This window comes from Plectropomus leopardus, chromosome 14 (genome assembly GCF_026936395.1).
Source record: "Plectropomus leopardus strain MGB_pleo_1.0 chromosome 14, ASM2693639v1, whole genome shotgun sequence".
NCBI lineage: Eukaryota > Metazoa > Chordata > Actinopteri > Perciformes > Serranidae > Plectropomus > Plectropomus leopardus.
In genome coordinates this window covers 15,698,614-15,935,281 of record NC_142189.1, presented here as the reverse complement: position 1 = coordinate 15,935,281, position 236,668 = coordinate 15,698,614, and the positions used below count along the sequence as shown (strand labels likewise).

The 236,668-nt window shown below is 39.0% G+C and overlaps 9 protein-coding genes and 4 non-coding genes across 17 annotated transcripts; 10 read left to right on the top strand and 3 right to left on the bottom strand.

The window, feature by feature from the left end:
- Nucleotides 1-14,653: 14,653 nt before the first annotated feature.
- On the bottom strand, nucleotides 14,654-23,968 carry mtfr1l (mitochondrial fission regulator 1-like). 2 transcript variants are annotated; one of them, XM_042501030.2, is made up of 8 exons: nucleotides 23,814-23,968; nucleotides 22,332-22,451; nucleotides 22,066-22,173; nucleotides 21,849-21,958; nucleotides 21,186-21,397; nucleotides 19,282-19,663; nucleotides 17,845-18,006; nucleotides 14,654-17,678 (listed from the first exon to the last, which is right to left on the bottom strand). In XM_042501030.2, the coding sequence occupies exons 2-7, from the start codon at nucleotides 22,344-22,346 to the stop codon at nucleotides 17,889-17,891; spliced, it is 945 nt and encodes a 314-aa protein (XP_042356964.1). In that variant the 5' UTR covers nucleotides 22,347-22,451; nucleotides 23,814-23,968; the 3' UTR covers nucleotides 14,654-17,678; nucleotides 17,845-17,888. The 2 variants fall into 2 exon arrangements, with proteins under 2 accessions (XP_042356964.1, XP_087943981.1); XM_088087855.1 differs by having other exon boundaries at nucleotides 22,066-22,152.
- Nucleotides 23,969-25,605: 1,637 nt separating this feature from the next.
- On the top strand, nucleotides 25,606-43,668 carry LOC121953314 (oxidation resistance protein 1A). Of its 2 annotated transcripts, none has more exons than XM_042500331.2 (16): nucleotides 25,606-25,753; nucleotides 26,465-26,674; nucleotides 29,727-29,923; nucleotides 30,185-30,264; nucleotides 33,784-33,924; nucleotides 34,396-34,566; nucleotides 35,712-35,843; nucleotides 35,926-36,110; nucleotides 36,197-36,579; nucleotides 37,584-37,743; nucleotides 39,079-39,277; nucleotides 39,468-39,584; nucleotides 41,227-41,379; nucleotides 41,475-41,570; nucleotides 42,431-42,504; nucleotides 42,625-43,668. In XM_042500331.2, exons 2-16 carry the CDS (start codon nucleotides 26,574-26,576, stop codon nucleotides 42,758-42,760), a joined length of 2,325 nt encoding a protein of 774 aa, XP_042356265.2. In that variant the 5' UTR covers nucleotides 25,606-25,753; nucleotides 26,465-26,573; the 3' UTR covers nucleotides 42,761-43,668. The 2 variants fall into 2 exon arrangements, with proteins under 2 accessions (XP_042356265.2, XP_042356264.2); XM_042500330.2 differs by having other exon boundaries at nucleotides 34,393-34,566.
- A 1,563-nt stretch (nucleotides 43,669-45,231) lies between these two features.
- On the bottom strand, nucleotides 45,232-53,923 carry selenon (selenoprotein N). Its single transcript, XM_042500333.2, has 12 exons — nucleotides 53,479-53,923; nucleotides 52,586-52,703; nucleotides 51,995-52,125; nucleotides 50,372-50,584; nucleotides 50,164-50,288; nucleotides 49,284-49,421; nucleotides 49,110-49,191; nucleotides 48,223-48,411; nucleotides 48,025-48,130; nucleotides 46,869-46,981; nucleotides 46,664-46,765; nucleotides 45,232-45,998 (listed from the first exon to the last, which is right to left on the bottom strand). Exons 1-12 carry the CDS (start codon nucleotides 53,665-53,667, stop codon nucleotides 45,831-45,833), a joined length of 1,674 nt encoding a protein of 557 aa, XP_042356267.1. The 5' UTR covers nucleotides 53,668-53,923; the 3' UTR covers nucleotides 45,232-45,830.
- Nucleotides 53,924-55,889: 1,966 nt separating this feature from the next.
- znf593 (zinc finger protein 593) lies at nucleotides 55,890-58,484 on the bottom strand. 2 transcript variants are annotated; one of them, XM_042481660.2, is made up of 4 exons: nucleotides 58,417-58,484; nucleotides 57,883-58,098; nucleotides 56,444-56,506; nucleotides 55,890-56,302 (listed from the first exon to the last, which is right to left on the bottom strand). In XM_042481660.2, the coding sequence occupies exons 2-4, from the start codon at nucleotides 58,080-58,082 to the stop codon at nucleotides 56,176-56,178; spliced, it is 390 nt and encodes a 129-aa protein (XP_042337594.1). In that variant the 5' UTR covers nucleotides 58,083-58,098; nucleotides 58,417-58,484; the 3' UTR covers nucleotides 55,890-56,175. The 2 variants fall into 2 exon arrangements, with proteins under 2 accessions (XP_042337594.1, XP_042337593.1); XM_042481659.2 differs by lacking the exon at nucleotides 58,417-58,484 and adding an exon at nucleotides 58,246-58,406.
- Nucleotides 58,485-60,450: 1,966 nt separating this feature from the next.
- On the top strand, nucleotides 60,451-81,358 carry rlf (RLF zinc finger). Its single transcript, XM_042500447.2, has 8 exons — nucleotides 60,451-60,663; nucleotides 64,424-64,578; nucleotides 66,855-66,936; nucleotides 69,339-69,474; nucleotides 69,596-69,798; nucleotides 74,691-74,827; nucleotides 75,041-75,182; nucleotides 76,181-81,358. Exons 1-8 carry the CDS (start codon nucleotides 60,493-60,495, stop codon nucleotides 80,804-80,806), a joined length of 5,652 nt encoding a protein of 1,883 aa, XP_042356381.2. The 5' UTR covers nucleotides 60,451-60,492; the 3' UTR covers nucleotides 80,807-81,358.
- Nucleotides 81,359-84,559: 3,201 nt separating this feature from the next.
- Nucleotides 84,560-92,430, top strand: zmpste24 (zinc metallopeptidase, STE24 homolog). Its single transcript, XM_042501385.2, has 9 exons — nucleotides 84,560-84,963; nucleotides 86,890-87,036; nucleotides 87,317-87,520; nucleotides 88,024-88,176; nucleotides 88,843-88,984; nucleotides 89,155-89,333; nucleotides 90,474-90,578; nucleotides 90,726-90,869; nucleotides 90,959-92,430. The coding sequence occupies exons 1-9, from the start codon at nucleotides 84,856-84,858 to the stop codon at nucleotides 91,181-91,183; spliced, it is 1,407 nt and encodes a 468-aa protein (XP_042357319.1). The 5' UTR covers nucleotides 84,560-84,855; the 3' UTR covers nucleotides 91,184-92,430.
- A 1,105-nt stretch (nucleotides 92,431-93,535) lies between these two features.
- Nucleotides 93,536-96,278, top strand: atp5if1b (ATP synthase inhibitory factor subunit 1b). Its single transcript, XM_042500501.2, has 3 exons — nucleotides 93,536-93,697; nucleotides 94,735-94,847; nucleotides 95,417-96,278. Exons 1-3 carry the CDS (start codon nucleotides 93,629-93,631, stop codon nucleotides 95,556-95,558), a joined length of 324 nt encoding a protein of 107 aa, XP_042356435.1. The 5' UTR covers nucleotides 93,536-93,628; the 3' UTR covers nucleotides 95,559-96,278.
- A 1,549-nt stretch (nucleotides 96,279-97,827) lies between these two features.
- Nucleotides 97,828-101,771, top strand: rpl13a (ribosomal protein L13a). The gene is made up of 7 exons (XM_042500500.2): nucleotides 97,828-97,948; nucleotides 98,622-98,694; nucleotides 98,984-99,049; nucleotides 99,283-99,384; nucleotides 100,751-100,836; nucleotides 101,042-101,101; nucleotides 101,517-101,771. Exons 1-7 carry the CDS (start codon nucleotides 97,928-97,930, stop codon nucleotides 101,724-101,726), a joined length of 618 nt encoding a protein of 205 aa, XP_042356434.1. The 5' UTR covers nucleotides 97,828-97,927; the 3' UTR covers nucleotides 101,727-101,771.
- LOC121954171 (small nucleolar RNA Z195/SNORD33/SNORD32 family) lies at nucleotides 98,827-98,910 on the top strand. The gene has a single exon (XR_006106547.1). It is a non-coding gene; the product is annotated as a small nucleolar RNA Z195/SNORD33/SNORD32 family (small nucleolar RNA).
- Nucleotides 99,106-99,186, top strand: LOC121954170 (small nucleolar RNA Z195/SNORD33/SNORD32 family). Its single transcript, XR_006106546.2, has one exon. It is a non-coding gene; the product is annotated as a small nucleolar RNA Z195/SNORD33/SNORD32 family (small nucleolar RNA).
- LOC121954173 (small nucleolar RNA SNORD50) lies at nucleotides 100,456-100,531 on the top strand. The gene has a single exon (XR_006106549.1). It is a non-coding gene; the product is annotated as a small nucleolar RNA SNORD50 (small nucleolar RNA).
- Nucleotides 101,248-101,323, top strand: LOC121954172 (small nucleolar RNA SNORD50). Its single transcript, XR_006106548.1, has one exon. It is a non-coding gene; the product is annotated as a small nucleolar RNA SNORD50 (small nucleolar RNA).
- Nucleotides 101,772-108,575: 6,804 nt separating the features above from the next.
- Nucleotides 108,576-234,789, top strand: htr1d (5-hydroxytryptamine (serotonin) receptor 1D, G protein-coupled). Of its 2 annotated transcripts, none has more exons than XM_088087700.1 (2): nucleotides 108,576-109,084; nucleotides 231,787-234,789. In XM_088087700.1, the coding sequence occupies exon 2, from the start codon at nucleotides 232,654-232,656 to the stop codon at nucleotides 233,794-233,796; it is 1,143 nt and encodes a 380-aa protein (XP_087943826.1). In that variant the 5' UTR covers nucleotides 108,576-109,084; nucleotides 231,787-232,653; the 3' UTR covers nucleotides 233,797-234,789. The 2 variants fall into 2 exon arrangements, with proteins under 2 accessions (XP_087943826.1, XP_042357170.1); XM_042501236.2 differs by lacking the exon at nucleotides 108,576-109,084 and adding an exon at nucleotides 206,554-207,074.
- Nucleotides 234,790-236,668: the final 1,879 nt, after the last annotated feature.

Sequence of the window (236,668 nt, the reverse complement as noted above, 5' to 3'; positions counted from 1 at the left end):
AGCTTCTCTCTCATGAATGCTTTCTAATTTAACACTGCAGCAGCTCTATAATTTATATGGATCATAAGGCACTGCAAAGCATTTCTGTAGAGGTCTGTGAATAGAATCATCTCAGAGCAAAACAGTAAATGTGTGAAGCATAATAATGAAAACCCATTTGATTGCATCCACTGCAAATGAATGGAAGCTTACAGAGAAAAAAATGACATTAACTGGTTGAAATGGCCCTTTAAATGCCTGTCATCTAAAAGTGCACGCCATCAATTTATTCTCTGTGTCCTCAGCTCAAAGCAAAGCTGAAAATGTTAGCAATTATCAGTGACCCAGTCTGACATTATACCCACACACACACACACACACACACACACACACACACACACACACACACACACACACACACACACACACACACACACACACACACACACACACGTCCCAGCATGTGTTACAGTAATGGGCAAATTGATTCCCTAAGAACCAAAGCTAATTAGCCCGTCTTATTATGAGCCATCCCAGGAACAGTCTCTGCAGGGTACATGACAAGTAATGAGAGATAGGAATACGTATGATATGTGTGTGTGCGTGTGTGTGTGTGTGTGTGTGTGTGTGTTTGTTTGTGTTTGTGTTTGTGTTTGTGTTTGTGTGTTTGTGCATGCATGTGACAGACAGTGAGAGAGATATTTCACTAAACAGAGATATAGTTTTCAGCAATAATAAATGTATAATATTTTAAACTACAAAATGCATTTCCTGCGGAACATGCGTTGAAAACCATGGCTGAAAAGGCATAAATATATCGCTGAAAATGCAGAAATATATTACAAACTGCTGCAAATATCTGAAAAACTGGCAGAAGTTAAAGCTGAACTACTTTAAACTGAAGAAGCTATGAACTGAAGACTTGAGCTTAGGTCATTCTGTCAGGTATAAATATCTTTCAGAATGGCCTACCACTTGTATAAATATAGTTATACAGTATGTGGAGTAGGTCATTCTGATAGGAACAGTTGTCTATCAGAATGGCCTACCACATCTCTAAAAAGAGTTCTATGATGATTTGGTCATGTCATATCCCCTTCTCTCACCTTACTTTTCTGTCTCTCTGTTTAACTGCCCTGTCATGGTAATTAGTGGCCCACCTGTGGGAGTGGAAGGCTGAGGAGCAGAGAGCAGGTCAGAGGAGGCAGTCAAATTTTATTGAAATATTAGCTCTCAAATTCCTCCTTTTTCTGCCCAAATCATGGGACCAACTATCAAAATAAAACATTTACTAGAGATAGGAGGTTTTTCCGAACACACATATCATTTTTGCCTTGAAAATTTTATAAAATGTGTGCAAAATCACGAGAAAGGACCAGGTAGGATCAGCCGATTTCCAGAAAATTCTCTTTTCAGTTTCTATTGGCGTAAATCAGAATTTTTTTGAGTAATGGTAGTAGTGGAAGTATTGGTTTGAACAGTAGAAGTAGTTCTAGCACTACTACTAGTAGTAGCAGTAACTGTAGTTGTAACAGTAGTAATAGAAGTAGTTGTAGTAGTAATAGCAGTAGCAGGAGTATAATTAGTCGTCCTAGTACTGGTAGCAGTAGTAGCAGTAGTAGTAGTAGTAGAAGTTGTAGTAGTACCACTGTGTAGTAGCAGCAGTAGTAGTAGTATAAATAGTTGTATTAGATGTAGTAGTATTAGTATTAGTAATAGTGGTATTTGTTGTGGTAGCAGTACTTTTACGGTAACAAACAGGAGCTGAACGAGGTTTGACCTGCCTATCAGAAGCACTTGCGTGTCTGTATGAAAGTGATGATTCATAGTCAGATCTGATAAACACAGAACAGTACTGCTTGAGAAGACAACATACAGCAAAAACTCTTAGTTAAGCTGTTGAAATGTCTGAACTGTGAGCACCCCGAGATGTTTCTGAATAAATCGATACGTCAAATGTGTGCATAAAGTAAAAAATGACTGAGATATCACAGTTTAAAAAAAGTCTCTACATGTGGGTTTTGCTCAGACTAAATGACAAAAATTAACATTACAGCAAATGGGAGCTGGAAGGGATCTCTTGTTGCTTTGAGGCAGAAAAAGAAAAAAATCTGAGGTCTATTGTTTAAATAAGCATTTGAGGTGAAAGAAGACAAAAATACCTATGTTTTGATGTACATATTGTGTATGAAAACCTTAAACTGTGGGCACCAGAGGAGATTGAGTGAGATTTTTTTTGTGAAAGGCCAGAGGCAGAAATATCTAGAGTGCATGATGATGTCATCCACTCTAGCTCTGAACATTCCGTCCCCATAAGAGCCCATTATAAATAGAAAACGTCTGAAAACAGCATAAAACTTAAACTGCAAATTTACAAAAAATGATACAAGATATCAAAGAGCTGAATAATGCCTAAATAGTTCAAGGTCTTGTGACCCACTTACAGTTTAAATGAAGTCTCTAGCTGAAAGTAAGTGAAAGCAGTAGCCTTTCAAAGTGAAGAGGAGTTGAAGAGTTTCCCATTCATTTTAATGGGACAAAAAAAGTTTAAAAAAGCTGAATAATATAAAGAGTTTAAAGAGTTGAAATGAGAAAAGTAATAGTCATAATGTCCTGAAAGAGCTGAATAGTGTAATAGTTTAATGGCTTTAATAGCTGAAAATATGCATAAGTAGATGGCTGCCAAAAAATCAAACTCTTGGAAGGAATGTGGATACATGTGGACGTGTATTTCCCAAAACTCACTGGACTCTGACTGAAGTAAGAGTGCTGCTGTAAAGATTGCAGTATCCCGCTTAAGTCACTGTATTCACTCCAGTGACGCACTACTAACCCCCTACAACCATGTAACTGGTCTCCAGCTGGTCATCTCTAAGTCTCTATGTGCCGGTCAGAGCAAATGAGACAGCAGAGGTTAAAAACAGCACAGAACAGCAGCTGATCCTCTGCTTGCCTCTGCTCACTGAGAGCATCATGTCACAGGCAGGTTGACCTGATATCAGAGCCACAGAAGTTTCACTTTTAATAGTTCTATGTTGGAACATGTAGCATGTTTTAAATTTGTTGGATTTTTTTTTTCTTCAGTATAATTACATAGTCGGAAAATTGGCTGTTTTTTGTGGTGACAACATAAGGCCTTTTAAGGTTCATGGCACAAAGAAAGGAGCTATACCAGATCAGTTAACTCTTAAATTTTGTGTGTTTTTCCATGGGATTTATTCGACCAAAAGCCATCATATTGTATTTAAAAAATAAAAAAAATTAACTGGCTGCACACTTCGTCAAACATGCAGTAGAACCACCAGTCTTTTCCCCAAATGATTTGCCTGAAGGGAGATGTTTTATTTACACCATGGGTCCGTTCAGCCAAGCAATCTGATTTATTAAAGACGGTTCCAACCGTGCTGTTAATCCCCATTAAACATGGCTAGCTAGGTTTTCTTGGTTGCTATGCCAGTTCCCGTGGTAACAAGGGAGCTAGTTAGCAATCTCTGTTTCTCTGCTGTCTTTGATTCATATACTATATTTACACTATTCTGGAGATACTTATCATACGCCGGAGGATGTTCCACACTGTATTAATGTGCACTTCAGCACTCCCGGGCGGATGCAACAGAGATGCAATACCCTCATCTGTAGTCCTTAAAGAGAAATGTGCATATGATGACGACAAAGTCTGTGTAGTTTTCTGGTCTTGCCTTTAATCATATCTGTTTCAATAATATATTTGACACCAATTGTTCAATCTCCAGGGCCTTTTGTTGATTATTTTTGGGCAAAGTGAGTTAGATTTGCAACATAATTTGATATTTTTCATATCTAAACATAGTAATAAATCTATAGCAGTTTGGGGCCCAGCTGAGGTCAGTGGTCATTGGTGAAAAATTGGTCAGGTCAAGAAGTTTCAATACACTATAAAGACAAAACTCATCAGTTTAAAAAGCATCACACAACAAATAACCATAATATTTCAGCACAGGTCATGAAATGTTTGTATTCAATCCCCGTGGTAGTAAAAGATAATCAGTTTTTTTTAATCCACTTTATAATTCAACCACTAGCGCAAAAGTATATCACAAATGCATGTACAGTGCTTGGAGAGCATATTGGCATATTTGTTTGAGAAACTGCATCAAGTATGAATGGCTGCCACATAGACCATGATACTGGGGTACCATCTGGGACTCACAAACAGGCTCTTATCAATTTCTTACCAAAACGTGACCCTGAGCTGAAGGAAGAGAGAGAGCGGGGGGGAGGAAAACAGGGATATTTTCTGATTTTCTGTGCTCCCTCTCCTTGGCTACACAGTGTAGAACCTAGGTTCATTTTTCTTTCCATAATTTACCCTATTTTCTTTTAAATAAACTATTCAAGGCTTTATTTTATAAGAAGAAGATTTTCTAAAGACATTTTCCTATTAAGGTAGCTGATGAATGCCAGTTGTCACCCATGAAGCACTGGCAGTCTGAAACAAGGCCAAGATGATGACTTGCTCCAATTAATGGAGTAAAATGATGGATATGAACAAACCTTAGATATCTGGGTGCTATGCTGTCCTAATACAGATCTGAAAAGCCTCATCTCTAATCCCTCATCATAATGCTGTTCACGTTTGCTCCTTTTTCCACTTATCAATTTACCTATTCTACTTACACATTTTAGGGAACACGGCTCAAAGAATATTTTTACATTTTGGAAAAAAATTCTTGCTTGCTTTCTTGCCTTAGATTAGACTGTCTTTAAATTTGATCTCAAAATTTCTCAGTTTTGAGAAGTTGTTAGGTTAGATTTTGTTACTTTGGAGAGAGGTAGCCAGCTGTTTTCATGTCCAGTTGCCTGGCCAGACTAATCGGTTGCTCACTGCAACTTGCTGTTTTCCCTACGTGAGAGTTATATCAATCTTCTTATCAAACTCTCAAGAAAGTGAATAAGCTTATTTCCCAAAACCACTGTATTTCTTTAAAGGAGCAGTGTGTAGGGTTTAGTGGCATCTGGCAGTGATTTTGAAGGTTGCAACTAACTGAATGCCTCTCCACCCCTCTTTACAAGTGTGTGGTAGAACCTGCAGTGACCTTCAGCTAACATAAAAAAGGGAAAGTCCCCCTCCAGAGCCAATGTTTGGTTTGTTCCTTCTTGGCTACTGCAGAAACGTGGCAGACTTTGTGGGAGAATGTATGTTAAGAGATCTAAATAGTTGATCTGTTTAGGCCCAGTTCATTCCAAAGAAGTTATTCAGAGGCGCATGAAGCCAATAAAAGTCTAACTGCAGCGTATAAAATTACTCAGATGATCAGTACTGCTTCCACATTGTGTGGCCCATAGAGCAGAGCGACAGTCGAGCTGGCTACAATCGAGCACTCGATTGACCTGAATCAGGATAAAGTAATTCAATCATGCTACTCTTTTAAATTGTCCAAATGTTATCAGACTGATTGGATCAAGTACTGACAGAAAAACAAGTCATTGTGCTGGGTGTGACATAAAATCAAACGTATCCACTGATTTGCAGATATTATTTATTATCTGGGTAAAGCTGCAAGTGCTCATCAAAACCAATTCTAACAAATTTGTGAGCAAAATTCAAGAGCGAAAAGCCTTTTTTTGGGCACAGAAAAACTCTGAACTTTTACTTCAACTCATGAAAAATAGCACAAAAAAAATCAATATTTTTGTCCAGTGTAAATTTAATATGACAATTTAGAAAAGGCTGCAGATAATAAAGTCTTTTTGTGCTCAATGGCATTGCTTGACAGACTCAGGAGTTGTATTTCCACTGTTTGGCTACTACAAAAATTGGCTTCAAAGCCTGGTTTACTTCTGCCAGGGCTGCACATAAGGTGTGTACGTCAAAACAAAACAGGAAACATTAAACCTGAATAAGTGAATAAACAAGGACCATAATAGAAAATCTAAACCAACAAAATCTTCTAGATGCACTAACATACAGGAATGCAAACAAAGTCAGATAAACTACACAACTAAAAGATATGAAGCCAAGTGGTCATAAACAAAGTCTCTGGACACAGAGCAGGACAGTTACAGAAAGTGGTTCAAGAGGAATTTAGCACAGAATTCAAGAGTTCATTCTATGTCTGATGTTTGATAGAATTGCAGATCTTTTAATCTGCCCAACAGGAAGCATGTTGATCTCAGCACAACATTAATAAAAGCAGCAGCAGGTTTACCACAGTGTTACAGTGAGAGGTAGTGCAATGCTGCACATAAGTGCCATCATCAGCTCCACTTATGGACGCAATTTACTTTGCATCACAAAGCAATCATGCTAAGAGGGCAAACCCACTAATAAGACAGAAACACTACAAAGGCCCAAAAATAGCATCAACAGAGTGATTTCAGTGGAGCTGCAGCCGCTCTTGTGGCGCTGTTCCTGTTGTGAGTCATAAGTGTTAGTTTTGTGTCTTGATGACGCGGGCGGATGCGTGGGTGACGCTGGGGGAGGGCTGGGTGGGCGGATGGGAGCAGCAGATGCATGTTGTGTTCCCCCAGACCCTTGTCATCCACTCAGTCTCGGCTTCATTCAGCTGTTGCTACGATACAACATGTTAGATGACTCTCAACACGCAGACGGACACACAAAAAGCTGTTACGTTTTTACACATTATAGGGATTTTTATTTCTATTTCTGGAACAATTGAAATTTGCCCATATGATGTTAGTGAGGAGTCAAACCAGGAGCTGTGAACACTTCACATACTGCTGCAGCTGTAAACACGAATCACGTTTAATATGTATATTACAATGTCTTTTACTGTCCTATAAAGAGAGGATAGTGAGGAGTATTTGAGAGTATTTGGGTTCTCTTAGCTCTCAGGTTTACATCCTCTGATATGGATAATGAGGAGGACAGGACACAAGTTTGGGAGCTGTTTTGATCATCATGAAGCTCAGTGCCTCTGGTATTTCCTCTGGTAGTTAAAGGCCATTAAGTCTTCAAAACTGTCATTTCTATATAAAAAAGTTACAGCTTCATGACCACACTGAGGAAACTATTTTCTAAACTGTCATATTAAATTTACACTGGACAAAAATATAGATTTTTTTTTTTTTGGTGCTATTTTTCATGAGTTGAAATAAAAGATCAGAGTTTTTCTGTGCCCAAAAAAGGCTTTTCTCTCTTGAATTTTGTTCACAAATTTGTTAGATTTGGTTTTGATGAGCACTTGCAGCTTTGCCCAGATAATCCGTCCACCTGACAGGTGTAGCATATCAAGATGCTGATTAACCAGCATGATTACTACACGGGTGTGTCTTGGGATGGTGACAATAAACAGCCACTTTAAAATGTCCACCAAAGCTGTTGCCTGCTAAATATTCATTTCACTACCGTAAGCCTTCTCTAAATGTTTTTTCCAAGAATATGGCAGTAGGTTCAACCAGCTTCACAAGTGCACATCACATGTAATCACACCAGCTCAGTGCCCTCACCCAGAGTGTAGCACCAAATGGTTGACCCTATGCACAAGTGTTCTTTATGCCCCCTGCCCTCCCTCTCTTGATTCATATCTCTGTCATGCACATTTTGTTTTTTTTTCTTTACAAAGTCAGTTTTTCTATATTTTCTTTGGGAAAGGACTTGCCAGTGTATGCTGGTGCTCCAACAGCACAAGCAGTCATTCACTCAACTCTAGCTGCATTTAATGACAAATCATAGTGCAGGGATGGACTAAGTCATTTTGTGCTTCTAAGGGGTGAAGAGGGCCTCAGAGAGCTTCTACTGTTGTTTTATACAAAGTTCAGTCTTTAACCTGATTTATTCAGCCAATTTTAATTCATAGCACTAATTGATTGGAAATTAAAAACTGCAAACAAAACCAATGTTTTTATTCCAGGCTTTTCAAGGGCCCCTTTCTCATTGGGAGCCCAGGTTAACCGTCCCATTCCTTCCACCTTCTGCACAAATTGTCATAAACCATCTGAGGGAAGCTCATCTGCATGCTCATTGACTACAGTTCATCACAAAAAAGACCACTCTAAAATTTTGCAGTTTTAGCTTGAATAAAATACATATATACACATATACTTCAGCTCCTTGCAATATGCAGCTGTGCATTATCATGGTGCAACATGAGGTCATAGCAGCAGATAAATGACTTGTCTCAGGATCTCGTCATGGTATCTCTGTGCATTTAAATTGCCATGTATAAATGCATGCTCACCCACCGTCTGCCATCTGCTCAGTACAGTATAAAATGTGATTCATCTGTGAAGAGAACGCCATCGAGGGTGAGCAGTTGCCCACTCGAGTTGGTCATGACGACAAACTGCAGTTAGATGAGGACGATGAGCGTGCAGATGAGCTTCCCTGAGATGGTTTGAATGTTTTGAGCAGAAATTCTTTGGTTGCTTAAGCAAATCAGTTATAACTAACTGTCCCCGTGGCTGGTCTCAGATGATCTTACAGGGGAAGACACAGGATATGGACATCCTGAGCTGGTGTAGTTACACATAATCTGTGGTTGTGAGGATGGTTCATGGAAAATCCTTGCAAACAACATTAGAGATGGCCTATGGTTGTGAAATGAACGTTTAGTTCACAGTCGACACCTCGGACATTCCTGCAGTCAGCATGCCAATGGCAGACTCCCTAAAAACTTGTGACATCTTGATATGTCACTGATATTCCCTGGCAAATGATGGATTAACTTGGCAAAGGTTCAAGTGATTTTTAACACATTTATCGAACAGAGTTTGAAAGAAATAATTCTGTTGTTTGCATGGAAAAAGTCTCAGATCTTTTATTTCAACTCATGAAAAGAGGGAGCAAAAATCAAAGTTTTACTTTCACATTATCTTAAGTGTACTTGTTCTCAGATAGCAACATTTGTTGATTTAACATTGAAATATGGTCAGCAAGGTTGCTATGTGAGGTTAAAAAAACAATAGAGGTAGCAGTTTAAGTGTTAAAAAATGAAAGGGTTAACATGTTTCCAAGATTTAATCAACATTGTCTTGATACACAATACCGATAACTTTCCTGCCAAAATAAATCCATGTTAGGGATGAAGCAATGATTAAAACTGCTAAAAACACAATATAAAGCACTTTCACATAACACATCAGTGTTTTTTTAAGCTGCTCTATGCAGAGGGACTGATAACTATGGTGGCTGGAGTCTGTTCTGAGCTCCTGTAGAAACATGGCGGTGTAACCTGGCGATCTCCATAAATGAGAACCCGCTCCGTATGTAGCTATAAGCTGGTATTTCTTATGTGGGGAGGACACAACAATTCTATTTTCTGTTGATTATTCACTTAAGAAAACATATTTATGATATTATATTGTATTTCTGCCAATATACCCCCCTAAATCCTACACACTGGACCTTTAAGGTGTGTTAAATTGATTCTATACATCAACAAAAAATCAGTCCCAGACAGCCTTTTGTATAATGTGTGAATCAGTATTTATTCATTGTCACTTATGACTAAAAATCAGGTGTTAAAGCATTAACAATAAAAAAGTGTTTAGTGTATTTCCAATATCAGGCTTTTCACTGAAGATTGAAGATTCTGCCTATAACAATATTTCACTGGTGACTCAGTTAAATTTTTATATCTGGAAAGCTAGAAGTTATCTTGGAAAAACACATTTGTTTTTCTGAGATAACACTTTGTCCGATTGCTTCTCTTTGATGATAAAACCATTTCTCTGCACTTTAAACTATGCGAATGCAGCATTGCAAACCTTGAATGAAGGCATTTCCTGTCACTCTCAGGAGGGTGCCAAACCTAGTGTGACATATTTTCTGTAACACCTGCTCTATGAGAGTGATGGATGTTGGAGTGATCCATGCTCCCCTGGTTTCACTTCAGCTCGGCTGTAACTCACAACCACCCCCACAGCTGTAGAGGTGCTCGACACATTTGTCAGACAGATTAATCAAAACCAAAAACCCTGACAATGTTTCTGTCCAAAGTAAAACTTCAGGACACAAGACAATTCTCCCACCATGAAGGGAAACCAAAAAGCAATTCTTTTGATCATATTGTTCCTGAAAGTAACAAATGGGTTTGAAACCTGGCGGCCTGTGGGCGCCATACATCAAGGATATTGTTGGAAAGTTTCAGTTTTCAGTGGCACGTCTCCTTATGAAGAGCCTCCAGCAACATAAGGAGACATTGATAAAAAGCTCTGAGGCTCAGGGAGGTGGAGGAGCCACACTGACCAGTCAATATGACAGATACTCTACCTGTTGGCGAGTTTGCTGCTTCAGCGCCACTTATCAAAAAGCGGGAACTTGGCCAGAGCCACTGTCTCATGTGGTGGGTGTGGAGCTGGCCAAACTCCCTGCGGGACAAAGTCATTGTATTACAAGTCAGAAATTAAGTCTCATTCTCAAGTCAATACCAACATGTCTCAAGTCACTTTGTGTTTTAAGTCCTAAACATTGATATCAAACCAAATCAATTCATATGTTATCTATGTGATCTATACAAACCCATTTCTGCTGGTGTGATGACAAAAAGACACCCTGATAAGATACAAAATCATTATTTTAAGATACAAAGTCATTATTTTGAGATATTAAGTCATAGCTTTGGGAAAGGTTTTCATTTTTGAGATACTAAGTAATCATGTTTGGATACAAAGGCATTATTTGGAGATACTAAGACCTTATTTTGAAGAATAAAGTCATCATTTTCGAGAAATCTCATTATTTTAGTCATTATTTTGAGAATGTTTCACATTATTTGGGATCCAAAGTTTTCAGAAAGCTTGCCATTATTTTGAGAGGGTTTATCATTATTTTGCATTACTTTACAATATTAAGTCATTATTTTGACACACAAAGTCCTTATTGTGAGAAAGTTTCTCATTATAATAAGTTACAGGATCTTTTTTTTTGTCATCACACTGGTGGAAATCGGCTTTCATATATTCCTGTGGCTCATTGATTAATTTATCTTTGAACCTGGACTTGCCTGTTTTGATTTTGTCAAACTCATTTAAATCTTGACTTCAGTCTGACTCAAATCACAAGCTATGCACAGTACACTGCTTCCTCACTATAAAGAGTTTCATTAAACTTTAACTTTTACTAAAATTTCGCAGAAGACGATATACTTGTCACCTTGCTCTGAGGGGCCTTTCAAAAGCTCCAGGAAGCGTCCAGAAAACATTCATGTGTAGTAACCTGCTTTGAAATTCTTTGCAGAAGTCTCGTTGGGATAAAAATGTGCCAATGTCACTTTGAACTAAAGGCCTGTATTTATAGGTTTAACTGAACCTTATTTTGACACTGAGCCCTACTAATTGAGCTCTCCACAGACATCTCCCTGTATCTAAAATAGGTAGCAAGTCCATCGTGGAAGGTAGAGAGAGACAAAGTAGGCCAAGGACTCTTACAGAAAATAGACTGTGACTCACTGAGGGGCCAGATCATCTTGGGAAAGAACAGGAAATAGGAAAGAATGTGGGTTGACAATAATCCTCGAAATTGCAGGCAGACGAGCGCAGACCCCCCACTGTGCGATCAAGTTAAGAGGTACTACATGTTACAACTGTGTCGGGTTTCCTACAGATGAAAAAGTAATGTGATTTCATTTACCAGGCACACAAATCTGTTCTAGTAACATTTATGAAATGGCTAGACTTAAATGGACAAATGTTTGATGTTTGTATCAGCGATGTGGCATCTACAGTGAGGTTGCAGATTGCAGCCTACTGAAATTTATCACACTCTCATTCGGAAGCCATCGAGTATCACTTGGTCAGCTTGGTCAGTGCAGTTCATGTTTATATATGATGTGCGAGGTATCCTCCTGTGTCTGGTGTTAATGTTCCAGATTTATGCCAGATTATGCCATGCGTCTTTTCAAAACACACATCTGTTTTCGATGGAAATGTACAGATTCTGCTCATTTGATGCATAAAGTCTTTTTAAAAATAAGGTACAAGGTAGATTTATTGTCATTTTTCTTAAACGTAGTTTAAGAAAAATGACGTAGTTTAAGAAAAAATGGAATTAAAGTTGACCCTATATCCTGCTCCATCTTTTTGGCATCGAAGGAGGAATTGAGGAGTCTCACAGCTTGGGGAAAGATGCTGCTCCATAGTCTGGTGGTTTGGCAGCAGATACTTCTGTATCTTTTTCCAGATGGCAGCAGGATGAACAGACTGTGGCAGGGGTGGCTGCTGTCTTTCAGTATCCTTTGGGCTCTTCAGACACCTCACTTCACCGAGGTCACTGATGCTCTGTAGATGAGAAAAAGTGATGTTCTGGGCAGTTTTAATCACCCGCTGTAGAGCCTTCCTGTCCTGGGCCATGCACAAACCATACCAGTTTGTGATGTTTCCAGTCAGTATGCTTTTTACTGTTCCTCTGTAGAAATTAACCAGGATCCTGCTCTGGTATTTTGCCTTCCTAAGTTTCCGTGGGAAGTCGAGCCTTTTCTGTGCTTTTTAAACTTGGGTGATGATGTGTGATGACCAAGATAAGTTTTCAGTGATAATAATACCAAGGAACCTATAGCTGTTCACCTGCTCCACCTCAGCTCCACTGATGTAGACAGGGCTGTGTGTCTTTGCCTCCTTCTTTCTACAATCAACAATCAGCTCCTTGGTTTTACTGATGTTGAGCAATAGGTTCTCTGTGCACCACTCTGAAAGGTTGTTGATTTCCTCCTGGTATGAATTGTCATTGCTGTTTGTATTACGGCTGACGATGGTGGTGTAGTCCGCATACTTCATGATAGAGTTCTCCTGATGTCTGGGAGTGCAGTCATGGGTTTACAGTGTGAACAGAAGGGGGCTGAGCACACAGCCCTGGTGGGCTCCAGTGTAGAGGAGGTGAGACTGCCAATCCAAACTCTCTGGGGTCTGCATGTGAGGAAGTCCAGTATCCAGTTGCAGAGTGTTGTATTAAAGCCCAGAGTGTTAAGTTTTCCAATCACATCCATAGGAGATTGTGTTGAATGCTAAGCAGAATTCAACAAACAGCATCCTGATGTAGCTGTTCTTATGCTCCAGGTGAGTGAAGACTGAGTTAAAAGCAGTAGATATGGCATCCTCTGTGGATCTGTTGGTTCTGAAAGCATGCTGGCAAAGGTTCCAGGCTGGCAGGGATGTTGTCCTTGATGTGCTGGAAAATCAGTTTCCCAAAGCACTTCATCAGGAAGGGGGTGAGACCCACAGGACAGTAGTCATTAAAGCCAACACCAAGTCAAATTCCTTGTATATGTAAATGTACTTGGCAATAAAACCGGATTCTGATTCTGATTAAGACTAGACACAGCAGACTTTTCAGGTACAGGGAGGATGATGGCTGTCTTGAGGCTCTTGTAAGAGTGAGATGTTAAAAATGTCAGTTATAACATTAACAAGCTGATCAGCACAGGTTTTTAGTACACATCCAAGAATGTTGTCAGGGCCAGCGGACTTGTTTATATTCACTCTCTGCAGGAGTTTTCTCACATCTGCTGTGGTCACTGAGAGTGGCCGGTCCTCTGGTGGTGGGGTAGACTTGACAGCTGAGTCCTTATTGAAGAGATCAAAGCGAGCATAAAATGTGTTCAGCCCGTCCGGCAGCATGGCCTCACATATGATGGGGGTGCTCTTGCGTTTGTAGCCTGTGACATTTAAAAAAAAAAAATAAATAAAAACACATTATGATAGATCAAACGACCCAACAGTATATAAGTTAAGCAAAATTAGCTCTATCTTGACAACATTCAAATGATGCATACACATTAATTATAATATAACTTTATATATACAATATATGATATAAATATGTCTAAATCAGCAGTGTCATTTCGATCTCAAGTGGACCAGCCCATTAAAACAATTACATAACAACCTATAAATATCAACACCTCTAAGTTTTCTGTTTTTTGTGTAAAGAAGTACATTGTGTAAATGTTCATCGGTTTACAAAACAGATGATGAAAAGCCTGAGATGTATGAAAATGTGGTTACCTGCGAATTTCGCCATACATTTCCATTCCTGTATAGACATGCTTGCATCACCACACCAAACTAAAGTCGAAGTTATTGAGAGGGCAGGTGAAGTTATTCTCTGCTTTACAAACCATTCACAAATCTAAAGTTTTCGCAGTGCCTTAGCAATAGAGTTCCACCGATATTGTTTCAACATAAAAGACTGATACAGATTGTTCTGTACTGAACCATCCAGTGGGCCAGTTTGGATCCTTTGGTAGGCCGAATCTGGCATGCTGGTTGTATGTTTGACATCTATGGTGTGAATAGCATCATTCTGCAAGAGTCATTTTACTTTTGATACTTAAAAAGTTTATTTTGCTGAAAAATCTTTAAAAATGCTGATCTTTGCGTGTAAATGAGTAGTTTAATAATGTGGTATTGCACTTTTTACTTTTACCAAGTACCTCTTACAACACAGGTTGATATTAAATTGAACATAAAAGCCTGTATATTCCCATCCCACTTTCTCTGGATCTCTAAACAATGTAGGCCATACAGTGCACACCATGTTTGTTTACTTAGTGAAATCAGATTTATCTGTATAGTTGTGTAGTGTCTTGTAAATTTGTGTGATAAAAGTCAAAGGTTTAGACTGGAAATTAAGGCACCCACTACTGTTAAAAGCAAAAAAATCCAACCTGCACTGCCCCCATGTGGTGATGTTTGGCACTGCAAATACAAATTAACTGTTCCCAAAGACAAAACATAGTCAGTTTCAAAACATCAGCCAATCTTTATTTACAAGTCCTAAACATGACAAAAAAAACCATACAGGTTGTGGTGGGCTTGACCCTACACAGAGGTACAACGGTAAGAAACCCTTAAATTTGACAAGAGAAACAAAATCAATAAATTCTGTGAAAAAAAATTCTCCCCTCAATTTCTTATCAGGAATAGTGATGCATTTGGCAGCTGTGTGAGGATAAACATCTTAAGTACACACACACAATGAATATATTTAAACTTGCATATTTTCTCAGCTATACTTCATCACTCCGATGAGGAAATTAACTATTGAGAAGATTGCCAAAGACAAGTTGAGGGCCAGTTTTAGCAAGACATAACATACTTTTAACTCCACTGCATACAGCAACACACACATGGGCACAATCTTGTTTCAATCCAGGCAGGAAACTTAGCAGTAACTTTTCACACTGCAAAACTACACTGAAGAACTCCCATTAATGTAGGCATAAACGTGACAGATGAAAAACAGAGGAGTGACGTATGTGGAGAAAAAAAGTGACATAACAGCTAATCTTGGGAGTTTTTTTTTTTTTAAACAAACATTCAGCATCACAACACACACATAACTGGTATTAATGAGGTGTAGAAATGGGAATCTTGATGTAGATGAGGATGGAGGGCACATTCAGGGAAGGGTCAAACAAACCCATGGCACTTTAACTAATAATGGAAATAAAATCAGGCTTTGGAACAGGAAATAGAAATGTGGTAAGGCTTCAGCAAGAATATTCATCGTGACCATAGAAATACAATAAGAGTTGAACGGTCATTTAACTGTTTGCCGTAGTCAGTTGACTTATACCAAAGAAAATGATGATTGTTGTTAGTTGTTATGATGACAACACATCAGTTGGGCCACAAAGGGTGTCGCACATACTAGTCTGAGAACTCGATTGTGGTTTATTGTTGCTCCTATTTTCCTTAATAAATACAAAGATACAACCAATCCAAGTTTTACTTGTTCACAGAACTCAAACTAATCATAAAATACATTTTTTTCAAACCCAACAAAAAAAGTAAAACTCACCTAAAACCTTTTAGTTAGTCTTATTAGTCATTAGTCAAGTTAGTCCCCTTTTTCAACAGTCACCAACTCTGGTTTGGTTGAAATGAACCCTTAACTCACTGAGTTAGATGTGAAAACATGCTGATCTACACACTGTCTACCCCCGAGGCCTCTGCCTCTCTGCTGTCCACTGAGCAGCGGCTTTTTCTCATTCTTCAGTGGCAGCTATAGAACATTCATGTTTCAACAAACACGAAATAAATGGCGACTAAAGAAACAGGAAAATAACAATTATGGTAATATATTTAAAGTAACAGATTAGGGTTGCAACTGTGTGGGATTTTCAATGTATAATAACCATCTAGTAAAATTTTAGGGCTTCAGGGTATACGGTATTACACAGTTATCATTATCGGTTACAATGACCCTTAAAGGCATGAAAACAGAAAGCTTTATAATCATCAAAACTTAAAACAATGTTTGTTTAAGGGGGTATGTGCAAAAGTCTGACAGGCAATCAAGAGGAAAGGAATGGGCAGGTGAGTTTCTTAGTCTGTTTGCATGCTTTTCAGAACTGTAGATAAGCAAATGTAGAGTGATAACTGTCAATTTTCACATAGCCTTGAAACCAAAAACCCTAAAACAGATTATCTGAAAATGTTACATTACTGCTTTTTGGACGTTACTGCAAATCCTCACTCAAGTAAGCTTGGAACTTGCTGCAAGTTGATTTGATTGCACACAAGATTATATGGAAATTAAGCTGCTACAGTAACTGCAATGGCAACAGTACACATAAAAATGGTTGTAACTCTTATCATCCTGATCAAGATTTTAATGGCAATGTCCGTTCTCTTCTCATTGCATTTCTATGATCGTGACTCACACAAGTGTTTACCCATTGCTTTGTCAAAATTCTGCATGATGGAAAAGCACCCTTACACATAGTTCAGTTGTCTGCCAAAAGTGCATAAAAAAACAAACAAAAAAAACACAATAAAGGGCGAATATTTGAAACAATCTACACAGAAGAAAAGTGTGTCTTAACAGACCTGTACAAGCTTGTATCTGTCGTTGCCTTTACTAGAAACAGTTGCAAACAGTGATGGGTGTATATTTCACTCACACACTTTCTTTGTTTTTTCTTACACCATACACTTCAAAATATATCATCAGCATATTCTTAGGTTTCAAAATCAGTGTCCTGTGGTTCAGTGACTATCAATCTATATGTTAATCACAAACAAGAGGACAGGCATAAGAGGTGCAGTGGAGCAAGCAACATATTTTACTTGATGCTGTGCATATTTGCAAACTCAGAGCTGTAATGCAAGTATTAACAGCAAAGATCTGAAGTTATATTTCCCACACACACTCTGTGATAAGATACATTACGTCTCTGCAAGTACACTAGAGCTGTTTGTACATAAAATATTTTCAAGTATGTTAGAGGACTTCTTACGTACTTCAACTGAAAAAGAAATGTTTATCTGCATCTCTCTGTGGAAAAAAAAAAGAACAGAGGACTCTTTATAGCAGGATGAAGAAAAGGCTTTTTAAAGGGACATTCCTCAATTTAAGTCCAAAAACTCTATCTTGTTTGGATGGTAGCCCCTAAACAATGTGCTATAACATAATCAAAATAATATGCACCTCAAATCCAAACAGCCTGGACACAGCATGTTTAACCGACAGCAGTTTGTTGAGTCCTTCTTCAAAATAAATTTAAAGATAAAAGGTTTGGGGTTTTTTGGCCTGGGAGAAAAAAACTGGATGTGATTTGCAATGCAGTGCTGAAACTGATTACTGTTATCAAGAGTTGGCTGTTCCCCCTCACACTGCACCGGCACTGTGAGCTTCACATTTGGTTCTGAATGTCTGGGACAAAGTGTTTTTTGTTCTAGCTCTGGCAGACAGCTATTGCCTTGGGTCTGAGGAGAGAAGCTGTGGATCCATGGGTAAATATTCCACAGGCAAAGGCCTAAAAATAATGAAGGAGAGAAAAAAAAACAACAACTAAGAACCCAAAAGTGAGCTAAAACATTCCTCAACCGAATACAAATGAAAACCTACCAAATTCTTTCAAGGGCTCATTATACAAAATATTAAAAAAAACAAACTACTCCAACAATCTTCTCCTGACTTACATGGAGCAGCAGGATCGGGTATTGACGATAAACACGGGATCAGGCTACTTCCGTTTCACGGCAGCAGTATCTTCTTCTTTCAGGACAAACTTTTTCCTCAGTGCTTCTGAAATCAGAGAGGCAGAGTCCTCCTCTCTGAGGGACGTACAGCCTCTGTTGTACCTGCAGTGACACCCACCAAAAAAATACAAACTATGTATGAGAACGTACACTATGTATAACCATTCTGTTCATTACCATTTCATCTGCAGATTATTTTCTCATTGGATTAATCGATTGGTCTACAAAACATTTGAAGAGAAGTTGAGAAAAGACTGTTACAATATCAGACTCGAAAGTCGTCAAATGTCTTATTTTGTATAAACTGACATTTCAAACCAAAAAATAATTAAATGTATAATAAAACCAAACATCCTTACATCTGAGAGCAAGTAAATGTCACATTTCTGGCAGCTGCTTGAAAAATGACAAACAATTCATTAATAATAAAAATAATAGCTGATTAATTTTGTTGATTGAATAATTGATTCATTTACTAATCAATGCAGCTCTAGTGCCATTTTATTTTAACTTCATATAGAAATTGTAGCATATTAATAAGGAATTTGCTTTAAAGGGATGTTCAGAATATTATGAAATAAACTCGTTTGCTTTCTTGCCAGGAGTCCTATTAGCACAGGACTGGTATCATCCCGGGACCTCTGGTTGTAATAATTGCAGAATTTGCCAGTGATCTTAATCCCATGTGAATCTGCCATGGCTGTAATTTGTGAAGTAACCTACCATACACAGAGGTCGCGTGATAATAATGGTCCGTGTGAATAACCATCTCTGTGACTTGGAGTGATATTTATATTTTCTGCTTTCTCAGTGCCTTTTGTTCTGTCTCTTTTTTTCCCTCTTTTGCAGTGTTGAAAATTACAGAGGCTGCATTAGCAATTACAAATGAAAGTTTTGATAGCATTTTAGGTGCAAGAGGCTTATTTCTCACATCAACAGCATGGAGACTTGTTCATAGAAAAAGCAAGCTCAAATCCATTAGAGGAGTGAAATTTCAAAAGGATGACATGCAACAGTGTGTGGAAGAACCAGTTCTGATAGTTTAAGCCACATTTAAAAGAAAAAATAAGTTTAACATTGTACATCACTTCTGGTAGTGCTGCATAGATTTTCTGTGTGCATCATATCTGGGGTATAATGTCAGAAAATTTAAGCAAAACACAGACTTTGCTTATCCCGTGAGAATGCTCTGCACGAAACACAGACCTGGGGGATAACTTCTACATCATGCGGTCCCCTGGTAATACTAGTCCTGTGTGAACAGGGCTTAAAATGAGGTCGACACCACTCTTATGACTGTTCAGCAAATACAAAAACTTAACAAATAAGCAAATCCATAGTGAGCTCTGTTGTGTTCAGCCCGCTGACAATTCTCACCTGTCTTTGCTCATCTTCATGCGGTTCATGTCCTTCAGGATGTCCATAACATCAGCAAAGCTAGTGGACTTTGAGAGCGACACTGTATCCTCCTCCGCCTCCCGGAAGTCCATGCTGGGTCTGTCCAGGTCAAAGGTCGCTGATGCCGTCATGGAAACAGGCGGCAGTGGGTCAGGAACAAGCTCCGACACCACAGAGACCACATCTTCCTCTTCTTCTTCCTCCTCCTCCTCTTCTTCCTCCTCCTCCGTGACATCACTGATGACAAAGGACGCGGCAGCTGTGGCAGCCGGCTGGTAGGGCGCTGCCTCGAAAGGCGCCATGGAGAAGCTCATACTTGTGTCGTCAGGTGAGAGCAGGTCAGGGGTCAGAGGGTTGGAGCCTGAGAAAAAGAAGAGGAGTAGGGGAGGAGAAATTAGTCTGTGGTTGTGTAATAAGGTTTACATTTTGAACAGGCTGCAGGGTTGGCATAGTAAACTTATATGGAATTCTGGTCCTCTGCTCTTTTAATGCTCTGTTGCTCTTCTAATCACACAGAGTTAATCTTATGTCCCTGTCTATCCGTCTGCTCGTTTTTCTGTGTGTGTGTGCGCGTCTCTGCTCATCTAACCATGATAATAGGCTAAAGCTAAAATAATTTAGAAACGAAAACAGACCAGATGCCAAAACTATTATGGCAGATGGGCCCTGCAGCGACAGTTTTGGCTCGCTGGAAAGCTGACGGAGCGCCCCGGGGGCTCCATGGCACGCTTCCCAGCTTCAGAGCACTTCGGCCTCCTGCCTGAAGTTGAACCTGACAGCTTTGCAGAACTCCATTACCAGCCTTGGAGCTCTAGCCGTTCTCACCCAGATGTGCTCTCAGGTACCAAATTTTGGTACAGACGGATGAACATGAATTAGTAATCTGTTGGGCCAACGTTATTTGGTCAGGCCGCTTAAAAGTATCAACTTCAGTATTCAACTCAATTTGGCAGTAAATGATTTCTTTCTTTCTTGTCTTTTTTAGATTATTTTTGGGGGGGGGGGTTCCCTTTATCTCATAGGACAGATGGCATGAAAGGAGAGAGAGCGAGAGAGAGAGGATGACGATGACATGCAGCAGAAGGGGCGAAGGTGGAATTGAACTTGCGGCCACTGTGGAAAGGACATTGCCTTTGTACATGGGGCGCCTGCTCTTCCAGATGAACTTCTGGGCGCTCCAGTAAGTGATTTCTTTATTGCTGTACACTTCAGCTGATGCCCAAATGCTTCAAAGATAACACTGCCCACCTCACAGCTCACCTCTATCATTGTATTGAAAGCACATGACACAACCAGTGAGTATAAAGGTTACACTGCAAAACCTGAGGTCCTCCCCCTGTTCACAAAGGATCTTACAGCGCAAAGTCTACAGAACTGAAGAAGCAGGCTCAGTTAACAGTACTGTTTAATCTGTTAACTGAAGTTCTTTATGTGGCTCTTTTATACAATATCAGAAACTATATATGAAATCAGTGGGAATATAAACATGTAAAATCCATTTTCCTCAGTGACACTCCTGTTGACATTTTCAACGAGTGACACACTGCCACCACTAAACCGCGGAGATTATCTCTTGCTACTGACCTACAAACTGATGCCAAGACATCTTAGTACCAAAGAGCTTTAGGAGAATCAGGGCAGCCGACTTGGCATCGAAAGTATCACAGTCACATGAAGACAGTGACTCAGTGGCAAATCATGTGCAAACATCTGCTCAATAAAGCAATTTTAAATCTACGCTTTATGAATCATAATCTTAAGTGTCAATAAAGAGAGCTCCAAGTTAAGTGTGTTAGCAATTCTCATGTCCCTGAGTTTTTATCACTATTCAAATTCCTAGAGTTCAGAATGTCTGCACTTTCATATTTGCTTTGGTTACTCACCAGAATCACTTGCCACAATTTTAGCGATCTGTGCACGGAGTCTGCTGAGCTCGTCCTGTAGGGCGGTTGTACGGTTCAGCGCTGTCACCCCAGGCTTCCTAAGCCCCTCTACCCTTTTGCCCTCGCGGCGGAAATTAGGTACAGATGAGTTTCTGTGGAGCACCAGGAGAGGCGTGGGCCGCCATTCATGTTTCAGAGGACGAGTGTCACTCCTGAAAGGAGAACAGTGGGCGAAAAGTGTTACTGAGCAGTAATCTTGATAATAACCGAGTCCAGTTTTTGAAATACACTGCATGTCATCTGATGTCTTTCCCTTGACGTACTCCTTAGAAAATTAGCACTGATGATGAATACTTTACTAGTGGTTTATTACAGCTACAGCCCAATCCAAAGGCACTACAATACATCCTGTCTTTGTTAAATTTATATTGTTCAGTTTATATCACTGCCTACGGCTGCAAAAATAAGCATAGCGCTGAATCAACACCTCCCTGACGCAGCAGTGTCAACAAAAACAGTCCGTTATAACATTGTACTGCACTTCTTTAGCCTGCACGTGTGCATCTATTAAGAACGAAGCTCAGAGAGTCTAAGATAATGCAGTTATACATTTGAGACTTGGTTACTCCATAACCTTTGTGGTTTTACTTTCAGGATACTCACCGCACTCTGGCATATGTCTCTTCTTCATCTGCAACAATCCATGCTATGTCTGCCAAGGTAGGAACCATAGGGCCATCCATGGGCCGAAGAGGGGGCAGGCCCGGTAATTCCTAGTACATAAAAATACAATTTAATGTTGTACATGATCATCTCTATCACAAAAATAGAAGACAGTTAGAAAAGATTACAAGCTTGTCTTACAGGATCTGATATTTACCTGGAAACATGCCCTTTGTGGGGGTCTGAGTGGAAGAGTGGATCCTATTCTTCTCACAACACTGCGGGTGGATCCATGAGGCTTATTCTGCCAGATAGGAATAACTTCCTGTAAAGCATATATTAAAAAAAAAAACACAGTCGCTACACAACGTATAACACTTTAATGTCAGCGATTAGTCAATCATTTGCATTCCTGCACAATCATGTGGGAGAAAGGCAGTGTTAAGTAAAACAGTGTTATTAACGGCAAGGAAGCAAACTCACTGTGTCTGTTTCCATGGTGATTGTGGGTCAGTCTCATTCGCTGGGAAATCGCACACCAATGTTTGGTGCTGGGCTGAAGACGGAGTAGTTCAGTGGACAGATGCCATGTTGCTGCCAGCTCTTGGAATATAAAACAGTGTATAGTTAGAGCATCAGGCAGGAGGAGAACACTGCATTATTTTATCCACAAACATAAAATAAAATGTTCAAAACCGTTTCTCTATTTCATATCATTAAAAATTATATATTGTTCCCTTGGATAATTAAGTGATTGTTCGAGTAACATTAGAGCTTTTGGCACTGCTAGCTATTTCCAACATATAACCTTTATGTATTCAGTAATGTAACGGTCTGTTTGGGTGGCAGGTTAGGCAAGGCGTCTACAGGAAGCGAACACTTGCATTTAATGCTTTTTGACAGCTTTTCAAGATATCTTTCAACCAAATTTAAGGCAAATTTTTGAATAAATCATCTTTTCTTATTCAAGAATCGCAGGTTAGTATAAAGTATGTATGTGTAAGTGAAAAACAACATTAGGTCCAGAGTTAAGATTTGTAACATTAGAAATGTGGACTTTAACACAGATTTTGACTCATTTGACAAAAATAAATTAAATAATGGATAAACGACATTGGATGATGTCTGAGGCAATTAGGACCTCACCATTTCACATTTAAGGCCATTTAATTACAAACTTCAATTTCTTAAATTGAATTTAAGACTTTTTAAGCAGACATCTAGGACGAAAATATGTAAAAAAATATATATAATGTTTATACTGATATTTCTCGGTTGTACTTTTCTCAAATTAAAGCATTTTTTTAAAAAAGTATTTTCGCGGAAATCTGATTTCTATTTAATTTTTTAACGTAACAGAGGCCTGGACAGGAAATGGGTAGACAAGGCAAACAACATAGCCGGTCACCAGCCAGACAATACAAAAAGCATTAAAATAACCACATATTACTATAAAGATCCAAACCTTGCACTGCAACTGTTTTGCCCATAAGACAGGCAATTGCATAATAAAATGATTACTTCATGGGTATAAAGGGGCTTGACAAGCTAACGCTTGCTGGAGTTAGAGCTTCTTTATCACCGTGACTTCATCAACATTTGGAGCAGCAGGGTAACAATCTTCAGAGCTAACAGCCTGCTGACTAACGCCTCACATTTACAACAGCGAGCTTAAGCTAACGATGCTAGCGGTACCGTTACAGGCTGCTTTGATTAAAGTAACTGTAGACAGTGCGTGGTCAAGACAGAAACATAGCTTTAGTGCTTTTGTGATTAGCTTTCAGCCCATCTTTAGTCTGTAGCTGCGGGTGTCAAACACACTCACACAGTGACCGTCAGTTAGCTTTAGCAGCACCAATAACGGCCCCCTGGTTGACCCTCAACGGTACACTTGCACCACCATTTTTTCACTGTGTTTCACGTCTCCTCGCAAAATGCACTCATCGCTGCAAGATCGCAACTTACAGTAAATTATGGCTGCATCTAGGAGAGCTGATCCGTTAAATTCTCTGTAAAAAGCGGCTTCTCCTCTTCGTCTTTCACACTGGAGTTGTGTTTTCTCTCATTAGGCCGGAAACCTGTGTCTCTCTTTCCTGTGATCTGATTGGCTGGGAGCCGCACGAGCTTCCTTTGTCAGAACCAGTCCACGAGCGCCCCCCAGAGTTGGAGGTGCGCGGTGGTGAGTACAGGACACTACATGACATTTTTGTCATTTTGACCAAATTCTTTATCCATAAATTAAAATATACAAGCATGAAGTCGAACTTTTTTATACTTATTAATTATTTCAAGCAGTATTTATCTTTATACAACATTTAGTTCCGACCAAGCAATTTTATTGTTCGAGAGCAAGGCCTAGTCGATTTATGCATGTATTACTCCGCTTTACAGGTGTTTTGGGTTGAACCTTAATTACGTTAACCGTTAGCCTACATTAAGGATTAAACTACGTAGCGCAATCAGGAACAAATAAAATTTGAGTTAAATAATGTATGGTCGTTAGAAAAGGACAAAAGGAGGGACAGGGACACACGCCCTTTGGTGTTAAATTGCTTAATTTAGCTAAATGTACCAACATGAAAGCTGATAAAACACACAACACTTGTAGGCTAATCTTTCAAGGTTTTCTTTTTGTCTTCTTTTTTTTTTGTAGTTTGCGGGGGAGGTCTATTCGCACAAGTATGAGTTATTTCTTGGTTGTTTGTTATGCTATGTCTGTTCCACGACGTTTATTTTAAAAAGTATAAGACGAAACAGTACAGAAATACTGTTGTACCTACTGTAGCCTACTTTTACAAGTTTGCACTATGTACTTGTACTTGTGTGTGTGTGTGTGTGTGTGTGTGTGTGTGTATTGACAGTTACACATGACCTTCTTAGGCGTTCTTTGATACTAGTTTCAAAGAAACTTGGAACTTGAATCTTGAAAAAATCTACATATCAAAAATAAAAAGTACACAATTTTAAAAAGAACTTACATTTTTAGCCGGTTTAGAAATGCAGCAGTGCCTCTGCCTTATTTTTAAAAAATCACAATGATGTCATTTGATTTTAGACATAAATTAGACATGTATAAGAGTCTTTTTGCTACTACATTGTTACTTGTAGGCCTAAGACAAAATAAATATCCATTTAACCCTTCAGCAACAACTAGGCCTACAAGTTTTATGGGTGGGGAATGTATAAAGATGGGGGAAAAATCGATATAGCGCAATATTGCGGTATTTTCTTGGGATGCTAAGGGTTGTTTTTTTATTCGATTTTTTATTAATATTGCAAATACAAATTAAAATGTTGGTAGCCGACTAGAATAGTAAAACCAGTTGCTTTTCAGTACCATATAGGCTCAATCTTGCAGCAATAAAAATGACTTTAGTGAGATATCTAGACTGAGATGTTAGTTGCCCATAATTGTGAACAGTGTTTGCATTTGAATAAAGTAATAAATTGAAATGCCATTTTAGTCAATATTAAATTAAAAAGAGATACATCAACAAATAAATATGATCAAGAACAATGAAAAAATGAATGACTATGAAATAAATCCATGAAAAAATAAATGTCTATATTTTATTACTTATTTATATAACAAGGCGTATAATAAGTAATAAGTACACAATATACAATATAATAATGATAATCAATAAAAAAAAAATAAGAAAATAAAAGAGAAAGGTTAATGAGATCAGATGTCTGAAAACACAAGATAATCACTCCCATCTACTTCCGCCTTGGCTGCTGTAGAGGAGGGAACTATCTTGACAATCGGCGCGACGGCCCTTTAAGCAGTGGGCGGAGCGTGAATATTGAACTTGTAACTGTTGTCTGCAGTGATATCATAACACTGCAATATGAGGACGCGCTCATATGACCGCCACCCAGCTCCATCCCTGGGCGAGACACAGGTCAGTAAGGAAACCGCTTAGTTTACCTCATGCTCCCATGAATTCTTCATCTCTGCGGTGCTGCTGATGTCATTTTTTCTGCAATAGCAGCAGTCTCGATCATTCTGTGATGTCGTCTAAAATGCTGACTTCCTCCACGATGATTGTTGCACCCCCATGGATTTACAGGAAGCAAATTGTGGTCATTCTTTTAATCATATTAGCATATGAGTGAGGAGCTATTGGATGATGCAGGATAATGCTAAACTAACGCCGTTGTTGCCGTTAATTCAGAGATGACAGCTAATTCACCACCCAAAAGGGGTGTGAACCTTGTAATGCCGTATGAGTTGCAATGAGTTGAAATTTGACTTTTGCCGGAGGTGGTCAGATGCATTCCTATGTCCTGATATGATCATAGTGTTAGGTAATGTCTAAATACAGCAGTGCGCTGTTTAAAGCTATCTAATCCATTAAGAAGCACCATATTAATGAGTAATAATAATTTACATCACATGATTATGGAAATATTAAGCTACTGGAAATGAGCAACCTTGGACCACAAGCACTGATTGCAAGCACACACACTAATAATATTGATTGACCGACAACCTGGCTCCATTACTCTGCTCCATGTCTAGCTCACTTCCTTATGGGGTCATGTGGCTGCAGATAGAAGTTTGACCATCCCTGAAAATCAGCCTACATCTTATGACTTCCTGTCTTGTGTAGGTGTAACTGGAGCAAAAGGTAGGCATGGGGAATAAAAGGAGGAGGAAGGATGCCAGCTGAGCCCCTCATCTGTCTGCAGCCGCTGTCAAGGTAAAGAAAAAGACAGAAAATGGCTCAGTCCATGAGGAGGCCGGAGACTCTGGGAGCCATGGACCACGAGCCCCAGAGGGACAAGACCAGAACCAGCTATTTTGGCAACGTCAAGACCAGGTCAGGCTTCTCAATACATGGATTACTGAAGAGAAAACAAAAGGGGAAAGCTCTAAGCAGACATGTGACGAGTTTGGCTGGCATTTACATCTCAGATTTATAAGCACGCCACAATTCAGTCTTTCATTATTCTAATAACAAGGGTAACATGTCCAGATTATCACTAAGCATGTGTCATGCCAGGCTGCAATACATGGAGGATATTCTCTTTTTTTTTTTTTTTAGCATAATATGCACATTTTCATTAACTGGTTTCAACCACTGTCACTGAAGGACACTGAACGACATCCATTGCACAGACAACTCCCACACCCCCTATAAATAACTCTGATTGGACTGTGATGGTGCTCTATACAGCTATTCACACTTCAGATATTCGAAACAATTAATCATTGAATCCTTGCTATTAGAGAGGAAATCCACCCTAACACAGAATTTATATTAAAGTGTGGACATTCATGTTTGACTTAAGGAGCAGTATTTGTGCAGAAATAATGTAAAACCTAATACCTAACCTAACCTAATTAAGTCTGAATGAAGATCATGAGATATGGTTAAAAACTACAAACACTAGTAAATTGATCTTTCAGTTTAGGTTATTTTGCTGGATTTTAAGATGTGTACATTTGCTGCTTTTGTTTGTCTTATGTGATACAAAATTGAATGTCTTTGGAGTTTTCACTGTTTGTTAGCCAAAACAAGCAATCTGAAGATGACACCTTAGGTTTTCATTATATCTGATACCCGTTTCATCACCTTGTTTCAGTGAAGTGGACTCTAGGCACATGACTTTGAATTGAGTCAGACTCGAGTCACAAATTTGACGACTTCAGATTCAACTTGACAAAAACAAAAAAAACACTTGCAACTCAATGTAACATCAATGACTTGACCTCACTCGGACTTCAACCTTTTGACTTGAAAATATTTGATGCCTTCCCTCAAGCCCAAAGATTAAAAAGTATGTTATTTAAAATATGTGCCATGAATTAATTCTACTGAATCAATTTATATTAATACTATTAATACCCAGCAAGTCAACATTTAATTTCCCAGATTATCCTCTTTGTTTGAACCAATCTGGCAGCATCCAGTCAAGTTACAGGAGAAGACCACGAAGAGGTAATGATACATTACTAAGCAGTTAGAAAAAGTGATAACAAAATTAACTTTGTTCGTGAACAAAAACTTTGTAGTGGTTAACAAAAGACAAATCGCAGTTTGCAAAATGCGCGGGTTGAAGACTGCATGCAGAGATGCAATAACTTCTGAAAAATTTGTTTTAACGAATAAATCTACATTTTAAAATCATTTTTGTAGATTTTATTTTTCAGCCTGTTTGCATTGCATTACTTTTAGTTAAGAATACATTATGACTTGAGCAGAACTCGAAACTCAAAGTTTAGGACTTGAGTCTTGAATTTGGGACTTGTCAGTCTTGACTTGAGACTTATTTCTGAGAATTATGACTGAATGACAGATTATTAATGACAGAATTATGACTTGGTCCCACCTCAACTTTATTATTTCAGAAACCAACAAGTAGTCAATGATTTGAGAAATTAAGTATCCATTTGTAAGTCTGAACCTGCAGCAGAGACTGTGGAGATCATGGGACATTGGACAGCAATTCAGTTAACTTTAAAATGTCAATCATTAATTTTAATAAGTAAAGTATATTTGTTTAGCATCTGTGTAAAGAAATCCAGTTTGAAGTCACGTGAGATCTTTTCGAAGATCAACAGTTAAGAGCTTTGCAGCAGCGTTTTTGACCACTCGTAAACTCAATTCAGTTCAAAAAACTTTGTCTGTGAAGAGCAATTTGCTAACTCAAGTAGAGCATCACAGAAATACAACACAGGAAAAAACACACACACACACCCAGGGATGTCTTGCTACCATTAAGTAAGAAAAGCAGCAAGTTAAGTAATATTCTTCAGCTGTTCCTGCTCAGCGTCTTACTGATGAGAATGAAACAAGAACGTCTGTTTTGTCAGAATTAAGCTGAAGAAAATTAGCAGCAGTCCAATTTTGAATAGGATTTAGGCAGTCATGGTAAATAGACAGTCTGTTTTGTTTTAAGGGTTAAAGACGATATTTTTATTTTCAACAAAATTAAAAACAGTTACCCCATAATAGAAAGCCAAAAAACTGGAGGGCTTCTTGAAACTAGTAATAGTACAACAAAGTACAAAAAAGATGGTGTTCTTTGGTGAAGGACATGAACAAACTGAAAAAACAGAGAGGAACCAAGGCACTCGTCTTAAAGCAGTAAGTTGAAATACTTCCTGAAGCTGGACGCCAAAACGTGTTAAAGTATCTATTGTTTTTTAATCTAGTTCTAATAAAAACGGTAGATAATTCAACGCATTTTGGCATTATGAAGTATCTATTGTTTTTTAGTAGTAGTGGTACTTTCCTGTTTTTTCTATTTACTCCATAATATTTAAAAGGCCTAAACTGGTGCATAAAATTCACCATAACAGGAAATTAAGTGAATATTTTCATTATTGATTAGACTATCAGTTATATATTTGAACAATGTTATGAGCTGTAACTTATGACATGCTTTCAGTGTTTTTTAGAAAACATTCAGACTTAATGTGTGTGCAGATGTGTAACCTGCATAAAGGGACAGTTCCCCCCAAATAGAAAACAGACAAACATAGCTTGCTAGCTTACCTTACAGCTCAGTAGAGGAGCACGCCATTAATTTTCACATCTCACACTGTCAGGAGCACAAGCCTGTCATCCATGAGTAGATGCATGCTTCCTTTTTTGTAGTTTGGTAGACAGAAAATAGTTCTGACATGAAACTGCTCACAACAAAGTCTGTGGATTATCTTGAGTAACTGGGTCATGATTTATGGAAAGAGACATTGCTGCTGAGTTTGTCAGATGTCTGCCAGATATCTCCAACACTCGGCAACTCACGTCAAAACAGTCTAGACTGATAAAAGCACTGGAGATAAGAGGAAAAATAAGTATTTTGATTTAGGGTGAACTGCTCCTTTAAATATATTTGCATCTGTTTTTTCCTGCTCTCTCTCAGGCTCGGTTCTAAGCTTCCTCCTGGCGTCTCTCAGCCTCCACAGTTCGCTAAGCGGCCTTGGGAGACTCAACCTCAGGCCCGAGTGATGCAGGAGCCTGCAGCCAGCAGCCAGCGTCAGCACCAAGTGACCGTGGGCCGGCCTCTCAACCACACCCCTCACATCAGAAACCCCAAACTGCGACAGTACTACCTGCAAGGTGAGCCTGCAGCATGCTTCAGTGAGCAGGCTGTTTGCATTAAGTGGAGGCAAATTGTGGGATGAACTTGAGTTGGAATTTACATTTTATAATTCTCACAGGGAGCCTGGTGGCCATCTCTTTGCATAAAGCTATTTTCATACAGAGAGGAACGGCAGGCACATGAGCTGGAGTGTTTTAAACCTGTTAGGGAAGGAAGTCTGCCTCCTGATACTTGTGCTGTGCTCAGGATGTTTTGTCATTATTCGTTTTTACTCACAGGGACTTCATGGGATCTAAACAATGCTGCGGTGAAGCAGGAGCTTATGAGTGGAGCATCAGATGACAGCACAAGCAGCAGGGTGAGTCACATGTTTTTGTTTTTGACTTTTCAGACTATATTGTTCGTATTGTGTGCATTGAGCAACACAGCTTGTAGGAACAAGTTAGAGGAAGTTGGGAAGCAACGGACAGACAGTGGATTTATTGCTGCATATATCATCTTTGCTAGAGGGAAGCATTTGGCGGCTGGTAATTAGTGTCACAATTTATGGTCATGGAAGAGTTGATAAAGACCGTCCAAGGTTCAGAGGTGAGTGTCAGAGTCGTCCGTGAGCACCATGGGAAAACAGAGTCTCTTTCAGAGTCTCTACGACAAATACAGCCGGAGGAATGTATATTCAGACGTTTATTCAAAGGTATTTATCAGCTGGATTTTTGATATTGCTGCTGATTTGTTCAATATGTAAGCAAGGGTTGATTTCTCTATTATCATGAAGCTGCAAGGGGTGTCAGTGCTTATTACTAAGTGCTCTAGTCTGATTTGTTTGACCTTTGCCTGGAAACCTGTGATATTTTCATTGTTATTTTTCTTCCTTCCTTTCTTTTTCAAGTCAGTAACATTTGCTGCTTCTGTTTAAGATATATGGATTTTTTTGAGCTGAAGACAAATCACATGCAGTATATTCAGTTGCCAGTTTATTAGGTGCACCAAGCTAAAACTACTGCACTCTAACATAACAGTTATAATGTTCAGTTTTACAGATGTGTTGATTCAACTTAAAGTATTTTATGATGAGTGTATGTTGAGATTGAAAGTAGAGATTTTAGCAACACATCCTTCTTTTTCCAAATAATTTATTGAAACAAGACGGTGATACATGGAACAAGTAGGAAACAGTTGGTATCTTGAAGAATTTTCAGCCTATATATATATATATATATATATATATATATATATATATATATATATATATATATATATATATATTATATATATATTATTATTATTATTATTGTTATTATATTATTATTATTATTATTATTATTATTATTATTATTATTATTCAATAGTAGTACTATTGAAAACCTCAAGGGGTCACAGCAAGCGCACAGATGCACATCTTTGTATACACATAATCTAAGGGATCTTATACAGGGTCTTAAGGTGAACAACTACAGTGACACTTCAGGGGGAAGCCGATATTCATAACATATGAACGGCCTCTAATGGGAGCCTGAAGAACCTCCTAAGTATGGACCTGACAGAAGGGATTTCAGCAGAAGAGGAAATTTTCTTACAGGCAGTTAAAGAGGCGAAGGCGATAATTTAATTTTAATAATTGTTCTACTGTTTTTTTTTGTTGGGTTTTTTTTTTTCAACTTTTGAGCAGCTTGTGTTTGTTCAAACACACACACAAAATTTATGCTTAGACAATTACACACACACACACACACACACACACACACACACACACACAGCTCCAGACATATCCACATGCTCATTCCCACACAAAAGCACACAGTTTTTCTGTGGTCACATAATCTGTCAGGCGTCAGTAATCTGATTTAGGTCAATGGATCCATCTGTTAGTGGATGACTGATGCTTCACTTCCACTGTTTCAAACTATAATTTATATTATTCACAGGTTCCGATCCAACCTGATGTAACTGTCAAACTGATTTAGAGTTGAAGCACGCAGTGAGATCTGCACAACAAATGGCAGTCAGTATTTGGGTTTGTAGCTTTTATTTGACTGAACGTTGTTTTCTACCTTGTGTCGAGCCGCAGTTCAACTCGTAAAGATGTTACTGCAGCTGATAGTAGCTACACACTACAGATGTACTCATTTGTTTGTGAAATTTGTAATATTGATTTGGAGACATGGATAGTTAACTAGCCAGTCTTGTTGATACATACTGCCAGATTATAGTGAGTAGAGCACAGAGTAAATAGTGAGTGGTTTACATACAGTTTGTCATGGAATTTCTAACTTCGGTATATGCCTTGAAAAATATCGATAATCATTAACATTTTTTGATGACATGGGGAAAACTGAGTTTTTATTAAAAGATAGACATAACAAGGCAGAAAACAACAGAATGACTGTAGTCAACATTAACATTAAGAGAGAGAGAGAGAAAGTGCAGCCGATGCCGATGTATCAACTGCAGAAAATGAGTACTAAAACTGTTTCAAATATTCAGGAACAATATGTATCAACAAATTGATATTTTAGAAAAAAATAGTCAGTCATATGCAACATTTTTGTTATTGAAGCATATTAGCATAATTAATAATAATAATTATAATAATAATAATAATAGCTTTGTGGCTCATTGCAGACTAATAATCTGTCCCCTTGATAATAGTCTACAATAGTTTTTGAATAAAGGGGTATTTTTGAGGTGCTTTCCCGTCAGTTTTAATAAGGAATGAAGTTCAATTTTGTTCATTTACTCAAGATTTAAAAAATAATACTATAACTGTGACTATAGAAAGCTATATATGTCTGTATATTCCCAGAATGACTTCTAGAAACAACAATTATGAAATGGCTGTTTTCCCAGAAGGAAAGCTTTTAGTAGCCTCATTGATTAATTTCCTGCAGGTGCCCCATTTGAGATATTGAAGGTTCCTCTAGCAACACTTTTCCATGACATTTCACAGACCAATAACAATTTTTTCTCCCTTGTCCCACTTGCCCAGCATTTTTCAAACATATCAGATTCAACTTCAACACACACGAAGAGAGAGAAAGAGTGCAGGGACAAAACAGAGAAACATACACGATGTCAACGAAATGTCACACAGCGACACATATTAGAGCTTTATGTTGCTTTGACAGCTACAGAAAATAGATTTACTGTCATGTTAGATTACATGGTAGGTTATGCACCGAAGATTATTTTAACAATACATTCTATGTAACATTTTTTACAAAGCTTTTATAAAACTTAAAATTATTTTTACTAATTTCATGCCTTTTCCAGGGCTGGAAAATGAAATTTTGGAATTCCAGAATCAGAATCAGACATTTATTATCAGTATTATCAGTATTATCGTTGCAGTCACTCTGATGCCAATTATAGAGGATCACAGAAAGTAGAAATAAGCACCAGCACAATGTGAAAACATATAATTGAAATACAGTAATAATAAAGACAATTACCATTAGTATGGAAATATTTAAGAATTATAAGTAAGTATAATGTGCTGAGTATGCAAAGTGTTTAAAAATTCAAAACTGTGCCGAATGCTACAATGCAATGTGTAAAATTAGCATGTAAAGTTAGATATATAATATTTGTCTGTGATGCTACAATGTACAACAGGAATGTACATGCGTAAAAAGAATAATAAGAATATATATTTTTCTTAATTTTCATAATATCCAGGTTTTCCATGACAGTTAGAACCGAGTAGTAAACCCCCAAGTGAACAAGGCTCCTTAAAGTTTTTTAACGCTGTCCTAGCTCAAAGTGTTTAGGTTGCTGGATGCATCGGGATGGATGCAAATGATCTCATGCATGAATAAAGAAAAACTTCTGGTGTGTGATCAGAACTTCCACGAAACATTTTCTTGCATTGGTGTTTCAGGGTCTCCCTGGAGACACGGTGTTCAGCATCTCGTCTCGGTTCAACAGTAACGGTACGTCCTCAGCAGATGAGGGAAAAATGGGTCAACGTCCCTCCATTTCAACTTCACCCTCCGCGTCTGCTACCCTTATCCAGAAAGAGGTAAGAGTGAACTGTAAGCACATAATGGCACCTGACATGTGAAGCCCTCTCAAAGTGTGCATATTGCATGTGTAAAACGATATAATTTACATGTTTTTATCCTACCATTTTTAACTTGATTTGCAAAACAAAACATTTTCTCTGTCGGTCTGATGACTTCAGCTTAGAGTAGTTTCAAGCAGGAAGTGTGTTGATCCATCTTAAACCTATTCCGGCAACCTCAGCAAGAAATCTGTCCTTGTAAGAAAACTCGGACTGATAATGCACAACATGTACTCTTCAGCCATTTTAATGCAACTGTAAAAATCTGCCACCAGCCCTCATGTGTGACATGGAGCTAAGATGTGACTACAAACAAAGAGAGGAGGGGAAATGTTGGCCTGTAGAAAGAGGAAGTAGTCACTCCTGTCACTGGGCTGTATCTATTTTAATGTCAGAGCTATTCTTATCATGGCTTCCATTCTGAAGCAGCTGGTCGTCCCGAAGGGAAAAAACACTTCCACCAGTCAAGGATCATCTCAACCAGAACTGGATGTTGATCCTAAACAGAAGCGAGAGGCCGAGGCGGATCCTGCGTGTTTGGAAACACTTGCTGCTCAACCTCAGCCACCCTCACCAGAGGCAGAATATGACAAACTACTGGTAAGACAAAACTACTTCCTTTACTGCACTTCATGTACTTTAGAAAACACTACGTTTGCATTATTTTAATATATTAATGTTTAGAAGTAAAGAAAATACAAAAATGTCTGAGTTTTTAGCAGTTGACTAAAGTGATTTCCCCTCTAAGCTCTGTGTGTAGATATAAACGGCACATTTTAAAGGGATAGTTCAGATTTTTTGAAGTGGAGTTGTATGGGGTACTTATCTATAGTCAGTGTATTATAAACAGTAGATGTCAGTTGCCACGCCCCCAGTTTGGAGAGGCAGGCTAAAAATGTTGATATCATTTTAAGTGTACGCTATATTAAAAGTATTTTCACTGTTTAATCTTTCTGCCAGATGGCCATTTCCAACGGGGAAGCAGTGTCAGATTCCCATCATAACTACCAGACTCTGTTGACAAAAACAGTAATTTTAGCTCGCTGAGCACAGGAGATGCGGATCTACGCTGCCTCGATCAGTTTGTTTTATTGTGTGACTTTGGTGAACCTAAACTATTTTTTTTCTAACACCAAACTCACACAATCACACAAAAAAACAGATTGATCAAGGCCGTGGTCGACCAGCAGCTCCTGTGTTCAACAGTGTTTAATCACTATTTTCCTCAGTGGAGTCTGGCTTTGGCTGCATTTTCCTGTTGGAAATCACTGTCTGACATTTAGTAGAAAATACTCTCAATAAAGCATGCACTTTAACTGATATTTTAGGTAGGACTTCTTTAGGTGGTTTAAAATGTGTTTTGTAGCACAGCAGCAATATTGCTTAGCTTCAGACTGCAGCCTTCTTCTCCAAACTGGTGCTGTGCTGACTGATATCCACTGTATGTTAAATAATGTCTGTGGATTATTACCCCATACAACCCCATTTTAAAAACAACTCAACTATGCCTTTAAGGTAACAAAAAAACTTAGATTCTTATTTTCAGGTGATTATACACTTAGGAAACCATAGTTATAAATATTATATTCTATTTCTGCCAATAGATCCCCCTAAATCCTACACACTGGACCTTTTCTTCATTGTTTGTCAGTAAAAAAAGCTGATATCAACTAATAGCTACAGCTCTTGTTTTATCATTAAGTATATTTTGTCTTTAATGCGGATACAATATGTGATGCTGACAGGATGTGGAGGCGGTGCCGATGCCTGATGGACAGCTGTGTTTACTGGCTCTGCCCCCAGAGTGCTGTCAGGGGGAGGGCCCTGAGGCCATGCCATACCTCAAACTGTTTTGCCGCTACATTACCGACCGTAAGGTGGGTGTGATCAACGGTTACATAATTCACGTCATCAGACAGACATCTGTGAGGTAACATCAGCGCCCACTGTCTCTGTTAGGGTGTGGTTTCAGGCATCCTGCTGGTGACATCGAATAAGATCTTCTTTGACCCGTGTAAGACGCACGCTCTGGTGAAGGAACACGGCTGTGAGGAATACCTGCTGTCCTGCTCTGTTGACAATCTGGCCTCGGTCTCCTTCTTCTCTGACATCTCACATGTTCACTTCAGCACCTCCCAGCAGAGGTCAGCAATGATTCACTGCTCCTAAACAACACACACAGACTGTTACAGGAGAGTCTTTATTCCCTCTTTTATTCTTTTCTTATTAGGAGAAAAGGAAAGAAAATTTTCCAGAAGTTGAAAACCGCCAAAAGCCGAGCAGGCAGCCTCCCAAACCCAAAGGCGGAGTCGTTGCCGGCTCTGGTGTCTGTGGCTCCTTCAGATTTGTCCAGTCTGGCACTGAGCCTGACCAGAGAGGTTTCTGCGGAGGAGGAGGAGGCAGAGAGCAGAGACATGGCGGAGGCTGAGGTGGAGCTTGATAGCAGTCCTCTGGAGGTGCTGTCAGAGGCGTCTGTGGGCAGCCTGGGAGTGGCAGTCCTGAGCAGCGCAGCCACCTTCTGCTGTGGAGGTCAAGAGACGGCGAGTAAAATGAAGACGGAGCTGCTGCACACTGATGAAACGGGGAAGTCCTCTGTGAAGAGTCAGACTGCAGGTGAGCATCTGAAAAATGGTTTATTTTTATTTGTTTAGTTTTAAGGGTCCCATATCATGCAAATGTTTTGTTATTATTTTTATTTTGGGTTTCTACTTGAACATGTTTACATGTTTTAACCACTTTAAACCTGGATGGACATCTGTTTTTTTGTGCTGCATTCAGGCGCCTTTCACAAGTATTTAAACCTTCGAAACGTGAGCATTTCTCTTCAAAAACATTGGAAAATGCAATAAGAAAATTTCGAGCCATTGGTAAAAGGTGACAAGAAAACAACCTGAAAATATATTTTTTTAGAAAAAGCAAGAAAAGAGAGATAGTGAGAGTATTAAAATAATTAGGGAAACTATATTTATTATTGGAATTGTGAATTTTCAAGGTCATTTATTTCCTTGTTTGTTTTTGTTTTTTATCTCCCCCCTTTTTTTTTGCAATTTCTAAGGTAATTTTCTTGTAACATTTTACTAATTTGTTGCTAATTGTGGGTCATTTCTTTTTAAGTTGCTCGTTACCATCCTTCCATGTTTTTGAAAGAAATCAAGCAAATTATGCTCAGTGTTCAAAAACACTTTTTTCCAGCACTGTCTGCCTGAGTATATCTGTATTGACCTTGTTTCTGTTTGCTCACATCCCAAAAAAGCCCAGTCTGCTCTGATCGCTCAGTGTTTCCGGGTCTTGCCCATCTGCGCTCCTGGCTCTATTGCAGCTGGGGATGGACTGTAATGGCACTGTAGCAACAGTTTCTTCTTTAATATAGTATAGTTGTGGCATACCACTTCACAGTCCCTGTTTTAAAGGCACAGTTTCTGAATATGGACTGTGTGCATTTTTCTGTGGATTGGGCATTTTCATACCGAAACAGCATTTGTATAGCAATTAGACCTGCTTTGTATGAAAAGAAGACTTGGAAATATAACTATTATATTATTATATAATAGTACTATTATATGGGACTTTTAATTTTCCTCACCGTGAGTGAACCCTTTCTCTCTGTTTGTTTTCAGCGCCTCGGAGGTCATCAGCAGGAAGTCCTGGGAGTCTGATGTTTGTGCGGCTGCGGGTTCAGCCATCTGCAGGAAAGAAAAAGAGTGCAGGAGGCCTTCACCTGGGGTCGGCCAAAACTTTACCAAGAAGGGACTCCTGGCTGGCCCTTTCTCAAGAGAGGTACAGTAACTAATGACAGAAAAATGCACATGGACCAGAAATGTAACCCTCTGGACCCTGGATCATCATCACTTTTGTTGCGCTGTGTTCAGATGCCTTTAAGCAGAAGAGTCTGCTTAAACATATGGTGATTGTACATTGATAAAATGAGATTAAATGGGAGCTGATGAATAGAACAAAAAGGTTGGTGCAATGCTTACATTTGTTATGTGATTTATGTATCATGTTTCCATATGAGCAGTTGAGGATGAAGTACCTGAAAGCCATACTTGAGTATAAGTACAGATATCTTACCAGAAAATGACTCTGGTAGAAGTTGAAGTCCCCTATTAGAATATTAATTAATCTAAGTATCATATATTTTCTGTAATTAAGTAACTAAAGACAAAGACAGAAACTCTCGCACACTGTCCGGCTTACTGCTGACATATTTATTGAGTGAAAAAAACTTTGTTTCGGTCTAGCAGACCTTCATCAGCTGATGAAACATCCTTTTTTTCACTCAATAAATATGTCAGCAGTAAGAGGGACAGTGTGCAAGAGTTTCTCTCTTTGTCTTTAGATTGTTCCCTCCTCTGACGCACCTGTCACACATTAAGATTTTCTTCTGTAATTAAGTATCCAAAGTAATTTTACAATATTATGTATTGAAAGTAAAAGTACAAGTAATTGCTGTTAATAAAAACAGCAAGCGGTCAGAATTATAAAATGTATTTCTTTGTAGCATACGCTACCTTAAAAATAGGGTGTACATTACACTTAAAGAAACACATGGCGTTCTCCACTTCACTTCAACTTAAAAGATTTAAAGAGCAAAATGCAGTTTTTCATTCCCTCCCATTCCTTCATTCGTTCAGCCTTCCTCTCTCCCATTTTCCTCCCTTTACTCATTTTGTAGTAGTAAGATGCTAAGAGGAGGAGTATTGGAGTAAAAGTATGCATTTTATTTGGGAAATGTAGTGGAGTAAAATGCGAATTAGCTCTAAAATATAATCTGGCATGGTGCATCAAATGGTCACATTTATGTTTTAATCTGTACATGGTCCCTTTTTAATAAAATAAATGAATAAAAAAAATATTTAGGAAATGTAGTGGATTAAAGGTTGACATAAATATAAACTAAAGTGAAGAACAGATAATCCCAAAAAATACATAAGCACTATTATTACTTTATTACATCACACCACTGCATATGATTGCATATGGAAATAAAGGTCAATTAAAAGGAAAAAAAGCATGAATAACACTGAAGCGCTCCTCCTGGTCATGTAGGTTTCACCATGTTGACGCAGCTGTTGGAGTTGTTTGTCTGACTGCTTTGTCTTTCCCCTGCAGCTCTGATGAGCTGTACGCCTACCTGACACACTGTCGGCCGGACTTGTGTATACTTGAGGGAGGGGAGGAAGAGGGGGAGGCAGACCGTGACGACGAGGAGTTTGTACTCATTGAGGACAAAGAGGAAGAGGAGGAGGAGGTGGAGGAGGAGGAGGAGGAGGTGTTACAGAGGCACCGCAGCTCAGGAGACGACTGGGAGGTGAGTGGGTTTATTTCAGTCTCCGAGGAGAGATTTACCTGGATGTTGGTGCAAATAATGGAAAAGAACAGGTGTGTTTGTTTGTGAACACACTTGCCTCAAGGTGAGTGTCGTGACGGAGGGAAGTCAAAAATCCCTCATGAACAATCTAGCTTGTTTTGTTTTTAATTCATCAGAGGTTTTCTTTCAGATGGTTTTGATGGAAGAGAGCGGGGATAAGCCGACCCTGGTCATCGACAGGGACCCTGACGGACTCAATAACATCGTGGAGAGCAGCCACATTTTACAAGCTTCACATGTCAGAGAAGTGGGTGATGCACACAAACTCCTCACACACATGCACCTGCTCTTTGTAAACGCATCGCAAAGTTTGTGTCTTATTAGCTCGCTTCAAAATACTAAATCATGTTTCAATCAACATTAAAACTTGTGGAGTGAATAAAAGAACATTTCATGATATTTATTCCATTAAATTTGTTTTATTTTTTATTTACCCACTTCTTAGTTTTAAACTTTAAAAACGATTACTAATGAATAGAAAAAAATCACTTTCACAGGAATTTGTGACCACAAAAGAAACTTCAACTGGACTTTGAGACTTTAGTAATGTATGAATAGGTTGCTAGGAAACATTTGCAGTGCCTTTCAGTCAGATGCAAAACAAATATGTAAGTTAAACACGAAGTCAATGCAACATCTTGAGCTTTGACATAAAAATAACAGTGTCATGTGTAACTTAATCATCAAAAGCTTTTGAAATGTTGGTTTGACTTTGTTTAACTTATTAATGTATACACAAGGGCATATTGGTGTTCTAGAAATAATTCTGATGCAACCTTTACATTATTTTTTATATTAATGTTATTTGTGCATGATTTGAGGTTTATTGTGTTTCAAAAATTTGGTTTCTTTAACAGTCAGGGCATGTCAAAGGTAAATAAAAAATGTGGTGATACTTGTAAATTAAGGTTAGTCTTGACACTATTTTGTTGTAGAACAGAGTCAGTCCTGCAGCGTTATAATTAAATAGTATTTCAATCAGATATGTCGACTATATATAAGGTTTATTCCTTATTTTCGTATTGCAGGTTCTCTGTCTTTTTTGTGAAATTAGATTTTTTATGTGAGTAAAATTAATTTGACTATAATCCATATTACCTGTTACACCTTTCACTCCATATAGTTTATAGACAGATAGTTTTGTCACTTGGTTCAGACAGCTATTCAGTTAAAAGTTTGCCACACCTTTGAGTTAGGAGGTGTAAATATTCAACCAATCTCTCTGTGAGAACTAGTTTGTGTGGTGCAGGTTTTAATTGACGAATTAAAAAGTCTCCATTTCTTACACTTGAGCTACAACTACACCAAGTTAAAAGAACACTTCATCCCCCAAACTATCATTTGTACATCAGTCACTCACGCTGTTACATTAAAATTGTGTTGTCTTGCATGCCTCGACAGTGAATAAAGAATCCAAAAAAAGAGAAAAACAGAAAAGAAGAACTGAAGTCATAGCGGCCCATATACTCTCAGTAATTCCCAAATAGCTTTTTCTGACGGTGAAGTGTACAAAAGCGAAACGTATCTGTGCTCTCATCAAACTCAGACTGCATTGAAATAACAATAATTTTCCCTCGCTGAACACACAAGCTGCTGGTCTTCCCCTGCCTCAGTCAGATAGTTTGAATGTGTTATTGTGTGACTTTAGTGAATCTTAGTTAACCCTTTGAAACAGCAAACTTACACAATAACATAAACAAAGTAACTGATCGAGGCAGTGGTAGAAATTTGCAGGAGCCGGTGCAAACAGCTCCAGAGACAGAAGAGAAGAGTACGCTGATTGCTGCAAAGATTTAGACGTCAGCATCTGGCTCTGTTCATATTTATGCTGCTTCCTCCTTAACCCTTATAAATTAGAAATTTCCTCCCATTCTTTAATCTTCTCTCAGCTATGTAAGGAGCTTCCCCCGAGGACAGTTGGCCACAGCTGGCAGCTGACTTACAGTACGTCCCGTCACGGCGCCAGCCTCAAGTCCCTCTACAGAAAACTCGGTGCCACAGACTCCCCTGTGCTTATTGTCATCAAGGATGCGCTTGATGAGGTAAAACACACTTTACATTATAACTAATATCAGTTCTATGTGTTGTAATGTCCTTAAGTTTTAATAGTTTTGCTGCTCTGACTTTTCTTCATCAGATATTCGGGGCCTTTCTCTCGCACCCTCTGAAGCTCAGTGAGACGTTCTACGGCACAGGAGAAACTTTTCTCTTCATGTTGCATCCTCGTTTCAAGGTGAAGCCTGCAGAATGACAGAAACAGTCTCTACAGACTGTTTCTGTCATTCTCTTAGTTCAGTTCAGTAAGAAGTCTTGCCTGAGACCAGACCTCTGAATCAGCCCACTCCTTCGAGTTGACTGGCTCTAGCATCATGAAATAATCACATGAAACAACAGTTTCTGAGTTGAAAAACAAGTGCGGCCGGGACCAAGGGTGTAGGTTTCATTTCAACACTGAGGGGACACATATGAAACATATCAAACACAAATGACCTATATTTTTGTTATTTTTTTCTGCATCAGTTTATATTTGAAATGTTTTTAATTTTCTTAAGATAAAAGTCCTCTACTGTTCACACGTTCTTATTGTGAGGAACAAATTCATATGTTCTAAAAGCTGAGGGGGACGTGTCCCCCGCGTCCTCTATGAAATATACACCTATAGCTGGATATAACACCGTTGCCAAGCTGTTTAACTGTTTTACTTCACTCCATTTGCTCCGTTCTTAATACCCCAGCAAAACAAGTATGTCTGAATGCCTATGCATGAGTGTGGACTTCAATTGATTCAGTTAGATTCAGACGGATATGTTTATTTCTAGTGACTGGTTAAGGTAAAATCGAATCCCTCTCCCTCGTTGAATGAGCTTGAGTGGAGGCAGTGTTGGACTGACGATGGACATGGAGTGTAACAAGTTGACAATTCTGTCTGATATCAGGCAATCAGAAACCCTCCTATTAAAATTGGTATTGATGCTGCACTAGACACATTAAGCATTTTTCACAACCTCACTTCCTGAATAGATAGTGCCCAAAAGGCTTGAGAGGTGGCAAAAAAACAGTCTTGTGATGATTGATTCTGTCTTCTCTCTGCAGTGCTTCAGATGGACCGGAGAGAACTCCTTTTTTATTAAAGGAGACTTGGACTCCTTTGCCATTGGTGGCGGAAGGTAATGCTTTTTTACCACCTCCTCTCTATTTTGTCTGGAATGTATTTGGCATATTTTGAAAAAAAAAACAAAAAACTGGATGCACATTTCAGTCATTTTTCTTTGTCTCTTTTTCTGCAGTGGTCACTTTGGTCTGTGGGTGGATGAGAATCTGTACTTGGGGCGCAGCAGCCCCTGCTACACTTTCAACAATTGTTGCCTCTCTGAAACTGATGATTTCAGAGTGATGGAGCTGGAAGTGTGGACATTCGGCTGAAGAACTCCGGAGTTTCTTTTTGACCTCGCCTCGTCGCTACTGATCAGCTTTATCAAGACGGTATTTATCACTGAGCATAAAAAACACAAACGCTCATTCATTTCATGGTAATTTCCATGTAAAGATTCCACAAATTGCTGGATTTATCCGCGTGATTAAGTGCTGTGGATTTTGGTGAACTGAAGTGAACAAGGCTGATCTTGAATGGCTCGATGTCTCGGAGTGGCGCCTTTATGGACTGTTTTATGATTGACTCATTTCAGTGGGTTTGGCAAAAAAAATTAGAACTGAGTTGAGCTTAACTGGATTCTCGGAGACCTCGTTTTTGAAGGAGTGGGTTAGAAGTCACAGAAACTGCACTTTTCTCTTAATGTGAATCAATAACCTCATGATATCTCATTATTTATCATGTGAACATGATGGTCCACCTGTCTATATGGGTAATGCATGTCCCCGCCCTCATAAAACTTCAGATAATGCTGGAAGTTTGAAACACACATTAGTCTTCTTATGAGTAGATTTCTCCGTTGAAACTGGATGCACACAGCTCAAAATCCCACAAATACAAGCTCCCATCATTGGACAACAATCATTTCAGCATCATCAGTGTCATCTTACTTCACTTTGAGAAAAGCTTCTCATTTGAACAACATCTGTACTTGAAAACCATAGCGTTTCATTCATGACTATTCTGAACTCTTCATTTCAAGTGCTGACTCATACACCAATGTGGTTTCTGAACAGGACAGAAAAACCTTTGAATTAATGCAATTTTGTCTCAATTCAGCTGTATCCGTAATAACATGCTCTCACTCTGGAAGCCAGATCTACTTTGCTTACGTTGTACGGTATCGTAGATTAGTTTAAAAAATTAATAAAAATCAGCACAAATATTTAAACTCTAAAAACTTCTGTTTGTTTGATTGTTGTAGTTGTGCATGGTGTGATGGACGTTGCCAAAAAGGACACAGTTCAGATTGTATAAAAAAGGGTTTTATTATTTCACTTCTGTGGAAAAAATGGCACTGGTAGGTTACAGAATAACATATGTTTTCCCCAAAAAGGCTCCAATCAGTCCGATGTTTCATATGAAGTGGACCTTGTATGGCCCTGAAAGTTAAAGATTCTGTTTATGACATTCAGAGAATTAATATAGCCACACACAGCTATTTGCTATGTAAAGACAGAGTGAAGTAATGGCATCCTGACTGAAGAGTGAAGTCACACTCCCTCTGTGTGTGTTATAATCTGAGCTTCTCTGCTCTTTGTTATGGTCAATGGTCTGGCTGCGTGTGCATGTTAGTGCATGTAAGCCCTGTGTGTGTATCTCACTGGCTAGCTATTACGGCTGTTACCACTAGTAACGCCATCCCGACCCATGTCTTCACTTCTGAAGCATAGCACCCACCCTCCAGTTTATGAATTTGCATTTCCCAGTATATAGCGCAAGGACACCAAAAAAGAAGGAAAGGACATTATGTCAGTGACAGCATTCAAATGTTTCAGAGTCCCCTGGGAGGGCGTTTTTCTGTAGGTCAAACTGGAAGCTAATGTTGCCCTGGTTCCTTCGTCAAAAAAGCCTATGTGATTTTTCCACTGTATTTTGGATCATTGCATTAAGTAAGTTCGTGGGAAACAAACATTTACAGCACTTGCACAATTTCTTCAGCAGGATAATCTAAAAAAACATCACTTTCAGGATTATGAGGCCTAAATGCAATCGTGCAAGTATTGTAAATGGTTGCTTTTAAACAAACACCCATTCAAAAAACCCATTGACTTTGAGACAAGGGAACTAGAGGTGCTGAAAAGCTGACATATTTCTGGATTTTAGGACTCTTTACTACGGTTCTCTATTGTTAGCACCATTTGCTGCTAGGCAGCTAAGCCACCTCCATGTTGAGAGCCGTGTGGAGACAACCTGAATCAGACTCTGAATCACAGCTACGCTCTGAATGTCATATGCAGCTCTTTTAATGTTATTCCCATTTATCAGATTTCCCTGTTACTATGTAAAATCACAACATTTTTGTTACATGACTGGAAAAGGTGAAATTGAAACATATTGTGAAAATATAGTAAAGGGTAGGTCCAGATTGTTATATTTTTTCTAAAAAGAAAATCAAGGATTTCCTCTTGAAGAGACAAATACACAAAAGTAAATACATTCTTTAGATTGGAGCCTAAAAGAATAAAACAACAGTACACAGTACCATATGCCTCTCAGTTCAAGAGTCAAACATTTGGTTCTTTTGAATAACATAAATATGAACCTCTACAACTGTTCTAGCTGCAAACCAGCTTGTCCATATTAAAAACAAGGTTCTTTGGTGTGGTCACATCTTCCTCAAAAACAAAAACATACGCTAAATATTCAGCATTTGGTTTCAAACTCAAGTTACAAGAAAACAACTGAACTAATACGTTGTATGTGCCACAGCCCAGTTTCGTTATTCCTGCTGCTTTTGTCCCCTGAGTCAGAGACGGGTGTTCCCTCCAGCAGCCTCGGCAATGACATCAGGCGTCACCCGGCCCACAGAGAGCTTTCAGGCAATGTCTTCACAAACTGCTGAAACACGACTAAAGGTAACAGCTGCACGGCCCCTGTCTCTGGGCACACTCAGCAGCAGGAAAACGCACTCAATCGTTTAATATTGCACATGTGACATTGAGATATAAAGAAGAAATATTGGATGTTTCTTTGTGTTATGATCTGTCTACATTTTGTAATAGCAGCTACAAGCAGAGAGAGCAGATCTTTATGTGTTTACATATCTGTTACTGCTTTGTATCTTGTTAAAACGTACTATAGTGACAGTAACATTCGGTTTGAGAAGCAATATTTCCCTGTGCTGTTTGTCACAATACAAATATTGTGTATAAAACTTTCTGACCAAGAGAGACGCCTAAATAAATAGTAACAAAGAGGACATAAGTTTTCAGCTGCCAACACTGATGAGAAAGCTTCTCTACATAATTGGAGGCTTTTCCTTATCTTGGATCATTACCCAGAGGAACGATGATCGTTTCCTCCTGTTTAGTCTCAGGCTCTACTGCAAACACACACAAATTACTGTGCCAGGTACTCCTGGGCTTTCTCCAACCCCTCCTTAAGGAAGCTGATATAAGTGGATGTGGAGGGGTCCTCAAACCCACCAGAGAAGCTGAACGTCGCGCCTTCTTCCTCTGGCTTCATGGCCGTCTGGTCCAGGAAGAAGTTGGCGTTGATGTGGTGGACCTGAAATCATACACAGGAGAGAGATGTAAGCCTTTAGTCTATTTTCCAAAACAATGTTGATTGGGAAATGTGACTATAAACAGGAGGTCGTTCCCTCTTTTAATACAAAATATTTCTCTGAAATCACATTTACTTTGTTTAAGTTAATTTAACAGTAAGCCTACGTCAATTTTACTACTGCAGAAGTTGTTCTTCTTACAACCTTTTTGGTGTCATCTCTCCAGTCTTTGCCATGTGCCAGAGTCTTTGCACAAAACCTGCCTTTATATAGTGCTTAGGGGGTCACTGACCACACTCAGTCAAAGCAGATTTGGGTGGTTAAGAGCCTTTGGTGTATCTGGAGTTTTCCTCTCTTAAGAGAAAATGTAAGGGAAATTTAAGATAATGTCGCTATATGAGCCCCATTGCTCTTGAGTTTTTCAAATGTAATTTTTTGGTGCTTTGAGCTCCACAAGTCGAGTGCCGTTTAGTGCTATTGCATTGGGAGGAAGGCAGACATTTCTCCGACTGATAACTCCAACACTCCAACTCACACCAAAACAATATAGACTGATAAATAGCACTTCAGGTAAGACGAAAAATATGTATAGTTCCTCTGCACATAATTTGTTTAAAACTGAGTCCTGAATGTTTCAGAATTGCTGGTAAAAGAGTAAAATATTTACAATTGTTCCATTGGGCAGTGCCACCATCATCTCCACAGGGAAGTTGTACTTCTCCAGGTGTAATCGGGCCTTTTCACTCAACACAGGATTTTGTTCATCAGCCTGTTCAAGAAGAGGAAGATTTGATCATGTAAGCATAAAGCTTTTTCAGTTAACTAATACCTGGTGGGATTTCTCGGGGTGTTGCACTGTCCTGACTGCTCACCTGCATGTTCTCCAGCTCTCTGACCAGAGACCAGCTGCTTATGAAGCTCTGGTTGAGCAGGGCCAGGACGGGCGAACTTTCCAGGACTGTCTCCCGGAGAGTCCGCCCCGAACCTACAGAGATGAGGAGGAAAGATGGAGATGTTGAAAATGATACCTTTGATTCAAATGCCAAAGTAACAGTAATACAAGTGGAGAAAAGCCATACACACACAGAAGAATGTCAGTAAGGTGCACTGTTGAAGACGTTTTCTAACACTGGCCACCACAGGCTCCTGCTCATACCAGACCAAATAAGGCTGCAGCTGCAAAGCCACCGAGAGTTTTATTGAGATGAATGCAACTTTTCGTTCTTTTGTAAGGTCTTTGAAGTTATATGATCTTGCTCTTAAGTACCTATGCTCCAGTTCAAAGCCAGTGAAACTTGGATTTATTGACTGTGGCTCCACTTTTTAAGTCTTTCTTGCTCATAAACATATTATTCAAAAATTTACCTCATCTTTTAAGAAATTGATATCGAGAAAAATGGTCCTACTGACTGAAGAGTTAAGTAACTCAGTTTTTTTCCCCATCAGACTCCCAGATTGTGGATAAACTCTGCCTGAGCATCTCTTATATCAACCTGTTTTTATTTCATTGTTTGGATGTAATTCTTTGTCATTTATCAAAAGTCAGAGGAAGAGCTGTTGCTCCAAACATTGCACAACATTAAAATCCTCCTAACGGGTCATTTAGAGTGCAGATGTTGCAGATGTTTGATGATTTGTTTCAACATGGTTTGGATGTGGCCATATTAAACCTTAAATTTAAAGGTATAGTCAGCAATTCTAAGCCAAAACACTTATTGTCAAATTCACTGAAAGTCTCCTCACACTTCATTAGCTGTCTGTCCTGCGTGCACTGAAAAAAGTTCCTGTGTTCATACCCAACAGCAGCAGAGGGCGTTTTTGCATGTGCACAGGACGGGGGAAAGGTCATGAATACATAAAGAGAAAGGCAGTGAGAATGAAAAAGACAGACGGGGGTGTATTTTTTGGGGGGCTCAGTTCAAATAAAAACAATCTTTCTCCAGAATCGCAGACTCCACCTTTAAATCCTTCTTCAGATACCACTAACAGTATAATGCTGCGAAATCCGCCATCTGTTAATGATCTCACCTCAGCAGGACTGATCGTCTAACGCTCCCCAAAGCAGAATGGAATGCACCAGTTTATTCTCTGCTTCAGCTCGCTCAAAGGCTTCTGAAAAAGGCAGGTAGGACACCTGGGAGCGAGCATGAGAGAGCAATGAAACAGTTGTGGAACAGCTGCATTTAGTCAACAGTGTGTTGAATAAAATACTGAATGGATGTTTACCTTCTTAAAGGGGTAGAGGGTGACCTCCAGGCGTCGGGTGGCTTCTTGCTGACTGATCTCTGATGTCCAGTGGATGTCCTCAAAGACAAACTGGATCGGCTCGCTGCTGCCATCTCGACTGTCGATGATGTTGCCTTCCTCATCCATGATGATGGAGGGAGTGGACGGGCCCGTGGACTGCAGCTCTAACTGTGAACACGTTTACAACTTTTTATTCAGGTCAGTTCCTCATAAAAGAAAATACTACATACGTTTTTCTTAGAGAAAAAAAAGAAAATTATTTGAAGAATAAGTGAAAAATACTTAATGACTCAAGTATATTTTAACCCTTTGAAATGGCTTGATTTACTTCAAAAACATGGGAAGAAGGCAATGAGCAACTTAAAAATAAGTGTCCCTGAAATGAGCAAGAAATCAGTAAAAAGTTAAAATAATGATATGAAAATTTGCAAAAACAAAAAAGAAAGGAAAAAAAACCCCAAGGAATCAACCTGGAAAAAACTGCTTAGATTTTATGAAATACATTTTACATGTATAATTATGATAATTAGAAACATAGTATGAGAACAGATGGGAGTTACAGAGATTGGAAGCAAAGCTTAATGCTCCCTGACAGGTTTAATAACTGAAAATAAAGATAAAAAAGGAAATTAAGTTGTACTCCAACACTGAGACACACTGTGATGAGAACATTAAGTCAATAACAGCGACAGGAAACATTTCAAAAGACAGAAATCCTAAAAGAAGTCGACCATATGAGCACCTATTTTTCCTTAAACTGCCTTTATGATTTAAAACTAAATTAAGAAGTGCTGAAATATATCAATAAATTAATAAACAGAGACATTAGTCCTTCTTGAAGTGTCAGCGCATCACTGCAGCTGTACCTGTGGCAGGTATCCGATGTCCACCTCCATGTTGCTGCTCTCACTGGCCCCGTACAGCCACTCCATGTCCACATTCAGAGACCTGACACACAGCAGATTATATTTCACTAAAACTACAACATACTGAGTGGGGATAGTGTGCACAAAGGCTGACAGTGTGTTTAAAGGATTTGCCTGTCATTGGGGACGTAGAGGTGAAAGTGGCGGACATGGGACGCATCTTTAGAGAGGACAATGTTGCCTATGAACTTCCCCGGAGTGAACCAGAAGGGGAAGTCTGGAACATCATTGAGCTGGAATTCTGCATGAATCCTGCAGAGGTGAACAGAACGAGGACGTGAGTTTCTCATGTCCAAAATGTATTCTGTCAATACATGATGGAAAACTTTGGTGTAGCCTTTTAAGAAGACTAAACCAGCAGTTTAGTGTTTCCATCCTCTATATCACAAATTGTGTATACTTAACATTACAGCTGCCCATTTTCCAAAGCAAACCATCCGTTGTAGATGGAGTCCAATACTTCCATTAAGTTATCAGCCTTTACAGTTTTCTATTTTCTAATGTTACATTACCGTCACATGGATATGCAGTTCTGACTGAGGATTGGTTTAAAAATTCTTGAAAATCTGAAATCTGGTATTTGAGTCTGCTGCTTAAAGCACTGTGAGATGACGGAAAAAGTAAATAATCAAACATGAAATGCAGCATGTAGTATGGACTTGTCCGTTTCTTGCATTAAAAAAATTTGCCCACCAGCAGCTGACTCTGAAATCACATCGAATAGTTTTTAAAGCTCGTATTAAAGTACTTGAAACTACATTAGCCTGTAATAATAATGTAATACTGACAACAAAGTAAAGTGAACTCAGGCTCTGAATGCTGATTTTATGCTAAAACCATTGGCTGCTTGCCAGGGACGACATTAAAATTTACAGTATGTTCAGATATTGGGCAGCACTAATGTCAAGTATACATAACTCTGTAGTTAATGGGCTAAAAGAAGAAAAAAAGCACTACTCCGGTCTTAAATGTCTCCTCCTGAATCGCTCCTCACCTGAACACAATGTCATAATAAAAGTCGTTGCTGGCACGGATACAGGCGACTGCGCCCTGAGGAGCAAAACGTGATTTGATGAAGGGCCGCGGGTGAAACATACTCAACAAGGAGTGGATGAGAACCTGCAGCAGGAGGAGAACAGCTATTAACACACGTCTGATTATCACCTCTAAAAACTAAACATCAAGGAGTTTTTTTAGGATACCTCTTTGCCCTTTGGTGCGGGGGGGTGGTAGCGATTGTTGGGCAGGTACCCAGTAAAGATGTTGAGCTCGCTAGGAATCACCCACCACGTATCGCCCACTTCTACCTTGTTCTTTGGGGGCAGGAAGGCCCGAAACTGGCTGGCAGAGTAAGAGGAAGAAGGCACTGCCGGGCTCTTCCATGAGCGCAGCCCACTCAGGGAGCTGTGGGACACCTGCAGGAACAGCAGGCAAAAAAGCAGAAATTAAATTTATTTGCTATTAGTAGATTATGCAAAACTTCAAGATGTACTTCATCAAAAAATGCATGTTACAACTGAATCAGTCTACGATGATTACAAGTTATTAGTGTGTAAGATTTAGGGGGATATACAGGCAGAAATGGAATATAATGTGAGAAGTATGTTTTTGTTAGGGTATAATCACCTGAAAATAAGAGTTGTTGCGTTTTGGTTACCGAAGAATGAGACGTTTATATCTAAAAAAAACAGTAAGTCCTCGTTTATGGAGATCGCCATGTTGCACTGCCAAGTTTCTACACTAGCAAAGAATGGACAAACCGAACACTGGCTCTAAATAGAGACATTGACATTTTTCCATCAGCTACCATGGTTAGCAGTTCCTCGCGATGAACAGTGCCTGAAACACACTGCTTTTTAACATAGAACTGCTTTAATTAGTGCTTTTATCAGTATAAGTCACCCGGTCTGTTTGTTTTTTGGATAATTTGGCTCCTGGTGAAAACCTGAAAGTCTGGATCTTAAGTTATAAGAGAAAAAAGGTGAGCACACATTAGCAGATGGTCTCTGACAAGCTGAACAGTGTCAAAGAAACACTGATTTGTAACGTGAAACTGCTTTGATCAGTGTTTTTACTGGTTTAAATCAGCAGGTTTGTTTGTTTTGGAGACCTCTGCGGATAATTCTGCGAACGGTGAAAATCTCCTGAACATTTAGATCAGAAATAAAGTGAGCACACATTAGTATGTACCGTCTGAGACGCACTGATTTGTACCGTGACACTGCTTTACTCAGTGATTTTAATCTGATTTATTTGTTTCAGAGAGGAAGAGGCCTTTGTGGATAATTCAACTGCCAGTAAACCTCCTAAACAATGAACACTGAAGGAATCCAAACACGGAGAAGTTCATCTGGTTGCAATCTGTAATCCTCACTGCTAGATGCCACTAATAATCCCCCCTAAATCTTACACGCTGCTCCTTTAATTCTCCGCTGTTTCATTGTTGATCCCATTCTTGGTTGCTTACTCATTTTGAAGGAATTGCATCAACAAAGAGCTGACTCAGACAGAGAAAATGTCTGAGTCAGCTCCATGCAAAGTTCATGAATAATAATTAAATCCAATAATCTCAAATATCTTGCCCAAACAAGTTAATTAAACCTTTCAGAAATGACAGTGAATGTTTGCCTTAATTTTAAATTCTTGATTGAGGCTCTTCTGTGATTACCATCCAGTAGTAAAATTTGTGTGATGAATACTAAAATTTGAACCCCGGGAAGATTAGCTGGTGCCATTGGCATCAGCTGATAGGGATCCTTTTAAATAAATAAAAAGTCCGGGGAACAAGATAATTATAAACCTGCTACCGTTTGGTGTTGTCTTACCCCGAGGAAACCATCTTTGCTTTTTGTCATGGAGTCAAGAAGGAGAGGCTGCATTTTGGCCTCCAAGGTTAAAGTCTCTCCGTTGGGGTCATGAGTCACCTCCTCCTCAAAATCCACCGGGGGTGTAATTCCTGTGAGGACGCCGCAGGGATCACAGTCAGTGTGAGACTGATAGCAGGAGAGGACAGGGTATAATAATAATAATAATAACTGTATTTTATATAGCACCTTTAAAAACAGAGTTTGCAAAGTGCTTTGACAAACAAGGCAGAGTAGAAGCAAAAAGAGTTTCTAGAAAAGGCAACATAACTATAAGAGCCAAACAATAATGCCAAACTAAGGCCAGACAAAATTTAAAGTAGAATTAAAAAAGAAAGAAATAATTACAAAACAAAAATAACAACAAAAAGAGTAAATATAATAATAATAATAATAATAATAATAATAATAATAATAATAATAATAATAATGATAATAATAATAATAGAACGACACATGATCGAGCTAGAATAAAAGAATAAATTAAAAGACAAACTAAAATGGACCAATTAAAATAGACAAATTGACAAATAATAAAATAATGCGATGTACCTGTGAGTTTCTCAGCGATGGGTTTGAACTCCTCCGGGCTGAGATAAAGGTCATGGTCAGTGTCTAAGGAGGAGAAGAGAAAAAGGCCCTCGGCACCCAGAGTCCGAACACTCTCTTCCTATTGGAGGAGCATGTGTGTTAGACAAAGCCTTACTGTCATGTCACATGCTTCAGAGATTTTCAATGCAGCATCAAAACTAGGACAGAGAGCGTCTCATCACATAAAACACAAAAAAACGACACAAAACACTCCTGTGGATGCAGAATCTCACAATAAGGAGTACTATTCTTGTAATATATTTTCATGCTACTTAAGTGTTGTGTCCCTGTGGGTGTCAGAGGATCATTAAACCTCTGCAGTCCTGTCTGGATAAACATCAGCCCAGAGGCCACAGATTCCCAGCATGTGTTTCTCAGACTGATGCGTGCCTACTAGCGCCTGTACAATGGAGGGAGAGGGGGGAGGGAAGTACAGGAACAACTTAGAGACCCTCTGCTGCCAAACATGAGTGGATTTTCACAAGAGGCTGAGTTTTGCCAGCTGTGACACAGATCCACTCCCTCTAATAAAACACCAGGGGTGGAAAAACTGCTGATGTGGTGCTTTGTGGCAACAAATAATGAGCTAACACGCCTTCTTGGGCGAATAGTACTGAAAAATAACAATAAAATGTGCCTACAGTAGTGATCCAGTAAGTATTAGTCATAAAATGCACCAGAGGGTCAATGCAAACTTTCTATTTATACACATTTTTTTTGCAATAAATGAGCATTTTCGGGATATCAAATAACTAAAATGTTTATTTCTTAGTGTTGTTTCCAGATAAAAACACTAAATTAGATCACTTATTTTATGAGATGTGTGAAATGTTACAAAAAGATGTGGATCTCACATGACGTTTGAGGAGCTGGGCATCTTGGTAATACTTGATCCCAAAGGCGAGAAGAGGGACAGCACAGACCACAAGCAGAGTCCAAATCCCCCTGTAGATCCAGGATCCACAGCTACGACCCTGATGCCCAGTCTGCTGCGAAATTTTGCTCTCATCCTCGGGGATTGTTTTATCCACGTCTGCGGCCATCCTCGACCTCCACCTCAGCTATTTAGACTAGGACATGATCGTCGGATTGCGTCCGAAAAAAGGAACCAGCAGGAACCGACACTTCCTCCGTAAAGTGTCGAGAATCTAGCGGCGGTTCTGTGATCCTGTAGCCGGGGACCGCGCGTCTTTCCCGGTCGTTACAGTCGCTGGCGACAGCTGGGAAATGTTTTAGCTAGCAGCACAGATTTCTTATTTCCCACATCTAATCTAGCACCATATGGATGTGGTTAAAATGCGTCAAGCGAGCGAGTAATATCAGTGGTGAAACCGGATATTTGGCTTTTGAGTGTTAAAAATAAAAGCACACGTGTGCCTACCAAGGTCAAACAGTAATTTACCTCTGTGAGCAAATTGGCTTGATTTCTTACAAAAAGACGGCAATGAGCGATTTAGGCAGAGATGACTAAAAATAAAAAAAATAAAAAAGCAAGAAATTAGGAAAAAGTACAGAGAAATTTCCCCAAAATCGGAAAAAAGAAAAAGGAAGTTAAAAAAATTAGCAAAAAAGAAGAAGAAATTTCCTGAAAATATGATAGTTCTGTACATAATTTTATTTATGTAACTATGAACATTATAAATATAGTTCTCTAAAAAAAACTAGATCTTTAAAAACATTTATTTAGTCTACTAATTTCGTGCAATTTGTGAAACATTTATTACCAAGTTTCTCACTGCCTTTCCCACGTTTCAAGAGACTGAACCACTTTACCAGGGTTTTGAAGGTTTAAATACCTGTGAAAGCAGCACAAGAAAAGTGATGTTGACCTAGGTTTCAAATGGTTAAAAGTATAATTTAAGTGTAAAAAAAGTTATTACAACTATACTTTCAAGTTTTGTGCTTAATTCAAAGTATATTTGACCAATCACACCTGAAGCACTTTTTGCACTTACTAAGGGTTTTTTCCTTAAGTCTAAATTCTTGCTTGTGTTGTATGTCGCTTTGGATAAAAGCGTCTGCTAAATGAAATTGTAGAATTGTAGAATTTAACATGTAACTTTTATACTGTATTTAAATAGATGTCATTAAGCACAGAGTCAATGCACTAAAAATAAATACAGGCTACTAATTCTGCAATGCTATGGGAAACATATTCACAACATTTATTTTTAAGTCATTTGTATAAACTGTTAGCCTGCATCATTATATTGTACTTGAGTTTCTCATTGTGCATACATAGGTATACTCACCAAAAAATGCACTTTATAAGTTTATTTTAAGCTTTCAGTGTACAACATGGCAAATACTTATGGTGATAAATTCTTCTGAAAAGTGTATTTATTTTCAAGTCTTTTCTAATTAGTATATTTCATTAAAGTACACCTTAATTAAACTTTGTATGGTGCAAACTGTACTTAAAAGTTAGTTCAGTGTACAAATAAAAAGTTAACGTTTGAGCGCTTTATTTTGAAAGTAAAAGCCGGAGGTGTAATTTATATTCTGTGTAACTTAGCGGAAGTTGGGTTCTGGCACAGCAGCCACATTTAAAGGGGCAGTGCTGCCTTGTTCTCCCCAGGAATGTCTGCTAACAAGCTTCAATTACATGTTTCTCTGCCAAGGCGCACTGTTATTAAATTCATTTTTGTAGCTTCAAGTCTACAAGCAGAAGTGAAGGCATTGTTTCTGTGTGACTGCACAAAATTTCAATTTGTGCACAGTGCTGCAGTGCTGCCGTGTCATAATCTTACAATAACTTTCATATAAACTTTTATATTTTAATGTTTAACTTAAGACATTGCCCAAGAAAGGCAATATATAAGTAAAAAGTGTAAAGAAAATTGCCTGAAAATAAACAAAGAAAGAAAGAAAAGAAAAAAACATACATACATACATTCATTTTTTTAGGTAACATATTTTTGATAGTTAAGTTTGTTTCTTGGACATTTTTCCTTTGATTTTTTTTTCTTAATTCCCTCTTTTTAAAAAAAAAAAATAAAAAATTTTAAGGTTATTCTTTTGTTACCTTTTACTAATTTGGTGCAAATTGCTGGACTTTTGTTGCCAAGTCACTCATTGCCTTTTTCCACCATGTTTCCAAAAGAAATTCAATCAATTTGCTATTGTTTCAAAGGGTTAAATAGCTTGTGAGAAGCATCTCAACACAGCACAAGAAAACTGATGTCAGTCCAGGTTTCAAAGGGTTAAACGTCTTGTCTTGTCTTGTCTCTAACCCCACTGTGTAATACAATATATTGATGCCATCTGTAATCCAAATCCTCTTCATGTTTATTAGCATTCCACACACACACACTCTATATTTACACAGGTACATGGTGCATCATATTACCCAGTATAAGGTGAGGCCTCCTCGACTGTGGTGATAGACAGAAGTCTAACTGCTATCAAGAGTCAGACAAAGTGTGCCACAAAAAAAGCATTTAACAATGCATTAAACATTTGTGACAGCAAGAAGCAATAGAAGCATTATTAATTCTGTAAATGCTTCTGTGGTTGAGTTGATCAGTCCGATGGGTTACAGTGGGCATCTCTCAGTCCATGTCCTCTTCCACAGGCTGTGTCTTCACTTCAACCTTTTTTGGAGGGATGTAGGAGCCCATCCCTGCTGCTCTCTCTGCCTCTGCCTGGGTATAGGGCTCCTCTCTGAGCTGCTTCAGCCTGGATGGAGAAAGAAGAGGTAATCTCTGAAGCTCGCAGAAATACTTAACCACTGTACAGTTAAAGGGGGCAGAAACTGGGTAAATGATTGTCAGCGAAGGTATGTGAGTGTGTAACAGAAGAATGGACATGGTGCCGTACCGTTTTTTGTGCACTTTACTTTTGAAGTGCTCTTTCAAGGATCTCATATCCACGAAATATCTCCTGCAAGACATCACAGTGCCAGTGTTAAAGGATATCTGAAACATCCTTTTTTTTAACAGCCTCTATTTAATCAAGTAATCTGTAGATCTCCTTTGCAAGAGACTTGAGCCCAGCAGAAAAAAAAATAGAAAGGGAGATAAAGACACACAATAAAACAGCCAGTCACACAGGAATAATCAGGCACGAAAAGGTCCAAAATTAAAAACTGGAGTTCATCCGTTGCAATGAGGCTTTATGGATTTGCATAACATTCTGTAAGTTCCCGTGTTAGTATGATATCTGTGTTATTATTACACAGCTAAATTTAACCCTAAAATGTAGATTGAAAACTCCACAACAGCATGCAACCATATGCAATGGTGGAATATAAATAATTACATTTACTCAACTGCTGTCCTTAAGTACAATTTTGAGGTGCTTGCACCTAAACTGAGTATTTCCATTTGATGCTATTTTAAGCCTCGACTCCACTTCACTGCGGAGGCCAATATTGCATGTTGTATTGCACTACATTTATTTGACAGCTTTGGATTTTTTTTTTTACTTTGTAGATATGGTTTATATAAGCAAAAATATAAATCAACTAATAAATAAATAAACATAACCAATAAGGATTTTATACAGCACTTTTCAAGTTTGAGCACTAAGTGGTTTCCAGATTAAAAGATTTGCAATTCGTTAAAAAGACAAAAACAAATTAGAAAACCCATAAGCCCTTCACTGTTGTGTGACATTAAAAAAAAAGAACATGACAGCATGTATATCAAACAGCACTGAGCTGATACAAGAACAGATGGAGGAGCAAGTGCAAAACAAATAATAACATGTAATTCAGTAAAATGTACATAAATAAGTAAAAATATGATTTATTATTATGGAGTAAGCTAGCCTGCAGTATATAAAAGTAGCTGAAATTAGCCCCACCTTTATTATCTGCAACATGTGATGCTTATACTAATAAGGATCCAGTGATACAATAATATCATTAAATGCTCATTCTCTTCAGTACTTTAGTCTAGTTACTTTAAGTATATTTTGAAGCTATACTTACTTACTCTTAGTTAAGATTTTGAATGCAGTACTTTTACTTGCAACTGAGTAAATTAAGACTGCAAAAAATGCTACTTTTACTTATGAAAAAGAGTATTTCTTCCACCACTGCTCAATTCAGCTCATCAATAATTTGTAATGATGGTTAAAAATGACCATAGCAGGACTTATCCTGCTTGTCAGTTGTTGTTGTTGTTGTTGTTGTTGTTGTTGTTGCTGCCTCTCTCACAGCACACACACCTGTGCAGGACTGGGATTTACAGATTGGCAGCAGGATTTTCAGTCAGAAATCAACTTTATTAAACCTCAAACAGGTGTAAACTCACGCGCAGTGTAAGCAGTAGTGTTGAGCACAGCCTGTCACATCGTAGTCCACCTCCTGGTGCAGCAGCTTGGCCGCTGTCTCAGGCTTCATGTCCGAGTGGATCTGGTCCAGGTCTTTAGTCCTGCGCTTTGTCTTCCATGTCTTTGAAATGTTCTTCTTCTTGTCACTTTTGTGGTTTCCTACTTGTTTAGATTTCCCCATGATGGATCCTGCAGGACTGGAGGACACAAGTAAGCGTCAAAGTCAGATAACTGAGTAAAGTCGTTGTATATGAGCATCAGGAGAAAACTAAACTCTGTCTGATTAATCGTTACACCATAATTTGGCAACATGTAGCCATAAAATCCTCTGGATAGTTTCTCACTCGTCGAGTACGTAGAAAACAGATGTCAGCCAGCGTAGACGTTATAAAACCCATCTAGCGATGTAGTGTAACAAAATCAGGTCTTGTATTCGTGTTTGTGCCAAACTGACACAAAATACAATCAGATTGCCTCTAAGAAATCTTCTAATGTCGATTTTTAGCTTTGCTTACCTTTTACACGTGGGGCGGAGAGAGATGAATTTCACTTCCGGGTCAAGGATCGTTAAAGATATACCCTTTCACCCGCAGAGGGCGACAAACACTATTTGGCAAAAAAGACAGTAAAATAGAAAAAAAAAATAACAATGCGATACTTCAAATATGACAATATAGGATGTAAACAACACAAGTAATGAATAAAACATAAAATACAAAAAGTAACATTCGCATAAACCCGTAGTCTTTATGTTTTTCTGCTAAAGTGAACTGTGACTTATATAATTAAATACATACTGTATTACATTTTATAGTAGGAAAGCATTAAATTCTCAGCACCTTTTCACAGATTAATTGTTTTTACTCTATATGAATTAACCACGATGAAAAACCTGAAAAATCTTTATTTTGGTAACTTTTTTACCTCTGTCCAGGTAGTTTTTTCCATTGTGGAAAAAATGACATCACAACATGTAAAGAAAATGTTTAACTTAAATCGAGAAGAATTTTACAGCATTCATAAAGTAAATGTATAATAGTATCTGTGACACTATTACAGAACACACAGGATTCAGAAAGATCATTTCTGTGTTTTTTAATGGTGATTTGTTGGACAGATTAAGTGCAGAATTGATTTCCCATTTATGTTCTACAAGTGACTGTTCAAATGATATTTGCAGTGATAAGTTGCAGGGCAGTGTATCATATGTCTAAAAATCTGTTATTAGATGTGTTATTCTTTATATTGGTGCCATCTAGACTTCAATCAGAATTTTCTTTTTTGTTCTGTGTGTGAGTCTTCTCTTGCTACATCATAAATATAATATAATATAATATAATATAATATAATATAATATAATATAATATAATATAATATAATATAATATAATATAATATAATAATGATGATGATGATAAGATTACTATTATTACTATTATGAATGTTATTTATAGACTATGAGGAAACAGCAGGATTGGAACAACAAGAGAAAAAAAAAGAACTAATTTAATTTATTAGCATTAGAACTGAATTGATGTTTTGATCAGAAATATGTATTGAATATATGGACATAAAATGAAACGTGCATCAGAAGTTAAATCATTGGTACCCTTTTATAAGCTATAATAAATACAACAACAACAGCAACAACAACAACAACAATAATAATAATAATAATAATAATAGTAAACATAATAATAATTATTATTATTATGGCAGGAGAAAGCAGGATTGGAAAAAACTAATAAATTGTATTAGTATTTGAATTGAATTGAATTGAATTGAATTGAATTGAATTGAATTGAATTGAATTGAACTGATTTGAACTGAATTGAACTGAATTGATGTTGTGATCAGAAATAATTATAGACTATATGGACATAAAATGAAACAGGCATCAGAAGTTAAATCATTGTTACTGTTTTATAAGCTATAATAATAAATATAATAATGTTGCATATAATAATAATATTATTATTATTATTATTATTATTATTATTATTATTATTATGGCAGGAGACAGCAGGATTGGAAAAAACTAATAAATTGTATTAGTATTTGAATTGAATTGAATTGAATTGAACTGAATTGATGTTGTGATCAGAAATAATTATAGACTATATGGACATAAAATGAAACAGGCATTAGAAGTTAAATCATTGTTACTGTTTTATAAGCTATAATAATAAATATAATAATGTTGCATATATTATTATTATTATTATTATTATTATTATTATTATTATTATTATTATTATTATTATTATTATTATTATTATTATGACAGGAGACAGCGGGATTGGAAAAAACTAATAAATTGTATTAGTATTTGAATGGAATTGATGTTCACTCAAATTAACGAACTAAGGGTTGCATTTTTTTTTAAGGTCGAATAACACAATAACAGTTAATAAAAACAACCTTAGATAATAAAATCAATAAACTTCGCGTCACATTTGTGATAGACACCCCCTCTTTTCATGATGTTTTCGGGTCATGCAGGTGAGGTTTGGCTGACACATTAAAATATTCCGACAGCACTTGAAGGCGGCGTCAGACTGCACTGCATACGCGCCGTGGCGGAGAGCGAAGATGGCGGAGAATAATGTCGAGCCAGAGCACGAATGGAGCCTGGACACGGCCGAGGAGACTTTAGTCGCGATGGAGACCCTGCTGGCCACGCTGAGAGCCTTTGAGGACGTGCTCAGGCAACAAGAAATATCCACGGCATCCTCCACGGAGTACTGCGACAACTTCTGTCAGGTAATACTGTGTAACATCGAAGCTACTGTTAGCTTGACGTTAGCTCACTCCGGGTTGTTTTTCTCGCAGCCTGCAAGCTAGCTTATCTGCGACGGCTGCTGCTGGCCCTCTAGTCAAGTTAGGGCTGGTCCACAACCAGAAGGCTGTTGCACCTTTTGTATTTTTATTCATATTCACATAGGCATGTCATTTGAAAACAATTGAAGTCAATATCATTGCGCTAATGATAATGTAATTGACAAACGAGTGTCATATTGCCGTTACAGTAAGCCAATAGATAATAGCTCGTTTAGCTTCGTCTTAATTCAAAACATACTGGCCAAACAAGAAACCTTATAGATGTTTGTATGCAAATGACAGTGTCAGTTTGCACATCATGCATGATTGCATGTGTGCGGGGCGCGGCGGCATCGCTTATCCAGATTGTACACGGTAGTTGCGGCGACTGCGAGATGGTATGTCGGGCAATTTCAGAAGTTGTACCGATTAAAATTGTCTTATGTAGCTTTGGTCAGAGTGTCAGCATCTGCACAGCCAAGCACCTTTGTTGTTTTTGTGTTAAAATGAACTGGCAATGTTGTGCATCTGACATGTTATAATTTTCCTCTTATCAACAAAGAAGATGCACTCTTATCTGTAAAACCCACATACTCAGTGTCATAGAATTATAAGCACAAGTTATAAACAAGTGTTGTTATTTGTATTATTGGTAATATGGAAACTACCTAAAGTTTCACCTTCTAGAGTTGTTTGAAAAATTAGCCATCGCTTTCAGTTTCACTATAGTTGTATAGGTATAGTTATAGCCACAGCTATATGCATAGTTGCGATTTTTTTATGTGGGGCTGTATTGGGTACTTAACCATAATCAATCAAATTAGGTGTATTTATAAAGCACGTCTCAAAATAGCTAGATTTTGAGAACAAATGAATAATTCAACTAGAACCACCACTACTACTACTAGTAGTAGTACTAATACTAACCTAACATGGTATCAGTAAAAAGAAATAACATAAGAATACTGTCCTGTAAGCTTGCACAAATTAGTGAATGCAGAAAAAAAACACAGAGGAGTAAAGTTTTAATAATGAATATGTAAAATAAAACTTTAAGGATTCTCAAAGGCCTTAGCAAACATGTGGGTTTAGCCTTGAATGCATCAATAGAGGGGGAGCCCTTTTTTGTAAAGGGTAAACTGTTTCAAAGCTACAACGAACCCAAAATCGCCTTTGACCCTTAGCCTGGATCGCAGGACAGCCAGGAGTAACGGGTTGGACGATCTGAGAGATCTGGGTTTTGGACATTGACATTTTCAGTGTATAACAAACATTAAATGTCAGTTGGCACGGCCCCCAGTCAGGTGAAGCAGGCTGATGTCTGACTAGGAAGCTAAGCAATGTACTACTATGGAGGGGTCAGCAACAAAATGTATTTTGGCCACTTAAAAAAAAGTCCCACATAAAAAGAAAAATATCAGCATAAGTCTAGGCTTTACTGGGAGTATTTCAGTACTCTACTTTAAATTCATAAAGTGATTTCCAATAGGAAAATTAAGCCATTATATTGATCTCTTCAAAACCAGACTCCATAGAGAAAAACTGAATTTTTTTTTCTCTTGCTGAACGTAGGAGCTGCAGGTCTACCGCTGCCTGATCAGTTAGTTAGTTTGTGTGATTTTGGTGTTAAGTGTCGTTCAGATCTCCCAAAGTCACATAATAACACAAACTAACTAACTGATCATCGCAGCAGCAGACCTGCAGCTCCTGTGTTCAGCAAGCTAAAACTACTGTTTTTCTAAATGGAGTCTGGTGGCTTTGACAAGCGCAAAGGGGGGGAAATTAAGCAGATAACTGCTTCCTTGTCCAAATAAGCTGTCAGACAGAGAAAGCGGTGACAATACTCTGAACATAGAGTACACTTCAACTGATACTGATTTTCTTTTCTTTGGTGGGAGTTTTTCTTGGTGGCTTAAGTATAATTTGTCTTGCTTAACTTTGGCTTTGGACCCCAGCCTGCTTCTCCGAACTGGGGGCTTGCCGACAGACATCTACTGTTTATAATTTACTTTTTATTGACAAGTACCCCATACAACCCCACTGAACAACATCTGACCCATCCCTGTGTCGCAATCTACGTATTAACAGCCAAAGTTGATCGTATAGAAGAGTAATTCATTAGCCAGCTCTCTCTTGATAGTTTTCCCAAACTGATAGTCACCTGCCCAGATCAACATTGAAAGAGATATTGATCTCTATGGACAGTGGTGGGTGATGTGCCTGAAAGCCACACTTGAGTAAAAATACAGATTTCTTACCAGAAAATGACTATAGTAGAGGTTAAAGGTGCCTAGAATATTACTTGAGAAGAAGTCCTTAAGTATCTGATATTTACTGTATGTACTTAAGTAATGAAAGTAAAAATACAAGGATGTACCGCTTTTTAAAAAAAAAAAAACAGGGGTCACAATTTTGAAAATTATGAGGTTAATTTCTTTGTAAAATGGAGCTTACATTACACCTTAAGAAAATACGTTTTTTTTCACAACTTAAAGGATTTAAAGAACAAAATCTTTTTTTTCTTTCCTCCCATTCCTTCATTCATCCTTCCTCCCTTCCTTCCCTATTTTGTAGTAAGTAACTAAGATGCTTAGGGGAAATGTAAAAGTGAAAGTCGGCAGAAATATAAAAACTCTTTGAGCCCTTAAGTACTTTAGGGATCTATTATTACTGTATTATATTACAACACTGTCATAATTTCCTGGACAGTGTCTTTTATGTTTATCTGCAGTGGAGGGATATTAAAACAAAAAGGACATTTTAAACTAAAAAGTCTGTAACTCTGGAAGATAGCAGAATGACTAGACAATCTTCTCTTTGATTTGTTTATATTTAATGGTTTTTGGGTTAATATCAAACAAAAAGCTTGTGTAGTATTTATTTTCTGTCGAAGTCGGAAGTAGTGTGGATGTAATTAGTACACTGGTATTGCTCTCCAGGGTTGGGACCTTATTTTTGGCTCCCTTTGAGAAGGCGCCATATATTTAGACTGAAGGGAATTAATTTAGTGTCTCTGTAGATGCAACCAGCAGGAGTCCTGCTGTCTTGCAAATGGGACTCCTGGGATGTTGATAATGATGATGATTTAATGTGTGTAGCAGCAGGCTACATGCAGGTGACACATGCATTTGACTCGTCCTATGCTTAGGGACAGTTGATAGTTCAGACAATATTTACTACAAAAAAGTGCTGCCTGTGAAAGGTAAAACAAAATCACAACTACTCACATTTATTTCATTTCATGTTTGCTTACTTCAGAGAAATACTTTTTGAAGTTTGCATTTTGTTGACTGAAGCAGGGAAATTAAACTTGAATCATTTCAAAAGCACATTTTTGTAAAAGTATCCTCTTAGCCATAAAATATCTGTAAAATATAAAAATAAGAAAAGATGCAACAGCACACCTGTCCCCGCATGAGTCGGTTTTTAAGTGCACATTGGCTCACTATTGAGGGTTCAGGGCTGACATATGTTGTACCGTCAAGTCCCCTTAGGCCTAATCAGGAGCACCTCACACCAGACAATGTCAGCTGGGATCAATCAGGTATAGACTGACGTCTCCCACAGGTGGAAACTCCCTGTTCCTCAAGACAAATGTCTCTCTTATCCGATCTTCTCTGATATCTGTGTTTTAAAATGTTTCACTTTTCCCATTGCTACTTCTCTTTATCCTTTACATTGTGATGTTTTTGTGTGTTTTTAGGCACTGATGCACTATGCTGGGAGCAGGAACTCCATGGAGCATGGTCTGCCTCTTCTGGAGGTCTACTGTCTGTCCATAAACTGTTTTGCTGCGGCCCGATCACACCTCACTGCAGAGTCAGACAGAGTGGCCCTTGTGTTGAAGAGACTAGCTCTGTGAGTACTGAAACAAAAACATGGGAGTGCATCTTATGTGCACACTTGGTTTGTGGTGTAGAATGCTTTAATTGTTCACTCTATGGTACTGAGGTGAAAAGGTCAGCTTCTTCAATTATTTATTTTAATGGCCTGTCTACTCAGGATGCAATTATAGGTTTGCCTTTTGTAGCCGTATTTCTGGCATTTGCGTTGGACATTGTACTCAGTCTGTACAGTAGATGACTGAAATATCAGTCTGTACTGTTCTGAGAATGTCAGGTTTCTTCAAACTATCCACCAAATCAAGTTTCTGAATAAAAAATAAACACTCGTCATATATGACATGAATGTGTTAAAGCTCGCCTGTGTTTCCTTTTAAATCTGTAACATTACATTTTTTTATCAACAATAATAATTCAAATTGAGCTAACTCGGTTTCTAAAAAAACAAAAAAAACAAAGGACACAAGCATGCACTGGATGATAGTAATGGATTGATAGTTTGGGTTAGGGGTAATCCTTATTGTGCATAAAGGGAAACTTCAGTCTATTTCAACCTGGACCTAAGTCTAAGTGAGTAATGTGATTAACAATGTTTAAAAATGGTCTAGTTTTGAGTAAGACTGCTGCAGCTGGCAGCCACGAAACAGGCTACAATGTAACCATTCAGGGCATGTTCAAACACTAAATTTATGTCCACCAAAAGTGCTTGTTTTTGCCACAGACAGGCTCAGTTTGTTTATAATGGCCGTATTAACGTACCCAAGTTCCAAGGCCATTTTGTCTGCAAGGTGTCTCAGTTTTGACTTTTATTCCAGTTTCTTTTTTTGAAGATCCAAAGTACTCGCATGAGGCAGGGAAAAGCTTAAATTAGGTGGTATTTTTGGAGGTGGGGTTTTGAGATTACAAAAAAAAAGTCCCTCCAAAGTCTGGTCCACTACCGACTTGATGTCCTATTCCTTTGTGTTTTATTATTCGTTATTTCACATCATAACAGAACATAACACGGAAAAAACCTGCGTAAACTTCCCGTCCTCTTAAGTGTCTGACAGAAATGGACCTTTTTGTGAAGAAGTGAGATCTTTTTTATTTAAACATAAACAGCCTCAAAATCCCTGTTGCCAAAGCCGTCAGACTCCACTACAAAACAAACAATTTAGTGTGTATAGAGCCAGCATATTTTCACATTTAACTGAATGAATGAAGGGTTTATTTTGACCAAACCAGGGTTGGTGATTGTTAAAACAGTGGAAAGAGGAACTTAGTCGTTTTTTTATGAGTTCTATTTTGTGTCTATAGACTTTGAGTGAAGTGTGTTTTATGCTGATAAAATTACTGTTTATTCAAATGGAGTCTGGTGAGTTTAGCAATAGTGATTTTGGGGCTGTGTCTGGTTTAAAAAAAAAAAAAAAAATGGATTTTGATCTTTCACAAAAATGTCTACCTCTGTAGGGCTGCTTTCCATAATGTCAGTTACTTAGATTAACAGTCTGACCTGTCAGTGGCAAAAACAAGCATTTTTAGTGGACGTAAATCAACAGTGCGAACATACCCCAAATGGTTACATTGCAGCCTGTTTCGCCAGCCTGCAGCCTACTAGCTCAATACTCTTTAATTCTTGTTCCCATCAGTTACTTAGACACAAAAACATGAAAAATAGGGGCCACGTTGAAAATACTGAATGTACCCTTTAAAGACGCATTAAAGGGTACTTGCTGCAAAAGACAGCCTGTCTGACAGAATTTAATGAACATTTACTGACATGACTTAAATTAGGTCGGCTAGCCAGAGATTCATTATGTCCTTTGGTTAATTGCCAAGCCCACACACTGCGGGTACGACCACACTGTATCTGAAAACGTCCTTACGTGAAGAATAGAGGTTGTTTCAGTGTTATAGCTCAATACTAAGTCTTACAGGGAGGATCTTTTAATATTTGCCTTATTGTAGTTAAATTTAACTACTGGCTGATGTAAAAGGTGTATGTGATAAAACCTCAAAAACATGTCACAGCTGTTCATTTTCAGACAAGCCTTTTTGACATGTTTAATGTATGAATATGTAAAGCTGACTCTTCTAAAACATTAATACAGAGAAACAGAGTACTTTCTTGTGCCATCAGAAATTTAGGTCGTTTCACAGACTGTAGCTGAGATTAATATGTCCAGACTTCATACTTGCAGCGCCTCTGTTTTCTCGGTTTTTCTTTTTTTTTTTTTTTGGGATAAGAATAGAACTGTCCGGAATGATCACAATTAACAGAAATCATCTTAATCTTGTTTTTATTTCTTGCAGGAGCTGTTTTGAACTGTTGCTGTCAGTGCCTGACAATGAAATCCCATTTGAAGCCTGGGTTCAGTTCCACCACTCTGTTCAGGTACAAGACCTTATTTCAAAACACAGTTTGCAGATAGTTTGCACCTTTAAATCATACAGAATAGTGGGGGAAAGAAAAGGCCATTGTGCTTGTTCGTGCCTCAGCAGGTGTTATCAAAAGTCCTCTGATAGGAGGCTCCAAGAGAAAAAAAAGCCCTGTGCTAGTGTAGATGTTAGGTTTCTGTTTGCCCCGTGTTTAGTTTAAAGCTGTGGTATTTATGACCTTTAACTCATCAATGGTAGAGGGTAACTTACAAACAAATAAAACTGTGATAAACAATTGTAAAAAGAGTCATGCAAACTTGTGACTATACTGGCATACAGACAACAGGTTCGTACAAGGTACTTGAGGTGCTTGGAGTACTTGAATTTGACACTCAGAAATGTTAGTCCTGGAATACATGGAAAATCAGACATTTTTGAACTTGGTCCTTCAAAAAGTACTTGCATGTAATCAAGAGGAGGACAGAATGATAAAGTATTTATGAAATGTATTTGATAAAAGTTTTAAACCAGGAAGCAAAGAACGGCTGTGGTCACACATTTTTGCTGATGCCTAATGAGCACCAATGGCTTGTTTAAGCCAGTAAATAATCAGCACCTGGATGTTTCATGAGCCTACAATACACTCACTCATCGCATACACTCGTCAGCTGTCTGTGTGATTTTTCAGGTTACTGGTTCCTGGTCAGTTGGCCGTAAATCGGCAGGTGTTTGTGACTGACTGTTGATGGTAGATGTGTTGAATGGATTTTGTGAGTTTATTGGTTGCAGGGAGGTGGGGGGCTGCTTCACTCTGTTCTGCACTCTGTATATTTTCTTGCTTTCTTTGTTGCTTTTTTTTGCCAATCACATGCTTTAATAATTTCACTAGCTAATCCATAATAATTTGATTTTAGGCCCTGGTAGCAGGTTTCACTCTATTTACAAATTTGCACAGTTTTTCCTGCAACAGTGCTTGAAAAAGTACTTGAAAGTCCTTGAATTTGACTTCCTCCTGTCTGTCTGCACGGACCCTGAGGCGACTAATTGATATAGGCTTTAAAAAGTAGTAATTTTCTTTGCTGTTAGATTGTTCCCTGCTTAGTCACTGTAACAAAAAAGCCCAGTGTATAGTATTTGCCTGAATAAATTGCAATGGTGACATTGTTTGATGTTAATCTGTTTTTAAAAAAAGGGAAAATGTTACATGTTTGGCAGCGGAGTTGACAACAAAGGAAAAGTAATTTAAAAACTGGGCAGCTGGAGCTGAGCTGTGATTGATTTTTATTGTGGTCTTCAAAAGACTAATGTTTTGCTTTGTTTAAAGTAAATGAATTGGGTCCACAAATTTAAGTCCACTTCCACTCAAAAATGTGATTTTCTTTTGTTTATGTACCCTAAAATGTCTGACCTTGACAAAAATGACATGTACGAGTTTCCTCTGCTGAAGGGTTCCTAAAACCTAAAACCCTTTAGCACAAAGTGGACATTTCAGAGAGTGAAAGTTTGCATGAGTAAAGTGAAAGTTTTAACAGCAAGACAAGACCAAACAGGCCAGTCTGCACCGACGCAAAGAAAACACTGGAGAATACTCTCCTAAAGGGACAGAGCAGTGTCCTTGAGACAGAGACATGGCCAGAAAGATTAAAGATAGGCTTGTCATTTTATACTCTGCTTTGTCAAATAAATAAATAACAATAAAAGGCTAAGAAACAAAGATTAGGGAACCGTTTGGATGCAGGTATTTTTTAAATAACTTTGAAGAAGCCTTCTTAAAGTGTGAAGTGTGCAGCTGTATTATCTTGGAAGTTAGAAGTACAGGATCAGGACTCTGTATTGCCAGACATTAAATATTAAATTACTTGGATTGAAGGCAAAAAACATGATTGGGACACCCTTAAAGCTAACAAACAACAAAAATATCTTAATTCTAGTCAGGAGAATGTCACACTCTGTACAGATGGTTTAAAATGTGTTTAAGCTGATTATGTAAACAAATGAAATAGACAAAAACAAAATCTCAATGTGGTCAGTACTTTCTGTCCATGTTTTACTCCCACAGTATTAATTTCTGCTATTTTTTTAGCAGATAGTTAGTGATTAAAACTATCAGACTAAAAATGACTTCATGAGCATGTTATATGCATCACAGTGTTAACTTACACATTAGCGGCCGGTCTCATCTTCTTCTTTCACTGCTACTGCGACTACTTCTCCTCCTTCTTCTTTTTCTGGTTAATAGCAGGTGGCAACTGATTACCGCCCCCCTCTATGGGCGTATGGGTGGTTTAACTGTATAAGGATTAATCAAATATTTATTATATCTTATATCAAGAAAAATTGTACTGAAATAATTATCATTATCATTTCATCATTGTCATTCTATTTAAATCTAACTTTTTGCGTGTTTATCTATTGCAGAATGCCCATGATACCTTGTTACAGTACGGAAGCACAGACCTTCAAGCTTTACTGCAGATCACAGGAGAAGGAGGAGCGTGGAACAACCCTGTCCTTACATCGCTCCTCACCGGCCAGCCCACCAACACAGAAGAAGGTCAGAATCTAGCCGACTTATAAACGCTATTTCCATTGGACATGAAAGCTCAGGTTTTAGTGTTTATCTCACGTTTTCGTGGTAGTTTGCTCAGCAGATCTTTTTTGCATTCTGTCGTCAGTTGATGCATACATCAGCTTGGAGGGCGAGGGCTTCATGGAGATGCGAGTGAAGCACCTAGAGAAGATGGGTGAAGTGGCCAAGGCAGTGGTGCTGGCCAAAGCGTGCACTGAATGCAGCTTTATCTCCAATCAAGCTACATTTCGTCAAACCTATGTCTCCCTGCTTTGTCACCTGCTGCCCAGTGAAGAGGCCATCATGGAGGTATGACGACACTTTGTCATTTTTGCACTAGACTTTTGGTTGCTGTTATCACACCGTTTGAGCACAGAATTTTTGTCAGTGAAATGTTTTACAACAGCGATGGTTCTCCCGTACTTCAGTAGGTAGCATCGACAACAGTGTGACAAAGTATGTAAGTGACAAGTGGCCAAACCAGCCCGTAAAACACAAAGCACTAAATTCTGTGTCTCTCAGTCACTGAGATGATTCTGATTATCGTAGAGTCTGCTACAAAAACAGGTGTCTAAGAATAGACTTAAAAAGTGTTTTCCAACCAGGGGTATTTGGACTTATGCAGTTGCCAGGGGGTACTTGATTGCAGAAAAGTTCAAATGATTTGAAAATATAAAAATCACCATTTGATTAAAAAAAAAAAAAAGATTATTGAGTTAGCTGTAAAACCTTCTAAACATTTGTCTGTTTTGGGTTTGTGGGTGAGGAGGATGTATCGCATCCAGATAATCCTTTCCATCATTGCATCACCTGGTACGGCCGTTATTTTGACGATATATTCTTCATTTTTGATGGAACCGAGACTGAACTGCTGGATTTTCATAAATATTTGAACTCCATTAACAGCAATATGAAGTTATCTATTGATTACTCCCAGCACAACATCAATTCTTTGGACCTCACTATTTTTAAGGGCACTGAGGGCCAGCTACATACCACGCTTTTTAGAAAAAGCACTGCACCCATCACCATCCTCAGAGCAGATTCTTTCCACCCTCACCATCTTAAAGAAAACGTCCCATATGGCCAATTTCAACGTCTTGGACGTATTTGTGATATTGAGATGGATTTTGTTGAGCAGGCCCGGGCTATGTCAAATTGCTCTCTTAACAGAGCTTACAAACTAAGGGTTTTAAAGCAGGCTTTTAATAGAGCACAGTCCCTTGAGCGTCGCTCACTTCTACAGAAGAACACCAGTCATCAGCCTTCACATCAGCCTCTTCCATGTTTTGTCTCCACAAACAGCACGCATGCTTAACAGATCAAACATATCATTAAAAATAACTGGGCCATTATTAAGACTGATTGGATGTTAAGTAAAGTTCCTCCTGAACCTCCTGTTATTTCCTTCAGGCGCGCCCCCACTCTTAGGGACAAACTTATGCACTCGCATCTTCCAGCAGATAAAGAGCATACTTGGCTGGCCAAACCATCTGACACTCTTAAGTGTATGCATTGCCCTCACTGTAGTAATGTTGTGCAGACAAAAGAGTTTACTGATGGTCATACAGATAAGACTTATAAACAGGTTGATTTCATTAATTGAAACACAACTTTTGTCATATACCGCCTTACCTGCCCGTGTTTAGAGGGTTTTTTCTATGTAGGCCGCACTAAAAGAAGTCTTAGGGATCGCCTCGCTGAGCATAAATATTCTATCAGGACTAAAAGCTGTGATTACCCCATAGCTAGACATTTTTATGAACTTCATAACTCTAATGACACTCTGTTGCGCATCGAGGGCATTGAAAACATTAAGCATTTGGTCAGAGGGGAGAACAGAATACAAAAACTTAATCAAATGGAGTCTTTTTGGATCCATCAGCTGGATGCGTGTAGTAATCCTGCCCTTAATGATATTGGTTTTTCATGTTTCCTGTAATTTGTCTATGGACAGCTGGTGGCTTGATGGATGTATGGTCAGTGTGATATATGTGTATATATTATTCACTCAGCTTTTACCTGTCTATCATGTGACTACGTGGTCCTGCCACTATATAGGCGGGGCTACATCAACAATGCAGATGTTTTTGAAGCTCTGACAAAGGCTGGTGTTTGGTCGAAACATGTTGGCTTTTTTAAGGATTTAGCCACTATAATAAAGGCTTTTTAATGTAATTCCTCTTCGTTTTTCACGTTCTCATACTCTTGGAGTGCTTGGATTTTCCTCTCGTCTTATCCTGTTGGATCCTGTCTTTCATGAGCACCCGATACTATTTCGTGACCTACATTTGATTGTGATCCACAGAGCTTTGCCCATTGTTATCCAAACACATATCTCTTGTGCATTTTAAATGACTGATGTGAATAGGTAGTTGACCAAAGTCTGATATGATTGGATGAACTTTTGTAAACAGCCCTGAGTGCAGGATGAGTCATCAAACATTTGCAACCGTATTTACTCGTTTAATAGAAAGAGAAAAGACAGGACATTTTGATGTATTATTATGTTGTTATATTATTATGATGATGTAATATTTTTTAAAACATATTTAGGATATAACAAGAATTAATCATTAGCACGGGGAAACAGGATTTAAATAGGGAAAATGTGTTTTTCATTTCACTGGGTCTTTAAAATGTGGTCAGATTTATGTGGATACATTGCTCTCTAGTGATTGATTTGGGAAAATAGAATCCTCATCCCCCAATGAAATCAGTTAGACTGCAAGTGTCAGCCTGAAGACGGAAATGGAGTTTAACCAGTTCATATTTCTTACTGATCACAGGCAAACTACATGTTGCAAAGTTATGACTGAATGGTTCCAATGGATAACTGAACTAGTTTATTTCGTCATTTACAACAGCAAGTTTAGAGTTTAAACGTTTGAAATTACAAGTTTCTGCTCAACACACTGTTGCTATATGAATAGACACATGGTAGTGACAGGAAGTTTTGAGGGTCACAGCAGGCTGCGGTATCTCAGAGCTCTCCGTTCAAGTCCAGATACAGCATCTATTGTCAGCATTCAGTAACACATAAGCTGACTCAAACAAGAACACACACACACACACACACACACAAACACACAAACACACGCACACCAGAAGAGCAGTTCATTTCCTCTTGGTAATATAAATTTTATATTATTAAAGCAATGAATAAAAATGCGACCTATTTGCAAGTCAAACCTTTTCTATAATAAATATAAAAGAGGTGTCTATTTATAAAGTTTATTTGCAATGTCTCCAAAAATAGAGCCCCAAATTCTCATGCAAATTGAGCCTTCTGGCATTCAGTTTGAGAGCTCAAAAAACTTTAAAGAGTTTGAAAAGGCTTCAGAGATCTTAAGATTGGGGCACCGAATAGATTTGGTCACATCACTGGGTTTTCCAATCATAAGAAAAGTGAGGTGTCACTCACTTGGGAAATGATGTGTGCATTTATTTACTTGTTTTTTATTAAACCACAGATACTTGTTTTGCAGGTGTACACTCTGAAGTCCTCCTTATACTCACCGACATGTTTCTCATTGTTTAGTCCTGCGTCTGTACAGCCGTCTGTTCCGACTCCCCCACCTTTTATTGGTATGCTGTTAGTTGAAAACCTTGTGTGTCTGGTTTACAGTTAGTGTGTTTTCAGAGCAAGTGAAGGATCATGCACCCAACTGGAGGTCAACACAATTTTCTAATCTAAAAAGATCATCTGGAAACATCTGGAAATTCAGTACAATTATTAGTTGTCCCACTAAAATGAGGTGTAATGTGAAATTGTTTAATATAACTTTGAAGCAAATTCACATTTGTTTACATGCACTTAGCACACTGACGTTTTTTTAATGAGCTTCCACTCTCTAGTGGTACACATGAATTGTTTAAATCCGTATTATTGCTCACATCTTGTGTGTGCTGATTGTTCAGGCTGCTCTCCCCTGCAGGAACCCCCTAGGATCTCTCCGTTAAGTAACTTTGCTCGCTCTCCTCTGCATCGCTCACTCATCCTGTTTGTATTTTGTTATGGTCAGGAGGTGGAAGAGGGATAGACAAAATTCACAGAGTCAAGGTGATGAATGCAGGCAAAGGGGATCTCATGCACACTGCAGGTTCAAGTTGAACCATGTCAGTCTTTTGCTGTTATGTGCAAGTGATAGATAAGTCCTTTTCGTGATGCATATAATGGACAACAGTTAAATAATTTATGTTAAATGTTTCATATGTGTTATTTTGATGTGTAGTATTTTTAGTGCTTGAACACATTGTTTCTTGTGTTGACTTCCTTTGCTCAGTTCGGCTTTGAAAACCCACAAATCACTAATGATGTTCTGATACTCCCAAGACTAGTGTGAAACACTTTTACACAGTATTTTAAGAATTTGGTAAAAAAAAAAAACAGCTTTTGCAAAATAAAAAAAAAAGCTTATTTTTTTCTTTGGATATTATCCTGTCTTTTTTAACATTATGAAGGAGCCTAAATAGTGTTAATTGGCATACAGTCATTCTGTACTGTATTTTGCAACTAAGGTTGCAGAGGTATACCACTTTAATTTAACTCATAATGAAAGTTATCACACCCTGCACATTTGCTTATCTATGATAATAAAAAAATATGCAATTGGACAGAGAATTTCACCTTTATTTTAATTACTTTCAAGTGAGAGCCTTTTTACAGATACCAGATAAATGGTTTCATGTCTTAATTATAGCGACAAAACATTTGTTCAAACAAAACTAACCCTTCAGTTTTCATTCCTTTAAAGGCTATTATGACTGGCAATAACAACAATTCTGTAATACTGTGAAACCACAGTATATTCTGAAATGGTTGGTGTTGCAACGACATTTGCAACTAACCCTGAGAGTTATGTATGGAATTTCTGAATATGCAACATTTTTGATTGATTTTTAACATGCTTAATATTGCTTGCTGCATGCTTAATTTATTTGTCATTGTTCCAAAAATTGGCCTAGACAATATTTCTCTGAGGGTCAGTGACAGTAGAATCTGTGCTAGCTCAGACACTTTGACAGACCATCACAAAAGGGCGGAGCTCTGCGAAGGATCAATTAAAATGTTAACTTAAGCACAGTCGCTCCCTTGATGTTGAGAAGTGAAATATTGCTGGTTGATAATGCCTGGAGGGAATGTTATGTGTTGTGTTGTTTTTTTTCCATAGTCAACACTGTGTTTTTTCCCTGAACAGATATCCAGACTTGACTGTAAGGATGTTCTGGAGATCACGTGTAATTTGGAGACTGAGGGGGAGGAGAACACCGCCTTCATCTTGTGCACAACTTTCCTAACGCAGCAGCTCCAGCAGCAGAGCACTTACTGCTCGTGGTGAGTAGTCCCTGTTTGGGGCCAAGAGGTTAGGTGCACTGTATGTATTGTAAATTATGTATTTATGTCAAATCGAAACATGGAAGATCTCTGATCAAATAAGTTTTTTTTTTGTTTTTTTTTTGGTTATTGTTGTGGTCGTCAGAGATCATTCAGGTGTGAGTATACTTTAGAGAGAGAAAATGTGAATGTTCTTGTCTTTTTTACCCAAAGGGAGTTGACTCTGTTGTGGAGTAAACTTCAGAGGAGGATCGACCCCTCGTTGATGTCTCTTCTGGAACGATGCCTTCAGCTAGGTGCCATTGCCAAAACCATCCACCATTTGCTTTGCCTGGTCCGGGTCATTCAGACAGAGGTGAGTCCAGCAGTCATACTATCCATTTTTATGCTGGATGTTTGTTGGTGCTTTGGTTACTGTATATAAATAGTATATGGACTTGTAGTTGTGTAGCATCTGTCCAGTCTTACAATCACTCAAAGTATTTTAACACTACGTCTCACATTCACCCATTCACACACACATTCATACACCAGTTGCTAGTACATCTGTACAAGGTGCCAGTGGATGACTCGCTGTACCTTCTCAGCCACAGCCGCTCCCACCACCGCTACTGACGTTTCAACCACTGACTTCTAGTTACTAAGGAGCTACAAAACTAAACTCAGTAACTAAGCACTTTCTAAGCAAGTTACCTGTTTGCATTTCCATTCCATCACAAAAACCACAAAAAATATGCTAATTAGCTCGCTTACAGATGAAAACAAGTGCAAATTTGCATTCGCTGCAGCCACGTATGCAAATGCATCCACGTTGCCCCTTTTTACCAGTTTACATGTGTAAACAGTGGTGTAAACAGTGGCTCTTAAAAGGTGGGAAAATTTCTGTGGGCCGATCAACTAAGTGATCGACCAGCCAACCAATAGAGCGGGCTATCGAGCTGCTGGTCCCAGCCAATAAAAAAAGGCCATTGAAGGACATTTCCTTAAAAGGAAACAACAAAAGAGTCTCTGATGTTTGATGTTTGTTATGGTATAATGATAATGGAGACATAACAAGGTGGAAAAGAAGAGTGAAAGCAGATCGTCTTCAAAATAGACCATTTTCTTTTTGGACTAGGTGGATATTGTGAAACTGTATTTAACTTTGTTTTTAACGTCGGTAAACATTACAAGGAAAACTTATCCTTGTTTTAATGTATTAATTAACTTTGCACTTTGTATTTCAGAGACATTTCACGTACATCGTTTCAGAACTTGATGAATATTAAACAGTATGTGATTTAAAAAAAAAAAAAAAAGTCCCCATGATTATTTGAAGGTAATAATACTAATAATATATCTCTCTATTTTCAGACGGAGGAAGTCGGAGTACCTGCTTCAGTAGAACTTTGTGTCAAAGCCCTTCAACTTCCAAAGCAGGATGACTCAGAAACAAGGATCTCTGTCTGTAAGACAGTGTCCTGCCTTCTTCCAGGGGACCTCGAAGTGTTGCGTGCCTGCCTTCTCACTGAGTTCCTGCTTGGCCCCAGCCAGGAGGTTTTTGGATCCCTACAGGAACTTTATTTACGCCCAGACCAAAAGCATGACCAGGAAGACGAAGTCATTCCCAACTCACTACGCTGCGAGTTGCTACTAGCTCTGAAAGCATATTGGCCTTTTGACCCTGAATTCTGGGACTGGAAAACTCTAAAGTATCACTGCATCTCCCTTCTGGGGTTGATACCGGAGTCAGAGGGGGAAGAGGAGGAGGCAGTAGACAAACGAGAGAAGGGTAAACAACATGAGCCCCTGGGAATCACAGTGAAAGTAGAATCTGAGTTTGAAAAGAGAATAAATGGAGGTCTTGATGATCATGAGCAGCAAGATAAAAAGCCGTTTTCTAACTTGACAGAAATCCAAGAAGAATCAGACGCTAAGAAACACACGTTCTGCTGTCTGATTTGTAAAAGGTCGGTCACTGACACCCAAATCATTCACCACTCCAAAAGACATGGAGAGGACAACAGCCACCCCTGCCCCGTGTGCTTGGCAAAGTTTAGTAGCAGAAAGGAGCTCGTTCCTCACATAAAAGAACACGTGCAGAGAGAAACGCGTGACAAAAACAACATAAAGAAAGAGGAGGGGCCAAAAGAGGCGGATGAGGACGATGACATTGAACCAGGTGAGATCACCATCGACCCCTCTTTAATGCTGTATTACAAATCCACACACGATCCAGACGTGCTGCACCATATTGTGCAACAAGCCAAAACCGTGAAGGAGAAGAATGCGGACGATGACGAGCACGTAACATTCGAATACATTGACCAACACTTCACTTTGCAGAACAGGGATGAGTATCCATGTCCAGGAACCGGGTGCACTCGGATTTTCAAACATTCAAAGTACTTATATGTCCACTTAAAGTCGGAGCACAAAGGTGACGAGAATGTGAAACATTTTCATCAGATGAGAGACAAGCGTGAGAAGTGTGTTTTCTGTAGACGCCATTTCGTCTCTGCACACCATCACCGCAAACACCGAAGAGTGCACTATGGTGATCGGCCTTACGCGTGTATGGTTATGGGCTGTGGCGCTACGTTTTGCACTTCCAATGAACTTGTCACGCACAAACAGACCCATGGCTATCACCTCAACTACCAGTGTGAGCTCAAAGGCTGTTACGTCACTTACTCCGACTTGGGACAAATCTATCACCATGAAGCGCAGCATTTCAGAGATGCAGCGTTTACCTGCTCTAGCGGCGAATGTAGAAAATACTATTTATCCAAAAAAGAATTCATAAAGCATTTATCCACGCACAATATCACCTTCTCTGAAGAGGACTTTGAGGCTCAGAGGAAGGCAAAGCGGAAACTTTTTAAGACGGTCATTGAAGCACCACCCCGCCTTATTAAACCAGTTATTACAGAAGAGACTGTAAATGGGGATGTTCTGAACACTGCCTCAGTAAGTTGTGCCTCCTCTGTTCAAACGTCTGATAGCAAGGAGCCCAAAGCTACAATTACCTCGGTGGCCGTGTGTTTCGATGGAAGTAAGTTCACCTGCGGTTTTGAGAAGTGTGGCATGACTTTCTCCAGAGCGAGAGATGTCCAGAGGCATCTGAAATGTGCCCACCCAGAACACCTTAAACTGGAGAACAAAGAACACAAACATGACAAAGATCGGGGCTCAAAGTCCAAAGGGATAAAGACTGAAACTGAGCCTGACGCTGAGGAAAAGGGACAAAACGAGCTCTCAACATTTCAACCTGTAGAGGCTTGTAAAGAAAGAAAAGTAGCCTCTTTTCCCCAAAACAATGACACAAGCTCTTCAAGCCCTCAAACAAAAGGGGATGCTCTAAATGAAATTCTTATTGGGCTCAGTAAACTGGACCTGAATTCTTCATCGCCTCACGATGAGGCAGGCGAGCCCCCTCAGCCCAACCCAGAGCCTAATGCTTCCCTAATAGCTCTTCATCAGGCCATCATGGCAAAGCCTCCTGTCGTGCTGCTTCAGAAGCGGCCTGAGGAAAAGCTAAAAATCAAAACCGAATCTTTATCAGCCGATGAAGAAAGCAGCGGTGAGTCATTAGCTACTGCTAAGCCGTATGTCTGTGAGGTAAAAACGTGCGGCTTTAGGACTGCTCAGAGTTACAGCTTATTGCGACACTACAACACCAAACACGGTCGTACCATTGAACAGGCGAAAAGGTTGACGTCTTTGAAAACAACATCTTTCAAGCCTTACGTGTGCCAGCTTTGTTCAAAGAGTCACAGAGAAAAGCACGTGTTGAAGGCCCACTATATTCACTTTCACAACCTGAATGAGAATTTAGTGGAGAAAATAAGCTGCGCGTCGGTACGGTTCGAGGGAAACAAAGACGCTTTAAAGCACACAGCTCAGCACCCGGCAAACCACGCCGTAAAAGTGTGGAAGAAAGAGGTCCCCAAAGTGCAACGCCAACCGGAGAAAAAAAACTCAACAGTGGTGAGCGAAAACGGAAAAAAGTTTGACAATCATTCTCCATCTGAAGAGGAAGGAGAGGACGGAGCAGAGAGCAAAGAGGAAGACAACAAGCAGGAGGAAGAGGGTGAAGCTCGGACCACACAACAGGTCAGAACTACAAGACGTTTGGTCGCCAAAAGTAATCTCTGCTATATCTTGGATAAATTCAGTAAGCCCTTTCATTGTGTAGCAAAAAACTGTGATGCAGCTTTTTCCACGCAGGGCGGCCTCGTGCGCCACCTGCAGTTAGTACATCACTACAATCGCTCTCAGCTCTTGTTGGAAAAAGATTTTGATGGACATGACAGTCCAGAAGTCAGAAAAGAGCCCGCCAAGAAAAGGCCACTAGCAAACTCGGATGAACCCCAGCCCCAATACAAGTGTCACTTTGCCAACTGTCATGCTTCGTACCACCTTAAAAGCAGCCTGGTCCGTCACACTCGTGACGTCCACTCGCAGCCGCCAGGGCTGATAAGGTGCAAGTTTGAAGGCTGTGCCAGAGTGTTCACCCACGATGATGCACTTAAAAAACATACACTTTATAGTCACTGTGAGTACTACGATTCACTGGTGGTACGTCTGCAGAGCACTCACAAAAAGTCCATTTCTGGATGCCAAAAGAAGCTTATCGTTGCACCGCAGAGTCCTCAGAAAGAAGAACCTGGTTCAACCACGACGACAGAGAACGAGAGCTCGAGCCCAAAGCCTGAAGCGACTGAGGAGCAGTCGGAGGAAGTGAGTGAGGAGGCTGCTGTGGAGAAGAAAGTCTCTGAAAAAAAAAAAGAAAAAAGAAATTATTTTAACCGTTTTGTCTTCAGATCACACGAAGAAGCACTACAGATGTGCCAAGACCGCTGCCTGCGCGTTGCCTACCCATGCATGGTTCAGGACTGTGACTCTGTCGTCACGTACATGGGGAGCTTGCACCGCCACTACCTGAGGGTTCACCGGATGCGTCAGAAAGACTTTGTCAAGAATGAAGATAAGCTGGTTTATACCGCTGAGCAGCTGGAGGAGCTGATTCAGAGGAAGTCGGCCAGACCAACACCTACAGGAGCGTGTTCCCCTAATGGCGTTCGCAAAATGGAGTATCAGACGGAGCCGGAAAACACAGAAGGGCAGCCCGCACCCATGAGCTTACACTCCATCAAGGTAGAAACACAGGAGGAAGATAATCACGATCCTCTGGGATTCCCAGAGGAGGAAGAGGAGGACCCGCCACCTGTTGAGAGAAATGGCGTCCTTGTTGGCGCAGATGAGGTGCTCTACGGGGAGGCGAGCACCGGCGCTCACACTGAAGACTCGTCTGCAGCGACACAGAACACTCAGAAACAGGAGGAGAGATTAAGTTTGGATCAAATCAAACCTCTTCTTCGCACCCTCACTGTTGACCTCTCGCCACCATGCTCACTGCGCTTTACTCCCGAGGAGGGCTTCCAAGACGTGTCAGGCATCAAGGACGGTGGTAAAATGGTGAACGGGTCAGCTGCGCTGCCAGCTCCTCCCGTTCGCCAGCCACTAAAACGTAAAAACGAACTGTCTGAACCGCCTGCAAACTTGAAAGACTCTCCGCCTCAGCCGTGCAGCCCTCCTCAACGCCCTTTTGACATCGCCGCCTACAAGCCGATGGGCTTTGAGTCCTCATTTCTGAGGTTCATACAAGAGTCAACGCCGAAAGACCCAAACGCGGCAGTGAAACGCCGGCGCAGTTGTTCGGTCAAAGAGAACAACCAGCTGGGAATCTCGCACACCCGCAACAGACGCACTCATTCCCCACTGCTGAAGCCCCACGCTATGACTGGAGACTTCACATCAGTCCAAAACTTGAAGTCCATCTTGGACAAAGCCCTGGCTGGGTGTGGGGACCTGGCTATCAAGCAGCTTCAGTACCTCAGACCTGTGGTGGTCCTGGGGAGACCAGTGTGCACCACCACCCTGCCTGACCTCTTCCCATCAGACACCAACAACAGCAAACTGCTTCTCGGAAGTTAGTTTAACTGAGCACCTTTTTAACATAGCTTCAGCAAATTACTTTGTATTTTCACAAGCTGTACCAGTATTTTTCTTTCTCCCAAAACTTATAGTATTACTTTTTTTTTGTTTGTTTTTGAAGTTGCCAAAATGAAGAAATTTAGAAATGAAATTAGCATTCAGATAAAAACAAGCTTAAGCAGTGCACATCAGAACCAAGGGGGGTTGTTTTTGTAGACATTATAATATTATGAAAGCATTCAGATAACACCTGTTCTGTTAACTCATGATCACGTCAAGTGTATATACTGTAGTTCTCTGAGATAAATGTACAGATTTTCAGATTGTTAGAAATGGTCAGTAGCTTATTGCAAGGCCTTCTCAGTTGTGTGAAAATGTGACTGAAAAAAAACATTTCCCTACTACAAAGCTCTTGAGGAATATGTTTGGTTATTTTTCACCTCAGTTTATATTAAATCAGTGTTGGGATGCAGTGGACAGACATTGGCAGACATGTATGTAACACTTTCTAAAGAAATAAATGTGGGAAAGAATATAAAGCCCTTTACTTTCTGAATGGTGCAAGAGACTTCTTTTTTTATACAAAGTCACAGTGAAATGTAATTTTAAGATCTGTTTTCTAAATTTAAAACACACCTAATTTGTTAATTAAGCATAATCTGTGTTGTAAATATGTAATTCCACTGCCTGGGATATAGTATTTAAGATTAATGGTACACAATGAGGTACTATCCTTAACATGTCTTAAGTTCAGTTATGTAAATTTAGGCCTTAAAAGTCATTAAAAATTCTTGAATTTGAATTTACGAGGTCTTATTTGCTGCAAACATTTTATCTAATTTTATTTACACATCTTTTCATTGCTTATTTTTAAAATGGTTCAAGTTTTCTGTGTGAAAGTCCATGTTTCTGATGTTATGTATCTGTGAAACTACCACTGAATCTAATACTGGCCTTTTTAATTTATACTTGCACTTATCTGTTGGCAAAATGTTGAGTCACTCTAATAATCACACTCCTACATAAAAACTACCTCTACACAGGACCACATTTATACTACTGACCTTTACACAAAAACAGTAAATGCTTGAATAAGAAAAGGATAATTTGTCCAAAGCTCAGCCTTAAATTTGGTTAAAAATAATCATGAAAAGTTCTTTAAACGCATTAAATTCAAGTGTCGGATACCTGTGTAAACCTTGGTGTCCTTTAAAAACATTTTTTTAAGTGACAGCCAATACTATTATTAGTGTAGTGTTCCTCAGTAGGTATTTTATTCTGGAGGGAATTGTTTTATTTTGTAGACGAGGTTGCATTACCAAACGGGTAAAGCTGCCAACTGCCTTGGGGCCTAGAAATGTTGCAATTAGTATTTGCAAACTTGTTTGATTGAACTTTTGTTTAGGAAAGGGTTAAAAACAGTAAACTGACATGAAAGTGGCTTTCAGGTAGATTTCTAGGTTTTAATGCCTCATCTGAAACAAATGTGCTGAATTCAAGTCTTTCACATAAAATTTGGATCCATGACATATTGCAGCACTCTGCACAGAGAGTGGGCAGCACCAGCAGCTATTTTTTTGTCCTGGGGGCCTTTAAACATCTTTATGTGACCGTGACTGATTGTAGTTAGATTTTACATCATCTGCAGTAGGGCTGCACACTCTGCAAAAAAAAAACTAACAAAAAACTATGAGTTGTCAGCGGGAATGATTACTTTTGCATTTTATTTTCACTGAAAAAAAAGTTTTAAAATGATAATGATTTTGCTGTGGTGCCAAACAAGCATGTGCAAGCATGCAATTTGGATAATGCACTTGGCCATATTGCAGTTTTGGTGATATTTCATTTAATTGCTCAGCCCTAATCTGCGATGTTTCTCCTAATTAAATAACAGTTGATTAACACTGAGACTAATCTCTGTGTTTTCCACATTTCCATTTTTTATAAAGAGGCTATTAGAAATGTTTTCTTTTTAAGAGTATTCCCTGGATTACCTTTGTACATTAGGTTGCTGTGTAAGCTATATGGTTCACGTGTGTTTTGCATGACTTGGGTGTGGCACAGCTTTTCCAGAGGTGTAAGGACCACAGCGCCCCTCAGAGGATTAGGTTTTTTGTCTGAGTAAAAGCTTTTGTCTTGTAGAACTGTTAAGTGTACGGAAGCTCTAAGCGGACGAGTTTTTTGGTTTTTTTTTACAAGTCGTTTTCTCGAGATAACGAGATAATATCTCGTTATCTCTATCAAATGCGTGCAGGTTCTCGCCCCTGCACGTACCAAAAAGCACCGGAGCAACAGTATAATAATCTAGTTATGATTACTGATGAATTTGGGTGACGTGTTCATGTAATAATCATCTTACCTTGCGCATTTGTCCGCGCTGAACACCGCACGGCACCTGCTGTCACATCATCCACCCGCCACTTCTTCTTCTGACGTTCATTCAATAAAGTAAAAAAACAAAAAAAAAAAACCAAAGTTCCTTTTCTCCAGATAACGAGATAATATCTTGTTAGAACGAGATAATATCTCGTTATATCGAGAAAACGGCTTGTAAAAAAAAAAAAAACACGTCCGCTTAGGGCTTCCGTAGGGGTTAAGAGTGATATTAGTCTAAACTGTTCCTCAGAACTTTATTTCATTTTTTTTTTCAAACAAATATAAGGACTTGAACAGTACACATTTTTTCAATACTTGCTCTACTTCTGCATTTACTCTTATCAAAACATCACCATATGTCTGTGTGGTTTCTCGGTTGTTATAGAAGTTCAGCTACTTTTAAGTGTATTGGAAGTACATAAAACTTTTAACGCTTATATTAAATTAATTCAACTCATTTTTTAAAAATCTATTTTAATATTTAGTGCTTGGTAATGCCTTCAAATTTTTGGGTTAAAACAAAGTAAAAGTCAGCTATGTTTTAAACAAAAACGTATGCAGTGTATCTGCAAACATGCCTGAATATTTGAAACCTGCATCCACCTCAGTTCTCTTTTGTTGCATTCAGATGCCTTTCACAAGCATGTAAACGATTGAAACTGGAACAAAACTGTTTGCTATATTTTGAAAACATGGGGAAAAGGCAATGAGCACTTTGGCAAGAAATCTCCCAGAAATTGTCAGAAATCAGTAAAAGGTGACAACAAAAATGACATGGAAGAGAGAAAAAAAATATTAGAAAGTCGTTCTTATATTCTTGGAAGAAATCAGGACAATTTGCTCAGGTTTCAAAGGGTTTACCCTTTAAAACCTGAGCAAATGCTACATTATTTCAAAAACATGGGAAGAAGGCAGTGAACAACTGACAAATGACCTAGAAATTAGCAAGAAATTATTAAAAAAAAAAAAACATGAAATGTTCAAAAATTATTTTCTATCTGATAATCATCACAAAAAAAACTGTAAAAGTTAAAAACAAACAAAAAACAGTAATAAAAAATACTTGGGGGAAAAAACCTGCTTAGAAATTAAAAGATTCTGTTAAATGATTGTAAATGTATAATTACGCTAATTAGAAAAGCAGTTCCCCAGAAATTTTTCAGTAGCTTTTTTAAAAAAAATAATTGTCTAAATCTACCAATTTCATGCAATTTCAGGATATTTCTTGCCCTTTTTCATTGCCTTTTTCCCATGCTTCTGAAAGTATTCAAAGCTATTTGTTCTGGGTACATAGAGGTAACTTACATTTTCGTTTGTTTGACTTAAACAGTTCCTCACAGCAGTAAATCAGCTGCGGAACGTTATAGCAGCCAGTATTTCCACAGGGGCAGAATTGGCTGCGGCACCTCGCCTTTGGATTCGCATCTCGCTTGAATGGAAAGAAATCAGCTGTGAAAGCCTCGACTTTGGGAATGGAAACTGGACGCGGAGCTTTCCGAGTTAACATTTTTTAGCCGGTGTCTGTCGATTTAACGCGGTAACATCGTTCCTTTTATCCAACTCTGAAGTTTGTCTGTTTGTGTGTTAAGTGGAAGCTAACTAGCTGCTAGCCTGAAACTACCAGTCAGGCTAGTTGACGTTAACGTTAGCAACAGAGCAAAAACACAGCAAAGATGGTTGAAAGTATTTTGGACCTGCCGGTGGAGAAGCAGATATTTTATGCTGTGTTGGTATTTTCGTGGACGGTGTATCTATGGGAGGCTTACCTTTCTTACAGACAGGTAAGTCCATCTTGTGTCAAAATTCCTGATTTGTAGCTAAATGTGTTTTTCAAGGAAACCTCGAAATAATTCATTAAAGAAGCTAATGCTAAAAAAAACTCGATGTGATTTTTTTCTTGCCAATTGACTTTTTTTTTAACCCTTCTGGTATAACAGTATTTACATAACAGTTGTTTACTCATGAACCTGCACAAATGTACACACTTTGTCTATACAAGATAAATGTAGACATTTTCATTTTGGTGAAACTGTAATTAATGAAGAATTTCCTCTTTACAAAATTCTTGAAGTACATGTTTGGGTTTATTTTGCTCCAGTTCATACATCATTGTTGGCACAATATATGGTAATTAGTAAAGCAAATATACAGCCATAAATCAATCATATCCAAAGTCTGTTCCAGGGGCCAACTGTGGCCCTCAGACCAATTACAAACTGCCCTCTGCTTGTCTTTCAAAATATACTATATGATTAGCACAACATTGGTTTATCAAGCATGATCTCTTTACATTTCTTTCCATTCACCTCATGGTGGCACAATCATATTGTTTGTCTTTCAGGTATGAACTACAGAGGCAAAACTAATGCGATTTCTTAAACAGATGCTAAATAAGCAAACTAACAGTTACCTTAAACAAGACGTTTTCTGCAAGACAGCAGACACGGCTGCAACACAGTAACATGAAGTGGACAGCCAGAGCTACGGCTTTTAGGAGCAGTGGAAAGTTGAATACTTCTTGTTTCATTTGTTTATGATTGTTTTTTTTTAATAACCCATATTATGAGAGAGGCAGTTGGCCCTCAGGTATTCTAACATGATCCAATCTGGCCCCAGTTTAAAAAAAGCTTTGACACCCCTGCCCCATACCCTCTGAATGGTGTAATTGATGTTTTTTTTAGCATGTTTGGTAAATTGACAATGAAATGCCATCTTTTTGAGCCAAGTTAGCTGTACTTCCCCTAGAAACAGGATATTGTGACAGAACATAACACAAGCTGGTCAAGGGTGTAAATGAGGGTGCTAACATTGCACAAGAAACAGAACTAGTACAGTTTAATAAGGGCAAAAGAAAAATTCATCATTTATTTGCATTATGTTAAATTGGGTGTAAGTATCTACTTTCTTGCTGAAGTGAATACTGTTGATCAAATTGTTACAAGTCAATGTTCTGCTTGAGAACGTGCTGGCATTGATGAGGATGCCACTTGACACACACCATCCACCCAAACACAGTACAGGACAAGTATCTCCCCCCATGGCAACGGTACTCCCCGATGCCGCTCCCCTGGCTGGACAGTGTCACGCCACACCACAAAAACAGTTCATGAGCGGCAACATGACAATTAATGATAAAAAAGAATAATTATTAAAAAAAGTTCACTTTTATAGCACTCATCAAAACGCTTAAAATCACATAAAAAAGACTCACAGGAACATTTATAGATTACAAAACACCAAAAACAGGAAAACATTTAAAAAGCAAAAAAATACAACACGAAAGAAAAATATAAAAACAGTGCTTGAGCAGTGCAAGACTTAAGTGTAATTTCTGTATAATATTAAAATAATCATTGTTTTTACCTGTTGGTGGTTTCAGTGTTGTAGCTGATGGGTGTAAGCAGTAAAACAAACTAACCAATCAATGAAATGAAGCAACTCCAAACAGGATAGTATGTGATGGAGAGGTAGAATTAGGACCTATATTGTGGAATAGTATAGATAAATTGATAAAATTTGTGCTTAGTGGAGCACAAATATGGACAAAGCAAACCAATAAAGACTATAAATAAAATCTGATGTTTATTTATTAAGGCTAATTTACATTTTTGTCCTCATTTTCTGCAATATTGGTCTGAAATTTGTGGCACGGGCTAACAGCATAAATGAACTGATGATTTTACATTGGTGTTGGTCTCTTTCCACAGAGGAGGATATACAGATCAACAACACATGTGCCACAGGAACTCGGGAAGATCATGGATTCTGAAACATTTGAAAAGTCGCGTCTTTATCAGCTGGATAAAAGCAACTTCAGCTTTTGGTCTGGACTCTACTCTGAGACTGAGGGGACGGTAAGACAACCAGTGTATTAAAAGCTACAGATAATTTGACTTGTGCTTTCACAGTCAGACTAGTGACTGAGGATGTGTTGATGAAACTGAGCTGGGTGTCAAAAAGTCTTAACTTTTGTCGCTTCAGACGGAGACAGAACGGGACAGATTACTCGTGTTGTTAATGTGACCGGGGCTATTGTTTATGTTACCATGAATCAGTTTATCATAGTCATTGTCATGATTTTTGTGCCTCATGTATAATCCAATATGGGCTCGTATCCTGTTCGCAACTTTTCAGCTGATCCTGCTCCTGGGTGGAATCCCATTTCTGTGGGGCGTCGCTGGTTCTGTGACGGCTCGCTTAGGATTCGGGTCGGAGTACGAGATCACCCAGTCGCTCGCGTTTCTCATGCTTGCCACGCTGTTCAGCGCCTTTACTGGACTTCCCTGGAGTGTGTACAACACATTTTTCATTGAGGAGAAGCATGGCTTCAATCAGCAGGTATGCTGACTGAACAGCACTCACTGCCGGCCCGAAATGTGGCTGTTTAAATGTTTCCTTCCTCAGGAAGAACAGCAGCTGTGATCAGCTTCATTTCATGACAGTTACACTGGATTGCAACCAGTTTAAGAAATGTGTCTCACCATCCCCGGCTTACAAACTCCAGAGTTGCGATGGAATTTGTGTGTTTTGCTGTATTTTGGCAAAACAAGGACCATTAGGAACATTAAAAATCTAAAGATGGATGGCAAAATGAAATAACACTACAGGGTTTTAGCATTTTTCACTGTGAAAGCTTGCATAAATCTGTTGCAACTGATATGATTTTAAGCAGACCACAGCAGCTTTCTCTGTGACCTTAGTATTTTTTTACAGCCACATCAGAGGTCTAGTGTGATTATTTGATATTTAAACTCTGTTGGTCACGTATAAAACCTTACACACGTCTTTTTCGATCATCCACTATTGTTTTATTTTTCATTAATGGCTTGTCATCCTCTCAGACTTTGGGGTTCTTCCTCAAAGATACTGTAAAGAAGTTCATTGTGACCCAGTGTATCCTGCTTCCCGTCACCTCGCTGCTCCTGTACATCATCAAGATTGGTGGAGACTACTTTTTCATCTACGCCTGGCTCTTCACCCTGGCTGTTTCTCTGGTCAGTGCTGCGTTCACCCTGTCAGCTGTTGATGAGTGAACTTGTGGAAAAGGCATCTTTGCATTAATAAAGGAATGTAAAGTTTGTTTGGTAATTAGGAGGAAACTCAAAAGAAATACATAGTCTCTGTGTAGGATTGACTGTTTTTAAAGATGGACGTCATGACAGCTCCTCAAAAGTGAAGCCAAAACATCTCGATCGCCCCCTGGTGGCCGCAGCTCCGTGTGAGCAGATGGGCCAAACTAAAAAAATAAGTGTACATGTACATACGAAGATGGTTTCTGTCGTATAAAGTAGTTTTTCTCACCCTGATTTGTGTTTAATTGTTTGTTTATCTGATAAAGTTTTTATCAGTTAGTTGTTGCTATAAAAAGGAGGTTTTTACATCACGATTGACAGTTTTGTGTGTCAGTCTGTGTGCTTGTTTCCAGTATCACTGCTTGTGATTGGTCAGACAGGCGTAAAGGCAGGAATTCGATAGAGCAGAGATCACTAACTGCACACCTCTGCCACCAGAACAAGATGGCAGCGACTTTATCGAGGATATTTTGGCTTCATTTTTGTACAGTGGGAGGAAGAGGAGATCTGTGTCCGTCTTTATACGCGCTCTACTCTCTGTTGTTCGGCTTTAATTCATCATAATGCATCTGTCTCTTGTGCTCTCAGGTCCTTGTAACGATCTATGCTGACTACATCGCTCCCCTGTTCGATAAGTTCACTCCTTTGCCAGACGGAGAGCTAAAGACAGGCATTGAGATTATGGCCAAGACTATAAACTTTCCCCTCACTAAGGTTTATGTTGTTGAAGGTAATCCACAGAGCTCTCATCTAGAGCCAGTTTCATGTTCTTATTTCACCTGTTTTCATTATCATATCAGGAATTTAAGTTTTTAAGATGTGTTGAAAGTTTCTACAGATTGATTGAGGATCCTCCTCTCGTTAATTGTGTTGAATGTCGGTTTTTTTCACATTTTACAGGTTCTAAGCGTTCGTCACACAGCAATGCGTACTTCTACGGGTTCTTCAAGAACAAACGCATCGTGCTGTTTGACACTCTGCTGGAGGACTTCTCGCCTCTCAACAAGTCCGGAGAGCCACAGCCTGAGCAGCAGCCAGAGACTGATGAGACACCCAGTGAATCGAAAGCCAAGCCCAAGGTTACAAAACCATAAACTTTATTCCGAAAAGTTTTTATTTTATTGTATATAAACCAAGGTTCCTAACAGGACTTGAATAGGTTGTTGTGGCACTTAGACCTTTAGGTATTGTAGGTTTTCCTTGACATTAGTTTATTTTGTAAAATGGCACCAAATATAATCAACATGCATCGTCTCTTTGGATTTCTCCATTCAGGGGTCATCACTGACATGACGGAGATTTAAGTAAAAGCGCCCTCTGTAACCTCTAACAGTACTGAACCCAGATTTCACACATTTTAACTCCATGAATTTGATGTAAAATTCCTTGAAAGTGATTGATAAGCCTTTGAATTTAAAGTAATTTAAAGAACGCCCTGAATAAAAGTCTTGTTTTTTTTTTTACTGTGTTAACATATACCTGTGCTGTTTGTGATATGCTGACAGACACATGAGCGAAAACAGAACAGTGCCATTTAAAAGTATGAATTCAGACTCTCCAGGTTTCATATGTCACAAACCTAAGAAACCAATGCCATCCACTTTTGAGGTTGAGCTTTTCATATCTTTAGCATCATGCTCCGAGGCGTATCAGAGGAGTAGCCAGGTGTAGCTGCATATTGGTATTTTGCAAAGTAAATAGAGAAAAAAGAAGTCAAGCTGAAGGTTTCAAACAGTTTACTGAGCTTTTTGAAAGCCATGAGCTGAGTGAAAGGTGAGCTGATATGCCTGATGAGTTACGGCTAATTTGCATAGTCATAGATCCCCTCCATGGTAAATTAGGCGAGGGTGTAGAGTTACATTTAAATCATTTTAAGGCGGTAAAAAACATGGAAAAAACTTTGAAATATGTCATTTTGATGAACAGAAAATTACTTTTTACAGGTTTAACTGATGCCAGGAAAGGAACTTTAATGTGCCAGAACCTGAAAAAGCAACAGAATTAAACACAATTAAACTCATGTAATCTGTTCACCTCGAGGGCTTGAACAGCTGGGACAAGAGGACATTTTTGGTCCTCATGCAGTATTTTTATCAAATCAGGACAGGCCTGGGAGTCTCAGCAGCACACGTAACTGTTAATGTTCTGTCATAATGTTGTTTTTGCATTCTCTCTCAGTGTAATTCAGTGGTATTTTTCCCTCACAAATACTTTTTCAGAACAAAAAACAAGGATGCAACAACTCAGAGATCCTTGCTGTCCTGAGTCATGAGCTTGGCCACTGGAAGCTCGGCCACACTATCAAGAATATCCTCATCAGTCAGGTGATTCATTTTCCACATGATTTTTCCCTCTTTTGAGTCCAAAACACCAAAACAAAGCAATAAGTTGGCTTGATTATGATCAAATCCAGTCGTTCAGATGTACATTGATACGGCAAATAACATCCGCTGCCTCTTTTCGCTCTGCAGATGAATTCCTTCCTGTGCTTCTCCCTGTTCGCTGCCCTGATCGGACGCAGGGAGCTGTTTGTAGCGTTTGGCTTTAATGACAGCCAACCCACTTTAATAGGCTTGATGATTATCTTCCAGTTCATCTTCTCCCCATACAATGAGGTGAGAGTGTGATTCCTTTTTGACTCTTATCATTTGACAACAGGCGTCCTCACAAATTCAGACTTTTTTAATACATTTTGTCTTTGCAGCTGCTGTCCTTCTGTCTGACAGTCCTGAGTCGCAGGTTTGAGTTCCAGGCGGATGCTTTTGCACGCAGCATGGGCAAAGCCTCCCAGCTCTACTCTGCCCTCATCAAGCTCAACAAAGACAACCTGGGCTTCCCCGTGGCTGACTGGTTGTTCTCCATGTGGCACTATTCCCACCCTCCCCTCCTGGAGCGCCTCAGAGAACTGAGCGGCACCAAGCAGGACTGACGGGGCTGGAAGGGGGAGGTGCGACCGCTGCCTCCTCCAAAGGGCCTCCGCAGACCGCTTCTGGCCCTCTGATGCACCCTGGCCTTTTTCCACCTGTCCGCCCCCTCATCTTGTTTTATCTTCTTTTAGTCATTCCTTTACTTACGATACCTCCTTTTGAAACTTTGTTTGAAACAAAACCAAAACATATCAGCACAAGCCAGCCTAAAATGATCTTTAGCCTGAGCTGAAGTCTCCGCTCTTTCTCTAGAGACACTTAATAGGCACTTGCTGAGAGCAACACATTTGGGCAATGTGTGTTTAGCAAAACGTATTGTCAGAGTGAGCTCAGATCACATTTTGCTGATTGACCTCAAGTTTAGTTTTTGAGATCATTTTATTTCTGTACAATCTGATTATTTTACTTTTTTAGACCAAAAACAACATTTTGAAGACAATGTGTTATTTCAAATCCTAAACTTTTCCGTACAGAATTCTGTGTTTCTGTTGTGATGTATACATGACATCCAACTGTTAGTCATACCAGTATTTTTTAAACTTATAATGAGATTAATCTGACAAGTATACTGAGTTTTATGTGTTGCGCATTAAAAAAAAACAACAACAAAAAGACATGATGAACTTAACAACTTCATACATGGCAATGCTTTTTGCAGACACACAGGCCAGAATTTAACTTTTCTCTCAAGTGCAACTGTTGCTTCTTAAGAAATAACTCCAGGCGAGTTCAAGAGTAAAAACGTTCAAATCAAGTCATCAACTCAAATTCTCTTTTTTTTTGCAAGAGAAACTATGTAGATGCTTTATCACAGAAGTGTGAGTGCCTCTAATTTTCTCTGTTTTTGATCACATAATGGATACAGCAGTGCAGAAATTTTCATTTGAAGTCCTTTTTTACATGCGCTGGGGAGATCTTGTTTTATTTTTTTCTAAAGCGCTTGCTTGCCGGCGAGTTTCAGACAGTACCTGTACATATGTAACTTTAATGAGTAGAATAATGGTGTATGTTGTAAATTGTGAAACATGTGGAATGTGGTTTGAAATTTTAAGTTGATGCTGTGTTTCTTAGTTTCTTCTCATGGTTTTGGACCAGAGTGAGCCCAGAGTTGCCTGGCAAGCAAAGTATTTATAGGGGACCAGGGAAAGGGGGTCCACAAGGTTCCTTTCACCACATAAGCCAGTGTTTGGTTTGCCAGCGAGGGGACTGTGTACTTTCTTTGCTGCATTAAATAAAATCCTTCAAAGCATTTCATATGTTTGATGGTTTTATATTTTAAATATAGTTATACATATTGCAAATAAAAAGCTGGCTTGTGTTTTTAAGTATGACAGAGAATGGTTACATGTTTTATTTAGTCCTTATTGTGACAGCTACCAATAATAAATTTTAGTTGAATACCAACAATAATTCTGTGTTCTAAGGATTTCCTTAGGACTACCTTACAACTACAAACAGAAATTAGTTTTGATTAATCGATTGTAGTTTATTCATATTTAACCTGCTTTTGTAATGTATGCAAAAGTTTTGTTTTTGCCAAAGTATTTCTTCTTTTTGTTTTTTTTTAAAACTTTATTCCAAAATTTAATAAATAGAAAAATCATTTTAAATGTTTTTTTAAGTAACAAAAAAATAAAATAAAATAAAATGAATACTCTGGTAGTGATTTAAATATTAATGTAATAAGAAGATGCAGCCAATAATATTTCTGACATCTGAATTAAACAATCAGGTTATCTTAAATTAATTAATTGTAGCTTTTTCATATTTAACCAGTTTTTGCAATGTATGCTGAGATTTTTTTATCCATTAAGGTTTATCTACTTTTGGGATTTTTTAAAACTTTATTTGAAAACTTAATTAATACAAAAATGAATAAAGAATAATGAAAATAAAATAGTTATTTAAATAGTAATGTATATTAAAACAAATAAAAAAGAAGCACCCAGGAGTATTGTTTACATAGATAAATTAAAGGAACAAATTATTACAATTAAAATGAACAAATTGCGTGTTGCAGACATAATACTTTTACACAGAAAATTCATTAATCTTAATAATTAATTTAAATTAATTTAATAAAATAGAACATTTGTATGTATTTCTGTACGTCCAAGATCGACGTCGTTTCAGCGGGTACGTAAAGAACGTGCGGTATCACGCTTTCCACTCCGGAGACCAAACCATTTCGAAAAAAAAGGGATACGTTTTTTCCTCTCACGTTATATTTAATCATTTGCCTCGTACATTAGAATCAAATTTGGAAACTTATCGTATAATGATGCGTGAATTGACATTTCCTGCGATTTCGCATTAGAACAACGTGACGCTGGTGTCGTTAGACCCCCCTGTCTGGACAATAATGGCGCCGTCCTGTGGCGTATTTTGAGGACAAGGGCACGCTCTCCTGTCACTGTCAGTGTTGTTTCCTCATGTGAGAGTCGACCATGGCGAGGTTTTTGAGGCCTAACATCAGGAGTTTTGTCACCTCACAGCTGAGAATGTCATCCGACCAGGTAAAAGTACATCCGGCTAACAAGGCGCTTGACTGAAACGCCGCTGTCTGTAACCGTTATGCTGCTGTGAGTGAATTATTTTAAATGAATTGGCCTAATATTGTTAGCTTCCCTGATGTAAACAACTGTTGGTGACATGGTTGTAGGTCAGGGGAGTTTTGTAGCAGCGCAGTTTTAGGGAGAGATTGATGACATTACCTATAATTGATCAATTTTAATCATATAAAGTTTACTAATAATGTTGACGCTTGTTAAACTACATTTTTTTAAAAAGGTATTCAGAGCTATGAATTGGTTTGGCCCTCTGATGTTTTCGTGGCATTGTTGTTACACAAACAGTTTCTGGTCTTTTCCATATACCTCTATTATCACCTTGCAAACAAGCAATACACTTCCACTTCTTTGTGAAATATGTTGATTTTTAAACCTCAGAAAAGGGTAACTATCAAAGGGTCAACCTTATTTACTACTACTTATTTACCTTCATTTTATTTTTATAAAATGTATTTATTTATTTTTTGTTTCAAAGGGTCAACCTTATTTACTACTACTTATTTACCTACATTTTATTTTAATAAAAATGTTTTTGTTTGTCCCATTTATTGCTTTATTTAAGCATCTTATTTTCATCTGTTGTCCCTGGGTGTGAAATATGCTGCACGTAATAAGAACAACAACAGCAACATAACAATATAGAAATTCACAATTCCATGCAATATCAATGAGTACATGTAACAATATAAAAATAATAATTCCATACAGAAATAATAAATAAATACACTTGTAGGACAGAGCAGTGCATAAACATTAAGCGAGGCACTTTCTGACTTTTTTTTGTTGCTGTTATTAAATAGATATCGCATAGTACTAATAACACATAGACAAGTCTGTTTGTAAAACTCAAGTAAGAAATGAACTTTAAAATTGTGCAGTTTTAAGTCACCATCCCATAAAGAAATGTATACACAGCAAATCCCTAACAAGGCTCTCAAATGTCTCTGCATGTGTGTACTAAACCTTTCCCCTTCCTGTCTCAGCTGGGTGAGCTGGGTAAAGGTGCAGGAAAAGGTGGAGGTGGTGGAGGGTCCATCAGGGAGGCAGGCGGAGCCATGGGGAAGAAGCAAGCAGCTGAGGAGGAGATGTACTTCAAGTATGCATTTCTATGTTTTAATGTAACCAAATGTCTGATGGAGTTAGCTCCACTGTCTCTTTATTGACGACTAGTGTTTCAGCGATATATAAAAATTGAAGGCTATCATACTGTGTACATTTGCTTATCTCTATCTATATTTCAAAACAAGGCAACAGACTGCAAAGTCTTACCTGCGCATGCGTATTTCCCTTGATTTTTACACATAATTAAATTTAAAACTGGTTTCAAGTTTCAGTTATAATAAAGCGTTTGCTCAACCCAAAAATGTTATATTTTCATTCACTAATAATGATAATAGTTATTGTTTAATAATGTAGATATAAGTTATACCATGAGACTGTGATATTTTCTGATTCGGTTATCTTTTCATAAAAATCTCCTTTATTGCAACCCCATTAAAGATGGTATATAAGTTTATTTTTATTATGATGTTTTGTTTCTGTCCTAATTTCTCCCTGTTTGTGTATCCTTGCCCATTCTCTGTTCCCTCTCTCCCTTTTCTCACTGTTTATTCTTTCTCTCCTTCTGTTGTCACCCACAACCTCATCTGTCGGCCCGCACATAAGGCGAAAGGAGCAGGAGCAGCTGGCTGCGTTGAAGCAGCATCACCAGGAGGAAATCGACCATCACAAAAAGGAGATTGAACGTCTGCAGCGTGAGATCGACCGTCACAAGGGAAAGATCAGGAAGCTGAAGCACGATGACTGAGTGACACCTTCCAAAAAAGAAAAGTTTCAGTTTTCTCACCGACCCAGCCTGATACCTTCACTTATTACTGAGATTGCTGCATGCACTGTGTCACCAGGCCAGTCATGAACATGTGGGTGATTGTACTGTAAATGCATGAAAGTGATTAAAGCCGTTCATAAAATTATTATTGCTTCCATGTCATGCTGTGACACAAGTTGTACAACTTTTCAGGCCTTTTCCCCCTTTTGTAGTCAGCGGGTGTGCTTTATGTGCAAGCAAATGCCAAAGTGGAAAACGCAAAAATCTTTAATGCTTTAATGCTTCACATGGCCACATCAGCTTATCTCCTTGTTTGATGTATAAATAAATTTGTTGTAAATTGTAAAGGGTATTGGTAGCTCGATCTTTTGGTGATGATTAGTTTATCAATAGATTTAAATGATTTTGATAATCATCTTAGTTATTCATTATTGAAAACTACCAAACACTCTCAATGTCAACTTCTCTAATGTGAGGATTTGCTGCTTTTTGTCTTGTCCTTGTCTTTTACACCATGGTGTTATATTCATGTAAGCATCCACATTATATAAGTCCAAATTATGGTTAGGTTGTCATTGTGCTCTGACGTTAATGCTAAGCTAACTTTAGCCGGCAAATTACATGTGGCATATTAATACAAGGCTGACGGAGGCAACAGTGTGTTTAACAAAGTTCGTAATAAACGCTTTTAATTTGCAATGATGGTTACAAATGTGTTTTTTGTGCAACATGTGCTCAGCTCATAAAATGTGGTAGCAACAATCACGTATTGACTTAAAAGTGAAGCACCCAAGTTACTATGCAAGTTGATGTAAAAATCTGTCTTTAGATTTTTCAGGTCAAAATTGATATCCCTTTCTGGTTTTTTTACTGTTTTATGTTGACACACATTTTAATATCTTTAATGTTTTGGACTGTTGGTCAGACAAAATAAGCCATGTTGAAGACATCACCTCACAGTTTCATACACCTTTCATTAGCAGTAGATTCATTCTAAAGAATAGCTGCATATTAAAGTCAGTTATCAGTAGTAGCAGCCCTGATATATTTAATATGAAAGAGTATAAATATTACCTGATAAGGCACTCAGTTATTAATATGACATGAATTATTGTTAAAAAATATATATAATCACTGAAATTTGAAATATTTAAGAATGTGCACCGTGCATATTTTTACACAGCCCTGGGTTTAAATACATTTTATAAAAATCTGATTGCTCTTTAAGGCCTTCATTTTTAAAGTTAATGTTCTGCTTTAGTGATATTTTTTCCAAAATATATATCCATTTAATCAAATAATCAAGAGCCAATGAACATGGGCTCCTCAGGCTAGTGATGGATGGCCCTAAGGTAGATGCTCATTTTCCTTGATATATAATCCATCCTGTAAGCACAGAGGCCACATGCACTGGGTGTCCAAGCAAAATAAATGAGATAATGGCAGTCTGCATTATCCGTAAATACGTGAGCCAACATGAGCAGAGCTTTTCTCTAAATTCAGCACACTTCCATTTTAAGTTAAAGTCACTTACAAACAACAAGCAATTAAAACAATACAGCGGGGTGGAACATTTGGTTTGACAAACTGAGTATTGACATTAGCCTAATAAAGCCAAGTAGGAGATTGTGATTTCATGAATGGTCCAAGTTTAAATCTGTCAACACAAACTGCAGGGGAGGAAAGTTGAAAATATAATCAGAATCAGAAAGGATTTATTGCCTAGTAGGTTTTCACTCACAAAATTAGTTTTAACATGCAATAAACATATTATAAGAAATAAAAATAAGGCAAAGTACTGCAGAAGTCAAATATAAAATAGGAAAATGTATTTAAAAATCCAAGAAGGTATCAATGTATCAGTAATAATAATAAGAACAATGACATGGTTATTGTTATTGTAATTAATGCATATATGAATAGTCAATCATTTTACTTTCTGTGCAGGCAAAATGCCAAAGTGGAAAAAACCTAAATATGTTTAATGTTTCACATGGCAACAACTTCTTGTTTGATGTATAAATAAAATTGTATTGTAAATGGTACTGGTAGCTCTATCTTTTTAGCTCTTGTCTTTGTCTTTTTATCTTTAATATTATCAATGTAACAATAATAATAATAATGATAATCATCATCACAATAAATAAATAAATAATTAAATGAATAAATAAATAGTTATAGTTATAGTTATAGTTTATTGAAAATGAGCTAAACGTCTCCCTCCATACAGCGGCGGCACTGGAACATTTGTAAACACTTTCCCGCGAGGAAGAAATATAAAATCGTCACTTCCGCCTGCCCCTGCCTTTTACCACGGGCAGCCCCGTGTATCTTTCTTTTCGCACATCATGGCGGACCGGTTCAATAAGGTGGGCGACCGCTGCGGATTTATTACGTCTTTTTTTGCTATTAAATGGAAGTTAAATCCCTTACTGTATAGTTAACCTGCGAACGACAATTGCTGGAATCACGAATATCATCGTAGTTTTGCCCGGTGTTTCTGTAAAGACGTTATTTTAGGACATGTTTGAGTGGACATGCCTTCATCATGGCAGCTTCCCTAACGAGTCAACGCCGTTAGCTCGCTAGCTTAAACTTCAGTCATGATTATGTACAAGTCTTGATGACCTACGTACAAATTCAGTAGTTTAATAGATGCAAGTACGTTGTCTTTTACACCATGGTGTTATATTCATGTAAGCATCCACATTACATAAGTCTAAATTATGGTTAGGTTGTCATTGTGCTCTGACGTTAATGCTAAGCTAACGTTAGCCGGCAAATTACATGTGGCATGTTAATACAAGGCTGACGGAGGCAACAGTGTGTTTAACAAAGTTCGTAATAAACGCCTTTAATTAGCAATGATGGTTACAAATGTGTTTTTTTGCAACGTGTGCTCAGCTCATAAAATGTGGTCGCGACAATCACGTATTGACTTAAAAGTGAAGCTCCCAAGTTACTATGCAGGTTGATGTAAAAATCTATCTTTAGATTTGTCAGGTCTACATTGATATCCCTTTCTGGTTTTGAACCCTGCAGGTTCTGCTGCTTGATGGCAGGGGCCATCTACTCGGCCGGCTTGCTGCCCTTGTGGCTAAACAGGTTCTGCTGGGTAAGTTTTTCTGTGTATTTTCAGGTGTGAATTCAGGTTATTGTTTCTGATAACGCCATATCTATAAGCACATGATTACAACATTCAAATACAGAACAGCTCTTTGAATGAGAAGCTTGTGTATTACCTCAGTCTGTCGATGATGATGACTGTTATCTCCCTTGCTTGAGTTTAACGACCATGAGAAAACTCACATGCACTACCATCTGAGACAAGACGCAGGTTTTTAAACAACTGTATTTTTTTTTTTTTAAAGTTCGAGACACTAAACTACTGTCTTTTTTTTTAGGACACAAAGTGGTGGTGGTGAGATGCGAAGGCATCAACATCTCCGGCAACTTCTACCGCAACAAGCGTAAGTAGGGTGTATATATCTTTGTTTATGCTTCTTTTATTTTCTTTGATATGCTTGTTGTCAGTGATGTTTTACCACTAATGTTCGAGTTTCAATGACCATGAGACTACTTTACATGCACTACCATCTGAGACATCAGCATTACATAATAAAAGAATGGCTGCCATTGCTTCGTACTTTAAAGTATTTATAATCCAGTATAAATAATGTCTTTATTATGTGCATTTCTGCAGTGAAGTACCTGGCTTTCCTGCGTAAGAGGATGAACACCAACCCCTCTCGTGGACCGTACCACTTCAGAGCTCCCAGCAGGATCTTCTGGAGGACTGTCAGAGGTGAGAATGTGACTTTACTTTGGACATGTAATCTTCATCAGAATAAATTTATGTTTTAACACTGATGAAACATTATGACACTGAGAATGTAGCAAGAATATCACAGTATAACTGAGAAAAGAATGGGTTTGGGTGGTTTACAATTTCTCAAGTTGATAGACTGGACTCAAACATAAGTTGTATTAAATTTAAGTGGCAGAGATGTCTTCAGGGCCCAGTTGAGAACTCAGAATCTGTAGCTGGTAACTTTGTGTCACATTTGTGTAAACTGTCACTGTATTCCCACAAGTACACAACATAACAGATGTGTGAAAACGTTATTCTCCTCAGCTTATTCTGTTGTCTTTTAGCTTATAAGAAAAGCTAAGAGGCAGTGCTGCACGTGAGAGAAAACAACCAGAGCTCCTGTCAGTGGTCATGAAGTGCGGTCAAACTAGGCAGCACTGTTCAAATATGAATTTTGTGACTTTTTCACATTTTTCTTTCTTTTATTGTTTTCAGAACATATTTTGGTTTACTGCTTAGCTGTAACAAAAAAAAACCCATGGTGTTGGAAACTGTCAAGCTGAATAAAACGCTGCCTGCTGGCTGGGTCACAGACTTACTAGTTTACAGCTAAACGGCACGCTAAAATGTTTCTGAAAATGTTTGAGATGAGAAATGGCAAATGCAGTAACAATCTTTTTCTATATTTCATCAGTGCCGCCCAGTTTGACAGTTTCCCTGCAGATCACAAACTGTGATTGACAGGTGATTTAGAGGCTCTCTCCCTGGTACGTTTTTGGTGCACTGCGGTCAATTCAAACAAATGCCATTAGAAGAAGACCGAAGAAGAGGAGGGACATGATGCATCTTTAGGCTATCTGTCACGCGTACTTAATAAATACAGTGACCGTTTTATCAGTTGTAAAGTGTTTTTATAAGTTACCAACTGAAGCTCTAAATTATGAATCATAACAACCCAACAAGATCAAGTGTTGGATCAAAACATAATGCTGAGTACTGCAAGTTTGACATCTCGTTAGGTGTGATCTTTGCTTTGATTTGACCCAGCACAAGTTGTTCCTTGCTTGACAGTGATGAGCTCTTTATCCCGAAACTGATCATCCATTGATGAGACAAACATTTCGGATCTGATTGCTGAGTTGAGTAGGGTCTTCATTTGTGCTTGGACAAAACTTGTTGATACAGCTGCAATGGTTACTGAAAATATCATGGTTCAGTTTAGAAAGCTTTATTAATCTCTGTGGGGAAGTTCATTTGCCACCAAACCAACTCATACAGACAAAAAATGATACATTCACAATACAACAAATAACACAGCAAAGAGCCATTTGAGCTTACAGGTCTTCTCTGTGCTGATTAGGCATGCTGCCCCACAAAACCAAGAGAGGACAGGCTGCTCTGGAGAGGCTGAAGGTGTTCGACGGTATCCCCCCGCCCTATGACAAGGTGACAAGTCTCAGTTAACAAAGTGCCACCGTGTACCCTGTCGGGCTCGTACGCTTTAACTCTGCTGTCTGTGATGTCACTAAATAACCGTACCTACCTAGTTTGAGTATTGACTTTGAAAAGACATATTGTCTGAGACATGCCGTCCAGTCAATGTTTAGACGTGCTGTTTTCTTCTTAATCTGATTGCGGCATCTGTTCACAGAGGAAGCGCATGGTCGTTCCAGCTGCTCTTAAGATTGTGCGTCTGAAGCCCACTCGCAAGGTGAGCCTTGAGTATTATTTGATTAACAGCTGACTATTAGATTTAAGGGTCAGTTTTTTTTTACTTGAATTGTAGAGCTCATTTGGCTGTAAAATGAGACAAATTCAAATCAAAGTTTCAATTTACCTGCCACAACAGTTCTTACTTGACGATGATGAGAATTTTATCCCGAATCTGATCATCTATTGATGAGTCAAACTTTTCGGATCTGATTGCTGAGTTGAGTCGATAAGTTGTGCTTTGAATTGAAGCTCTGAACAAATAACCTTGCAAACACGTTCATAACAATATAAAAGAACACATTCTTCATTCTTCACATTCATTTTCTCTAAATTAAAACAATGTCTACTCTAGTAATTGAGACGTGGCAGCGATGCATGACACATACTGACTTTGACTTTTCGTTCCCGCTCAGTTCGCCCTCCTTGGGCGTCTGGCACACGAGGTCGGCTGGAAGTACCAGGCAATCACAGCCACCCTGGAGGAGAAGAGAAAGGAGAAGGCTAAGCTCCGCTACGGCAAGAAAAAGACTCTGATCAAGCTGACGAAGCAGGCGGAAAAGAACGTTGAGGGCAAAATTGCAAAATACACAGACGTTCTGAAACAATATGGAGTCCTTGTCTGAGCTGGTTGTCTCTGGCCAATAAAGATACATCAATGTTTATAGAAAGTGTATTGACTTTTCTTTCTCATGGTTTAAAATTGCACTTAAGTTGAAATAAAGAAAATTGATAACAGTAAAATGCTAACAGTAACTGAATAAAAATCACATCATTGAATGGGGACGCAACAGTAAAAGCAGCTTCAAGTCACGTGTGGCCTGGACTGAGTTCTCTTAATGCTGGTGCAGACTAATTTTATTAATACAACAAGCGCCAGAAAGTTTTCATGCAGTTAATATGAACAGCGTTTAATGTCATCAGAAAGGATTTTTAATAAGTATCATTAATGTACCCTGTCACCCTGCAGCGCCTCAGCCCTGTGCTCTCGCTTCTGTAACTCGTGTAATTGGAAAACTGCATGCAGCCTCCGTCTGTGAGAGCTGCCATTAAATAAATTTAAGCCTTGTTCAAATCAATAATTGTAGTAAGCGAATTTCACAAGATTATCTCAATGGTCTCTAAAAAAGTCTAATATGAAACAGTCTGATTTAAATGCCAGTTTGAGTAAATATGAGGTCAAAATTATTTCCCAAAATAATGTATTGGAATAAATAAGCAGCAAAAATGTTGCTTATTAGCAGCTTTAGTTTATTCTGTCTTGTTCCCTTTTCATACATGATCAAAACATTTTGCCATTTGGGCCATTCAGCTTCCCATTTGTTCCACCAACTGCTGCAGCTGCAGTGAAACATCTTCAGTGTAATTTTGCCTCTATTTTAATTATAAGGTTGTTGTATTTTTTGTTTTCTTTTACATCTCAAAGATGACAAGAAATAAGACAGTTGACAAGGATTGAATGACATCGTCATGGTGTTCACTAATCTCCCTTTGTTACAATTTAGTCACTTTCAGGGCAACAGCAGAGTTTTAGAGGCTTTGTTTTCACACAGGCCCTCAGTGTTGTTTCTGCAGTTGATCTTTTTCACCAGCAGAGAGCAGTGTTGTGCCTAATTTCATGCATCAGTTGTTGAAATTCATTCAAAGTTTTGTCAAAAAAGAAAAAAAAAAATGAAGTCTCAAGTGAATTGAGGGTTTTAGACAAAGTTTGACTGCCAAAAAGTGAATTTAAAGAAAAATAATAAAGGTATTACTGCTGATCTCCTGCTCTGAGGAGTTCAGGCACAAAGCAATACCTTTGTTTCTAATGACTTATCCTTGTCATAAAAGTGTGTTATTTCTGAATACTTAATGTAAAATATATTGCTATCCTCCAAGAACCTGACTAAAATGAATATGAATTATATGATAAAAACCACAATCCTGACAGAGTGGACTTCATGGGTGTTTAACTACATGTACAATAATATGATTTTAAAGGATTACACTGGAAAATACAGTTAATTCCAGCTTATTCTCTTTCTTAGGTACTCCATTTATTGAAAAGGTTGTTTTCTTTTTCAAGAACAATTGGCAGCCCAAAATAACCACAGCAATTTAGCTGCTCTTTTCTGGTAAAACAACTGAACCTCCTGGGAATTGGGAATGGGATTTGTCCATTTTTCTGTACCCCCTGAACTTAAAATAAGACGCACTCTGAGGTCATTCCCTCTCTGTTACTAGTGATTCAGAAGGAGCTGGACTGACAAAAGTAATTGAATGTTATTGAGCGTCAGTTATGTGGATTCACTTAATCACATCTGCACTGACCCGTGTGCTTTTACATGACAGCTGTCTATAAACATGTGCTTACTGATTTGACCCAGTAGCATGTAGCAGCTGCAAGTTTTCATGAATCGTAAAGAGCACACAAACTTTCTGCCTAAAAGCCGAGTGATTTTTCTTTCTCGCATTTTTTCACCAAAGAATTTATAGATTTTAAAGGGACAGTTCACCCCAAAATTAAAAGTGTGCCCCCCCCCCCCTTATCTGTAGTGAAATGTATCAATACAGACTGTTTTGGTTTGAGTTGCAGTGTTGGCAGGGCCGGCTCTTGGTATAGGCGATATAGGTGGTCGCCTAGGGCGCCATCTGCTGGAGGGGCGCCGCCACGCTGCCAGTCCCCCTTGGCCTCGAGGGAAAATAATAATAAAATAATAATTTTCTATGCACACTGGTGCCCTCACTTAGTGTTTTCTGTCTAGAAAAAAATATATATTAGCATTACAAATAAACAAACAGTGACATGTTCCTAAATTACGTGTGACCATGTGATGTGTTGTTATTGGGTGCGGAGGTGCGGGTTAGGGTTAGGGCGCCTAGGGCACCAAATTGGGTAGAGCCGGCCCAATTTGAGTGTTGGAGACATTGGCTGTAGAGATGTCTGCCTTCTCTCCAGTATAATGGACTAGATGGTACTCAGTTTGTGGTGCTCAAAGCGGCAAAAAAACATTAATTTGAAAAATTCAACAGCGATGTCTCTTTCCAGAAATCATGACCTGCTTACTCAACATAATCTACGGACCTTGTTGTGAGCAGGTTCATGTAGGAACTATTTTCGCTCTTAAAGTATACCCACCAACTGTATCACCGCACAGAAGGAAGTGTGCATCTACACATTGACTGGATGTTCATGCTCATGATATGCAGATGTAAATGGTAATGGTACCCGCGGCCATCAGGAAGACCACTCAGCCTTACTTCCAATTTTTCCCAGCAGCCACCTGCAGTAGGCCTTTTGCAGCAAAAAAAAAAAAAAAAAAATCCTGCTGCCCAGAAAGCATTTTTTCCCATAAACCACCATTGTTAAATAAAATAATCTCTAAAACTGTTGACAACACACCTTGAATTGCAAAAAAGATCAATTATGACCCCTACTGTTATGATTTTCTTTCAGTCATAAAGTTACTATGTTTGTAAAACTTTCCTTGGGCCAAGAAAAGCAATTTAAAAATCTATGAACTAATCACTGGGCTGAGCTGGAGCTCATGGCGGAGCCATCGAGAGAAACAGTACTGTGCATTTTGGCATATGTACAAGGTGAGCAATTTGAAATATGAATTATAAAAGGCGCCATCTAGGGGTCCCATATATAGTTGCTATTGCACATCTCTGGATGTCATCGGGAGAGCTTTCATGTCAGCTGGCACAGATACACGCTTCCCTCTGTGTGATGATACAATTTGTGGGTGTAGTTCTGTAGAAAGAAAGTAGTTCCTACATGAAACCGCTCACAACAAAGTCTGTGGATTAGTGTAAGTAAATGGGTCATGATTTCTGGAAAGAGACATTGCTGTTGAGTTTTTCAGAAATGTTTTTGGTTTTTTTTTGACACTTTGAGCACCACAAGTCCTTGATCATACCATTCAGTTCCATTATGGTAAAGAAAAGGCAGACATCTCCAACACTCTGTAGTCTGATAAATAGCACCACATGTAAGAGGAGAAATGTGTATTTTTAATATGGGGGGTTAATTGCACCTTTAAGAGGTAAAATAACCCAGTGTTTCACAAAAAAAGAGAAAATTATCAAAGAGTCAGGGTGAAACAGTCATTTTTTAAAATCCTTTTTATCGTATGTGAATGATCCTTGGACACTTTGAAAGGTCCAGTAGGGGTGTTGCTTTATGATGTGTGGATTTCTTTGAGCAGTTGATCCAAGTGTCAAGACCTCATCAAGGGCCCAGAACATGATTTATGGCACAGGATAAAAATATAATCCACAGAACCTAATCTCTTGCCTTTTTGATGGGTAAAAAAAAAAAATCCTTGTTGAGATAATTTGACTGTTGACTGTTAATCTCCATATCTGCTGAGTCTAAAAAAACCCTCTCACAGTAAATTGTCCCAATTAGCTCTCACTTCATTTTAAGTTGATAATCTGTATTCTGAGGTCACCTCCTCGCTTTTCCTTTTTGCTCTTTCCTCTTCATCTCATTTTAGCAAAAAGAACATGTGGGGTGAAGATTTTTTCTTTTCTTGGGAAGCAGTATGTAGATCCTGTCTATTTGCTGGAGTTGGATTCTGAAGCTGAGACGAATGCTTGAAGGACATGCGGCTGCCTCAGCACTTCTCCAAGCATCTTGCGATGTCTTAAAGTGATTAGTTGCGCGTGTGTGGGCATTGTGTTTGTGTCGTATGGCATTTTGAGTGACTCTGATTGAAATGCTGGTTATCCTTCTGATTAAATATGGAGGATTTCTTGTATTATGTGGCAAGACACTCTAGACTTTCTATGTTGGTCTTGTCTCTCTCTGTTTCATAGATGTACATGTCAACACACATGCTACCTTCTGAACACAGACCCACCGAGGATCGGGGGGAGGCCAATCTGACGGCTGTCTACCTGCGTTAAGGTGGGATGTCGTGTCTCCAGCACGCAGATGGAAAAATCACTGTGACGGCTCCAAAAATGAGATTTTTGGATGATGCTGCCTGCAATGGATCCCTCTCTAATCACACAATCTGAGACAGATTGAAAAGCCCATGATTGTCTGAAACTGCTCCAGCAGGCCCAGCCCATTATGGGCTCCAACAATTATAGACATCTTCCTCCTCCTTTTCCTCCTCCTTCGACTGGCTGCTGTTTGGTGCTCGGTATCAGTACCGGAGCGCTCGTCCGTGTGGGAGACATGACATGGAGTCTCGTGAATGGATGTTATTCTGTGATTCAAATCACGACATTAAGTGACTAATGTGCGGAGTCAAATACTAATACAGGCCATCAGAAAGGGCAATGAAAATGAAATTTGTTCTTCTTAGTAATCACTAATAGCCTACACATCAAAATACCAAAAATTTAGGCAACTGTAGGGGTGTAACAATACTCGTCTTTGTATTGAACTGCTCGGCTTCCAGCTCAAAAGGGTTATAGAATAATCACCAAAGAAGAAACTAAAAAGTTTAGTCTTTCACCCCGAAAGGAGCTCATACTTCATGGTGTTAGTTTTAATTTTAAAATGACTTTCAGATTCTCTGCAATTTCTTCTTTTCTGCTGTATTGGAAACGTAACTTATCATGACATCACCCATTGGTTTGTGGACTGCCATTCTGAAGCCTTAAATTCGGCATTTTGGCTTTTGCCATCCATCCAGTTTTTCTTGAAATCAAAAGTGGCCTCCTAGGCTTATTTTGCCTAGCGATGACGTTTTTCTATAGACGTTAGTGTCGCCCTGGTTCCCTTGTCAAAAAGTCTATGGAACTTTTCCACTGGATTTTGCATTGTGGCTGAAAATAAACTCTGTTGTAAACAAATGTTTATGATTCTTACATGATTTGTTCATCAAGATCATTTTTAAGAAATTTTTGATTTTTGAAGCCTAAATGCAATCTCCAGAAGTAAAAAGCAAATGTTAGGCTATAAAAGAACCACAATACGGTCACATGACTTTACATTGCCACTACAATGATGCTGTTAAGTCATTTCAGCGCGGTTCGTCGTGATGATGTTCTGTAGTCTCACTTAGCTACTTGTTAGCAACTGCCTTTTTTTACGACACATAAAAATTTCAGAGTTCACGAGTGGGTATTACTGACTAATTCCATGTGGCAGAACAAAACATCAAAGTCTTTGAAGCTTGTCTCAACCACAGACCTTATATCAGGCATTACATTAGCTATAGACACCATTTTTTGTACCAGGCAGTTAACATGTTTATTTCGGCTCTAAAGTCGGGCATTTTAACATAGGTATTTATGGTGATGGACTCTGTTTTGGAGCCAGTCTCAAGTGGCCAATTGGTTTCCAAGCAAAGAAAAATTTAAACTTTAGTTTGACTTTGAAGTTTTAACCTTTTTTGACTGTTCTTATTGCAGTGTCACCTGAAAGATTATAACACTGTCACCTGATGCAGCCCATGTTTTACCACAGCGAGCATTCAAAACACACAGCGTGTGAGTAATGAGAATGATAAAAAGGCTTTCTTACATGCCAGCGTGAGCTGATTAGTTTTTAAGCTTTTATTTGATGTTTCAGTAATGTCTCATTTCTACCAAGTCAGTCTAAAGCTTATGCTGTTGAGTCATTATTGAACCAAAGATAGCTTCAAAATCAGATTAGCAAAGAGGAGCACGTCAGGGTACACAGTTTGAATAACTGTAATAATTTATTTCTCATGAAAACTTACTAAATGTTGGTGTGTGGGGTTGACACAGCCGAGTTGACTCTCTCTTTGAACAGTTAAAGTTTTCCCATCTGTGCTGATGTCACCCTTGAATGGGAACAAATTTATTCTAAGTCTCAAAGGCTGGGTTTGAGAAAGTAAGAAAAAGATAAAGAGCAAATGTATATCTAAGAGAAAAATCTGAAAAACCTGTTAGAGAGGCAAAGTTCAGGCATCCATGAACCAGTAGTTTTAGAGTGCCACAACAATCTAATTTAAGTCCTATTATCTGTCCCCAGATAGACCAGCAGCTATACTCAGATTAATAATTTTCATTCTTCTCCTCAGTGTTGTACTCTGAAAATCCATACAATTTATTAATGCTATTGATGCACCGTGAATGCCCCAGGTGCAGTCCTATCATTTTCTCATTTGATGCCTTGATGTGATTAAGATGAAATATGATATCTAAAGTGTCTATTATAAAGTATTTCCTTGTTGTGATGTTGCACTGACTTAAAATCTCCACACATAACACAGCACCTTAGAGAAATTTCCTACCTGCCATTTGTAGTTGTAAAATTTGTATAAGTTGTACATTTTATTATTGTATATAAATTAATAGTTAGGCTATACAATATTTGTTTCATACCGTTAAACTTCAAATGTTTGGATTTATTTGTGCTTCAACAAGACAAAGTGGCAATAATAATAACAATAATAAATGTCACGGGGGCGGGGTTTTGTCATAAATCCTGTATACTGATTGGCTAGTTTAGTGGTAATATTAACACTGATTGGTCAGTTTGATGTCACGTGTTGCAGCTGCTGCAATGTTGCACCTGAGCTCGGCGACTCTCCATTGAAAACCATAGGATCAATACTCCAATAAAAAAATACTGGAATGACTTTTAAAATGACCAAAGTTCACAGGATTTTGGGCCGAAAGCGACGAAGCAACAGGTGCGACTCGTGCAACTCAGCCGCAAGCGTCACGCGGACACCTGCGGCGGTTAGCTCCGCTGTTAGCACGAGAGTTAGCCAAGACGTCAACAGGAAGACCTCAAAACGAAAGAAAATACTGTAACTAACCTGGAAACAGCAGAAACAAGACACAGCAGGTTACCTTGCTGCTGAGAGACCGCCGCAGATACACAGAGAGTAACTGACTGACCCACACACGAGGAGGGTCGGTTCCTGGTACTGTCGGACCAAAGTGGGCCCATTACACACCAGTATACTGAGCTGTATGGATCTAATGTCTGTTGTGACATTTTTAGGGGACTGGACTTTTTAAAATAAGGATTTCGCTCTCCATAAACATGGAGTCGACTCTTCTGAAGGTAAGTCACTGTTTATTATGAAAGCTAGGGTGAAGTCAGGTTATTTGGGACATCAGGTAAATTGTATTAAAAAAGGTTTTACATCTTTGGCTCTTTGAATATTAGCAGTCGGATACAAAACGTGTGTTTTAGGTGTTTCTACAAATGTGCTTTACATGGAACAATCATTTTTGTTGGTTTGACATTACTGGGGGACAGAACAAAGAGTCAAAAGTCCTCTGGTCCCAGAACTCACAAGGAAAAAGCCATGAGGCATTTTCTCATGTTGGTAATGAGACTACTGAAGAAAAAAAAAACCAATAAGGGCTTTTCATTAAATTTTTGACTGATAATAAAATATCTTCACAATTTAGTTTTTATGGGAATTGGCTTGAGTAAGCAATTAATGCATTTAGTTAAAATGAGACAAAAAATTCAGGTTAAATTGGACATTTTCATGTTTTTACACTACCAGAAGCCTTAAAATAATGACTTATGCTTTAGCGTGCCACCCTGTCTTAATTCAGACATTTTTTTGTATTTTTGACACTTAAAACTATGGTGCTGTGAGTCCATGTCAGCAACAATAGTCTAGAGTTGGCCATAATTGTTAGAGGAAAAGGGCAATAGGCATAGGTTCAAATATGATTTAATGACCTGATGACTGAGCTCTTCATTTGTTGAATTGTTTTAAAAAAACCTGAACTGTTCCATTTTACCTGAACATTTCTTTTGACTGAGGTTAGGGTTCGTGATGAATTATTAGTTATTATTAATTATTAAATGTCCCATATGACGTGACTTCACCCTGGTTATTATGGCATTAATGTGCTTGGCTGTTTTGCATGGATTTGTGCTTGCAATGCATCAGGTTTGTTGTATTGGTGGTATAATGCTTGCAGTCGTGCTGAAATTTTGGCATGTGACGTGATTCTGTTGGATAGAGATGTCTCAAAGGCCAGAGCTGGGCACTATATTGATATTATATCAATATTGTGATATAAGACTAGATATTGTCTTGGATTTTGGATATGATGATATCGTCATTGTTGTCTTTTCCTGGTTTTAAAGACTGCATTACTACATCTTTGTGTAAATATTTTGTGCACTATATAGTATCATTTCAATATTGATATTGAGGTTTTAAGGGAAAAAAAAATATTACGCTGGATGATTTTTTCCATGTCACACAACACTTGATTCTGTAGTTTGAAAGATGCGATGAAGTATAAATGAACTAAATTTGTGAACAGTACCATTGTGGTGGTGATTTCAAGTTTCCCATTCCATGGAAAACCTGGAAAAGTCATGGAATTTCTAAAAATAATTGAAAGCATTGGAAAAGTTACTGATTTTTGTTGTATGTTACATTCTTTCAGTATTTTTGCATGGGTCAATGTTCCATGTAATGTAACATAATGGCAAATTTATTTCCTGAAGCAGGTAACGTAAGCTCTAATAAGGATCGACGTGTAACGTTTGGTTTACCATTGCATACGATTCCTCATTTACTTCCTACATAACATAATTCTAGCTGAAATAATGTTTGAATAGAGTTTGAATCTGATATGTTTGAAAAATGCTGGCCAAGTGAAGCTAGGGAAAGAAGAAATTATTATAGAGTACTACCTAGGTCCTTAAAAGTCCTGGAAAAGTTTGCAATTGTCCGTGACAATGTGTAGGGATCCTGGCGAGGCTATGTGCTGAGGTAGATGGTTTGTTGTGGTATTGTTTGGATTGAAATGGTTGATGTGTTTAGCCAAACCCATGGTCCTGTGTGACAGGATTAAATCACCCATGCCTGGCGTGAAAGTATGGCAGTTGGGAATCACTGTTGAATAATACACACTAACATATGCACATACATACGTGAAAAATGTATGCGAAAGTGGTGCTTGCTTATCACTACAATATAGACGAACACATTTTTTCTGCCCACATGGAGCTGCTGGTGGCAGGTCATCAGTACCTTTCAAAAAACCTTTTTACATGATGTATGCACTGCATGTGCAGCTCTGTGATGCATTTTTATTATAAACATGAGACGGTGTAGGGCGTGTTGATATTCACTGCCCTCTGAGTGTGGTTGAAATGATTTAGAGTGACAGTAGTGCAGCTCGAGTCATTCAGTCATGCTAAAGTCATTACATCCATTTGCAGACGAGAGCAGCCGTAAAATTTAGACAAGAGAGAATGCGGCAGTGAGAGATTGCTATTGGACTCGCAGAGTCACAAATTGGATTGAGAAATTGAGATAAAAGAGAAAACAACCAATCACACAAACCTTTATGAAGTTCATTGTGATGAAGAACCTCTGATGCAAACACACACACACACACACACACAGTAGCAATGTTCACGTAAGCCCATGACACAAAGTCAACGGAGACTATGTGAAAGGCGGCATTTCTATTCTCTCTGTATGTGTGCAAAGTGTCCTTGAACAAAATTAAACCCTTCAGTAGCTGCAGATGGTCGACACCAGCTTTTCTTCTGTTTAAACAGACATTCACTAGTGTCTCATGGGAAAGCATGAAGAAAACTGTTCCTTAATTGCACAGTGTGTAAGACGCAATCACTTTCTCTGCTGCTGCATGTAAATTAAGTTAATGCTGCCTTGAGCACACAACAACACACTGTTGCTGGCATGTGGCTTCATATATTGCTTGCAATGTGCTTAAATGATTTAAACATGTATTCAGTGAATGCTGCATGTAAAAGCATGTGTGGATGTATTAATGTAGTAGTAGTAGTAGTGGTAATAGTAGTAGTAGTGGTAGTATGATCTTATGTCAAGGGCAAGTGGAGTGCCTGTGGTGGCCACTTTACAAAAGCTGATTATGACAGAAGACAGAGTAAAAAAGAGTAAAAGTTTAAGAGAGAAGCAATTGACAATATAGTCTCACAAAGGTCATTTTTTAAAACTTTTCTGAAGCGGTCAATCACATCACAAAATCCCTCTCAGCAGAGGTGAGATTGTCTTTTCAGATACTATTTCTTAAGGTCGAGAATGGTTTTTTTTTTCAATTAATTAGCCATGTTTTATATTGTTGAATTTCATATCTACATTTTGGTAACCTTAAAATATTGAACATTTCTTTTATCTAAAAGGAAGTTTAATTGATGATATAAGTTCAATATAACTCCAAGTAGTGATCAAGGTGAATCAGAAGCACTTAAAAATCTTGGACTGTGTAACATGAAATAGTCTCTAGTCACTACCACTCCTGGGTTTAGTCTATTTTGTGAACAAGTAACGTTAACTTTTGAGAATGTCCAGAACCAAATGGATGCAGGATATGTGAGGCAGCCATGCACACGCAAACATGTAGTTAAGTATATCTCCGGCTTAATCCTGTTTTCTGCCGCATTCATGATGTTGAACGTGACACATCAGATGAAAGCAGAGAGGCATAGGCCTACTTATTTTTTCCCACATTTAAAAAACACGGCAATTTTGATGGAAAAAGGGCATAATACCCCTCCTTGATCGTGGTGTTTTTGTGGATGTGGTGATCGACTCTTGACAACATCCTGGTGGGCATGAAACAACTCTGAAATGTGAAACACATTATCATCTTGGATTACGGGAACATCACAAGCGAAACAGCGTTTGCATAATGGTATGAGTGCACCTTATCCTGTAAAATAGCCTCATATTTTGAACACTGGAGTGATTGGCTTGAATGGCTCTTGTGTGATTGTTTCCTCCAACAGCCTGAGGGCATTCTTTGAATGTAAACCCATAATGATTGTGGAAAAAACGGAAATATAAGTTATTACACTATATTACTTTTTTTTCCATTGCCTAAGGCTTCAGGTTTTATTCTGCTTCTGAACAGTTGTGACTGTTTGCTTCACATGAACAACAACTGTGTGAAGGGCACCATGTGCAGTGTTTTTCACAGAGTTATTGATTCAGTTCATCAGTGATTTCTGAGGCCTTTAGTGCAGTTTATTCTTTTTTTGTAGTTTGAACCAAAGATCTGACCTCTGTGGGACATGATTAATAATGCACACGCTTATGTTCATAAGCAATGGGGGTTTTATCCCAGGAAAGAATATACTGTATATCACAAGAGGCCTCCAGGGCCGTTTTAACCTTCTCAATCACAAATTAAAGAGCTGCAACAGGCACAAATGCAAAGCATAAGGACATGCTTATATGTGGCCAAGAAAAATGGAAATAAATCTGCTTTGGAAAGAAAAACACAAAAATGGCTGCGGAATGACCCCAAGTTGTAGCTGACGTAATACCAATATCACATATAGAGGCAAAAACTAAGACAAAACTCAGACAGAATAAGAGGGATGAGACAAGATTATTAAGGAATTATTGAACTGATATAAAGAGGGTCCTCACATAAAACTAGGAAAGACACAGATGCTTCTGAATTTGGTGCTACATGACCAAAAAAATAGAGAAAAAGGACTTTGCCATTGTCTTTTTTTCCAAAAGGTAGAAAATCTACAACTATGCACTGTGCCTACAAGACCAATAAGCACTCCAGCCGTGGTCAATATTTGATCATCGCTAGTTTTACTGTTTGATCTCAGTTTCTACGGCCTCTGTTTTCACTGTGCAGGAAGCAGTATTGCGCCTACTTCCTTTTCACAAACTCTCGCTATTGGAATGAAACAATGCATTAAATATGGCTCTGAAAACATTTTAGGTGAGAAATTGGCAGTGCAGTAACAGATCTTGATTGATATTCAGTGGGAACTGCCTGGTTTTACCATTTGATTGGATTTCAGCCTGAGTGTGAGGAACAGACAGAGGGGTGGGTCTTTCTCTTGATCTGCGTCTAAAGTCTTCGTATCCACAGCGGTGGCATGGGTGGCGGGCAATACGAAAATGCATATGCATGCACTCTGTAGTTTTAGCCACAGCCTGAGAGCCAGCAAAACTTGACATAAAATACATCATCCGGTGTCATACGTCATCCCTGTTATGAGAGGAGGATAAATGAAAATACAAGAAATGCCTTTGTGTGTCCAGCGGTATCATCACAAGCAAAAAACAGGAGAAAGAGGCTTTAAATGATTTTGCATTATTCCCTCATCATTTGGCATCATTGATTTCTTTTTTTTAATGCGCTCATGAGTTCCTCTGCAGCTCCAATGATTATGCAACCTGATTTTTCGCAGTAGGGTAAAGAGCAGTAGCTGTGCAGGATTATCGGTGTTGACGAACAGAAGCTATTTTCAGTATTTTTCTCTGTAGAACAATAAACAAGTGCTGCATATTGATTCTTTGTTGGCATTTGTCTATATCTGCAAACACAGAGGCATTATAGGTGATATTACATCTAAAAGAAGTGATGCATTCAATTGGTTTCTGTGAATAAATACCTTGGTATATGCTGTAGAAAAGTGCCCTAAATGGTTGATCTTCAAATGAGAAGGCATTTACCCTGCAGCTATGTGAAACAAGTGCAATTCACGTGGAGTTAATTCTTTTTTTTTTTTTTCTGAGAAATCTGGAACGCTTTCCTGCTGCCTATTTCAGTCTCTTTCAGACTGAACGAGGCTTTAAAACTGGCATTTGGACAAGTACTAAGGTATGTGTCTGTCCTACCACAGCAGACCTTTCAGCAGCACAGCACGTAAGCCATTCAGGCTTCAGATGCAGACATCCACCTCCGAGCACACACACACACACACACACACACACACACACACACACACACACACACACACACACACACACACACACACACACACACACACACACACACACATACTGATACTGATGGAGCTCATCCAGAACAAATTCCATCTCTAATGAATCAATCTGAACCCTGCAATGTGAACTGTAAAATTATAAATACTTTTTTCTTTTTTCGTAGCTTTGAGGAGGCTGTTGTGCTTGTGTGAAATTACCTGTAATGAGACAGATGTTGAGTGAGGACACATTTCACACCAGTGTTTTGACAAACCACCATTGTTATCATGAAATTTTGTGCAGACAAGTTGAGGAAAGTCAAAACACAAGAGACATTTCTGCACGTACTGTATTTTCAGGTGATATTGTGTGTATGCCATACATAAACAGTCTTGAGAGATTTTGTGGGATAAACAACAAGCACAAATATGCATTCATCACCTCCTACTCTCCAACTCCTCAACATACATACACACACTTGGGAATATGAGCAAGATATGAAATTGCTCTAAAGAAATCTGTCAATGCAAGAATCCCCCAGAGCGTGCTGGTTATCCATCGCTGCGAGAGCGCAATGGAGTGCAGACAATCCCTGCGCCAGCTCTTTTTATACGGTTCCTGTACACCAGGGTCATAATAAGCCACAGCAAACATAATGATCTTCCTCATAACTTCCAGCCATCTGTTTTCTGCTCAAGCGGCTCATATTTGTGTCCGGTGGATGAATAAGGGCTTCAGGTGTTTTCCTGTGTTAACATCAATCTATACCTCATGAGCATGAAGAGTGAGGCATCTTTTGAAAGCTGGAGTTGAAAGAAGTTCAATTTCTTAAAAGCTCAACATCATTTGAAGCATTATATTTGCATAACGTCCCAAGTCTGTGATGGATTCTGGCAGCAGATAGATTATTCAAAATTATTTGTGTGCAGCTGTTGCTGTTGAACATAATGTATATGGCTTATTATATTTAACCAAATATAGCAGTACCAGTGATTGCTGAAAGGATTTAAAGTCCAGGTGAAACAGCATTTCGTATCCAGCTTCAGTATCATGATGCGTTTCTGATTGAAACACAGTAGGCAGGTGAGATCGATGTTATGGATGTTATGATATTGTTGGTGTTGTGAAATGTTGTCCATAAAATATGCCAGAGTGCTGGCAAGTAATTGCCTTGCCACCTTTGTAAGCTATTTTTTTGTCATGGAAGCTTAATTTCTTTTTTCACAAAGTAATCCATATTTAACTTTGTTAAAATCACAGTGCTTTCAATTTCTAATACCGAACGCTGTAGTGGATTCTGATTTGTCTCAGAATACTGAAAGTTCAGCAGAACTGTTTATTTATTCAGAAAGTCAGATGAAAGAAATGCTGTTTGAGATATTGCATTGAGTTACAGAAGCTTGTGGATGTGACGTCGTGACTTCTCTATTCTGTTTAAAAACGTCACATTACTAGAGCTAAAGATGCTCTAACTGCTGTTTAACTATGACTTTAAGGCATTAGAAATCCCACCAGACAGTAGACTGTATCTGTATTCAAAACCTGTATGGGGTTTTAATTAGATTAGATGCTGAGGCACCAGAGGAGAAGAGGCACATTTCATTAACAAACCAAATACAGCAGCGAGAGCTTTCGCAGGGCTTTTGCAGTTTAATGAGAAGAGTTTAACCGACTTCAAGCTGCAGACAAACAGGGTTTTTATTTCTGTTCACCGGATAAAACTTGTCAGGGATTCTTAGATGACACATACAGAGGCAGAGAGAGACGTTTGCATACAGAAACCCACACAGTGATGAACATCTCTAATGAGGCTGTGTTGGAGAACAGCGGTGTATCCTTGTACCAGGAGCAAGATGCTGTACTCCCACGTATCCTCCTGCAAGCTGGCAAAAATCAGTTTAAAAAGTACATTCTCCTGGTTATTTTTCCTCATTTCTAACAAATGGGTACATGATATCCATGAGCACAGATAAGGAAGAGGGGCGCTCCGGGGATCATAAATTGCTCATGATAATCAGTAATGGCACTGTACTGCGTTGTACATTCAGTATTGATTTTCTCTCCTGTAACACGGCGTACTGAATCGTATCCAGTAATATTTACATCTCCCCTTGACGATGGTGGTTGTACGAGCGAGTCGTGTCTCTATCACCAGTGTGTACTGCAGTACAGTCACAGGGGACCCTCTGCTTTTTCCATTTTCTAGCAACCTCCATTAATCAATTCTTTAATAAGCTCATGGCTTGTCCGTCCAAAGCCTTCAAGAACTACTACTTTACTCTTCTCTTTGCACCTTTTATCCTACTTTCCCCTTTTCTTAGTCTTTTCCGATGTTCTTTTTACTCACTTCTACTTCTTTTTAATGATTAAACTTTTGAGAAAAAAAGGGTACTATTTGACACTGGACTAGAAAAAGCACAGACAGAGCCCACAATGTTGTCATGGATCTATTGAACTTTTTTGATCATTTACTCTTAAAGCAATGACAGTGTGGGCGCTAATGGGGCGTTTCCACCAGCAGGTTGGTTTAGTTCAGTTTGGTACGCACTTTTTTGTGATTCCATTATAAAAAGTCGTGGATGGTACCTTTTGGTACCTTTGAAACCGTCCTCATTTTTCATCACCTCTCTGCTTTAGGTACCTACCAGGCAGATCTGGTAGTAAAAGGTGGAGCAAAAACTATGCAGTCGCTTCATTGGTCAGTAGAGAATCAACACTGTGCTCAGGGCTGAGCTGAACTACGCTAGTATACTGTAACTATAAAATCAAAGGATGTGTTCCAGCCTCCAGCAGCAGCAGCTATAAATAATAATAAAATTATAAAAATAATAAAAATAATTTAATTCACTGGGCCGACTGCCAGCAACTTTTAAGGTGGAACTTTTACTTTTAATGTGACTCAATGCGTAACATGTCCTTATCATTCATATGCAAACCTTACTTCTTGTTGTTAATGGCTAATAAAATATTATATATCTAATGCTTTATTGATTATTTATAAGCTAAACATAAGAACACCATTTGGGTTGCCAGGTTGCTCTCAGTCTTACTGAGAAAAACGTGGTGGGATTTTACTATCTGCTATAGCATACCCCATATATAGAATAGTATTATTTATCCTGTTGTGCATTAACCTTTACGAGGCCATAAGTCTTTTATCACAACTTAGAAACACTCCCAGTTTTTTAATGATCATTTTATTGTTTTTGTTTGACACCACTTTGGAAAAGTACTAAAAACTGCCGGATTCTGTCGCTGACATTAAGGTCTACTTTGTGGGTGTTATTAGATCTGTAGTGAACACGATCACAGCTAAAATGCTGTGATGGAGACACTGAACCCTGAACAGCCTGAGGCACGCTGCACTGCCAGCCATCCAGAGCGCTGTTAACCAATGTGTGTTTGATATGTGGAGGGCAGTGAGTGCAGCTATGAGGTATGTTTGAGAAAAAGAAAGTCATTTTAAAACTTATTTCCAAACTTTCTGTCAGCTTTTATAATGCGCTTCGACCACTCTTGGTATCTAACGGGGTAGAGGTGGATTTAACAAACAAGAACAAACAAGAAACCTAACATGGTTTCTCTTCGTTTTGTTTCTTACTTCTTTTTCTTTCTCCTTTTTTCTTTGATGATGGTGTCTAAATTGTTCTCCTGGTTGCTTCAAACCTCATTAAAAACCCAGTATTGTGTATTTGCAGAGCAGCAACTCTCCTCTATCTTTGCCTCTTTTCTTCTTATGATCAGGAGAGACATAGTGTGTGAGCAAAAGGGAAAGACAAAGAAATATTTGAAGTGTTCATCCTAAGGTAATTTGGACTACTGTGTGAATGAGAGTCAGTAAATTATTGAGGAAGCCAATTACCTCCCCACATCAAACCGTTTAACAGCATTGCCTTTTCCCTGGCTGGTAATACAGATTTAACTTTTAACATCAAGAGAAAATGGTGTGGATTTTGTGACAGTAAGGTTCCAGTATGTATATTTGTCCAGCTTTTCCACACAATACCTTACAACTTCTGTTTAAAAATGTTTCCAGGTCGTTTTCTCACTGAATTTGACAATTACAAATAGACAGAAAGAAAGCCAGAGCTTTTGATGTCGACAATCTTCTTTTTTACCTTGACCACATAGAAGCTTGCGTTCTACTGAAAGTGTGAGAGGCTTTGAAAAAATAATATTAAAATCTTATGAGGAAAACTGTTTTCATTATTGCAATAACCCCTTTTTCTTGGAATGGTGAGAGCACTTTTTTTCATGGTTTATTTTGCACAAATAGTTTAAGCAGTGGATCGAAAAAACTTAAATTTTACTTTGAGTTGATGTTAATGATCAGTACAAGCTGAGAAAACTATGAATCTATAGGTTGGAAAAGTGATGGTCTTGGAATAAAAGGCAAGCTACTGCTGGCATTTGTTGACCATGTTTTAAAATGAACATTCAGTTATCTTTTCTGTGGTGTTTGTCCTCTCTAATTTTTGTTTACTTCAATGAAAACTCTATTGTTTTATGATCAAAATGCTAAATGCTTGACTGTTTTTTATGAGCTCAGTCTTTTTGTAAAGTGAGTTTATGCTGTTGGTTTTCTCACCTAAAATGCATCCTCATTTTCACATTTTCAGAATCGCTTTGAAAAGGTGTCACGATGCAACACATTTTCAGAAGCAATTCATTTGCCTTTATTGATAGGACAGCTCAGATAGATAGGAAACATGGGAGAGAGGGAGGGGGAGGACATGTGGCAAAGGGCCACAGGCCAGAATTGAACCTGGGCCGCTATTGAGAATTCAGTCTATATGGGGCATGCACTCTACCTGGTGAGCCAGAGGTTGCCCCAAGATTACAAAGGTTTTACAAAATACATTACCATGCCTTGTGCATTCTGATCAAAATCGATCTTTGAAAGTAAGACGCTCACTTACATAACATAGATTTACACCGACCTTCAAAATCCTTTAGTCTTAAAAGTCTAAGAATTGGTTTTTGCTCAAATTATTTCTTCCATGAATCTGCAGCATTCAGCTTATTTTCCATTTATTCTCAGTTTACTGCAAGTATTTCCCTCTTCAGAGAGGGCCAAGACAGGACTGCATCCCCATTATACCCTCTAAGCTAGTAATTGAGCCACATGCTTTTTCATTGCAATAGATCTGTGCATTTGAGGGCATAATGAGGGAAACAATTGTCCAGGGTAACACTGTATGCAGATGACTTCCTCTTGCATCCTAAATTTCTATCGACAAATGATAATCTGTCAACCCAGCTATACAAATGATGCCATCTTCAAAAATTCCTTGAGGAAGAGTCTTTCTCTCTTGACAGACATTTATTAGACTTATTTGTCAAATTTAAGCTTACCTCTTTGATATATAAATGTATAAAAACCCTCATTAATGCATCAGCCTCATTAACGTGATCAAAAATACAACCGTAATGATCAGTATAAAATATCCATTGTGTAAGATATACTCTATGTAATACAAGCTGAATTGTCTCCCTGAGAAGCTCCTATAATAAAATAAATGCACATACAGTGAAGAGTAACCCCCCCCCCCCCCTTTTTTTTTTTACCTCAGGGACAAGATGAAACAATCAGAGAGACATGTATGAATGCTTACCTATCTCAGAATTTATTCATGATGTTCCCCTGAAAATGCCTAGGAATAAATCACTTCTTTCCCAGAGACCTTTCTCCTCTGGCCCCTGTCCCCCCTCTCCTGAGTTTTCCCTGAGAGTAGGACGAGCTCACAGAGAAAGAGAGAGAGAGGGCAGCAGAGAGAAAATGAGAGAACTCATTGCCCTCGGAGGTGGAATTAGTTATCAAACTCAAGAGTACAGTGTGTTTGCTCAGTGATGCATTAGCAGGTAGATGATGATTAACTTCTCTTTAAGTTATGGACATAAATATCTAGATGTAGAGCGTTCTTGTGAGAGAACAGGAACAAATAGTTTAGAAAAAGGAGACATAGACTGTTTAATTTGAATTTAACCACATGATGGGGGCATTTCTGCCATAAGTGGAGACAATCTATGACTCTATGATGAAGACCCATGACTTCAGTGAAATACCACACTATAAAGATACTCCATTTAAAGCAAAAGTCCTGCATTTGAGGTAAAATAAGGACAATTTGCAGTTTTATAGGGGTTTATATTTCGAACTGTATCTTGGCTTCTCTGCTAGTGGACTGAGACCTTGAAATTGTAGTTTTCCACTTTTGCTTTATGTGTGAATCAAGAGCCAGGCTGGCTGTTTCCCAGTGTTTCCAGTCTTTATGGTAAGGTAAGCTAACCACTTGCAGGCTCTGGCTTCATATTTAGCCCCTTTGCTTATATGAGAGTGGTATTGAACTTTTAATCTTAAGTGACGTTCACATGTACACAACTGTCACAGTTGTAAGATCATTGGACTTTTTACATTATGCAACTTGTTGTCTTGTAATCGGTAGTCTTGAAGTTGTGGATGTTTACACCACATGACTGACTGGCCCCAGGGAGACACACACAACAAGATTTTTCACCAGGAAGAATCCTTGAAGAGTATATCATGTAATGTGTGGGTTGAACCACAACTAGGCTTCATATTTAGCTACTTAGTTTTGGGGTGCTACCAGAAATGATCAATGTCAAATAGTGACAAAGCAGCTTCGGAGTAAGTTTTATGCTAGTAACTATAAGAAACATAGCATGCAATAGTCCACCTTCCACACTTTCAAATTCAAATAGACGTTATTAGCATGACCATTAAAAACGTAGTATTGTAAAGTCACATTGTACTAGTTGGTTTTAAGGGAAAGTGCAGTTTTTAAAATGCAGATAATAAAAAATGTTAACGTTGAAGTGCAAAAACAACAGCCACGTCAACAACACTATCTAACGTAGGCTTGTGTGTGTGTGTGTGTGTGTGTGTGTGTGTTGTAGGACTGTTATAAATGAAAGGCAGAGTGTGAGTTGTTAGGAGATGAGCCCCAGCTGTTATGAGTTGTTGTGTTGGTTTTCTCCCTTTCTTCTCTCTATTTCTCTCAAAGACACACACACCTTGGAGAGTGCTGCAGCGCTGCTTGTCTCTTCCTGTTGCCAGTGTCTTATGCTCTCATTGGCTGAAGTTTGCCAACAGAGTCTTCAACAGGTCCGGATATTTAGTAGATGTCTGGGGACGGTCTGTGATGCTTCAGCGAGCCTTTCAACTCACGTATTTGAACAGTTCACTCATAGCACTCCAGTGTCAATTTGAGGGCGCTGAGCCAACGCCAATTGGCCTCTGATTTGGGGCTTTTGTCGAGGAGTTTCAGAAACTGTCTGCGAGTGGAAAATCAGGGATATATTCGTGCAGTGTGAACTATGCATAACTCAGCAAGAAAGCATATATATTCTATATATATCTATATGGTGTATTAGCTCTGATAAATAATATTTAAGTGGCAGTTTACTGTTTTAATTGGTCAAGATGGAGCTCATTTAACTATTTATATTAAAATATTAAAAGTTACCAGTAATTATAGCTGATGAAGTAAATATACCGGAGTAAAAATTACAATATTCCATCTGAATTGTTGTAGAGTAAAAATATAAAATATTGCAAACTAAATAATACATTTATCTTGTTACAGCGCACCGCTAATTCCCAATCCATATGTCCCACTGCTGTCAATTCGTCTTCATTACGGTATTTGAAGCCAAAGGGGCGAGGGAACCTTTTAGAACTAAAAACGTCTTAGTGACTCCATTTGGGGAGATGCAGGGTTCAGGGTGTCCGGTCGTGTCAAGAAAAGCCCCCTCTCCTCGGCCCACCGGTGTCCTGTGGTATATACCTCCAGTAACCAATTAGGAAGAATCAGGAATGCATCATTAAGTTAGTGAGAGGCCATCTGTATGACCGCCTTTTCTGTCCTGGCCCTTGTTGGATTCAATTACCACAGGTGGACGGGGAGTTTGGCGCTTATTCAAACACAGATTGTAGGTGACAGAAGGACAGAAATGAAGCAATCGTGCAGGTTTTCAAGGTAATGGAAGCAGCAGATAATCCGATGTGTGTCAATGTGTGACTTGTTGCCTGTACGATGCTTAAAATTCCCAACATCTTTTCCATTTCCTCACTGTCTACAATCCACTTTCCTCTTTGTCACCGTGTGAGAGGAATCTGAGTTGGATCTGTGAGAGTCAAATGACATGAAAAACAGATCTTTAAAACCTGGGAACACTGGTGGGAAAGTGTAAGCCTGGGTGAGAAGTAGAGATGGAGGCAGAGGATGTGCTTGCATCTGTGAGCCCACAAGAATGCATATGTATTACATATGGCAGGAATACACATTTGTATTCTCACATCCTCCTCCAGTGTTTTTCTCACACTGGCAGACATGCATGAGAAAGCACAGTTAACTTCTATGTTTCTCCAACCTTTACTATTTACATTTACATGCTGTCCATCCCTCTTTTCTCATGCATTATGTCATTATTTCTGTGCTGCCAGTCTTTTCTATATGGATTTCCTCTGAGACTTTGATACTCGACTCTAACAAGCACACAGGCACTAACAGTATGCCAGCCAGCAGCTCCCTGTAGGCCGACGCCGGCTGAGGTCAGAAACAAAGAGAACATCACAGTTTGTGTTGCCTCGAAAAAGACAAGCAGGAATACAATACACGCACGTCATAACGACTGAGTCATTGAATGATATATATGAGATGAGATGCTCATGCTGGCAAACAAACTTTAAATCACTTGTTAGATTTTTGTTACAACATGCAATTCAAGTGCAGATGTTAACAAAGTGTTGAACAGCTCTTCACGCTTGTCCCGACCCCTGAATGCAGCCCAAAAACCATACAGCTGTGCTTCATAGACTCTCATGCAATCGTTTCACATTTTCATCATTTTCAGGATGGTTTTTGGTAGGGATGTGCCGGTGTCCTCGAGTACTCAAGTACTCATTTGGACTTCAGTAGTACTCGCCAGCGCCACTCCCACATTTTTTACTGTTCAAAATACATTAAATCTTATTTCAATTTAGAGATATGTGCAGAGTTTTGAATCTGCTCAGCACCTCCTTGCCCCACTGCCCCCCACCCCCCGTGTCTCACTCTCTCAGTTTATTAACATTGCTACTGTTTGGGGATTTGGTTAGTCCGTCTGCACACACATAGTTTGTTGGGAGTGTTAAATGGCTCGATGTGGTGATAGCAGGGTGTTAACAGGGTGTTAGACTGACATGGAGAACAGTCTTTCAGTGCTGCGTTTAACCTGCAATGCCAGCAACAGAAAGTGTGCTGATTTTTCTTATGTTTACTTTCACTTTATAGTTTATAGGCTAACTGAAGCCTAGTTGTTCAATAAATGAATTTCAGATTGCATTTCTTTTCCGTTCTTGGCTGATTTACATTCCTACTCTTGAGTTTGATTTTTTTGCTAGTACTCTTGCACCTGGAGCCACATCACTTTTCTTGTGCTGCTTTCAGACTCCTGTTCAGTGTTCATACCTTTAAAACCTGAGTTAACTGATGCGGTTTACTTAAAAAAAACACAGAAAAAAGTCAATGAGCAACTTTGTAAGAAGTGTTCCATAAATTGCAAGAAATGCAAGATTTAGAAAATTATTTTGAAAAAGCAAGAGGAAAATATCTAGGGAAACACTATATCATTATCATAATCAAATATTTACAATTATGTTTCGAAACAGTTATCATTTTTAAAGGTTTTTTTCTTGTATTTTTTTTACTTTCTCTCCCTCTCTCTCTCTCTCGCTCTCTCTCTCACTGTCTCTTCTAGTTTCTTTCTCAGTTTCCTCCTTTTTTCAGGTAATTTTCTTGAACGTTTTTACTAATGTCTTGCTTATTCTTGGGTCATTTTCTTCTTTCATTGTTCATTGCTCATGTTTTTCAAACATCAAGCCAATTTGCTCAGGTCTAGAAGGGTTGCATTGACCATCCCTAGTTTTTGGTTTTTGAGATTGTCATGGTTAAACATTGTTCCTTGGGCAATTATAATTATGATACTCTTTACCTGAAAAGGTTGGAAGGAGATCGTTGCATTTCTTCAGTCATATACTTGAATATGACAAAATACAGCTAAATATCTAAGTCAACTAAAACACTCTTAAATGTAGCCTCCTCCATAACATCCTCTGCACTTATATTTTGGATACTATTTTCACTGTTGGAAATGTAGCTAGTTTACAAGCGAAGAGAACAAGCAATATCTGTTTTTGAGCACGCCCTCTGGCTAACCACAGGAGTCTGAAATAGCCTGTAGTTCATTCTGCATCCAATTATGTTACTGTCATGTCAAATGAAGGCACGGATTCTGCAACTGCCAACTCAGCTCTCTTCGTCAATATATCACGCACTGAGTAATTGATTGCTCCAATCAACTATATTTACCGTCAACAGAGATTAAACATCAAAAAAGGCTGTATAGATGCTATATTTTCTTTTCTTTTCTTTTTTTTTGACTTTTCACAGTCACTTCTTGAGCATTCAGTGCTCTGCAAGGAAGAAAATGCTGACTAGCACTTGCTACACAGGCACTGAGAACTAGACACAACCTTTGGGAGTTTCCTGCAAGTCAACAACTCAACTTGCAAAAACTTTCCACAAATAACCACCAGCACCAGTTATTTTAGAGGCACGGCCTTGAATTGTCTCCTTTGGGTTAACTCTAACATCAGCGTCAGGTCTTTCCCTTCCCGGCTTCATCCACTGGAACTATTGATGTTTATCTTTCCTTTTTCTTCTGCTCTATGTCAAAGGCCCCCGAAGACATCAAAAGCTCAGGTGAAAGAAGATGAAATGGGGGATAAATCTGAGGTGATATTGTGTGTGTGTGTGTGTGTGTGTGTGTGTGTGTGTGTGTGTGTGTGTGTGTGTGTGTGTGTGTGTGTGTGTGTGTGTAAGGGAAGGAGCGGAGAAGTAAAGGGAGAAAGCAGGGTGCTCTAGGCATCAGCGGAGACTTTAATCATCAGCTGCAAGGTGGGAATTCAGGGTGGGCCTTGAATAGATCTATTGTTCATCTCTGGGGGGTCCGAGCATTAACAAACAAGAGGATGACGGCAGGTGCAGGTAATCGCACTGTCTTTTATGGTTTTCTTTCACTCTATCAGCCCTCGGAAAATCACTGACTGTACATGCACAGGAGCTGTGATGACTGATGGCTTCAATCAGAACTAATGACCGCTTCTGCAAAAAAGAAAAAGGACGTTTGTTCCTACACTGCACTGAAAAGCCCAACCTTCATTTGACTTAATAAAGCAAATTACCCCAATGCTTTATTATTTGCCTTTGAACAAATCCACGGAAATAGTACACATCCAGTCTGGCTCCTGAGTATACTAATTCTCCCTCAGCTCTGTTACTTGACAGTATTTGAAGGGGATGAGCTCAATTTAAAGCTGTAATCCATTGTCAGTTTAAAAGATGAAAAATCCCTTATTAACAAATGGTCTTTTCTTCCGTTGGACAAAAAGACAACTGGAGACTAGTGAGAGAAAAGGAGGAGAAAACCGATGTAGCGTTCCATTGTTTGGCTTTTTTGGATTTGCTGGCCTGCAGAGACAGAAATGAGATAGAAGTGAAGGCTGTTTTGGTTCACACGGTGTCATCTTATTGTTTTCAGGCTTTTGCTTAAGGTGATACATTGATGGTTGTTTCAGAAAAGTTTGACTATAGTGCATAGATAAGGAGTTTGTTTGTTTATGCCGGGGGAACTCGTCTTTACTGGCCTTTATAAATCCAGGCTACCAAGTCAAGAAAAACATGGTCATTTACAGCAAAGCTTTTGTTTGTTTTGTTGTTTATGTGTATTATTTCACCCATATTAAAGATGCAGAAGAAAAATGTGTTTGCTAGATTTCAGAGCAGGATATCACTTTCTTGTAGGACTGTTACATCCAAATTACAAATGTTTTTCAAACATTTTTGTATTATCATTTTGTATTATCTAGAATACAGAATACTGATAATTTGGTTTTATTTGGCCATGAGTAAATGAGTATAAATAATGAATTTTAAGAGCAAACATCCGTATTCATACATTTATGAAAAACCTGGAAAAGCCATGGGATTTACAATAGCAACTGCCAGGCTGGAAAACGTTTGGGGAAGTTTCATCTTCAACATGATCTAGCCTTCTCTCAAAGGGGAAAGTAAAAAAAAGTTACTTTTTAAAGAATTTAACTAGGAGCAACTCATTCTACTAGGAAGCTTTGTGAGTACAGCCTCAGGCTGTTGCTGCTGTGCGAATTAACTCCCATTATCAACATTTTGCCCCTGTAAATAAGGTGACACACCGCTAATAGCTGCAGTAGCTCCACATCCATCAAACAAGGGACCATTTTGGGTGCTGTGTCCAGTAACAAAGCCCCACTATGGGTGCTAGAGGTGCCTAATTTTCAATAATGTTATTTCCACAAGTCATGTGAAAACACAAGCCAGCTTTTTTGGGTCATGAGTTCCCCAAAAAACGGATAGCTCCCAAAATTGCATGTGGAGAATGCAAGTGTACTTTTGGACCGGCTCCTTAAATACATTTTGACATGGATTTTATTCTTATTTTTCATGCAACGTTATACACAGATGTTTCAGAGAATGTCTATGAAAATTTACCTTTAAGGCACGGTAAAGTTATAGTTACAGATGTGTCTGAACCCTAAAATATTCATCAGTGTTTGATGGAGGCTGTGTTTACTTTCCCCAAAAACTTTTTTAAAGTTTAATTTGTTTTTCACAATATCTACATTGATACTCTAACAACTGTGTGTCTAAAATCAAGAAATCTTTATGGAAAATATTGTATACTGTATTAGAAAGTATATCTGTTACTGTGTCACAGTCTCCCTGCGATACGTCAAGCTGTCAACTTCTTCTTCTTTGCTGCGGTGTGTGTATTGGGTGGATGAGCTAATACGTTGTTGTGCTCCTGTGATGAAACTTATTTATTCAAGCTACAGACAAGACGAGAGAGGAGTTAAGAGAGAGGCGAGATGAGGTGAGAGAAAAACAAATTCGGACCATTAATCATGACAGCTGATTGTGGTCTGCACGGTGAACATCTCCTATTGCTTTCCTGTCTCTGACATTCTCATTAGCGCCGTTCTCTCTTGTCTGTCTTTCTCTCTCTCACCATCTTCCTCTTACCGTCTTGTTTCTCTGTATGTGACTTGATTTAGAAAACAGCAGCGACACCGAGCCACATTATCTATTTCTTCCAGCAGAAAAAACTACTCAACCCATAATACAATAAATCACTGTCAATAATGCAGTAGTTAAAAGGTAATTGCACTCGGCTGGCAGGACTTTGGATGTCATCTGCATCGGCGCAAATGATAGAGACTCAATTGCTGAAACTAGAGTTGGTGTCAACAAGAAAAAGCTTTGATAGTTTTGAAGCGCACACAGCATACCCCGGAGCAAGACAAGGTTGAGTGTGAGATTAAACACAGCAATCTACAAGACAGGGTAAAATCTTGAGCGTGAAATGTGTGACTTGATTTACTTTTAAAGACGTGTGAATGAAAAATCTCATAAACTTTTATGGAAAAAAGAAGATAAACTCTGGAGGCATATTTTTTTCCAAATGGGTTAAAACCCAATTACTAGTGTAGCATCTGAGTGCAATGAGTGCTTGTAAACATGACCAACAAATTTTTGCAATTGGTGACCAGAAGTGCACTCTGGATGCAGCACAGCGCAAAATGGGAAAGAGGCCAACACAGGGTAAAAACATTAACATGTGCGAGACCTTTAAAAATGACAAATAACATTAACTCATTTTATCACAAGCCTCACAGTTTTATGAATGCCAGTGAACTCCAGTGCTCTGTTTCTCAGCTCTTGCATGCTCTCACATAGCCTGTGAGTATAGTGTTTGTTGTGTTAAAGAAAAAAAATGGAAAAGCAGAGTTGCAGGACATAAATATGCCATGTTATAAATATGGTTAGAATAGTAATTATGTAAATCAGCACCATACAGCTTTCTACATGAGTTTGTATGAAACGGTACCATCATCTCATTAATTGATGCCTCAGTGAGAAGCCATATCTGTTTTTTTTTTTCAGTTTTAGATTTTGAGCTCTATCTACCAGGCGCTTGGTCGTATGTGAGTGTCTGTGTGTATGTGTGTATCTCTCTGGAAGCAGTAGATCCACATACTAGTAGATCAATCAGCCTAATATTTTGTGTGCACATTTATGACTGTATGCTCATGGCTGCAGTGATTCACAATTGTAGAAATATCTGTTTTATTGTCTTTTTTTAAACCATCGTTAACTGCTGATTCCTCACTCCTCTTAACGGGCTGGTAGGGGCTGCGAGTTATTAACAAAATCACATTGCAAACAACAAGCCTGACCTTGTCTGTTGCAGGCCACATTTTGGCCTTTATTGTGGCTCAACTGACATCCATTTAACAGTTTGGTCTCATTTTGTAGCGGAGCATTTGCAGAATTATTCAATACCTGGTATTTTGTGATCAACTTAAGTTAGTCATAATACAAGATACACAAATTACAGTTTTTATTATCTTCGCTGCCATCTTGAGTGAGGAATTTGAGAGGGGCAAGTTCAAAGGGTGCAGCTGCGCAAGTGCATTGTCCTAAGTGGCCCGCTTATCTGCAGCTGCCTGGCAGAAATGTGCTTATACTGAGTGCACTTTTCAAGTTTGTATCTGCAATCTTAGAGGTGAGAGACATAAAAAAGAGAGATCCTGAAAAATACAACAATGATTAATATCTACAAATATCTATGCTCATGTTATAAAGATTGAACTGCCTGGACACTGACCCGGCTGCTTCAGTTTCTCTTTGTCATGAGGTTCCCAGTAAATTTGGGCCTTATTTGTTCGAAGTTGAAAGTTTTTTTTCACATCACCAAACTCTGCATTGCATTGCGTTCAGTTGTCCCTCACCACAAATATCCCAGTTAGAGTTGCATTCCTATTTCAGGAAGAAGCTGTAATTCCTTTTTATGTATGATGAAGGTTTTATATTTTAGGAGATTATGATATTTGTGCAATTTCTGTGGGCTACTTACAATTTTGTAAGGGAATGAAAAAAAAAGAGTTGGCATTCAGTCAGTCATGTGTGGCTAGCAGAGCAACCTAATGTGTAAGCAGCAAAACTGAGAATTTCATGTAGTGATCTCAGAGTCATGACGGGAAATATTATTTCAATTATCAAGAGGAAATGTGTTTGGAGTCACTACTAAAGTAGACAGGCAAAAAGAAGTGCAAAACTTGAAAATGAGCCTGTAAGTGAGAAATGTAAAGATGCATAAACTGTGACTGTATCATCATTTTTTACACAGATTACATTATACACAAGTTTGACAATGATATACAGGCTGGCTTGCACTGTATATTGAAAAGTGCCTGAGATACATGGAAACCGACTGTGAATCGCTTTACTTTTACATTTACCCTCCAGCATAGCAGCGTGTCTTACATAGAGCACATTTCCATATTTTCTATCATATAATTCAATGATTGAATCAGTGATATAGGGAAGTGTGTAAAAATAGCAAAAAAAAAAAGTAATCCAGCTTTCTATATCATTGCTGTCTAAGGAGAATGTTTCTAGGAGGTTGCATTTTACTGATATCCACCTCATCCCTTTACATACTCTCCTCTGCACTTCACCACTTCAGCACTTTCAGCACAAAAGTTGCAATGCATCTTTGGTGAAACAGTTCCAAATGCTTTTCTGGCATGTAGGGCAGTCTATATGGCATTAATAACAATAATGCATTAATTTGACATAGCGCATTTCACACACACAATTTCACAAGTGCTTCCCAGACCACAATAAAACAATATTAAAGCGTGATTTCGCCCCTGGAAGGGCACCTGAGGGGGCACTGCATCATGTTTCCTTCGCTGGAAATTCACCCTGGAGTTCACTGCATCACTTTTTTGAGCATCAGCAAACTGGAGGGAAGATGAAGGAAAAAGCTAAAGAATAATGATCTAAAAAAGTATGATCCCATTATTATTGTTATTATTATTATTATTATTATTATTATTATTATTATTATTATTGCATTAATACAAGTAAGGAAATATGTTCAGAAGTTTTTTTTTTTGTTTTGTTATGTATTTTTGAGAGTATTGTCAACAGACTTTTAAAGTTATTTTGCAGAAGCTGGGCCCTGGCCAAAAGTTATTGCTATTTGGGGGCTTCTGGCGTGGAAAACTTTGGGAACTCCGAGTCTAGAGGGCACTGCATTACGTTTTCTCTATTTTAAGGGCACCCATTAGTGCACAGCATCACTGTTTCTCAGCTTTAAATGCACCAAAGAGGGCACTGCATCATATTTTTCCAATGGAAGTGCACTATAAAGGGCATTGCAATGTATTTTCCTCAGTGTATATTTGAGGATCCTATTACTAAACTTCATCACAACTTCTCCACTGGAAGGTCTCCTTTGGGGGTATCTCATCAAGTTTTCGTCTCTGGAAGGGCACCGTAGAAAGCAGAAAAGTTGACTCACTATCTGTCTGGTACATTAGTTAGCATGCGAGCTAGTTACAACTTTCTTTCTTTAAGGCGGACTTGAAACTAAAAGGAGAAAATGTGTGAGCCTGATGGGAATTTTCAAAAATGACTGCTTCTCTGCCCAATTAGCTTGCATGGCTGAGAGTCTTCCTCTTTACTAAGCTCCTGACACCCTGCAGGCTCCTGAAAAATCATGAAATGAGCATGTCTTAAAATGCAAATCATGTTCGCTGCGTATGAAAGGAAGAGAAATGTGTTTCCGCACCATAAAAGAGGAGAGAGGACTGGAATCAGACAGCAGACTGACATTGGAATAGATCAGGAGGATCTGCTTTTTATACTTGCCAATGACCAAGAGTCTTTCCCCAACTTTCCACCGTGACTGCAAGGCTTCACTTTCCAGAATACATTTTATAATCAGTGTGCATGGAAAATGAATGAATGGAAGCCTTAATGACAGTTGGTACCATGTTTGTCATGTGATAGCTCAATCAACAGTCATCCAGCTATTTTCATACCAGTAGTACCAGAGCTGTGTAATTGTGAGAGCTATTAGGAATGAGGGTGCCAATCAGGCATGAAGTGTGAAACTGACTGAGTATTTTATAGCCTCATACATGATTCAGTGAACCTCGTCTACTGAACACACAAAAAGAGAAGAAGCTACATAAACATAATTAGCTCAGAAGTCGAGATGATTCAGAGATCGGCATTGGCATACAGTATGTGACTGTTACATAAATACTGTTGCTATTGGGTAAAATGTTTTAGCTTTATTAAAATCTGTAAAGTGTAGACCTCACATTTTAGTGCTATTCCATTGTTGATGATTTTTTTCCTGCAAAATCATGACGTTTTTATGCGCTTACATCAAAAAAGTAATTTATTATTCCAGTGCCAATTATGGTCCTGAATGAAGATTAAGTCATTAAACTGTGGGACCAAAACCATCCAAGCCAGATAACTGAGCTGTTCTTGACTGCTATGACACAGAAAATGTGTTAATCCCAGCGGCGTTAGTTAAATGACCACTTTTTACAGTACATTTAAGTAGTATCAAGTATTGCCTGTTGACTGATAGGACTGAGTATTTTATTGACTTTTTCCTCATTTCTCTTACAAATCAAAAGAATAAAAAAATTAATTATTGATTTCATTGAACATACTCATTAAAATATTTACATGTTACAGTTTTAGTTCTGAGAACTTTGGGGCATTGTAAATCAATATATAATATACTTTTACCTACTTGGAATAGATAATCATTCACTTTTGGAGTTATTTTCTACATTTTATCAGTACATCCACACAAATACAAAAAAGACAGCAAAGAAAACCTGGTTCGACATGCAGAATACCCGATACACCTGATAATGTTTAACCAAGCTCTCCAGCCCCCTGAGGATATTTTCAAGCAATAAGAGAGTAAACTCCAGCAGCAGCGTTCTTCTTATGTTTGCCTAAAACCATTTTTAAACATTTTTGGAACCTTTAGTTGTTTGATCCCTGTCGTAATTACGACAGCAGGTTCATTGATTTTCCACGCTGTGTTTTCTTTGTTTGTAATTCCCATTTTTTGCCTTTGCGAGACAAATCAATCTAAGATTTTGTTTCTTTTTATGTCAGCATGCACAGCCTTTTATAGATGATGCCTTTGCCAGCCCTCTGAATCACAAACTGTCTTCATGTGGTTGTTAAATACATTTCCAGTGGCGTCCATGTACCACAGGCATCTATATTTGTAGTGCTATTTCTGTTTTAATGCAAATTACCAGATGATCACCAGATGTATATGGTTGTTTGTTTATATATCCTTGCTTTTTTTGTCTTTTCCTCCTTGTCGCCATCCCCAGGGTTTGACAGCCCTTAGAGTGATGCTTAACTGTTGTCAATGTAAATAATGTTTGCCTTGAAAATGGGAATTTCTCTGCATAACTCTACACATATAGACTCATATATTCACACATCTTTGTCTATGTTCACACCTTTCTTCTCATGGTCTAGACACAAGAAAAAAAAATGTTGTTGCCTTTCATGGTGTCAGTCTCTTTATAGTTCAGACCACCAAACAAAGTAAGAGCTTTAAATATGAAATCAAAAGGACAGAGAGATAACTAATTAATTGGAAAGTTTTGATGATCTGTTATTGTGTGCTGCACAGGCTCACAGGGGAAATCAAAACACATTTTGACTGACAACAACTCATAATGCACTTTATCTGCGCTGAGGGGATTTATTTATCTTCTCTGGTGTTTTGACCAGAGAATTACCAGGATAAGAGAATTAGTCTCAACTGCAAATAGACAACATCCATCATCAATAACAAAGAGGAAGGACCATGATGTGGAGGAAAAATCAGGAAAGACACTAAGTAAACAAAAAAAGCACAAGACTTTGTGTGGATCCCATATATTATTGATTTATAGGTATAAAACTTTATGAATGGCGGCTATTTGGAGCCGTTGACAGGTCATGACACTGCTGATGTTGGGTGATGCAGGGAGGAAGTGGCACAGACTGCAGTGAGAGCAGAGAGACACGACAGTTAAGGTAGTGAGGACTCTGAGGCCACGCACTTAGTGTTGTCTCCAGGAATTTGGTGTGTTTTAACAACCTGAGAAAGAGTTTGTGTTCGACAGTTAAAGAAAAAATACATTTATTGGATTTTTCAGTTCTTTAGTTTTACTTGAATCAAAATTAAGAGGAATCCTCCCCATGAGTATAATTTTGGTTTTTCCTTGTTATATTCCTGGCATTTTAGGGAATTGTTTTTTTTGGCGTGCAGCCAGACATTTGCTTGGTAGGATGGTGAAAATTTTGACCTCAGTATTTTCTTCTTGCCCCAAGAGGTCATAAAGCAAAACAGCTCCTGATCTTTAGTGAAAAAGACAGGAAAGTGCCATTTCTAGGTTTGATCTCCCGGTGATCCTTTGCCTGAATAATCTGATCGATCAATTTGAAAGATTTAGAGTGTCATTTATTTTCCTTAAGCCCCGAGCTTTAAGAGATAAGTCTGCCATCATGATATTTAGAAAAACAAACCAGCCATTCATTGTGCACATCTGCTCTTTCAAGCATTTACTGAGGTAAATTTAGTAGGGCATCTTGATTGTACGTGCAAAGGAAGCAGAGTAGTGAACGCTTGTGTTTCACAGATTGCATCATGTTGGTCTTCAAAGCGTGGAGGTCTGGCTCCGAAATGCTAATCGCACTTGTAGTCAACCTGATGGAAACAAGGTGGATTTTAAATTTTTCTAAATACCCTCAGAAGTTTACAGTTTGATAAGACAAAGCTTTCATCTGACAGCAGTGTGGGTGTGACCGTGTGCCAAGTCGCCGTACCACAAGCTTTGAGTCATCGTGATGGCCGAATAATCAGGTGGATAAGAAGCGTAGGAAGCAGAAACAGCCTACATTCACCTTTGTGGTGACCACAACCAGCTGTTACGTAACCGTCTTCCTCACCCACTGAAACGTTGTGCGGTTTCTAGAGTAGGAACTGACTGACAGGACATTAAGGTTACCAATACCCAGGTGGAATCAGTGGGCAGTTTCCATTGAATCTTATTAACATCTTTTCATGTGTGATTTCAGCTGAAAATAGGAAATGCACTTTGGGGTTTGTGGATTTACAGTCGACACACAGTTTGAGTCATTGCCTCAGAACTCCTCTGAGAATTTATTTATTCAGAAGCTGCTCCGCTGTCTTGTTTATTGAGTAATTAATTAGAGCACAGCAGAAAGTGGTGACTGAGGTTATCATTGTTTTTCTTTTTTGAGGCATCACACAGCAAAATAAATAATGTGCCGTGGAGAATCGTCTGCTGTGAAAGGCCAAAGAAAAGCGATAAAAGCAACATTATGAGGAGTTCTTTACTTTTACATACTTCTAAAACTAAGGAATACTTTTAATCTTCATATTTCAGTTTTTTTCTCGGGGATAACATTTCAGACAATGAGAGTTACTCTTCTATACCAGCTAAGGGAGTGAACATTAACGCCCTCCAACATTTCTGTCTCCTCCTCTCTTTCTGTAGTGCACAAGGTTAACTACACCGAGTATTATCCAGCTATCAGAGGTTCAGGCCAGGGGCGGCTTTGAGGTTTGGGAGGGGAGAGAGCAAAGGTGCAGACACTTAACATAAATATTCTATCCCTATAATCTCTGAACTCTGAAGGGTTTCAGAGTTATTCACCTGGCCTTTTTCTGTAAAGCTTTATTATAAAAAAAACCCATACCTTCTTCTTTACAGGCCTTTGCCTAGAAGAAGCAGACAGCAGAAAAAAGGGACACAGTGAAAAGGAGAAAAAGGGGTTTTAAGTTTTACAGGTATTCGGCCAAAAGCTGTAACAAATTTAATAGGCCAAAAAGCAAAAAAAGTTATAAAATCAGTAGGGCTTGAAATATTCGAAACATCAGTTGCAGACCCTCAGTCGACTGAGAATGCTTTAAGTGGAACAGTCTTTTTTTTGTACACAGTGTATTTCTGGAGACATTTTGGTCCCCAGATTTTGCTGCAGAGTGAGTGTTCTTGACTTGATGCTACTCTTTGGTGCAGGGAGCTGCCTGGGCCCTGTGGACATGCAGGCAGCAGCACAGAGGAGGAGAGAAGTGTTTAGTCTGTTTAGAAGTGGTAAATTTACAGCTGTTGAACTGCTGAAATATTTAGGAAGTAGGCGCGCTTGAAAGGAAATATGAATATATGTGCCATATAAATTTCAAAGTAAAGGTGTACCTTATGATGATATGCTGATATTACTTTGCATCAATGACATTGGATTAATTATCATTTAAACAATATATCAGTCCAAATCAATGCATTTTTTTAGATCCCTATTACTGCAGTTTATCCATTTCTGCCACTTTTCCTTGTTGCGTTGGCAGCAAGGTATATCTATTATCCTTCCCTCTAGTCACGTCCTCCAGCTACTCCTGGGGGGATCTTGAGGCGTTCCTGAGTAGATTGGATGTGTAAACCCTCCAGTGTGTGCTGAGTCTGCCCTGGGGTCGTGCCCTTCTCTCCGCTGGGCATGTCTGGAATACATCATCAGGGACACTTCAGGTTCCCAGATGATCTTATCTGGCTTCTTTTAACGTGAAATAAGTGGTCAGAGTTCCCTCCGATATCCTAAGGATGAACCGAGTCTCCGTGAGAAGAAAACTTAATCAAGCTTCTTGAATTCATGATCTCATTATGTCAGTCACTTTCCAAAGACCTTATGGCTTTAGCTGAGGGTGGCAACCATAGAGAAACTGGTAAATAGAGAGCTTCTTTACTCAGTTTAACCACGACAGTCTGTCTGGTACATTGCAAACCTCACTACTAATCTGCCTTTCACTATTCAACATCCTCACTCTTTGGCATTTTTTTTTATTAAGGGTAGGAACAATAAGCTGTAGCTTTAGCCTCCACCTTCTCCATCTGTAGAAATAAAAATCTTTCTGCTGTTGTGCATTGTTCTCTTCTTTTTTATTGGGAGTTTTTTTATCAACTAATTTTTGGGGGTCAAGCCTGAAGGTCTTCTTCTTCCTGAATGTTTTTGCAAGTTCCCGCCAGATGGTACATCGTAGCCACATGAAATTTTTTTACCACACATTGGAAATTTTGTGCAAATGCTGCCAACAAATATGACCCCAATCAGCCTGATGGGTGTGCTATAATTAAAGATGAAAAATGTCTTTGAAAAGTCATAACTCCTATGCCTTATGTCTCGCCAGCCATCATGTGGTGTTGTAGTTTCCAAACTCTGAAAGCAGTAAGGAGCCCATTGTGGTTTAGCACACTATTGTGAGGCGAAAAGAAGACGTCGCAACAGAACAGACACAAATGTGAGATTAATGAGAGAGAGAGAGAGATTAGAAAATTAATTAAAAACAAGGAAAAAAGTCCTATAAAACTGTATTTATAATTATTGGAATTTTGCATTTAAGATTATGTGATAGAAAACAACTTTTGTAGTGCTTATTTTATTTCCTTGTTTGTTTTTGGTTTTTTACCTTTTTGTGTGTGGAATTTGTCAGGTAAAGTTCTTATATTTTTTATCCAACCTCTTGCCAGTATTTTGGTTTTTTAGTTGTAAAATTACTAATTTCCGTCTCCTTATGTTCCTGAAAAGAATCAGGAATTTTTGCTCAGGTTTCAAAGGGTTAAACAGACTAAAAACTTTATTTTATCAGATAATACAAATGTTGATAAAGCCTTTCTTTGGGAACATAATTTGCAGTTGAAAAATCGCAATATATTGCAATATATTTTATTGCTGAACTTGATACATGTTTAAGATCACAATAATATTGTATCGTGACTTACGTGTTGTGACGTCAGGACTTTTGAGATTCCAGCCTTTAATAGTTTACTGACGGAGAGAAAGTATTTTTTCTGTTTGACAATAGAAGCCATGTGTCGTTTCTGAGAGAGAAGAGCAGTGAAATGAGTCTGCAGAGCTCACTTCTCTCTGGGTAGCTGACATCATTCCTGCTCTGGTCCGTAATCAGATCACAGGAGACCACATCAGTTTCATACACAAATGTGCACATACAAAAAAGGAGAAAGTGTGTTTATTATTTCAAATGTCGGAAACCAAAAAGTGATGGTCGCAAAGACATTGAATGTGTTGTCTTTGCAGGTCAGTCTGGCATGTTTCTGAATCCACCGCCTGCAGCATTCGACACATTTTTAATAAGACAGTCATTGCTTCCTTTCCTGGATGTCTGCTGATCAGCAGTCAGTTAATTTCCTGTCGGGTGTGGAGTAAACAGAGCGCACACTTGCACATACACACCTGCGCACACACACACACACACACACACACAAAGGCTTTGCGACAATATCAAAACATGGTAAATACAAAGCAGAGATTATTTTTAGTAAAAGTTGCATCATTTTCACATGCAGCGCTGGATTTTGTTGCATATCTACCAAAAAATATAAAGACTGTTAAGTAAAAGCAAAACACCATGTGGAATATTTATCTTTTAGATCGTAAGATTACTGAAGACACCATGCAATAAAGTATGTATGCCTGCATCAATTTTTCACTGTGTCTTTTCATTCCCCAACAAGCTCACATTCTGCCTGTCGCTTTCCACAGCTGACTTCACTTTACAGTTTCAGAAATGCACTTCAGCACAGGGTCACTTCAGTTCAATCAAGCCAATATTTTCCTCTTACTGTATTTTCATGTTGTGGTAGAAGTGTTACAAGGTTACAATCAGTTGTAAAGTGAATGGGAGATATCGTCCTTGTGAAATCTCTAACTTGTGATCACAAGTCGCTGTGTGGCGTGAGTGTTTTTTTTTCCATAGACTGTAAACATAACAGACATAGCTAGCATGACATCGCCCACTGATTTTTGGACTCCCGTTTTGAGGCCTCAAGTTCAGCATTTTGGCAGTTGCCATCTTGGTTTTTTGATGCCAGAAGTGACCATATTTGGGCCAAAAGACTGGAGCCAGTAAGAAAGTCGAGGACACAATTGGCAGACCGCCTGTCACTCAAAGCCTTTAGATAAATGCAGAACTTAAAGCCCTAATGAAATGTAAACTGGTGATTGATATAAAAATTCAACCCCTCTACAGTTTTTATGAACAGGACAATTACCTCTAGAGAGCAAAACCATTTTTTGTACCAGGATGTAAACGTGTTTATTTCTGCTGTAAAGTTGTCCACAAGCTCAAGTGCATCATTTGTTAAAGACACACCTTCAAGCACGTAGTCCTCTTGTAATGAGTAGCAAATCCTTGATGCTGGGCTGACATGCTGAGCAAAACTGTGTCAAGCCAAGCTATCACATGTGTATGGAAAAGCCCTCTGAGTCATTTGCAATGCAACTTGCCACTCAGGGCACAGTTCAAGCAGCAGCATTCATAAAGGAGCCCTCTTCAGTTGCTGAAGTAAATTCTTGGCCATTCATGATTTCACACAGACGCTGAGACACTGTTATGCAGGTGTTTAGGTACACAGCACCGGTTCCCAGCATCAGTAAGTACTGGTCATTTTAGGCACTGATGTTATGATATGGTGTCCTAAATCTTGTCCACAACAAACACATGTAGGCATGGATGTATAAAAGTTTTAATATACATGAGTGCTTTGCTTCTATTTATAAATTTGATTTATCAAACCTGTAGAACCATTACAAAGCAAATATTCCTGAAATAACTCTAGCTGACATACACAGTGAATTATCACTGAAGCTTATTTCCCCTGGTCTTGTCGGTGTGCAAAATCTGGTGCTAAGGACCGTCTGCTCAGCACATCAGAATTGTTGTTTGATTAAACTTCATTTGCATGTATAGAAATAAGAGAGCATACTTAAAATGAGGCCTCATCTGATGCTTGCTATAGTATAGTAAGAAAATGTCATGGATAGGTGTATTTATTTATTTATTTTTTTAAATGGCAAAACTTTAGATCTGGAGAATTTCCAAAATCACATCTTCAGAGAATACAGTTTTCCTTCAGTCTAACTGTATACAAAACACAGACTTTACTTAAGCAAATAATTACTATAATTACTAATTATAATATGTAATTACTCACCACAACAAGCGATTTCCTGCACGTAGCTGGGTGGAAACAAGATATAATTTTTTAACAGTTGTGCACTAACTAGAATAAATCATACAGTTTTTACCAAAACAGTTGTGAAATTGTTAAATGATTGTCTTACAAACATTTTCTCTCAGATACAAACAATAAGAAATCCAAGAGCTGGAGTGTCTATACCTTAAGGAAGAACAGCTTTCAGAGCTGTGTATATATTTGTAAATAATTCAAGAGCAGTAAAAAATAATGTTTGTTTTTATATGTAAATAAATAAACAATGTGTTGAGACAATGCACATGAATAACAAATGTGACAATAAATAACAACAGTTTGACAACTGCAGGCTGTAAGAAACTGCTTTACATAAGGTTGCCGACCCTGAAAACAGTTTATTGACCCCTTGGGTCAGGAAATGCATCACTAATTTTCCAAACGCAGCAGCTTGGCATTAGTCCTCTGTTGCTTTTACTTAGGCGACCATGTTGCCACAGTACAAACTGTCTGTTTCCCTTTACTGTTGCTGCTCTACTCCTGACTCCTGGTCATCTTTTGGGGTTTCCCCACACAATCATTTATTTATGGTGCCCCGTCATGGTTCAAAATCTGCTGCCATAAATAGATTTTCTTTTTTTGGAGCTGGACTGCTGAGGAACACTGCTGACTCGTATGTACTGTTTGGTTATTATTTTCATCACCCTCGGGGTGTAGAGTGCACTCTGGGCACAGGCGGAGCAGCAGAGTGTCAGGCGTAGTGAGAGTAAAACTTTTCTCAAATCACAGTTCATTCTGCTGGGTTTAAAAGTTTGCATTCACTGGCAGTGGCCGCTCTTTTCATCCATCGATCTGATCAGCTGTAAACAGAGTGACAGATCAATTAATTACCCCGTGAGTCACAAACTGCTGCTGATGAAAAAAAGAACTAATGGAAAGCTCTACCTGCACTAAGTTCTCAGACCTGCAAAAACTTCAGGAGAGGGGACCTGTCAATCGTCACCTACCGCCACACCTACACTCTAATTCTGTGTGAAACACTGAGTCATTGATTGCAAATATTTTGTTCCATGCAGTACAGATGAGCAGCAAAACCCCCTTATTTAAAAATGAATACTGTCATTTATATACCCTACAGTTATCATGGGTCAGGTTCCAGCACAGCCTCTCAAGGCTCAAGGCACAAACCATACTGGTTTGTGATGTTTCCAGGCATGTACGGTTTCTATTGCTCCTCTGTAGAAGTTAGCCAGGATCCTGCTCTGGAATTTAGCCTTCCTAAGTTTCCGTAGAAAGTCGAGCCTTTTCTGTGCTTTTTAAACCCGGGTGGTGATGTGTGATGACCAAGATAGATTCTCAGTGATAATAATACCAAGGAACATATAGCTGTTCACCTGCTTCACTGCATCAGCTCCACTGATGTAGACGGGTGTCTGTCTTTGCCTCCTCAATGACGTTGTCAGATGCACAGATGTGATGGTACCCCATCTGGGATGTCAGGACTCTGGGGAATCTCAAGTAATGTTAAAATGTCAAACACTAGACTGGGTACTCCTGCCATGATCTTTTCCTGCAGTAACTCCTTATGAGGAGCTGTCGGGGAGCAGATTTTTGCCTACAGCATAAGCTATTTGTTTTATTTAAAACCTAGTTGAGAAAAAAGCTAAATGCATCTGACAAATCTTTTAAAGGAGTTCTGACGAATATTAAACATACCTGCCTTTTAGCTGCTCTTCTCCCCTGCAGCTGCTGAAGGCTCCTCTCGTCGTCGGGGTCAATCTCTTTTCTCTGACCCTAATGCCTCTCCCTCTTGTGCTCCCACTTTCCCTCCACCTACCTCTTCTCCTCTATTGTGTCTTTTTCCTTCAGAAGAGTTTGATTGAGTTAAGAAGTAATTTGTATTTACAACAATGGTGTGCTACTCCAAAATTGCAAAGGTGCCGCACTGTGAAAATACCAATTTTTACAAAATTTTGCTTTAGCTCTATAAAACCTGGAGTGACTTCACCTTTCTTACACTGCTTTCAGACACCTTTCACAAAGATTTAAAACTTCAAACCTCTCAGCAAATTGGTGCAATTTCTTTCAAAACATGTGAAAAAAAGGCAATGAGCAACTTGATAAGAAATGTTCCATAAATTGCAAGAATTAAGTAGATTTAGAAATGTATTTTAAAGAAAGCTAGGGCAAAATGTCCAGGCTGTGTTTGCGGTGAGACCCACCATGTCATGTCAGTGAATTTGATGATGTGGTTGGAGCTGGACTTGGCAGAACTGTTGTTGATCAGGGGAGTAGCTTGAACTAATTAAAGAAACTGAGATTTGGTTAGAAAATACATATCAGCATTATATATCAGCATATTTGTGTTTAAGAGGAACAATAAACTAAGAGGATGGAAAATTATTGTGGAAATAAAAGCTAAAAGTAAGACATAAATGGTTTAAAGTTTCTGCTTTTGCTAATGCGAGTGACTATTTCACAGACGCAAACTTGGCAAAACCTTTGAGAATACAAAGGAACCGTGCTTTAACATCAACAAATCCCAGATCACTGTGTCTCGTAGGAAAGGTAAATGTAACATGACCAGGTTTATATCACTCTTCATGTTTACATAATAATCATTCTGTCCAGAAATGCATACATACTGCACACCAGGAATCTGTCAGCAAAACGGAAGTGGTTAGATTTAAAAACCAACAAAACATTGCTCTCAAGCTCACCTCGATTCAAGTGGTAGTTTTCGGTTGCCGGAGGGCATGCCTGTTTTCATCCACACAGTAGGGGACTTTACTTTATGCTTTTGCTGTTAAATAAAATATAGCTCAGACAGGAAATGGACCAGCAAGGGTTTTTATTTCTGGCTTGAAGTAATAAAGATGTTATGGACAGCGTCGTGCAGTACACTGCTGCCGTCTTTCCATTACTGTATAGCAGAGATCTGACTGGAATATGACTTACGTCTATACAGATTTGAGTTTTTGCATCAGAACAGCTGTAATACATGTTAGTTTTACAGTGGAATTTGTGGCCTTAATCTAGCCTGTGATATGGTGAAGTGAATTCATACTTTAACTTAAGCTGCTTTGATGATTTTTCAATTACTCCAAGGCTTTTTAAACTGCACTTACTGTTGCATGCAGGCATCCGGTACAGTATGTACAGTCCACAGCACTCATTCTCATCCCTTAACTTTGCCATTTGGATTTGTGCTTATATCAAGTTTGCTTGTTGTTTGAAAGTGAATAAATATTTCATGAAGTGAAGTGGAAAAAAAAGCATGAGGTGCAGAAAATATGAAAAAAAGACAAAGAATACCTTTGGAGCACAGCTTTTACTGCAGCTGCAACACATCCATTACACCACTTTTGGTTTTACCGTTCCAGTCTACAGAGATGTTTAAAAAAATAGTGAATCTGAACGTCAACAAGCCAGAGTCACACATCACTGTATTGACTCTTCACCTGATTTTGTCTTTAGCCAGCCAGTGGTGGGGGAAGTATTCAAATCCTTTTCTTACCTTTTTTTAATGGACTTTTTTACAGTTTTGGTTCACTCTCATTGCATCCTTTTTAACCGCAGTAGGTAGCTACTTTTATTGAAAATGCTTTATTATACCCCCTGTACAGTATCCAGTCAGCATCAAGTAGTGACTTGCTGGTGAACATTGTGGAGCATTAAGTTTTTAAAAAGAAAGATAATTCCCTCAGCAGTTGGTGGAGACTAAAGACAGAGCAAAAAGGGGGTAAAAATTATATATACATTGGTCAGGTGGCCAGAAACCAAATCAATAATACTGCTGCTCAGCTCCTTAACAAGTAAAAGTCCTGCATCACACACTGAACTACATGTTATAACTGTGAATAAACACAGTCCATCACTGAATAGACAGCACATCCCTAACCAATCATTTGGTAGCAAATTCTGTAGCTGCTCTCTTTTTAGTGGGATATATACAAAATAATAGCAGGCTAGGTTTTATTTTTAGTTCTATTGAAGTTTATCACTTTATTTCTGTCATGATTTGAGTCACAGAAGACCATGAGAAATCTGAGATAGTTTATAGATATTTGTGCAGTCAGTCAGAGAGGAACGGTGGAGATCTTCGTTTCTTCTTCTTCTCTCAAGTGTCATAAATTTCAAGCCACTGCTGATTGCTCTGCTCACGGCCGGCAAAACTCGGTGACATATTGAGACGTACTCATTCAGTGAATCAGTCAAAAGCAGTTAAGATCTTCTGTCTTGCATGTCAAAGCTGCCACAGAAAATAACTAATGTCCACTGGAGGCCTAGACTTCATTCCTCAAGCTCAACTTCAGACAGCTCCTCTGACTATCCTGGATTTTCTCATGATTACTTCAAGCTGCTGTAATATTTTTTTAAGCCAAAAGATTTCAGTTTTTATAGTATTTTACAGTGCTCAATCGAAAGTTATACACCAGGGCTCCAGACTAACTTTTTACATTTGGTTTGCTATTGCTGAACGTTGTTTACAATGTTTTCAACAGTGTTTACACCTCAATTTTGTACTTCGAAATTTATTTTTAAGGTGCACAAATGGCAATTTTCAAAATTGATGAAGTAAAAATGCTTGATTTTGTGTCTGTTTGTAATCAGATTAGTTCTTAATTGAAATTTAATTGTTATCAATATTATTTTTTCCAGCAGATTTGGTGTCTTATTTCAGGGGAAAAGCTGTGGGATTTATAATAACACATAAATGTATCAAATTCTTTCTTTCTTGATGGGAGGATTAAACCAGTGACCTTTCATTTACTGGAGGGTTATATGAGACAGTGCTCATATTTCACCAGCAGTCATGAATATATGAGATGTTCCAAAGACTTCATCCTGTGCTAAATATCTCAAGACTCAATCTACATAACTGAATAATCATAAGTACATGCTGTGTTTAAGTGTACTGATCGACTATGTTTACTTATTGGTTTTCATTTTACTGGCAGATAAGTGATGATGATGTCAAATACGCTTTTTAAACACAATATAGGAAATACATTTATGCACATTTAACACATACAATGGAAATGTGTTTTATTATGTTGTTGGTTAATACTGAATTAAGATACTACAGCAAATTGTAGGATTTTTAACTATTAGATAATAATAGATAGATATGGCCCAGAATAAATGGTCAAGACATTAAACTAAACACATCAAACACAAGCATCGTCATGAAGTAATGACCTGTTCCCCACCATGGTGGGGAACTCGGTGCCAGAGTCTGGTACACTTGTGGTCACATTTATCAAATAAACTGATTTGTGGGCCTGGGTCCTTAATGTGAAACCATCCTTATTTTGTTTCTGTCGAATGAAGTGTGTTTTCTAATGAGTTTAAAAGGCAATTAAGGCCGTCTTTAATCGCTGAAAAAGAGAAAATTGAATTTCAAAGGTGTATTGTTTTGTTGTTGTTTTTTTTTTTATTAAGGCGAAAATGGGTATAAGAATATTTCCTTTTTTGACATTTTGTAAGTTTATTAGACTGAAAAAAGTGAAGGGAGCTTGTGGCATTCAGCAAATTCAAAGCAAAATAATCGTTTATGCAGCCTTAATTACAATACTCAGTCATAGAAATTGTAATTTACAAACCTTGCTACTTTGCTGCCACAGATGCACAAAGAAACAGTAGTACATAACCAGACTGGTGTGTTGCGTGGTGTATTGGTGTATTATAAATGATAAAACTAGTCTGTTTTTGACCGTGCTGGGGTTTGTCTATCAAGCATTGTTTCTCTTCCTCATTTCTGTCCCTGTGCTCATTTTTCAGTGGCCTATCCTGTTGGTGTTCGAGCAGAGCTCATTTGTCAGCGAGCAGCTCACTCTGTTAAGGATGCGTGTCGTTAGCTGGGGACGACAGGGTCTTGTTTCACAGCTGAATAAGCTTCTCAGCATGGGATCCAACCCTTGATTAAAAAGTAAAAAGAAAACACCCTGTGGAAATCTTACAAATGATGAATAGCTGCGCTCGGAGGGAGGTAATAGCATTTGAGGTGAAGCGGTGCCAAGAAGAGAAGGACTACATTTTGTGTTGGATGGCCAGGGAAAAACAAACGCCTAAACATGTACGCTCACACAAACACACTTACATGCATTAACACATCCATGCACAGGCACTTCATATTTCAACAAATGCAGTAGGCAAACATGGCTTTGGCATATGATAAATGTAAAGTTTATCGCCTTTGTTTCTCCTCCCATCATTTGTCCTGGCAGTATTCAAGCAATAATCTATTTAAGGCTTGGTGTTGATGCAGATATTCTCCTCCTACAGTTTAATTTGGACTCCACTGCTCTTGGAAAACGCTCCACACTTTCCTACTGGAACAGAGAGATGTGAAAGCTTTTTCTTAGAGGGATCAGCTTAAATCTCCTCCACGTTTCCAACTTGACTGTGCGGCATCAAAAGTGGTGAGCGTTCGCCTTCACAATAAGGCTCCTTCTCTTCTTACATCTTTCATGAGGAGGTCTGGTGTTGTTTAAGTTTTCCTTTCTTTTTAAAAACAGTAATCACACCATTAAATTAAAAACGAAACCGTCTAAACAGCAACGAAAAAAAAAACATCAGATGTACCAATGCACATAATCCCAGTTACACCTAACACTGCACATACATTGCACATAACACATATTGCACTCATCCAGTCATAAAAACACCATGAGACTATATTGCCCACAATTCCTCAAGCAGCATTTTTAAAAATTTTGACAGAGATTGGAACAAATGACTTTTTTACTCTGACTCTATATTGTCTGCCAGAAGGCAAGAGGTCTCACTCTGAGTAGAGGATATGCAGCAGGTCTGTCGCAGTCCTCTGGCCCTGCCCCAGAACAGGCTGCATGTATTTGGACTGGAGGGGCTGGTATTCATTCTTCCCCATCACCTTCATGGCTTTATGTACAAGCAAGCCTATGTAAAGTTATGTCCATCTGCCCATCCCGTTTTTGTGAATGCGATATTTCAAAAACATCGTAAGGGACTTGCCTCAAATTTGGCACAAATGTCCACTTGGACTTCATGATGAAATACTTATATCAAACGTCACTTTGACCTCATGTCCATTCCAGTTTGCGTGAATGCAATCTCAGGAATGACCGGGAATTTCCTCAATTTTGGCACCAATGTCAACTTGGATTAATGATTACCTAATTATAATTTGGTGGTCAAAGGTCAATGTGAGAATTCATAGGTTAATTATGAAAAAAAATCACACAACTGTGGATAAAATGATGAAGAGAGATGAATTTTTATTTCCAGAAGGTCAAAGGTCAACTTCACAGTGAGATCTAATATTTTATTTTAAGACTTTTTGTCCATTATTCAACACTATAACTTAGAAACAGAAGGTGAGACATTTGGTCAGATACTGAACTGGTGACACTAATCTTGAAGCTGTGCTGATTATATGAATCGTCTCTGCTGTTTTCTCGTCTTTGATGTGTCTGAAGCATCTGTGTTTTAGAATCGAAGCTTCTCTGCAGCAACATCAGTTTTTGAAGCACTGTCTGCTGTCATGGTTACATATGAGTCTGGACAGACATGCATATAAACTGCAGCTTGACTGGTTGGTGGAGGCATACAACCACGAGGCAGTAATTGTAGTCTTGTTTTATCCTGTGTAGCGTGACATACTGGAAGACAACCGACACAGCATGTGCAGTGTCTCATGACATCTCACAAAGACTAGCATGTCAGAGGGTCTTTGCCTTCTCTTTCCTTGTTTGTCAACTTCTATGATGTGTTCAGTGACATAGACCTGTAGGAGAACAGAGTACTCTTCTGTGCATAACTGAAAAATACAATTATAACTGTCATTCTTAAATCAGATGGATTATACCAAACTAATCCCACTAGTGGACGGACGCTCTATGCACAGACTATCATGTTTATTCTAATTTGTCTTTCTTCATTAAAGGAGATCCAGAGTTCTTATTTTTGAAATGTATCTGTATTGCCATCAATATCAATGATTTTGCTCTGCTACTGTAACAAAACGTTTAGTTATCATCCATCACTATCACCTCAGATGCTTTCATCAATGAGGTTGAAAGAAAATACAGTATGGATGTAGGTGGATGTGGTGTTTAGCAATAAAATACAAGACGAGAATATCAATGTTCTGAAGTCCTAATACTGTTCAAGGACGAGTTTCTCTCGTCAGTGCAGGCAGAGATATAATTTAATAATAATAATGTAATTATATCTGCAACAAAGGCATTAAAGTAAAAATATCTGAAATAACAAGATAACACTCATTACTTTTAAGTTATGTAAGTGATACATATTTGCATTTAGAGCAACAAAAAAATTATGTTTTTAATTACATAATTCAAAATTTAAAAGATGACACTTGGCTTAAAAAAAAGGAATAAACAGATTTCCATTTAAATGTTTCACCTCAGAAAAAAATCTTCCTCTTCTACACCTTCTGGACTCTCACTGCACCAGAGAAAACACATTTGCATGGCATATCTCTCCACATGGCACCTCTATTTCTGTTTTGGGTGGCAGCTCTTTACCTTGAAGCGGTTTTATCGTGCTGACACAGCCCTGCGACTTGCTCCACTTGTCTGTATAATAGGGGTGTCACCCCACCGGCAGCATACAGCTAAAGTCTATTATGGAGTATTGTTCCAATACAATTTTCTTAATCTGCAAGTGCCTGTTAGCATTTAGCCGGAATGAGATGACACACGTGCACAGGCTCACAAGCACATGGGCACAGAGAGACACACAGACACATGGACGGATAAATCAAATGCAAATTATTGCATCTATTTATAGAGAGGGAAACACATTGCAACAAGAATTCACATCCAATATGACCTGCTGCTGTCAGAGAAATACACTAAAAAATATGCTTACTGTACTTGTCATCTACTTATAGTCTGACTGGAGAACAAACCTAAAAGGTAATGAGAATGTGTTTGTGTGAGAAAATACTGGACAGAGAGACTGAGCAGCCTCCTTTCAGTGCATTCATCATCCTGAGTGCTCCTGCACCCATTCTTTTTCATTATTGCAGGGACGCTGCTTTGTTCCTGACAATGATTTTCTCACTCCTCGCCTCTGAATTAAGGCTCCCTGACACTCTTTCAAAAGAAGCTGAGCTGTTTTTTACCCAACGCACCTGCCACTAGAAGCATTTTCCTATTTTATCAACAAGTCATTCAGGAATACAAATCCACCGCCACCTCCTTCTTTCCGTCTCTCTCTCTGCTCTCTGTGTGATGTGCAGATGTTTCGGGGGGGATGACAGGAGGGTTCTTGATTCAGGACAGAAGCAATGTCCCAGAAGTAGCACTCCATTAGTGGGACAAGCCCACTAGCAAAAGGGGGTCAGCCCTGCAGAGACATTAAAATTCAGACTTTGTGCAAAAAGTGGGAGCACAGAAAACCTGCCAGGGAATATGGAAATCAAGGAAGTCAAATGGAAACTTCCTCCAGCTCCACCTGTCAAACCCAAAGTTGCCATTTGAAGTCTTGACTCAGACCAACGCCAGGATGAAAAGGTTGAGCAGCAGTTTAAAAAGTCTACTAAACTAAACTTTTAAACTTCAGGCAGTTTAAATGTTCCTGCAGTCGGTTCTTTGGGGTTTTCTTTCTGCACTGACAGATAAGGAGACAATAGGGCCCCGGTCACAGACGTGTTTCTGCCGTAGATTATATTTTTGCTAATTTTAGGCTCTTATGTCTATTTTGCAAGTCTTTGTGGTGTGTTTGTGGTTGGCCTAGCACGATGGTGGCATGTGGCCGTGAGTCACTCATCGGGTCTGTACACTTCTTCTTCTTCTGTAGCAGCTATGTTTTCAGATATAAACGTGAGTAAACATCAAGGAAAGATGGAGAAGAATTGGCACCAGCTGAATTAGTATCCTGCTGTTAGATCAGTGACGGTCGTTCAGTGACGTTCCATGTCAGCCTGTGACATTGTAGTTATCCTTACCGTGTCAACCTATGACTTTCTGGGATGCTGCTGTGGTGATAACAAATGCACAGGGTGGGATGAGGCGACACGGTCCCCTATATTCACACAACAGCGCTGACTGTAACGCTGGATAGGATTAGGCACCAAAGTCACAGATGGTTAGGTTCAGACACATGGTAAGGTGTAGAAAACACACACACACACACACACACACACACACACACACACACACACACACACACACACACGTGCACACACATCCACACCGGACGCGAACTGTGGACTCCCGCATCAAAGTCTGTTGTTTGTGGTACCCATCCACATCCCCACCCACCCTATAAGCGCATTTATGCTCCTTATATTATTATGTTACCCAACCTGTTCTCTCCGAACTCTGAACGTCATAGGTTGATGCGGCAAGGACACCTAAAATGTCATAGGTTGACGTGAAAGGTCACTGAGAGTGAGGCCATATTGGCTATTATTGTTTGATTGACTTTCTGACAACAAATGTTAAGTCACTTCGAACAGAGGCTGTGCACCAGGGGCCATCCTGACCTGCTGGGCTCTTGGTCTGTGCCTTGTAGCCCTGTTTAGTCCATCCATGTGTTTCTGCTCTGTATGGGGAATTTTTAATTTCTTTTCATGAAAATATAGACAGCCTTGGAAATCCCCTACCAGCTAGACTTAATTGTCTGTCATTACATGTAGACTTAGAAATATCATCCACATTTGTCTAACTGCTATGAGGGACAGGCCAACACAGGCGAAGGGACAGCTTAGTAATAACACATCAAATTACTCCTCAGGCTTTTCTTCCCTTCACTGCTTTGAGGGGATGTAACAGTTTGATACAGCTGTTACACACACCTCCCCATCACGCCAATCAGTGCATTTTATACAGATACAATCTTGTTTTTGATCATGTTCGTCAACCACAATGACAATGCTCTTTCTCTGTCCTTGAAACTAAGTGTTTTTATTGTCGAAACTTTCTGTTTTATTTTTAATTTTTTAATTTAATCATTTACAGTGTAAGGTGTTTATGTGCAACCTCTGGTCTGCTGACCCTGGTCTCTGTTGAGACCTGCTGGTCTCTGTCAGTTGAGGATGAAACCCCTTTTTGATTTGTGGCCGTGTGGAGGATGCTACATCTTAACTCACTCTGCTGGATTCGACTTCACCTTATGGCCAGTAATCTAAGATGTGAGCGACAAGCGATAATGAGTTCATCCTCCCTCTTGTCTGTGTCACACTTTAATTTCACATCAATACGTAGATGATTGTTTGTTATTGATTGTTTATCATCAAATTGTTGAAAAGTTGAACAAAAGCCAGTGCCAAAAAGTAACCAGAAACTGAGATGGGATATTTACAAGCTGCAGTCTCCCAGTTTTCTATCACAGAAAACCAGCCACAACACTTAGGTATCTATAACCAGGTGTAAGGGCTCATCTTGTTTTTACGAGAATATGATGTTCATGTGTACAAACATGAATATTACAGAACAGTCTGATCCTAATTATGCTAAGATGCATTTACCTGCACATGTTGTGCCCCATTTTGAGACATTCCCGTATTCACTTTTTGGCAGAGAGTTAGAGTGAGAAAATTTATACCACTCTCAAGTAGCCGTGCTATGCCCAGTCTAAAACAAGATTGATGCCATTATGGGGTGCAAATGTTCCCAAGCACCCATTTTTCAATACACAATAAAGACAAGAAATCCAAGACACAATAGTTCAGCTTTTGAATCCCTGGCAGGTTTTCACACCTCACCCGTCTTGTCTAGGTGAGATTGGGTGAAGTGGAGTCAAAATATTCTTTCCGTCTTTGATGGAAACTGAAAATTCTTACAAAAATTTGATAAATTCCCACAAGATTTTGTACAGAAAGTCATTGCCGCCAGAGGATAAATCTTAAGGTCAGCTCAACTCTTCTCATTGTCATGATTGTACAGAACAACGCTGACATAAACTTGCCCTTGACAAAATGTGTCCTCAGCTGTAGAGATGCTCTACACAATTCCTTCACTGTCATTATGGTGTCATTTAAACAGTGTGATGATGCAAACACGTGATTCTTCGTGCATCAGTGGTTTAAAGACTCTTTGTTGTTCTGACTGCCCCAAATTCAGAGGCTCCCCTTAGTCTGAAAAATTAGACTGAAAGCCATCTCGTGCCCATTGGAGAAATCTCATGGCACCAAATCTCTTAAGAATACTACGATCATCAGGAGTCACTCATTTGAGCTTGTTCAGCTGCCCCCCAAGAAGCAAAACAAAAAAAAAGTACTCCCGGAAGCCACACCACTGACATGTTAAGACAGTATAAGAAAGTAATACTTTGGAGACGATATGAAGGAGCAAAAGACCATCAGTTGTCTTTCTCGCGTTCTTACTATTGGAGTCTCTTTCACATTATTTTTCTCACTCTGCTCTGCCCTTCCTCCTTCTCTCAGACTCCAGTCTGCCGATTTACAACCCTCCATATTTCTGTATATCAGGGCATCGGCTGTCAAGCCGTTGAGTGAGTTTACCCAGAGGAGTGTCTCCTCCCGATCAGCTGCTCCATATATTATCTCTTTGCCTCCCTGCTGCTGGCTGTAGATTGCCAGTCTTCTGGCCTGCTCTGATGTTTAATTACTCTAACCATTTGTTATCTGAACTCTATAAAAAACAACCTGAACACAGTTTTCATAAGACCTCTGATCTCTGCCTGCTCCCTGTTATCTGCCAGAGGAGTTATGTTCATGTTATTAGGCCCACTTCACTGAATGTGCCTCCATCTACATGGATGCATGAGGCAGAGTTATTAGCTTTCGGTCGCATATAGATACTCATTTGTGAAACTTTCAGCAAATGAACTCTGTGTCCAACCATCTCAGAACGACCGAGGGTTGACATATTACCTCAGCAGAATCCCAGTTGTGTATCCACGTAAATGAATCGAGAAGCAGCGAAGGGCTATTATGAGATGATTGTGCGTGTGACTGCTGTAGGTGAGCACCTGTTACACATTGCAAAAGCAATCAGATGAAGCAATTTGAGACGGGTATTAGTAAAACGTACATTTTCCTCCTCACCAACTAATTTGTTCATTTCTCAGATCAACGTGAGCACGAAGACATGCTGAGTAGGTGGACGATATACGACCTCAATTTCCCACTGCATTAAAATGTGATGAGTACATGAATTAATTTCACTGCTGTGGAGTCTCAACTGTGGAAAATATCCATTAGCTCCTGGGTGATAATCCTCTGCTATGAGCTGAGTCATGGTATGAACATTGTCGCTCTGGGAATGAAAGCGTCAGTTGATCCACCACTTTGATTCAGACTGAAATGCCTCCACAAATATAGGATTAATTGCCAGGACACTTTGTAACAGGATAAATCCAAATGACACTGGTGATCCTGACTTCTCTAGCACAATTTTCAGGTCAAAATTTGTCCAATGCAGTGGTTTAAGTACCTTCAAACTAATGACAGCCCATCCACCTCAGCTGTACGTTGTGTTCAAATGTGTTAAATTACATTCTCACAGAGCTATAAGCATGACTGTAGACTCTTCAGCCTTGTTCAGACTGCCAGTCATAGACTGTGCATAAATATTGACAAAACGTCTCCACTTACCCTCACTGTGAAGCCAAAATATCTGTCATTTGACGTCATTTGGAGCCAAAGTTTGTGCAATAATGATAATCCATAACCCATCAGACCAATCTCAAACGGGTCATTAATCAGGAGCACACTGATTGGCACATACATCTGTCAATCATGACCTTTCCCCCCTTTTTTATGGCATCAAATAACTACTACCAAAAGTGTTTAAAAAAAGAATACTTCAACAAACATCAGCATGATAAAAACTACCTAAAATGACAGAAAACATCTTTGGGAAAACATTTATATGGTCTGCACTTTAAGTTTAAGTTTGGCCCATGTCCCATCTGCTGACATGAAAAGGGCAGGTTTTACAACCTATTCTGCAGCCAGCCACCAGGGGGCGACTAGACACAGAAATTAATTGAAATAAGTAACAGTGACTTGACAGCACGATTGTTTGGAGGGCGAAATGATTGGACACATTGGAGAGCAGCAACACCAGCCGAGCTACATTGTTACTGGCACTTACGTTGTTACCGACGCTTACATTGTTGGCTCAGCAACCTATGACGATAGATTGGTGATATTTGAACACACAGATCTAATCCGATCTCTTCCAAGTAAAAGTGTAGACAGAAGTGTTGAGCTCAAGAGCAGTCTTGGTTTATGGAGGTCTCATCTCAGACTTGACCACATTTTTACACGGCCTTGTCTCTGTCTCACACCACCTGAGGGGATATCACTACACTGCCTGTGCAAAAAAAGGAGTGCTGAATTAAGATGGTAAAGTTGATTTTAGCTTCTTAGTGTTTGTTGCATTTGTTTGCTCAATGAAAAATTCCCATTCACAAAATTTACCTCTGCCCTTTTATCATTTTATCGAGACATTTTTCATGTTGCACATATACTACTGACATACTAACACACATACTAGCAGTAAAAGAATGAAGACAGATCTTAATTTGCTGTCTGCGGGTGTTTTTATGTGAATGTGGATCTTTTAGATCAATTTGTGGAGTGCTGTATGGTTTGTTGTTCCTTATTTTATTGTAAGTGTGTCAGGTAGTGTGGGACCCACATTGGTCTTGGCTTTGTGTTGACTCTGTCTCAACCCCTCAAGGTCTAGGTGTCTCAATGCACCCTGGTCTTGACTTGTCTCATGGTCTAGACTTGGTCTAGCTTTAGATGGTCTTTACTACAACACTGGTGGACAGTCTGTCTTCTGCTCTGATTTGAAAACCATATCTAATTTGGTTGAAGTCTGAACGTAGCCTTAGTCTTGTTGACACATATCTGGGATATATCTGAATAACATAACGTTCTCGTTGTCTGCATGTCTTCACGAGTGTCTCATTTTTATGCTCAGAACTGGGAGGCTGAATGGCTCCAAAAAAAAAACCCAATTGTTTACCCAACAATAGACTGGAAACTGTTTGCCGGCCAGTTGATGACAAACTCAAACTACCTTTTTGTGTTTGTTGACTGTAGTATTTGGCATATGGCTCATCCTGGTTGTAAAAAAACAGAATACACTATTTTCATGTGCCAGCTCATAAACAGAATGCTTGAATGCCCTGAACATATCATTTGCATGTAAATGAAGTCAGTGAATGCTTCCTGTTGCATAGAAAATAGCTTTTAGGCAAATAGGGGCAGCCATGTTAAGATATATACATTAGTGGGGATAGTTAGACAAACAATTTGTTGCGGATTTTTCAATTAGGCACGTACTGTGCTTTATGAGAATAATAATTCTACTTTATAAAAACATACAGTAAACATGCATTATGATCAGTGTGGAAATGTGGCGTTTTCAATTTAATTAGAATATTTTGTAATGCACAAAATATTTATACACCTGGCAGGTATTTCTTGATTTGAGGTGATGGTGTTCTGAATAGAGAGAAAATAAGTGAGCATTATTTAAATGCTAAATGTGTATTAACATGCTTTCACAACCATCGAGTTCAAGCCTCAGAGAATCAGTGTAAAATGGTTTTCCATTGGCTGATTCATTTGCCTTCATTTAGCTACGCTAGTTTAATCAATCAGACAGAAGCATTTGGAAGTTGGAGAGCCAACACACTGACACCAAACTAATGGCTCATGCCCAGTGATGATAATGATGTCTACTTAATCTGTAATCAATATCACGGCGCTGCCGCGCTACTGCGACATATCTGTTAAGTTATGCATGAAATTACCCTGATTATGAGATACACACAAGTAAAATGAAAATGTTCATGATGATTATAATAGCTGAGGTTCATTATTGTTTGGGTGTGCATTCATGAAGTGAAGTGAAAATTCAAACTCATCTGCAGAGATTTTTTTTCTCTTTGTCACAGTTCTCTGTATCAGTCAAGGTGATAACGGCAAGGTTACTGCACAAATACAGTTTCAATATTTTTTCCCCAAAAAAGAAGTAATTAAAGCATTTTCAAAGTTTCATTCACCCACGGAAGAATGGTTCAGTTTTCTAAAGAGATTTCGATTTGTGACACAAAGGATGATGCTGCATTCATTCAGCCTTTCAGGAGAAACTTCTGGTTTCAACTTCAATCAAAACCCAAACAGAGGAGGTAGTTATAAAGTTTACAATTAAAAAGAGTGACAGAAAAGTGTGCCATTTGTGACATAAGATTTATTTTTTTAATAGGAGTGTCATTTTGAAAGAAGTAAGGTTAAGAGGAGATAAAGTAAAAAAACAGCTTAGTTGTGATGCTATGTGATCTTTTGGCTGATGATTTGGTGACAGGTTTCAGAGTGCCAATATCTTGCTTCTGATTCACAAATGACTCTTACATCTTCTTTACATTTTTTTTAATGCAGCTAATGTAAACATTTCAGATTTGGGCTCAATGCTGAATTCTTATTACTACCCCAGAGTCGAACTTTCTGCCTTGACTGTTGACATTCATTTGAAGTGACCTGTATCTTACATCAGTATGAATGGATCTCTACCCTAAAACACCTCACATGCAACAATTACATCACACACACATGCCTTGGGACAACAACAAAAAACATGTTCAAAACAGGCATTTAGGTAAAAAGAATGGCATAGTTGGGCGAGCCTCATCTCATCAGGATTGAAGGTCCGATGGTCATTCTGCATGATAACCAGCCATGGGCGTCTGCTCGGGAGAGTGCATAGAGTATTTTAAGAGAAATCCCTCTGCAGAGCAATGGGCATTTGTTTTCTGAGTGGCAGGCTGTTGTACAAATGGGCTTGCTTGGGTCCGCTGGCTCTGTCAGCAGCTATTGCTGGTAGTTCTGTGGGGAGAAAGGTGGGGATGCAGTCTGAAAAGGAGTCCGAAGTGATGACACCACGATGCAGAGAACAATTTTTTCGAGACCTTAGGATGTCTAGTGCTACATGGTAACATCTCTGTCAGCATTTCATGACAGCGCTGTCATAGCATGTGCGCAAGCTGTCCTGTCAAGAGCGTCTGGCAGCAGGCTTTAGTGACTGGCGACTGGGGCAGCTCACTGCTGCAGCAGTACGGCTTCAGCAGCCCTCTGTAACTTCAGCAGACTGCTTAGACTCTTGGCAGTCATGTCCAGAGTCCGTCCAATTGTGGCCCTCAGCTTGTCTTTCAGAGTATACGATTAACACAATATTTGTGAATTGAGCAAGATCATTTTGCATTAACTTTCAATCACATCATGATGGCAGGACAATAATGTAGTTTGGAGACATGCACCAAGTAGGAGTAACATAGGTGAAACTAATGCATATACCGATTTATTTTCAGAAACTCACAGCGGTCAAATGGCCAGTGATGGGACATGTATCAGATTCAGGACCACATATGAAAGTGGCCCATATCTCATAAGGCTACATTTGCAAGTAATATGAACATAGCCAGTGATTTATATCTGGCAATAAAGTTTTTTAGTGCAACATTTCAAAAAACAATAAATTTGGAAAAATAATTAAAATATAATAAAATGTAATAAAAATATTTGAAAAGTGGTTTGTTTTATGTAGTATGAAATTCACTTTTAAACGTATAGAAATGCTTATGTATTATAAAACTGACACAAATTACTATTAATTGATGCTTTTATTAGTTATTAGCTTGCATACAGCAATACAAGTATTTCTTGTTAGTTTACTTCACTTACATGAATGAGTCTGTGATGTTGGAAAAGGCGTGCTATGGTTTCTCTTCACTTAGTTTTCACTATTTAGAAAACAAAGACACAATGTAAATAATAATTAAAAAAAAGTTGTGTACCTTACAATGAGTAAAGTACAGAGAAAAAATATATGACATTGATAATAAATGAGCTGCAAACATTAGAGCATAACAAAAAAATATTGTTGATACTGCATCCCACATTTAAGTAAATAAAAAATGCTGGTTGTTGTCCACACAAGCACACATACAGATATCCTTGTTAAAGCATGTGTGTCTCAGTTCAGACCAAATACAAGCTGCTTGAACTTTAGCCTCCTGTGAGATAAATCCAGCTAAATTAGAGGAGTGCAGCAGCGGTGGACAGAGGAACGCTCAGGCTGTGCTGAAAGGCCTTGAGCCCTTTTACTTGTGGCATTGTTAATAGGTCAAGGTAGACAAGATGTTGCTGGAGGGAGCTACAAACCCAGAGGAATATCAGGCGTGCAGCATTATGTTATGTGTAGCGGAGGGTGTAAAATGAGAACTCAGGGGCTATTAACCTTTTCTTTTTTTGTCCCATTCCATGACACTGGTAGTAGTCTGCCCTCAAATACATAAAGAGAGCGCTAAAAAGGGGCCAAAGCGAAATAACAAGCGCTAGACACATGAAAGGAAAACAGAGGTATGCTGTGGATCATAACAGGACGTGACATTTTATGCTCAAACTTATTTTGCACAGGAGCTCAAAAGGCTCTAAATCACACACCGCGGGCTACTTGTATTCCCATCTCCTCAGCTGGCTCTCTGTCGACCTATAAATCAAGAGGTCAACCTCACTCATTATTATTCCTGTGTCTTTACTGTTAATAGGCAAATAATTCAGGACCTAATAAATAAGCATGAATATTTTCATTATCTGTTTTATGAACAATAGATAACAGGATGCAGTTACTCTTTCATTGTTTCTGAGGGGCAAACAACGATTACTATTATTTATTTTGTTGCACCTTTTGGTGATGAGGACAACAGCTAATTAGTAGTATTTATCATTTGTCTCTAAAAGTATTGATCCAGAAAAAAACACATTAAAACATATTTTCAGGCAAAGTTTACATACTATTAATGTAAGTTGGAGAGATGTGAAAATCACTTGACTGGAAAAAAGTTAGGGGGTCATGGTGAAAGGTCACTGCCCTTTTGGCAGACGCTTCGCTTAATCTCTTGATATGTGCATGAGGCTTGACCCCGTTAACCCATAACACACACACACACACACACACACACACACACACACACAATTCTCTACTTCTATCTTTGCGAGGACTCTTGTTGAAATAATACAATCCCTTGCATCTTACCTTACCTTAATCACGGCAACAAACTCCCTTACTTAAACCTCATTTTAATCTGAACCTCAAAATCAAGTTTTAACCTTTAAAAAGTCCCTTGAAAAAGTGAGGACTGACCAAAATATCCTCAGTTTCCAAAAATGTCCTCACTCTGTTGTTTTGGTACTCTCTATGTAGCAAGTACATGAACAGACACACACTCTAGTTGTTACATATACCATCACAGATCCCTCCCATCATTCAAAACTGCATTTTAGCTATAAGGTCCCTATATGCTTAGTTTTGTTGATTTCCAGATCATTTGACATTGTAACTGTCATGGCCTCAGATATATGTTATGTTTGGGTTATTGATTAGGGTATGATTACCGTGTTGCCTTGTCCTCCCTCCCTAATCCACCTGCTCTGTGTTCAGACTGTAAATTTTATTTCACTTTCAAACATACAATCTTGTGTAGCTTAAATTATATGACAGCATGTGTACTGTTTAATTCAAAAACACATCCGACACATGCAAGGCTAGATATATATGTTCTTGAATGTATTGTGATGAAGGACTGAGTATGAACTGTAACCAGCATACTGTTCCATGGTGCAACACTACAGGGGTCCCTTGTGAATAGACTACACTCTGTGCACATAAAGCACTATGTCCTGTAGACCTCAAGGGCTCGCACTCAGCATTATACTTCCCTCAGCAATACACCCACCAAGTTTTAAGTTGGACAAATTGTTGACAAGAAAATTGAAGGACAGACACACAAACAGAGACTCCTTCCATTTAAGTTTCATCAGCTCCTTTTATAATAACAGACACACTTAATTTATACAATACGTTTAAATAGGATTATCTTCCTTCTTTTTGGAACCTGAGGCACAACAACCATGAAGTGAATTTCAAAAGGCTTTAACCTGCAGTGTTAAACAGGAAATATATTGTGTTTATTGATAGTAACGACAGTCATAAAGTGATTGGAGCGAGCATATCAGACATTGTTGATTCTTGAGCAGTCGACTATTTGCATTGATTTTGTGGTAATCTGGCTTGTCATTATGCAGACATCGTGCACCGTCTTTGAGCTGTCATTCATACTCACAAGCCACGAATTACAGCTTTCACCAGAGTCTTTTACAAACCTCACACCCATAAATCCTGCGTGTGTGAGAGATTAATACAGCTGCACTCTCAAACACACAGAGATTTACACAGAAAGGGTGGTAATTCCCTCAAGAGGAGTTAACATAAGACGCATAAGTCTGTTAGGAGTGGAAGATAAATGGCTGACTCCGACTGTTAAATCAACTCTGATATTTAAAGAAAAAAGACTACAACTTCTTTTTATTATTAAATCTAGCCAAAATAGCCAGCTGTCTTTACAAAAGGACAGAGAATAGGATTGAGAATAAGATAGATTGTAGTTACACACACTCACAAACAAATAGATACATGACAGACATTAATCTCTGCATCGTTTACCAAATGGATGAACAGGAGGGGGGTCTTCACCATGGCTTACAAGAGACTTTGTGCTGCTTTAAATGTAACTCTGTAATGGACTGACGGCGCTTGTGTTAAAAAAAGGAGCCAATTTGTGATATATGTGCATGATTTTAGATCCTCAAAGGGATAAAAATATGCAATAAATCACACCCGCTGCTCAGTAACAAGGTATTTCTGCCTAAGTAAATAAAACAGTGTCACATTGGCAGGATGCCTGGCTGCACATTCACAGGAGATAATAGCCGCCGAGTTACTTGATGAGCATGCTGTCTTCGGATGCCACAGTGCAACGTACAGTGTTGACATAAAAATATACCAATAACGAAAGATGATTACTGTGCGGATTAAAGACATTTGCATTTCCCACCTGATGGACTAAAACTCAGGTTTATCATGAGGCAAATACCTTTGGGACATATTATGTTAATCACTGTTTTGCTTCTGTTTTGAAGCATTTGTAGATGTTCAATCAACTCTCTGCTGAGTGTTTACTAATGCACACATTACCTCTTAAAGAGCCACATCCTGGTAAACATCTTGAAGCTAACAAAAATAAAACTATATTAACAATTATTATTCCTTTAGATTAGTGTTATCAATGCTGTAGTGTACCAAATGCTGGAAAATAGCGGAAAAGCACGAAGTGACAAAGTAACATTATCATTAAATAGCTTGTTTTGTCTGATACAACTTAAAACATCCTATTTCAAGAGGCATTTAAAAGAGAAAACTGAAAATCCAACTGCTTGATAAATTTATTTAACAATAAAATTAGTTATTAGTATCGCTCTTAATTAATTTTGGATTAACATGGGTCACTCTTGGGACTTAAATATATTTTCAGACAGAATGGCCATTCTGTTTATCTTCTTTCATTCACCTGACATTGTGATAATGTTATCCAGTTTCTTGTTTTCTTGAATTTATGGACATCTCTGCCTCAAGGTGAAATATTTGCTGAATTAACATGACATTCAAAAGAAGCTTTTCACTCGCTTTCAAAGTTCAGTACATCAGGAGGTGATGCACACGTGGCCAAACATCCTGACCAATTACAGCTTCAGATTTTGATATAAAACCATATTCAATTAAAACCTTTGCAGGGAATTAATTAATGCCATGCTTCCATGTCATTCATCTCTGTAGAGTCATGTAATGACCCTCCCCAGTGCCACCCCTGGTCTGTCAACCACAGTTAATAGTAGCTGTAACCTCATGTAATAATTCTTATCACAGGGACCCCACTGATGTAGCGGGGAGCAGAGCAGCCTCACAGGCAGAGAAACCCACAGAGGCGTGAAAAGAGATGGAGACCACCATGGGTGGCCTCACACAGTTGGATGGTGACAGGCGCAGTGAGCAGGAGCATGCACATGAACAAATGTGTGCATATACCCACACACACACACACAGATTGGTGGGGATTGAGTTGACAGATTGCCTCTAGAGTCTTAGACAGTAAGCAAAAAAATACATTTTCCACATCTTCCATCTCAACGCAGGGAGATTAAAGAAGGACTGGGGAAACACAATCAAGTGCTTCCTGACAGGGATAAGAAAGAAAGAAGAGACAAAAAAAGCGCTGATCCTTTTCATATAGAAAATCCACAACCATGGAAATCCCTCAGAAAAGACTCTAGGTATGACTGTTTGCATTGAGGTTTTTAAGGTGAAAAATAGGGAAACGGGAACACACAGTGTTATTCGTTTCTCATATAAACTCTAGACAATGTTCAGAGAATCAGGAGTTTCTTTTTCACACGTAACAAGCAAGAGGACATTGTCCATGTCAGAAGTTTTCTCATCCACTGGAAATACTTTTCTTGATTTAGGCAAGGGGTGGCACCTGAGTGTTGGTCACAAAAACGAAAGTCTCTTGCCATTCCTTAAATGGATCTAGTGATTTCGACTTCAGCCCTTACTGAGAGAAGTTCCCAAATATTGTCATCTCTTCAGGTAGACATTGTCATTGCTGTCTTCATGTAAACGACCCTTCCCCTTCACCCAGATGCTTGCTTTCTCAAGGTTTTGCGTGAGCTGCATGATAGAAAACATTCTCAACATGCCTACTCATGTGCTGTGAATAGAGTACCCCAAAAATGAGTCCTAATACCTGGAAATGAATTAGCATTTCAGCACTCACATGTTCCACTCCTTGAAGTCAGTGTTGGTTTGTTTTAGTGGGTTTTTGGTTAGAAGCCTAAGATAAGGTCAGTGCTTATTACTAGTTTAAAAGACTTTCATGTTTTGTTCTACTACATAAAATACATCAGTAAATACCCTACTCACAAACTTTGAAGCTTTTATGAGTCCTAAATAAAAGGTGGTTGCTAACAAATGGCTAAATGAAACTACAGAACATCATCACATCGAGCTGTGCCAAACATGGCTTTACATCCTCGTTGTAGTGGAGATCTTAAGCCATTTGGAGGCAGTGTAATTTGTTTATAGCCTAAAATTAACTTTTCACTCCTGGCTATTGTATGTAGGCTTCAAAGATCATGAAAGTGGTGTTCATTCATGAAGATTTTCTTGCTGAACCAAACATGTGAGTATCACAAAGGTCTATTTCTCACAGAGCTTATTTTCTCTATTCTTCGAACAATGACCTGCTCTACTGACACATGAGCTCAGCTGGGCATCACACAGACTTTGAACCAGGGCGCTGGCAGGATAAAGTCCCATTAATGTCCGATCTAACTGATTTTAGACGTTTGCATATTCACATACAGCCCCTCTGGGTAATGTCTTGATAATTTCAGGTTTGCTGTGCATGTGTGAAAGGAGATTTGGTGTGGCGCTGCCTGCAGCAGGTTACTGGCAGAATTCACAGTGAAGGGAGTGGACTGTTTGGGAGTCGAAGTTTATTTGACCTTGAACTATTTTACTTTTCTCGAAACTTATGATATACTTGCTCCAAATATACCTAAGACATTGACCTAAACTTTGTGTAGAATTTTCACACAACAACAACAAAAATGCAACCTAAGTGTAATGATGGTGTACGGGGAAAAGAAGGTCAAGAACAGACTTACATTTGGCAAGAGGAGAGCACTCTCGCAACTGTGTGTAAAGGCTTCTGTCATCACCACCCTAATGCCAAACATCGGATTGAAGCAAGTTGTCCTGCTGGAACAGAAAGTCCCGGAGGCAGAGCCTCTGAGCCTGTGAGCCTTTGAGAAGAAACTCAAGGCTCAGAGGCTTCAGGTCAGCGACCACATCAGCTGGAGACGTGGCCTCGTGCCTTGTGGGGTTCGATACAAGGGGTTTGCAGGGCACTCCATCTCTGCAGCCTTGAGCAGTCTTCAGTATTGTGAGGGAGAGAAAAGGAAGAGCCAGCTGAGGCGTTAAGAGAAGCACAGCCAGAAGAGCAGTTCGCCACCTGGACACAAGCTAAGCCAGATAAAACCTCGGCTGGTTCACCTGGGGCAGGATTTCCCGAAGAAACAGGAACACCACTGAAGAAGTGTTGAGGGCAGACCGCACAGAAACTGTACATTTTGCTCATTCTGGAAACATGCCGAGCACTTCATGTGCTGTGTGTGGGGGAGTGGACATATAGTGGGTGAACATATACGCCGCATATCTGCAGTATCTTATTCATTATACCGTACACTTAAAAAAAATTATAAATATGTGGAGGAGTTTGCCCTTTGCTCATCACTCGTCTCACCCCCTACTTGATTTTTTAAATATAGAAACATAAGCTGAAATTGAAGCTACATTATGTGAAGGTAATGCAATCTGTGGAGCTGTACAGGACCGTTTGTTCCCTCCAACTCCCTGCACACCATGTTCTGACATAAAGTGGAAATGAGGCGGCTCCGTCTCCTCACCCTACATCCCCAGGCCCCAGGCCTGTCAGGAGAATAAGATCGGGACAGCCGCCGAGTTCACCACTACTCCTCTTCCACAGCAGCACCAATTACCACAAATTCACTGATACAGACAAAATATATATCACTTACTATATATAGTAACGCTTTACAAACCACAAGTACAAATTTTCTGTAATTCCACCACTTTTGGCCATAACTAGACGTATAATTATTTTTTCAAATAAGTAACAAAGTAGTGATGTTACAAATACTTGTTACTTGTAACACAGCAAACAAATGCTGACTTTCCCATTCATGATCAAACATCAACTGTGGTGATGCACAGATCAGCTGAGCAGCACGTAGTCCCTCCAGCTTGTGTCTGTGTTTGTTTGTGAGAGAGACACAAAGAGGGGAAGAGAAGCTGAACTATTGCACGTAATGAGTATGTTTACATGCACCAAATAGTCTGTTTTTTGGAATAAGATAACAATATAATTAGCTGTTTATATGTCTGACTAAAATGAATATTCCACTAACATTCCCATTTACATGCAGCTGTGCTTACTCCAATTAATGTGCCTTAATGTGTTGTTTATCATGTCAAAATATGAGGAAGTAGAACAGCTGAAGCCGCTTGTCATTTTGCTTCTTTGAATCAATAGGATTTTTTTTTCACAATTCCCAACGGTGGAGGACTTGTCGGACCTTCTTGAAAAGGTCGATGCTGTGATATTTGTGCATATCCAAAAACCTGTTGGTATCCAAGGCTTTATTCAAGCTGAAAATTAGGAATGGTTTTCCTCCATCCAGAAATGTGGGATTTTCTTTTGCTTGAATCTCAACCCCACAGCCTTACAAAATCTCGCGGTGGTTTATATGGTTGACTAGCTTTCAGCACATTCTTCTACCCCGACAAAGCTAAAAAGCAGATCGAAGAGTGGACAGGTTTGCCATGATTATGAAGTCTATGAATCAGGCTATTTCTGGGTGAAAGAAGAAAAGGGGACATGTAACATATCCATCACTAAACATAAATAGTATTTCTAGGACAAACAAGATTAGCTGGATCTCCTTCAGTTTGCTCCATTGTTTCGAGCTTCATGTAGAAAGGACGTCTGCAGAAAGCATGTTGAGCTTTCAGGCAGCGCCATTCAAGAGCGGGGGAAGACTGCAGCTAAAATAATATGTTGTATAATTCATGTAGTGTCTGTACCCTCTCACCCTGCGCAACTTAATAATACATACACTTTTCCCACCATCACTTCACTGTAAAAAAAAAAAAAAGTACAGTACAAGCACCTCCGAGCTGTCAAGTCAAAAGAGATTTAATTGAGGGTTGAAATGTGGCAGCAGAGCAGCTTCTCATCGCTCTGCGGTTGTATCTATGTAACAGATAAACTGAAAACCTTTTATGCAGTCACAGCAAACAACCTGGGATATGCTAAATCTATAGCATGGTAAACCAATGTGACCAAAGAGATCATCTTTATTGAAGCTGGGGGAGGCAGAAATCTGGAAAAGGCACAAAAAAAGGGCAGGATTTGAAAATACAACCTCCTTCTGCAACTCTCTCCTCTCTTTCCCACCAGACCACCCAACCCAGACAACCCAGTGATTTTCCATTCATGTATTCATTAAATTTCATTTTATTGTAGAGCTTTCTCTGTTTATTAGGCCACAAATGAGATAAGAATAATCTAACTAGCCACCCTATGGTCCACGCTCCCCACCCTCATGGACTGTCATGTCAGGAGGAGAACGGAAATGGACCTTTAGTTGACGGTTGTATCGGTTTAAATTTGGCCAGTACAAAACACCTCAGAGACAAATGTTGCAATGGGCTGGCTTCAGCACGAGGTCAAAACTGTGTAACTGCAACAACAGAAAGTTAGCTGATCTGGCGGGGATTCTGTACTGTCCAATCCCCTAGAACCGGCTCGGCGATGGCTGCATTCAGGTTGCGGCATGCTTTTCTGGTAAGGTGGTGTGTAGCAGCGAGGAGTGAGTGGGGTACACACTTTGATTCAAAGCTGTAGTTAACGTTAGCTACAACTTGAATTCAAAATAAGCTTTAAAGTTTATTGGAGGAAAATTAAACTGCCCAGCCCAGTTTTAATTAAGACGTTTTATTAACATATCATCAAACTGTGCACATTCATGGTTCACAGAGGATAACTCCTAATGACTTTGGTGATCCCCAGACTTTTTCCTCTAGCGATAGATTAACATTTGTGGTTTTGAGTGAAATGTCTTGACGGATTGGATTGTCATGAAATGTGGTATGTGCATAAATTTCCCTCTCAGGGTTCCTAACAACCTAAATGAAGATGGTGCACATTTTCTGCTCAAGGATGAAGCGCTGCTAAACATCGGTCTTTGCAGGCATCTAAACTAGAGTAGAAGCTGAGGTGTCAGTAGTTATTCATTACACTGATTTAAGCACAAAATAAAACATACACTACGATGTCATCTGTGAGAGATAGATAGATAGATAGATAGATAGATAATGTAAACTGAAGAAGGACCTTGCTCTCACACACCCGAAACGTCATCTATAAGGTCATTCCACCAGGATATGCATGTATGACGCTGGATGGTCTGGATGATGGATAGCTTACATCTGATTTCCATTTAATTATGAGGCTAAGACAAACATCTCTTTGATGTACTTCAGACAATAAGAAGATATGATGTGGCTCCAAACAACAAGTTAGGCTTTTTGGCAATTAGCTGAAGGTGGTGTCATTTTAAAAGGAGATATTAGTTAGTGTGAGAATTTATTTCAACTGTGGTGTTCATTTGGCTCAGGACAGTCCAATCAACATTTACACAGCCTCAGCATCATTTGTGGTTAAAGGACTCAGAGAGTCTTGCAAAATGTATTTCTGCTGGAAATAAAATATATTTTATGATAATATTGCAGGATGAACTTAAAACTTCATGTTTCATTGAGCTTTTTATAGTTTTTCTTTATTATTAATTGCATACATTTGTCAGTGAACACTGATTTTATCTGATGTCAAGACATAGTTCATGTAAAATTAGTTATGGTGTTTAAATGTATTTATTTTGAAAAAATACAACTAAAACTGGTATTTTTTAAGCTGGACTCTGTTTCGCATGCTTTACTAAATGACAAATGGAAACAACAGTCAGAAACAGAAATTGGTCCAGTTTTGTGAGAGACTGCTGCCTGCAGCAGCCAAACAGGCTTAGAATTAAGTCCCACAGGTACTTATGCATGAGGGAAATTACATTCACTAAAAGTGCTTGTTTTTGCCACTGATGGGCTCAGATTTTTATTTTAATTGTCTGACAACTCTCTCTCTCTCTCTCTCTCTCTCTCTCTCTCAGTTTTAGGTTATTTTTCTTGTCACCTTTTAATTATTCCTTGCTATTTGGGGGTAATTTCTTACCATGTTCTCCGTGTTTTCTTTTTTTCTCTTTTAAAAGAGATCAGACCAATATGCTTAAAGTCAATCCCCGTGCATTTTGCATGGGCTTATAATTTTGTCCAATCACCGCAACTTTACCGCAACTTTGACTCATTTCATTGTACAGCTGCACACAGCATATTGATCCACTCGGCATCTCTATGCCCCCCCAGTGCAAGTTGATGAAGTCTGTTAATGATGCAGCAACAGAAGTGTGATGGCCCCCCTTGATGACTGTGACTGGTTTATAAGATAAAAAAATCAATTGATGTATTTGATTATTATAGATGACTACCGGCTATGTAGAGGAACAAATAAGATCTTTGAATTCAAAGATAACATTCAATAAGAAACTATCAGAAAATAAATCTGAGACCAGTCTGTGGTAAATCTATATAGAAATCAATTTATGCCCTGAGCAACTTTAAAGTAGTGTCTTTGAGACTTATCTAAAAGAAAGTAGCCTTTAATTATGACGAGTGTAGTCTTTGGATTGTTGTGATGTGGTACTGTAGGAGCACTCAGGCGTTTGGGTTACTGAGCTCTTAAGGCTTAATCTTCTTACACTCTTGTACTGACTGATTTATGACCACTGTAATCTCTGCAGTCTGAGGTACCCGAGGAAGAAGCAAACCTAGAGACGCATGTGAACTCCTCCTGATTGCCCAACCTGAGAATCCACTAATCCAGTGGGATGAGTCTATAAGCATGATGACAGCGATTTTCTGTTGGAAAAAATGCAGAGTTCAAGATTTGCAAGTTGCCGCCAGAAAAGGAAACCTTTGGCTGTGTGATGTTACTTGACAGCTGCTGTAATCAACACTTTTATTAATGATGGCAGAGGAGTCACTCGAAGTGAGACAATAACCATCTAACTCTGCAATTTGCCTCAGCTCCATGGAGAGTTAGGCTTCTTTCATCTTATTGTCTTGGTTTATGGTTCACAACTTTATGGTTTTAGTTCACTCTCCCTACTCATCACTGTTTACAGCAAACCCATTTGGAGCCTGCAGAGCCTTGGGCGCTTTGCATACAGGCACCATCTCTGTTGTTAACCCTAAGAGACCCGTGAGACCACCAGCGATCTTTTCTATCTTTCAGAGGCTGTAGCAGAATGAGTTTTGAAGTTAGACTGAAGACACTGGTCCAAACTAGAAGACCCAAGGAAAACCACTGGTACTAACCAGGTCTACCTGTCGGAAAAGGGTATAAATGACAAATAACTGGCCATTTTCATTGGGGTCCCTTCCCCTCTCATCATCTGACTAAAAATGGGTTCTATGGTTTTTGAGTCTCCTGTTTACAGACATGCCTACTTTATGTTAGCCCATGCACTTTGAGGCAACAAAACAAAACAAAACAAAACAAAACATGCAGTGTTTTGCATGAAGTACGCATGTGTAATTCCCAGATATTGTATTTGAATATTTCTGCATGATGGGGACCCTTAACATTTTCCGAATTACATAAATTGCGTGCGCATCGTGTCATCCGGCAAATATGCCCTAGCTCCAGGGCTGTTGCTTAAACTACAGATTGTACCTTTACATTTTTGTATGCTCGCACAGAAGTAGCCTCTCACTCTCTCTCTGTCTCGCTGTCCCTCTGTCACTCTGTCACTCTGTCACTCTGTCACTCTATTGTTTTTGTATTCACGGGCTCAGATGTCTTCAAAAACACTTTTAGTCCCATGTTTGGCACTAGTATGACAATTTGTGAACAGGAAGTGGGTGCCTGTATTGTGTAAACAGGTTAAAAAAGTGAGCTCAAGCAGTTAAATTAAGTAGCACCGCTCAAATATGAACCTAGATTCTGTTATTGTGTCGCCTATTTCTTCTCTAAAATGTTGTCACAGACACATTTTACTGTAATGTTTAAATATAATTTGAGATCTTTTGTAACCAGCCAGCCGCCACATTGTTTTCTGTTGAAAAACAGCTACGCTTGCATTATGTCAGCCACCAACCGGACTGTTCATTGGTCCATTGTGGCACAATGCATTCTGGTAGTTGTAGTTTTTCTTCCTTTTTTTTTTAGCAAAAGCAAATACCAAAGTCCTTTTCCTCTGTTTGCTCTGGTCATGTAGCACAGATTTAAAAACTATTTGCATCTTTCTACTGCATAGACAATTCAGTTTTCTGAGGACCATCTTTCCAATACACACTGCTTGTGTGCAGATTTTGTTACTGCCCTGCGCCAAGTTATATGTTCATAAGTTTGCTAGCTGCTCTGTATCATGCTTACTATTCACATTAGCAGTTGTGTTAGCACAGCTGAAAATATCGCTGTCAGCAGAATTCAACACAACTGCTTCTATAGGGCAAAATGAAGGATCGTCACGTTTATGATTTTATAGGTTTCAAAACATCTTGCCAGAGGACTACAGTTGAAAATAAGCCTGATGACTGTCAATTACACATTTACAGACATGTGTATTGTCCTTATAAATAAATAAGAAAACTAAATAGGAAAAAAGAAAACCACCCTGTCCAACTCAACATAAAATGGGTAAGTTACAGAGCATGAGTGCAATGTCACCGAAACACCTTCCATGTTCTGCACTGATGACGTAGCCCTTGTTGGAGACATTAGACAACGTTAGCATTAGCAAGTGGTTTTAGTGATTGGATTGGAAATGCGTCTCATTGGCTAATTATTTAAAGTATTTACCACTGTCCAGTAGTGATCAAGTCACCCGAGAGGCATGTTGATGCCAGGTCTAAACCAGGTGACAGTCAGCTGCTGTTTCAAAGGTCAAGCCGTGATTTATTTCTGCCAGATATTTCAGACCTGCATGTGGCTATATCTGGGTCATTTTCTCCGTTTTCCCACATGACTGTATATCACTAACATGACCGAGTTGGAGTGTCTATTAATAAAACCCCTCTAGGAACCTGTAAAGGTCATACAAAACTTCTCACAAAATATTTATTCAAAAGCAAAGACAAGCACATTAAGACTGCACCCAAATTGAAACCACTTGGAGCAATTCCCCTGAAATTACTGTGGCTTTTCTGAAGGGTGCCACTAAGGCTGCTGTCATTGCTGCAATGGAGGTATTGTTATCTGTAAGTCAGGCGAGCAAGCAAAGGAGATGGTTTTTCGATCCTGGAATCTTAAATCAGATCAGAGGACACTTAAATTAAAGAGGACTCTTCAGGGCACGAGGTTTCCACCCTCGGTGGATTAGCTTCACACATGAAGCACATACACGTAATTTACACCTGAATCTGGAGATAGTCTGCTTGTACAAAGGTATTTTCAAGGGTTTGTGTGCATCGACTTTGATTTGCATAAATTTCACAGTAAGTGACATGACAGCACTTTTAGTTTGAACCACTGAACAACAAACATGCAAATATTACGTGCAGCATAAATATCCAGTAAGTGGTAAATGAAATAAAAGGAGGTGTTTTCAAGTGGACTAAAAGAGCACATGGGGCAATTTTACCAGTCCACATAATTTATAGGATAGTCCCTAAATAAACTGCCTGTAATTACAGTGAAATCCAATCAAAGGTTACCTAATAGCTTCTGTCAGACCTGCTGTATACACCTCTTCCAACATTTTTCCAGAACTCTCTTTGATCATTATTAGAGGCTTACTGTAATTGCTGCTCAGTCAACTGTTAACATTCAATTACTGATAATGATTTTTGGGCTATATCTCCCCACTGCCGCTGAAAGAGCACATGCTGATCTGTTATTTGTAAAGCAAACTAAGAAAATACATGTGGCCATTCTCAGCTAAATAAACTAGTAAAATTACGGTCAAATACATGTATACTGCATAAGAATGGACAATGCACAAAGGACAGCAAAATGATCTGTATTCGTTGAATTACACAGCTCAAGTCCCAGAGAGCCGTCAAGTGGACAGGCTCTCATGTGGTTCAGGGTCAGTCTTTTGATCTTGAAGTGACTCTCCAACATGGCTTACTATTGACATTTCTCAGTGGCTCCCAGTGGGTATTTAGACAGCAGAAACCATATCGACCCCTCCATAAGACAGATAAAGACGGGATCATGGGATTACCGTACACGTGCATGAATTTTGCTGAAAGACAGTGTAAAGAGTCTTGGTTTTGACCAGAACAAATGAGCAGTGCATTTATTGTGTTTCCTGGAGTCTGTTTAAGAATAAATATAAAATGAGACTCTGCTGTTATTTACAGGGCAACTTTGTCAAATAGTTTTATGCTAAGTGTAAAGCAGCAAAAGCAGTAAGGTTACAGCAGCAAATATTGTTGGACATTTAGGCAACAAAACCACCACCTTAAATTATAAACTTGGCAGAGAAAACAGAACAAAAACTTGGTGGGTGGGTGTAAATGTGCAATGCAGCTCCCTCAATAGGGAGTCGGACAATAGCTCTGCAGCTCTGCTCTGCTCTCTGCTATGTTCTCATTGTAGAGAATGTAATTAATATTTTCCTCATTAATGATGTATTATTTCACCCATCTGCAACCCATAAACCTGTCTCTATGTATGTAACAAGTGGAGTGTGTACATGTTGTGAGCCCGCCTATGTAGGCGCATCTTACTATCTGAATAATTTGCCCTACAGCCAGAAAATACTGCACCATCTTGCCTCAAGACCAGGTTTTTGTTGGTCAATGGCGCTATCATTTTCTGCCGCATGAGTATCAATCTGCTGACAATGTGAGTGACCACACCTTTTTTTTTAACACATACATGCCGACGGGCGCACAGATGGGCGCAAGTGTTTACACAGTGCACTGCACTGTGCACCACTTTGCGCTGGGTGTAATACACGGCCCGATGACACAAAAGACTGCCGTTTATGTTTTGTCTCACACAAACTTTTGCTACATTTAGGCATTAAGTTGACCTAAATTATGACTCAAAAGCTTTAACCAAACAGTTTTCCTTTCCTGGATCAAATAAACCCCAAAACACGACCACATAGGTAGTAGCTGTTTTACAGCTGAAGTATCATACCATCCATAGTAGCAGATGTAGCTTACTCAGTTGTAGATGTTAAAATGTTTGTTTTTGACTTTTGGTCTTTCTAAGGATTAGTTCAGATTCAGCACAGATAATGGCTTCAGTTCCCTGTGGAAAGGGCTCACTGATGGCAAGGTAAAATGTTAAAAATACTATAAATATAATGCAAATTTGAACTTATATTGATTTTTTTGGAGGCTTAAATACCTTTTGCTGCTGCCCCCATTCACAGCAGTACACTGCTTAGCTTCTATTGCAGTAGTCCAGTAGCCCTTCTCCAAACTGAGGGCGTACTGACATTAATCTACTGTAGGTAATACACAATAAGTACCTCATACAATCCCACTTCAGAAAATCTGAACCATCTCTTAAAACAGCTCAAGCGTACTTGTAAATTGCAGAGGCCTGGTGAAGCATGATGTTTATAATGTGAGGCACACTGTGCATAACACTACAACTTCACAACAGTAACAGTAGCATCACGGCTTCAGATCTTGTACTGTTCACTCATGAGTTGTCGCCAAGGCAGCGAGTCAAAAGGAACAACTGTGAGCACAACAAGAAGTGTGTTTCTTTTGTGTGATTGCTGCAGGAGAATAAGATGCTGCTTGTTTGCTGTAGAGATAAATAAAATAAAGAAGCCATTCTGCTGCAAACTGTGAAAATAAAAAAGACACTTCATTTTTTTTTCTCCAAACCTGAATTTTATTAGTAATAAATGGACTGGTTGTAGTTTCCTGTTCAAAGTGCCCTGTAACTGTTCACAGCTATTCCTGTTCTCATATTTGCCACTCCTCACTCTTTTCTGTGGTCACACGGAGAAAATTCACTCTGGTTTAATATTTCATTCCCTCCCGGTGTGTTAACAATGTGCTGAAAGCCAATATTCAGTCACAGGAGCAGCATCTTGGAGTAAGAGATAATAATGATGCTACAACTTTCAAAAGGTGGCACGCAAAAAGGATCCAAGGCTGCAGTGCAGACAATTAGGATGTTATTGTCTTCTTTTTCTTTGTAATTCTTACCTCTGGTCTTTGTTTGGGTAACTTTAAAGATAAAAGCTGAAGCTCTGTATGGAGAGCAGGTGAAAATTGTCATCCTAAAGGTTGAGAAATTTCAGGGGTGATATCCTGTGAGTTCTGTTATTGTACTCCTTGCATTCAACCAGCTGATGGTGTTTCCTGGGACTTAGCTTGTCACCAGTAGTTGGTTTTATAAGACAAGGCACATCCCACATTTCAGCTGCCAATCAGCTTGTTCCTGGGGTTGTTGACATGTATATCAATCTCCATCTGCACACTGTGTCAGTGTTGGACGGTTGGTAGCTGTTGCTTTACGCCCAGGACACGATGCATGCTTGAGGAGAGCGGGACAGCAACCTCGCCAAACTGCTGCAGTCTGCTCGCTTTCAGTGTTCACATTGGCAGTGTTTTTGCTACGATGCTGCTGCAGAACTGTCTGCTGCGATGAGTACTGTATTTTCAGAATTATAAACACATATTCCACTCATTTTTGCAGGCCGTGCAAGCTTTTGCATTGTCGACAACACAGTCGTGCAAATATTTCACAATAAAATGCCTCGTGTTAACAACTGAGGGGATTCTGTTGTCAGAGGGCTTTTATTTTGTAACAGGAAAGGTTGAAGAAAAACAGATACATTTGTATATCCTCACGTCTGTGTCATATGAATGTCATTTTGAGGAGACTGGCTTACCTGCAGAGTCAGCTGTTGCTTATGCAAGAGAAACAAAATCAACTGGGATTTCTATATTTTATTTTTTACCAAACCTGATAAGTTTCTCTCTTCATGATTAAAATTTTAAAAAGGACTATCTGTAAAATAAACGGTTTCAACAATATAGAATGTTTCAGCCATTTCAAAACCGTATATCTGATTTCATTATTATTACTGTTGTCAGCTTCAGTCCCACTCTGAAGCCGACACTTAGAACATGAATTGTGAGCTGTTACGCCTCCTCCAGCAGTTTGCCGGCAGTAACATCAAGCTTTGTTACATTTCCTGTCACTAAAGGAGGCAGCCTTCTTCACCGCCCTCAGCCACAGCTCCAGGTCTCAGTCAGCATCTCGTATTGATGTTGGGAGCTTCATCCCTCCCACTGCAACCTGCCAGCAGTAACACCAACCTCCCCCGTACTCCTCGGAGGAAACCTCCAAAACTGACTTCACTGCCGAAAGCCACAACTGGGGAGCTCTGTCACACTCCTGCCCCAGCTCTGTCCTGAGGGGACAGAGGCGTTCAAAAGAGAGGAAAATTGAGATTAAATGGGAGGGAGACAGGGCACCACAAGATTTTTTGGTTATTTTTTAACAGTTACAAGCCTTTAAACAAAATAAACTTGGAAGACTGATCATCAGAGAGCTAGAGGATATCCACGAGTTTTGTTTTGTTTTAAGACCTGACATTCTGTGTTTAAAGAAACATATAAGACTTTAAGATGAAGTAGATGAGATTATAATGAGTCATTCAAAATCGTTATTGCCTCTAAGTTGATATTGCCTTCTAAAACAACATAATGCATCCCAGAAACAATTCAAATGACTGTTATTTGCTTGCAATCTACTTGATAATGGTTCAGGGAAGATGGCAGTCATCACTAAAAGAAACAGACTACTGATAGAAAAGGGAAATCCTTTTTGGCTCTCTTACAACATCACTGCTTCTACTTTATTTAATTATATAAATAATATGTGAAAATAAATAATGCAATATGTCCCAGTTATACTGATATAAAACTGTGATGCAAAACCTGAATATTTAGTTTAGAAATTAGATTAAGAGTTGCATGCTAATGATTTTTGAAAATGAAAACATAAATTCAGCAGATATCTAATTAGCGTTTTTGAACTTGTCCAATTAACTTGATCATCTCGGCCTTTGAATTTCCCCTCAGGCCTTCTCCATGTTGCACTGATGCTCCTGATGATTTGTTTTAGCTTTTTAGTGATTTAGAATTATGCCTCTTTATTTAATTAATTTTTTTTTGCAAGAGTCTGCAGAGACGCGCAGTATATTTTATGCCAAATGTGGGCAGTGCTGGATTTTTTGCACATAGAAAGCTAACTTGCTAGCTTGTGAAGCTACTGTGAAATATTATGTTATTGATCCCCCCCATGGGGATCTACGGGCACTGACTTGATTCTGGAGCCGACCTCAAGTGGCCAATTTTTGGCACTTCTGGGTTGGCTTAATTTTTCAGGGTTTCCACTTTATTTTTTCACACGCTCTCTATCATTATACTGATTAAAACTTAACAATAAAACCTCCATGAAGAATTATTGCTGGGCTGCCAACAAGACTGCATTCATTTTAGCTATTTGTAATGAATTAATTGGAAACTGGAATTTTTGGGGAGGATACTAGGATTTAGCTTTACTTCCATAGAGTTGGACAAGCTTAAGTGTAACTCTGTGTTTACTTTGTGTTGCTGATTAACTTTTGCTACCACTGTGATTCACAAACTCCATCTGGCTTGAACGCCAACACACCTGCAGTCCCAGTGAGTGTTTACTGGTATGTGGCCATAGAGCTGTTTAACTTACAGCCTGGGATTCAGATTGTGAAATACACTGCAGCCTCTGTCATTATGTGGAGTTTAAATGTGGCTATTCCTGATCCCTTTAGGTATTTGTTTAATTATGGTTGCAAACAAACTAATCTGTCTGTAAACAATAATTAGTGATAGTTGCAGGAATGGGTGATGGGCTGAAACTGCATTGAACCCAGTCCAGCTCTGTCTGCTGGCCTAACATACTGCTGCTGACAAGCAGAGGGTGTCATCGTTAGAAATGGGCACTGAGTGGATAACCTTTGATCTCACTGAATTAGTGATCAGGCTCACAGAGCAAATGCACACCTGCCTGTGGCGAAGGACTCTGGCTCCCACAGCCTTTCTCACTGATAACTGGATGTATGAAGGAAGAGGGTGATAAATGTGTTGGGGGAAATCAAGGCAGAGGAGGGGAGGTGCTGCGAGTCACATATACTGAAATATGACTAAGTCAGAATCAGTGCATAAAATGTGATCTGCCTTTCAGTCGTTTCTTTAAGTGTCATCTTTTCGGGGCTTTTTAGCTTCATTAGCAGCATGGCTCCATGGATGGTGGGGTCATTTGTGATCAGTTTGCCTCTTTGGTCTAAACTGAAATTATTCAACAACCACTGTATGGATTGTAATGACATTTTATGCAGACATTCATGATACTAAGTGGGTGAATCCTAGTGACTTTGGTCATTCTCTTACTTTTCCTGTTGTGCCACATGATGTTGACATTTCAGGTTTTGAGTGAAATGTCTCAATAATTATTGCTGTAGAAATATGATGTCTGCTAAACATGTGTGTGAGCATGTTACCAAGCTAATGTAGTGTTTTGTTAAATTTTTTTTGTGTGCGTGTGTGTCCTTTTTTCATCATTCTGTGTCCCCTCGCTCAATTCAGACGCTTTTGTGGGTCCTTAAACGCAGCGCAGTTGAAACTTGTCGCCTCTAACAGTATATTCCAATAGATCTCCCAATGAATGGTCCAGCTTCAAAAATATAAAATGAATAGGTTGTGGCAGAATTTTTAATTGTGGGCAGGCCACCACAAATAGTTGTATAGTTTTAACTTTATGCAAATGAGGAGAGGACGCAGTGCTACCAGAATGCATTGCACGGCTGCTCACAGACAATGAATCGTGCACTACTTATGCTTTGCCAGGGTGTTTTTGGAGTGGCACCTGTAACGATATGTCTTTGCGTCGTCGGGGCTTAAGTAGGGCTTCCTTTACAGGATTAAGGCCGCTGATGATATTGGGCAACACAGTGCACCAAAACCAAATAATTAGTGACATGCATGCAAAGCAACATGAAAGTCACATTGCAGATTGCTGATATAAAACTGACTGAAATTACCTGCTGTGTGCTAATACCAGTAATTTGTGTTGTATGGCACCAAATAAAACATTTTATTACCTGCTGATGTCATTTGAAGGAGGCAGTTTGATGGCAAAATTAAACTAATTTAGCCGTCATTGAAACTGTCATTGTGCTGCGATTCTCGTGGCACTAAGTCAGCTTTAAGGCAGCTTTAAGGCTAATAAAAAAAAAAAAAAATGAGGCACGAGTCTCATGACTGGGCTGACTCACTGATGTGATATGACACTTTAGCCCTCTGAGGCTTGTTGCAGTGCAGGTAGGGAGAGAAAGGGGAAAACTTGTAGAAAAAAGTGATTTACTTAGAAAAATCTAACAAATACAAATACAAGATGAAAAGCCAGTAACCAGTAAGGGCTCATTTATGTTCAATGTTAGATTTGTAGATGGAGATGGACAGAGCCTTATGTTGGTACTCTATTGTCCATAATTGTTTATGATCTCTGAAAGCTTACCGATATGGACTAAACGGAGCAAAACCACCGGAAATTGTGGGGTCAGCAAAGCTTATTTCAATTGACATATGAGCATCGGAGACAACGTTTTTCAACATTTAAAAAACGGCACGATGGAAAGAATCGGCACTTGAGTGAAAAGTATCTTGTCTTCGTGTCTCAATGTATTCAATAGCCTCAGGACCTCCTCCACCACCGCCTCCTTTGTTGTGTAGAATTTTTGATTCTGCCCTCTAGTGCCATTTATTGGCTGTATCTAAGGCAGTGGCGTTTACAGCTGAAAAGGACGCGTCTATTTTCGTACGCAAAGGGAGAATAAATGAGAGGGTATGAGAGGGCAAAGGAGAAAGAAGATGGAGATATGTTTTAAAAAATGAAAGCACTAAAGAGTGTGACAAGAAATAGGCTTCCTGGTCAAATAGAGCTGTGACCTTTTCCTTTTTCTCAGTCACTTAGTCAAATGTCAGCTGTGACATGAGGGAGTGAAACATTCACAGTAATGACACTTTGAGAAATAGTGAACCTTGAATTTAATTTTAGAGTCAGAAACATCACAAAACTCTCGCACGTTATGGTTCACTTGCGACCACACCATGTTATTAAGAAAAATTAATTATGGTTTCATGCACGTCCCGAGAGTGATCTTATTCTGATTGAATTGAGGTACAGACAGCCAGTTAGAGATAAAACAACCTTTTTGCTTTTACCCTGGTTCCCATGTGGTGGCTCTTCTCTTCAGAAATGATGTGGACTGAGACCAGGACTTAATTTGTGCCGGATCATGCCAGAACACAGTTTGGACCCTTCGCGATTGGGACCAGCACCAGCAACATTTTGTAGAATCTGGCACTTCATCTGTTACTAATAAAATCTGTGAATTAATTTTCTAAAAATATATTTCTGCATTCTAATTTCCAAATTAAGCACTTACTGGAACTGATATTTTGGCTCGTCTGAGTGGTGAGTTTTATTTCACAAACTGTAGTTAGCAGTACTTCTTACTGCTAGAAAACAGGAGCTTGTATCTACAATTATTGCCACCACTCTAGCTCTATGTTTTCTACAATAAGGAACAACTGTATGGTAAACGTTGTTCATGTAAATATATGTAAATGTCCCTCCTCAGTCACAAACAATATTTAAAAACAGTCAAGGACAGGTTGCTTGGTGAAACAGATGCTTGCTACCGGAGGCTATACACCTTTTCCTGATTTATAATTTGCATGAAGTCAATGAGCAAATTCTTGCAGCAGGTGTTGGAATACATTAAAAACAAATAGTTTATAATCAAAACTGTTGTAGCAGTTACACGGTTCCATATTAACAGGCCTCTGTCCTAAATCAATACATATATGAATACATACATACAGACTACTTTGTCCTATTTTGTTTTTCTTGTCCAAAATATAGATGGTTATGCTTTTGTGGTGAATGAAAACATACATTGAGACGGTCATTGGGACTCTGTAGTCCAGCAGCAATTTTAGGTGGATACATTGACTGTCTTTTATTTTTTTTCTTTGCAGACAGCACAGTGATTTATAGTACTGTCAGTTAGATTACAAAGTAAGGTTACTGTTGTCATCACCGTGAGTTTGCTAAGTAACTGGCATGACTCCAGGAAGTCACTGAGCCCAGCCAAGACATAGGCTGTGTCTGAAATGACAATCGACATGCTATTTAGTATGCTAATATAGCATGCAAATTTTTTCCTTAGTATGTCTGTAGCCTTAGTATGAAGTATTACAGTATGCAAATACTGGACACTATGTTGGCACAAATATCTCACAATATAATGCAGTAGTGACTTGGCTTGGGCGGTATGTAATATTTCATATTTTCCTGACATTTCGCTGTGGTTTCATGTATATGACAGTGTAAGTGTGCAGAACTAAGGACCCCACTCCCACCCCAATGACAGCTAATACTCTAAATATTTTCAGCTTTTCAGACTAATAAATAAACAACAGAAACCCACAAAATGATAAGAAAAAAAATTCTCAAACCTGTTTTCCTTGTTTAACAGAGAAATACAACTGTGAACCTTTTGAATAAAACTTTCACCAAGGACTGACAAGTCTTAATTACCTTGTTAACTCGTCATACATCAAACTTCATTCAAACTCGACAAAAACTAAATAAAACTTACCCAGACTGTCTTGATTACTCTTTCCAGTGATCTTGTTAGTAAGTCCACTGTTCCAACAATCACACAATAAATCCTTTATGCACCAATTTAGATGTAAGAAAATATGACCTTATTCGTCATGATCTCTCTCTGCCGTCGCTGGCTGCCGGCTGTTTACAGTCCTGGAACTTCTCCCTCCACCACTAGGTGTCGTGGTGTCTTTCAGATCAGCTGCTTGTTCCACCAGTAGAGACTGGAGACTGAGCTCTGGTGATGAATGCTGTGCACAACATACCATGAGTTTAATATAAAGAGGAACGCCTGTAATTTATGACGGTATAGAAAAACATGCCTTAGGGATTTCGAAATACGCTGGTGTAACTTAATTCTGTGATACCGTGATTGTAGTGGTGCGTCATATAGGTTTTAGATGGAATGTGCAGCTATACATGTCTTGATTAAGTTGTCTGTGTAATAAAGTTACACAATGAGTCTGCCTGAAGGGCCTAAGGGCCTAAGTACTCCAGAAGACATTAAGAAAAACAATGACTTAAGAGGCTCATGATTTTTTTGTTGCCATGGTGATGAGTCTCCAAATGGCAAGAAGGCTTCTGGGTTTTTTTTTTTCTTTTTCTTTAATCATGCGTGCGTTCTTATTCCTTTTTTATCATTGCGTCCCCTCTCTGAATTTGGACATTACTGCCACTTCATAAACACATGGCAGTCAGAACTCGTCATGAGTATTTTTTTTCCTCAGCAGCAGTATGAGGAGTTTGAGTCGGGAACATAATTGATATGTCAATCTGATCAGATCAGATCAATGGATGAGAGGCGCAGCCACTGCAGAGAGAGTGAAAGCAAACTTTTGGACCCAGTGCAACGAACGGTGCAGTTTCACTTTCACTGCACCTTGCGTTCTACTGCTTTGTCTATGCATACGTTGCAATGAATAACTGAACGGTATACTGTATATATTGTAATAATACTCCTAATGAACAGTCCAGCACCAGTAATATCAAATCAATAAGTGGTGGCAGATGTTTTAATTGTGGCAGGCTGCCTCAAATATATTAATGTGTGGGAAATCCTGTGTAGTGCATAGTTTGTGATTTCACAGGCACCAATAATGTGGCACATAACTTGTGTTTTTTTAGGTTTTCATTTGGACTCATCAATTGAGATAACACATGTTGATTAGTGAGCTTAAGAGGTGCTTTATTAACCTTTGGACAGAGCAAGTATAGCTTTTTGACACCTGTGTCTTTGTGCTAAGCTAAGATAATCAGTTGCTGGAGGAAGTGTCATATTTACCATAAAGATGAAAGAGTGGTATCAAGTTTTTAATCTAACTCTCAGCAAGAAAGAAAATAAGGGTGTACTCAAAATATTGAACTATTCCTTTAAATGTAGAAGGCATCATTTATGTTAATAGTCTGCCAGTTTGGAAGTAAAGTTACTCTTTTATGTTTTATGCCTCACTTTAGAAGCTTGAAAATGTAGGTGTGTGACGATAATCATCGCCATAATTAACAGGTAAATTGCTCAGTGCTGTGCTTTTAATTAAAATTTCTTTGTTTTCTTTTTTATTTAAAATTTCAATCTCAGTCTTTTAACTGCTTTTATGCTTAGTCTCTGATGTACAGGGCTCCCTGATGAAAAATGCAGTTTGCTATTTCCTCATGCCATCCATCAATCTATCATTTACTGATGCATCTTATCTTTCTCAGGATTTCTCTTTCTCTTTCTCTCTCTCTCTCCCCCTCCCTCTCTTCGTCTTGTGATTGTAAGATCAGACAGAATAAACTTTGGAAGAATATGCTGATTTATTCGCCCACCCCTGCTGTTAGCTGCATGCTGTGCCAACAGCACATTACCAGGAATTACAATAAACAGTAATTACTCATTCATATTCAGAAATCAAAAATCCCTTTATCCCTCTGTTTGAGTTGACTTCTTTGACCCCACAGTGACTGGGTTTTCGTAGTGGGATGTCTGAATATCCAAATTCGTTAAACATAAACAAGATAACAACAATCATAAGAATGGTTCCAACACTGCACCATGTCTTCATCTGAAACATATCATTTATATGCAGAAATTTTAAAAGAGCCCAGCTGACCAAAGGATAAAACTCTTGTGAACTAACTGGGAAAAATTTGCAACTGGCATGAAAAATGACAAAAAAACTAAACTTTAATCAATCAAATCTTTTCCATAAATGAATCAGCTGTATCTGATCTTTGACGTAGCAATTATCTTTAGCGCGTAGTGTCACTGAACAGATGGGAGTTTTGAGTTTACACAAATGCAAGCATGGTTCATATTTGTTGGAGGGCACAGTTGATGTTGTGCTGACAAATTATTTAATAAATGAGTTGCACAGTTGTGAGGTAAAAATGTCAAATAGTTCTGGCGATTTTTCTTGTTGTCAAGTCTTGTTGTCAAAGATGCTAAATTACTTTTTGGCGAGAAGAGATTTTGAGCCCATAACTGCAACTGTATGGGCATAAAAACTGAGAGAAATTTGACACATGGGAATCAGGACATGGTGCACTAATCAAATCACGCAATCATGTCATGATCTATTAACAATTACTGCAAAAGAGATACTTGTATGGTTATTGTAACATGTATATGTTACATGTATAGTTATTGTGCTACATACAGTAGCTGGAGGTGTGCTCCCGGTTTGCAGAAACAGATGGGGCATGCACCCCAAAGCTAAGAATTACCCTGCTTTAAAGAGGGGTTCATCTCAGAACCTATTTTAGCCATTAAAAAAAAATACCTTAAAAAATCAGCATCAGCCCAAGTGGACGCTGTATTTAGAGTGTTTTCACCGCATTGCATCACCGTCTCACAGCCCTTTCCTTTTGGTGCTACATTTTTTAACCATATAGCTTCTGTATTCCTGCGCAGAAGCGCAGCTGAGCCATCCACAGTATTAAGTGGCCAGTCAGCTGGTTGAGTCACAATGGGCTGTTACATGATCCAGCTAAAACGAAACGTTGGCATTCTTGTGTTTTTCTCATCTGTTTAAAACAAATAAATGAAAATTGCTGTGGCTGCTTACACTAAATATAAACATCAACACTCCAGCTGCAAGTCTGAGACAATTCTGTTTTTGCAACATTTCTCTCATGAGGATTACATTAACCACCACCAAACAAACAACAGAGACACCGCAGAGCACTGCTGGGCTCAACCATCAGGTACAATTACACTAACTACCTACAAATGAATGAAACGACTTACAAAAAAAAAAAAAACAGTAAAGTGTGAAGTGCTGACATTTTCTGATTCAGAAACATCCTGAGGTTGTGCTGTTACCAAGTCCAGGCAGCAGCAGCAGCTGCCCTCTATGTTTACAGTCCACAGTTAGCTTCTACTCTCACAGTTTCCACAGAAATGTCCCCTCTCTGTTTCATTTCCGGCCTCTTCAGTCTCCCTCTGCAAAAGCTCTTCTTCTCCGTACTCCATTTGGTTTAAGTGTCCTTGTGCGTCCACAGTGTAATCCATTTCGTTGTATCTCTTTTGTATTTTTTGTTTCTTTCATAAACCACTGAAAGTTTGACTCAAACTGCTGATTGGCGGCACAATACCGTGGACAGCTCAGCTGGTCCTCTTTGCAGGAATTCCAAAGTTTTATGGTTTAAAAATGTAGCGCCAAAAGAAAAGGCTGTGTGGTGGTATATGATAGACCAGCTCGTTCTCACTCCAAACTCGTCAATTACCACCGTTTTTTAAGTGGTGTTGGCGTCAGACACCGGCACAAAGAGTCCAAAACAGATGCACAAGGGTACTTAGTGTGTCATATTTGGACGTGGTGGTTCAATGACAAAGCAGTGGCATTTGACGAGTTGGGATGGGAACGTGTTGGGTAGACTTGAAATAATCCAAACCTGTTTTGGTTCTGCCATAGTCTATTAATAACAACAGAATGATGAACTTCACTTGTAAGACTATGAACACAGACTATATGACAGCTAACTTATGTTTCCACCTGCCCATGAACCAAAATAAAGAAGGATGAACTTAACTGCCTCTTGTATATTAAGCAGGACACAAAACCAGTGTCTAGGTGAGGGTCAATGCGCCGCTCTGACAGTCTGTCTTTTGTTTGCGGCATTCATCAAACTCCAGCTGTCACCTTTAAATATGCTTATTATACCTGTCTTCATTCATCTCTGGAGCTGCAACGTCTCCCCTTGAACTTAAAGTCACCTGTAGCCAAGTTTCAAACCACCATTTGGGCACAAATTGCACAACATGACAGCCATTTCTTCTGTGGTCCTTCTGTTAGTAAAATCCATAAATCTCTAAAGTATTCCAACTTATTCCTTTCACCTCTTCTTTCATCTGTCTTTCTAATAAAAAATAAGAAGTATGAAACTTTGAGCTAAAATACAGAAGCACTAGAAATTGCTGTGTGTGGCAATCATACTTTTATAAAGACAGAAAAAACACTTTCATCAGTGGAACTACTTTCCCTTTGTTGCCTTCAAGTGGATCTGTTGTACTTAAAGCGGCAGTCTAATGAAACGCACTCACAGATTATCCAATAATACTCATGACTCATTTTATTTGCCCTTTGAGTCGAGTTTAGCTCTTACCGCAGCCTCCTCTCACACTCACACTGTAAAGGCACTGAAACCAACAACAGTCTGATGAGTAGAAAACAGGAAAAGTGTTCCAGGCTAGTAACATCAGGACGGATCTGTAATTTCACCGTGATGAGATTTAATGGAAAAACTAGAAAAAAGGCTGATCATCACAAAAGTGCTTGTATATCACATTTAGCAATGAAAGTCATGTGACACTTACCTCAAATTGGATCCATAGTTCTGAGGCAAACTGGCCATGACAGGAGATTACACACAGCAAGCCAGGGTAGTGAAGCATGTATGTCACTCTGTGTGTGTGTGTGTGTGTGTGTGTGTGTGTGTGTGTGTGTGTGTGTGTGTGTGTGTGTGTGAGAATACATCTGTCTTTATGAGAACCAATTTGAGTCGTCGGCACTGGGAGGAATTTTTTTCTTTGTCTTCACTTTTCTCCCAAAGGCTGTTTGAGTGTTAATATTTTGTTTCAGTATTAAAGGATTAGATGGGTGATATTTAATATTTTTCTTGTTGTCATTAAATCCGATGAAAGACCAAAACCAGCACAGGATTGATTGATTGATTGACTCACGAAGGATTGTCTGTGTAGCCAAAGCCTGCTCATTGCTCTGTGTCATCCATTGTTGTCCAAAAACCAATACAAACGCATCAATGAACCACAAAGTTGAACACGGTGACATGTGACATCGCTATGATGAACATGGATACTGTAGTTTCTTTAAATCAACACACACACACACGAGTGCACCAAATTCATCCGTAGCTGAAAGTATCCCGACAAATGCACTATTTACTGTTACTGTAACTCCTGCTGAGAACTAAAGTGCCCAGCTGTTTTTGGAAATGACTGAGCTTTTTAAAAATGAATGAGAAAAAAATTATCTGTGATTTGTTTTCACAATATACGTTTTCAGTAGGAATGATTGAGAGCCAGAGACAGTCAACCCACCTAGATACTGTATACTATAGTATAATGTGATTATTATTGATATTATGGTGTGTTATTTTGATTGGTCTGTGTGCAATGCTGCTGACACTGTGAGCAATGCCTGTACTAAAAAGGATTTACTTAAAGGTCCTGTGGTCATTAGAATGAAGTGACGGTTAGGGAAGTTAAGTATAGCGTCAGAGGAATGCATTATGTCAATGAAGGTCTTCACATATATAGGAGTACAAGTGTGTGTGTGTGTGTGTGTGTGTGCGTGTGCGTGTGTGTGTGTGTGTGTGCACGCATTAATGCAGAATTACATATGCACTCAAACACACACACACACACACACACACACACACACACACACACACACACACGCACACACACACTTACCTCTCCTCTCCTCTAACAGCCTGCAGTGAATATTATAGCTGTGTAATTACAATGCCACAGCAGGAAAACATGTTTTCCGCAAATACGTCAAACTCATTAAAGCATTTTTTTTAATCTTACAGAGAAGAGGCAAAATGGAAATTAAGAAACGCTATTAATCGTATTAATTTGAGCTCACACTGAGTCAAAGGTTTTTTGGGGGTCTGCTAATGAAAACAGGAGTGAAAACCTTTTTAATTTGGATAATCTCATTTTGCTGACATGAACATTTATATAGCCTGTTAACATAATGTGAACTTAAACTACAGGAGAAAATAAAAAGATAAAACTAAGGATAAAAGGATAAAAAGGGCTTCTTGTTGACCAAACACTGTATTAGTATCTAGTTTTATATTATAAATAACAGCTTCTCTTCAGTCAGTGTGGGTTTTTGCCTTGTTATATCATCTTATCTTGACTGTAAAGGATAAGAACTACTTTTCCCCCCCCGAGTTAATCAGACGTTTTGGAGGCAGGAACATCCCGGGGGAGATTATAGGCTTTTCCAGCTACAGTAAGTGGTGAAACACTTTAAGTACACCGAAGTCTGAGCACGGGATGATTTATAAAGAGAAACAAACTTGTCCATTAGAGATTGTCATATACAAGCTTACTCACCATGTGGCCAGTCTCTACGTCTGTCTTCTTGTCACCAAAACAAACAAAGTGGTAATGAGGGAAATTGGGATTTAATCTCAGGGTGTTAAGAGAATAAATTTAAAAGCAAACTGGATATTGGCAGGAGTGAATCCTAATACGACAAGCAGTGAAATAATATACAGTGTGGGGAGCTGAAAGACTGTATTTCTTACTTTCCTAGATGAATACATAAAATGGCCTTGACCCTGTAATCGATGCCCAGTAAAATCGATGCTTATGTGTACATCAGTCAGGGTCTATAAAAACGCTCAGTACTGATCAGCATAATAAAGCATAATGTTTACAGCTGCAGAATAAGCTGTCATTTGATCTGCTGCTTATTAAAAGTGTACTGTATCACAATCACAACTCTTTATTCTTTTTATTTTCATAAGACGTCTGTGCATAATTGTATCTTAATTAACGAATAAATTTTAAAATGACGCGTGGAACGCTACTTTGACAAACAGTGATAGGCACTGAATAATACGAGGGTGAATGAGAAAAATGAATCACAAATTAGGCTGCTAAGTGATATTTGAATTCTTCCCAATTTTTGTGTAAGACAGTACAAACTATAGTCATACTACAGCTGTTCATAGGAGGATAAAATCATTTTTGGACATATTTGGATAAATCAAGTCTGAGCCTCTCAGGGGGTCTCCATATTGTATAAGTGTTGGCGATGTCACACATTAGTTGTTCCAAAACGATATTAAACAACACCGCCCCTTTATAGTGATAAGTTTTTATATCAGAACCCAAGAAAGTGCACTAGACTTTGATGCCATTTTGACATTTTGACCAAACCATAAAGTTACAACTTCTGGGTCTGCCACTTGATGCTATGGGGCCCAAGACTTTCTTAGACGTACACTGGAAAATAGGTGTATGTAAATCAGTGGATACATTTTTGTTAGTTTAGTGCCACAGCCCCACAAATTGACCAGCTTCACTGTCAGGATGGGATTAATTTGGTCCAGTAACATTAAGAAAGTCTAGAAGAACCCCATAATTAAATATTTATCCCTGTTTAATTCAGCTGATTGGTAGGAAGAGAGTGGGAGAGAATGAATGGAAAAACACAGTAGACTTCCTGAATTTAAGTTCTGTTAATCTTCAACCAGTTAAACACTTTCTGTTTGTCTTTGTTGTGTTTATCTCACATTATAGGAGAGAGGATGTGTGGTTAATGTCAGCTGTCTCTCTTTTATGGGTCAAAATGTGATAACAGCAAGTACACAACAGATATTTATGTAGGCAGTGTTGAAATCACAGGTGGACAGAACTGCCTGTTAGGTTTTGGAAATTAAGTGATATAACAAAGTAGCTTAAATGCAAGAATGGAAACTTTGATAGCAAGGATGGCAGGACAATTTCTGTATTGCAGATTTGAAAAACATTCTGTCTACAACTTGCATTATTATTAGTTGGATATTGTTTAGTACCCTGATACTGATGCCAATAGAGTACCTGATTAGATACCCAAAATGTGAACAAATGGCGTGCAAAGCAGTACTTTCACACTTTTTGGCGGCCTCTCAGCTTGCTGAACTGCCAACTCTGTCTAATAAAACTTAACTTAATCACATTTTAGACTATTTGAGACCACTGTGAGAGTCTGCCAGTCACACACACACACACACACACACACACACACACACACACACACACACACACACACACAGAGTGACTGGGCTAACTGCTAGCATCAAACAGTTAATGTTATAAACTGGTGTAACAACAGAGTCGAGCCGTTTCATTGTCAGAGTGAGTTTGATTGGACCGTTTTAAGGGCTTGGTGGTGGACGTTGGCTATGACTGGTGTTAGCTCCTGCTCTCAGGGCAGGTGTTAACTGTCTGCTGTCAGGAGAGTCACTGCAGACATGAAAACAGCAGAAAGTCTGCTGATCTGGCGAAGAGTGGCAATGGTCCGGGATCAGACCCTCGGTGCAAAAACAGTTGAACAACTTGATGATTTGACTGAAGACAAGGGATCGACCGATATTGGTTTTTCAGGGCTGATATCGGTACGGGTAATTAATTAATAATGAGAGCAATAACCAATATTTGGAACCAATATGCATTTACAATAAAAATGAAAATATTTTTTGTCAATATTAAGAATTTGAAATATAACAAACTCCAACACAAACCTTTGCATAAATGTTTAATCAAAACTGAAACTTTAAACATTGTATACAGTAAGTGCCTGGCAACTTTTTGAAGTGAAAATTAAAATAAAAATAGCTTTCTGAAGTTTTAACAAAGTAAAAGTTCCCCCCATGCTGACACTTTCCTTGCAGTTATTAATTAAAATTATCAGCAATCATCAAAATAAAACACAAATACAGATATTGGCAAAAAGCTAAATATGTGTGCCAATAACCTACCAGGCTGATAGTCTGTAGACCCACAATTGAGGCATTTTGATGCTTGTTGGTACTGGTCTATTTTGATCAGTTCCTTAAAGATATCAAGAAATGATTCTCAGCCCTCATTATTATGCATCTCAGGCAGCAGCCTACCCAAAACTGTTAAACTGCATTTTAAGATACACTTGAAAAAGATACTTTGAGGATCTTAAAACAACTCCACAAGAAGGTTGAGACATTTTGCATCCAAGTGTAAATGTTTTGGGAGTTTCAGGTCACACATCTTACCTCTCAACCCCCTTTCAAATGAAATAACATGATCAGAATCTCAGCTCGCTGCTTCACCTGTGTTGTCTTCTCACAAATATGAAACGATGCCAAATGGTTCCCCCATGACCTTTTATTTTTTGTTAAGAAATGAGCCTCAAACAACAAGAAATAAAACAAAAGGAAATTGACAGGTACCACTTTATAACTTGGGAAGGGAAGGAGAGTTGGATTAATATCTTGCTTCTGAAGCTGCTTTGTCAATGGTAAATATAAACATGTGATCACAGGCGAGTTCTTCATGTGCAGTCTCCCATATGGCTGTGTGCTGTAATGGTGATTTTGGCTGATTTCCTTGTTGGCTGCTGGTGTGTGCATGTGTGTGTGTGTATGTGTGTGAATGTGTCAGCTGAGGCCTTTGTCAGCAGCTGTTCATTATATCAGTGAACAGCACTGGGCTGAGCTGGGGGTACAGGACATTTACAGAAACAATCTGCTCTCGGTAAACACTCTGCTGTCGGTGTTTTGTGGCTCCCCAAACATACAAATGAGCCCGAATTAGTAGCTGTTTACTCTCTGTTTCCATCTGTCCAGTCAGTGTATCCAGTCAGCTGGGTTAGATGGGTGTTGGAGAACTTGTGGGTGATGTTTTAGTGCTTGTTGATATCCACAGTGACATTGTGCTAGGCATGTACAGTGTGTGTGTGTGTGTGTGTGTGTGTGTGTGTGTGTGTGTGTGTGTGTGTGTGTAGTCTAGGCTACAATAATGCATATGTCAAATGCCAAATGTCAAGAAACTCTGTTGCTCCCTTTAAAGATAGATGTTAGGAAATTTGAACTATATCACTGTTTTTGTCATTTTAGGACATTATTAAAAATAAGATATAGTTAGTGCTGACCTTTGTCCATTCTATAGGTTTTTGTTACAATTTCGGAATTACAGTATAATACAATGAGTCAAAATTAAAATTATTCTTTTTTTGCAATAGCTCAGTTGTCAGAAAAACATGTTGGCTTTATTTGTTTTTAGACACCATATCTATGTTACCTTTATGTGTTATATACATATGATGTAAACACTTATCAGGTGACACAATAAATAAGATGACTTGTTATCTGGAGGTAGAAGGGATGATGGATGGCTTGACATCTAGGGAAGATGGTTGCCAAGCTGCAGACCACTGCACACAAGAGTTTGAGACCAACAAACAACATAACTGGTTGTGTTTTAGTAACTCATCGCTGTGTTAATGTCTGCTTTTTGCTCAAATCTGGATTTTTTGTAGCAACTTGTGTTTGTATTTCCATCGGCTTTTTAGTCTTGTTGTTTTTTCTGGGCAACCTGTTGTTGTATTTTAGGATCCCAATCATGGCTGTTTTGTCATGACCTGTCGAAGCTGCGGTCGGCTTCTTAGGCTCCAATTGTGGGTTTTGCAGCAATCTATCTGTGTGTATCCATCACCATTTTAGACACCAATGCTGGGTCTAATTGTGGGTATTTAGTAGCAGCCTGTTGGCTGGAAGAGTGCCATGAAAAGCTGTAGTTGTTTTTAAGGAGATATCACTGCTTACATGCAAACATGATCTTTTCCTAAAAAAAATTCTTCATTGATAGCGGATAAAGACAGATATAGGTAGATATGTTCCCATCGTTTTTTAGGCTCCAATCATAGGTGTTTTGTAGCGACCTTTCGGTGCATTTCCATCAGCCTTTTAGGCTCCACTTGTGGGTGTTTCATAATAACTTGTTGATGTTTAACCATTAGCTTATAGCGACCTGTTTGTGGGGTTGTGGCCATGAAAAGCAGTTGTTTTACATGACACTGTCCAAATGTAACGTACCAACACTTTTTGTGGCGCTTTTGGTTAGTACCCTTTATGTTTGTTTTGACCTGTGTAGATAGATAGATAGATAGATAGATAGATAGATAGATAGATAGATAGATCGACTGAACATTCACAGTAAAATGCTCACTTTCTTTAATAATGTGCAAGATGATGTTGAGGCTGAGATATTTTCAAAGGGTTCAAGAAGCAGCTTTGTGTTTGCTCTGTGAAAACAACAGTGTTAACAACTGCGGCTCAGGCACAGAACACAATCCCTGTAGCTCTTTGGCTCACAATCCTTCGCAGAGTTTTCAACTCAGCTCCTGAAACACAATCCCTTGTCTAGTCAGCATTTGAAGATTGGTCTGCTTGGTGGGATTTGAACTGACAGACTTCGGGTGAGGAGCCAAGTTCCCGGAGCTTTCAGTGGCAGCTGGCGTAAGGATTAATGAGCTGATCCTGATTCCATCATTTCCACTAGACAACACCACTGTAAGGAGCGGGAGCTTGACTTGACTAAATAATGCCCGAAGTGTGGTGTGTGTGAGTGCAGGTGGGCATATGTATGGGTATGTGACCGAGTGGACTCACCAGTGCTAACTGAATTGGACAGGTGAGTCATGTGGAAACAACTTTGTCCTGGGGCAAACTTAGTGGGGGAAGAATCCCTCTGGGATTTAGACTCATGCATAACTTAGAGAGGAAAGTTTCAAGCAGGTGTCAGTCTGTGTGTCTGAGACTCCCTGAAATGCAATCTAGATAGTTTTGTGCTGCTTTAATTTCCACAAGAGGTTCATCAATTTACACAAACTGAAGATGTGTCAAGTTTAAGGGGCACGAGGGACCTTTCTCTTTCGCTGCTTCAAATCAGAGCAAATTAGATGAAATAATCTAACGCTTACTCTCCAAACAATGTTCATTACATCAGAGGGTTTTAGTTATTAGGACACCATTACAGTTATTTATAATCCATTTGGTTAAGAATACTCATTAGTGGCCACTGGAAACCTGGCATGCTTGCAGTCACAGAGGGCCCCAACTCCATTTACTGTAAGCGTATTGACACTGCACAGTTTGCCTCTGATTGCATTCATTAAGGCACATGTCTTCAGGGAATCTGCGACCAAGCAGGCTAATTTTTATCCTTTTGAAAAACTGATTATTCATTGATTTGTCTTTTACAGAGCTGCAGAATGAATTCTGCCTTGACTGAAGTCCAGCTTTAAATAAAAAAATAAATAAAAAGTTCATTATATTATTGTTATCATTATAGATTTTCCTTAACACACAGCAGATTTAATGTGTCAAAACAACAGCTTCATTCATTCATTCATTCATTCATTCATATTTTCTCTCAGTCTGCTCATTTCCCAACAACATTGGCCACATTTACATGTGCATTACTGTTCACTATTACTCAGAATCTGACAATATTCTGAATTTCATATTGGTCATGTAAACAGCATATTCTGTTTAGATATTCTAAATTAGGCCTTCTACCAAATTTAGCCAAATTTGTTTAAGATGTGAGATATGCTGATATTATTCAGATTTGTATGCTTTTGGGGGGTTTTAAGGCAGTCTGTGACATATGGCCTATTTGCCTGTTTACAGTCGGTTCTGTGCGTTGTCATGGATGCATTGTGAACAAACCAACTTGCTGGTGTAGAAATGCATGCCCAAAAGAAAAACTCACATTTCTGGTTAGAAAACAAAATGCTACTTTTAAACATTATAAAAGATTTTAATATAAACAGGTTTTTGAATATGCGCCGATATCACAACATCAACCTTTTTAAGAACGTGGTTGAAGAAACATGGTCCATCAAGTTCCTCACTGGTTGCAAAAAATCAAATTTTGTTGCAAAGATGCAAAATGGCATAAGCAGCTCCAGTCATTCTACTTTCTGTAATTATACTTGATAAACAACATCTTAGGGCGTGTTATTCAGCGATATACTGATTTTCATTAGCTAGATTAGAACATTGTCTTTTTCAGAATAAGGGCAAAAACCTGACTATTTTGTGCATGTAAGCATATTCACTGACTCCAGAGTCATTCAGACCCTGCCACTCCCTGCTGACCTGTAGTAACCTCATCACCTGACTGCCCCACTCGTCTGTTCACCTGTTTCCACTTCCCTCATCAGCTTTGCAGCATATACATATCGGCCCATTTCCACCTGTTCTCTGTCAGATTGTCTTTTGTGTTTTTTACTAAGCTTGCACGGCTCTCTGCCTGGTTTCCTGGCTTTTTTTAAGCAATTAGTAAAACTTTTGTCATTATCTGCCCATGGGTGCTTTGGGTCTGAACCCACATTTAGCACATCATTAAATGATCCAGCTGGAAAATTCATTACTTTCCAGCACATTATCTAAACTTTTCCTCAGACTAAACAGCATGTTCACAAATTCAGCATAATATTCCAACCCTGTCACCTGGAAATCATGTTTACTGCAATTTATTTGGCCAATTAAGTTTTTAAGGGAAACACAGCCATGACATTTTGTTCCCTGGCAACCTTATGTTCTAGTGAAGGATGTCATACAGTACATTTGTGTAATTTTCACAAAATGTAGGGAGGTGGCTGGGGTGGGTCATGGTTACTACATTTGGATGTTGCAGGAAAACAAATTAAATATGTTGTCAATATAATAACCACTCGGCAGATGTGTAAATGAAAATTCCCTCATTATGGCGAACCCATTTCCAGTGGCATTATTGTTGCAAATTAGCAGTATATAAATGTGATTTCTAGAAGACAAGGTTGACTGTTGATTCACAATGTAGTGAAGGTAATATGTATTTTTCACAGAGGACATTTTAATTGCAGTAAGAAAAGCACAGGTGTAAATAATAAAATTAATCATTCTGTTCAGCTACTTTCATTTTAGGTTCCTCGTATAGTTCATTCTGTCTCACTGACAGCATTACACTGGGACATGTTAAACAGAATATGCACGGCTGCATGTGTGAATAATAGTGGAATATTCATTTTCATTTACCATGTAAACAGTGTTATAGGATTTTTTTTCTTTTGAATAAGGGAAAAAATCAAGAATATGTGCATGTTAACGCAGTCACTGTCACTTCAGCCTGCTCTCATTGCCAGGTCATCAACTACTGGCACGTTGACGCCAAAAGCTCCCTTCAGCGTCTTCATGAGAGGCACTGGGCTTTCCACTAACTCTGATGTAAACACATGTGCGGCAACACTTGACGCTGAGAGCAAGTGACGTATGACAAAACGTTCATATAGGAGACTGTAGTTTGTGTCCCACATAAAACCAGAGGTGAATGTTGTTTGAATATGGTTGTTATACACAGACCTCGCTTACATTACGAAGTCCAAAACGTGACGCTTTAAAAAAACAAAATCAAGAAGTTTTGTTACCTAAACCTAACTGTGACCATTTCACAACATTGACCATCTGCTGCAATGTGTTCTACCTGCGCGTCACGTAGATACGCTACGGGGTGCCCTGTGCGTCACAATCAGAAGCTGAGGGGTGTGACAAAGCTTCTGTATTTGACTACCTGGACATAAGAACGGGTCACTGCCACTTGGAACACTTGAATAAAATAAAGCTCTTGTTAGTGTTAATAGTAATGCCAATTGTGATTAATGAAAATGTCCTCCATTTTTTAAAAAAGGCCCATTTAGTAAATATTTTTACTTCACACTAGGCTTCAGTGATGATGCAATGATACTACTATACACAGTTTGACCTGGTTATGTTCAGCATTTTCTTAACAGTGTATAATTTTGACCCTACAATATCAAATAAATGTAATTAAATGCAGTGAAAGACTACAGGATGATGCAATGAACCTGGCGGATTAGATCTTATCTTCTGGGTTAAAGTCGGGTGGCGATTTGTATGCTGGGAACTACATACGGTCAACAGTCTCAACATACCTTTAGGAATTATGAGAGTTTAAGTTACTCTGCATTAACTGATGCAACTAGAGAGTGAGGTAACGAGATATCAATCAAGCACATTTTGTATTCACCTCCAAAGAGGTTTAATCACACACAGAGGTAAAAACACCTGTGTGATCACTAAACCATTACCCACAGTGGGTGTGGAGTTTCAGGCGTACATGTTGACAGTTAAGAGCTTATCACACTGTGCAGCTGTCACTGTGTGTGTGTTTGTATGTGCTTTTTACTGCAGCTGCTTTGTGACTTCAGGATTTTGCTTTTGTGTAGACATTGGTGTCACATACAGTAAATCCAGTTTCACCTTTGCCATACAACTCCCACAACTTTTTGGATGGGCAGGGCAGGGTTTCCGTGATTTCCTTTCACCTCAAGCTTTTCTGAGCCGCACACTTTCTTGAAAGTGACTCTGACAACAATGTCTACATTGTGTCTGGCATTCTCAAACATTCCTCATACTGGCGACATGTTTCCTCATTGTCTGTTCCTGCCTCTGTACCTAGGAAAGCGCTCAGCTGTGACACAAGTGGCTGTCAGAGCAGAGCAAACATTTCTCAGGCTAGTGGACATGTTTTAAGTTAGATTTGAGGTTGGTTGCCACGCTGATTCTTTGCATTTTCAGCTCAATGTCTGACTTTTTGAAACCCAACCACTTCCAAGGTTGGATGAAGAAGCTTTTTTTCCAACAATTTTGTCTCATTTATTCTTGTCTGTTCTTCATTCAGCCCTGGGAATATAATAGCTAAGGTAGCCTCTTTACAGATACACATTTTTAACCCAAGGTTAACCTAAGCCCAGGGCTGTACGATTCACATTGCACTTCTAATAGACCTGGGTCAAATTTCTGCTGGAACATGTGACTAATGTACCTTAGAGAACTGTGCATGACAATTGTTTAACAGCAAGCAGCAACTTCCCCATTAGCAGAGCTTTATAGGAGAGCGGTGCTGAATCTTTTAAAAGAGAAAACAGCAGAGAAAGGAAAGACTTAAAGGAAGATGTCTGATCTTTTACTCTTTATAGCAGTGGAAAACAAAGGAGATGTTGCTGTTTTTTTTGTCTAATGTTGGCCTTAAACCAAACAATGTTTCAAGCGATTTCGCCGGTGCAGTTAAATTTTCAGTGTCAGAATAAAATAATGAGCTTTACCTCAGTTTATGCATGCTCCCATGATCAAGGTTGTTATCTGTGAGGTGGTCATAATACTCAGTCCAAGAGGTCTTGAGTTAGATCTCATCTCGACATTTCAACAAATTCAATCATGTTTAATATTATGGTGAGTTTTTAGTCTTGGCTCATGCAAATGCTAAAATTCAATGACGTGAACATCGTCAACAACCAGTTGGTGCTCTCTCCAGCACCGAACAGGAATTAGCCATTTGGATAGACTTTGAACATGGAGGGGACTCCAGGGACTCACAAGAATGTGGACAAGTCTCAGAAAAGGAGGAGAAACTGGTGGAGCTGTAAAGTGAACAAGAGTTAATTTAATTTGGCGTGTATTTGATCCATCGGTTGGCACTTATTTTACTGAGAAATCTTAATTTTTGAAACAGCTGGCCTCTCGTTCCTACAATCTCCTACCGCTAAAATACAGCAGATAACCAATGAAGGCTGGTGGCATGTCTAAGCGACAAAATCCAAATTGTAAAGTTTGAATGCAAATACAGTTTATCTTCATAAATTATATTGATGCTAAATTGACAAGAATACTGTCACATATGCACCTTTTATATCATGTTTTCTAGAATTATGCATTTTTGCAGACATGCAATGAATTGTTAATTTGTCGAATTTCTTAACTAGACTTTGGTGAAATATTTTCCACCAGGAGCGAGATGGGGAAAAATCTCAAAAGGAATCTAGTTGTAGACTTGTAAGATGTCCAGTCAAAATATTATAGTGTGTGCCTAAAAGTCACATTGTCTTCAGATGTGCTAGGGTGTCAGACTTAAGTCTTTTAACAGTCTTCTCAAGTCTTCTATTATAAAGGCATAATTAGTGTTGTGTCTATCAAAGTACCACCACTTAACCACCACATGTGGTCACTAACAAAAAATGACCAGTGGTGGCACAATGTTGTCAAAACATTTACCGATGTGGAACTGATCAAACACTGTAGGATGTCGAAAACAGCTGATTTTCCCATCAATATTCTGCACACATTCTGTAATTGCATGGTTTTGTCCGTGGCGTTGATGAACATTCGACTCAACAAATTGGATAAACTGCATTTGTAACATATTCCCTCGGCATATCACTTATAGACTGACACTGATTATAGAGTGACGCTACTCAAAGGAGCTGTGATGGGCGCTTTGACAACTGATTTCAAGCCAAAACTGTTCCCGACCAGGCTAGGTCTGTAACATAAATTTATACAGCAAACTGGCCAGGTAATAGAGGGCCACTTTCATAAAAGGAAAATACTAACCCACTAATCTTGCTTTGTGGTGCAGCCCTCAGCCCTGAAATACTCTGGAAATACTCTTGAGGTCATACGTATACTGATGATGTGTTCTATGACACCATCCTGTGTGTGTGTGTGTGTTAATATTTAATGCAGGCATGTATCAAGGGGTATCATTACCATTAATATCACAACAACCCCGAGGCCATGGCTTAAATAACAGCTGAAGTGGATGTCCAGCAAATGAGGAGGAGCTGTTAAAAGACAAGACTTTAACTGTTGTTGTTTTATGTTTTAATGTATCATTTTAGTCGGGTAAAATGGATCAGGTATATAGATTACAGTAGTTTACATTTATACAACTACTTCATTCTATATTCATGATTCAGCTTATGTATAGATTGCAGCAGTTTAATAAATGTAAGTAAACTCGCTGTTTCACTTATGCTGTTGATGGAAAATACAACCTGTATTAGACGGCAGTGTTCTCAGGCGTTAACGGTAATTTTACTTGATATTGACAGTGGTTCTTACATGTATATCAGGAAACTGAAGAAATCCCTTATGGAGAATGATGCCTGGTGCAGTTTAATGTGTTGACCTGTCACTCAACCTGCAGCTAAATCAATAGCAGGATGTGAAGACGCTTACTTTGCTGCTTTTCAGCACCTTTGACAGTGCATTGTGTGCACAGCATGTGTGTGTGTATTTATTGGTGTGCTGGTATGTTAATGAGATCGAGGGGATACTGGGTTTTGTTGTTGAAGGTTTCCTCTCTTTCAGCAAGTAGGAACCACATTTTCTTATTGTAAATATGCTCACAGACAACTATTTTCTATTTTAAAAACACATTTTGGGGGAAACAAAATGCTACCAATTTATCTTTATACAAGCCATTCATATTAAAACCATTTCATTTTTGAAAAGATTTCAGGCTAAGGTATTCTGTGATATAATATGTTCAGTGTCAATGTTTTTCAACTTTTGATTCCTACTTTTCTGTTTACAGCAAATACAGTAAGTAGTTGTGATATCATAAAGCACAGCAGCTAAAATACATTCTCAAGGTAACTGAGTGGTTGTATCCACGAGTGAATATGTACAATGGAGGATATCCGTAGAAATTTACAACAAATTAGTCTAAATTGAACATTTTCATGCCATCTTCAAACAAATTAACATATATTATTCTAAATAGTTTGCCATTCTTCTCTGGCTGTTGTAAGCATTGTGTTGTATTCATATCTCTCCTCTTAATATAGCAGTCTTACATCTGTTTACCATGTTGTTTTGCCTTTGTTTCTCATCACTTTGGCTTTTGTACTTTACCAGCACTGCAAAGATTTTTTTTTCATGCTTAACAATCTGGAAATAGAACTGAGCTCTGCAGCCAAATTGCCTTTTGGTTATCTTTAAAGAAAAAGCAACTTCTCTTTTATTAAAATAAAAAAACCCAAAACATCAACTCATCTTTTGATGTAGTGAACAGGAAGCATGAGCTACAGAGACATTTTTATTTTGTATTTTGAAACATAAATTCATAACTGATAATTTCTGAAAGTTCTTGCATCTTTTTACAGTTGACAAAAACATGGTGATATTAGGACTCTGAAGAATCCAGACAGAACTTCTTTTCTGCAAGACAATTAATCAACAAGTCCTTCAACCCATGTGACCACACAAGTTTGTTCCTGGCCTGTAATACAACCCACAGGAGCATTTCCTAAATTAGTGCAGCTACCAAAAGACAACAGAATAGCTCCTATATGACTGTAAACAGTCGCAGTTTTAAACACGTGGTTAACGTTGTGAAACGGTTGCAGTTGCGCCAAACTATGGTTGGGTTCAGAAAAAAGATGTGGCATAGCCTAAACTGAGTATATTTGCTATGACATATCCCCTGTAACATGCGTCACATACACCATCTAACATATGCCATGCATAGCACACGCTACAACATACTTCATTTCTTTGTTTAAATATTGTCGACCTCTTGTTTTCAGATGGGAGGGACAGGAATATAGGTCTCCTGGTTGAAAGTCCTGTTTTTGTTTGACCCATTCATCTAAGTAGACTTTCTTTAGATGTCACCACCAAACAAACAAAAAAAGCCAAATATGCAACCTGGTCTCATTCCCAACCTGTCAAATACTGACGCTATGTTTGTTGCCCTTGGCAGCAGACATCGATGCACAGATGCATCATCAGTGGTAGTATGAGGTGCACCAGGTCGCAGCATTTGTTGCCACTCCAGACAACTGCCTTAGTATAAAGAGCAAGAAAGTCTGCACAGGGTGGGCAGGAATGGAGGTGGACAGGTCAAACAAACTCTGGACTTTCACCCCTGAGCCTACTTTTTGTGTTTCCTGTGAGTCAATGGACTTCCTTTAATAACATAGTGTAGTATGTGTAGCATACTACGCTGGTCACTAAAGAATGGCATGTGATTTTATTCCGGGTTAGTAACAACAGTACTTATTTTGAGCGAACAGCGACTTATATGCTTGTGTTTCAGAGGACAGTCTTGAATTAACTCCTTCAGTGATGAAGATAGTAATGTTTACATAAGTCTCATCGCTGTTGCAGCTGCCTCAGAGTCAAAGGCATTGTACTCATACACTCAGTAAGACACAGGCACGTTCGAGGCTCCACTATCTCAAGGATTACACTGGTATTGATTTTTTCTAATTGTCAAGAAACTCCTTAAAAGGACAAAACAGTGTGCTAGTTTTTCTGTTAATACTGTCTGACTTTCTTTTACATAAAATCACAGCACCATTCTTCCTGGTTCAGTCCCTTTCACATTAACATACAGAACACAGAAGCAGCAAAACATGCAGAGAAAAGATTAAATAGCTTTTGTTCCACCTTCTAACATCAATGTAATGCATTTATTATCTCCATCATAATCTCTAATGTACAGAATTATAAATCAATTTTATGTTGTTGAGGAGGTTCTCCTCATATCATATCAGTCTGTAAAATCAATTTTCCCCCCGTGGTGCAACTCCCGATCTGCACGTCTTCTTTACGTTTTCAATTTGCATTCATGCCAACACCAATGCCAACTGTTGGATAAATGAGTATCCAATGAAACACTTTACATACAACAGGTGAGCTCATGAGACTTCACTCTTTAATAACTATAATGATGAATGAAGATGAATCAGTTAGGGAGGGTCGAGCATCCGTTGCACTCACGGTGGTCATTAATTAAGGCTTTAATGAATGAAAAACAGTCTTCCTCCTTGCTATAATAACATATTTAACTCAACGCCTCAAGCTCATTCACTCCTGCCGAAGACGTATATCTTCCACCACCACATTTACAAAATCACAAATATACAGAATTGTCAAAGTATGAAAATAGTAACCTACTGATTAAAATATTATATAATGTGGCAACATTCACATAAAATTCTCTCATATTTTCTCTTAATTTTCAAATTTTCTCTTAAGTCAACTCCAGATGCACCAAACATTCTTAACCATCTCGATCTGCTCATACACAGTTTTGCTGAATGATGAATCTCACTCAATCATAAGTCACCTATTAATATAGCTAACACCCCCTAAACACTATATAGGGGCAGCTGTGGTGCTGTGTGCAAAGTCTCTGGTATATGCCTAAGAATTGGAGAGGTGGACTCTTGTAGGTTCTTTCCTACCCAAGAAAAGAGCAAAAATAAGAAAACCTTGGTGAATCCCAAAAATCAGTGGGGAGCAAAAATCATGGGTAAAATTTGTTTGGTGGGAAAACTGAGCAGGGATTATCCTCTGGAGACACAGCTGGGTGATAAATACTGAAATCATTCTCTCTCGATGTAGTTCTCTGGTGGACCTCAGTAAACAAAAAATCAAAACAGTCTCTTGATCCTTAGAAATCCCAAATGTATTTGAAGCAGATATTCGTGTTTTTAAAATCAATAGTAACATCTATCAGTGGTGTTAAAAATGCTGTTGCATTGATCCACATGAGCTGCAGGTTTCAGTGGTAGATAACACTTAAAAAGTTATGGATCTAAACTTGAAGTGAAATGTTTTAAAGTAGAGGGTTATTAAAAACCAGTAAGCTTTTGAAATGTTTTTGTCTTGTGGATATGATTATAATACAATAATGTCTTTGTTCTGCGCTCCACAACCAGGGAGGGGCTGTAGGTTTGTTCTTTTAAGTGTTTAATTTGGAGGCAATAAAGATATCTGGTTCCTTCTTGGTGAATCTCCAGGAGACCATAATGTGCACACTCATCCTGCTTCAACTCCCACTAAGTCGTATATCACTCTGTCAAATAAAGATGTGACAGGATTTATTGGAGTCTTGCTGGTACCACATGAAGAGAATAGATGAGATGTTTGTGGTTATCGGGTGTCATGTTTTCAGACTATGAGTTCACTTTTTATGCTAATTGAATGACTGTGACTTGTTTGCATTTTTCAAACTTGACTCGGTTCTTTAGTCAATTTAAATTACCCGTTCAAACGCTTTGATAAGGATCAGTGGTGGCCTAGGATCTAGAAATATTATTTTTCAGAGGGAATTGGAAATAGAAGAATCAACAAAACTACTCAGTCCTGTTGAAAGATGTGTTGTGTGGCGTTCTGGTTACTTGTGGCATTTAGGAACACCATCATGTATCTGTGTATTGCATCACTATCTCCCTTCATCTCCTGTCATCTCTTTACACTTGACTCGATATCAAAGAAATACTTCACCCAACAAATAACCTTTTGTTTATCAGTTACTCTCCCCATGTTATGTTTAATTCTTGACGAAAACTTTGTTTTTGTCTCTGTGCTGGCAATAGTCAAGGATGGAGGCATGCTGTTTTGGGATTGTTAGTCCCATTCCACAAGAATGCAATATTTCAAGAACGCGTTTAGGGAACTTCTTCAAATTTGGTACGAATGTCCTTTTGATTTAACGATGAACTCATTTGATTTTGGTTGGCATAAATCAGAGTTTAAGGTCACTGTGCCCTCGTATGTCTCATTTTGTGAAAGCGATATCTCAAGAACAGCTCAAGGGAATTTTTTTAAATTTGGCACAAACGTCCTTTTGACCTCAGCAACGAATTGAATAGATTTTGGTTGTCAAAGGTAAAGGTCACTGTCACCTTGCATCTGTCTCACTCTTGTGAACACAATATCTCAAGTACACCCCGAGGGAGTTTCTTCAGATTTGGCTTAAATGTCCATTTGGACATAATGATGAACTGGGATTGCATTAAAAAAGTGTTACTGATCTACTACAGCTTTCTTTAGTTTTTGATTGCTTGTATGAAAAATATTATTATTATAGTTACATTATTTCAGCCCTACATGAAAGCTACATAGAGATAGTACAAAATACAGTAGCCTTCTCGTGTTCTCACCTTTTTTTTATATTTTTAACGGACATCTGAAGGTACCACAATGTTACTATTATTATTAAAGGTCTATCTGATCATAATTGAAGCATAAAACCCTTTGTCTTTCATAACAAAAAAGGCTTGTAATGAATTTATAATTCTTCCTTGTACACCTGGAGTCAGCTGGCAGGTCTAAAAAAAGGATCAAATCACACAGGATTCATTTTGTCTTTTCATATCAGACTCATCAGTTGACCTGTCCAGTGTGTACCGGGGAGAGAAATACTTAACAAACTTTAGATGGCCTCTTCTTGACCCCTTTAAAAACAGAAGCCGCAGTTTTCCCAAAAATAATAAGACAAAAAAAAAACAACTCATCAATTGAACCTTTAACTGAAATATCAGAACATCCCACTGCTGCCAGAGAAACTCAACACCGACACATTGTTGACCCTCCATTCAGAGAGAAGAATTTCAAAGAGCTAAACTGCAAAACAAGCCTGCACTGTATTTTAATCCCACGTGGTTGCTCCATTTCCTAAGGATGGAGATGAGGGGATCAAAGACAAAATCTGTCCATTTTAAGCCCAACAGTTTTTATTTCCACTTAAAACAGCCCATAAAGAGTGTGTGTATACGTCTATGTGCCTACATGTGTGCAAGTGATGTGCTCCATTTCTTCATTAACATTTTCTATACTTGAAGAGCCTGCTAATTAGCTTTCAAGGAGCTGCTATTGATTCAATTAAAGATAAAATATACAGAAGATGGGAGAGGAAAAAAACAGTTTAATCAAAGTATTTAATGAACTAACAAGACCGCTCTCTCTGCAAATTAGTGCAGAGCATGTAAAATAATTTTAAAACACTTTATTCCTACTTAAAAGTGGAGCTTTTGAGAGACCACTCTTGAGATTAATTCACTGATAGCCAAAGGAAACAGAGCAGTGTGGTGATCTAGTTAACGGAAAATATCGCCTTATCGGAAGGTGACTTCTGGTACACATGTTGAACCGTATTGTCAATAAAAGCCTGGACTGTGCATTTTTATTTTAACAGCACAGAGAGTGTGTTTATGGCAACACAGTGCTGACTACTGCAAGTTACATAAGGCAGTGGCATTATTTAGGGGACTTTAAGGGACTTTTTTTTGTCATTTTCACTCCGGTTCAATTGATGTCTCTCTTGGAGACATGCTCTATATGTGCTTAAACTTTGATGTTCAGTGTGTGACCCCTAATCCTCAATTTCAGCCATGTTTTCAAGAAGAAGCTGTCAAAGTCTTCCCCAGGGGTCAAAATAGTTTTCTTACTACGTCTTTGTTGTTGCTCATTATTGCCACGCTTGCAGAATGTCAGTAAACATTTCTGCAGTGTTGTAGTGAATGTAAGAATGGATGAGATGTCGTTTTATTGTAAGTGATATTTTTAAGGTTTGTCTCTGCAGGTATAGTACCTAAACTTTTGGAAATAAGTCCATTGCAAACTGTCAAATAGCTGTCAACAACCAGCTGTCTGCAGTTTCATAACTTAACAGCCCCTAACTCAAGACAGGCAGCTGAAAGTTGCAGTTTCTTCATTACTCTTCATTACTTACTTAAGACTTTATCTTAATCTGTACGTCAGTTAATGGTTTTGTTGACCATTAAAGCTACATTACTTTAAATCTTGATTTTGATATATTGTTGTCAGAAAAATTGATATCTCAGTACATATCAGTTCTGAATATTTGAAACTGTTTCATTACTCATTTTCGTCAGTAGTGATACGGTCAATAACTTTCCTTATCTTTTTTTAAACAGTGAGTTGACACACAAACACACCATGGCTTTGCTTCTGTAGCCAGAGCAGAATTTAGGGAGATAAACTGTTGTATAGCCTAATCTGCTGTCAGCTATTTTATTGAATTTCCATTTAGTTAAATACCCCAAGGGAAATTTAATTTACTCTTGTAAGCAGTAGGGAATTAAGTTATTGTGAATGGTAAGTTTGTCAGTAGTTAATGCTGCTTTTGTCATGGTTGAAAGCAGTAATAGAGTGCAGCAGGGATGGGTTTTTTTTGGGTGTTTTTTGTGAGTTGACCAAAACTTAACTTTGCCCTGGTTGCCTTGACAAAAAGACAGTGGGATTTGTCCATTGGATTTTGGAATATTGCAGAAAATAAACTCTCTGACAAACATTTAAAAAATAGATATATTATACAAGATAATCTTCATAAAAGATCACAACTTTATGCTTACTTTAAAATGCTTACTTTAAATGCAGTCCCCAGAAGTAAATAGCTAGCATTAAGCTTTATAAACAAACTACACTAAAATGGCATGACTTAACGTCACCAGCGCAATGATGCTGTAAAGCCATGTTCAGCATGATGACGTTTTGTAGTCTCCTTCAGCCACTTGTTAGTAACCACCTTAAACACACATTAAAGCTTTAAAAAATAATGAGATGAGTGGGGTATGTATTAATGTATTTTATGTCATACAACAAAACATGATAGTCTCTTAAGCTTATGTTAACCATAGACCTTATATCAGGCATCTAACAAAAAACCTGTTGACTTCAAGATGAGGAAACCAGAGTGCAAAAAAGCTTTTGATGTTTTAGCGACTCATTCCTGCACCACTTTAAACTTTAAAGTTTGCAGTTTGCATGGTTTGGACAGCAGAGCCACAGTGTTTTTTAATCCTCACAAATATAGGCACAAAATGATTGGTTGATGCCCTTATTCATGGTGAGAAAGCTCCAATAAATCAGCCTTGTTCTGGCTGTTTGATATTGGCGTTCTGTGTGAAAGTACTAATGCCAAAAACAAATGTTCGAAAATATATATCCCTGATGTGCAGAAGCTGTAATTCTAAAAGAAAAAAATCATAGGCATTTCAGGAATACTTTTCAGGGGAAAATCCTAGAGGTATTCAGGGTTTTATTCTGTTTACACTGCAGCATACAGAGACTGATACTAATCTGTAGTCATGCTGCATTGCAACAGCAGCTATGTGTGTTACTGACATATGCACTTTCACTGTAAAACTAGCGCAAAGTCAATGCATGCTGCTTCAGCATTACAGTGCATATTACATCAGCACTGTATCGACATTAAAGTAATGTGTGTGGACTGGGCTTTAGAAATCATACAATTTTAATGAAACCAGTGCATGCAACTAATCTAAAGCTCTACAGTGTTTGTTGGTGCAGGTTTAGGCAGAGCAGAAGCAGTATATTATACTGAGAATAGAGATTATGTTGTAAGAATGGGTTGAGAAGTTTCTTTGGATGTTTTCCGATACTTTCTCCATGTGTAAAGCTTGAAATCCTGCTTTAAATCCGGGCTGATCACAGCTACCACAAACATTTGACAGCCATACTTTAAGTGGTCAGTGTTTGGATTTTTGCTGCAATATCCATTTAAAGCCAGGACTAAATTTAAAACAAGATGACTGGGATTAAATCAGAGCTCATTCAGGAGGATTTTGTTGAATTAATTAAATATTCTTTAAAAAATGACCTGTATTCATAAAGTAACTTGAAAATAGTTGATCGTTTTGAAGAGGGACCATAGTAAACTGCCACGGGCCTCTGGGAGGTCCCTGCACCCGATCTTGAGCACCTCTTCCCTGTATACAGTCACACGAAATGGACTGTCAAAGAAATCCACTGAATTACTTGGAAACACACGCCCGTGGTTGCAGTCGATTAAAATCACTCACAGTGTGTGGGGGGCGCACAGAGCAGATCTGCTGCGCAGCCAGTCCCATCAAAACCTCCCAGAAACGCACATTTGAATGCAACTTGTTGACGGTCTCTTTGATCTTCTCCGGAGCAGAGAGGATCGCATCAGCACCGGGAAGCCCCCGTGTCTCTGCCCGGGGGGATTTAATTGTTGTAGGAGACATATGCAAAGAGCTGCGCCTTGATGCATCAGATGGAGCTCCGCCGGCAAAACATGTTTTACACTTTTCACTCATTCTAGCGACTGAACTCTGGGAAAAAAGACTTTTTTTTCTTAGCAGAATGAATGCGAGTCGCTCAAGTTTGCGGGGCAACTGAAATTACTTCTGTTTAACTGTGAAGCGACCCCAGCCCTTACAGCAGCAGCATCTACTGAAGCTGTCCGCTGGTTCTCTCTGAATGTAACCAGTCTGTGTTTCGCCTCTTTGCACTGGACGCGCGTAAATGAAAGACACCGCGGCTAGGATTCCCTGATCGCTTATGTGCTTTCTTTTTATCAGAATTAAAGAAGGAAGAAATTCACCAAATAAAGAGGAATCATGGTAAGTTTTACGATGTTTCTTTCTCTATTCTTCTTTGTTTTTATTTTTTTTTTAATAAACCCCCAGCAGTCCGTTTTTGTCACCATTACGCACGGATCTGAGGGCGCAGAACAGAATGCGCTCAATTTGATTTCAGATCTACAGTGTAGTATCACATTTTTACTCGCAATAAGAGCTGAACTTACACAAATATCACAGGCTTGAGTATCTAAAACGAGATCAAAACTGCTCCGCGGGGAATGTTTAAATATATTCCCACACACCATAAATGCAACAGAGAATTATAATGTCACTTGTGATCACCACTGGCACTAAGTAAGTCCCGATAGGACTATTTTAGTGACACTTTAAGAGAAGACTTTACAAGGAAGACTATGATGAGGTCACTGTATAGCAAAGACATATACAGTATGGGCTCCTATGAGGATTAACAGGAGCACATGGGTTTCAGGCTGTGAAGTGCAAGACATGAGAAAATTAAGTCCACATGGATAAAACCTGCATGCAGCCTCAGGGTGCCAAAACTGATTTACTGGGTGAGTAAACAGCTGGAGGATGCAGGGAGCACGTTGTGTTTAAAGCTTTGAAACACACCCATTCAGTTCTACAGCCTCAGTGATTGCAAAACTTTACAGAGCTGTCCTTTAGTTATTACTAATTGTTGTGAAAACAATGATAATATAAAGGTAAGGGGGATTTTTCTGCTTTATTCCAGCTGTTTGGACCTCTGTGTTAAGGGTTAGACTGTCAGGTTAGGAGCTTATAATGCGATTAGGCTTACTTAATTTCACCATAAGACTTAAATTACAGTATTTTATGAGTATAATGTGTATATTTTGGAGAGAAGCCACTGGTTGACTGGCCACAGTGCTGACATTATACTGAAGGTGTTTGCCTCCAACCTGGCACAGTTGTGGCACATGCGGCTGAATTCATTAAACAAATGTAGGGCAGGAGAGTGAAGTTAAAAGGTGATGTTGGTTGTACTATAGATAATAAGCCTTACATTGTTTGTGGAAGGCATTAAAAACATGTATTGTAATTTGGCATTTAGCTGAATGAGACCCTATGCAAATGAATATGATAATGAGCATGGTATAATTGGACCTTTGTGGATTTTTTTCACCATTCTGTCTTATCATCATCACTTTGAAGAGGGCATGAAAATATTTGAATAACATGAGAAGATGCTTCTTTTGCCATCCGTAGCTGCTGGTGAGGAGGGGCAGCCTGAGCATGAAAGCAGGGATAGGCAGGTTTTTTGGCATCATTGGTCAAATATTCCATAACAACGCTTCAGCATATTGGCATTCAAGTGTTCTGAGAGAAAACCAGAACAATGCTTTGCATGTTGGCTCTGTTTTCAGGCTTTAGAAAATCTAGCCTCTGACAGGAGAATTGGCCATTACAGGTAATTTCAGAGAGAGGGCATTCCTATCAGCTGTTCTGAAAATGCACATGCACGTCCCTTTAGATGGCAAAAGCCTGATACAATGGCAGAGATACTTGTGGAAAACTTTGCCATTGCAGGATTGGCAACAATTGCCTGCACTGCAAAGCAACCCAAAAAATAAAGATGGATTGATCAAAAAGAGTCTCAAAGAGAGTCTGACAATCAAAAAAATGAAATGTGTCAATACCTGCAAAGGCAAGAAAAAGTGTTACTGATAGTGTAGCCTTTTGCTTACCATAACCAAAGGCTCACGGCTGTGAGTTCATTTTTATGTAGCTAATGTTAGCTATAGCCTTCAATCACAGCGTGTTGTCTTAAAGGGCTGTGTAGGCTCACAACTTTGCAATGAAAACCAGATGGTAATTCTCATGGAACTGCCTCTATGTAACACCATCACGATCACAATCGCAATAGTGTTGATTGCAATGAATAAATAGTATTTGCACAGATTACTGTATGAAGAGCTTGCATAAGCACATGCGCTTCTGGTGGGAGGGGCCTAGGACAGAGAGGGGAGAGGAGCAACATGTTTTCAATCCAAACTCATCAGTTATGACAGCTTGGGAAGTGGCTTTCCGCACATGTTGGGCCAACGATGAGCATTCGCTGCCCTCATCACCGTGGTGTGCCCTGCACCATTGGCTCTTGTTGGCTCTTGTTGGCCCTTGTTGGCCCTCTTTGACCCTTGTTGACCCTCATTGGCTTTTTATACCGCTGACTCAGCATGTTGACTCAGAGGCAGTGGCCGTGGAGATGTAGGTGAAAAAAATCACTCTGATTGGCCGTTCAGTTCAGCGCACAAGAATAGAAACGGAAGGGAGGAAGTAAAAAAAAAAACAGCATAAGTTAAGAGGGAGGGAGGTTGAAACAAACTTGTTATCTGTAGTAAGTAAACTATGAATATTGTATTTACACAATGAGGTTTTGTGATGCACACGCGCTGCTCGCGCAGGTAGTGTGGCCCGGGCATGAGGCAACTAAACTATTTGATTAGGTTTAGTGGAAAGATCATGGTTTGGGTTAAAATGAGTAAGTTGTCGAGTTTGTCTCAGGAGTTGGTCTGCTGGATGAAAATGCTGTATTTGTTTGACCCATCCACCTCCCCTCCCTTCAAACCTTCTCAACCGAACCAAGTCCTTGCCGCAGTTTACATTGGAGCGAGTTAAAAGTGCGATGTGTCTCACACAGATGCTCAAGGGTGCCTTGTGCGTCCGAAATCAGATACTGACAGGCACAGACCAAGCTGCAATATTTGGCACCCTGGGGATGAGAACAGGCTGAGAGCTCCAGGACTATTATTTTCAAATTTTGCTGTTTTTTTCACCCTTTTCCAGAAAACTGTCTACCCAAGCTTGAAGTCCATTTCATGGTGGAAAAAATAGACCTTTCCTCTGTGCTCTCAAGCTTTCCAGAAACCCACCTCAGGCACTCTTTGCAGGGAGAGAGGTTTGCATTTTTTTTGCTTTAAGTAGCCGATTGATGTGAGAGATTCTCAGCCAAATGAAAGGGAATCACTATCACGGTGCTGTGATGAAAAGTATCTCTCAGTACACAATGTACCTTCATTTCGTCAGGAGACTCGCACATGTGGAGTATCCTCTCGCTCTCGCACTGATAGCCTTTTCTCTGCCATCCTTCTACACTCACACACACTCACACACACACACACATGCATACACACACACACACACACACACACACACACACACACACACACACTCACACACATCTTAACAATCAGGGCGTGACTGAAGACAGAAAATGTACTCGACAAACCATTAAAATAAAATCCTATTCATGCCGCCTCAACATACTTACTAATGCTATTGAATTAAAATAAACTGGAGACAATAATTAGACTGAAACATTATAATATTGTTGAATATGTAATTTTCTTACACAATAATGTAGGGGTTCTCTCTCCTCATCTGGGGCACAAGTGAGCATATCACAAAGTCGAGTCTTTTGTAGCTCATTAGGCAAAAGTATGAAATTCTGGTTTAATAATTAATGTAGGAAGAGGCAATTAATGCATGATAGTTTCAAGAGTGCAGCACATGTGAATAGAAGAACCTCTCTAATAACATCTTTTTGCATTGAGGGGATATAGGGATGAAAAAAAAATCCCCATTGTGATATTGTCTTTATACTTGCAGGAAACCACCACAGTTTGGATGATGGGTGAGGAAAATGTGAGGAGAATCAAAACTCACATCACTGTTAAATGGACTTGAACAGATAGAAACATGAACTGAAATCTCATCTGAAGACCATTCATAATTTACCTCAAATGTGATTTGTGGAAATACATTCATGAGTGTTTCCAGTGGATGTTGGCCTCTGCCAGGACTGTCCCATGTCATTGATTTTTTTTGTGATATTCATGATCTCAAGGCACAGCTGGGGGAAGGAAGGGGTCTGGTTTTGGAATCTCAGAATTGTATCTCTGCTTTTTTGCAGATGATGTGGTTCTGTTTGCTTCATCACACCGTGACCTCCAGCATGCAACGGGGCAGCTGCAGTCACAGCAGTGTGAAGCAGATGGGATGAGAGTCAGTACCTCTAGTCTGAGGCCATAGTTTTCTGCCGGCAACGGTGGATTGCTCCCCCTGGATTGAGAGAGTTTTTGCCTCAAGCAAAGGAGTTCAAGAATCTCTTTGATTCACGAGTGAGGGTAAAATGGAGCATAAGATGGACAGGTAGTGTGGCATTGAGTCAGCACTGATGCAGGTACTGGGCCGAACTGTCGTGGTGAATAAGGAGCTTTTCAGTTTATCACTAAATCTCACCTAAATCACCTATGACCATGACCTCTGGATAGTGACCGAAAAATGAGATCGCAGATACAAGCGGTTGAAATTTGAAATTAGTTTCCTCCAAAGGGTGGCTGGGCTCAGCCGTAGAGACAGGGTGAGGAGCTCAGACATCCAGAAGGTGCTTGCAGTTGAGCTGCTGCTTTTCCCTTTGACAAAGGGCCAGTTGAGGCATTTCGGGCATCTGATCAGGATGCCTCCTGGGCGCCTCGTTAGAGGTTTTCAGGACACATCCAACTGGTGTAGACCCAGGGGCAGACCCAGATCACACTGGAGTTATTATATATCTCATCTTGCCTGGGAATGCCTTGGGATCCATCAGGAGGGGCTGGAAAGCCTTGCTTGGGAGAGGGATGTCTGGAGCACCTTGCTCAGCCTGCTGCCCCTACCACCCGGCCCTGGATAAGCGGATGAAAATTGGTAGATGGATGGATAGATGTTCATCTTAGCGATAGCAAAGTTTGTTACGACAGCTGTTATGAGTGCACTCTGGCACAGACTGGACTGTTTGTAAATGTGGAGTGCTGTTAGGATATCGTACAACTTAACTCTACAGTAGGTTTTTTTTTAACAATATAGAAATAGAGGACTCTATATCTTTGAATAACAGCTCTCTCATTTTAGTGTAGAGCACCAGATTGGATTTACGAGGGCAGCCACTAGTTGTGACGAAGGTATAAATGGCAATGGTAATTAAAAAGTAGATTAGTGGCTTGAATAAAGAGTTAGAGGTACTGTTTAAACCAGGCATGTCAAACTGGTCCACAGGGGGGCCGGTGTGGCTGCAGGTTTTGTTTCCAACCAAGTAGCAGCACACCAGACTTGACTCATTTAATCAACTGATCTCCGTCTTCAGACAGTTGATTGGTCAAACTGTGTGCTCTTGGTTGGTTGGCACAAAAACCTGCAGCCACACCGGCCCCCCTGTGGACCAGTTTGACATGCCTGGTTTAAACAAAGGAAAACACAAAAAGTACTTGTTCCTTAGGGGTCGTCACTAATGCGTTTCAAGTATTATACGACTGAATAAATGACTGTTTCCTAAACCCTTCCCCAGAAAAGCGACACATGAACAGCTATATATAAAGAGTTTGGAGGGTAATGTTTGAGAAGCATAGGCTGTATAAAATAGTGGATTGAGCTACTGTAACATCACCTATTGGTTTGTGGACTGCCATTTTGAAGCCTCAAGTTTAGCATTTAGCCGCCACCATCTTGTTTTTTTTTCTGGAGTCAGAAGTGACCATATTTGGACATGTGATTGGAGCTGTGGATGAACGATGGGTGGATGTGTAGTGACACCTCAAAGACAGCCTGACACTCAAGCAGCCCTGCTCTTATGTGTAACCTCAAGCCTTGATAAAAATGTAAACGGTTGAGTTATAGAAAAACTTGCCTGCTGTACAGTTGTCATGAATATAAAAATTAGCTATGGAAACCAAAACTGACTTTGTACCAGGCTGCAAACATCATCTGTGCTGTATAGGGGCTGTTGTATAGGAGCTAACAGTCAACTGTAAAATCATGATTTACATCATGGTTATGGTCAATTTAGAGCCTCTCAACATCATGCATACAGTAGCATCCATCCCCCAAGGCATGCTCATTATAATTCACAGACAGTCCATAGATATGAAGAGCATGCACTCTAATGCATTGCATGTTTGCTGAAGTCTGGCAATGCATGACAAGAGTTTAACATGACTGGAGGTGATTCACTGGCAGGACTGAGCTGAAACTAGAACAAGAAGCAGACATACGCAGCTGAGTTACTGCTTCATTTCACAATTTTGGGATTTGTGACTACATGTACCTCCAGTATTTATTTTTTCAGAATCTGCTACAAAGGTGAAATATATCAAACACACTAAAACAATTGAGTTGATTTACCACAGTGTCACTACATTGTTTGTCCTCAGGACTGCTTACAGTGCTGTGCAGCACGTGAGTTGGCTGAGTAGCAGCATCGCAGCTGAGCAGATGGTGGAGCAGCGTCTGTGAAGAAGACTTTACCATTCAGCTGTAAAACACTCTGCGCAACTACAGATCTGTGTCTCGGCGCTTTCAAGTATCAGAGGAAGCCATAATCATGTGCCAGGGAAATGTCAATATTAGATTAATGACCAGGAGATACTGGAAGTGCAATGAGGAAGATGAGATGAATGCTGACACTGTACTCATTAATGTGCCCGACTGCTGACATGAGAGAGAGTTAACGACTGTCAGACGAACTGGACCCGATAAACCCAGCGAGAACTCAGTGTGACAGCAGGTCTCAGTGCAGCATTTCTTGTAATTCCCACTGCTCCTAGAACTGAAACCAATATGTTAATTTGCCAAAGCAGAAATAATACACAAGTAAATCTGTAGAACTGTAGCTTCCAATAAAAGTAAGATGAAGTAAACATGCAAGAGTTGGGAAGCTGTGGCAACAAACACTGAAACTGAACAGTACAGGAAGAGCAAGTGGAGGAAATAATCATCACATAACACCAATCATTGGTGGCATCCAGAACAGGAACTAGTTAGCATCATCAGATATCCCACTACGAGTCAGAAAAACAGCAGCACAATGGCCCCAAAGACACACAGACATTAGTGAACATGTAGCAGTGTGAACAGGACACTAACGTCAAGCTAAAAACTGGCTCATTAAACTTCTGACCAATAACATGATTCTAGCCTGACATGGAAGCTCCTGCTGGCATTTCAATCAGGGGACATTAACTAACAGAAAGGCTTAAAGATGTGAATTCATGTGATAGAGTGGACGGTGAGATACTGTATGTGTGGAGTCTCTAGCACTTAGACCCTATTATGACCTAACTTTATTTTGGGAAAGTGGTCAGAAAACCACTTGCCCAAAGTCAAGCTTTATTTGCTCCAACATAATCTCATCCCCACTTTCATATTTAACCACCTGGACAGCCATGGGTGTTACTAATGTAAGGGGTCGGCATTAAGGTTCAGGGGACAAAACAACTTGGTTATGGTTTGGAAAAGATTGTGAATGTCGTTAAAAAACACCAAGCTTTGGGTGGCAATGACCATAACTGATGTTGGTTTTTGTTGGTCTCGAACAATTTTCCTTTTAGAAACCCTTTCAGAAAGACTTTTTTGGGGGGCAACAAAGAGCAGTTCTACAGCAAGGCCCATTTTTTTATATAGTACATTTCAAACCAAAAGGCAACGCATTTTCACTGCTCACTCAACCTCAACCTCTCCAGCAACGGTTTTGAGCGCTCAGGGACAACACATCCATTTATTTCTACTACATACATTGTGTCTTCTCAAAATAAACATCGTCTTTTAAAAGGAAATGTACAGTTTCTGCATGTTAAATGCATGCAGCGTCTTTCAAAATAAGCTTAGAATGCACATGAAAAGAAACTTCATTTTTAGGTTCACATGGACACTCATCACATAGGCTACATAGCATGTATCACTAGAGCAAGCTACACGTACTAGCACACTGTTTTTATAAAAAAAATACTCACAGTTTTCATTTCACATGGAACACAGAAAACGAATTAAAAGCTATGGTAAACAGGTTTGTCTTTAGCCTGGATTTAGAAATGGTCAGCACTGTCTCCGGTCTGAACTCTTCTAGCAGCATAGAGGCTAAAAGCAGCTTCATTATTTTAAGTTTTGACTCTGGGAACAACCAGTAATCCAGAACCAGCCGATCTGAGAGATCTGCAAGGTTTGTACTGGTTTAGGTGATCTGACGAGTGTCTTGGACCTAAACCATTCAGTGATTTATGGACAAACAAAAGAACTTTGAAGCTGATTCTGTGAGAAACTCATAGCCAGTGTTGTGATCTAAGAACTGGAGTTACATGCTGAGCCTTTTTGGCCCTTGTTACAACCCTGGCAGCAGCGTTCTGGATCAGATGAAGCCGTGTGATTGGTGCCTTAGACAAACCTGTGAACAGTCAAACTCCCAGGTCTCAGAAAGTACTTTGCTACTCAGTGTTGGCCTTGTTTCTTGTGGGTTTCCATGTGCACTGTGAAACTCATCCATTTGAGTTTCTCATGCATAGTTTCAAAATATGAAAATTCTTAAAATGGAAGTTACAGCATTTTAAATCTACGCAGAATACTGGAAGAATATAGACCTTTGCAAACCCAGTCTCTATATCGCTGTATGCTTCACTTCTTTCATCAAATCCTCTTGTCACTCTTTGTGCTGCTGTGTTTTCTCTTTACACTGGAATTAATTCAATGGTAATCCCATCGGATTTACAGGCAGGATTATACACATGGGATTGAACTCAGTGTGAGAAAGCAGCCTTTCGCTCATAAAATCACAGCCCCTTCTCTGTCTCTCTCTCTTCATCATCATTTTCCACACCATTGTTTCAGCAGAGGGGACTAGCCACTATGTTGTATTGTCTCAGGGAATTATTAATCATGCTTTGTTTAAATTCTGGGTGATTTAAACTTGGACCCCCCCCCCCAACACACACACACACACACACACACACACACACTCACACACTCTTTTATTTCTTCACATTATCTCATCTTTTTTTCATTCATATCCCTCCATCTCTGACTCATTTATTGTCAGGCTACCCAGGCAGTTGCCACTGAATCCCAGGATTGCGCTCTCCAGATGAAAGTTGTAATTACTATAAAGATCATGACAATTTGTCACTTAGCATGAACAGCAGAGGTCATATCAGAAACCGCACAAGCCTGTACTCCTCACAGCACTCAGGCCATTAGTGGTCAATGTCTCAAGATGTACTACTTGTCGAAAGATGCCTGTTTCCATTACTTGAAGCCAGTCAAGGAAGGTAGCTGTCTCATTTTATACATGAGTCTGTAATTTGTTGACTGAAAGCCTGAAGGGAGGAACGTCAGAGAAGTGGAAAATACCACAAAGCAATAACATACAGAAAAATAGCGAGTACTCACAATGAACATTATTTCAGTGACAGATGTGACACAGCATATACTCTATGCAGATGTTCATGCTGTCATTACAGCAACTTTTAGATTTTATTTAAGTTAAGATCATTATTTAAAACATTCCAGTAGTAATAGCTCTTCTGCTGTCCTACAATTGTACATGTCCTTTGGCTGCCACAGATAATGGAGAACATTGCTCTTGTGTGAGGAATGTATATTTTACTGTAAATTTTCGTAACAGTAGCTTGGGGACCAGATGAATCTGTGAGCTCTTGTTTTATTTGCTCTGGTAGATATGCTGGTCCCTCTCCAGCTGACAGTCACAACTGTTTATCCGATATGTGGAAAGTTTCAGATGATGACTGACAACTAGCAGAGCCTTAGGACTTAATGCAAAATATGTGATGATGTCATTTTTGGCTCGTGGGCCCTTGTGTCAGGAACATGGTGGTTAGCACAAACCTTGCTTTGTAAAGAGGAGCGCCATTGAGGCATTTTTGATGTGGAACTTTCTGTTAAAATCCCATTTTTTAAATTCTCAAGGCTGAATTTTATTGATGCTACTCCATCACAACTCATCTCTGCACACTGTTGTTTGTTTTTCATTTTATCGTTGCTCAACGCTACGTCATGTTTTGCTGCTCTGACTGCTTGTAGGTCTTTCAAATTGCGACCAGAGTCATATTGCTTGTAGTCAAGAGCATCTTAACCACGACCATGTCATGACCAAGGTCAGAGTGTATAGAGACTGTAACAAGACCAAGACTTTGAGGGATTGAGATCAAGACAAGACCAAGGCCAGACCAGACCGGACAAATTTGAGTCCCACACTGCATGACAATAAAACATGGAACATGTAAACCATTGGCACTCCTCAAACTGATCTGAAAGATCCACATTCCCATAAAGAAACCCATAGAAAACAAATCGAGATTTGTCTTCATTCTCTTCTTTTAGTGCCATATTTTAAATTTTATTATATTTTGCTCTTTTTTTTCTGTGAACAAACTAAAATAAACAAACACGAACGGAAGTCTGCTTACGGTTACCATCTTTATTCAACACTAATTTTTAGCACAAGCAGTTTCAGGAAATCCCTGCAGTTGTGGTCATGACTGTTTTCGAAGTAATGTCTGGAGTCCTCTTTTTTTGAGACTGAGACTAGACCAAGTAAAAATGCAATTGATTCCAAGACAAGACTTTCAAAAATTGATCTTGAGAGAGGTCTCAAGACCAAGACCGATCTGAAGTACTACAACACTGATATCTTGGTCTATGGACATTGATAATGCCCCTTGAAAATCAGAAATGAACTGAGAGGATCCAGACTAATTTGCACTCTTGATATGGTCTGGTGATGTTAGGTTGTAGTAATAGTCTGGTATAAGCCAAATTAGATTTAACAATGATGGACCAAGACCAAAGACAAAACGCCTCATGCAAGAACCACTCACACAGATTCATTCTTAAGTGGCACGTTTAATGAAGAGAATTTGGCATTAACCAATTTTCTCATACCCAGAAGTATCATCTAATCAGTGTAACCTCACTTACTAAAGGCTGTAATCTGTCTAATATCTCCTTGACTGTGTTATGACCACTTCTCTGATTAGTCATGGCCTGTTCATGATAAAACACTCTATCTTTATTTCTGTCACAGTATGCAGCTTTGCTCTAATGACATATCATTGAAAGCAGTAGTATTTTTTTCAGATTTTGATTTATTCTGTTTTTGTCTGCTGATTTCCTGAAGGCAGGACTTGACAAGATTCTTGTGAATTCTTATTTTAACACTTTGGTAACATAATTTGTGAATGAAATTTGTCCATAGACAGTGTGGACCAGGCAACCTTAAATGGCAATGTTCGGGGAGTCTAATTAAATCTCACAAACACGCAAGTCTTTTGTTGACCAGTTGACCAACACCTTTAAAAATGTTGAGAGTTATAAAACAGATACATATTGTCAAATTAAACTATGATAAGGACGGAGAACCTGAATTAAAAACACCCTGTTTACTCTGCACTTTCATCCTGATGGGTTGTGCCTTAGTTAAAGTGTTTTTTAGATGAAGGTAGGGGTGAAATATTGAGGTTGACAGACAACATTAAACAAAGACAATTTAAGTGGAGTTGGTTATCATTGGGGTTTTTTATGTCATAGGACTCTGGCTTTTTTGAGCACATTAGCATAAAGCACAGGTTTTGAAAGTCTGCATGTTACAGACAATCCTCTGAAAACAAAGTTGAAAGTACCCGGCTGTCATTTTTTAAAGTAGTTCGTTGTGTTAATTGACAGCCCCTTCTTTCTGTCAGAAACTTGACTCTCATTTTGTTCAACCCTTCTCCCAAATTCAGAGTCAAGATGTCCGAGTGTCTGCTCTCTTTACTTACAAATGGGCTCCCACACAATTTATCTGGGGATTTGCAATGCTATATGCATCCATCCTGCTTAATTGACAATAAAATCAATATACCATCTCCAAGAAAGTTACAGCTGTCTGTGCAGAACTTACCAACTAGCCCTTACTGCCCATTTGCAGAAATATTCAAAACTGATTTGAGATACTACAGTCACATTTTCAAATAAAGTTTATAAGAACTGTGACAGTTCACACTTTTTAATAAACTCAACATAGCCAAAAACAAGTCTTAAAAAAGAACTCTAGTTTTAAATTCTTCTCAACCTATTTACATGTAAGAAAGTCTATTTGTACAGCACATTTCAAACACACAAGGTATTTCTAAGAGATTTAAGTAAGGCATAAAAACACATAGTAAATGAATAGGGGAAAAAATAAAACAATAGACAATAATGCATGCATCACAGAAAATATTGGCATTAAACATCTCAGCAAAGGAATATGTTCCATTTGCACCTTTCATAAGTATCATATTAACAATTCGTAAGTGACATAATACATAAGCTGACATTGTCATCCAGAAGTGGAGGGGACAGTAGATGGCGTGTCACCTAGCCAAGACCAACTTGTTGTGTGTTTCCATCAGCTTTTCAGGATCCAATCATGAGTATTTTGTCACAGCTTCTTGGTGTTTGCAGCATCTTGTTAGGTTCCACTCTTCGGTATTTTATAGAAATCCATTGGCAGGATTTTTTGCCTAAGAAGCATTTAATTGTTTACCAAGACATTGCTGCATTTCCTGCTGAGACTGTGTCCCCCGAACAGGGTATTTTAAGCCAAAACATGATTTTTTTCCAAACCATAACCCATGCTTTTTGGGCCTTAGCCTAACCACCTTAACCACGTTGTTAAAATGTGAAGTTGCAACATGTCTGCTATGCAATGTGCAAATATTCTGTATCCGTAGTTTGCAGAAACATTAAAACATCTTTTCTGGCAACTGGATTGATGCATAACATAAGATGTAATAAAGGAAATCAAATCTTTTGGCCACCTGTTTTCTTGACTGAAGGCCCTCTTTAAAAACTGTAATTAATCTTTGTCTATAACAGTGTCTCTAAACAGACATTTATATTAAAACTCCTAGAGTACCTCCTATCCAGATGATATTGCTTTCTAACAACATTTGTAAGTAATTCAAGCCTTGTTTTACAGCGTTAGATATAGCACACAGCAAGCAAGTTTTAAAGAACCTAATTACCTTCTGATGTCTGCTTATTGTTAAATGTTAATCCTTTGACAATACTGCAATTTTAATTGAATGCCTGGAGTTACAACTACCATGTTTACTGTGCACACACAACGAAGAAGTGTGTGTACTTGGCACAAACCATACAGTGGGTTGATAAGATTGTGCACAAGATCAAATCAACCCACGTGAACGTCTCCACTGAGATCTGCACTGGATCATCTGCTGCTGTAGCTACAGAACAGTCTTTCACCGCTGCAGCTCATCGTCCTCACAACATGCACAGTGCTGCAGGGCTCAATTTGTGGTCCAATTTCAGTGAACATGCTAACCTTCGGCCATGGGAATCTTAATTCTTTATTTCACTGCCATGTTAGTAACACTCAACTATTTTTCCTGTGAAAGCCCTTCTAAAGATTAGGTGAGAGAGTAGACAGTATACCTTAAGTGCATGACAATAAACAGGCACAGAATTGTGCTGTCCAAAGGCACCAGAATTACACAGAAGAATTAGTGGCGACAAAGGCCAAATGTTGCGTCGCCTCACTTCGTCAGTTTTTCAGCCATAAAGTTGCATTTGAACACATCGCAAAGAGCACAGCCAACGGCCAACTAGCCTGTACATTCTGCACCTGTGGGAGAGGAAATTACCCCTTTATACCAGTAGGTGGTGGTAGTCTGTATTCATCTTTCAAAAAGGCAACCGCAAGACTAGATTCAAGATGGTAGTTAGCATGTTGGCACATCGACATAAACCAGTGTTGAAACAATGATAGAGATTTACTGTGCAATTGTAAAATTTAACATTAACAAATTATGACCCTTTGCTGTTTAAGAGGCCAACGGCTACAACATGTTTGTTTTAATCTCCAGCGTCTTCACTTGATTGCTGTTCGCTGTTTGTTTACTTTCCTTATTTTCATTTCTCTTGTCATGCGCAGAGCTAAACAGCCAATCAGAGTGATTTCTCTCTAACAACATTCAATACGTTGAATCAGCTGAAGAACAGGCAACAAAGGCCGACTAGTGTTAACGTCATCATTAAAACATGCTCACCAATGGCCCGACATTGACCAACAGCAGACCGTCAACTTGGTTTGTCAGGACTGGACCATTAGGGCGAAAAAATTACTCCTTAATGGGTTTAATGGCAGAGAAAACACCCGAAACAACTTTATTTCAGCATGAAATATGACGACTTTGCCTGAACTGATCATTCGATTAGGAAAAGTTTGTCACTGTGATACATTTTTATAAAAACTATACATCGTTAGAGTACCGATATTGTCCTTAGGGTCTTTCAGTAGAAAAAATAGTGAAGAATCACAGTAAAGAGCAAACAAACATAGAGTAAGAAAGAGTAAACTTCCTTGTGCAACTCAACCTATTATATAAGCTTGTGGCCCTAACTTGTAAAGAGGCTCTGTGTTAAAAATAACACCCTTTTTATTTTACTGTACATTGTGCCTGCATGGTGTTTTTTCAAGCATAGGAGTATTGCTTGGTTTCTGGCTCAAAAAATGTATTCAAGCTATCTATAGTTTGCTCTGCTCGCAGAAAAACTCTCTTTTCATCTAAATTTATTTGCTAAAACAGTAAATCAGTAATTGATCCACCGGCCATTAGTGGAGCTGGCTTACAACACATCTGAGCTGGCTTAAGTATTCAGCTCTGATCATTGTTGCTTGTTCAGTATTTCCTCCTTGATATATTCACTTTTGCTCCCTTCCTAATATATTCCATATGTCTTTATGTAAAACAGTTTGAACCTTGTTATTTTTAGTCATGTGCTCTCTTTCTTCTTCTCGACATTCATTGTATTATCACTTTCTGTCAATCTGGGAAAACTAAACTTCTAATAGGCCTTTCATGTTGTCCTCAAACATCCGCTGTTGCCTCCTGGATGGATCATTGTTTCCAAACCTCTGTGCTCCCGCTGCCCCTTCACTTTTATGACTCATACACTCAAACAGAGAGTATAAAGATAAAAGCCCTCCTGTTTGCCATCATCAGTTCATATTAAGTCCAACTGCAGAGTTTCACTTACACTCATCAAATTTAGATGTATTGATACTGTTGGTCAAATGCAACCCTCATTGTTCCCATTGTGGCAGCCACAGACACACCGAGTGGCTTTGGTGGACAGGTGTTTCTGTTAGGGATGCTACCCCTTTTAGTGTCTTTTCAGCCATTTTCGGTTTTTGGACGGATAAGCTGAATAGTTTGAAAAAAAACAACAAGAATAGGACAAAGGAAGGAAAAAACAGACTGCAGGAGGTTATTAAATGTAATTCTATGTAATTCTTGGGCTCTGCAGTGATGCTCACAGTGATGCCGCGGTTCCAAGTTAATGAAACAGGTATTAAAAATGTAATGCTGTAATCACTACAGAAGTGTATTGCAACATTTGCTCATAATGTTAATAGAAAACATAATTTCAACATTACATTTCCCTCAGAAACATATTTGCAGTTTCAAATTAGTTGTATAGAAATATATTTATTGGACACAGGGCTGGCAGGAGAGCTGTACATGACCATCTCCCTGAAAGTGGTAGCTAAATATTATGTGTTAAATCATGACAAACATGTCTTGCAACAAACAACATGAAGTGATTCCTTTGAAGTGGTATATTTTTGGGGCCAATGGATAATTACTTTAGTATGTAAATAGGATTAACATGAGGAGCTCTGGCACTTGAAAGCCTGCAACAACTTGTATGAAAATTAGCAATGCAGTTCACATCCATTTTGTGCTGTTTTGCAGAAAATAGCACTGTTCAAAAATGCAAGTTATGGGGGACAAACTGTGAAATCATTAACACGTTAGTGTAATTAATTCCTTGAAGATTACAAATGATCTTCAAAAGTTTTTGTGGATAGTTTAATTTTGTAATGTGATTAGACTTCACAGCTTCTGTGGAAGCAGCTCAGTGCAGCCTGTTTTCCAATAAAATGGTTAATATATTGTGAAATATACCAACACATTCTCATCCCAAGGTGTTATATATTCATGCTTTGCAGTGGACTTCGCCACGCCTTCGACACATTACACTATTAGTATTCTTCTGCATCTGCTGCTGATATCCCAAGATGCTGTTACCATGATGTCAGCACAAGCACATGGTGGGACGACGCTGCATGTGGTTATGTTTAGGCAACAAAAGCTCATGGCAACCAGCTCCAGGATGTCAACAACAGCACATGCTGGCACCGATGGCTAGGCACATAGTAAGGTGTAAAAAAAACACCACTACATTCAGACAGAAAGTAAACACTTAACCCCCACATGAAAGTCTGGGGTTGGTTTGATCAGTCCATTACAGCTCATAGCGACCGTCATGCTCTTTATATTACATTTATACCGGCAGTATTTCTACCTTATAAAGTCCAGCGGCATATTATGCTGATGTGCCAGCCACAGGAATCAGTCTGGCCACCACGTTCTTAGCTGACACTGTCCAGCCAGATGCAAAACGTAGCTTTTGGCTCCTGGATCTGAAGCCAAAAGCACTGCAAAGTTAGTGCTATTTGATGACTTTGGATTAGGAACAGGCTGAACCTACGGTTACCAAATTTAGTCAGCACTGAGTTTGAAATGACACTAAATAAGTAACAGATACTAAAAAAAGTAACCACTGAACATTCAACAACAGGACAGCATACTCATTTACTGCAGAGTGCTGCACAAGGCTCTGGTCTACTGGTGATGGGAAAAGGATCTATTGCTTGTTTTTAATTGTTTTTTTTCCCACGTATCAAAAATTTGCATACACACACCAATTTTGGTGAAAGAAATAGGTATTAGTAGAGCTTGTTGGAGGCGATTCAGTACCTGGGAGTTAGCATTTTCTGTGAAGACAAAACTGTTTGCAAAGAATTTGTTTTGTTAAGATGAGGTTTATTTTTGTGCTTACCACAGTGGGTGGAAATTGGATTATTTTATGTGGAAATTGGCTGCAGTTTATTGTAATGGAGCAATGTCATAAATTTAGCAAAATACTGCAAGGATTTGAAAACCTGCAAGCTCTCACAAATAATACCCAGACTGCTGGACTCTGTTTTAAAGCCTGTGATCCTGCCTGGGATCACAAGTTTCAAAATGTATCTATTGTTTTGTTAATACAGATTCAGCACTAACAATTTTCTCATCATACGCTCTTTTATCATCACCTTAGATTTAAACCAGATCGCCATTTGTCCTGTCTGTTTCTCTCTTTCGCTCCTCCTAACACACACACACACACACACGTTTACACACAGCCGGCTGTGACAGATAATCTCTGCATCAGCTCATCCCAGGCCCACTCTCAATGAAGGGCCTCTCAGGTGTCCTAGATTTGCACTGGACCTGTTCCACTTTCTAAGGGTCATGAACACACAGTGAGAAGTGTATTACTGTGAAGTGGTGTAAAAAACACCAGTGGGAAGGTAGTCTCTGCAGTAGGAGGCTTTGATGTGTCGATAAAGTTTATTCTTGGCAAAAAAGATGATGAGAGGGCATATTGAAATAGTTTTAACATGTTGCAGTGCAACCTGTTAATAAAAACGGAGGCTTATAATAACAGAAAAGTTACAATTTCCATGCTAAGAGGCTAAATTGTCCCGTTTTCAACAATCTGTTTCCATTCTATCAGCTTACAGAAGAGCTCAGATTATCCCTCCCAGCCCCGATAATGAATCCTGAGGTTTGTACCCAGAGATTTGAGCAGACCGCTGTCACTGTATCACGGGGTAACTTGAGCTCCCTCACACCCTCTGTGCAATTCATTTGGCGGCACTGGAACCAGCCACCATAAATCAATGTGAACCCATGAAGCCCCTTCAGTGTCCTCCACTGCCATTTCCTGTGAGGATTAATTGTGTGGTATTTTATGTTTGTCTATGCTTACATTTGTGTCTGCGTGTGTAGGTGGATTGTTTGGGGGGAGGGGGGGGTCTTGGTGCAGATGGTGCACACATGTTTGACTGTACATGTGCATGCTTGTGCACACGTGAAGCCCACGCAGCTTGAGAAAAACACCTACTCTCCACGCTCCCAGGCATCTGCAAACAACAGAGATAAGACAAACCCCCGAGCCCTCGAGGAATTACGTGATTTCATTTGTTATTTTCCTGAATTACAGCATGAATTGCCAGCTTGTTGCAATTCACACATGCCAGCCATTCATGAAATGTGTTTCCATTATTCTGCATACTGCAGATTAACGGAATTTTGTTGGCATGGACTCCATCTCTCCACAGTCTCCTTTGATTGAATGAACTTTTACCTTTAGGCTGCACTTTGACAGATATCACCTCCAAAGCCATGCTGACTGTTCAAACATTCCTACTAATCTATATTTTATAGTTTCATTTTCCCACACATGATGCAGTCCAGCTATCTATAATTCAGTGCCTGCATGGTGGTAAGCAAACTGAATTGTAAAAATTTATTGCAGTTGCTAATTCAAACAACAGCATCCTGGACTGTATACTGACTGTAATGATAATCAAAATGTGTCAAAGACTTTGGCAGTGAATGCTTGGCTTAGGGACATATAAAAGACTGTCAACCTACTTTTACCAGTCTAACAATGATTACCTGGCATCCTAATTAGATGCCCGAGCCACCTCATCTGGCTCTTCTCAACGCGGAGGAGCAGTGACTTTACTCCGAGCTCCTCCCGGATGACCGAGTTACTCAACCTATCTCTAAGGGAGAGCCCAGCCACTCTTCGGGGGAAGCTCATTTTGGCCGCTTGTACCCATGATCTCGTTCTTTCGGTCACTACCCAAAGCTCGTGACCATAGGTGACGGTAGGAACGAAGATCGACCGGTAAATCGAGAGCTTTGCTTATCAAGGTTGTATTCTCAGTATCGCCTGACATTGTTTGTTTCTGCTCCACTCTCAAAACTCAGGTAAAACCAGTGTGTTTGCATGGCTAAGAATCAATGTGGCCTTGAAAATGCAGCAGATTCAGGTTAATACGTTGGTGTCTCTTGAATCGTAAAATCGAACCCCTCTCCACAGAAATTGGTTAGAGTCAACACAAGGTCAAACCGAAGATGAAGACGGAGTGCAACAAGTTGGCAATCCTGTCTTACATCGAGCAGCTCCCTTGTTTGAAGGTGATCTGATTACAAAATGTTTCACAACATGATTTTTTGTAAAGCTGCAGTCTTCTTCTCCCATGACTCTTTCCATCAAAGCATTCTTCCATTTACCCCATCATCATTCCCCAACCTTTCTGTCCATTGATGGTACTACCCACACCCCCACACACACAGTACATCCTTGCTCACCTACCGTTCAGCGCACGCTTGAGTAAACACCAGACATTAGCTGACAGCAGAGGCAGCGATGGCTCTACCTCCTCTCAGCTAAATCAATTAGCCTATCTCCAGTGGGGCCATGCGGTGTTTGCAGGCCTGCTGAGTTCAGAGGGTATTTCTGTTTCACCCAGACCAGCAAACAGGCTGCTGCTGCACACGCTGCAGCATCTGCTTGGATTTGGCCCAAGCCTGAAAGGAATGAATTGGATTTGTACTGAATGGGTGTGCGATGTAGTGAGGCTGACTAGGCAGGGCTGTTATATTGTATACGGGTCCTCCGTCAGATCCACATGAACAAACTTATAATTTTTTGTACTTGGTGGTTTATTTTAATCTCACTTAACTTTTTTCCTCGTCTTAAGGATGATGAATGTACGTCTCACCTCATCGAGCACAGAGATGCTCCGCTGTATTAGATCTTCAATTTCAAAGCCAGATGTAAACACAAACAGTATACAGCCTAATTTAGGCAAAGCCTGTTCTTGATTGAAAATCTTTTTCCTCTCATCCATTCATTATAAACCTCATTACCTCATTGTGCTGTAAACCAGACCCGTAGGAGATAAGCCTGTCCTTGACGTGTTTGATGTGTAAACAGATAAGCTATTCAGCCATCTATCAATCATGCTACTGTACGTGTGTGTGTGTGTGTGTGTGTGTGTGTGTGTGTGTGTGTGTGTGTGCATGCGTGCGTGTGTGCGTGCATGCGTGCATGCACCAAAACATGTTACAGAGACTGAATAACTCAATGCTGTCCACGACAATCTTCTTACTTAACTCACTATGTGGTGCCTTCAATATGACTGAGCATTATCACCAAACACTCTGAGCTTATCAATCTCTTCTCCACTGATGCGATGAAGCGTGACTGTAAGGTTGTCATGCTGTGTAATGCTTCACCCATCAGTAACTACAGCTATCTCTAATGCATCTGCACGTCATGTTTTCTTCTTGGAGTCTGGAGCACACACAAAACAAAACGTATTCATAATTAGAGCTCTGTCTTAAAGAGGCACTCTGTGGGTTTTACACAGGAAGTTTAGTTTATTCATCATGAGGAGTACTATACATACTATACCATTCTTCTGTTGTTCTTGAGAGAGTTTGTTAAAGTCTGAGGAAAAGCCCTGATGCTGTCATAAGCTGTTTTTTATATATGAACTCAGGATATATATGAACTGTCCAAAAACTTGATTGTCCATCAATACGTATGAATGGAAGTACATCCAGTAGTCTGCAGGATTCTTGTGATTGTGATATCTCAAGAACACCATGAGGGAATTTCCTCAAATTTGGCACAAACATCTACTTTGAGTTAAGGACAAACTGATTAGGGTTTGGTTGTCAAAGGTCAATTTCAGTGTCTCAAGAAGGCCTTGAGGGAATTCCCTCACGTTTGGCACAAGCATCCACTTGGACTCAAAGATGAACTGATTAAATTAAGGACAGTGTGACCTTAATGTTTTTGGCCATTACTCAAGAATTCATACGCTAATTATGTCAAAATTTCACACAAATGTCTAAAAGGATAAAATGAAGAAGAGATGACATATGATATCCATTATTCAGTGTCATAACTCAGGAGCATAAGGGGAGATATTTGGACAGATGCTGAATTGGCAGCACTAATCTTGGATGTCCATTAAAGCGATTGTAGAGATTTTCTGTACCGCTTGTGGGAAGATCTGTGCAAAGCATACGCGTTTTGGAATATGTAGCTTTTTTGCAGCAACATCTATATTTGAAGCTTTGTCAACCGTCATGACTACATGTGAGTCTGGACTGACATGGATGTAAACTGTAACTGCAACTTGACTGGTTTGTGGAGGCGTACAACCCAAATAAATTTTAAAAAACCTAGTCCAAAAAACTTTCCCATACTCTGTTTGGTTGCCACTGAAGATGACGTCATGGGTGTTTCATGCATCACTATTGACAATCAGCTGATAATCCCACCTACAATAAGGGAGCAATATCAGCACTTTAAAAACAAAGTGGAAAAAAGAACCTGGCACCAGAAGTGAGTTGAATCCAGCTGAACCACACAGTAGAAATTGGGTATCAGTGTTATTGCTCAGGCACTTATTGGTGTTTAGGAACCTTTGCCTAGTCATAATAATCTCATAATGATGCAAATAACAAATTGTACGTACAACTGCTGTTCCATTGTTTCTACATACAGAGCTTGAACTTAATCCTTGATGACCTCTTTTGCTTTTAAATTGTTGAGGAGAAAAAAACATTTGACCTGATAACATTTGGCAGTGCAGGACTGATGCACATGATTTAGGAAATAGTAGTCAGTACTCACACAGACACTAGCCATTACATCATTATGATAAAGAGCTATTCCTATTTTGCAGCATTATTAAAATTCATAAAAGCTGCACTGCAGATCAGCAGAGCATCGTTTGTGTGGATGTTGAGCACGTGTTTGCCTGGGTGGGCACCATCAGTTCTCAGTGCCCTTTTCTTTGCTGTTAAACAGTCTGTACGTGTCTTTGATGGAGGGCAGCCGGTAGTCGACCACCCTCTCGGCCATTTGAATGTCATGGTGCAGGATGAAGCAGAGGCAGAACATAAGCTTTAGATTAATGGATTTCACATATGAGGCATGGGATCAAATTTTCTGTTTGTTTTCCATCAATTCAAATCACCACTGTTAACTTGAAAAACCCATCCCTAACAGTAATCTTGTATAACTGAGGACACTTGTTCATTTCTGTCCTAAAAATATTTTTCCAAGTCTTTTTAAATCAGTGAATGACACTTATTTTCAGGTGTGATCCATAAAGGGAGAAAAGGGAGTTTTTCCTTAAATGACTCTCCAAAATCATCACCATTGAGAACAAACACAAAGAACAAGGCTCCAAAGTTTGTTTCATAAATATGTTCGTGCTCACCTGAGATTCTGTAAACGAAAGCGCCAAACAGCCATGGCTTTTCTCATCTTCACGTTAATATGCCTTTTTATTGTCGCAGCCGAACCACAATAATCCCCCAAGAGCCCAGCTGTCAATCAACACTTAGTTAACGGATGTGATTTGCAGCATTGTATCAGGAACAAACATGCACTCGGAAATCAGTCTTGACACTTGTGATGTGCCAGCAGAAGGATGTGTTAACTGTGAAAAAGCAAACATTTGTAATTACTGTGGCAAACACCGTTGCTTGTATTTTCCTGCAGCTCTCTTCTGTAATATTCCAGCACCACTTCATAGCTTGTTGATGTGTGAAATACAAAATGGTTTTGAGAAAATAATTGAACAACTACACAAACCTTAACCCAACAATCAAATCTTGTTGCAAATCTTGAATTACGACAAACTCCATGTCATGTTTTTGAGAAGCCTTGTAGGACTTTCACACAGGTGACCACTGTTTGCGTCTCAAAGTCAAAATTGGCGTTTCTTAATAAAAACGTTGTCATAATTTTTGAATTACACTCTGCTATGTCTTTGTGCCGGTGATAGCAGTATATTTTCAGGTTGTCTGTCCATCTAGCACATTCTTGTGGACACAATATTTCAAGAACACTTGAGTGAATTTCTTTAAATTTAGTACAAACATCCACTTGGATTCAAGGATAAATTGACTAGATTTTGGTGGTCATAGGTCAAAGTTCAGGTCACTGTGACCTTGTCTATATTATTCTTGTAAATGCCAATTAAGAGAATTCCTTTAAATTTCGCACAAATGTTCAAGTAAAGGATAAGCTAATTAGATTTTGGTGGTCAAAGGTCAAGGTCATGTTGACCTTGCATTTGTCTCATTCTTCTGAAAGCGATGTCTCAAAAACACCTTGAGGGAATTTCTTCAAATTTGACAAACATTCACTTGGACTCAAGAATGATTGGAACTGATAAGAATTGAGTGGTTAAAGGTCAATGTCACAGTGACCTCATAAAATATGTTTTTGGCCATAACTCAATGCTCATATTTCACACACATGTCTAATAGGATATAATGATGAAGTTTTGACATTTTATATCCAAAAGGTCAAAGGTGAACTATGACATGATAATACTCTTACTTACTTACTCTTACTTGTTCCCCGTGCCTTATCTTCCCAGTGTTCCAGTTTTTGACAAAAGCACCTATTTAATGTCAAACCATGATGTTTTTTCTCATGTCTTGGGAGTCATATAAGTGAATTTGATGCCAAGGCTCCACTTCCCGATCATTACTGCGCAAACTAGCATAAAAAAAAGCACAAGATCAGCAGCCTTTTTTTGTGGTATTATGGCTTCATTTCTATACAGTGGGAGGAAGGTGAGACACACCAGCCTCTTTATATACGGTCATTGGTTCTTAATGTTAAGAATAAAAATAAATTGTAGTAAAGCATTTTCGATATTTCACAAAGTTAATTAAGGTTATATTTGTGTCAGGTCTCAGCAGTGTTGGCTCAGTGAGTTGTGGTACAGTGACATGTAGTTTCAGACGTCATAACCTTCAGTATGATTCCACTGAATGTGTTACTTAATGTGTTATGTGTTAAGTATGTGTGGGGGTTTCCTCTGAATAATAAGTGGTCAGTATCCAGGCTGCCATCCTTAAATAATAAATTAAAGCAAACCTAACATATAGATGGAAAGCTGGAGGGAGGGAATCTGATGATTAGTCGTCATCCCCACTGGGACATAAAACCACATTTCCACATTATAGTTCTCATCTCTTTCACTGTAATTGAAAGGAAGTCAGCTCGCCTTCCTGTGATACTTTCCTGTTACCTAAAGGCAACATGGTCAGTTTCTCTTCGTATTTTGTGCGCCATTATTAGTAAATGAATCAAATCAGGTTTATTTGTCACAAGATCAACAATTTATCTGGGGGTCACCGAGGAGACAAACAAAAAAGAAACGAGAGAAAAATGTTTACTGAGCCGTGTGTGCGCCTTTGAAAAAAATGTCTTTACAAAGGGGATTTAGTTTTTTTTTTGTCTCTTAAAAACACCCAAAAACTTAAGCTATTTAATGTATTAACGTTTATCCCAGTGAAATCCAAAGGGGGTCAGACAGAGATGTAAAGGTTTTAGGATGTTTTTTTTTTTTTTTTAGAAACTGAAGAAACAAGCTATTGAAGACTCCTCATTAACATGGTCAGCATCTCAAACCACAATGCAAGTAGGGCGCTCCATAATTTAACCGTGAACGAATAAATTAGGCAAAGCAGTTGCTATGGCAGAAAATACACATTTTCACAATAAACTGAAATAATATTATCACTATCAATTACTTTTAAAGTGAGAGTTTATATACACTGTATGCCTTCGTAAAGAACTGCTGTTGTGATTAGTTTAGTGTGAATATCAATATTTGGTGAAATGCTTTATATTTTCCTCGCCTGGAAATTTCAGTCTTACAACAAATGTAATAAATCAACTCAACGGCCGGAGGTGTGTGGGTGTTAAGTCCACGAATTAAGTCATAATGCTCCATTTACGGGTCAAGGTTGAGTTTACAGATTGTTCGTGTGCATTTATTGCCCCTTCTGTGTGGGATTTGCCACGTGGGAGGTTTGTTTGTGTTCAGCATGGGGGAGGGGATGATGGTTAACTTGAATATAACTAATGTCTTTCTGTCTCATTTTTTCTCACCCAGGATGATGCAGTCAAAGCTTCATGACAAAACATCCTGAGCTGTACGGACGCTACAACTGAAAGTTTAACAGACGGCAGAGAGGAGACGCTAACACACAAGCATCAGGAACCTGAAAAAAGGCTTTGCTGATCACAACAAACTTCTACACAACTGCCAAAAGCTATATATGGATATCGAACAATTATCCACAGGATGGCCAGTCTCCACACCCCCTCGTCTGGTTTTTGATGTGCATCATGTAACTGTAACATTCGGGCTTTCCAATATCATCAAAAACATGAGACGCAGCCAAGTTTCAGTGCAAACCTCAATTTAGAAGGCTTCACGTGGACTTGAGAGCAGATAAGAGAGAGCAGCAACAAGCAAACCTTGTGTATCTGTCGTCATCATCTTCCTACATGCAGCTCCCCGCTTAGCTTTATTGAAAAGGAGGAGCCCATTAAAGCATTTGATAGATAGGAAGGTTTGGTCTGAAGGTGTTGGTGCAGGCTGGCTGCTGGTTGGAGATGAGATAAGAGCGTTTGGGAAGAGAGAGAAAAGCGAGTCTGACGGGAACTGAATACAAATTAGGATTTGGCTCTCCTGCAGCTACACCAGCGAGGGGAATCAATATTGGAGGGGTGAAATGGACGAAATAACCGACTGCAATTACAGGAGTATTAGCTGTAAATGGAGTTAGATGTTTGCTGAAGCTTAGTATGAAGTCACAAAACAAGGGACGGAAGGATAAAGACGAGCTTTTGCATTTTCAGCCGAAACCCACAGTGCCACGCCACTGTACGGCCCTCTCCAGCACCATGCCTGAACGGATGCGCTGAGGCTGGTTTAACCTCGGAGAAAAGACCGTTTAAAAGCAGCAGAGGCGAGATGGAGCTGGATAACAGCACACTGGACTACTTTACCAGCAACTTCACAGACATTCCTGACACCACAACAACTCCACCCTGGAGCGAGACCACGCTGCTCGGTCTCCAGATCTCCCTGTCCGCACTGTTAGCCGTCGTCACGCTGGCTACCGTGCTCTCAAACGCCTTCGTCATCGCCACCATCTTTCTCACCAGGAAGCTCCACACCCCTGCCAACTTCCTGATCGGCTCCCTCGCCGTCACAGACCTGCTGGTGTCTATTTTAGTCATGCCGATCAGCATTGTCTACACTGTCAGCAAGACGTGGTCGCTGGGACAGATTGTTTGCGACATCTGGCTGTCGTCTGACATCACCTTCTGCACCGCCTCCATTTTGCACCTGTGTGTGATCGCGCTGGACCGCTACTGGGCCATCACAGACGCGCTGGAGTATTCGAAACGCCGCACCATGCGTCGGGCGGCAGTCATGGTCGGGGTGGTGTGGGTGATCTCCATATCGATTTCCATGCCTCCACTTTTCTGGCGGCAAGCCAAAGCCCACGAGGAGCTGACAGAGTGCATGGTGAATACTGATCAGATCTCTTACACCCTATACTCCACCTTCGGCGCCTTCTACGTCCCCACAGTGCTTCTCATCATCCTCTACGGACGGATCTATGTCGCCGCCCGCTCCCGCATCTTTAAGACGCCATCGGCTTCGGGAAAACGCTTCACCACAGCACAGCTCATCCAGACCTCTGCAGGCTCCTCTCTCTGTTCTCTTAATTCTGCCTCCAACCAGGAAGCACACCTACACCATGTCGGAGGAGGAGGGGGAGGGTCACCTCTGTTCATGAACAGTGTGAAAGTGAAGCTGGCAGACAGCGTGCTGGAGAGGAAACGTCTGTGCGCGGCTCGGGAGAGGAAAGCGACCAAGACACTGGGCATCATCCTGGGCGCTTTCATTGTCTGTTGGCTCCCATTTTTTGTGGGCACGCTCGTCATGGCCATATGTAAAGAGTGCTGGTTTGATCCGGTGCTTTTTGATATATTTACCTGGCTTGGATACCTGAACTCCCTCATCAATCCTGTTATCTACACCGCATTCAACGACGAGTTCAAACAGGCTTTCCAAAAACTCATTAAATTCAGACGATGCTCCTGAAAAAAACGGATTAATACTGCAGCTCTTGGAAAACAGGGAGTGACAAAGACAAAGATAATAATGATAATGAAAGTACTAAATGTCCCATCTTGTAAACACATGCTAATTGTGATTTTTGGGTTTTTTTTATATCAAACAGCTCCGTGCCATAGCTCTTTAGATACCGTATATAGATTTATGCATGCATGCTAAAAAAAAAAAAAAAAAAAATAGAAACCTTTGTGGAACTCATCTTAAAACGGCAAAGAAAGAGGATTTGAAGTCTATTTCATGTTGCAGGGACTGCAGGGCATTATTTGTTGGACAAAAGCAGAAATCAAACATGGATTAGTGTAACCTTATAGAAAGAGCAATCTCAGAGGGACTGGATTTAATCCAGCAGAAATGAAAAGCCATGAAATATATGTTGTCTTTATCTCTGTGTCATGCTGTATGCTGCTGCTCCCATATAATGTTCCTGTGGTACAGTAAAGTACTTAGAAAGACTGCAAAACTCTAGAGATTCAGTTAAACTGTCACCATATATGCAATTATATTTGAAAGTGGTGTGTGTGTGTGTGTGTCTGTGTCTGTGTGAGTGTGTGCAAAGGTAGTTACTTTACTGTAATATATGCGTGTTTGAGGAAGGGAGGATTGTCAAGTGTTTGACATTTATACATGCTATTCTCCAGCGAGGCTCGTCTCATCGTTACAGAGACAGAAATGGAAACAGCATTTTCACTCTGCCTCTGAATTTTAAGTAACAGCCAATACCATAGCAACAAATAAACCCTTTCAAAACTGTTATGAAATGATGTGCTCGAGCAAAAAGGACGAGGTAAGAGCAAACAATCAGAGTCCCAGCCACTCAGAGGAAATGGAGACTAATTTTTTGTGATTTAATGTGTTTTGCTTTCCTTATGTGAGTTCTTCTTTTTTTTTTTTTTACAGTTATGTGAAAGAGTCTTAGGAAAGCTGATTCACTGGTGATAAAATTGACCATGACAAAAAAGATATGGTGAATTTCAGTGTTTTTTATAGTGTCTTTGTGAAGTTGCTTTTTTGGGCATACATGGTGCAAAAACAAATGAGATGAAAAGCAAAGTTATTATAAAGTGATACTTTGATAAAGACACTTAAGATTTGATCCAGAACAAATTTAAACATAACCATCACACTGTTTATGCCATTTACTATCAGAAAGTTACATTTTCATGAGCAGTTAGGCCTTTCATTTAGCAGGCTGTCTTATATCGACATCTCTGACCCTTTTGTATCATACATGACCTTTGCTTCACGGAGAAACAAGAGGCTCCAGTGGTGCTGGGTGGGAAATATGTCACCCGGCTGCAGGTTGATTTAGACATCCATCTGTGAACAACCTCTCAACTTTTCCTGCTGTAGCGTTTACAAGTGGTTTTATAGTTGCCACTGCTGTTGCAAAGACAAACTGCTTTCCATTTTCTTCACTGCATTTTGTTTTCCACAATTACTACAGTTCTTCCAATCTGGAGATAGTTTCAGCAATGAGCTCACATTGATACACTTTGGTAACTGGAGATAGCCACCAACAGTGTGTTTTGACACACTTCCTTTGTGACATTGATGAAGCTTTTGTTTTTCAAGTAGATCGTACTGGGTGGCAGAAAGAATTGCATATTGAAAGTGAGGCTTAGGGAACCAATCTAAACACAGATAATGTCATTTTTCTGTAGTCGTTACTTTGTGTAATTAACATTCATTTCATAATATTGAGCTAAAACACTCTTTTATTTCCACTTTAAAATGTAAAAACAGTAGTCATCAATGGGAAGATGGATGACCTTCACGTTTGTCCAGTGGATTGTTATTTTCAGAAAGCACCTCGGGAGGGGTCACAGTTCAGTGTGTGCCAGCTGCCTTAAATATCCTGCAGGCATCAGTTCAAGAGGCCCGTGGCGGGTCACTCATATGAGTCAGTGACTGAAATTTATTTGAAGATTCTTTGTTCAGTGCAGCAGGGTACAGAAATGATGAAGTCACTGGAAAGAAACTGTAACATAATATTGTCTCAGTCTGGATGAGAGATTTAGTCTTCAGGTCTTTGTAGGGACTGAGTGAGTCTACAGATCAAACCAGAGTCAACCATCACCTCCTCTGGAGCGAGAGCAGAGTGACCTAATGGACCTCCACTTGTTTCTGCCATCAATTCTTCATGTGAGTTTCTCAGAGTGCTCACTGTATACGATCTTTGAGTTAGTCAGCGCTGGATCATCTGAAATTCAGTCCACAGGAAATAGAAGTGAAGACCATCTCAGCCACTTACAACAAATGTATTATTAATGTGCAATTTATTTGTTTACATTTCCAAAAAGAGCTGCAGTTGAACCAGTGGTCCACTCCACTGAAGAGTACGGCTCTCGTAAGATTATACATTTCTTTGTAGATGTCAAAAATACATCTCAAATATCTCAATTAACTGGTGGAAATTCAATAAATACATCCATGTTGCCCACATGATGTATTCTACTGACTTTGGTGACCCAGTGACTTTTCCTCGAGCACCACCAAGAGGCGGACATTTGGGGTTTTTAAGTCTTAACAACGACTGACTGGATTCCCATAACATATTATGCACATTCATGTCCCCCTCAGGATGAATCATTTTAACTTAAGTGACTTTAATGCCACGGTTATGTAACAATTGTAATTTCTCGCAGTTGTAGTTGACCAAATATCTGCAGAACTACTTTCTCAGCTTTACCATGTGTTCAGTTGCTAATTAGCAGATGTCAACATAGTGAACTAAGATGGTGAACATGGTAAACATTACAGTATGCCTTCTATGCTAGCATGGTCATTGCGATCAAGTTAGCACTGATGCTGTCTAAAACTGAATACTTCTGTAGTTTTC

Excerpts from the sequence above, each read along its gene's own strand:
- mtfr1l (XM_042501030.2), bottom strand. Across the intron at positions 21,959-22,065 it reads CACAAAGGGCATGTTTCCAG|GAATTACCGGGCCTGCCCCC; the intron begins GTAAATATCAGA and ends TTTATGTACTAG. Across the intron at positions 18,007-19,281 it reads ATGAAGATGAGCAAAGACAG|GTACAACAGAGGCTGTACGT; the intron begins GTGAGAATTGTC and ends GTGTCACTGCAG.
- LOC121953314 (XM_042500330.2), top strand. The coding sequence starts at position 26,574 with ATGGCTCAGTCCATGAGGAGGCCGGAGACTCTGGGAGCCATGGACCAC. Across the intron at positions 26,675-29,726 it reads TTTGGCAACGTCAAGACCAG|GCTCGGTTCTAAGCTTCCTC; the intron begins GTCAGGCTTCTC and ends GCTCTCTCTCAG. Across the intron at positions 36,111-36,196 it reads TTCAGCACCTCCCAGCAGAG|GAGAAAAGGAAAGAAAATTT; the intron begins GTCAGCAATGAT and ends TTTTCTTATTAG.
- znf593 (XM_042481660.2), bottom strand. The coding sequence starts at position 58,082 with ATGGGGAAATCTAAACAAGTAGGAAACCACAAAAGTGACAAGAAGAAG. Across the intron at positions 56,507-57,882 it reads CACTACTGCTTACACTGCGC|GAGATATTTCGTGGATATGA; the intron begins GTGAGTTTACAC and ends GATGTCTTGCAG. Across the intron at positions 56,303-56,443 it reads AGTAAAGTGCACAAAAAACG|GCTGAAGCAGCTCAGAGAGG; the intron begins GTACGGCACCAT and ends TTCTCCATCCAG.
- rlf (XM_042500447.2), top strand. The coding sequence starts at position 60,493 with ATGGCGGAGAATAATGTCGAGCCAGAGCACGAATGGAGCCTGGACACG. Across the intron at positions 60,664-64,423 it reads ACTGCGACAACTTCTGTCAG|GCACTGATGCACTATGCTGG; the intron begins GTAATACTGTGT and ends GTGTGTTTTTAG. Across the intron at positions 69,799-74,690 it reads GTGAAGAGGCCATCATGGAG|ATATCCAGACTTGACTGTAA; the intron begins GTATGACGACAC and ends TTCCCTGAACAG.
- zmpste24 (XM_042501385.2), top strand. The coding sequence starts at position 84,856 with ATGGTTGAAAGTATTTTGGACCTGCCGGTGGAGAAGCAGATATTTTAT. Across the intron at positions 89,334-90,473 it reads AATCGAAAGCCAAGCCCAAG|AACAAAAAACAAGGATGCAA; the intron begins GTTACAAAACCA and ends ATACTTTTTCAG. Across the intron at positions 90,579-90,725 it reads AGAATATCCTCATCAGTCAG|ATGAATTCCTTCCTGTGCTT; the intron begins GTGATTCATTTT and ends TTCGCTCTGCAG.
- atp5if1b (XM_042500501.2), top strand. The coding sequence starts at position 93,629 with ATGGCGAGGTTTTTGAGGCCTAACATCAGGAGTTTTGTCACCTCACAG. Across the intron at positions 93,698-94,734 it reads TGAGAATGTCATCCGACCAG|CTGGGTGAGCTGGGTAAAGG; the intron begins GTAAAAGTACAT and ends TTCCTGTCTCAG. Across the intron at positions 94,848-95,416 it reads GAGGAGGAGATGTACTTCAA|GCGAAAGGAGCAGGAGCAGC; the intron begins GTATGCATTTCT and ends CCCGCACATAAG.
- rpl13a (XM_042500500.2), top strand. The coding sequence starts at position 97,928 with ATGGCGGACCGGTTCAATAAG. Across the intron at positions 99,385-100,750 it reads CTTCTGGAGGACTGTCAGAG|GCATGCTGCCCCACAAAACC; the intron begins GTGAGAATGTGA and ends TGTGCTGATTAG. Across the intron at positions 101,102-101,516 it reads GTCTGAAGCCCACTCGCAAG|TTCGCCCTCCTTGGGCGTCT; the intron begins GTGAGCCTTGAG and ends GTTCCCGCTCAG.
- htr1d (XM_088087700.1), top strand. The coding sequence starts at position 232,654 with ATGGAGCTGGATAACAGCACACTGGACTACTTTACCAGCAACTTCACA.